Consider the following 228,885-nt stretch of genomic DNA (forward strand, 5'->3'; position numbering starts at 1 on the left):
AAACACCATTCAAAGGGCATGCACATCTTTTTATCCATGTAGGACACAGGGGACTGTGGCGGTTAGAGTCACGGCACCTTATATTGATGTCTGTGTCCTTACATGAATGGAAGCGGTCACGCTGGTGGGAAGGCAGCATGCAGGGGGAGCTCAGCAGCTAATGTTGGCCCTCAGTGGGGAGGAGAGAGGAGAGCCAGGCTCACAGGGGTGGCGTGAGGTTTATTATGCCTCCACAAAGGGACTTGGAAATGGAGTGTACAGAGGGGGAGCGTGCCAGTTTCTAGAACCCTACAGACGGCTTCCGGCTTCTCATCCTTGCAGTCGGGACTCTCCCAGGCACGTCTCCCCAGGAGATGGGAATACTGCATTGCAATTCAGTGCTGCAGAGGAGAGGGGCGCTGGGCCTGGGCCTGTGGCAAAGCCTCTCCCCGGAGAGGGCAGCCCACCCAGGGAGAGGCAGGTCTGGTTGCTCTTGAGCCTGCAGACCAAGCACCTCTCCTGCTCTGTGAGTCATCAGGTTCTGGTGACAATGGTGGGGTTCTGGGGCCAGTACTGTCTAGACTCGGCAGACCGTGCTGGGGGCACTTCTGTCGCTTCCAAGCTGTGTGACCGGGCATTTGCCCTCCCAGAACCTCACTTGCTACATCTGTGATAGGTGAAAAGCAACACCCAGGTGAGATAGACCTGTGTCTGTTCTCACTAAAAGATTAGTGTCCCCTCATGGCAGACGAACTAAAACCAGCACAGAGCCATGCAGTGCAGGGTAAGGAAGTCCAGTTACCTGATTGCTTCCATAGAAGTGGTTGTGATGTTTTTTGGGAATGTCGGATCAATTTTCCAGAAAGCGTTTGTCATCGTCATTTTGGTGCTCCTTATCCATGGGTACTATGAGCCCCTTCGTGTCCCCTTTGTGGTCTGGCCACTGGGAGCCCCAGCACCACTGATTCTTACCACGAGTTCTCATGAAGGTCCAGTAAAAACTGGGGATGTGCTGGATACATGATGTGTCCAATAAGTGTTGATTCAGTCTGAATTCACATCTTTTCCAAAGTCTTTGTTTTCCCTTGAAGGAGAAGTAGAGGCCAGGGAAGGCAGAGGAGGTAGAGAGGGCTGAAGGTGTGTCCGGGGTGGGGTTTGGGGAGAATTCGAACCCTCTGTTACTCCGGGAGGAAGTGAAACTTGTCACAGTCCTAATCAGTATTAAGGGCAAAGGTCTTAGAGGCTGGGGAGGCAGCAGCGAATGCAGCTGTGTTTGCAGGGAGTTCTCTTTGTACCTGCTTTGGGCCCACCTGGCAGCGTCCTCACCTGTGTTGCGTCTCACAGCTGAGGAATGATTCGGAAGATGGCCAGATACTGGCACAGCAGGGCTGAAGGGGGTGATGCTGAGGGGAACATGGGCTGTCCTCGCCTCATAGTGAAAAGTGCTCTAGGGCATTGCCTGTGACTCTAGAAGAGGGGTCTTTTGGATTTTTGACCATAAACAAAGGCGCTTTCATCAGGAAATCAGGGACTCTATCTCTGCTACGGCTGTGTTCTGGCCCCGTGGCTGTGGGTGGTGGGCATTTGGGCCAGGAATAGCACAGGAAACCTGATTAGGCTGACCTCAACCCTCACGGACTCGCTTATTTTGTATACCCATGCCAGGGACTGGGCTAGGCCTGTGGGGACCCAAGTGGGAGAGCCCCCCCCCCCCCCAGTTGCTCTGGTTGGGAGGTGAGTAAAGTGTGAAGGGAGTCACAGGGAAGGCAAGGGGTCCGGGGAGGTGTGTGGAGGTTGAGGGAGGGTTCTGGGTACGGTCCTTTCATAGGGGTGGGGTTTGCTTTGTTTGGAGAAGAGCACATTGCAATCTGGGTGGCTGCAGTAGAGTGCAGTGGAGAGACAGGGAACAGGGGGCCAGGTCTAGACTCTTCCCCCTTAGACCTTGACCAGTAGGTGAGAAAGTGGATCTCAGACCTTTCTGAACCATGACATTGGCAGGGCTTGCCAGAGCAGGGCCAGAAAAGAGTCTGGAACACCTCTCAGACATCCGTCTTGGGGACTGGGGCACTGCTAATGACATAGGGCCTATGGGATGGGGAAGAGCCCCTGCCCAGAGTCCCAGCCAGGCTGCATTACTTATCCACCGAGGCGGCCAGTATTTGACGTGCTTCCCAGCTGTGGAGATATTGGCCCCAGACCCTGTCTGTGCTATCCGGGAGCTGCTGGTTCTGCTGGGGAAGCTGAGCCCTTGACCCTAGTGTTCTGTTTCCCCTCTGCTCGTGGTGACTCTGGTGTCCCAGGCCTGGAATCCCCACCCTCCTTCCTGCAGGGCCCACATGGCCTGAAGCCTCTCCAGTGCCCTGACCCACAGAAGCCCCTTCTCACCGGGAGCACCTGCTGTCCTGGGTTCTCATCTGGGTTTTGCTCAGTATCTTTTGCAAATTCTTCCTGAGTGTGAGCTAGCTTGGTCGCAGGATGTGCAGCTCCCTGAGGGCGGGGACCACAAGATGAGTGACCTCCATGGAGGGGCCCATGAAATGTTGGCTGAATTAAGGAGTCAAGAATCTAAGTCCCTTGAAAGAAAGAAAAGACAGACTTAGATAGTGACAGCTGTGCTGGTAACGCTGGCCCTTGCCGGTCCTGGGAGAGTTCCTCACTGCTCCAGGCTGGAAGGCCCCCTCGGACCCCTTCTCACCTCTTGGACTCTTGGGGCATTCTCTGCTGTCTGAGGCTCAGGCCTCAGTTTCTGTCCTGTGTAGACAAGCTGTGGTTATGTGTATTTCTGTGTGCATTTACCTGCTTTGCCTGTCCCAATTCTCTGTGGCCCCACTCAAACTGGCCAAAAATAAGGCATACCTCCTAGAGGTGGGGGCTGAGTGCTAAGGGTTCCCAACCTCTAGCAGCCCCCTGTTGATGTCAGGACTTTGGGGACCCACATTAGTACACCAGGCATCGTGCAGGAAGTAGAGAGCCGTGGGACAAACGTACAACCTGATTTCCCAAGCCCTCCATCTCACTTGGAATAAAAGTGGATTTCCTCTAGCTGCCTGAGGACCTGGCCTGCCTCCCCCCGAGGGCCGGTCTCTCTGCCCTCAGCTCCTCCCACTCTCCTGGCACCCACGCTCCCCAGCCCCCAGCGTGGTGTGGGCACACTCCAGGTCTCTGCACTTAACCCTCTTTGCTTGGACCTTCTTTGCACAGCTGTGCACGTGGCCTGTCCCATCTTTGGCCTGAGGGCTGCCCACTCTGAGAAACCCTCCCTGTTTAAAAATTGCATCCCTGTAGCACTTCCTTCCCTGCTCCGTGTGCCTCCATGGCATGCATCACTGTCTGACAACTGTAATCTTTACCTGTTTCTGTGTTCTATCTCCCCCCAAACGTAAGGTCTGTTAAGACATGTCTTTCCCCATCTTCAGGGCGTAGGTAGTGCCTGGCTTATAGGTGTGCTGGGTGTTTATGTATTGAAGAAAGTTGTAGAGTGTGTCTGCATTTCAGCTGTCCTGTCTTTGTAAGGGCTGGTAAAGTCCTGAGGTGTAGGGACCATGGTCTGCGTGTGCCCTGGTGCTCTGTGAAGTACAGGTAATACATTGTTGAATACAGAGCTGAATTCCCAACTGAACATTCAGTGGCTGGGTTCTAAAGTCGGCTGGTGGAGCAGACACCTCATGGTCCACCTGCCCTGCAGAGGCCTTGAGTTGTCTGTGAGCTCAGAGGCTTGCAGGAACTGGGCTCCTGACGAGGCCGCGCGGGCTCCCACGTTCTGGTCCTCCCCAGCCCGGCCTTCACTGAGGGAAAAGCGGGGGGACTGGTCAGCTCACTTGAGTTGTTTTCTCTTTCAGTTCTGGGTGAGTGAAATCCCTGTAAACTCATGGCGGCATTCCCGTGTGCGCAGCCCTCTGTGGGAGTGTGGGATCCACTGGAGCATACTTTTGAGTACGTGTGAGAAAAGAGACTGGGCTGAGACCGGTGCGTTGAATGCACGTCGGGCACGAGGCCGGACCCCTCTCCGAGAAGCTGGGCCGGCTCGCAGTGCGAGAGCAGCCGGGGGGGTGGGTGCTGCCTGTCCTTGCCCGTCACTGGCTGCGGCACTGCCCCCTGCCTCTGGTGGGTGTTTAGGTGATGTTTGAAGAGTAACGAATGTCAGCTGAGACTCTGGACTTTGTGATCTCTGGTCTTTCTCGCCTGAAAGGTGGTCTCTAGATGTGTGACTGATAGAGAAGTATGCACATGGCCGTAAATAAGGCAACTCCAGATATAGTGTGAGCTCCCATTTTCCCAAGGAGAAGATCGAAAATAGTTCTTCTGTCCCAAGTGGCATGAGTAAACTCTTTGGGCCAGATGTCCGTTGACAGTGATAGGAATTTCGTTAACCTTCCATATACTATTTCTTGTAAGGTAATTCAAAATACGGGTTAGGTGTATTCCTCACTCACGTGCGGAGCACTTTTGTTCCCACTCTTCCCTTTCACCTTTGTGGACATCATGTCGTCGTGGACGCCAGCCCCGCCTGACTGGCACGCTTCAACTGGAGAGCGTATCCCTGGACTGTTCTGGTTTCTCAGCTTTTTCCATTGATCCTGCAACATAGCTTCTTACTGTGTGCTCCTCAGATGCTTGTCTCTGACAACATCCAACCATTGCAGTGGTCTCCAGGAAGAATTACTCATCTGCAACATGTCGACTGGTTTTGGCTTTTTTTCACTTGGTGCCATCCAGACGACCTCTAGCAGCATGTCACACTGGCACTGGTGAGGTTGTTGCAACTCCTGTTCTGCACCCAGCTGTGCTTTGTTTAAGATAATTGGGAGAATGCCCTGGAACAGGAAGGATGTAAATGATGTACGAGTACTTCCTCACTGCCTGGGCAGGGAGACCTGGATAAGGTCTAGTTAAGCTCCCCTGCTGGGCCAGCAACGACGCTGTAGTCATTTGTGTCTGAAGTAAGATTCTAACAGCCGGGTGGCCGTGACTGTCGTGGCCATGTGGCTTGGTTGCACGTAGGGCCTCGTGCTTTTACATGGATCAGAATGGTATGTCTTGATCTGAGATAACTGATTAAAATGGAGTCAATGCAAAGACTGCTTTGTGTCAGCTCAGTGCAGGCAGAGGTAAGGATTCTTTCTTTTCAGGGCTTCATGGTTGTCTAAGTAATGGTTCTGTAGATTCTTCCTGCTTCTAAAATTAGCTGGCCCTTTAGTTCACAAGCCCTGCCTGTCCGACAGGTGCAGATGACTGGTTTATTCATTGGGGGCTGCGGCTCTGTCTGTTTTCCACCCCCGTTCCATCCTCCTCCTCCTCTGGTCTGCGTTTCCTCCTCATCCTCTGTCAGGCTCCGGAGGCCCATCCTGCTGGGGGGCACCTTTGAAGGCGGAGGAGATGCTGGACCACAGGTCAGAGGCCTGGCCTGCACTACCAGCGCCTGCCCCAGCTGCTGGCCTCAGGCGAGCCCAGTAACCTTGTCCGTCTCGGTTTTACATGCGTCCTTTGGGCTTTTCTTCCTGCCCTCCTCTGCCATGTGACCTGCTGGCTCCCCAGGCAGGGTCTCTGAGGTTAGAACTCCCTTGGATAGCCTTTATGTTCCAGCTTACGGGTCCGGACCCTCAGTTTTACTGGAGGACGCAAGGTGCCCTGGTCCAGAGAACTGGCTCCTGCTAGCAGACTCTTATGGGACCAGCGTGAAGACCGTCACACCGCTTCTGAGAGGAGAGCTGGGAAATCGACAGTCCTCGGGTGTGCTTCTTGGACTATTGCTTTTCCTGTAGGCAAAATTCGATTACAATTGGAGGTATCTTTCAGGATTGAGGAGGAATATGCCTACATTTATGAGCCTTTTTGGGAAGGAACCAGTCAAAGGAGCCGCTTATCCTAGAAAAATTAGAAACTACAGGTAAAACTTTCAGTATGTGTGTTTGTTTATAAACAAGTGATCCAAAATCTTATTACCTAGAGAAAACAATTCTTCACATTTGGTGTGTAATTTGTATGTAAATATATATCTTTAAAGTAGAATCACAGGGCGCCTGGGTGGCTCAGTTGGTTAAGCATCCGACTTCGGCTCAGGTCATGATCTCACAGTTCTTGGTTTGAGCTCTGCTCTGTGCTGACAGCTCAGTCTGGAGCCCGCATTGGATTCTGTGTCTCCCTCTCTCTCTGCTCCTCCCCCGCTCATACTCTGTCTTCCTCTCTCTTTCTCTCAAAAATAAACATTAAAAACTTAAAAAAAAAAAAAAGACAACCTTTCCACCTCTGAAATGGGTCTGTATCATGTTCTGGGGCGAAAAATATGCTGTATGGATAAACCACGTGGGTAACCAGTCCCTTTGGTGGAACACAAGATGTTGATACATACAAACACTTTGCATGTGACTCTTTGCTCACGTGTTCACTTATCTCTAGGACAAGTGCTTTGAAATGGAATTAGTCAAATAGAATGAAGAGGTAGCAAAATTGTCCTCCAGACAAGCCCTACTAACCTGCTCTGCTGTGGCCCGCGTGCTCCTGACACTCGGGGACTCAGAGTGGTTTGCTGAGGCTTTGACAAGAATTCAGCATGATGTAAATTGTACAGTTCTTACCGTTGTCATCGTCACAGCTCCTGGAGATCTTACTGCTTTTTAGTTTAGACCCATTCTTTGAGTCCTATCTGTCTGCCTTTTGATTATGCTTCTAAGAGCAACCAGTGTATTTTCTCTCTTTTAATTGTGGACTTCTCATGCTCTGCTTGCGGCTCCATAAATACAAGTGACATGAGCAAGAATTTGCGTTGAGCACCGTGTGACAGGCTCTGAGCTGTGTGCTCCTCCCAGCCTCATTTATGCCTCTGCACACGTCTGCGGGGGCAGGGGCTGCTGCTGCCATGTTACACATGAGAAAGCTGGGGGACCAGACGGCTGGTGTGGGGTCTGGCGCCCGGGCACCGGGTGAGGATTCTGTCCTTTCAGCTCAACCTGGGACTTGAGGGCGCAGGCCTCCCTGTGAAAGGGCACCGGTGATGGCTCGTGGGGCCATTGGCTTGGGCTGATGTACTAGCTGTTTGACGTGGTGATCGTGATCAGGGAGGAGCGTGCAGGCTGGGTGGGATGAGAGAGGCAGATGGGAAAACCAGATCTGCTTTCTGGTCCTTTCCGTGTCTTTAGCTTGTTTTGAATATTTAGAATTCCCCTGGCATCAGATAAGCCCCTATTCACGTGTAAAAATACGTCGTTAGCAGCCACCAGCGATGCTATCTGAGGGAAGGATTGTCTCTCATCCCGCCTCCATCGGTAAGAACAATGGAAATGGGCCACAGGCAGGATTTCCCAGGCCCTCTGGGGCTAGAACTTGGCAGCTCAAGGGCCTGCTTGGTGAACCTGTGCGGAGGCTAGAGAAAGCCAAGTCCATGGGAAGTCCACGATGGGAGCTTTTCATCTATGGACCACTTGTCGACATACCTTCAGCCTAACTAGCACTGTACCTTCTTTTAAAGCATTTTTAATGTTTACTTTTTGAGAGAGAGCGAGCGCACGCATGAGCCAGGGAGGGGCAGAGAGAGAGGGAGACACAGAGTCTGAAGCGGGCTCCAGGGTCTGAGCTGTCAGCGCAGAGCCCGACGCGGGGCTTGAACCCACGAACCGTGACATCATGACCTGACCCCAAGTCAGATGGTTAACTGACAGAGCCACTCAGGTGCCCCTAGCACTGTACACTTTTTTTTTTTAATTTTTTTAACATTTATTTATTTTTGAGAGACAGAGAGAGAGAGACAGAGCATGAGCAGGGGAGGGGCAGAGAGGGAGAGAGGGAGAGAGACACAGAATCCACAGCAGGCTCCAGGCTCTGAACTGTCAGCACAGAGCCAGACGTGGGGTTTGAACCCATCAACTGTGAGATCATGACCTGAGCCAAAGTCGGATGCTCAACCGACTGAGCCACCCAGGCACCCCAGCACTGTATACTTTTAATGACACTTGTATTCCTTCCTTGAGAATAATCAACTTGAAATTTACCAGTCATGAGTAATTTCCAACTGTAGTATGAGAATTGCTGGAAAACTAGCACTTCTGTTTCTCTTTGATTACTGGAATTAGGTCTGGCTGCATTTACTTGGAAACCCAAAGAAACCAACTTAAAGCAAGTTTGTTTCTTTCTCACACGGAAGAGATGAGAAGTGGTAATCTCAGTGCCTGCGTGGTGTCTCTGGTGTCTCTGGTCTTCCACGGACTGGGCACCGTCACGTGTCTTTGGTGTGGCTTCCATGCCCAGGGTCACCTCGTGGTCAAGCATGGCTCTGGGAGCTGCTGCATCCATATTCCAGGCAGCGGACAGGAGGGCAGGAGGACGAAAGGTGGCTCCCCTCTAGCACCTTCCTGCCAGTCTTTACATCACTACTCTATGACTCACTGGCCAGAGTGTAGTCATGTGGTCACAGGGGACTGGACAAAAGGCTTGGGAGTATCTTAGCTAAGACGTTGTTGCCTTGAATAAAAATGGAGTGTGGTGGTCCACGTAAGGAAACTGAGGCTCAGAGAGATTCAGTAACTTGTCCAAGGTCCTACAGTCTGTCATAGTGGGCAGGATGCCATTGAACCCTGTGCTCTCAAAACTTTATTGCTGGTTGAGAAAGAAACTTGACATCTTTGTTCCTGAAGACTGAGTGGTTGGGGATGCGGGGCACCATTTAGGATCACAGGCCAGGAAAGAAGAGGCCAGGGCGCTGCTGTGGAGGTGCTGTGGGCTTCCCGGCCCTTGACCCTGCCTGTTGGTGCAGCTCCCCCATGGGGGTCCACGGTCTGTGTGCTCCGGCAGAGCAGCCCCCTGTGGCCGTGCAGCTTGAACGGGCTCCAGGCTGGGACCTGGCCACCCACAGCGGTGTGGCCTCTGTCCTTCACCTGTCACTCCCCGTCCAGCCGCTGCTCCCATCCCCTCCTTGGCCTGCTGGTCTCATTAACTCCACCTCCTCCTGGCTTGCTCGGAGAGCCACTCCCTGACCCCCAGAACGTGTCCAGTTTTTCTGTGCTTTCAAAGTCCCCTAGACTACACTGCACACTTTGTAATTAGGTTTGGCGTTTGGTGTGGTTATTTAATGCCTGTCTTCCCCTGGTCGATTGTGAGCTTCTGGAAGGCAGGGACTGTGCTGTCACTTCCTACATGCTACACAACTACTGTTGTGAACCGACAGTTGGTTACTCCCAGAAGAAGCACCGTCCCACCCTGCAAGGACCTCTGTGAAGTGGTGATCACACAGACTGTTAAGCCCAGCCCGGGGGGGGCTTGGGATAACAGAACGGTGCATGTTGTTGCCCCGGAAGTCTGTGACCGTCCCTGGCAAGTAAGTCCCCCAGTCAGTGACACCTCCCGTTGGCCTGGTCCTTCCGTGGCTTCTCCACATCCATGTCTCAGTTCTCACACAGCCTCCAGGGAGGGCAGGTAAGGTTGGGATGATGCACTCACGTGTGGGCTGGGCCTCCTGTGAGGGGGTTCAGCAGGGGGCAGAGCGGGCTCTCCTTCCCCCTTTTCTGGGTGGCTCTTGGACACCGAGAGGGTGTTTGGCTTGTGTACCCCGGGCCTCTAACCTTCCTGGGCAGCGGGTGCCCGTCTGTCCAGCACGTGGGAGGCTGCGGGCAACTTGGAAAGCTGAGTTTCCCCAACAAATCCCAAAGTCCTGCTCCAAGCCAGGTACCTGGAACATGCATCCTGGGGACAGAGGAGCCCCTCTGGGGCCAGCTGGCTTCCTAGTGCCACTGCTGCCGGGAAGGTGGTTCCTCCAGAGGGGGGCAGTGCGCAGGCCAGCCCGCCTTCAGAAAGGTCCCGCAGCTGCTGCCGCCCGGCCGCCCTGCCCCGGGCTTTCAGGCAGATGCCCAGAGTGTCCGGGCTGAGCACCCTTTCCAGGGGTGTCACTGCCTGTGAAGGTGGGCCCTTTGGGAGCAGCCGTCTGGTACCTCGTACGTAGCATCTCTTCAGGAGTCCCACGGAGCAAGTGGCCTCAACTTGGCTCTGTCACCAAGGAACTCTGCGGGACTGAGCTACTCAGAGAGGGTTTGATTCTGAGACACCCCAGGATCCTGTGGGGAGCATACACCGGGACCCCCGCAGTTGTAGGGGCAGGAGCTGTGTGGCAGAGATTCCGAGTCACCCCAGGATCCTGTGGGGAGCACACACCGGGACCCCCACAGTTGTAGGGGCAGGAGCTGCGTGGCAGAGGCCTTGGTGCCTGTTTCCTTTTCTTGCCTGTTGCAGGTTGTTCAGAGTGAACGATGATAATAGGTGCCATTATTCGGTGTTCTGTGCTAGGTCCTGAGCTACTGCACACACCGTTGACCTTAAACCTTGCTCCAACCCCCCGAGGTAGGCATGCTTTCCTCTATTTACAAACTCTGGAATCTGAGACACGGTGAGGTCACACAGCTGGAAAGTGGTCAGCCGGTGTGAGCTGGTCAGATGCTTTCTGGAAAGCCCACGTCCCTGGGCGGGGCGGGCTCACCGGCTCGGCCACTCCGGCTCTCCCAGCTCTCCCTGGCCGTGGAGCCCCTTCCAGTCTGCGGGCTCCCCTAGCCCAGCAGTACTCAAGCGGTGATGCGTGCGGTCTCCTGGAGGCTTCCGGGAATCTGACGGTCACAAATCCAGTGACGCTAAGACGTGGCATCGCCCTTCTCAGCGTGCTGGCTTTGCTTTTGTGGTGCAAAAGCAGCGAGGACACCAAACTGCTGTTGGGATTCTGTTCACCACACCCACAACTCCTACGAGAGAAAGCAGTAAAAATGATTAATTTTATTAAATAATCCTGACCCTCGAGTACACATCTTTTTAACATTCTACACGATGAAACATGTGACAGATCAATGCACACACCAAGTATGATAGATGCCCCAGGAAGAAGCACATGTATAGTCATTTGACTTGTGAGCTGAACTAGCTTTTTCGTGGTGCTCCACGTTTCCTTAAAAGAACGACTGATATACAAACCATGGTTACCTAGGCTTGGAGATTTAGTGGGCATTTTCTTCAAAATGAACAGTGAGCCCGCTACTTCAAGGAAAACAATTGCCCTCTGTTTTTAGAATTGTCGCCAGTGATAAATTTGTTCTTCTGTTTGTGGCCAGTGATAAAATGAACTTTCAAGGGGAAGTTAGAATTATGGGAAACTTGTATCTGCCACTGTGAGCTTGACAGTTTCCCATTAGTTACAGACTCTTCTGATGAGATTGGAGGTGTTAACGGTGTGATTTGAGTGTGGGGAATGCTACGTATCGTAAGGTGTGTCAGCGCTGTTAGCTCTACGTAATTGGGGTTCCGTGTTTTCCAGATGAGCCACGCGTGCCGTTAGAAGCCATGCACGTGTAAAAGAGCCATTCAAAATGCAGAGTAGAAGAACGAATTGTTAACAGGCATGGGAAAAATTCCCTAAGGATTCAGATTCCATATTGTAGCTAACCTTTGAGAAGGTACCACTTGTCAGGTTTGGCTGTGGTATGAAAGAATGTCCACAATTACGGATCTGAAAGGACTATTCAAATGCCCCTCCCATTTCCAGATACTTATCTGTGGGAAGCTGGATGTTCTTTAGTACTTCAACCAAAACAACATAGCACAGCCGACTGGAGGGAGAGGCAGACAAGAGAACCCAGCAGACTTCTCGTAGGCCAGAAATTAAAAAGGATTCCAGGGGCACCTGGGTGGCGCAGTCGGTTAAGCGTCCGACTTCAGCCAGGTCACGATCTCGCGGTCCGTGAGTTCGAGCCCCGCGTCAGGCTCTGGGCTGATGGCTCAGAGCCTGGAGCCTGTTTCCGATTCTGTGTCTCCCTCTCTCTCTGCCCCTCCCCCGTTCATGCTCTGTCTCTCTCTGTCCCAAAAATAAATTAAAAACGTTGAAAAAAAAAATTAAAAAAAAAAAAAAAAAAGGATTCCAGACATGTAAAACAATGCCAGTTGTCTCATTACAGTTGTTTAGGAAGGTAGTTGTTTGCGAAGGTAGTTATTTTAACTATTTATGTTGACATGTAATGCATTTATTGTTTTTTAATGAATTAATAAATACTTGTAAAAAGTCCTCATTTTTCATTTCTAGTATGGCAAGTATTGGTAGACCACAAAAACAAAACCTTTTTGGAGTCCTCAGTAATTGAGTGTGAGGGAGTCCCGAGACTCAGAACATTAGAGAACTGCTCTTGCAGGCCCCTGGGGAGACTGAGGCCACAAATTCCTCCTTCTGGGCACTGTCCTCCGCCTGTGTCTCTGCCTCCTCCCCCTGTGCCCCTCCTCCGTCCTCCAGGAGAGCCCTCTCATGCAGAGATGGGTCTTTGCACCAGGCATTCTGTCCCTGCCCTGGGTCTGGGGTCCTGTGGGGGCAGGGCTGGGTAGCTCTTGGCGGTGTGCGGGGGATGGTTCAGGTCTGCAGGAGTGTGTCCTGTGGGCCTGGGCCCGGGTCCACCCAGCTCCCGTGGGAAGCCCGCCTTGGATCAGCAGCACCTTCTGCAGCAAAGGGTGAACAGTTGGGAGCACAGTGGAGCTCAGAGGCATTTCCCAGGGCCCCGAGGTCTTGTGCTTGTAACTCCTCCCTGTGATGTGAGGGGACAGAGGAAAGCAGCTGAAATCGGTGCACCAGGAGGTGAAACGCCTCCTCTGTGTCACCAGGGACCAAAGCTGCCCATTGCTGCTGTGTCCTAAAAGTGTATCCTTTTCAAGATTTTAGCCAAGCAAATAATACAGATACCTCTTTGTTTAATAGATGTGTGTGTGCTTGCGCATGTGTGTAATGAAAGAAGTCTCACCTCTCTTGACCGTGACTGCCAGACTTCAACCCCAGAGACGATGATCTTGGTCTGGGTGTTTCTTCTCTGTCTCTTTGGTTTATAACGGTGCACACGCAGAGACAGATAGCTACACCTGGGTGGGTTTTGCTTTTGGGGTATGTAATTATAATTCACATGCCATCCAATCCACCCTTTTAAAGTAAACAGTCTGGGGTGCCTGGATGGCTCAGTTGGTTGAATGTCCAGCTCTTGATTTCGGCTCAGGTCATGATCCCAGGATCGTGGGATCGCGCCTCAAGTCAGGCTCCATGCTGAGCGTGGAGTCTGCTTAAGATGCTCTCTCTCCCTCTGCCACTCTCCCCCGATTGCAGGCTCTCTCTAAAATAAAGATAAAGTGCCCAGTTCAGTGGTTTTAGTATGTTGAAAGAGCTCTGCCACCTTCACCGCTGTCTGATTCCAGAGCCTTATTGTTCCCCCCAGCAGACGTGTGTTTTGACCCTAAAGGGCTCTGCTCCCCTGCACAGTGAGTCTGCCAGGCACGTGTCATTACCACTGTTCACGCAGCCTGGTCAGGAGGCAGGGGTTCTAGTCCCAGGAAGACCGAAGCTCACAGAGGGTCTGTGACTCGCTCAGGGCCACCGGCTTCAAGGCCAGGGCTGACTCCAGACCTCCACACTCTCCATGTATGCCCTGTTTTCCCGTTAACCGGTGACTGACATGAGGCAGATCCTTGCCGTGCTGTGAATGGGAGAAGGGGGTGGGGTCTTGGGTTCTTGCCTTCCTGCCCCCACATTGGAACCGTGTCCTGTCCTTGGAGCTATCCCGTTCCTCATCTGCTTAAAGTATTGTGTTGGATGCAGACAGGGCCTGGGATTGGTGGGGTGGGAGCAGGGGTGGTGAGGCAGTAAGACAGTTTTGCTTGGTTTCATGGCCCCACAGCCTAAAGCCCCTAGCAGGCACCTCAGGACATCATTTCTTTCCTCACACCTGGGGAAGCCTCACTTGGCCCCTCCAGCTCATCAGAGGAGAAGCAAGAACCTGTCCATGGGCATTAGGCCTGATTATTCTCTGTGGTACGGCTTAGGGTGGAACCCACCTTGGGGTGCAGGGCAGAAGTTTGTATTCTGCAGTGGGCTTGCGCTGAGTGCCAAGTGGGGCCAGGCTCCAGTGGCTGCTGGTCCAGCAGGTGGCACTCAGGACTCCACGGGGCTGAGGGAAGCTGTGGGCAGCTTTGCAGAAGGGGCCTGGCTCTGTGCCCGGGAGATCCATGCCGTCCCCCCAGAAGCCTTAGCACCTGCTGCCCTTGGGAAAGTGAGATCACGGCAGAGACAGGCCAGCCGTAGGTCCACAGACAGACAGACGTGGAGGTGGCTTTCATCTCAGTTTAGGGTGACTTGAGTAATTCCATTCTACGTGGACACACAGTGGGTCCTAGCCTATGTTGATTGTGGGTGTGGAGGCCAGGCTGGGCCTCAGGTGGCCCCATCCTGTCTCTCAGTGGGCCAAGGAGCACGTGCAGGCCTGCCCATGCGTCTCTTGCCAGCGACCACTCGGGACCTCTCTCCTGGGCATACCGCCCCCGTCCTTTGGGACTCTACTGAATCTGTCCTCAGCTCCCCAGGGCCTTACTGTCCTGTGGCAGGCCATGGCCCTTTCCGTTCTAAGGGTTTTCTTGACAATCTCAAGGAAATGAGTGTGCAAAGAATCACAGTGGACAGCATGGGGGGTGCTGCAGGCACAAGGTGTATCTTACAGTCCACAGCACCTTCTCAGGAGTCTTGAGCCTTCTAATTCATGAGCCACCTGGCCCAAGCTGCCTCCCTCCCCCAGCCAAGGTCAGGACTGTTACTTCCAGGGCAGCCTCAATCCTGAAAATGCAGTCAAGGGGACACTGATGTCCTCTGTCATTTTGACTCGAGGCTCCTGTGACCAGGTGCCAACCAGTAACCTAACCTCCACCCTGCACACATTTCCAGATCCTGCTTAGTTTCAGCCTCTGGAAAGCAGTTCTGTTTCCCAAGGGTCATTGGCTTGTAAAGTAGGAGCTGTTGGGGCTGGGGCATCACTTTCATCCAGGACTAAGTGGGAAATCCCTCAGTGTCCCTAGACCTTCACTGGAAAACAGGGAAACAGGAACTGAAGGCTAAAGAGAAGCCATTGAAAACACCTGACACTGTGATTGTAAGGATGTGTGACCCTAGGTATGACAGGAGCGTGCTTACTTTCTCAAGGTGGGGGTGTTAGGAGGGCTGCCCCGTGGGACTGAGGCGGACAGGTTAGCACCCGTAGCAAGCACCCCGGGAGTGTCCAGAAACTGCCTCACCAGGTCCTCACTCAGGAACATCTCTTGGACTTCTGAGGTTGTGCAAGGTGTGGGGGGGTCTGTGTTCCTGGAGTACACTGCCCTTGAAGCCTGCATGGGGCGTGCCCCTGACTGGGGTGCCTGCACTGTGACTCTGTGACATGACCACTTCGTTTAAGAATTGTCCTTTTTGGGGGGCACCTAGGTGGCTCAGTTGGTTAAGCGTCTGACTCTTGGTTTCAGCTCAGGTCATGATCTCACGGTTTGTGAGATTGAGCTCCGCATCTGGCTCCACGCTGACAGCACAGAGCCTGTTTGGGAGTCTCTCCCTTCCTCTCTGCCTCTCCCCTGCTCACTCGCTCTGTCTCAGATAAACAAACTTAACAACAAAAAGAATCACCCTTCTTGTGTGATGTGCTTTGGCTCACGGAGGGCACCTCTGCTCCCGTATGGAGTCCTGGTGTCCTGGGTGCCCCGTCTCTCTGCCCTCACACCCGTGCGCTGCTGGGGACCGAACTGGGAGACTGAGAGGCCAGTCTTGGGTTTCCAGGACTGCATGTTGACTTCACTGAGCTCCCAGGACCCCTGGCCCCCAGACCTCCCTCTTCTGTTGGGAACTGCAAACCGACGGGGACGGGGTCTGGCGGCCTTCCCTAGCCTCTGGTGATACATGCTCCGACCAGGGTGTGATCTCAGATTACACGTTTGCATTTGTAGCTTAATTTGAGCAGTGTGCATTTTTATTGGAAAACTGTTGTGCTTTTGGACATGTGGGTTGGTTTTTTTTTTTTTTAAGATCATAGCAGTCTTACAGTTTTTATTACACCTCACATGATGCAGTTTTGTGGCATGCACATTGGTTTTATATTGGGAGGTGCTGGGGGGTGGAGATTGAATTCCAGAAAAGTTGATGATCCGTTTTTCAGAAACCTTTTTCCATACCGAAGGGGCCTACCCCAGTCTCTGCCACAGGTCAGTTCCAGAAGGCAGCTGGAGGATGGTTCGGTTTGGATGTAGAGGGGAGGGGAGGGAGTAGGGGTGAGACAGGGGAGCAATAGAGCCCTGCTGTGCAAGGGAGGCATGGAGGCAGGTGGTGGTATGGTCTGTGGCCCGAGTGGCAGTGTCCCTGTGCACACTGCAGGTGTCCATGTGGCTGGCAGCTGTGCCTGCTCTAGGAACAGCAGTTGACTCAGTCGGGTGGGTACCAGGGGAGGGCCTTGCCCTGTGTGGCGGGCTCGTGCCATCATTATGACGGTGGAATTCCAGAAGCAGAATCTCGTGCTCTCAGAAACCATGGAATTAGATCTAGATGGTGAAAAGGCAGGCCACTCTTGTGTCTTCAGAGGTGGCACAGTATGCATGTGGCCCCGGGACACGGGGGTGCCTGGAAGACCCAGACTGGTTCCTCTCTCCCAGCACCCGAGAAGCTCTTCTTCCTGGCTGGGTCCCTGGTGAGCTGGGACCTGGAGATAGACAGTGGTGCCACCTCGGGCATCCCAGATGGTTGTAGGATAGGAGTTTAAGGCAGGTATTGGCCCATATCAGAGAGACTTAGTGTAATACAGAGTGTTCCGCCGACGCAAGTCAAGTCTCTTAAGGAAAGCTGCCTTTTCCTGCCGTCGGGAGGGCGCCTGGTGGGCTGGTAAGGATCCCCAGGCCCAGCACACACATTCCAGTCCTGCCTAAGCGGACCTCGTGTGATGCCCTTTAGAGACTCTGTGGCCTCCCTTTCTTGACCGTGCACTATTGAAATTCTCCTGCAGGCAGGGTTGGTTGGTGGGAGAGTCGTGCCAGGGTCCTAGACTCGACTCTACCTCTTATATGCCATGTGACCTCAGATAAGTCTCCTCCTCCTCTTATATGCCACATGACCTTGGATAAGTCCCCATCATTTCTTGGTTTCCATGTCTTTAAAGGATTATTAGAAGTAGCAACTCAGTGGGGCTCCTGGGTAGCTCAGTCGGTTGAGCGTCCGACTTCGGCTCAGGTCATGATCTCACAGCCTGTGGATTCGAGCCCCGCATCAGGCTCTGTGCTGACAGCTCAGAGCCTGGAGCCTGTTTCAGATTCTGTGTCTCCCTCTTTCTCTGACCCTCCCCTGTTCATGCTCTCTCTCTGTCTCAAAAATAAATAAATGTAAAAAAAAAAATTAAAAAAAAAAAGTAGCAACTCAAAAGAACAGGTCATAATATATAAACTCTTGGGAGATGTTCTGCTTCATAGTGGTCAAAGAAGTAAGTAACCAAGTTGTCATTTTAACATTACAAATTAGCAATTAACAGTAGTATCCAAAGTTTGTACTGTAAGTTGCCATCATCCTTCCCAAAAAGCACAAAGTGGCCATACCCTTGGACCTAATAATTTCACTTCTGGCAGGTTTGACCAAAGGAAGTAACCCAAGAAAATGAAAGAGTGTTAGCCAAAGGTTTTCTGTGTCGCTCTCTCTTTTTTTTTTTTTTTTTCTGAAAGTAACAAGAAGCCTTCTAAATGCCTTAATAAGGGTTGGTAAACCGTGATGGGCCCATTTTAGGGAATATTAAAATTGATGGTCGTGGTGTCTTGTAAGATGGAGAAAATACACGTGACACATATTAAAACCGTCACACCAGCAACTATATAAAAATATGGGTGACTGCATTAGACAGGCAGGGATATACAGAGAGACTGGCTGCGTGAGATCGGGCAATTTTTTTTTAATGTTTTATTGACATAATCAAATATATGATTTCCCCATTTAATGTGTGAGCTTCACTCTTGTATTTTTAAAATTTTCTTTATTTTGAGAGAGCACAAGCTTGAGCTGGGGAGGGGTAGAGAGAGGGAGAGAGAAATAACCCTAAGCAGGCTCTGCATTGTCAGTGTGGAGCCTGATCGGGGCTTGAACTCTAGAACTGTGAGATCATGATCTGAGCTGAAATCCAGAGTCAGGCTTAACCGACTGAGCTACCCAGGCGCCCCAATTCACTGGTTTTTAATATGTTTTGCAACCATCATTGCTACCAGTGTTGGCAAGGAAACCAAAAGGAAACTCCGTATTCATCACTCTCTGCCCACCCCCACCTCCTAAGCCCTGACACCCATGAATATGATTCCTGTGTCTGGATTGGCCGGTTCTGGATGTGAGGAATCACACCGTATGTAGCCTTTTGTGTCCGGTCTCTTTCACTGAGCGGCCTGTTTTCCAGGTTCATCCAGGTTGTAGCATTCCACTGTGGGCACACATCAGCACATGTACAGTTGGGCTATCGACCTATCAGTGGTTGGATGCTGTCAGTTGCGTACGTTTTTTGGCTACTATGAAGAATGCTGCTGTGAACATTTGTGTACAAGTTTCTGTGTGTTTTCCCCGTTCTCCTGTATACACACCTGGGAGGGGAATCACCTGGGTCATGTGGTAATTAACTGTATTAACCTTTTGAAGAACCACCAGGCAGTGTAAAGGTGCTGTGCTTTCGTGTGCCCCACCCCCAGCAGTGTGGGGGTTCCAGTTTCTCTACATAATACTTGTTACTTTCTCGTTGTGGTAACAAGAAATGGTACCTCATTGTGGTTTTGACTTGCATTTCCTTTTGGCTAGGTGTTCAGCTTCTCATGTACTCATTGAACATTTGTTTTTATCTTTGGAGAAATGTGTATTCAGATCCTTTGCCACTTTTTAATTGGGTTTTTTTGTTAATGAGTTAGAGTTCTTTATATAGATATTGTAAATACAAGTTCTCTAGCAGGTAGAGGATGTGTAAAAATCTGTGCCGTGTGCAGTCTCTCCACTTTCTTGGTGGTGCCCTTGAAACCCAAGCTTTTAATTTTACTGATATCCATTTTATTTCTTTTGCTGCTTCGACTTGGTCTCTCAGGCCCTGCCACTGATGTGTGAAATTTAACGAGGCTCCAGGCCCCCTCTGCCCCTGTAGGGTCGTCTGGGGCCCTTCATCCCCATGTGGCTCTGAACTTCACTCGTGGGCCTCTAGGACAGAGATGGTTTCACTGCATGTCTCTCTGTCCTGTTTAGAGTTAGTTCCTATTATTTTATTTCACTTAAAAAAACATGAAGGCCTACTTCAAAATGCTAATTTCTAGCCTTCTATGCTGGGCACAGTGAAAAGGAGGGGCCTTGCTGAAGGAGACAGGATGCCAACCCAGGGCAGGAAGGCCCCAGGTTTCCCGTTTCTCCCCAGGGCCCAGCAGCAGGTGCTCAGGGAGCCTTGGGAGGGAAAGAAGTGAGGGAAATGTTTGACTCTGCATCTTCTTTCCTACCCGTCCTCAACAAGCACAAGGGCCTCTGTGCCGCATGCACAGCGGCGGTGAGAGCTGGGGAGTAGGGAGACGCCTGTTCTCATTTCTTCCTGCAGTGGCTGTGGGTCTGTGGGGGCCAGTCTGAGCCTGCTGGGGAGGGACTTGGGACCAGCAGCGGAGAGGAAGGGGACCTGAGTGGGTGGGCAAGTGGGAGGGTGCTGTGCTGGGAGGGGCGGAACCAGCCCCGAATGGGGGAGGGGGTGTGGCTGAGACCTGCCTGTTCTCCCCCGCCCACCCCCCAACAGCTCCCCAGAGGCCTGCGTGTCTGCGTGGCAGTGGAAGGAGCCTCTCCTGCTTCCCCTTCTGAGTGCCTGGGATTCGAGGTAACAAGTCTCCCAGATCCTCTCCCACAGGCAAGCCACGCAGTGCTCCGGCACGGAGGCAGCCTGCTGCCGTGAGGGAGGGAGGGAGGGAGGGAGGGAGGGAGGGAGGGAGGGTCTGCCTTACCATGTTCTGCCCTCACAGGGCACCTTTGCCCTCTGGCTCAGATGCAGGAGCATAGGTGATGGTGCAGGATGGTGGCTTTGGGCCTGGCATATCCTTGGCAATGGTGGGGCATCTCCAGGGCCTAGAGGGAGCCCACTGACTCCAAACCCCTTTCCTGAAGGAATTAGTCCTAGTCCATAAGCCCTGTCCCCACCCAGAGCACGGAGATTTACGTGGAGGAGTAAAATAGACTCGAGCTGCAAGGGCAGGGCACACCTGTGGGAGCACTCACGGGAGGCTGTGTGCTTGGGCTCCGAGGACGGTCACAGGACGATGCCTGACCAGCATGCAGAGGCTGGGAGCTTGGTTCACGTCTGGGTTTTTGTTCCAGGCCCAGGAGAAGCAGCAGAGATGTCCAACGAGCCACCCCCTCCTTATCCTGGAGGCCCCACGGCCCCCCTTCTGGAGGAGAAGAGTGGAGCCCCACCTACCCCAGGTAGGGCTCAGTGCCCCTGAGGGTCCCAGCTCCTAGAAGCTGGTGCCTGACTCTGCAGCCACTGCCCTCTGAGCTTCCTCTTCCTGCCCTTCTCTGTCCAGGCCGCACCTCCCCAGCTGTGATGCAGCCCCCACCAGGCATGTCGATGCCCCCCGCAGACATCGGTCCCCCACCCTATGAGCCACCAGGTCACGCAATGCCTCAGCCCGGCTTCATCCCCCCGCACATGAATGCAGACGGCACGTACATGCCTCCAGGTAAGTAGGATAGGGGAGCACAGGGTCTGCCCTGCCCGGCACCCAGTGTGTTATCTGGGCTGCCGTCCACCCTTTGGTGTAGGCAGGTGGTCTGCCTGCCGTGTGTTCTCTAGTAAGGCGGGGGGGGGGGGGGTGCCTCTCGGTGTGGACAGTTGGGGGTGGGGCACAAGTGTCCTAGAGCAAGGCGCTGCTGTGCAGGTATTGTGGGCAAACCATGTGAGCCCTGGTTCCTGCTGGGGGTAGGGTTAGCTCCTGGGAAGGCTCCTCGGGCCTGTGAGAGGTACTGACTCATGGGTGCTGCAGGGGCCTCTCCCTGCCAGGGTGTGGAGTCTGGTGGAGGTCTGGGCTCCTGCTCACCCAGCAGTTCTCCAGAAGGACTCCTCAGGCTGGAGAAAGTACCAGGGCTCTTGCACAGGCGGCCCCAGGTATTTCAGTGCAGGATCTGACGCTGGTGGGAAGGAGAGCCCTGTGTGCGAGAGGGGCTTGGGCTGGTGTGCGGCAAGGCTTTCCCTCCTGTGGGACACAGCGCCCCGTCCCCTTTGTGCCAGAGGCAGGGAGCACACACATGAGGTGGAGACCAAGGAGAGATGAGGCCTTCTCCCAGCTCTGCCATGTCTGGCTGGACCAAGTAGCTGCTCTGTCCTGGTGCTCACAGGGTCGGGACCAGGAAGGGCTGGGAGACTGTCATGGTCACCTTGGCCCAGGACCTGGTCCCTGAGGCCTCATTTTGTGTCCTGGGGTCCTTGGGGCCTTGTGCTTACCTCTCACGTGGGGCAGGTGGCAAGCCAGCCATGTCTTTGTTCTGTTTTCTGTGCCATTTCAGGTTTCTACCCTCCTCCAGGCCCCCACCCACCCATGGGCTACTATCCGCCAGGGCCCTATCCGCCAGGGCCCTATCCTGGCCCTGGGGGCCACACTGCCACAGTCCTAGTTCCTTCAGGGGCCGCCACCACGGTGACGGTGCTGCAGGGAGAGATCTTTGAAGGTGCGCCTGTACAGACGGTATGTCCCCACTGCCAGCAGGCCATCACCACCAAGATCTCCTATGAGATTGGCCTGATGAACTTCGTGCTGGGCTTCTTCTGCTGCTTCATGGGGTAGGTGGTGTGGGCGCCTAGAGGGTAGGGGCTGGAGTAAGCTTGGGTGCCCTCGGTGCCCTCAGTGCCTTCTCCTCTGACCTCCGTGCCTTCCCGGTCTCTGATTCAGGTGTGATCTGGGCTGCTGCTTGATCCCTTGCCTCATCAACGATTTCAAGGACGTGACGCACACGTGCCCCAGCTGCAAAGCCTACATCTACACCTACAAGCGCCTGTGCTAACGGAGCCGGGACTGGACTCCCTGCTGTCAGTCTGGCCCCCTGTGCTTCTGCTCCCCTTGCTCAGTGGCTCGCTTCCCCGCTCCCACTTGGGGATGGAAGCCGTTCCACCGGTCCCCTGGAAGTCCTGTCCTTTTTGGCTTGCCCTTCCCTGAGCATCTGACTCTTCGGCAAGAATTCTGTTGGATTTAAGGCCAAGGGTCAGCGAGTGGCAGGGGGATGGCACTGAGCCGCATGTTGCTGGTTTGCTTGGTGTTTGTGATGAGGAAGATAAACTGGGAAGGGTCTCCTCGCACGGTCTCCCTGCTGGGGTCTCTCTCATTCCTCTTCTGTACAAAGTATAGATTTGGTCCTGACTCTCCCTGGGACCAAAAGCAGCCAGAGCAGAACTGGGGCCTGCACTGGGGCTGTATCTGTAGCCACGGTTATTTCTGATCTGCTGGGCCGAGAGTGGGGGAGTGGACCCAAGCAGGACAGGGACATAAGGCCTGGCTCTGTTTTGGGGTGCCAGAAGTGGGCATGAGTATTAGAAGGAATGACTCTGGCCCTCAGAACTTAGAAACTCAACACCTTTTCCAAGTGCCCAGGAGTCACCTGGGGCAAGGTAGAGAGGTTAGCACACCTGCAGGTAATGGGGTAAGCAGTTATGGCTCCCGCTTGCCAAGAAGGGACTTGCCTCTGGCCCCTGCCCAGCTCCCTTTCTGGCCACCCCTCCACAAACCCATCTTTGCTCGTGCCAGAAGGAACACCCAGGAGCCTAGCCCATCTGCCATCCTTGCTGTGTGTGGGCAAGACCTTTGCCCAGGGGCTGGCGGAGCCCGGCCAGGACTGGAGGGGACGGGGACCGCTTTGCAAACACGCTCAGATTTGCAGTGCGTTCATGGATCCTCTTCCCAGTAGACGCTGGGCCCCTTCTCCTGGCTGACTTGCTGTCACTGTGCTTGTTTCAGCAGCAGGTACTGCAGCAGGAGCAGCTGTGGCACTGGACTGGGACAGGCTGGGGATGAGGAAGGAGCAGCCACACGTGGCGGAAGTGCCCTGGTGGACACCTGCCCTGGGCCTGAGCCCACACTGTATTTCCTGGTTTGTCTGTGAACTTGATCACGTGGACCGCTGTACCCGCCGCCCCTCTCCTCGTCTCGCACTGCCACTGCATGGCCTCCTGTCACTGTGAATCATGGCTGCTCTCAGTTTGTAGTTTCTCATTAAATTGGCCCTTTCACTCCCCTGCCCTGGGCCTCTGCTCTCTTGCCTGGCTTCCTTCTTCAAGGGAAAGAGGGTGGGGCTAGAAGTGGTCAAAGGGCAGGGGCTTGAGTCCTCAGGGTCTTAGCACTTATGACGCACTGACTGCCCAGAGAAGACAATAAGCCACTTGGGAATCCAGTGTGGAGGTGGACGAGCCCTGGGATCCTAGCTGTGACCTGGATGGGATATGAGTCCACTTCACTGCACTGTAGGGTCACCTTACTGTCTCTGATCCTGGTCTCACCCGTCTCTACACCATGGCATCTGCCCACACGGTCTGCAGGCTGGAGTCCCCTGGCTTGAGCTCAGGGTCATCCCACCCTGCAGGCAAATACCCTCGCTCCCTTAAGCAAGACAGCAAGCCACTGGGGCTGAGGCTTCTGGTCTGAAGGCTAATGGGAGGTAGGCAATCGGCCCCCAGGTTGAGCCAGCTCCTTCCCTACCCCTCATCTTAACTGTGAAGTGGGTTGGCTTGGTCACGAGTTGAAGACAAGTTTTCCTCACCATTTAATCCTTTTTTGAATAAAAGTTTTGCAGATCCTCAAAATATAAAACAGGAAACAGATTCCTATCAATAAAAGTATTTAAATTCACATTTGTATTTTAGACCATGAATTGTTACATAATGCTCTTGATCCTTATTTATAAACAAACTATCTCAAAATGTAGGAAACCTTCAAAGCACTTCTGAGAGAAAATCACAAGACCAGATGATAGATTTGGCTCTGGGCAGAGGGCTGTGAGGTGACCAGGAGTGTTGAGAGCACAAGGCCAAGACTGGCTGCGAAGGATAATGTTGGCGCCAGGAAAGAGGGAGGCAGCTGTCAGAGTCCACTTTATTGAGTGCTGTAGCATTTACACAGGTCAAAGGAGGGGATGCGCCATGGCTAAACAGACCCCCTCTCGGGTTTCTGCTTGAGCAGGAAGAGGACTGGCTACTCAGGATGGAGCTCCCAGGGCCTCTGAGACAGGATGCAAGCTCCCCCCACTCCAAGGACAGGCCCCCTCCCTCCCACAGAGCTACAGCAACCTGGGCTTGCTGGATGCTCTGTTCCCACTAGGGGAAAAATAGCCACCTAAATGCCAGCACAAGGAATGATGAAGGGAAGGAGCCTCAGGATAAGCGGTGTGGGTGCCCTGGGAGCAGAGCTGGTTCCAGAGACTCAGACTGGCCTGCTGAGCTGCACTGGCTGCTCCCGCTACCATGGCCCAACGGCTGCAGGAATGGAGGGCCTGCACCCAGCTCGGCATCTAGCCCACACAGAGGACGCTACAGGCACAGGCTTTAGCGTCTGGCTTTTATTGGTTGCTTGTTTTCTCAAACCCAGCATTTAAAAAAAAAAAAGTCACCTGAGGTGGTAGTTTAGTCACAGGTGGGGATGGGCCAGTGGTCAATCGGGAGGATGGCGCCAAGGCGGTATGATGGGTCCTTCACACGTAGTACCAGGCCAAGAAGCCGGCAACAAGGGCCGCGCCAGCGGCCAGAATGAACTGGAGGCTAGGCTTAGTCAGCACAGCCAGGGCTGTTCGGAAGGGGCAGCTGCTGCCCTCCAGGGCACCTGTGTGGCGGCACCAACGGGACAGGGCATCAGTGGAGAATGCTGATCCGCCCACCCTGGAGGAGAGTTTTGGACAGGCAAGACCTACCTCCATCTTGTTTAGCAGCGTAGTAGGGGCATTTACGCACATCTCCTTTCCCATCGTGCATGGGGAGCCCATCCTCCAGGGTCTCTTTGGCCAACAAGAAGCCAGCCTGGTCCAGTTCATCGAAAATCTGCAGGAGCAGGGGATGAACAGCTTTCAGTGGACTCCAAAGTGCAAACCAGTCAAGGAGTAGCCCGAATCTGCAGCGGGGGCAGCCACACGGACCCAACGCTGCTCCCTGGCACAAGCTCAGAGGTGGGGCCACACCTGTGCTGCTGACTGTGGGAGCTCCTCCCTGGGCACTGACCAGACACACAGCCCACAGCTGGAGCTACCAGGGCAGAAACAATGAGGAGAGAACAAAAGTGCTGCCCCAAAATACCACGTTAACATTGGTCCTTCCCCATTCGCAGTCGCTAGGTATTTTCAGCAAGAATGACGGAGAGGAACGTGGGAGAACTGAGGCCCCAGCAGGGCTGACCCATCCTAAGTGGCCCACGGAGGCTCACTGATGTGGGACTGATCTGATGGGCCTGTGTCGGGGCTGGTGCTTCCTTTCCCCGCCTCGGCCACCCTCCTGGTGCCGAGGGCCAACCTGGACTCCAGGACAGAATCCGCCTCCCCAGGCTTAGCCCCATTTAAAAAAAACTTGTCAGCTGAGTTCTCACCCTGCTTGGTTCTCTCCTTGAACTGATCAAGTGGGGCAGCCCTTGCTAAAAAGGAGGAAATCCACTCAAGACCAGAATCCTGTGGTGAGAGGGAGTGACCTCCCTCTACGTGCTAGGGCCTTGCCCTCCTCGGAACAAAAACACAAAAGCTGTCCATCAAAGCGAAGCCGTCATGGGCTCATGCCCTCTGTGGCCTATTTGGTCCTACGATTTTCTCCCCGGAAGGCTGCCCTGTATCGGGCCTAAAGCACTGGTGCCTGTTACGGCAGCTCCGTATCAGCCCCACAGTCAGAGGCCCCCTTCTGCCTGACCTCAGCAGTACCTGCATGTTGTACTCAAAGGCCTTGTTGGCCTCCTCCACGATCTTCTCTTTGGTCTTTAGGTTCAGGTCCAAGGCATTCATCCTGGCCCGGTAGAACTGCTTGAACTGTTGAGCATTGTCCACGTTCTCAAACTTATAGAACTGGGTCCCTTCTCCCGTGCTGGGGAGTTTCAGGGCCCGCTGGGCCACCTTCTTCAGCACCTGGCCCCCTGAAAGGTCCCCCATGTAGCGGGTGTATGCATGGGCCACCAGCAGCTCCGGCTCATTCTGCCCCACATAGTGGATCCGCTCCACATACTTTTGGGCAGCCTGGGAGCACTGCACCTGCTCCTCCCAGTTCTTGCCAAAGAAATACTCCATGTCCTTGGTCAGTGCCTCCTTCCGGTGCAGCTCCGTGGGGAAGTACAAGGGGGCAAAGGCTGGGTGGTCCTTGTTGCGTTCCATCTCCTCCTCCAGGGCTGAATATGTGAAGTAAAGTGCAGTAGTGGCCAGCTGTTGAGGGTGACAGGGGAGACCACGGAGAGGGCTGCAGTTCTGGCAGCTCTTGACCAGCAAACACCCCTCCTGAGCCCAATGCCCTTGCGTCTGAGCAGCCAGAGAGGAAGGCTCCAGTCGCATGCCCCCTCTAATTCCCGCAGGCCCATTTTGATACAGTGGATTATTTCACACACCCAGGCAACTTTTTATGTTTCTTAAAGGAATGACACGGAACGTGGATACTTCTGCTTCACACCATCACTATGTTATTCTATTTAAGCTACCTGAAAACCACAGTCTGCTGTCAAAAGAATGGAGAGCAGGTGGCAAAAGGCCCAGCTTCCACTGAAGAACTGTTCCAAGGGGATGTTCCTGACACGACCGAGGCCCCCAACCTGACCCTATCCATGACCAAGGGCACAAACCTTAAAGAGCTCCTTCCTGATGTTGCCTTTCAAGAAGTCCTTGACAAATTGGGTGTTTTCTGCCCGGTCATGTGCTTCCTTGGTCCCTTCCTTCAGGAGCTCGGAGAGGTCAGCCATCCTGTGGAGATGGAGGGTGTGCGCACACGCACGTGTGCATGTGTGAATTAGCCCTTCCTAGTTTCAGGGTGTCCCCTCGCTGAGATGGACGCAGGAGCTTCTGAGAAACTCAACCCCAGCCTGGATACAGGGTCTTGCTAGGGAGCACGGAACAGGCAGATGTGAGTCGGCCCCCAGGACTTGGATGACATGTGGAGGACTGTGGCCTACTTCCTAACAGTGTCCATGTCTGAACCACCTGAATGAACAATGCTTTGCCTCTGTGGCCACCTAGTGCCTGATAAAAAGCCCACCTCTAATCCCAGCACAGCGTGTGCTGGCTTCTGCAGGAACAGCGAGCCTTTGGGAATGTGTCTCATGGAATCCACACTGCTGTGATGGACTGACTGTGGATGTCCCGGGGCAGCCTTGCTGCCTTCCTCCCACCTGGGACCCACAGCCTCTTCAGGACTGCATGTGGCTTGGCCCAGGGGCAGGAGGAGAAGGAGACAAAGGCTGAGGAAGTTGGAGCCAGTACCTGGGCTTGTACCGCTTAACAAAATTATACAGGATGGAGCTGTGCTGATAGGTGCCACAGACAGCAACCAGCGAGGGAAACAAAGAACCCATGACCCTGAAGACGGGAGGCGCCGCGCAGTAGCCCGTGTGGTCCACACGGTCCATCCACCAAAGAGATAAAAACGCGGCCCCATACGGCCCACCCTCTGCTGGCTTCTTTAGGAGATCGGCTCCTATCACCTACATGCGGAGAATCATTTCTTACTAGCAATTATTTCAAGATATAAAAAAGCACTTTGTCAATGACAGGGCTACGATAAGATAAGAACAATGAAGAACAGGCTCTGGGAATACATGAAGTGTCTCTACCCAGTAAGAAAAACCCCTGGAGTCAGAGCTGCTCCCACATCCTAAGGGGTGGAAAACACTGGAAAAGGTGCCAGTTTTGCCTGATTACCCTTTTTCACCACAAAAGAAACAAGGATCAGGGAAACCATCAAATTCTATTCCTCAGCACTCCTAGCAGTGCCTGTCCTGCTTCCTCGGGAACAAATGGGGAGAAAGCTGAGTAGCCCAGGGTGCTGTATGCCACTTCTCTCTGCAATCCCAATCAGGGATCCCGAGGGAAACAGGAGCGACACTCCCCACACCCTGGTGCCTCCCACATACAAGGCCCCGGGCACATGACTCAACACAGCCAGCCACCACCACTCACCTGGTGTGGTTTTCTTTTTCTGAGGCCCCAAAGCTCTTTTTCTCCGACTCATCCACCCCCTCTGAGGTCTCCAGTTCCACTGACATGGTTGCCGAGTGAGATTCTTGCTGCTCTCACTCTTCTGGTCCTGTAGAGACACAAGGAGCTGGTGATGTGGCGCCCACAGCATCACTTCCCCCAGACACCTGCTGGTTCTGCTCTCCTCTGAGCCAACATAACGGAGGAGTCACCCACGCGCCTCAGGAGTGTTTTCTTTAAAAATAAAACTCTGCCATTACTGGGACCATTATCCGGATATGGACAAAATTTGAATATGGACAGGAGATGAGGTTGCGTCAAATTGATACTGAACTTGCTTTTTTTTTTTTTTTTTTTATAATTGTACTGTGAATATATAAGAGAATGTCTTTGTTTTAGGAAATATATCCTGAAGTATTCAAAATTAAAGGCCACACTTCTGCAAGTTAACTGTAAAATGGTTCAGAAAGTGTGCGTGCGTGCACATACCTGTTAGGGAGAGGGAGGGAGGGAATGCTCAAGTCAAAGCAAATGAAACAAAACACTGGCAGTGAATTTGGATAAAAGGTACACAAGAGTTACTTGTATCATTCTTGCAGCTTTTCTGTATGTTTGAAATTAAATCAAAATCAGAAGTTAACCTAAAACACAAAATAACAAGTAACATCATAGATAAAGCTTAAAACCAAAAGCAGTGGTGCAGCGAGCGGAGAGGCTCTGAGTTGGGCAGCAACCCGTCCCAGCTGTCACAGGCAGGGCGGCCTTGTGCACAGAGCTGCGGGGCAGGGCAGTTAACTGGAACAGTGAGCCAGGCCATTTGAAGACGCTAAGAAGAGCAGCTGGAAAGGCACTCGACGAGCTGTATCAGGTATTCAGAGTCACCAAGCAAGTGGACTGTCCCCAGCCTGCTCCAGACTTTGAGGGGCTGAAGGAAGAAAGACAAGCCAGCCGCTCTCCCTTTGCTGCTGAACCTTCCGAACCTTCCTAAACCAGGGAAATACGGTCCCACAAGACAAGCTAACCCTCCACCCCTGGAGGCCTCTGCTCTGGAGCACAAAGGAGCAGCCCATCTGGGAAACTTTCCAGATGAACAGCAGCACAGTTCACCAGTTACTAGTGTAACTCACGAAACCAGAACTACCCAATCAAGCCAAGGAAAGAAGAGGTCTTTATTTTCCTACCTCAACCAGTATCTATTTACTGAGCATTTTCTACATGCTCTACCCAGAAACAGGTGTCAAGGGGGGACAAAAAAAGTGTAAGTAATGGTCCTTTGAAGGTTTAAAGAAGAAAATAAAAATTAAAAAATAAAAAATAAATAAATAAATAAAAATAATAATAAAAATAAAAATCACTCTAACTCACTCCACAGATACACTCACTGTTAACATTAGTACGTATCCTGAGTTTTCTCCAGACATGTAATTACATCTTATCTTTTGGGATATTATAATACATGGTTTGCTCAGCATGCTCTTTCTGAACCTTTATATTTAGCATTTATACAGTGGGATTGACAGGATTAAGTGAGAACAGGGAAGATAAGGCTTTTAGCACAGTGCCTACCACATGGTAAGCACTCACTAAATAGTAGATATGATTGCCTTTGTATTTTGACTGAGGCTTAACTGCTGTTGTCCTAGAATGCTTAGAAAATAAATAGCAGAAAGTGAAATAAGCCAGACAAAGACATGCAAGGTATCATTTGTTTGTGGAATCTAAAAAAAGAGGCTTAAGTCATAAAAACAGAGGGTAGAATGGTAGTTGCCAGGGGATAAGGGTGGGAGCAATAGGGAGATGTTGGTAAAAGGGTACAAATTTTCAGTTGTAAGACGAATAAGACCTGAGGATCTGTGAACAGCATGGTGACTAGAGTTAATAATACTTTACTGCATAACTGAAATTTGCTAAGAAATGTAGCTTTTAAGCGTTGTCACAGAAAAATATTTGAGGTGATAGATGTTCATTCAATTATGAGAATCCATAATTATAAATCACGTTGTATACTTTAAATATATTATAATTTAATTTTTTAAATAAAATTTTTCATGTTTATTTAATTTTGAGAGAGAGAAAGAGAGCGTGATCTGGGGAAGGGCAGAGAGAGGGAGACAGAATCTGAAGCAGGCTCCAGGCTCTGAGCTGTCAGCACAGAGCAGGATGCTGGGCTCAAACTCACAAACTGTGAAATTATGACCTGACCAAAGATGGATGTTTAACTGACAGAGCCACCCAGTCACCCTCAACAAAAAAATTTTTTAATGCTTATTTATTTTTGGGAGAGAGAGGAAGAGAGACAGAATGCCAGCAGGGGAGGGGCAGAGAGAGAGGGGGACACAAATCCAAAGCAGGCTCCAGGCTCTGAAGCTGTCAGCACAGAGCCTGACACAGGGCTTGAACCCACAAACCACAAGATCATGACCTGAGCCGAAGTCGGATGCTTAACCAACTGAGCCACCCAGGCACCACGAAATATATTATAATTTTACTTGTCAACTATACCTCAATAAAGCTGGAAAAAGAAAAACAGAATATATAGAAAATGGGACCTTCTCTTGACTCCCAAATCACATATACTTTCATCTCTAATAATGCTGATGAACGCTATGGTTCATTAACGTTAAGTCCAGGATGTGAAAGTAGTAGGTGGTCATCACATGGAGAGAAGGCTATTCAGAAAGGCTTCCTGGAGAAGGGGGGGAGGGTGCTTACCCAGGTCCCTCAACACCATACAGGATTTAGGGTGGAGGAGAGGAAGGGCCTCTGGATCAAGGAACAATGTAAACAAAGTAAAATGGGACAGACCATAGAGATGGCATAAGGGTGCCCAGCTATGCATCCTGTGTCCTTTTACCAAGGGGCCAAGGCAGACTTTGTCGGCTGCAGAATAAGCCTCACACCAGCTTGTCCATGCTGACCTCCTTTTACAGACTTAAGAAAGAACATCTGGGCTCTATGCCCATGAGGACCCTCAGAGCCAAGATTTATCTCAGGCCAGTCGGCCCTCAGGCTGCTAAGAGAAGGTGCTGGATGGGCCACCCAGTAGAGGGAAGAGGGGAGAGTAAAAGGTCCCAGAGCCTCTAGACAGGTGGCAGGCCCACATGGCCATGCTGAAGGTACCCCAGGTACCTTAGGACTGCACCTCCCATGCTGCCTGCAGGTGAAACTGAAAGTAGGCAAACACAAGAACAAGTGTGCAATCGGGCTGCCCTAGGTTTACCAGCGGCAGTAACTTAGGTAAACTTTCTGCACCTAATTATCATGCTGCACAACAGTCATTATATATGTTATTCAATCTGATCATTAATTGTTTTGTTTGATAATGACTGCACACTCTGGGAGGGTGTAGTCTTGCTCGACCAACAGGACCTTTTGCTTCTCTTACAAATATGAAAGGGGGAGGGAAAGCAGGCTGCCACAGATGCTTCCTCATCAGCACTTTGTGCCAGTCTTCAGGCACACCTTCCTCTCACCTTCTTCAACCTCAGTCCTGCCCTAGAGCCCCTAATCCCCTCCTCTCAACTCAAGGGAGGTCCAACTCTGGCCCCAGGGGCAGGGCCACAGGTGTCTGTTTCATTGCTGGAGCTCCAGAGCCCAGGAAATAACAAGTTCTCAACAAACACTTGTTAAATTAAAAATCCAAAGGTGGGGGAAGGGGGGGGGGTGCCTGGCTGGCTCAGGCGGAAGAGTATGCGACTCTTCATCTCGGGATCGTAAATTCAAGCCCCATGCTGGGTGTACAGATTACTTACATAAATAAAAACTTTAAAAAAATCCGAAGGAAAGAAAGCAGGCAGGCAATGATCTCATGCATCCTGCCAACAACGTGGCACCTGTGGACAAAAAAAAGTACTCTGCTGTTGACTACTTCAATAGTTTTCTAAACTCAAAACATGATTTAACAATTTGGTTTTTGAAGGAAAGATAGGTACTGGCCTACTTCACTCAGAAGGAAGAATACAGATGGGGCGCCTGGGTGGCTCAGTCAGTTAAGCATCCAACTGTGGCTCAGGCCATGATCTCATGGTTTGTGAGTTCGAGCCCCGCGTCAGGCTCTGTGCTGACAGCTTGGAGCCTGCTTCGGATTCTGTGTCTCCCTCTCTGCCCCTCCCCTGCTTGTGCTCTCTCAAAAATAAATAAATATATTTTAAAAAAGGAAGAGGGGCGCCTGAGTGGCTCAGTTGGTTAAGCGTCCGACTTCGGCTCAGGTCACGATCTCGCGGTATGTTGAGTTCAAGCCCCGCGTCGGGCTCTGTGCTGACTGCTCAAAGCCTGGAGCCTGTTTCAGATTCTGTGTGTCTCCCTCTCTCTCTGACCCTCCCCCATTCATGCTCTGTCTCTCTCTGTCTCAAAAATAAATAAATGTTAAAAAAAAAAAATTAAAAAAAAAAAAAAAAAAAGGAATACGGAGTCCTTAATGTGGACTCAAAGCACCATCTGCACAGATGGGAAGAATGCTCTGAGAAAGGCTCAATTAGCACATTCAACCCATACGAGCAGGGTCCAGGTAGGGCGGCCTGTGTCCATCATGTGGCCTGGTCACTGTTCCTCAAGGGGGTGGCTGGGTAGTACAGCATTCAGAAGCCACCTTGCAATGTCACAAAAAGAATTCACTTCTGAAAAGCTACGTGTCCAAATTTGGTCTGACTGGCCCTCTATGCCTGAATCCTTTTTTCTTTGCAGGATCCCCTGGAATCCCTAGAAAATCAGAGGTCAAATCATAAATGTAGAACCTTTCTAGACTTCAACCTCCCATTATCGAGAAGCTGCCTCACTCCACCAGGAAAAACAACAACAGAAAATATCCCAAAAGATTAACAGTAATCTGTACCAAAATGATAAGTAGCCATAATATGACGTTAGAAAAAAGTCACACAGCCTAATAATACAGGGTTGGACTGCTCAAACAACAGCAAACAATAGAATCCTGGCACAGCTGGGACAAGTTAATAGGCTGCAACCACTATGGAAAAGTCTACATAAACTTGTTTTAAATAAAGGACTCAAAACGCTGACTACAACCATGCACAAAAGTATGTAAGTAAAAAGAGAAAAAGTACTGAAGTATACTGACAGTAACAGGAAAGCTATTTAAGAGTATAAAACACACAATAAATTATATTAAAGAAAAAAGAAAAAAATATAGCTCAACGTACCAGTTCCAATCAAGCTATCAATCAATCAATAAAAACAAAAGAGTATAAAACTTGTTATTTGACTTTTTGGCAAACTGGCTACTTCTTTTATATAAAGTGGCCAAATTCTCTTGAAAAGGGGGAAGAAAGGCAGGGGAGAGAGGAAGAGGGGAAGGGAGAGGGAAGGAGAGAGAGAGAGACAGAGACAGACAGAGAGAGAGAAAGAGAGAGGAAATGGACCAAGCAAACCAGCTAAGATCCTGCACTACACGAGTCCACAGGAAGTCACCTGGGCCATTACTTTGCTCTTACAAATTTCAGAAAGGTCCACCTGCCCTCTGTGTTTTAATTCCAGAAAACTGTGACCCTCTGTTTATAAAATCTACCTCCATACCTCCGTAACTCCTGTACTACCTATTCACCTGACTGATAAAGGTTTTCACTCCCATATCAGGTCTGATAGAAGCAGCAACAATGTTCCTATCACCAATGTTCCTTCCAGCAAAGATCGTTCCTGTGGACCTGCCCAGGAGTTCCAGAACACTCAGTTCAAAGCCTTTGCTCCTGGTAATTTGCAGGCTCAAGTCACTAGGGCTTTTGAAAGAACTCATGTGTTCAAAGATGTTAAATCCTCCTCCATGGACACACATCCTGCAAACCTCAGGAAGTCAGTAAGTTCAGTGCAATGATACCAGACAGACTACATTATCACTCATTCCTCATTTGGTGATTCAAAAAGGCACAAAAAAGACCTAACCTATAACAATTCTTTTTCATTTTGATTCTTCTTTGCCATGGAAAGCCAAGGAAGAAGGGAGCAGACTGCTGAGCTCAGCCAGCACTAAAGAGCAAGGTGGGGGAAGGGGTAAGAAAACGCACTGCAACCAGCCCCCTGGAATTAGAACAATTCTCCCACCTGACTCTGGAATTGACAGTGACCAGCTACCAGCTACAGATGCCCACAACATGAGCTAGTGTTGTTATTCCCATGCACAGAGAAGGAAACAGCCACAGGGAAAAGGAAAGCGGCTGCTCAGACACCTGTATGGCTCTGCCACAGTTCCCACCCCTCCCCACTAAACAGCTGTGGTTGGGCACCAGGAGTCCCTGCCTGCTTACCAGAAGGCTGTTCCCAGCTCAGTTTACTCCTGTATAGAACTAGCATCACATTAATAAGAGATTATTCTTTGGCTTTCACAAGTGCTGTCATCTTGTTTCCCCAGGTAAACCAGAAGCTTCCTACAAGACAGATCATCAAGACTCCCGTAGGCTCAGTTTCTCAGAGTCCAATGCCACGTTCCAAATCACTTAGAACCCACCCTGGGGAGTCTCCAACCTGAACTACAACTGTTATAGATGCAGAAACAGAATGCCTACTGAGAAAGCTAACTTAAATGGGTGTGGGACAAGAAAATATTGGTTAAATTCTAAAATACCAGGGGCATGGAGTGCCTGGGTGGCTCAGTCAGTTGGGCGTCCGACTTCGGTTCAAGTCATGATCTCACAGCTCGTGAGTTCCAGCCTCGCGTCAGGCTCTGTGCTGATAGCTCAGAACCTGGAGCCTGCTTCAGATTCTGTGCCTCCCTCTCTCTCTGCCCCAACCCACTCTCATTCTGTCTCTCTCTCTCAAAAATAAAAATAAACATTAAAAAAACTTTTTTTAAATACCAGGGGCACCTGGCTGGCTCAGTTGGAAGAGGATGCAACTCCTGACTTTAGGGCTCTGAGTTTCAGCTCCATGTTGGGTTTAGAGATTACTTTAAAAAACTAAATAGATAAAATACCAAATACAATAAAAATTTTAATTAGGAAAAAAATTTTTAATTGGGTATTATGCCTCTAACTGGTATGAAATTTAGTTTTATCTTTCTTCAGATTGCCCTCCTTCTTTCCCTTCCTCTCTCTCTTAGGGTCTGGATTTTCTAACTAAGGATTTGTTTGTATTTCCCATGCCTCAGTCTGGCCAAGACCATTCTCACCCCTTAGGGCCCAGTGAGATTAGCTTCTGCGTTTATCTGGCTGTGTTATGTTTTCTCTGCTGCTCCCCTCCCTACAGGTCTCCCCTGTAGTCCCTGCCCTCAGCTGCTGTCTCCACATCAGAACTGGGCACTGGCTCCCTGCCCCACTCCAACCCCTCCAAACAGGCCTATTTCCACATTCATCCTCCCCTTGCCCAGGGAGGCTGCTCCTCACCCATGTGCCTCTAAGGGCAGGCACTACATTGGACTCTGGTTACTTTTCTTAGCCAGCATTGGAAGAGGACTCTAGTTTCTTTTGTCCAAAGGTCTACCTCTGGTCATTGGTGCAGCTTCTTTTCTGCAGCCCATGGTTTTCTGTGTGTGTGTGTGTGTGTGTGTGTGTGTGTGTGTCTTCCACTCTTTGGTTTCAATAAATACCTTTCAATTATATACATCTTCGTCTATGATCCCACCTCACCCACTTACATATTTTGACATTTAGGAGGGTCACAGTTCAAAAATAATGTATTACCTCTTACAGAAACCATGTACATTGTGTGCCCCATAAATGATTCTAGATAAACACAGAATACAAGAATCCCAGACTCTCTTTCCTGGATTAGAAGATCTGTTCCTCCTTTATATGCTCTAAAGGCTTTTCACCTTTGAGAGAATACCTGTTTTTTTTTAATTTTTCTTTTTAATGTTTATTTATTTTTGAAGGAGGGAGGGAGAGGGGGAGGGAGGGAGAGAGAGAGAGAGAGAGAGAGAGAGAGAGAGAATAAGTGGGGGAGGGGCAGAGAGAGAGAGAGAGAGAGAGAGAGAGGGAGACATAGAATCTGAAGCAGGCTCCAGGCTCTGAGCTGTTGGCACAGAGCCCAATGCGGGGCTCGAACCCATGAGCTAGGAGATCATGATCTGAGCCGAAGTCAGACACTTAACCAAACGAGCCACCCAGGCACCCTAGTCACCCAGGCACCTGGAGAATACCTGTTTCCATTTAACAATACCATAATCAGGGGCGCCTGGGTGGCTCAGTCAGTTAAGCCTCGGACTTCAATTGAGGCTATGATCTCATGGTTCGTGAGTTTGAGCCCCATGCTGGGCTCTGTGCTAACAGCTCAGAACCTGGAGCCTGCTTCGGATTCTGTGTTTCCCTCTCTCTGCCTGCCCCTGCCATTCCTGCGCACCCCACCCCCCCCGCCCATCCTGCTCATGCTCTGTCTCTCTCAAAAGTAAATAAACATTTAAAAATTTTGAAAAACAACACCATAATCAGGCCAAGTTAATTCTTTTTTTTCTTTTTCTTTTCTTTTTTTTTTGAGAGAGGGAGAGGGGGAGGGGCAAAGAGCGAGGGAGAGAGAATCCCAAGCAGGCTCTGTGTTGTCAGTGTGGAGCCCTATGAGAGGCTCAATCCTACAAACTGTAAGATCAATGACCAGAGCCGAAATCAAGAGTGGGACGCTTAACCGACTGAGCCACCCAGGCTCCCCAGGCCAAGTCAATTCTTTTTTTTTTTTTTTTTTCAACGTTTTTTTTTTTTATTTATTTTTGGGACAGAGAGAGACAGAGCATGAACGGGGGAGGGGCAGAGAGAGAGGGAGACACAGAATCGGAAACAGGCTCCAGGCTCCGAGCCATCAGCCCAGAGCCTGACGCATGGCTCGAACTCACGGACCGCGAGATCGTGACCTGGCTGAAGTCGGACGCTTAACCGACTGCGCCACCCAGGCGCCCCAAGTCAATTCTTAATGGCTCCACATAGTCCCATCAGGCCTCAGGAGACATACATCAACTGGTTGTTTACCCAAAAGTTATTTTCGGGGGGGAAAAAATTCTTTTCTGGATACGTGCTACGTAAATAGAGTAAATTCTAACATCCTACTTACAAACCCTATACGTGATCTGGGAACAAAGAACCGCAGAGCTACTATGCAGGGCAGAAACCGGGCGCAGGAAGGCATAAATCTCTTCAGAGCCTCCAAATCTAGCTCTACATTTTTCACCTGCAGGAATGAATACCTGCCCAGTGTCCCATACCACAAGACTATTTGGAGGATCAAGTAAGATAATGACCATGAAACCACTTCCTAACAAGTGTTACAAAAGGAACTGAGAAGGGACTCAGAACTGTTTACCAGCTGGTCTGCGTGGAGACACTCCCAGTGAGCTTTTCAAACCTCATCAGGACACCAGGAAACTCTCAACAGGGGGAAGAAGCCCTGTTCCTGGATGTGGTGTGGAGAATTTGTTTTCCTTAATACTGTTTGAAATCCAGCCCCTCACCAAGCACCAGTTTTGCAGGCCACTCAGGAAATGGACAGGCAGAGAAGTGCCATCTGCCTCAGGTCAACAGCCACTTAACTGGCTCTGCTTTGCTCCCAGACCTCAGGGAGGCTAGAATGCAAGTGGGGCCTCCCCAAAACTCTGAGGAAACCAGGTTGTCTAGGTCAACAGCTTCTGAGTTTATACAATACATGGCCTGAGGTCTCCTCTGAACCCTGGCGCTGCCACTGCTCAGGACATCTTACACACAACCTTCATCCTTTTCACTTTAATCACTGGGTGAATTCAATCCCACAGTTCACTGACTGGATGACTATTAACCTCTTGATAAAGAGCAGTTTCAGACAAAGAATCCTGGAAAAGTAGAGACTCTAGGGACACAAAATTCTTGCATCAGATTTATTAAACACCCATTTTTTGCACATCTGGACAATAAGCAACCAGAATGCAATACAACTACTAATTAGTCCAAGAGTACCGGCCTCTTAGTAACCCCAACAACTGACATCGCTCAGAAGTCCAAGACTGCTCTGCAGGCTTTCTTTTTACCGAGGACAGGGGTGTGCTCATCTGTAGCATGTCCAAATACAAGAGAGCAAGCATTCAAAGCAGACACCAGGAAGGACACCTGAAGCACTGAAAAGAGCTCAGAGTACGGGCCAGGAGTCTACTGTTGATGCTGCCAAAGTCCTGGTAAAGAGACTCCCTACTACAAATGAAACAAATTAAGACTTGCCCTGTTCTGAGTGTCTCCTCACCTCATATGAGACACCAGATCTCAGGGATGAGAGGAAGAAGACCCTTTCCCATAAGAGGCATCTGGGGTGGGATCAGAAGCCCTGACTGAATTCTGAAATGGGTAGGACCACATTTTGTAAGAATAAAGCCCAGGCATCAGACATCCCACAAGGGCTGGTGTTAACAGAGGAAATGTTGACATGACCATGGGTCACCCCTAGGTACTATCAAGTGAAAATGATTCTAACTTTGGAACAATCTTGAAAGCATGTGTCCTGTGACTTAAGTAGAGTCATCATATTCCCTTTCACTCAGGTGCAACAGTTGTCACATGTGGCTTCAGCTTCTCTCGTGGATGAGGACTGTGAACAGCATTTGGGGGTGGAGGCAGAGAGTGGCTCAACAGGGTGCATTCTGCTGGATCCCCCTTTTGGAGAACCTAGAAGTGCTACTAGCTTCCAGATGTATCCCTCTCTACAAACAGACTCAACAGAACCTCAAAAGCACCCCTTGAGTGCTTCAAAACCTCAAAAAGCACAGAAGGTCCTTGAGTTCACCCTGGGAGGGTGATACAGAAAGTTAATAGTGGAGTTGGAACCAAGCCGGAGTCCTTCTGAATGGAAGGTCATTCGTCCTATGTCCCAGCTAACATGCATGTGAAATCAGTATGATGTCACCACAGACTACTAACAAATGGAAAATGAGGCTGTACTATACTGCATTTATGTGTGCAGTGGAGGGGTTTTCTAAACCACTGATTGTCATTTGGGTTTTTGTTTTTTGTTTTTGTTTTTGTTTTTAGTATGAAACATTAGCTCAATCCTATGATTTCTGAGAAGTAAATGCCCAGGCTCCCACTGGAAGCTTCAGAAGCTGCTGCTGCCCATCCTACAACACTTAGGCTCACTCAGATTACAGGCAACCCGAGAAGATTGTTCCCTGGCGAGCCCTGCTTTTAATGGACCAGCAGGGCAGGCCAAGACTGGAGACAGCTGGTCCCAGAGGGGAAGACGGCACCTCCACCTCTCAGGGCATGGAGGGAACCAGCCAGACTTGCCAGGCCCAGCTGGACAATGAAGCCAGGCATCCCTGCACCAAGAAGAGGTCACAGTAAGGTCTGCACATCTCTATAGCACCCATCGCCATGGTAACTACAAAAAAACAGGAGATCTGGTTTCAAGAATCTATAAGTGTGTCCTCCATGTGTTGTGTTTAAAATCTATTCAGTCCCATCTTTGTCTACTGAAAATATATGTCTACTTGAAAAAAGTAGTGCAATGGATAGAACTGTGTCAACATAAACTTCATATAAGATTAGCAGCTCCATAGGCCAAGGTATTGGTCAATCTAACAAGGTGGCTCCTATAATCTCACTTTGGACCTATAAGGGATAGGTCCAGAGGCAAGTATTATTCCCAGGCTTTTTCACAATGACTGTCTAGATTCTGACAGCAGGGGAAGAGGTGGGTGGGTGGAGTGGCGGGCAAGGAAGCAAGCCCAGACTCAGAATTGCTAACTCCAAGAGGCTGGTTCCATCCTACAAAGGCTTGGTCTATGGCAGCAGGGAACCAGCAACAGTGGCTACTAGGACTTTCTCAGAGTAAGGAGTTCAGCTTTCCCAGCAGGCCCTACCTCCACTGGTAGAAGGGTAAGGGGTACAGACCAGTCAGCCTGCTGCTGCCTACTCTGGCTCCCTGTATTAGTGAACAAGGTGACAAGAGCTCCTTGGAATGGAAGCTCTAGTTATTTTCCTCTCTCAGTATATCTAGCCTCATTTGTACACGAATGACAAAGTCCCATAAGAGTAGCCAGGGGCCAGAGTACGGAGAAAACATGTTGTAAGTAATGTGAAATTACCACAGTTAGTTTTAACAGTGGCCCTCTCGTCTATTCTAAAAAATCTCTCAGAATAAGAGCCAATTTACAGGGATAATCCTTAAAAGGCAAGACAGTCATAAACTTTACTGTAACCTCAAAACCATGCTCTTTTATTTTTCTTTAGTTTTTAAAATGTTTATTATTCATCTTTGAGAGATAAAGCACAGGCAAGGGAGGGACAGAGAGAGAGGTAGACAGAATCCGAAGCAGACTCCAGGCTCTAAGCCGTCACCACAGAACTGAACACGGGGCTCAAACCCATGAACCTTGAGATCACAACCTGAGCCGAAGTCGGACGCTTACCCGACTGAACCACCCAGGCACCCCAAAACCATGCTTTTTTAAAAGGCAGAAAAATCAAAGTGATACAGGGTGTTACTTAGCAAAATGCCCTTAAACTCTAGATATTCCAGCTGTTCAACGAAGCCTTTTAGCATAGAGGGGAAAAAGTAACAGATCATCATGCATTAATTACTCTGCCTGATCTGTGAAATTTCTACAACCATGAGGTTTCTTTTCCTCATTAGTATGAAGTTCCCAGGACACGATCTCTCCATGCAACAGTTGTGGCAATAACTCAATGTCTGCATAAATGCCATATGTGCCTGTTAATTCTTTTCTTTTTATTCAAGTATAGTTGACATACAATATTGTGTTAGTTTCAGGTACAACACAGGGATTCAACATTTATATACATTACAAAATGATCACCTTGTTAAGTGTAGTTACCATCTGTCACCATACAAAGTTATTACAATGTTACTGACTATAATTCATAAACTATACTGTACATTCCTATGACTTACTTATTTTATAACTGGAAATTGGTACTGCTTAATCCCCTTCACCTATTTCACCCATCCCGTCTCCCCCTTCCCTCTTACAATCATTAGTTTGTTCTCTGTATTTACAAGCCTGTTTCTGTTTTATTAGTTTTGTTTTTCAGATTCTACATATAAGTGAAATCATACGTTATTTGTCTTTCTCTGCCTTATTTATTTCACTTAGTATAATACCCTCTGGGCCCATCCATGTTGATACTATTAATTTAGACACAAATGTAAGTATCTGTATCTCAGTATACATCCAATGACATGGAGACTGAATGCCTCCACCTGAAAGTTTCTATAAGATGGGTTCAACACATCTAATAGCAGACATATCCATACAAGTCCTTTCTACACAGCACAATGCTAGTATGCTGACATGACATAGAAGGAGGTGAGGCAATGGCTGAATTGCATGATCTGCAGAGTTGACCTGTAGCAGGCACCTAACAAATGTTAACCTGAACTGAGCTCAGCCAAGAAAGAATACACTGGCACACAAGCCAAAAGGTAGAGTAGGGATATGGTTAAGGCACAGGCTCAGGGAGCCTGGGTGGCTCAATCGGTTAAAGCATCAGACTTCAGCTTACGGCATGATCTCATGGTTCGCGGGTTCGAGCCCCGCATCAGGCTCTATAATGACAGCTCAGAGCCTGGAGCTTGCTTCACATTCTGTGTCTCCCTCTCTCTCTGCCCCTCCCCACATGCACTCTGTCTCTCAAAAATAAATAAACATTTAAAAAATATTAAAAAAAAAATAGGGGCGCCTGGTGGCTCACTCAGTTAAGCGTCCGATTTTGGCTCAGGTCATGATCTCATGGTCCGTGAGTTCAAGCCCCGCGTCAGGCTCTGTGCTGCCAGCTTGGGGCCTGGAGCCTGCTTCGGATTCTGTGTCTCCCTCTCTCTGACTCTACCCCATTCATGCTCTCTCTCTGTCTCAAAAATAAATAAGCGTTAAAAATAATAAATAAATAAATAAATAAATAAATAAATAAATGGCACAGGTTCTAGTCAGGCACAACTGAGAGCAAACCCTGGTTCTGCCACATACCAGCTGGGTGGCCTTGGACCAGGTACTTAACTTCTCGGAGGGTCAGTTTCTTTATCTGATAGTAATAACAACTATGCAAGGTATGTAATGAGAATTAAATAAGTTACTTATAGAACTGCGACATATCGTATAGCATTGATTAACAAACTGAAGAAAGGGCCACTTAAAGTTAACACATGTTCCCATATACTTTTACACAAGAAATGGAAATACCCCTGTCTGTGAAAACCCTTACAGGCAACGTCAAATCTGTACTGGGGTCACAGACTTTGAGTTGAAGGCTCACTGTGAAGAACCTCTGTTTTCATTCTGACAACACTAGATACCAAGAAAGGAACAGAAAAATCTTGGAATTTCTAGCAAAATAAACTTTGCAAAGGCTCTAAAAGAAGATGATCACCTAAGTTCAAACTCTTTCAGGGACACTCTGAACATGAGTTAGATAAAGGCCCCTTCATGCTGTGGAGGGTCAGGATGGAGGCCAAGGGCATGTTATTGTTTTATTTCTTTAGAGTAGCTCATCACTATAAATAAAGGTTTAGATAACTGAAAAATTTGCTTGACTCTGTAATCAATCTGATTTGCACTTATATCTTATGACACTCAATCCCCAACCCAATGGTTCTCAGCTTGGGGACCATTTTGGCAACGCCTCCCCACCGCCTGCTCTGCCCAGGATTGCCCAGGGGTTATCCGGAAATGTCTGGAGACACGTTTGATTATCATAAGTGGGAAGGGGAGGGGGTTTGGCCACTCAACTGGTACCTAGTGGGTAGAGGCCAGGGATGCTGCTCAACATCCTGCAATGCACAGAAAGCACAAACACAAATACATTCATGCACACGTGTGTACACATACGCACACACCCACCACCACTACAAACTGTTATCCAGCCCAAAATGTCAACAGCACCAAGGCTGAGGAACTCTGCTTGAATCTCAGAAGCAGTGCTAAGGTCATTCAAGAAAGGACATGCATCTAATACTCTTCCTGTCCCTTCAGTAGTTTACAGAGACATATGAGATTCTGGCACTATGCTTCACACTGTTTGTCACACCTTTATCAAATATCCTTTACAGAGATTTCTGGGGAAACTGAATTTCGACCAGAAAACAGAAGAGGCTGTTACCAAATGGGGCAACTTGGCACTGTCCACAGATCACAATGAAAGGGGTCACAGTACCTTCCTGGGAATAGGACTGATTTGTATTTGGATCACTAGGAGGCAAAACCTTTAAAGCTCTGTAACAAAGCCAGGCAGAGGTGAAGCCCCTGAAAGAAATGTGTTTACTGACTTCTTTGTGGAATGGAACAAAAAACTGGAAGAAATCTAATGACTGTTTAGCGGTCTGGTGTGTGACTGACAAGTAAGCTAGGAATCAGGAGAACTAAAGTTCTACGACCAAGCCCACACTGGCTAACTACATTTTATGACTTCCCTAGAACTCCAACATCCTCATTTATAAAATGAGAGGCATTCCTCAGGAAGCTGCAGGGAGGATGGCATTTAACATGAGGCATAGCAGGAAAAGCTGTGGGCTTCCCCCATCTGTTTCAGCTGGAGCAACTCCCCTATTCCTTGCTATACTTCCTCCCAAAATGGGGTTGTGCTACTTCTAAAAATAAGGCCTAGAAAACAACGAACTTGTTCATCTTGGAGGCCTGATATTATATTAACAGCGATCTAACCAAGCCTTTTACAATCTACCATAGCACTTGTATCCCATGACAGTATTTACTTATTTCCATTCCAGATTATAGTTTATTTATCTTTCCCTCCTACTACCCAACACAGGGCACCCAATCAGGGTTTGCTGAGTCAATGAATGATTTCCAGAATTTGAGGTATTCTCAAAATCAAGACTATTCTCAAAGAGCGGATGACAAATACGACAGTTAAAAATGAAGCCCAGAAATAAGAAAAATGGCTGGTGAGTAAGCATTTTTGAGCAGTGTTTTTACTGGAGAAATTTCTACTGATGGTGAGAGATGAGAATGGCCATGTGGGGAGACCAAGCATATAATACTTTGTGCTCAAATAATAGTTTCAGGGTGCCTGGGTGGCTCAGTCGGTTGAGCATCTGACTTCGGCTCAGGTCATGATCTCACAGTTCTTGAGTTCGAGCCCTGCGTCGGGCTCTGTGCTGACAGCTCAGAGCCTGAAGCCTGCTTCAGATTCTGTGTCCCCCTCTCTCTCTGCTCCACCCCTGCTTGTGCTCTGTGTCTCTCCGTCTTTCAAAAATGAAAAAACATTAAAAAAAATTTTTTTTAATTAAAAAAATAATAATAGTTTCACGTTTGAAGGAGAAATGCTGGGTTTGCACTGGTTTCGAAGTGGCTTCCTTACATGCCACAGATACAGATACTGAGAACACACCTTTTAGATTTTGTTTTAAGGACTGTGAAAGCCTGACTGGGAGCAGAGCACTTGGCCTTACTGCACCACCCCCTCCCCCACCTTCTTTTTAAAGAAATGATAGGCAAAATTTTAACAGTCAAGGTAACAAACACTTGCCAGCACTCCACCACCCCAGGCAAGCACAAACTACCTGAAACTTCCTGATGTCTACCTCCATATAAAAACGCTTTATTCCTCCAGCTGGCTTTAGAGAGAAGGGATGCACAGGACCATTTTCTTCATGTCTGTTACTCCAGCAAAGGGGCCAACCTAAAGAAGGCAATAGCTGTACAACCTCCTAATAAGCCCATATCCTGTTTCTAAGCACATTTTGGAGGAAATACACCAAAGAATTAGGTTATCATTATTGCCAGGGCATAAAGCAAAATGCTACAGGGATCACAACTTACTGAAAAAACAACAGCAGCAGTTTGCCACTATAAAACTGAGTAAGTTCCTCTTCCATGAGGCAGCCCCCAAAACTACATGAGTTAAAGATACATGAAGTAGGTGCCTATAATTCTGAAGAGTTCCCAAGAACTGGTCAAACATCACTGTCTCTATTAATCATTATCAAAAAGAAATTCAAATAGCCCAGAACATCCACTGTTGCCCAAGGACATGATTAGGCAATAATGAAGGAATAACTTTAAGGTTAAAGAGGTAGGCAAGATAGGGAGGGCAAATGTTCAACAGCTTATAGGCCAGGAAAGGCAGGGACTGTGGGCTCCTCGGCTCTAAGAGGTATCTCAACCCTTTTTCGAAACCAAACCCTACACAAAAGGCCAATATGTAAAGCAAGTACTGTATAGTGAATGGAGCATCCACAGTTAAAGTGGTGGTGCAGGGTGCCTGGCTGGCTCAGTAGGTAGACCATGCAACTCCGGATTTCCAGGTCATGAGTTCAAGGCCCACGTTGGGTGCAGAGCTTACTGAATTTAAATAAATAAAAAATAAAGCCTTGATAGCGGCTTTGGTGGCAGGTACTCAGGAGCTCAGCTCCTCCATCATCCTTAGGAATTCTGAGCTCAGCCTAGTTTGCCGGCTGTGGTCTAGGGCAACTAGGTCACTTGCTTTGAAACAGACGGCTTCCATTTCCTGCTACGTGTGCTAAGTGACAGTGGCTCTTGGACAGTCTCTTAGGCTGTGTGTGTCCAAGCAACAGAAGGAAACTGGCCCTGGATTAGCCACTGTTCTCAGAGCTGCCCATGGCTTTCTGACTGCTGGGCCAGGGCTCCGTATACTCTTTCACACCTTGTTTCCAACAGTCCAGCAGCTTCTTGAAAACATTTTGACCTTCCCAAAAACCTGTGGTTTCTGTGTCTTCAATTCACTCCATCCCCAATACTCTTACTTAATTGTACCTCTGTATCAGCTACACTTGACTGTAAGGTCTCTGAGGCCAGACTTGGAGTCTCAACCACACTAGAAAGTGAGAGTGCTTAGCTGCCCTGTTCCTGGGAACCAGTGAGAACTCACTGTCCTTTGCATGTGCACTCTTGCAAGTCCCATGACAGTTGGTATTTAGTTAATGTCTGTTTGTTTACAAAGGAATCCTATAGTTTGTCTCTAATTTTCCACCCAACTACTTCCTCATCTGAAGACAGAAATTCAGAGACATGTACTTCTAAAGATGGGTAGGAAGGGTATTTGCCAGAATAGAAAAATCAGTAACTTTTTTGGTTGCAAATCCCTTTGAGAATCAGATGACAGCTTCAAATCCTCCAGGACAAATGCATATAAAAAATGTGGCCAATGCCATTCCAGAGCAACCACAAGCCCCTGAAGTTTACCCATGGACCCAGAATTCAGGTTAAGAATCCCTACTCTAGTAGAGTCTCTTTATGAGAGACATTCCCTTTGTGAGTAATGTTTTTAAAGAAACCCTGAATAGTTATTAAAGAGGGGTTTCCCCTCTCTTTAGTTCCCTTCTTTTCTGTTCGAATTCTTTTACCTAACCCCAATGGGTTCAGTTCAAGTTCTCCTGTCTTTTCTCTTTCTCAGCCCTTCACTTCCCTGACCTCTCAAAATACTGTGTGCAAGAGACTATCATAAACCTTACAATTTTACAGTTTTGAGTCTCCCCAAGGTGACAGCCAACTCCATGTGAACAAGGACTATGCTGGGTTTGTTGCTGTTTTGCACACCCCCTCAGTGCCAATTCTCTGTACACCACAGAGGCAATACATACTGCCAAAGAGGCAGATGCCACTGCTTCTTTGCCCTTCTACCTTAGGCATTTGCACCTGAACGTTAACTTCTTTAAAACCGGACATATGCCCTGGAAAAGCCAAATATAAAAGCAAGAAAGAATAACCTGATCACCCCCACTCTTCTCCTTTCAGGTCCTCTAGTATGACTCCACAAACACAAAAAGCAGGACAAATATGACACTGAATACAGACACCTGTAAATTTTGCTGAGGTTGTCAAAAACACAAGTGTGTGGTACAGGAATGGAGTGTTTTAAAAGTTACTTTCCAAGGGCTCCTGGCTGGCTCAGTCGGTGGAGCATGTGACTCTTGATCTTGGGGTTTTGAGTTTGAGACCCACACTGGGTGTAGAGATTACTCAGAAGATTAAAAAAAAAAAAATCTAAAAAAATGTTTAAAAGTTATTTCCTAATTAGTGAGATACCTATTACTAAACAAAGAGAAATCCTGACTCTCCCCTTGCCTTCCTGTGGAAAACCAAGGGAGTGAAGGTCAATGACAACTCACTACAACTGCCTTCAAACACTACCTAGATTCCTCTCCCAACCCAAACACAATTCTGCTCACCAATTCTTTCCCTTCACCTGCCCACCCTCCTCCAGCCTGCCCTGGAAATAATTCCAGGTGACAAGAGCTCCTCTGCAGCAGCGTGTAGTGGTCCTGCTATAGAGAAGAGCAGATCCAATAACTAAGGAAAGGGATGGCTACACTTGGGCAAGTGACACACCACAGCATCATCACCAAACATTTATAATGCTCATGGGCTCTGTGACTTAAGACCTTAAGAGGCCTTAAGGCCCTGTTTTGAACTTTAAGTACCTTTCAATCAAGAAAGAGAAAGAAGATAACACAAGGTGTACCACAGTATAAACATTAATTGTACAGTGCAGACAACAGTGCTAAAGACTGAGCCTTAGGCGGAGCCTAAGGGTGGCTAAGTCTGTCAAGTGTCTGACTTCGGCTCACGCCATGATCTCATGTTTCATGAATTAGAGCCCAGCATTGGGCTCTGCACTGACAGTGCTGAGTCTGCTTGGAATTCGCTCTCTCTCCCTCCCTCCTCTCTGCTCCTCCCCAACTTGAGCTCTCTCTCAAAAAAAAAAAAAACAAAAACAAAAACAAAAAAAACCCTGAACCTTATGTTCCACATTTTCCAGGACAGTTCTGCTTCAAATCAAATATCCTGTCTCATCAGTTCCTTTAGTACTTTAGTGCACCTGTATGGTCAGACTATGGGTCCCAGTGTTTGGCATAAAAAATCTGCCCATCGTAGCAAGTGATGAGGCAGGCCAATCAATCAGGTTAGCAAAAACATAATGGCAGATTGTTTAAATCATGCCAGTGCCTTCCCACAGCCCTCAGGTAATTGTGGCATTGACCCACAGAACAAGACCGTGAAACTTGAGTCTTCTGAGACTGAGAAAGCTCATCAGGAGAAAGGCAGGACACTGGGAGTACTTACAAAAAGTCAGGCACGCAGGGTGCGAGACACCTGTCTCTGTTATGCCATTCTTCTCTAAAGCCCTTTTAAAGTTACTGAGAACTATGACAATAATTAGGCCTATGATACTCCTGGGAAAGAAACAAATCTGTTCGTGTGACGAAAATTAATTTTTCCCCTCAGCAGAGAGAAGAGACTACTTGCTTGGCCTCTGGCATACAAGCTGACAGCAGTTATCGCCAGGCAACAATTAGCCCTTTCTTTCCTCTTCTGCCGTCCCCTTCCTCATGTACCCCATTCACTTACTTCTCTACCCTCTTGCCAGTCCATTCCCACTTCTGTCCAGCCTGTGTTTGTGACAGGGGGCCCTAAACAAGAATCACATGAAAAACCTTAAAAAGCACAGATTCCTGGGCCCCCAAACTTACCCAAATAGAAAAGTGTGAAAACCCCTGCCCTAGATTCCATAAGCAGCATTCAAGGCACAAAAGGTATTTTAACATATTAACCTTAACTTCATTAAGTATTAACCCCATTTTTCAGACACAAAAACTACAGTTCAAATGATTTAAATGTTTTTCTCATGGTCAAAAATATATCATCACAATTTCCTTTTTTGGGAGAAACAAACCATTTATTTTTCACTCTAATACAAATGAATATGTATGTATTTGGATACATACATGTACATGCAAAACAAAATTGTCTAATTTTGAACAGCTGTGAGTGAAAAAGATTGTTACCAATTGATTAGCTTAATTTTGTGCTTAACAATTCAATCACTTTTTTTTTTTTTTCTTTAAGTAAGCTCTAAGCCCAACATGGGCCTGGAGCTCACAACCCCAAGATCAAGAATCATGTGCTCTACTGACTGAGCCAGCCAGGCACCCCAACAATTCAACCACTCTGAAGTACAAACAGTCAGTCAGTCTATCTGTGTATGATCATAGAGGCATTCAAACACACATCTGAAAAAAGAACCTTCCTCAACATCACATCATTAAACAGCAAGAATACATGCACTCTGATGAAAATCCTACTCCACAAATGGACTAGACAACTCTTGGATAACTATTACAATATCTGCTTAAAGAAATCTATCACAAAGACAAAGCCATGTTTGATAAAAAAGCCTTTGAAAATTATATCAAAGCAATAAGAAAAAACCTGTTCACTGATAAGAGCCTTATGAATTTAATTGCTATTTTGAAATGCTGAGTTCAGAGTTTAGAATATTGCTTTGCCAGGTCTGAATACAGATGCGTTGATATGACGACCCAGAAAGCATTGTTGGCTCCATTTCAGTCCTCCATGATTGCGATTTGGATGTAGTTCTCTGATGGGCTGTTTGTAAATGGATTCCCTTTACAATAGGTGTACACCTTTAAATTATCTATAGTGAACTCCAATAACCAGTGTTATTCTTAAATGGAAACACAATGGTCATTCAGAAAAGACTTCTTGCAATATATATAAATAAATGTAACCACATATTCATAAATACACATAACGTTGCTAGGCCAGATCATCAGCTATGGGCTGCTGTAGTTCAACACTGTGTGTCAAATTTATTAGAAATTTAGAAACGAAATTTCTGAGGGACCTAGCTGCCTTGTTAGTTGGCTTTAAAATGTGTAATACAATGGGAGACATCTCATGGTAAATAAACTCAGTCAATATAAAGAAGTAAGCCAGGGACGCCTGGGTGGCTCAGTGGGTTAAGCGTCTGATTTCGGCTCAGGTCATGATCTTGGGGTTTGTGACTTTGGGCCCTGTGTCAGGCTCTGTGCTGATAGCTCAGAGCCTGGAGCCTGCTTTGGATTCTGTGTCTCCCTCTCTCTGCCCCTCCTACACTCGCACTCTGTTTCCCTTTCTCAAAAATAAACATTAAAAAAATTAAAAAAAAAAAAAGTAAACCATACGGTGAACAATATTACAGGGCACCTGAGTGATCACCAGAGTGAAATATCTTCCAGCATTTAAAAAAAAAGGAAAGACATTGGTACAAGCAATTAACTGTTCCAATTAAAAATTCCCCCTCCCTTCCTCCTTTCCCTCCTCCTCCTCCTCTCTCTCTCTCTCTCCCTCTCTTCCTTCCTCCGTCTCTCCCTTCCTACTTTTCCCTCCTTCCCAAAAGCTAATCACTAATGGCACTGCTTCTGAGTACTGCAAAAATATCCTGAGAAATTATTCAGATTACAAAAGACAAAGCTTTCATCTTATGTTTTTGCACAAACCTAACAGATACAATACATTTAGTTAAAAACCACATAACTCACACTGTGTTGAACACAAAAGAAGATGTGATCCAGAGCTCTTAATTCTCTCATTGACTACTGTAAGAAAAAAATATTGGGGGGCGTCCAGCTGGCTCAGTTGCAAGAGCGAGCACTCTTTATCTCGGGGCTGTGTGTTCCAGCCTGACAATGGGTGTAGAGATAACTTAAAAATAAAATCTTTACCAAAAAAAAAAAAATTGCATTAAATGTCTATTTATAACTTTCTAGTTAACTGTGGCCAATAACATACCAGTAGGCAATTTATAATTTTTCATCTCTTTTCTCTCCAAGGAGTTACAAGCTGAATTCTAAACTTATTATAAATACACAATTCCAATTTTCTTTTTTTTTTAATTTTTTTTTTTAACGTTTATTTATTTTTGAGACAGAGAGAGACAGAGCATGAACAGGGGAGGGGCAGAGAGGGAGGGAGACACAGAATTGGAAGCAGGCTCCAGGCTCTGAGCTATCAGCTCAGAGCCCGACATGGGGTTCGAACTCACGGACCGTGAGATCATGACCTGAGCTGAAGTCGGACGCCCAACCGACTGAGCCACCCAGGCGCCCCCACAATTCCAATTTTCAAAAGTATCTTTCTCCTAAGGAGTGATATTCTAGTTTTTGGTACAATACTGATGCAGAGTTCAACTGTCCTATGAAGAGAGTCAGCTATAAAAGGAAACCAGGGGCACCTGAGTGGCTCCGTCGGTTAAGCGTTTGACTCTGGATTTTGGCTCAGGTCATGATCTCCACGTTGTGGAGCCCAGCTTGGGATTCTCTATCTCCCTCACTCTCTGCTCCTACTCTCCTCAAAATAAATAAACATTAAAAAAAAAAAAAAAAAGGGAAACCAAAAAAATCAAGGTAGCCCAAAGGCCCCAGCTGTCCAGTTATACATTTCAACAGACTTAATAAGGGGCCAGCTAAAGGCAATGAATGCCATCTTCTCCTGAGGCAATGTCATTTCTAGGGTAGCTCCTACTCCTGACTCTGGTGACACAGCATCTCACCTTACTGACCCAAGCAATAGAAAAATGCAAAGCAACTAAGACAAAAAGAGAACCACAGATTTTCCTCCTCACATTCCCAGTTAAATGGGGTTATTTAGTGAGTGTTTCCAAGGCCCCTCTAATTTCCACACCCTCACCAGTGTTTCGCCTTAAGGTACTGTATTTGAAAGTTTTTCCAATGTCACCACGTAAACTTTTAAATGCCCAAATGAGCTATGAGCTTCTGGAAAGCTTGTGATGTTTTGTCTTGTGATGATTTTGAAGGAGAGAGAGAGAGAAAGAAAGAGAGAAGGGGGGGGGGAGAGGGAGAGAAAGAAAGAAAGAAAGAAAGAAAGAAAGAAAGAAAGAAAGAAAGAAAGAAAGAAAGAAAGAAAGAAAGAGAGAGAGAGAGGGAGGGAGGGAGGGAGGGAAGGAGGGAGGGAGGGAGGGAGGGAGGGAGGAAGGAAGGATGGACGGAAGGACATGCACGCGCACACACACACACACACACGCACACACACCTGGGTGGCTCAGTCAGTTAAGCGTCTGGTTTCGGCTCAGGTCATGATCTCACAGTTTGTGGATTCGAGCCCCACATCGTGCTCTGTGCTGATGGCTCAGAGCCTGGAGCCTGCTTCGGACTCTGTCTCTCTCTCTCTCGCTCTCTCTCTCTCTTCTCTCTCTCTTCTCTCTCTCTCTGCCCCTCCCCCGCTCACGCTCGCATGTGCGCGCTCTCTCAAGAGTAAACATTAAAAAAAATTAAAAAATAAATAAAAGAAAGCAAGAAAGATCCTAAGGAATAAAGCATATATTGGGGCGCCTGGGTGGCTTAGTCGGTTGAGTGTCCGACTTCAGCTAGGGTTGTGATCTCATGGTTCCTGGGTTCGAGCCCCACGTTGTGCTCTGTGCTGGCAGCTCAGAGCCTGGATCCTGCTTCGGATTCTCTGTCTCCCTCTCTCTCTGCCCCTCCCCCATTAGCGCTCTCTCTGTGTCTCTCAGAAGTGAATAAATGTTAAAAAATTTTTTTTTTTTAGGGGCGCCTGGGTGGCTCAGTTGGTTATGTGTCTGACTCTTGGTTTCGGCTCAGGTCATGGTCTCACGGTTCATGGGTTCAGGCCCCACATCCGGCTGTGTGCTGACAGTGCAGAGCCTGCTTGGGATTCTCCCTCTCCCTCTCTCTCTGCCCCTCTCTGACTCGCTCCGTCTCTCTCTCAAAAATAAATTAAAAAAAAAATTTTTTAAGTTTTTTTAAAGAATAAAGCATAGATTTACTAATGTGTATTCTTTAATCCACTCTTTGCAAAAGAAAAACTAACATTTTTATTACTGGAGTTAAAATTTTAATCGAAACACACTGGTTGGGGCGTCTGAGTGGCTCAGTCACTTGAGTGTCTGACTTCCATTCAGGTCATGATCTCACGGTTGGGGAGTTCAAGCCCCACATGTGGAGCTCACTGCTGTCAGTGCTGAGCCTGCTTGGCATCTTCTGTCCCCCTGTCTCTCTGCCCTTCCTCCTCTCACGCTTTCTCGAGGTGTGCTCTCTCTCTCTCTCAAAACTAAATAAATATTAGAACAAAACAAAACAAACGAAAAAAACACAGTAACACCATACCAGAAACTCAAATACACAAAACCACTAAGCTCCTCTTTCCTTCTACTTGGAATGACAGTTAACAGGGAGAGGGAAGAGAGTTTAAATGACATAACCCAACCTCTACAACACTATTTAGGAAAGAGCGTCAGATCTTGTAGGCAAGACGACCAGGATCAAGCCCATGTGTGGCATCGTGTCAGTTGTGCGAGGCAAGTGAAGTCACTTAACCAGTTTCATCACTAATTCCATTTTATAAGTGAAAAACCTATCAATTCGCAAGGTTTTGGAAGGGGATGACAGTAAACAGCAGAGCCTTATACGGGGCTGTCCCCCAATCCCATCCTGCCTTGTCTGGTTCACAGAGCCATGAACAAGAACAGCCACCGGCTACAACAACAGGTTCATCAGAATCCTTTTTTTTTTTTCCCCCAAGTCTATTCATTTATTCCGAGAGAAAGAGAGAGGGGGTGAGAGAGCAGCCCAAGCAGGCTCTGCACCACCAGCACAGAGCCCCATGCGGGGCTGGAACCCACAAACCGCCAGACCGTGACCTGAGCCAAAATCAAGAGTGAGACAGATGCTCAAACGACTGAGCCACCCAGGAGCCCCTCCTCAGAATCCATTTAAATAGCATGACACACGGGCAGACAGCCTCCTGCAAAGACCGTGCAAGGCGTTCCTGGCAACTGCAGGCAATCAATACACCTACATCACCGCGCCGACGAGGTGACCGGTAAACTCCCTGCCCAGACTAACCGGCTGCCCCGGGCGTGGATCCCTCCCGATCGCTTGGCGGCCGCGGGTCACCCATGAAGTCATGACAGTGACTCAATGCACCCTTCCGAGTGAGGTGAGTCAGGAGGAAGGGCAGAGCCCGCAGCAGCCGCCACGCGGGACACGGATCTCCGGCGCCGGGCCAGGCCCGGGTCCCGGCGGGCCCACTGCGGACGAAGGCTGCAACCTCCGCCGGGGACACCCAGTCCGCACGCGGCGCCCCTGGGGTCACCTCGCCCAACGCACTCGTGACGCCGCGAGGGGCTGGGCCCAACGGGGACCAACGCTGACCGGCCGTTCGGCCTCCCCGGCCCTCCCAAACGGCGCGCAGGAAGCGGGGACCCCCAGCTCAGCCCTCTCTCCTCTCACCCCGCTTGCGGCCGCCCCCCGCCCCGGCCCACTGGGTCTCCCTCAGGACGGCGACGGGGACGCGGAGTGCCGCGTTCGGCCTGGCCCAGCTCCCGAAAGCCCGGGCAGGCTAGACTCGCTGAGGAGCCCGAAAAAAAGCCGGAAAGGGCGCCAGCCACTCACCCGTCACGGGTCCGCTCCGCCGTCGGTAGGTCCCAGCGTCCGCGCGTCAGTCACCCACTCCCTGAGGCGCCGCGGCCGCCGCAGCCAAGCGGGCGGCGCGAGTGCGGCCCGACGTGCGCACGCAGAGGGGGCGGGCCCTGCAGAGGACACGCCCCTGCGGCGGACACGCGTCCCTTCTCGCGGGGCCCGCGGCTACTAGGGTATCGGGGCCCTCCCGAGAGAGTTCGTTGATAAGAGCAGGTGTTAATGACGATGATCCGGGGTACATGCTTTCCATGCCCGGTGTCACCACCTTCCAGGCTCCTCTCCCTCTGGACTCCAACCTTGCCCTTTCTGTTCCAGCCACACTGGCTTCTCGTCATTTCCTTACCTTTCGGGCTGGCTGCAGATTAAATGACCGGTCCAGTCAGCTGTTGACAAAGATGTGCGCAATATGCGGTGTTCGTGGGAGTTACTGGGGAACGGGAGACAATTTATTGAGATCTGTTAGAGTTTAGAATGGGTCTTCTCTGTGCTCAATTCCACTTCTCGGTAGCTATTGGAGAGCAACGCGTGCAAGAACCCAAAGAGACGCAACAACGAAGGTCCTTGCACCATGTAAAGGGATGCATGCGCCATTTGGGTGAAAATCTGGAAACCATCTTAATGTTGTTTGACGGAAGATGGGGTGGGGATTGACAGGGGGACATCTGTTCAACGGAGATGTGCCTCCGTTAAAAAGGGAAGGGCAGAGACCACCTTAGGATGTTCAGCAGAAAGGAAAAGCCAGATGTACGAAAATACAAAAATAACATTTGATAGTGTGTAAATTTAACCTAAAAAAATACATTGAACTCTAGTGTGTATGTGAACTGTTTAAGGGTGAAGAGCACTGATGTCTGCAATCTACTTGAAATATATCAAAAAATAAGAAAGTTGATGGATAATAGGTGTCTTATGGATAAATATTAGCAAAATGCTTAGAATTGTAGAATGTGGGTGGTATTTGTGTGGGTGTTCATTATACAGTTATTTCAACTTTTCTATATGTCTACATATTTTCACAATAAAATTGGGGGAAAATATATCCAATATGATCTCTTTTAGGTTTTTTTTTTTTAACTAAAAAATGTTCTTTCCACACGTTCACGTTTAGGTATCTAAATGCATCCAAAAGCCGGGAAGATTTACACACTAGAATGACAGAGGGAGGTCGAGGGTCACTTGTGGTTTATCTGTACCATTTGCATTTTTTTATGAGATGCATAAACGCATTATACATTCCTTAGCTATCAAAACCCAATTTAAGGGGCAACTGGGTGGCCCATGTCGGGCTCTGTGCTGACAGCTGGGAGTCTGGAGCCTGCTTTGCATTCTGTGTCTCCGGCTCTCTCTGCCCCTGCCCCACTCATGCTCTGTCTCTGTCTCTCTCTCAAAAATAAACATTAAAAAAATTTTTTAAAGCAACCAAAATTTAAAAATAATGAATTTTAAGAAAGTAAAAATTGGAAGTACACACTGTACTGTCCCCTGCCTCAAACACATACACAAAAAATGGAATTAAACCAAGTGGCACTGATTGAAGGAGGGGTTGCTTTGAAGGTTCAAATGAGATAATGGGGGGGGAGCACTTGTTGGGTGCAGAGAGTACTCAAAAATAAAATCTTAAAAAAAATAAGGGGCACCCAGCTGACTCAGTCAGTAGAGCGAGCACGAGACTTTTGATCTGGGGATTGTGGGTTCCAGCTCCACACTGGCTGTAGAGATTACTTAAAATCTTTAAAAAGTAAAAAAATAATAAAATGCATGTATTTATTTTAATATACTTCACTCGTGTTTATATTTATAAATGAAGATTTTTATCTATGTGTTTATTTTGCATAACTCTCTTGCAGTCTCTTCCATGCCCTGTTATGTTATGCCTCTCTGCTCAGACTATAAAGTTTGCCTGGACAGGGCTCACCACATTAGGGCTAACTCCTACTCATTCCTTATGACTCCACATAACCATCACATCCTCCAGGAAGCCCTCCCTGATCCCTAAGCTAGGCTAACTATTCCTATTCTGCTTTCATCTCCATCCCACTGGTATAATTGTCTACCATAATAGGAGAGCTTCCTGAAAGCTGGCCTATGTCTTCTCTGTATCTCTCTTCTCCTGGCACAATGCCCAGCACTTACTAGAAGCTCAATAAGTACTTATTAAATGGAACCCAAGTGCATATTACTGTGATAATAAGTGAGGGTTTTTTAATGTTTATTTTTGAGAGAGAAAGAGAAATCAGGGGACAAAGAGGGAGACAGAGGATCCTATGTGGGCTCGATGCAGGGCTCAAACTCAAACTATGAGATCATTACCTGAGCTGAAGTTGGATGCTTAACTGACTGAGCCACCCAGGCGCCCCTATAGATGATGTTTTTCTTTAAGAAAATAAACCCAGGGCCACCTGGGTGGCTCAGTTGGTTAAGTGTCAGACTCTTGGTCATGATCTCATGGTTCATGGGTTCAAGTCCCGGGTCAAGTCCCAGGTCAAGCTCCAAGCTGACAGTGCAAAGCCTGTTTGGGATTCTCTAACTCCCTCTCTCTCTCTGACCTTTCCCCACTCGTGCTCTCTATCAAAATAAATAAGTAAACATTAAAAAGAAAAGAAATCCAAACAAGCAGTAGGACCAGCTACAGAATTTGCACGACCTGGTGCAAAATGAAAACTCAGGGTTCCTTGTTTAAAAATTATCAAGAATTTCAAGAAAGCAACAGCAGAGGCTTAAACCAAGCATGGGTGTCCTTCTCAGAGTGGGATCCTGTGCAACTGCTCAGGTTACAAGCCCGTGAAGCCAGCCCTAGTGCCCAGGTTTAATTGAGTAGCACAGGGCCACAGTAGGACACAAGGAACTCCACTGTCTTTTGGCCTTGCTGAATCTACAGCTTGGAAATCAGAGCAGGAAAGAGCGGCAGAGAATGGTGTCTCTGCCCCTGGGCTTCTGGTCAGTGGTGCGGGTGCCAGGGGTCTGTCTGGAAGTGAGTGGGCATTATTGGTAGCCTGGGCAAAAGTTTTGTCTCTTGAAGCCCCACCCAGCCCACAACCAAGTGGTCTCTTGAGGCCTGAGGGGAAAGATTTGGCTACCGACTGGTGTTCTTAGCTGAGACTCTGCTTCCTGTGGGACTTTATATCTGACGAAGACTTCCTGCAAAGCTCTTGCCAGTTCACCCAGCCCAGTGACATGTGCTCATAATGATAACAGCGGGAATCCTTCTCTGAGCTTCCCCTGTGTGTCAGGCATAAGCTAAACCCCGCATTATCTCATTTGAATTTTATTTATTTATTTCCTTTTTTTTTTTTTTTTTAATTTTTTTTTTCAACGTTTTTTATTTATTTTTGGGACAGAGAGAGACAGAGCATGAACGGGGGAGGGGCAGAGAGAGAGGGAGACACAGAATCCGAAACAAGCTCCAGGCTCCGAGCCATCAGCCCAGAGCCCGACGCGGGGCTCGAACTCACAGACCGCAAGATCGTGACCTGGCTGAAGTCGGACGCTTAACCGACTGCGCCACCCAGGCGCCCCTATTTCCTTTTTTAAAGTAATCTCTAAGCCCAACGTGAGGCTCGAACTCATGACCTGGGAATAAAGAGTTACATGCTCTACAGACTGAGCCAGCCAGGTACACCTTTATACATGCATTTTATAATAAATAAAGACCGATATTTTACATAAATTACACATTACAAAAACATTTAAAAATGATAAAACAGGGGCACCTGAATGGCTCAGTCGGTTAAGCGTCTGACTTCGGCTCAGGTCATGATCTCGTGGTTCGTGAGTTCGTGCCCCGCGTCCGGCTCTGAGCTGACAGCTCAGAGCATGGAGCCCGCTTCAGATTCTGTGTCTCCCTCTGTCTGCCCCTCGGCCGCTTGCACTCTGTCTCTTGCATTGTCTCAAAAATAAACATTAAAAAAAATTTAAAAATGATAAAACATAAGGAAGCCTAAAATGCACATTACCTTGTGGATTAGTTATCTCCACCAGTAGATTGGGGGAAACAGCAGCAGATTTAGTTGGGTTTCCCGGTAACTCCAGTGCCAGGGTATTTAGACAACAGGTCAATCACCAAATATTTACTGAGCGCCTACCTGCCAGGTGCTCTGTTAAGTGCTTGAAATTTAGCAGTGAATACAGAGATGTGCCTGATGTTATGAAGATGACATTCCCGGACGGGTCAATACATTTTGGAAGGAATGAGTGAATGAAAGAAAAAAAAAAAATGAAAGCTCTTATCCATTAATAAATTTTCAGGTGAGGAGCGACAGGAGAGGAGTGTTTTAGTTGAACACAAAGAAATCTCACTTTTCCTGTAAAAAAATAATTCAAATCCGTACAACTAGAAGCAACCTCAAACATGAGTTCAGGCCTTGGGTGTTGAGAGTCCCAGATGCAGATTTAATTATCCTTAGGTGACACCTATATCTGCAAGTTCAGATGTTCATGCAGGATAAAGACGTGCGTTTCTGCTTCTGGTCTTGGTTTTCGGCTTCCGTAGGCTTCAGCGCCAGCATCCCGCTAACCCGCTCCGCACGCGAACTCAGAAGAGCCCCGAGGTCCGCAAATCCAGTTTCTGCACGCCCGTGGGGCTGCTAGCCGAGAGAGCGCTAGCCTGGGTGGGACGAACCATCCGCGCCCGCCAAGGGGGTGGTGGGTCAGCTCCGCGCGCCAACAGCGCCGGGACGTTGGGAGTTCAGAAGCCGCGCGGCCTGGGGTCCCCTCACGCAGGACGGCCTAGAGGGCGTGGCTTTTCCAGGACGAGGCTGGAGCTGCGGGCGGGACCCGCCTTCTCAGGTTCCACCCCTCCTCCCCCCACCCGCGGCGGTGGACTCGGCTGCAAATTCCGCGGCCCTTGTTCCCTCCTCCTTAGTTTCCCGCCTGGTCTGAGGCGGGGAGGTACCGCAAGGCCTGGGCCACCGCGCCGGGGTGTCGGGCGCGGAGAGGGGGCGGAGCGGGCCGGGGGTAGCGGGGCCCCGACTTCTCCCGGGCTGGCTGCCCGTCGGGCCCACGCAGTGCGCTCCCGGGGTGGTTCCAGGCGGGGACCCCTGTCCTCTTCGCCAACCCGAGCGTCCCACGGTTCCCAGGCTTCAGGGACCGCGCTTCCCGCTCCGGCCCGCATGGCGGACAAGAAACTGGTGGTGGTGTTTGGAGCCACAGGTGAGCGAGCCCAGGGCCGCCCCGCAGAGCCTGGGAGACCGAGGGCGGTGGGGGTGGGGCAGGGCTGGAAGGAGGGTCCTGTGGCTCGGACCCCTGACCCGGCCAGGGGCCCTGGAGCAGGACCTGGGAGCACATTCCGTTTGAATTAAAAAAATAATAATTACTTTAACTTCTTGAAAAAGTGACAGTTGCACATAATACCAAAATTGAATCTCCCTCCTACTTCTGTCTCAGCAACCCCATCCATCTCTGTCATCGTTTCTTGAGTATCCTACCAGATTAGATATGTACAAAGATTTTTTTTTAATGGCAAAGTGTCTTGCCATCATGTTTTGTTCTTTTTTGTACTGTATGTTTTTAAATATGTGTCACAGCTTAAGATCTAAATCACATATACAATTCACCCATTTAAAGTGTGCAGTTCGCTGGTTTTTGGGAGCCTCGTTGGCTCAGTCGGTTAAGGCTCTGACTTTGGCTCAGGTCATGATCCCCAGGTTGGTGAGTTCCAGCCCCACCTGGGGCTCTGCACTGACAGTGCAGAACCTGCTTAGGATTCTCTTGCTCTCCCTCTCTCTGCCCCTCCCCCACTTGCTCTCTCAAAATAAATACTTATAAATATTCTTATTCAAAAAAAATTTTTAATGTTTATTACCTTTGAGAGAGGGAGAGACAGAGCGTGAGCAGGGGAGGGGCAGCGAGAGAGAGAGAGACACACACAGACAGACAGACAGATCCAAAGCAGGCACCAGGCTCTGAGCTCTGTGCTGACACAGCCGGTTGCAGGGCTCGAACCCACCACCCATGAGATCATGGCCTGAGCTGAAGTTGGAGGCTAAACCAACTGAACCACCCAGGCGCCCCTCAAAATAAACTTAAAGTGTGCAATTCACTGGTTTCTGGTATATTCACAGAGCTTTACGCTCATCCTTGGCAGTTTTAGAACAAGGTCATCTCATCACTCCCAAAAGAAACCTCACACCCACCAGCAGTTACTTTACTCTCAGTTTCTTCAACTTTCCTCAGCCTTTGGCAGCCATCAGTCTACTCTCGATCTGTAGATTTGTCCATTCTGGACATTTCATATAACTTAAATCATACACTCTGTGGTCTTTTATGCCTGGCTTCCTTGACTCGGCATCGTGTTTTTGAGGTTCATCCATTTTGTAGCAGGTGTCAGTACTCCATTCCTTTTTTATGTCTGAATAATATTCCATTTTATGGGTAGACTGCATTGTGTTGATCTACTCTTCCATTGCTGGATGTTTGGCTTGTTTCCAGCTCTTGGCTGTTGTGAACAATGTAGTGAATGTTCATGCACAGGTTTTTGTGTGAACATGTTTTTAATTTTCTTGGGCATATATCTAGAGTGGAATTGCTGGATCATAGGGTAACTCTGTGCTTAGCACCTTGAGAAACTTCCAGACTCTTTTTGAAAGAGTCCCATTTTCTGTTCCCACCAGTACTGTGTGAAGGTTATTGTGGTTCTGCAGCTTCCCTTTTCCACTCCAGGATAGGTCACGTTCACCTGTCCAAGTCATACGCACAGATCTGCCAATCTGCCAGTGATTACTTTGGCATGGATTGATCACTTCCTTAGCCAGATTCTTACCAAAGGACATCTCGTTTCTACAAATTTCCACTATTGCACGTAGTACTGCATTCACTTTTCTCGTACATGTATTTATGGATGATTTTTTATTTTCTTCCTTTTGATGATTTTACTTTTTGTAATTTTCTCTTAAGTAATCTGTGTACCCAACATGGGGCTCAAACTCACTACCCCGAGATCAAGAGTTGCATGGTCTTCCAGCTGAACCAGCCAGGTGCCCCTCAGTCTTTTAGAGAAAAGATGTAGGTAATACTTTATTTCTTAAGCTAAGCAGTGGGTACATGGGTGTTGGCATGCCTTTGTGTATGTGCTAAATATTTTGTAATAGATTTATTTTTTTTACAAGTAAACTCTGCTCCCAAAGTGGGACTTGAACTCCCCGACTTTGATTTGCATGCTTTACTTACTAAGCCGGTCAGCTGCCCTTGTAATACATTTTATTTTTTATCTTTTTTTTTTTTATGTTCATTTATTTTAGAGAGAGAGAGTGAGCGTGAGCAGGGGAGGGGCAGAGAGAGGGAGAGAGAGAGTCCCAAGCAGGCTCTGCATTGTCAGCAGCGAGCCCGCTGCGGGGCTTGAACTCACAACCCTAAGATCATGACCTGAGCCGAAGTCAGACACTTAACCAACTGAGCCACCCAAGCGCCCATTTTAAACATTTTATAAAAGGTTTGATGCTAAAACATTGATGAACTTTGGAAACCGTATGCTGAGTGAAAGAAGCCAGACACAATAGCTACATGTTATATGATTCCATTTGTGTGAAATGTCCAGAATAATCAGATCCATAGAGACAGATCAATACAGACAGAAGGTACGTGAGTGGTCTACCAGGGCTGAGAGGGAGGGGAATGGAGAGTGACTGCTGATGGGTGTGGGTTTTCTTTTAGGGGGCACGAAATATTCTAAAATTGACTGGGATGATGGTTGCACGCTCTGAATATACAAAAAAACAAAAACCCACTGCACTGTACACTTTCCTTATTTATTTAACTTGAAGCAGTGAGTCTTACCGGTGAAATTCCAGGCAAGTCTGGTGTGTGGACGGCAGCAGAAGTCTCAGCTGCCTCATAGAGGTATCTGTTTACTCTGGCTAAAATCAGCCCACTAGTACGGATTTGCCAAAATATTTTTTTTGTTGTTTTTTTTTAAATTTTTTTTTTTAACGTTTATTTATTTTTGAGACAGAGAGAGAGCATGAACAGGGGAGGGGGCAGAGAGAGAGGGAGACACAGAATCTGAAATGGGCTCCAGGCTCTGAGCTGTCAGCACAGAGCCCGATGCGGGGCTCGAACTCACGGACCGTGAGATCATGACCTGAGCCGAAGTCGGACGCTTAACCGAACAAGCCACCCAGGCGCCCCGCCAAAATATTTTTTAAATAAATATAAACTGTATACCCTGTAAAAGGTGAGCGGATTCTATCTCAATAAAGCTGTTATTTTTTTTAACGGTGTAAGGCACTTCATGAGGATCACAGGTGGAAAGGGCCTGGGCGTCTGGCTGTAGTGGAGCCTTCCCTGAGGGGCTTTGAGGGGCTTCCCCTCAGCCGGACTCCCAGGCAGGCCCATCCCCGCAGGCCTTTCTGACTCTTCACAGGTGCTCAGGGAGGCTCAGTGGCCCGGACGCTCCTGGAAGATGGGACATTCAGGGTCCGAGTGGTCACTCGAGACCCTAGGCAGAGGGCAGCAAGGGAGCTGAGGCTGCAGGGTGCAGAAGTGGTGCGGGGAGACCAGGATGACGAGGCCAGCATGGAGCTGGCCCTGACCGGGGCCCATGCTACCTTCATCGTGACCAACTACTGGGAAAACTGCAGCCAGGAGCAGGAGGTCAAGCAGGTGAGGGCAGGGGGGAGGGCGTGGGGAGGCTGGGCTAGGAGCAGGGCATCTCACTAGGAGCTCCCTGGGAGGCAGCTCCGACTTGTTAGAAAGGGACTGACCCTGCCTGTGACCCACTGACCACTGCAGACCTTTCCCCTCCTCTTCCATGCAGTCCATCTGGACTTTAATGAGGATAGGAGGCAGCTGCTTTCTTTTCTGGTGGTTTTTATTTTAATTTTTAAAGTGTATTTATTTATTTTGAAAGAGAGAGAGTGAGCAGAGAGAGAGGGAGAGAGAATCCCAAGCAGGCTCCGCGCTGTCAGCACAGAGCCCAGTGCGGGGTTTGAACTCATGATCTGTGAGCTCATGACCTGAGTCAAACCAAGAGTTGAGTGCTCAATCAACTGAGCCACCCCGGCCCCCTGATTTTTTTTAAGATATCATTCAAGTACTATACACTATGCCTTTTCAAAGTGTATAATTCAATGTGTATGTATACATATGTATATATATACACATACTTATATATATGTATATATTGTGCAGCCATCACTATTACCTACCTAATTCTAGAATGTTTTCATCACCACAAAAAGAAACCTTTATCTATTAGCAGTTATTCCCCATCCTTCCTTCCCCACCAGCCCCAAGCAACCAATAATCTACTTTGTCATCCATTGACTTTTTACACTTTCTAGAAAAACAACTCTGTTGACCCATAATTTCCTGGAAATAAGATGCACACATTTTAATTGTATAGTTTGATGGAATTTGAAAATCAATATACTCATATATATTTTTAAGCTTAGTTATTTATTGGGGGGGGTGGGTATAGAGGGGGAGAGAGAGAGTGAGAATCCCAATCAGGCTCTGTGCTGTCACTGCAGAGCTCAACATGGGGCTCCGTCTCACGAACAGCAAGATCATGACCTGAGCTGAAATCAAGAGCCTGACGCTTAACTGACTGAGCCACCCAAGCACTCCTAAATAAACCCACATATTACCAATCTAATCAAAATACATTTCCATCATCCCAGAAAGCCCATGTCCCCTTTGTATGTTGTATGTTTCTGTTTATTGTTTTCCACCCACATTCTCTCTAGTTATGGAGCCCAGGTGGCAGGGGGAGGGATATGGGACGGAGAACATGAGACATAGCCATCTTTCGCTCTGAGGATGGGGACACTCGCACAGAGCCTGTCACATAGACTCAGGTATCTGTGGGACGTATTGTTGGTGGCAGGGGAGAGGCCCCGGCTGTCTGTCACTTCATCTTTCAGCCCTCCCTCGTCCATGACCAGCTGCAGCTCTGCTCTAGACATGGACCTTCCCTGCCCTGGGCTTTATTAGGGAAAAAGAAGGCCTTTGTAAAATAAAGGGAGACTGGACGGGCCCACTGGTCTTTAAAGTTGTTTTCAGCCTTGACATTTTCTTTGAATCCACTTACAGGGGAGCCCTTCCCATAGAGTAGAGAAGGACAGCTTCTCTGGTTGATGGAGGGAATGTTAGGTCATTATCCTGATGGCCTGGGTTCATGTCCCGTGGCTGCCATAACCAGCCAGCTGGCTCAAACGACAGGAATTTACTCTCATTCTGGGGGCCAGAAGTCGAAAATCCAGGAACCTCCAGGAGACTCTAAGGGTGATTCCACTCCTTGCCTCTTCCAGCTTTTGGTGGCTGCTGGCTCTCCTCAAGGCCACCTCACCCCAATCTCTGCCTTCACGCAGGGCCTTCTCCTCTGTGTGTTCTCTTCGGTCTCTTGTAGGGATGCTTGTCATCAGATTGAGAACCCACCTGGAATGATCCTTAGTTCTGTCTGCAGATTTCTTTTCCCAAGTAAGGTCACGTTCACAGGTTCTGGAGGTTGGGACATGGACACATCTTTCTGGAGGCCACCACCCAACACATCCTTATGCAGCAGGTGGTGTGGCTCTCCATGTTTAACTGACAGTTAAGTGCATCACAGCCCCGGGTGGCACCTGAGCAGTCTGTGTGCCTAATTGCTGAGCTGTACCACCTCCCTAGCGGACTGCTGGGGCCTTCCATCGACGGTGGCTTTGCACGGAGTAAGCCGAGCTAGGAGACCTCTGTGTGGCCCTCTCCCGACCTTCCACCCCTCCTGTCATAATGCACACATGTGGGCCACAGTTGAGCATGTTGAGAAGTAGGACAACCCAGATGATCTAGAGAAGGGACGCTAAGGTAGAAGGCTCACAGTCCACGTGTGGAACCACGTGTGAGCATCGTTCCAGTAGAGGGACAAGGGTGAAGTGGTGTTGGCCTCTTTGCATCAGGCACGGTGGCAACCAGGGCAGGAGAGCCAGGGCTGTGGCTGGGGATACACTTCTTCCTTCTCAGCTCTGTGATTTCTCCTTTCCTGCCCACCAGGGAAAGCTGCTGGCCGATGTGGCCAAGCGCCTGGGCCTTCGCTACGTGGTCTACAGTGGCTTGGAGAACATCAGGAAGCTAACGGCCGGGAGGCTGGCAGCGGGCCACTTTGACGGCAAAGGGGAGGTGGAGGAATATTTCCGGGACATCGGAGTTCCCATGACCAGCGTGCGGCTGGCCTGCTATTTTGAGAACCTGCTCTCCTACTTCCTGCCCCAGAAAGCTCCAGATGGAAAGAGCTACTTGCTGAGTGAGTGCCCTTCCTCCCTTCTCGAGCATCCGCTGTCACCGAGGGGAGCAGTGGGTGTTGGAGAAAGCTGGCTAGTCCTCAGATGGTTCCGGGTCCAAGCCCTGGTTCTCTAGTGTCAGGCCTGTGACACTGGGCCTCTGCTTCCTGCTCTGTGAAATGGGCATAACTGACCTTTGCAGGGGCGTTGAGAAAATCTGCCAAGAGGCAGTGATGCGATGCTTTACAGAGCGCACTTGTTACTTTTCCTTCAGAAGTAAGAGAGTTGGGAAGATCAGGTCCAGTGAAGTCGGTGTCCTGACCCAACCACCCCTCACCCTCTGCATGAACACAGTCTCACCCGCGCTTGAGTCCTGCCCAGCAGGGAGGGTGAGCAGTCTGGTCCTAGTGTTGGCACACTGGCACCACCCTTTATAGTTTGCAAAGCTGGTCGGGGATCCCTCTTGTGTTCCGTCTCTGGTTGGAGCTCTGTCCCTACAAGGTCTTTGGGTGACCTGAACGGGCAGCTGCGGTGGCCCCTTCGCCTGGGCGAGGAATGTGGCGGGACCCACGTGCTCCTGGCGCTAATCTAGACATTGCCCTGCTCTCCACCAGACCACCATGGCAGGTGGAATCACTAGTAATTCAGCACATTTATGGAGCACCTGCCATGTGCTGCTCTGGTCCAGGCCCTGGCCTTGACTCTCTAGCACTCCTGTTAGCAGACTTGGTTTTCCACGGCAGGAATTCCAGATGTGACCAGGTGCCCTGGGTCCAGCGCTTTGGGAGCAGCCCCTCCATTTCCTTCCTGTTCTGGTCTTAGCCCTGAGGGGGTCGTAGGTCCCGGGTTCCCTCCACTCTATAAATGGAGTAACAAGGGCTCAGGGTGTCAACAGGGGACCGTCAGGGTGGCAGAGCTCAGATTGGATCCCGTTTCCTTACTGAGCTGCACTGCCTTGCTGCCGCCACAGACACCGGAGGGTGCTGACGTGTGCACGTGTCTGGGCGATGGGCTGGTGGGAACATCATCCACAACCCCAGCACATCCCTCTTCCCCACACTTCCCTCCCAGGCTTGCCCATGGGTGATGTGCCCATGGACGGCATATCTGTGACCGACCTGGGTCCCGTGGTGCTAAGCCTGCTGAAGATGCCAGAAGAATACATCGGCCGGAACATCGGGCTCAGTACCTGCAGGCACACGGCGGAAGAGTATGCCACCCTGCTCTCCAAGCACACCGGCAAGGCCGTGCGCAGTGCCAAGGTGGGCCCCTGCTGCCCCCCGGGCCCAGGCTGGGTGAAGTCCCAGCTCCCACCAGGGTGCTCCGGCAGCCCGGGTCTGGTCGTTCTGATCCCCAGAGGGAGCTATGGTTGGTAGGGAAGTGGTATGGTATCTAGGGCTGCCCCACTCTCTGGGCAAAGTCAATCTGAATTCGTCACTGTGAGCATTTGTCATGCTGTTCTTGGGAGCCACGGGTGGCCACCGAGAGAAGTTTTTGGCTTAGGCAATTGACTAAGTGGCAAGGAAGGTTTCTAGGAAGAGGGGACATTAGGGCCAAAGCAAGGAGTGAACACACAGGGTGTGTTGGGCAGGGAAGGAGGCCAGAGAGATGGGCCCCATCCCTGCCTCCTCCTGGCCTGGCTGTGTCCCCGCTGACCCTCAGTCTTCCCCTTAGGTGCCTTGTTTCTTATTTGTCCTTCCCATTGTGGAAGTAAGACTTATTAAAGTCTGAGAAACTCCCACGTTATTAAAAGACAGAAACCACCTATAGAGTTCCAAGACACGAGCAGAGCGGTGATGGGGAGGCCATGGCAGGGCATGTCTCAGGTGGGTCAGACCCCCAGAATGGGGTCCTGCTCCCAGCCCTTACGGCCCACCAGCATGCGGGCCTTGGGGCACAATCCCTGACCCTCTCTGCTCCAGTAGCCTCATCTGTAAAATGGGTGGATGAATAGAATTCCCTTCCTTGGTTGTCAGAATTTAACAGAATAATCGAGGTAAGCACTTCCTCAGCGCAATGAGGTGCTCTAGAAAACGAGCCCTAAATGGCCATGGATTACATCTAAACAAAAGTCTGAGGCAACCATGGAGGATTTCAGGAGCTGAGGAGTTCAGGTTCAGTTTGGTCAGGAACTGGGAACAGCTTTGGTTTTTGAGCAAGTAAGTGATGTTTGCAGAGTTCTGGTTTGGAAAGGGCTGAGAAGTTTCCATCTTCTGATCTCAAAAGAACAACATTTATGATTTTTTTAAAGTAATCTCTACACTCACTGTGGGGCTTGAACTTACAACCCTGAGATCAAGAGTCACACATTCTTTGGACTGAACCAGCCAGGCACCCCTTGAACGATTTAAGTTGACTTAGAACAGTGGTTTTTTAGCTTTAATCTTTTTTTTTTTTTTTTTTCATTTATTTATTTATTTTGAGAGAGGGGGAGATAGGATCCATAATGGGCTCTGTGCTGACAGCACAGAGCCTGATGTGGGGCTTGAACTCACAAACCGTGAGATCATGACCTGAGCCAAAGTCAGATGCTTAACTGACTGAGCCACCCAGGCGCCCCTAGAACTTTAATCTTTTTAGTAGAGGGGTTTTCAGATGAACTTACTGGTAAGGACCTGGGCTGGTACTGAGTTGCCAATAGCCGGGGTGCTGGAGATGCTGACAGACCCAAAAGACTCCCCTCTGCTTCCAGATGACCCCGGAGGACTACGAGAAGTATGACTTCCCTGGCGCCCGAGACCTTGCCAACATGTTCCGTTTCTATGCCCTGAAACCTGACCGTGACATCGAACTGACCCTGAGACTCAACCCCAAGGCCAAGACACTGGACCAGTGGCTGGAGCAGCACAAAGGGGACTTTGCTGGGCTCTGACCCTGCCATCTCTCAGCCCCGTCTGGGGGCACAGGAGATACAGTCACAGTGATCCGTTCTCGTGTTGCAAAAAGTTATTTTTTTAAATAAAGGCCATTGTTTTCACAGATGGCTTCCAAGAGAAAAGGGCTTTGTTTCAGGGACTGGGGTTGGGGTGGCAGCTGCTGAGGCATGAATATCCCAACAGGAAGCATCAGGTGGTGGAGACGCAGCCCCCTCCCTTTGCAGGGGACTCGAGGGCTGAAGACACACAACTTAAGTGCAACTGTAAGTTTAGTCCGGCAGGTGGGAGACCGTGCTGTGACCACAGCCCAGAGGAGCGGCTCTGACCACTGTTTGTACTACGTTTGAGGACAGAGGGGATTCCGCATACCAACCATAAGCAATGCCTTTTGACATCGAGGCAAATACAGCCTTCATCTCCAGAGAGCTGGTGAGGCCAACCACACATTCTTTCTTGAAGCTTGAAGGCGGCAAGACCGGCCCTTTATCCCTTTGTCTCTCCTCCCCCCAGTGGCAGCAGCCCTAAGTAGGTCATCTTCAAAACAGGCCAGGCAAAACATCTGGAGGGCAGTGACAGACCGGACCAGAGGTCACCATATTGCACACCACTGAGAAAAAGTAACACGCTGCTTACAGCAAAGGCTGGGGAATAAAGGCAAGGAAGGGAAAGCACTGCCTCGCCTGTAGTGTCCACATAGGACCGGGAAGGTAGGGGTGGTTCAACCTCTCCTCTCCTGCTCACTTTACAGAAGAGGGAGGAACACCCAGAGAACACAGGTCAAATGCCCGAGGTTCCACGGCAGGCATGCTTTTCCCTGTACGAATTTGCGTATTGTCCGTCACAGCTCTTTGCTACCCTGCCTTAGCCTTGGTACCTGCAGTCATGAAGACTGACAGCAGTCCCACCAGATTCATTTGATCCATTCATTGATGACTTGAAAAAGCATCTGACAGCTTACCACTGTGCCAGGTGAACAATGTTAATCAAAAAGGTTATGGTCTTTACCTTGAAGAGCTTTGGTTGGTGGGGGAACCAGATACAGATATGCATGAAGAGGTATAGATTGACATAGGGCTGCAGAAAATAGGAAGCACGGGAGCACCTGGGTGGCTCAGTCGGTTGAGCATCCAACTTCAGCTCAGGTCATGATCTCGTGGTGTGTGTGTTCAAGCCCTGCATTGGGCTCTGTGCTGACATCTCAGAGCCTGGAGCCTGCTTTGGATTCTGTGTGTGTCTCTCTGTCCCTCCCCCGCTTATTCTCTCTCTCTCTCTCTCTCTCTCTCTCTCTCTCTCTCAGAAATAAACATTTAAAAAAAAATTTTTTTAAATAAGAAGCACAAATAATAATGGGAGGAGGGGGCCTACTTTAGGGGGACAGGGACAGACTGAGGTATAAGGGGAGGGCAGCAAGCCCCTAGACAGGGCGGGAAGGCAGGCCATGACAGCACAGGCTTCCAAGCCCAGCAGCATCAGCAACAGAATGTGAGAGGCCATCTGCGTCCAGCCCTATGTGATGCCCAAGTCTCCCATACCCGAGGTTGGGAAACTCACCAGCTTGGGGCTGAGTCACTGTGATGAGATCCTGGAGTGGCCTGTGGTCAGTACAGAGCCTGGGAGGAGTCCACTGTGCCCAGATGCAGAGCAAACCAGCAAGCCCGCGTCGGGTTCCAGGTGCACCTCGCCCAAAGGGATAGGAGCTGGGCACATTGCTGAGCCTCGCCAGCTGTTCTGAGGATGCCTGGCCAGGCTGTTCTGAGGATGCCATGAGATCATTTGTGCAGAGCAGTGTCTGACATCCCCGGGTCACTCTCCCCCTCCTGAGACACATGGTCAAGCCCTGCTAGCCTCCAGTGCCCTCAGCCTGTTCCCTGCCCCCACCCTAAGTGTGGCCAAAGCAGTGGATCTCAGTGGGAACAGCCCAAAGCCAGTGAAATGAATAGACAACAGTCAGGATGCTCCATGTGCTATGAGCTGTCCACACTGCACACAAAAACCAGATCCTAGGTGGTAGAACTATTCTGTATGATATTACAATGGACACGCGTCACAATAGATTTGTCCACACCCATAGGATATACACCACCAAGAGCAAACCCTAATGAAAACGTGACTTCGGAGATAAATGATGTTCATCAGTTGGAACAAATGTCCCACTCTTGTGGAGGTGCTGATAGTACGGGAGGAGGGGGGCTGTGCACGTGGGGCCAGAGGGTTAAAAGACAACAGTCCTAGTATTTAAACCATCTGATCTGTAATAGACATTCATGTCAATCCTCTTCCCTTGGCCCCCATCGATCCCCAAATGGGGCTGGAGAGGAAATGGCCCTTCCCATACCCTGGATACTCAAGTCAAGGTGCCTGCCTGGCCCAGGGTGCTCCTGCCCCGCCTGTGCATCACTACAGGAAGGAAGCATGTGTGGATCACAGCTCACAGAGCCCTGGGGAGTCTGGGTCAGCACCGCACAGAGGGGATGACTCCTAGCACCACATCTGCTGGTGGAGGCGTCCCCAGCTGGGTGGATGCCACGTGTGCCTGGTTTTCTGAAATTTGGTACCTGAAATACATTAGTTCGCTGCCAACATTTTTCATTTTCTTAACTTGTAAACTATACAGAAAATTTACCATTTTACTCATTGTTAAGTGTACATATAATTCAGTGGCATTAATTACATTCACAGTATTGTGCTGCCCTCACCAGCATCCCTCTCCAGGACTTTTTCATTTTCCCAAACTGACACTGTCTCCGTTAAACACTAGCTTCCCGTTCCCCCTCCCCCAGCACGAACCATTCTACTTTGTCTCTATGAGCTTGATGACTCCCAAGTACCTCTACTTTGTCTCTATGAGCTTGATGACTCCCAAGTCGCTGCCAACATCTTAAAATGAGACAACTCCATAGCGTTGTTGATGATAGCCAAATGCTGGAAATAACCCGAATGTCTATCAGTGAATGGCTGGAAAACAAAAGTGGTCTATCCACAGAATGGAATTGACTCAGCCGTAAAAAGGAACAAGTACCCATCCGTGCCACGACATGGATGAAGCCTGAGACATCGTGTTAAGTGAAACCAGAAGGAAACAAGCCACCACATATTGTATGATCCCATTCACATGAAATGTGCTAGAGTAGATGAATCCTAGAGATGGGGAGTGGGTTTGTGGCTGCCAGGGTCTGAGGGACCCGGGGAAATGGGGAGGGACTGCTAATGGAATTGGGGTTTCTCTTCAGGGTGATGAAAATGTTCTAAAATGGATTGTGGTGGGGTACCTGGGTGGCTAAGTCAGCTAAGCATCTAACTCTTGGTTTGGGCTCAGGTCACGATCTCATGGTTTGTGAGTTCGAGCCCTGAGTCAGGCTCCACACTCAGTGTGGAGCCTGCTTGGGATTCTCTGCCCCGCCTCTCTGCCCCTACCCTGCTTGCTCTGCCTCTCTCCCAAAACAAACACAACAAGATCCAATTAAATGTCTATAAGAAACCCATTTAAAAAAATATTAACTGGGGCATCTGCGTGGCTCAGTTGGTTAAGTACCCAACTTCAGCTCAGGTCATGATCTCGCAACTCCTGGGTTTGAGCCCTGCTTCAGGCTCTGTGCTGACAGCTCAGAGCCTGGAGCCTGCTTTGGATTCTGTGTGTGTGTATCTTTCTCTCTGCAACGCCCCCCCCCCCCCCCACTCACCCTCTCTCTCTCTCTCTCTCTCTCTCTCTCAAAAATAATAAACACTAAAAAATTCCTAATAAAAAAATAAAATGGACTGTGGTGATGGAGGCACAACGTTGGACTTAAAATCCACCAAACTGTATGCTTTAATGGGTGAATTGTACAATATAGGTAACCCCAAAAATGAGGTAACTAAAATCTCCACAGAAGAATCTGGATGCCTAGCTTCTCTTGCAGAGCACCAGACGATCTGGTAGCACAGGGTCTGAATTCCCACATGGCCCCCTCGGGTGGAGCCGAACAGCCACCCCCTTGAGACAGGGCAGCCAGTGTCCATCACCCCCACCACCTCCTGGGTTCTGCACAACTGGGAAGCATGTCAGGGCCCACTGCTTTATGTAAAGTTGCTGGCTGGCTCATCTGTGACCCTTCATGAGGATCATGCCAAATAAATACAACTTTTGGTTAAAAGATCTGGGGCGCCTAGCTGGCTCAGTCAGTAGAGTGAGCGACTCCTGATCTCAGGGTGTGGGTTCGAGCCCCATGTTGGGTGTAGAGATTACTTAAAAATCTTTCTATAGATAAATAATTACAAGATACAAAGTGCGGGTTTCCCAGTGCTAAAACACTCCTTCTGCAAGAGGTGCGAGTGTTCACTTAATTCGGGGACAGGCCCCAGGGTGGGAGGAGAGCAGAGTGAGGGCAGGGCCATCCTTGGACACACGGTAGCCAAGAAGCTTGTGGGACTGGAGAGGATTCTCGTCTTTGAGGGGGGTCTTCAGGACAAGGAAGGCTGAGTTCAAGTCCACCTAAACCCAGAGGCCTCAGGAGAATGGCCCAGGTCAGAAACAGATCAGAGCAGAGACCTGCTGGTGTGATAGAGCCAAGGTCCAGCGCCCAGGTCTTCATCACCCACACGTGACCGTGCCTTCCCCCATCCTCCCTACCCACCTACCTTTCCACTCCTCTCAATCCCCAAAGGCTCAGGGGCGGAGTTATTTTTTTATATTTTTGAGGGCCTCGTCTCACGTTCCAGCCTCAACTCAGAGGCTGCAAAGTCTGGAGACCAACGCCTCGAGACCCTCCTGTGGGAAGAAGCCCAATCTGAGTCTTGAGTGGGACTTGATTGGGCAGGTGTTGCACTGCCCCCTTCCGGCCAGCAGGGGAAGGACGGCCTGGTGCAGCAGGGATGGTGTCTGGCCAGCAAGAAAACCACCTTTCTCTTTCAAGGTCTCCCTCCAGACTTGTGCTTTCAAAAGACAAGACATGAATGGGATTTGGCTGGACTTCTCCAGGAAGAAAACTTAAGCTGTCATGAGGCACTGCCCAGGTCCCACCGCTGGACCTGGGATCTAGGACCGTGCCGGGCCCATTCTGGTGAAGGGAGAAGCATCTGATGCTGGCACAAAGTCACCGCGCAGCCTCTTTGTGCCCACAAGGTCTTCCCCAACGTCTTCACCCGGCCCAGCAAGTGCTCTCACACCTCATGTGCACAGCCTGGAACCCTGGGATGGGTCTGAGCTATGTGCTCAGGGTCACTGCAGCTGTGCAGCCATCAGGGCTTCTGTGGGACAGCCTCTGCTGGGAGCCCAAACCAGTTAAACTACAATCAGCAAAAACTTCAATGCAAAAAAAAAACAACAACATTCCTCTGAAAATAATGGAGGAGAAAAAAAAAATCTAGTGAGGAAGACAGTGACATGCAGGGCCCCAAGTAGGCCAACACTGCACATCTTCTCGTGGCCCCCAAAGAAAGTTACACGCCGAGAATTCCAGAACATTCAATCAAATAAGCATAGTCTCATGGAAAGCGCCCCCGCACTGGGATCTTGGAGGGTCAGCATTTGTCAGAGTACCATGTGGCCATCATGGTGCGTGTGCTCTTGGGCTGGAGTGACTCAGTGGATGGGGGCAGCCCCAGGAAGGCCAGAGGTGATGCGGGATGGCCCCCATGTGTAGATGAACATCAGCAACCCCACTGCTGAGCCCCCTGTGAAAAGCAATTTGAACTCTTTCAAAGAAGAATATGACCACAATTTAGGCTTTAAATAACTTTTTGCAGTAATCTTATTTACATGGATACAGAATCATTTTACATTCTTAGATCACAGTAATAGATGCTTTATTTTGTAAATTATGAAGGAAAACAAAAAGGAAACTATTTGTAAGCCTTCTCCATTAGCCTGTCTTACCAGTGGGAGGATCTGGAAGCATGTGGAGCCCGCACACCCTACAAGCTGAGACTGGTGACAGTGTGTTTTGCTCTGGCTGGATGGTGAAACCTTCAACCTCTCAGACTGTGCTTTCCTTTTCTGAACAAACATTTATAGAGACGACAGCAGTTCTCAGCACTGAATAGTTTACACACACTTCTAAAAACCAATGTCAGCAATGTGAGTGGTGAGAACCAAGCCACTGGCAGGCAGAGGGGCAGGTCTCTGGGGTGACAGGCTGTTAGTCGGCCCTGGGCTGTAGCTGTGACCAGCTGGGGTTGAGCAGAAGGGCAAGAGTCCCCCTTAACACCTGCCGCAGGACAACAGAACTCAACAGTCAGGGACGAGAAGCCACCCCACACAGGGTGGAAGGAAGGACTATCCGTCCTGATAAAGATCTCGGCCCATATGGTCAGGAATGACATCTTTGGGGACCCCCTTGGTATGTGCGTCCCCAGGCCCCAAGGCGCCTACGTTCCAGCTGTTTGGGATCTTTGGGACATAAACTCCGACAAGAGCACAGGGTGTCCTGGCTGAGGGGTGGAGGACACTGTGGGACGTGCAAGCTCCAGGTTCCTCAAAAAGACAATCTGGCAGAAAAGACTCATTCCAGAAGCTCCCGGAGGTTTGCTGAGAGGGAAATTAATCACTTCATGACTCAGTGCAGCTTAAGGCTTCATTTTTAAGCTGTAAGCATGGCCTTTAATTCTTTAACTAATATCTCCACCACTTTTGATTCCAAATTAGAGTTTTAGCTCTGCAAGAAATGTCCAGTTGTTTTACTCTGCCTGAGCTAGAAGAGGCCAAGTTACCTACCCATGGACGGGAAACTTCCACCATCCCTTATGGGTGCCACGCCCTACTGCCCAGGGGCTGTCCCCTAGGACTAGTCCGTGGAGAGGTGTATTGTCACATGGTTTTGCTGTCGCCAAGGTGGTCCAGGGCCTCTGCAGGCAAGGGCGCAGTGTTGCTGTTCCGGAATCCTTCCAGGGCCCTGGCCACACGGAGGGGCTGCTGCTCCCGGCCTAGTTCCCAGTGGACCGTTTTCCTGAGCCAAGACACAAATGGTCACGGTTCACTAGCACTGCAGGAAGAAGGCGCCCTGCGGGTGAGCTTCTATCATCCCTGGGAAGGAGCTGCACGAGGAGTCCCAGCCACCAGGGACCAGAACAAGAGAAGAGTGAGTCCCGAGACACCACAGTGAGCGAGCACGACTCGTGGCAGCCCCCTGAGGTTTACACGGCCCTGCGGCTCCCAGGCAGGGAACATGACTCCGCAGGAGGTTGGGGGGGGGGGGTCTGAGTTCTAGGCCTGGCTCTGCTGTGACTCGCCCTCTGTGACTGTGGGCAGCCTGGTTCCCACCACTGTGGGACGCGGCCCCCCTGGAAGCTGGTGGAAGGAGGACTGTGAGGCACCCCCCCGTGCAACCTCTCCAGAAGTGGACATGGCAGAAGGCCGGCCGCTGCAGTCTGGTTCCGCCCAGCACCGCCGGCCAACGCCACCACCCTGCCCTGATGCAGGCCTCTCCACGGGCCGGGAGGCCTGGCTCTGAGTGGAGCCAGATACGCCACACTTACACTGGCAACCCTTCCGAGCCTGGGAGCAGGGAGACGGGGGTATGATATTGGTTAAGGTGAAGGAAAACAGGGTTAGTTCATAGAGGGAAACAAAGGGGGAAGAAACCTTGGGGTTTTCCTACCTCGCCTGGGATATCAGGAGGTAAACATTTTCTTAAGTTTGGAAAGGAATCCCTCCTTGTCCTCCCCAGCCTCAGGCCTAGCCTTGCCTCCTGCGGAGCTATCCATGGTCCTGCCACCTGGGCACAAACAGCAGAAAGAACTGGGGTCAAGGGAGCCACCTCCAGGAGTCCCATCCCTCGCCCCGCCTACCCACACTGGCCACCCAGGGGCTTGCCACTCAAGAAGCCACCAAGCACCACCCTGAGAGGGGAGGGGGTGGCTCCCAGGTCAGCCAGCGTGGCCTCGCCTGTTAGATGACTGAAGCAGAAGGGCCTCTCAGTGCTTTATTTAGTGTATCCCAACTGCTCCTCGAGTCACTGACCCACAACAGGGAAACAAGACAGAGAGAAGGACAGTGACCAGCTAACTCCACCTGAACAACTGTAACAACCGCCAAGTGCCACATGCCTTCCAGGTCAGGCCACGCAGATCCCACAGTAGCTCACTCAATCTTTCACACACAAATTTCACACATTAAAAAACAAAACAACAACAACAGAAACCACGAAGCACAGAGAGAGTTATATTAGATAGTTTGCCCAAGGTCTCAGAGCCGGTAGGTGGTGGGGAGAATGGAGTTCAAACACAAGCAGCGAGGGCCAGAGCCCAAGCTCCTAACAACCAAGTCACTGACTCCAAGCAGGTGAAGAACACATACCAAGACCAAATGACCAGCTTCCACGCTCCATACGTGTGCACCTGGGGTCTCTGGGACACCCAGGGAAGGGACTCGCTGCCTTGTGGAATCCCACGACACGTGCACTTCTTCCCTGTAACAACAGCAGTTGGGCACCCTATGCGTCCCTGGGCAAACTCCCCGTCAAGGGCATGTGACCCTACATGCCCTAGAAACAGGGAAGCTACTTGGCCGTTTTTTCAGGGCCCAAGCTGAGATTATGGAGATCAACTCTGCTGCATAAATCTGTCCTTTTCAAGAACTGCCAACCACTAGGCAGGCAGGACAAGCTTCTGCCATGAGCTCCTGTACTCAGCACAGGGCGTGTTTCTAACATGCTAGGTTGTATATGCCAAGTACGATGCATAGCGCAGTAAAAAAGGATCACGGTTCCCAAGATCTCAGTCTAAAATGCCATCATTAGTGAGGGGCGCCTGGGTTGCTCAGTCAGTTAAGTGTCCAACTTCAGCTCAAGTCATGATCTCACGGTTCGTGGATTCAAGCCCCACATCGGGCTCTGTGCTGACAGCTCAGAGCCTAGAACCTGCTTGGGATTGTGTGTCTCCTTCTCTCTCTGCTCCTCTCCCCCTTGCACTCTCTCTCAAAAATAAATAAACATTTTTTTTTCATTAAAAAAAAAAAAAGATGCCTTCATCAGTAAGAGGCCCAAAGATCTGGGCACCAGGCTCCAAGCAGGGGTGGGTGGAGTCGCCCCTGGGTACAGCACCCTGGGCAGTCTCGTGGACCTGGCATGCTCTCAGAGCTCAGAAACGTCTTCAGAGAGAGCAATAGCCCCAAACAAGGATGTGCTAACCAAGGTGTGAGCTATCACCAAAGTCAAGGTGGCTGAGTGATCCCCGACTCCCAGGGTTCCCCAGCAGAGGACCCCGGGCACTGCAGAGTCACCAGAGCAGATCCCCGTGAGAGGTGCCCACCGCCACAGGTTGCAAGGCCATGTGTGCCTTCCCTTAGTCCCTCACATCCCCCGTTCTGACGTGATGCCTTAGGTAACAAAGAGCCTCCTCACACAAAGCAACCCGCAAACCAGAAATTTCCCATCACTCCTGGGCCTCCCTGGACACAGGAGAGGAGAGTACGGACTGATTTTATCGTGCCCTTGCTCTGGGAATGGCAGACCTTTGTGCGTGCGCATGGGTCACTATGAGTTCTAGCTGACGGAGCTTTTAATGTGTGCCACGTACCGTGTCAAATGCTTTACCTACGTGATCTCATTTAATCACGTAAGAACCCTATGAAATACAGGCTGCTATCATTTCCAACTTACAGATGGTAAAGCTGAGGCCTGGAGAGCTGAAGTAATTTGCCCAAGCCTTTACAGATGATAAGGGCAGAGTGGGGCCTTGCCTCGTCCGTTGCCAAGCTGTTAACTACGAGTCACAACAGGGCACAGAAACTCAGACTGCCGTCACCCTCCTCCCCGCAACTCTGCTGTCCTCATCATTCAGAAGGTGGGAAACGGTGATGCCCCCATGGCTACAGGTATGTGAGCCACAGTGGCCAAAGGCCCCAGAATAAGCAACCAGTTAACAGGTTAATGATTCACAACAACAAAAATAAAACAACAAAACGCAAACATGCCACATCACCCTCTACCACCAGGAACTCCGGTCTTATCTCTATTTTAAATTTGGATAAAAGGACTCCTTCAGGAATAAGGTTCACTGGCAGGGACATCAAAGGCTATAAGCACTAAATTTAAAATTCTGAACCAAATGTCAGGAATAAACTACACACATAGATGACAAAGTCTATATACACACTGTTTTTCTAACCTAGGACAGGAGGAGGGATGTGTCCTTACGGATGTCACGGACATTCAGATGCCTTCTGGTCTCAGGACAGGATACAAACAAAGGCACTGTGCTTCTAAAGCTTCTTTAAATACAGCCAGCATGTCACTTGTGCCTTTAGAATAAAGAGGAAATGCCCACTCCAGCTGAATGGGCACTACATGACCATTTCTAGTCTACACCTTCAGAAGGTGACCACACCCAGAGGGGCTGCTCAGCCAACACAGAGGTCCAGCCTGAGGCCACAGGTCTCTTCTCTCCTGGGGAAGAGCTTGTACTCCCATCTCTCAGAGTATCTCCCAGCGACATGAGAAAAATGAATTCAAATAAACTCAATCAACATTTCCTGTGAACCAGCCCTGTGCCAGGCGCCATGGAAAGTGTTGGGGGATTCAAAGAAGAAACACGCCAACTTATTAGGCAGGGATTCCAAGTTAGAGCTGCCTGATAGCTGTTTATACTGTGATCCCAGGGGAAGAGTAACAATCATCCCAGGAATATGGGTCAAAATGTTTTTTCCATCGGCACAAGCTTCTCTTAAGAGAAGGGTTCAGGGGCGCCTGGGTGGCTCAGTCGGTTAAGCGCCGACTTCAGTTCAGGTCACGATCTTGCGGTCTGTGAGTTCGAGCCCCGCATCGGGCTCTGGGCTGATGGCTCAGAGCCTGGAGCCTGCTTCTGGTTCTGTGTCTCCCTCTCTCTCTGCACCTCCCCTGTTCATGCTCTGTCTCTCTCTGTCTCAAAAATAAATAAACGTTAAAAAAAAAATTTTTTTTTAAAAAGAGAAGGGTTCAGTACGTATCTGGGGCTCAGTGCTTGCTGTCTTCTCCCGTTATCTATAAGCTGGATGACGGCACGGACTCTGTCTCTCTCTGTGTCATCTCTTAGCACGTAACAAATGCTAAAGGAACTTATGTTTGAAGAAACAGAGACCGAGAGGACTCCAGGACCTGACTTCTGGGGACCGGGGCCGCCCTGCAGGTGGAGGTGCAGGTCTATACACACAGCCTGACTCCCTGAGCCGACTACACACACAGGCTGAGCCAGCAAAGTACCTCTCGTTCTACTAAAATTTTGTCTTTTCCTTCATCTTCCTCCTGCCAGCACCCTGTGTGAAGGTCAACGCTGCCAACTCTGTCGGAGAGGAGAAACGGCAGGTGGGATTCCCAGACAGTGAGCTCTGGAACTGCTTTCTACAACTCCAGGTAAATGTATGTGTACTGTCACCAAGAGTTAACGAGGACCCAGAAGCACAAACCCTGAGCCACACTGTCTCTAACTCAGTCTCGCAATAATAGACTTTGCCGACTCCCTGTGTCTTCTATGCTCTGCCCTGAGTACTGAGAGTCCCTGAGTGCACGGTGTCTTTCTGGACTTTCTGATTCACAGAATGGGGAAGAAGCAAGGGTCAGCTGTTAAGGTTTTCACCAGCTGTACTAGGGACCAAAAATAGGCAAGGGATATTAAATCCCCCAAACCTTTTGGGTCGGTTTCCTATGTAATTATATCTACTCCAAATGCCCTTCAGGTGCCCTTTTCCCTAATGAAAGTATAGACGCCCAGAAATCAGTTTGTACCTGACAGCTCCTGTCAGGTTCTGAGGGCTCCCTGACTCACGTGTATTTGGAGGCTACTAAAAAAGTGATCTGAGGGGCTCCTGGGTGGCTCAGTCGGTGAGCGTCCGACTTCGGCTCAGGTCGTGATCTCATGGTCCGTGAGTTCGAGCCCCATATCGGGCTCTGTGCTGACAGCTCAGAGCCTGGAGCCTGCTGTCTCCCTCTCTGTCTGCCCCTCCCCTGCTCATGGTCTGTCTCTGTCTTAAAAAAAAAAAAAAAAAAAGTGATCTGAGTAACACTTTATTCCACGAAGCAATGATACCTGAACATAACTGTTTCTTTTTTTTTTTATTTAAAAAAAATTTTTTTTAACGTTTATTTATTTTTGAGAGAGAGAGACAGAGCATGAACGGGGGAGGGTCAGAGAGAGAGGGAGACACAGAATGTGAAACAGGCTCCAGGCTCCGAGCTGTCAGCACAGAGCCTGACGCGGGGCTCGAACTCACGGACTGCGAGATCATGACCTGAGCCGAAGTCGGCCGCTTAACCGACTGAGCCACCCAGGCGCCCCTGAACATAACCGTTTCTAACATAACTTCAGTTTAGGTTTTGTTAAATGTTTGAAATAAGAGATTCAGACTCTACTTAAATAAATATGACCCACTGTTAGTGAGGTTGTCAGGAAATGAGAATTATAAGTACTGTCGTATTTTCACATGCAGATTGCAAAATAACTGTCTTCACAGTATAATGAAATTTAACCATGTCTGGGCAGCATTCTTTGAAGCCAATTCTAAGATTCTTAAATGCTATTTAAAAAATTATGTCCAGGGCCCCTGGGTGGCTCAGTGGGTTAAGCGTCTGACTTCGGCTCAGGTCATGATCTTGCAGTTTGTGAGTTCGAGATCTTGCAGTTTGTGAGTTGGGCTCTGTGCTGACAGCTTAAAGCCTAGAGCCTGCTTCAGATTCTGTGTCTCCTCCTCTCTCTGCTCCTCCCCCACCTACACTCGGCCTCTCTCTCTCTCTCTCATAAATAAACATAAAAAAAAAAATTACATCTGGGAGCCAAATTTCCCACGAGAACACAGCTCTGAAATGACAATGAAAGTGAGTAGGGAAAAAAGAATTTGGCGTACTACGTCACTTTACAACAACTTTTCAGAAATGCGCTCAATTCATGCATCAAAGTTAAACTATGCTCAACAAAATTATGTCAATAAAAATTTAAAAGGAAGAAGTGACAGAGTGTCTGTCACACCAGAGGTTCCCAATAAATCCAGGCTGAGTGAGGGCGGGGAACTAGCTATGAGGACAAGGAACCACAGAAGTCACGAGGGTTCAAAGGATACTCATAAGCTGACTGTATGATCAACTCTCAAGTTAAACTACCAGAAAAGAGTTTAACAAAAACACCAATGTTCTAATCTAGTGAACAAGGCCCGCGTCACGACTCACAGGGCCGACCTCAAGTTCTCCTGTGGTTGGGAGAGGAGGAAAATCTCCCCTGCCAGGTGACTGGGAACATTTGCAATTCAGGAAGCACAACTACAATTACGTGGAACGGCTATTTCCACTTTTCAGTACAAGGGCTGTAACAAGAGTGTAAGAAATCCAGGTACCAAACCTTTCCATGTTTGGTCAGGCTCCCGACAGGCTTTGTGGTGGCTGCTTTGTCACAGACGACCTGGCCCCCTGGACTCCACAGAAGCCCAGCAAGTCCACGCAAAGGCAGTTGCTGCTGGGACCTCCAGCCCTAGGCTCCAAGACCAGCCCTCCCTTCCTGGAAACCCACCCCTGGATGCCATCACCTGCTCTGAGTGACCACACACTCCCTAGTGCCGTTCAGGCTCTGAGGACAAGGGAGGGGCATCCAGGACCCACACAAGCAGAATGATGTAAGGGGGGAACACCTGTGCAGCTGAGGCCAGTTCACCACGCAGCTCGCCCCATCCCGGGCCGAGTCCCCACCAACGGAGGACCAGCATCTCCTCCGCAGGGCCCCCACCTCCCACGGGAAGAGGAGCTGCAGCAGAGGCGGCCGTCACCACAGCCTGTGCCTGCCAGCATTTTGGTATCAAATAGCTAGTATTTAAAAACACTCTATAGATACAGCCTGACATCCGAGCTCAGGGTAAACGCAGCATTTGTTCGCTACCGGACGAACTCAAAGTTAGACCTGCTGTGCACAGGCAGGTTTGCGCTCGGTCAACTGGCTTTTTTACGGCTTTGGTAGCTGTCACTTACAAGACACTCTGAAATCTTGGGGAGGCGTTCTGGGTCAGGATTGCATAAAGTCTTCCCATCTGTCTCCTCCTTAAGCTGTTACAAGGAATCTCATGTGGGGATGTGCCCAAGGTCACAGGGCGAGCGGCAGAACCACGGATAGAACTCAGAACAGCTCTCGCAGACACATGGCTGCCCTCCGGCAGGAGGCGAGCTGACACTCTCTGACCTCTGCACACACAGGGCAAGTTAGAGTGGCCGGCGGGAGGCTGTTCCTGGCTCCCAGCGCCCCTCTGTCATGCTCCCCGCAAGGGCAGACCCCAACGTGTTTCTGAACCATGCACCCTCCAAGGACTGAGAGGCCTTCCACGTGTTGCCACCTTACCCGTGCTTGTATTGGTGACACCATTCACCGTCCCCTCCACGTCGGTCTCATCCTCGGCATAGCTCAGGATCAGGCTCTGCTGCCGGCTTGTGAGTCTCCTGTGGAGCAAACAAATTGAGTGTTTCCTCTGGGCAGCCCTTTAAATGATGGGCTGGGCCGGTTTCCACGTAAGCATGTGGAAAATGTGGGGACACAATAAGGCAGAGGCACACATCCCGAACCTAAGAGCCACCCTCTCAAAGCTTCAATAAAGAAAACCTGAATTACACTGATCATGGTGAGCACTGCATAACATATCAAACTGTTGAATCTTTATGTTGTACACGTGAAACTAATATAACACTGTAAGTCGATTATACTTTGATAATAAAAATGTTTAATTCTTTGTTTATTTAGTTTGAGAGAGAGCACACATGTGCATGCATGTACAAAAGGACATAGAGAGAGGGAAAGAGAGAGCCCCGACGAGGACCTTGATCTCATGAACTGTGAGATCATGACGTGACTCAAAATCAAGAGTTGGATGGTTAACCGACTGAGCTACCCAAGCACCGTGATAAAAAAAAAAAAAAAAAAAAAAAAAAAATCTCCTAAAATACCTTAAGTTGAGGGGGGAGGGGCTCTTATAAGTGTCATATGTAGAAAGTTAACTAATTAAAAGGAGCACCAGGGGGCACCTAGGTGGTTCAGTAGATTAAGCGTCTGACTTCCGTTCAGGTCATAATCTCATGGTTCATGGGTTCGAGCCCCACGTTGGGCTCTCTGCTGTCTACGCAAGCCCACTTCAGATCCTCTGTCCCCTTCTCTCTGCCACTCCCCTGCTCATTCTCTCTCTCTCTCTCTCTCAAAATAAAAAAAACCTTTTAATTAAAAAAAAAGTAGTGCCAGAAATTTCGCTCACCCTCCCCAATAGGGTGAGCCATGCCTATCCTGGATGCCACAGCACTCGACTCAAACCTTTCTCCCAAAGAACGGAGACGTCATGTGCTATGATCCAGTTACAGATTCGTGTCTCCCACGAGACCCCCAGTGCCCTGAGAGCAGTAATGATAAAACCAACAACAGCAGCTATTGCTAAGTGTTCCTTATGTATTATTCAGTTTTCCAGCAACTAATGAGGGTGGCCTTATTATGCCCACTTTGCAGATGGAGAACCTGGGCAGGACACATCTGACTGTAAGGTAGAAATAACTGGCACAAGCCTCAGTGCTTACGGCAGCGGACCCACAACGGGCCGGGCGGTCTGGCTCGGCATAAGGCCTGGCAGGTAAAAAACCCTCAAAACCGGGTCCTGCTAGGTGGGGAAAATGCAGAGATTGGGCGGACCTCACCATGGTTACGTGGGCACGCACTTTGGAACTCTTATCTTGATGTGAATGTAGTGATCTCCATAGCCGTAGCTGTTAATCCGGGGGATACCTTTCCCACTCATCCGAATCTTCTGGTCTGTCTGAATCCCAGGGGGTATCTATAAAGAAAAGAAATCTGTGGTTTTCCTTGGTCTACAGTTGCTCAAATGGAAACATTTCACTACACTAAGACTCACTCCTTGGAAAGAACTCCCATTCAGGTTTCCAGACATCCACATGGAAGCTGGCTAAACCGGGGTCCACCTGGAGCAGAGCCCAAAACAAGCATGTGGGGGCAGGCAGTTCGGGAAGCTGAGCCCACAGCAGGAGTGAGGGAGCACAGAGAGTGTGACCTGGGAGGGGGCAAAGCCAACACAGGGGCACAGTGCTGGGGCTGCTCCCTGGTGCCAGCAGAGGCGTGGATGTGACCCAGGACCTGCCTTCACTGGTGATTCCTTCATCAGGGTCTACAGTCTGTGATTCACACCCAAGGAATGGCCTAACATTCCTCTACTTCCCCCAGACCCCATCACTGAGTCTCCAACAGGCTGCTCGGCCACAGGTTCTAGCCACTTCTCAGCCGGTTCACAGAGGGGAAAAAAAATATAGCAACAAAGGACAAGAGTGGCAAACACGTTCTCGGCCTCTTACCGTCACATTAATCGTCTCGTACAGGCCTTGCGCTCTGGCTGTCCCCCCAAGAAGAGCCTGAGCTATGGAAATAAAGAGGTCGGAGTGGATGTCTGCACCGTCCCTCCGGAACACGGGGCTTTTCTGCACCTACGGTCCAAGCAGGAGAGATGTGGTTATGCGTGCAGAAGTCCTTCTCGAGACTGGACAACAGCCCATCTCAGCAGCCTGGGCACAGGGTCCGGCATGCGATACGCTGCTTCTTTGCTGAAGAGCACAGCATCAAGGGAGAGGATGTACTTTTGCCAAAGCAGAACATGACCCCAGGCTCCGGGAGTTACAGGTCAGATTCATTTCTACATAGCGACACAAGAGTGTCGGTCTCAGATCAAGCCGTCCCAATGGGCAAATAAAAAAAGTAAAATTGGCTTATTAAACATAAAAAAAAAAAAAAAAAAAAAGCTTACTCTATTGGCAGGTATAAGGAAACAGAGATTAGTACATCTACAAAGGCACAGTTTATTTTCCAAACAGTCATCTGGTACAAACCACCTTCAAGACAGACAGACAGCAGTGGAATGATTCTGATGCACAAGCACTACTTTTGGGGCCTCAAAGACACTTCTTGCCTTGCAGTGATTTCCCCTCTCTCTGTTCTTGTCTATTATCAGGTGGGAGCAGGGTCTGAAACTCCCACCAAGCCCACTGGAGAGCCTGGCTGACAGCTGGCTGCCTTTGTCTTTGATTCCTCGTCTAGCACTTCACGCTTTACAGTATTTTTATCTGTGTTTTAAATTACAAAATATCTCACACACGCATGAACAGGAAAAGTAGGGGCGCCTAGATGGCTCAGTAGGTTAAGCGTCAGACTTTAGCTCAGGTCATGATCTTGCAGTTCGTGGGTTCGAGACCCGTGTCGGGCTCTGTGCTGACAGCTCAGAGCCTGGAGCCTGCCTGGGATTCTGTGTCTCACGATGGACACATCCTCTCTCTGCCCCTCCCCCACTGGTATTCTGTCTCTCTCTCAAAAATAAATAAAACACTAAGAAAAAATTTTTTGAACAGGCAAAGTAAATTACATCACACACGCAGAACGCCCACAACCCAGTGGAGGTAATAAAACATCGCGATGCAGTGAAGCCCCTGGCTCCTCCCCCTCCAGAGTGGCCCCACGCTGACTGTAGCAGTTCTCATTCCCACATATGTACGTGTCCCCAAATAATATGTAGCACCCTGTCACGTGCTTTAAAAGTGTTTATAGACAGTCTCCCTCCCTGCATCCACTCGCAATCTGCTTTCTTTCCCTCAAAGTAACTGAGAAGTCTCAGTTGTGCTGAACGTATGGCTCTGGTTTCTTCCCGTGACTACTCTGAGGCACTCTGGCCACAGCACGGTTCTCTCATTCACTCTCTTATCCGAGGGCAGCAGACTGTCGTCAGTGTCTTGCTATTATGAGTGAGGGTGTCTTGCACACAGCCTGTGCCTTCCCCTGCTGCGCTCACATGGCTTTCCTGGGGCACCCGGCAGAAATGTGGGGACAAGAACTGTATCTCCTTTACCATCTCCTGTCTCAGAAACCAGGTCTGTCTCTGCACACAGTAGGTAAAACTGCACCTTTGGCTCTTACTACCCCCACGAACAATTTGATACATAAATTTAAAATCACAAGGAGGGGGGTCTGGGTGGCTCAGTCAGTTGAGCATCCAACTCTTGGTTTCGGCTCAGGTCATGATCTCATGGCTTCGTGGGATCAAGCCCCACATCAGGCGCCCTGTGCTGGCAGTGCAAAGCCTGCTTGGGATTCTCTCTCCCTGTCTCTCTGCCCCTCTCCCACTTGTGTGGTCTCTGTTTCTCTCAAAATAAGTAAATTTTTAAAAAAATTACAGAGATGCATTCTATATTTTTATGTGTCCTATGTTTTCCAACTTATAAAAATCTTGAGGAAACTGTTCTGTCCAAACGTAGCACAAAGGCTTGACGTGATACATGTTTCATAACCCCACCGAGGTGGCCACTGTTTCCCTTAGACACGCCCCCATGAGCGCCCACCTCCCTGCAAGAGGGCAAGGGCCCGAGAAGCTGTGCGAGCAGAGCACCCACCCTGAATGTGATGAAAATTTCTCTTTTTCCGACAGGCATCCGCACCGTCTGGCCATCCTCGACTCCTGTAAGAACAAAAGTTCAAAAGGGAACATTTATTTGGGGACCTCCCATGGAGTTTCCTGCCCTAAATCCATTTACAAACCACTGACTTCCTTACCCGTTCCTATTAATGAGGAACAACACAATTATCCACAGTACATCCAATGGGTGCAACTTGTCAAAGGAGCAAGTACAGCAAGTGATCCCCAAACAAGAGCGCCTTCTATTCGTTTATCCAAGTTCCCTGGACACCTGCTCCTACCAGGTCCATGTAGCATGTCGGTGAGTTTAGAATTTAGTAGGGGAGACAGCTATCACCCAAATAACAACACTAACAAGTGCATCATTACAAACAGAAACGTGTTCGTAGAAGCAAGGACAAAGGACATCTAGGAACAGGGAGAGTTCCAGAAGCTGCTCTAGAGAGGCAACACTCAAGCTAGCAGCTCTGGGAGAAGAGTTAACCCGCTGAGAAAAGAAGGTGGAAAGTGAGCTTCAGACACAGGGAGTGACATATGACAAGGCTCTGTCTAGAGGCATTACGGCCCATTCGAAGAGCTGCATGAAGGCAGCTGCAGGAAAGCCGCAGGGCAGGCAACAAGAGGAGAGGCTGCAGAGGCCAGAAGGGGCTGAGACAGGTGGCATTTCTCACCCCAGGAGTCACAGGCTTCAGGGCAAGTGACACGATCAGACTGCCCTGCAGAAAGTCCATCCTGGGAACAAGACCCAGCTGGCGAGAGCAGTCACAGGCGGCCCCTGGGGGCTAGGAGGAAGGGGCAGTGGTGCAGACAGGGCTGGCCACAGTGACAATGCTGGCCTCGTTGAACGAAGGTGGAGGAGCTCCACAGGGGAGCAGAGCGGGCGTGTCAGGTACCTTCTGCCCACGCGGCATGCAAGGGTAGATTTTAAGGACAACTAGTACAGAGAGGAAAACGCAAGGAGATTCCAGTTCCCCCTCCAATCCGGGGCTCCAGATCCTTCACTACAGCTTTTACAACAGCCCAATCACAGGGAAACAAAGGTCCCAGCTGTCCCAGCCCCGGTACGTGGAGGAGCCCAGGACCCACCGGCAGGCACAGGGATCACCACTTTCTTCTTCTGCTTGGCCTGTCCGGCTCCTCTGCATATCACGCAGGGAGTCGTGATGATGGAGCCTCGGCCACCACACCTCCGACACGTGGAGCGCATCACAAAGGGGCCTGTATTTATGGTTTCCTGATAAAGAGACGAAAAAGATGGAACCCTTAGGTACACAGGTAAACTCTAATGGCCAAGCCTCTGGGAACACAATGCACGGCAGAGAAATGTTTCATCAAAGACTCGTGTTCTGTGTGAACACGCACTAAAACATATGCCTAAGAACACAGGGACCCAGACCTTTCTCCCAAAGGATGCAGACGTCATGCAAGATGATGGAGTCACAGATGTGTGGAAAACACTCTGGCAGCTATGAGAACTGAGTGTGCATCTGTGGGGCTGTGCCCTACAGATCACACTCGTGCAACAGCGTACGTCCCTTACAGCCTGGGTAAGGGACTCCTGGCCACCAGGAGTGAGCTGCCTGAAAAATCATGGTGTAACCACATTAACAGAACACTGCACATGGGTGAGAAATGCTTTCTGAGATCACTGAGTTGTAAAAATCGAAGCAAACGCTGCAGCACCATGTACAGAGTGCTACCTTGGGTTACTGGAACCTCCACACAGATTGCTTGAAATGTGCGTGTCCGTCTAAAGCAGGATACACAAGAAGGTCACTAGAGCTGTGCCTCTAAGGAGGATGCCTGGAACAATTAGGGGGTGGGGCTTGGGGAGGAACACTTAACTTTTCACTGTACTTTCATTTTTCCTTTAGAATTCTGTACCGTGTGCAAATATAAACACGTACATTTTTAAACATGATAAATTTTAAATTAGAGACATTTTAAATGTAAGAATTATTTGTCCCAGCAATTCCACCTTTGGAGGTCTGTGTCACAGAAAGTAGAGGCATCAGATGGAAGGCCATATGTGTAGAGGGTTTTCCTGTAGCACTGAAACCTAAGTATTAAGTTGGAAAATGAGATCTGCATGTATCGGCCTGGAGGAATGGGCATGATCCATCAAAGACCAAAGCAAGTTGCACAACAAAGAGTATGTGTAATATACTCTCATTAGAAAGTTTTTGCTTTAAAAAGAAATTTTTTTGTATGGAGACAGAGACTGAGTTGTGGAAAGAACACCTCAAGTTACGAACTTGGGAGTCCAGGCAAGGGGCGATTACTGACATTTTCTTTATGTATTCCTCCGACTGTTGTGTCAGAACAAGTACTTTTCGATAATTTACAAAACAGGCAGGGGGACGCCTAGGTGGCTCAGTCAAGTGAATATCTGACTTGATTTTGGCTCAGGTCATGATCCCAGGGTCGTCCTATGGAGCCCTTGTTGGGCTCTGTGCTGAGTATGGAGCCTGCTTGGGATTGTCTCTCTCCCTCTGTCCATCTGCCCACTCGTGCACGCACTCTCCCGCCCTCTCTCCCCCTTTCCCGCTTTCTAAAAAAAAACAAAACAAAATGAACAGTGTAAAGAAGTTAGGTTAAACAAAAGAAGTAACCACTTTCTAACCAGTGAGGAGCTGGGGGTAGTAGCCACAGACCACAAGGCCCCACCAGCTGTGGGAGGGGCTGGGGGCCAAGAGGCCCCTGAAGGATGGGGGTGCGCAGGGAGGATGGGGGAGAGGACACTCGGGGGCGGGGGGCAGAACGAGCAGCACCACGCCAGCAACAGGGGCTGCCTGCCTCCTTGCTCCTGGGGCACCAGTGGTGGGGGCCGGGGGAAGATAGGGAGGACCCAGCCCCCCTCTTTCTTCCCACATGGCCCTCAGGTACAGTGAGAACAGGGCAGTAGTGGCCTCAGGGACCAGACTAGCTGCTCTGGGTGGCCAGGTTTCTCTTTTGTTTTCTCAGCAATCGCTGTTGTAATCAGAGGGGCACTACTCTCTTTAAAAGGTAACTGCTCAGCTCCCAGAGGTTTCAGGAATGGTTACAGAGAGGCAGTACACCCCATTTTTCAGTCTCCTACAATCAACGCGGTGATCTGGAGTTCAGAAGTCAGTATGTGCCTCACCACAACTTCCTCATTAATCTCAAAGGGAAAATTAACAACTTTACAGTGAAGAAAACTGGTGGACACTATCTTAACTAACTACTCATGATCCAATGTCACGTCATCACTAATGGGACAAACTGACACCTCACGACTCCTGACGTGATCCAGTGTCAAGGGCACTACCCCTCTGTGACGTTTCACCAAAAATGTGTGATCTGAATCTGGTCATGAGAAAATATCAGATGAACCCCAATATAAAGGGCATTCTACAAAACAGCTGGCCTGTAATCCTAAAAAATGTCAAGGTCATAAAGAAAAAGAAAGGCCGAGAAACCGTTCCCAGATTAAAGGAGACAAAAGATATGACAACCAAACACTATGCAAAATCCCAGCATGGATCCTGGATCAGGAAAAAAAGGACATTGTAAGGACAAGTGAACACATGAGAATGAGTATAGAAAATGGTATTCTAGCAACGTTAAATTTCCTGATAGTGACAACTGTGTTGTGGTTGCATAAAAGAACATTCTTGTTCCTTGAAAATACACAACAGATATGACAGTGCAAATGGGACAGAATGTTAACAACTGGTGAATCTGGGTAAGGAATAAGGGAGTGGCTCTTTATACTGTTCTGTATGTTTGTATTATATAAAAAACTTACCAAAAGAAAAAAATGATTACACTTCAAGCAAAATTTAAACCCCCCGCCCCCCAGCAACGGTTTCAAATTACCAAAATTTTCAGGGAAGTGTATTTTCAGGGAAGACAGCACAGGATCACTGACCAAGACAGAGTACTCTTGGGAAAAGAAAGATCTAGATAAAACAGTCCCACCTAGTCACAGACACTCAAAAGCACCAAGCACTGCCAGATAACTCTCCAAGGTTATCCACAGGAGTGTAGAAAAAGGGCCGGCAAGGGGTGTGGGGGGCCCAGAGGCGGGGGATCCCAGGCGGGGGGGGGGTGGGGGGCTCTGCCACACTCTCACCATGCCGGAGCCGCCGCAGTAATGGCAGTTCTGCATCTTGGTGCCAGGCTCGTTCCCCTTGCCGTCACACCGCTCGCAGGTGTCAGTGATGTTCACGGTGAACTCCTTGTTGACCCCCTTGGCAGCCTGATTAAACGTCAGCTCCATGATGTACTAAAGAAGTCAGAGGGCAGCCTGTCATCTTTGGTTAATTACCAAAGTGATCCTCCACTTTGAAAGTAAAGGAGGGCAATGGTCAGCGGTTTTCATTCACGTTACCTCTTCTTTTAAAGTGGGCTTTATTCTTTAAGACGGTTTTACACGTTTATAAAATTGAGAGGGAGGTATCAGGATCGCCCCCTGCCCCCACACATGCACAGCCCCCACCAGGGTCAGCATCTGTCACCGGGACGTCCATTTTTTATCAAGGATGAACCCACATGGACACATCAGAGTCCCCCAAAGCTCGTCTTTCACTTCAGGGTCCACCCTTGGTGGTGTATTTCCTAAGGGCCTGAACAAATGTATGACACGGGTCTGTTGTTACAAAATCATAGAGGACTTTCACTAAATGTGAAATTTCACCAAAAATCTTCCATGCCCCACCTGTTCATCTCTTCACCCAGCTACTTATTTTTTAACTCACCTGTCCTCTGCCAAGTAGGAATGGATGGGACTCGACTGACTCTGCCCTACATCTCAGGATTTTCAAGAGGGAGGGAATGCTTGTTTTAAGTGAAAATGTACTTTGCAACAAACTATTCACAGATAATATTTGTACATAGTCCTTATAGACAGCTCGAATGATCCCCAAACATAATTTAAGTCACAAAACATGCTCCCTCTCTCAGCTCTGATAATGTCTTATTAGGACATAAATATGCAAGAGGTAGAATTGGTGTTGTGTCTCCGTTCTGGTACCGAGCTCTTCTACAATAATGCAGCAAGCTCCAGACAAAACGCACCCGAATCATGGACCCTCAAAGCCTTCGCCTCAGGCTGCCTGATTAAGCAATTGTACAGCTAAAAAGGATTACCTACATGGTAATCCTACATGGATTACCTACATGGTTTTTCTTAAATATGGGAATTATTTCCTACCAAAATGGCTGCCTCCAGATCATTCCATCGAAGCTGCTTTGGGTTTTTTTTTTTTGTTTTTTCTGTTGTTGTTGTTGTTGTTGTTGTTTTTTTTTGAGAAAAAGAAACATAAAATGTTTGCCTCACAATGAGCGGCTAAAATGTGAATGATTCTTTAAAACAAGGAGCCTACCTCCTGAGGCTGACTGAATACACTCTGGAAATCCCCAAAAGAAGAGGATGAGAATTCCCCGAAGATCTTCCTGAAGAGCTCCTCGGGGTCGACAGTGGGGCCCCCTTTCCAGTAGCTCTGTCCGGAGGCACCGGCGTCCGAGCCCGCAGAGCCGTAGGTGTCATACTGTCTCCTCTTCACTTCGTCACTCAGCACCTACAGGAAAAGGCCCGGCGGTCAGGCGCCACCAGGTCTCCCGAGGCCCAGGACACGGCACAAGTTCACACCGTGTGTACAGGTAAGGGTGCTGGATCAGCATTAAATTTCCTGCTTTTGACAAGCGTACTGTGGTTAACGTAAAAGAATGTTCTTGGTCTTAGAAAATTCACACTCGAGTACTGAAGAATAAAGAGATACGGCGTCTGTGACGTACTTTCAGATGGCTGGGGGATGTGCACACTCATACAGCAGGTACACGATACTCTATGTATCCTGAGTCCCTACAGACCCTCTAAGTCTGGGAAGGTCGCTCTGGAACGGCTCAGCAGCCCGCCACAGTGTGCGCTTCATCCCTCTGACTACATTTCAAGTTCCTCACGGGCGGCCTCCTACTTTTACAATACGCACCATCCCACTAGACAGAGATGCCCTAAGGAGGGGGGTCAACAAATAAGTGTGGAATTAATTAATCCAACCAGGAGCTCCCAGACCTGGCTATAAATCAGATGACCTGGGAGCTCTGTTAATACAGATTATCAGACCATTTCCTACTGAGATTCCAAGTGAGATCTAGCAGGAGACCTGGGAATCTTTTCTTCAAGGAGGTAATCTGGTATGGGACAGTCTTCACAATGGACCTTATGACATGTCAGGTCACCCTGGGCAGCACACGCTGATGTACCCACACAGCTGAATGACAATGACTGCACACACAGGTAGGTCGCATTACCTCATAGGCTTCTGCCAGCTGGGAGAACTTCTCCTTGGCTTTGGGATCATCCTTGTTTGTGTCTGGGTGGTATTTCTTGGCCAGCTAAGGGAGAAAACCATAAATTACAATGGACACATGATGATTACTAACACTGGACCTCAAATAACAGTCACAATCTCACCTCCCTTACAGCATTAGTCTGTTTTGAGATTTTGCGACCAACAGCAATTTTTTTTTAATGTATGTTTGTTTGTTTGTTTATTTTTTGAGAGACAGAAAAAGACAGAGTGCAAGGGTGGGGTGGGGAAGGGCAGAGAGAGAGGGAGACACAGAATCTGAAGCAGGCTCGAGGCTCTGAGCTGTCAGCACAGAGCCTGATGTGGGGCTTGAACTCACGAACTGTGAGATCATGACCTGAGCCAAAGTCAGACGCTTAACCGACTGAGCCACCCAGGAGCCCCATCAACCAACAGCAATTCTTAAAACAAGGCCTAAGACTTTAAAATAAACCATCTCTTGCAGCAACTGGGTTACTCAGTCAGTTAAGTGTCTGACCAACTCTTGGTTTCGGCTCAGGTCATGATCTCACACTCTGTGAGATCGAGTCCTGCATCGGGCTCTGCGTTGGCAGCATGGAACGTGCTTGGGATCCTCTCTCCTCTCTCTCTGTCCCTCCCCCCAACCACATTCGCTCATGCTCGCTCCCTTTCAAAATAAATAAATAAATATTTTTAAAATGTCTTTAAAAAATAAATAAAAGTAAAATAAAATAAACCATCTCTTCAAATCTGACACATATACACATTTTTTAACCACAACAAATCTCTGCCAAAAAGAACAGATGCTTTAGAACTTGGGCACCTTTGTGAAAGCAGTGGAAAACAGTGTATCTGATATACCATCAACTATGTAAAAAGAGAAGAAAATAACTGGATACGTAGATGTATCTGCTGTACAAGTTATTTTGGAAAACATATAGCAAGCTAGTAACATTGGTTGCAAAAGGAGGGATGTAAGAGAACAGGAGGGAGACTTTCTACCGAATATACTCTTTTGTATTTGCTTAATTCTGAACAAAGGAAACGTACTGCCTCTTCAAAACACAAGTTTAAATATTAAAAAAGAGTAAAATCTCACTAGGCTGTCCGCAGCTGAACCGAGCCGCTCTAAAACTACGGTTACCCTCCAGGCACTCTGAGCAGTGCTGTGCTTTGCAGGTGGCTCACTGTTGGCTCACTGTTTGCTGCGGCTGCTGACCCCTTCCAAGTCTGGGTCACTACAGGTCCCTCACGTGAGGGAAGAAGGCACACGGAATCCAACCGCGGACGGGAGAAGTCATGTGGCTCGGATGCCACGCCACCAGCAGCTGGCTGTGGTTAGGGTGCAGGAAGTTAAGTGCACAGCCTCCGGGTCAGAGCGTCCGGATCCACTGTCTGTAGCCCTGAGACCCCAGACAGAATGTCACTAAGCACAACTTCCTCATCTGTCAAATGACGATAACGGTACCTACTCCACAGGGTTGTGGCAGGGATGAGATGAAACACCACATATTCTAAAATGAACACAGGGCACGGCCCACGGCGACATCAGCCATTATTAGGACACAGAAGGGAGCAGAGGATGTAGTCAGGAGGTGGGGGCATCTGGCAGGAATTTCAAATTTTCAACGACAAGCCAAAAAATCACTGATACTGAGTAACAGTATGCCCCAAATCACCAGGATGACCACCGGAAAATACAGCACTGAGGCAGAGAGCCTCAGAGCTTGCACACGAGATACCACGTCCATGGCTTAGGTGAAAAGAAAGAAAGGAGATGTCACATGTAAATAGTGCATTTGAGCCAAGACAAGATGAAACGGTGTCATGGCTCATAATGCCAAACGAGGATGCAAAGGAGTTCAAATTCAGAAAAGTACAAGGAGACATCACAGGGCTGTACGGGCCAGGCCGACTCCCAAAGACCCATGCTGGAGAAACAAGTACAATGACCACAACATGAAACAGTCGGATTTTAGACAAACATGATCACATGAGATTAACATGGCTTGAAAGGGAGTTGAGCATATTTTAACACAATTTTTAAACATCCATCACAATTAAGAAAAAAAAAAAAGGGAGGGGTGTCAGGACATTACCCACATCTGAGAAACATGATGGGATTCTTTTCTGTGATGGGGAACTCACTTCTACCCAAGGTGGGTTGTATCATGATGGACAGCCTTCACTGTTAGAAAGCTCTTCATCAGAATAAGCCTAACCACCCCTGCTTTTGGTTACATGGGTGACTTTAATCCTCTTCAACAAAACAGCCCAGCAAATAACTGAGGCTGGATATCATGATCCCGGAGAGTCCTTTCTTTATGCTAAGGGCCAGACAAACAGCTCTCGATCTTCCACAGGAGCAAAAGAAGAAATACGCGTCACCAAGCCTGCAAAGAAAGAACTGGTCATGTGCCATGCAACTCTGGTTTCCGGGAGGAATGAGGATGGTGGCAGGTGGCCAGAAACATCCACCCACTCCCCAAAGGCAGGCCGACAGAAGGAAGGCAGCGCCAGCCATCCAGAATGAAAAGAGCCATCAGTGGAAAAGGCAGAGTACGGCTCCACTGGCATCTCTGAGCTCAGTCCTGCTTCCGGAGACGCTGGTCCTCACAGCAGCTCGTGGGAGCACACCAGAGGCTGCATGCTAAGCCCCGGATCAGGGTCTCAGGGAACAGCCAGGACATCACGGTGGGCCACAAAGGCTGGTCCCAAAAGCCACGGCAAGAAACAATGGTGTACTCATGAGATTAGCTTAAGGAAAAGAGAGGCCTTTTTGCAGTATTTTAGTCTCATGTGTGACACATAGTGACTTATGGGACCTTGGGCGTAGGTCACAACCTCTCCAAGCCTCTGCCATGAGGATGAAATGACGCAATACACACAAAGCTTTCATCAAGTCCTGACCCCAGAAATTGCGTTGTAAAGACTACTTTAAAAATGTCGTTTTAAATTGCACAGTTTTACCTCACCTTTTTATTTCCACACCTAAAAACTTGAATGGGTCCCCACTCTCTTAAATTAAGTTTCTAGGGGTGCCTGGGTGGCTCAGTCAGCTAAGTGTCCGACTTCAGCTCAGGTCACGATCTCGCAGTTTGTGGGTTCAAGCCCCGCGTCGGGCTCTGTGCTGACAGCTCAGAGCCTGGAGCCTGTTTCGGATTCTGTGTCTCCCTCTCTCTCTGACCCTCCCCTGCTCATGCTCTCTCTCTCTCTGTCTCAAAAATAAATAAACGTTAAAAAAAAATTTTTTTTTTAAATTAAGTTTCTAGTGCTTGCAGAGGGACTCATGTGTTCCCTTGTGGTCCCGGCCTCCATCTTTTCACTGCTCTCCCACCCTTACATCAGGTACCTTACCTTCCAGTTCAAAGAGGAGAGACATGATATTCACTGTTCCCAAGCCAGGGTCTCTGTTTCCTAACCCTGTGCCTTTGCTCATTCCATTACAACATAAGTCTACCCAAAACCTATACCTGGGGTTCACAGCAGCACTACTCATAACAGCCAAAAAAAAAAAAAAAGTGGAAACGATCCAAACGTCCAAATGGATAAATAAAAATGTAGCCTATCCACGCATGGAATATTACTCGACCACTGAAAGGAATGAAGAACCGATACATGCCACAGCGTTGATGAAGCTTCTTTCCAGAGTGAAAGAGCCCATCACAAAAGTTCACACGATGTACGACTTCACTTCTGTGAAATGCCCAGAACAGGCAAATCCATAGCAACAGAAAACAGGTTAGTAATTGCAAAGGCAGAGGAGAGAGGAAACTGGGGAGTGAGTGCTGATGGTACGGGGTTTTTTTAAGCAGTTGAAAATGTACTGATTGTGGGGATGGTTGTAAAGCCTCTATGAATACATTAAAAACCAGTGAATTGTACGCTTTGAAAAAACATAAGGGAAGGGATTGGCTATCCAAGCCATGGCTGCTAGGTCTGGTCTTGATCAGTATCAGTTCACAAATATTAGGTTCAAAGTTTTTGTCGCCCTCCCCCGCCCCACACACAAAGGAAAACAAAATTTAAAAAAAATCAAGAACCTTGTAGTGAATTTTCATACAAGTTACAAGGCACAGAATAATTTTAAATACGAAAACAGCTTTGGAAAAAGATTTTTAAAAATTTGGGTTCTGCCTCTTTTTCTGAAGTGTTAACCAGTGGGACACTATGCACCTGAGGGACAGTCCAGCAAAGCCCATCACCTCATTCTACACTGTGAGCCACATGTCACCTACACGTATGGGCATACACGCTGCACTGGTGAGCAGACTAGACTGACAGCATCCCTTCTACAGTCTTGTCCCTAAAATCTGGCTTCCATACAGACCTGGTAATACGCTTTCTTGATCTCCTTCTGGCTGGCATTTCGGGGCACTCCTAGTATCTGGTAATAATCCTCTTTGGCCAAAGGGGAGCTCGTGTGGAAGGATGCAGTACGAACAAAAGGGTAACTTTTTACTCCTAAAAAAGAAAAAAAAGGAAAGACAATCACTCTGGGAATGTGCTCAACAAAAGGAAGCTGTGAGTAAACACCCAGCCAGGTTACACCTATGAAGGAACGGAGGTCACAGCTTAGGGTCAGCTTTCCCCCCAAGCCCGCTGGAGACCAAACTCACTGCACTTCAAAGATGGCCAAGGCCACTGTGTACAATGAACATAAAACGAAGAGTACTGGGCAGGGCTAATTCTGCTGGATCACAACACAGTGAGGTCGTACCCTCATGTCTGCACCCCGGATGGGGGCTACACCGGGGGGGGATGACTAGAAAGGGACCTAGCTCCACTGTCACACTACCTGAGCACTTGCCATGTGCCACGTACCTTCATACGCTGTCTTCCTTAATGCTTAACAATTCTCCAGGTTCTTTGCCTCCACCATACAACCTTGGGGATGTGGTTCTGGGGTGGTTCTCAGAGTGTGGTCCCTGGACCAGCAGCATCATCAGCTTGTTGGAAATGTCCATTTTCAGGCCCCACCCCTGAGCTGAATCAGAGACTCTGGAGGTGGGGTCCAGCAGGCTGTGTTTAATAAGCCCTCCAGGTGACAATTCTGCCACATGCTCAATGTGAGAACTAAAGAACTAAAGAAACGGTACTCAGGGTGCCGGGTGGCTCAGTCGGATGAGCAGCCAAGTTTTTTTTTAATTAAAAAAAATTTTTTTTTCTTTCAATGTTTATTTTTGAGACAGAGCATGAGACAAAGCTCTGAGCTGAGCTGTCAGCACAGAGCCCGACACGGGGCTCGACCCACGAACCACAAGATCATGACCTGAGCCGATGTTGGATGCTTACCCCCTGAGCCACCCAGGTGCCCCTATTTTTTTTTAACGTTTATTTATTTTTGAGAAAGAGAGACAGAGTGTGAATGGAGGAGGGGCAGACAGAGGGAGACAAAGAATCTGAAGCAGGATCCAGGGTCTGAGCTGTCAGCACAGAACCTGATGTGGGGCTCGAACTCACGAACCACGAGATCATGACCTGAGCCGAAGTCAGACGCTTAACTGACTGAGACACCCAGGCACCCTGAGAGGCTGACTCTTTATTTCGGCTGGGGTCATGATCCCAGGGTCATGGGATCAAGCTCTACATCGGCTCTGTGATGAGTGTAGAGCTGGCTTGGGATTCTCTTTCTCCCTCTGCCCCCCTTCCCCACTCGCACTCTCTCTCTGAAAGAAAGAAAGAGAGAAAGGAAGAAAAAGAAGAAAAAATGGTTCTCAGTGTTTAAGGTCACAGATCTAAGAGAATCTGATAAAAGTGCTGCCCCTCTCCCAAAAAAAAGAAAACAAACAAAAAAAACACCTAAATAGACACACGGGGTTAAAAGGCCCTATGCCTGAAACTAACTAACAGCTAACTGGGGTCAAAGCCCAAGGCAGAGAGCCACATGCCCTGCCCCCCTTCATGCTTCTGGCATCAGCAGTAGGAGGAACGTCCACTGGCGGACACATCCACTCAACTGCCCTCTGTGCACAGAGCAGAGAACTAACTTGGACTGGTCTGTCACCAAGTGGAGCAGGAGGAGCTGCCCCACAACTTGAGCCCTGCCTAACCTCCAACCCATTCCGTGACAACTGAAGACACGGGGCTGGGAGCGGAAGGGAGCCAAGTAAGAAAGAGCATGAAGATCATGACAGCTCCAGGTTTCTAAGTCGAACTTCAGCCTACAGAGAAGGTTCTGGATGCACCATTCATTCATTCAGTAAATACTCACTGAACATGTACTACTTGCCAGGCACTGAGTTCTGTGCTGGGAATAGGCAGCAGACCATTCAGACACTGCCTTCCTAGAGCTTACATTATTCAAGATATTAATACTGTAGTGGCAGGGAGGATACAATGTGAAGACAAGACCAAAGCCAGCGCCCTCAAGGAGCTTACAGTCCACAAGGGAGCGTGGGAGACAGTGTACAAAGAAACAGTACACAAGGACATGAACAGTGAGAACACACATAGGGTCACCTAACCAGGGTTTCTCAACCTCACAACATTGAGGATGGTATTGGATTCCTCTTGGTGAAGGGGCTTTCCTATTGTTATGGGCTATGTCTCTTAATTCATACGTTGAGGCTTTAATCCCCAGTGCCTCAGAATGTGACTGTATTTTGAGGTAGGATCCTAATTTTAAGTTTTCATTTATTTAAGTAATCTCTACACCCAACGTGGGGCTAGAAGTCACAATCCTGAGATCAAGAGTCTCATGCTCTTCTGACTGAGCCAGCCAGGTGCCCCTGGAGGTAGGATGTGTAACAACTCTGCCAAAACATTGATCTTGGACTTCTAGCCTCTAGAAATGTGAGGATAAATGTGGTTCTCTCTTATGGCATCCCTGGCAAACTAAACTACTTATATGTCAAAGGATGTTCAGCAGCACCAGCATCTTATAAGTAGTACACTCTACTGCCCCTCTACCCCTGTCACAAGAGAGCAACTAAATGTCTCCAGACATTGCCAAATGTCCTTTGCAGGGCAAAATCATCCTCAGTTGAGAAGCACTGACAACCCAACTGAAAAAGTTCAGGAAAGGCCTTTTAAGGCAGCTGCTGTTAAACTGTAGAAATTAGCTAGGCTAAGGAAAGGTTTGAATCTGCCCAGAACTACACCTATAGTCCTTATGTCATTTGCAACAGATTCCCCTTATATTTTCAAAAGTGCCTCATTTGGCTGCTAAGTCATAGATCATCTTTGGTTCACATGAAAGTTCACATGCACCTAATAACTGCATGATGTAACTTGTATACATTTTATACAAGTAGAGATGTGGTTAGAGATAATGATGCTGATTAATGAGGCCTAGGAATAGGCAAAGGGCCTTTGAGCTATCCTAAGGAGTCAAGATTTTATCCTGAGGGCAACAGGGAGTCACTGCAAGTGTTAAACAGGGAAGGGAACGCCTTTGCATGAGAAAGAGCTCTCAAAAACAACCCACAACAAACTGGAGGACTGGGAGACTACTTAAAATTAATCTGAGCACAAAACATAACCAGGAGTGTTGAGGGATATCCAGGAAGGGGGCCAAGGTAACCAGACAGGAGGACGAGTAGGAAAGAGTCAGAATGATGAGAAATCAGAAGCAGCAAGTCAATCTCGACCTTCAGTATCCTCATACTGTTTCCTGTCCCGCACCCTAGACCCCCCAGAACACAAGGAGCAGACAGCGGGGAAATAGTGGGAGTTAGGCGACCAGAGAGGTCTTTCTTTGGTCAGATTTGAGAGAAACAGAGCTAGCGGCCTAGTGCTCCTATACTGAGTCCCTCTTCACTCAGGAGTGAGGGGCTGCCCTGGTCCTGTCAGCCCCCACCACCCTCAGGCTCCTTACAATCCAGGAAGAGACTGGTAGTGGCAGCTCCAAGAACGTGAGCAGAGACCTTGGACTCAAGAAACACTGGGATGTAACAACGTAACGTGCAAAACTGCATGTGAATAAAGACAAATCACATTTAACTATTACAAATTTGATGACTTTTGACATTATCCAAAAAGCACCAATGGTTAACAATAATTAAAGTTCATTTGGTGCGCCTGGGTGGCTCAGTCAGTTGAGCAGCCAACTTCGGCTCAGGTCATGATCTCACGGTTTGTGAGTTCGAGCCCCACGTCGGGCTCTGTGCTGACAGCTCGGAGCCTGGAGCCTGCTTTGGATTCTGTGTCTCCCTCCCTCTCTGCCCCTACCCCACTCACACTCTGTCTGTCTCTCCTTCAAAAATAAATAAACATTTAAAAAAATTTTTTTAAAATAATTAAAGTTCATTTAATGGACAAACTTTCCCCCAAGAACAATGTCTTGCCCTTTTTAGAACCCAGAATAGGATCAGCCTCCAAGTCACTCCAAGAATGACTAACCCAGAGTCAAATAACTAAATTTTTTTCTGCCCTGGGAGAAAAGTTGTAATTAAAGTGTTGTTTTATGTCCTCTAATTGTATTACTAGATTTGAGAGAACATCAAAGACCCATGTTTGGGAGCTGAGTTGATGACTTTAGATGTAATAACAAGAGTGTGTCTTGAAGGATGTCATCTCTCAAAAATATTCATCATGTGATACAAAACATGCCCATTCTGGGCTATGTGCTGATTGCAGTTCCTTTTTTTTTTTTTTTTAATTTTTTTTTCAACGTTTTTTATTTATTTTTGGGACAGAGAGAGAGACAGAGCATGAACGGGGGAGGGGCAGAGAGAGAGGGAGACACAGAATCAGAAGCAGGCTCCAGGCTCCGAGCCATCAGCCCAGAGCCCGACGCGGGGCTCGAACTCACGGACCGCGAGATCGTGACCTGGCTGAAGTCGGACGCTCAACCGACTGCGCCACCCAGGCGCCCCGATTGCAGTTCCTTAGTAAGGGTCCCCCAAAGGCTCAGTACTCAGTGCCTATCTCTCTCATATATACACAATCAACAAAAATGCTCCCCAAACTGGTACAAATGTACTATGAACAGAAATAGCTTAATAATTACCTAAGGAATAAATGAACAAAAAGATGCAGCCAAATTCTATTTAAAACAACATTGACATTAGAAAAAGTTAGCAAAACTTGAAACTTACCACTTTTGCTCATACTGAGAAATACACCATGACATCACTCCGAATAACCCTGAAGAAACCTGAACAGACTACTGCTCTACCCGTGAGGAAATATTGGTGGCAAGAGCAGAATTAAAAAATGGGATCACTTGACCAAAACCTCATCCAATCTCTCTGTTCTCTGCTGTATCCCCAGTAACTAGAATAGTGGCCAGCATATGGCAGACTCTCAATAAATACCTGAGTCAATGAACAAATTTTTACAGTTAAGGAAACAGGGGTTCAAAGAGATTAAATAACTCACCCAGGTCCCCCCCCCCACACACACACACACACACTGGTAGAGGTGAGTTTGTTCACTTTACAAAAGAATAACGATTAGTGATGCTTTAATGACTCCCTTATTACACAAGCATTACAAAATTGCACCCCAACAGGCAATTATCTTGTGTGGGTTATCTTGTCAGGGCCTGTTAATTCATTACCTTTGTAAATATATAGATAAATATCACTTGCACAAATTGTAGGGAACACAACCAGTAAGACAATTCAGACACATGGTTGGTTATTCAGTGTTTCCTCCTTCCTCCTAACAGAAGTCATCCAACACAGAGCAGAACCATCACAGACAAGCACCTAAAGGCTTAATACATATCACTTCGGTATCGCCTCCATCAATTAAGAAAGCTGGTTTTGAATGAGGGCTCTACCATCTTTTCACTTTGTCACTTTCTACAAGTCGTTTAATATCTAGGCTTAAGCTTCTTTGTCTATAAAATGTAATAGCATCTATCACATGGAAATGACCCATGCCGGGTACACAGAAAAGCGCTCGATAAATGTTAGCTTGTATTTTTATTACAGTTGCCAATTTAAGAACTTATAAAAGACTACTAAGTGTATCCTTCGATTAAAACCACGTGACGGAAAGAGCGTGAGCTATTAAAGGACAACTCTACTCTTTTAGGTTTATGACCTTGGGCGGGTCAATTCTTCTTGCTAGAACCTCAGTTTCTCGTTCTTTAAAATGGGGATGACGACTCCATTCTTGCAGGGTTGTTACCACCAAGTGAGATGGGGCACAAAGTACCTAGCACCGTAACAGGTGCTCACCGAATGGCAGTTACCTCCCCCCTTCCGGCTATAAGGTGAAGGGAGGAGACAGGACCGGAATAGGGTAAGGGAGCAGTGGCAGGCTGGAAAGAGGCTTCTAGAAATGTTGATAGAGAAGAGAAGACTGTAGGCCTACGGAACATTTCACTACTGCCGCCGAGGGCTCCATGCAACTCTCCCTGGTTTACCATTTCTCAGTAGCCATTTGGGCCTCTCTGCCTCCTGCTCGCCGGTCTCTCCAAGCAATTCTGCATACAGGTCAGAAGATACCGTCCACCCCGCTACCCCCGTAGCCGAATCGAGTCAGTCCCTTCTGGGCCTTAGAGCCCCCACTCGGGCGCTGGAGCCTGCCCTCACCTTTGAAGCTGACACCAGTTCTCAATGTCAGCAGCGCCCCGGAGCCTCGAGCTCTCAGGGAAGGCGAGAATGCAGTGACGTTCAGCTTGTGGCCCAGTGAAGCCCCCACCACGTCCTCCCTGGGAGGCCGGGCTCCTCTCCCCGCTGTAGCCGGCAGCCGCGGGGACCCCACAGCCACCAGCAACCAGCGTGTGGGGCACCGCGCCGCCATCTTGGCCCAGGGACACTGCGCCTGCGCCACCCGGCTCAAGGAGGCGTCGCGAAGACAGCGCGCCGGCGCTGCGATGGCGCTTCCGGAGGCGGGGCCCGTGCGCGCGCACACGCACAAGCGCAAGCGTTGCGCATGCGCAGCAGCACCCAATGCGACTTTCTGGTTGCCAACAACGAAATGAGGCTTCCTCTGAGGGGTGCAACTAGGTATGCGTGCCGTGAAGGACCTCGTCATTCTGTGATGTATAGCCAATATTGTACCTTATCTATGTAGATACGTGGTTGAGTGTGTTCGGTTATAACTAGTCTCAGGATCCCCGCGAAGGGCCGGACTACATATCCCGGCGTGCAATGCTGCCGTCAGTCGCGCAGTCCCAGCATGCAGTGCGCGGTCTTTTCCCCCTGACCTGATGCTGTAAGTGTTGCGTGAGTGTTGCTCACTTTGTGTCAGCGTGAGCTCGTGGGGGCCTCTGCGCTACTTCCAAAGCCTGGCCTCAAGCTCACTTTCTCTCCAGCTGATTCTCCGTGGGGCTGACTTTGATCACTCGGTTCTGTCCTGAGCGTGTTAAGGCTCCTGCAAACCTGTGATGAACTTGCCAGTCGCCAAGGGAGAGCCGAGCCCCGCACAAACGAATTTAATAAACGTGGTGAGCACCTACTGTGTTTCACGCACGTTGTCGAGTCCTGGGGATACAACGGTGAATGACATGCCATCCCTGCTTCGGGGGAGCAAACTCTGAATCGAGAGAGACCGGCTCCTTAGCAACTGACATAACGTGATCAGTGCTCTTGTAGATATAAACCGTGTTAGAGACACGGAAGTGAGGGGTTTCTGGAACAAGTTGCGGAGACTAGAGTGTCAGGGAAGACATCTGAGAGGTAACATTCCAGTTGGACTTTGATGAAAAGTGCGTCAGATAGAGATGGAGGGGAGAAGTATTCCAAGCAGCAGACACTTCAAAAGCAGATGTCTCAGAGGTGCGAAAGTGATTGCCCTGTTTGCCTAAGCCCTAAACTTAGGGTGTGTGACTGGAGATGAGGCTGGAATCTGGCCCAGTAAGCGTTACTAAGGAGTTTCAGCTTACACACCCCCGACCACCACCCCAAACAATAAGAAGGAAACCTGAGGATTCACTGATGGGTTTAGGATGAAGTGTGCTCTTTGCCACTTCTACCCATTGTACCCAAATTTTTGTGGATGTGGATGTTAATCTGCATAGATAGCCATAGCTTTCATTGATCAAATTCTCCACAGGCTCTGAGTTTCAAAAAGGTTTAAAAACCACCGGTGTAGTGAAAAAGTTACAAGGCTATTTATTGTAAAATATAAGGAGAAGTTGAGAGTTTGGGCTAGGGAAGCTAGCAGTGAGGCCTTTTAGAGAAGGCAAAGCTTGTCGTGAAGTGAGAAGTGGAGAAACGAGTTCATTGAATATATTCAATCGATACTTAAATGTTTTCAGCATAGTGATTAAGAATATGGGCCTTGGGGGTGCCCTGCATGTGGCACTTGATCTCTGGGTCGTGAGTTCGAGCCACACATTGGATGTGGAGTTTGCTTAAATAAACTTCTAAAAAAAAAAAAAAAAAAAAAAGAGGGGTGCCTGGGTGGTGCAGTTGGTTAAATGTCTGACTCTCAGTCTCGTCTCAGGTTATGATCTCACAGTTCATGAGTTCAAGCTCTGCATTGGGCTCTGCGCTGATGGTACAGAGCCTTCTTGGGATTCTGTCTCTCCTTTCTGCCCCTACCTCCCTTGTACGCACGCACTCGCTCATGTGCTTTCTTCTCTCTCTCTCTCTCAAAATAAGTAAATGAACTTAAATTTTAAAATTAAAAAAAAAAAAAAAAAGATTATGGGCCCTGGAGTCAGATTGCCAGGGACTGAATCCCAGCCCTGCCACTTACCGGCTGTGTATCCTTGGACAACTTAGTTTACCGCTCTGTGTCTCAGTTGCCTTTCGGTAAAACGGGGACATATTGGTAACTACCTCAAAGGACCATCTGAGGAATGAGTTGAGATAGTCCTTGTGAAGGCTTCATACTGTATTCGGCATATAGTAAGTACTCAGTACATGTTAGCTGTATGTACTAGGCTCTGTGGTAAGCACTGAGAATACTAAGCAGGATTCAGGCACTTTTACTTACCAAGAGGGAGCCCAAAACCTAGGGGGAAAGAGTGGGGGAGGGTTTTGGTTGAGAAGTACAACTTTCAGGAGTAAATGCTGACAGCAAGAGGCAAAAAGACTTGCATTTACCACGTCAGAGGGAGTTAGGAACCAGAGAAAAGCTCACTAATATGAAAACTTTTGTCAGCTTTGTAACTTCCTCATATTTTTGGTATTTTAGTTTCCCCCCATCTATTTCCGCATCGTGATTAACAGTAAAATTCCACACTAAAAGGGGGTGTGCGTTCTTATTTTAGGGGATCACAGGAAGGCTGATTGCTGGGGAGCCCACCTGCCCTTGAGGAAGCGGAGAACCCCAAGGAAATGGAGTGGGTGCTGGTGGCTACCCAAGGAGAGGAAGACAGGTTTTTGGGAGGCCTCCAGAAAGACTCCCTGATGAGAGCAGCCTAGGTCTGTACGAGGTCCCCTTCACTGCTAGTCACTACAGAGAAGCCGGAGATGATACAGTTAGTAAAAAACATGGGTAAGTTACAAGCCTCTGGAAATCCTCACAACAGAGGTCCTTGGTCCATGGTACCTGGATCACCTTGATTTGATAGTTGTTGGGGGCTAGTGAATAAGCGTCTTTATGTTCCCCCACCGCTAAGCTGAAAAACGCAGGAAAGGAGCTGGTTTGGGGAGAAAGATGGTGAGTCACTGTTGTTTGGACGTGTCATGTTTGAAATGTCTGTGGGACCAATTTCAGGTACTTGGTGGCTATGGAGAGATCTGAAAACTTCAGCTGTGTTAAGAACATTCTCTTTCCAGGGGTGCCTGGGTGGCTCAGTCGGTTAAGTGTCTGACTTCGGCTCAGGTCGTGATCCCACAGTTTGTGAATTTGAGCCCCGCGTTGGGCTCTGTGCTGTTAGTTCAGAGCCTGGAGCTTGCTTTGGATTCTGTGTCTCCCTCTCTCTCTGCCCCTACCCACTCATGCTCTGTCTCTCAAAAAATGAATAAACCTTAAAAACAATTTTTTTAAGAACATTCTCTTTTCAGTTCACAAAGAACTTTGTCATATTTTCTATTTTGATCACAATCCTTTGAAGTAAGGCAAAGACTAATATTCCCATGTTTAGATAGGGACTCCTCCCCCACCCCCGCATCTCTGTGCAACCCTCCCCGCCCCCCCCCAGCCCTGCCCAAACAAAAACATCCACACACAACAAAACAAACTCTGAAAGATGAGGAACTCATCCAAGGTCACAGAGCCAGTGTATAGGTGAGCCAAGATCTACACTCAGGCCCCTAACAAAACCCAGAGCTCTTCCCTTTAAACCATGCACCTTCTTGTTATTGTGATCAATAACTCTGGTTGAAAAGCCCTTACTAGTTTACATTGTACTTTCTCATGCTGAATCTCCTCTGCTTCTCACAACAAAAGCGGGGCAGGGCGTGTATTTATTACCACCCCACCTACAGAATGTTTCACTGCCTTCCAAGGACTTCAGCTGTTAAAGGACACAAAATGACCCATCCTAGGCTTGTTGCCAACAACTAGAATGAGCACATGGGCGGGCCACGCCTCCCCATGGCCCCCAGGCAGAGTGTGTCATGTGTCCATCACCCACCCACCCCCCTTCTCCAGTCTAAAGCCAAAAGCCGTAGCTTTGAGGAGAAACAAATGCTACTTGCAAAAGACGCACAAGACTCACTCCACCTCTGCACTTGTAGCTACCCTGTCCCACTGGGCTCTTTGCCACTCTCCTGAGGCAGTGAGATCAGTGAGAGCTAGTAGGGAATTTGAAGTATGGTCTAGTCGGTGATTTCCTGCAGACTCTGACTACCCAAACCACAATAGGACTAGAGTCCATGGCCACCCCATGAGCTGGCTGCTCTCCTCCCCTGGTGAGTGAGGGTCCCTTCCAGGGAAGACAGAAGGGCCTGAGCCAGTCTCTTCAGAGGCAACAAGAGGCAGCTGTTTCTCTAGTTGTAGCATTTCTTTTCCTCTCCAAGAGGATACGGGACAATTCCAAGGAGGTGTGGAATGTGTAACTCAGATGTGTGACCCTGCACGAATGACATCCGTGTGGGTGCAGTTTCCTTACAGAACAACAAAATAATCAAGGTGCAGTGTCACACTGGGATGGGGGATGGGGCGTCCTCGCCTTGATCACCTGGGTGTTCCCCAGGGGGACCTCCATGCTGATAATTTCCTAAATGACCTTTTAAATAAACCACAGGTGTCTCTGGCTCGCAGCTAAATATTATTCTGCCCAAATGAGGCTTAAACTTAATGTTTCATAAACCTGAGAAGTGAAAGGGGCCCTTTTAATGTTTGTTTATTTTTGAGAGAGAGAGAGAGAGAGTGGGAGCAGGGGAGGGGCAGAAAGAGACAGAGACACAGAATCCAAAGCAGACTCCAGGCACTTAAGCTGTCAGCACAGAGCCCGTTGTGGGTCTTGAAGTCAGGAGCCATGAGATCATGATGTGAGCCAAAGTCGGCTGCTTAATGGACTGAGCCACCCCAGTGCTCCCGAAAGGGACTCTTTTAAAGGAAACAAACAAACAAAGATCACAGACACGGAGAATAAAGCTCCAGATCCTCTGGCAATCAGTGGACTCCAATGTGAAAAACATCACCTTAGCAAATGACAGTCTTTTCTATGAAAATGCCCTTTGGTTGTAAATTATCACCACAAAAGTCAAATTTTGTGTCTGTCAAAATATTTCACGTGTCACTGTAAAAAATCAGATCACTAGGTATAGTAAAACTTCAGAGCTCCAAGAATACATGGGTGCACCTCCATTTGAGACACGACGAAATAATAATGCAGGTTGCACTGTCTCTCTGGGATGGGATATGGAGTGTTTTTCCCAATTTTTGTGATGTATTTTGCGCATTGAAAACATTTCAATGTGCTCACACTGTCTCCCTCTCTCTCCAAAGTAAATAAACATTTTTTTAAATTAAAAAATAAATAAGAAAATAAAAACATTTTTTGGGAGGGTAGGGGGGCACCTGGGTGGCTCAGTCAGTTAAGTGTCCGATTCAGCTCAGGTCATGATCTCACAGTTCGTGAGTTTGAGCCCCACATCGGGCTCTGCACTAACATCTTAGAGCCTGGAACCTGCTTCAGATTCTGTGTCTCCTTCTTTCTCTGCTCCTCCCCCACTCACTAGTTTTCTCTCTCTCTCTCTCTCTCTCTCCCCCTCTCTCTCTCCCTCTCCCTCTCAAAAATAAATAGACATTTAAAAATTTTTTCTTGTTTTTCTGAAGTTTTATTTATTTAAGTAATCTCTAAATCCCGGGTGGGGCTCGAACTCATGACTCCAAGATCAAGTGTCACATGCTCTTTCAACTGAGCTGGTCAGGTACCCCCAACATGCATCTTAATAAACAGTCATTTCAGGGGCAGATAACTAGATCTAAGAATTTGTTGTTTGCACTGAATCTGGCCTCATCTATCCTCTTGCAAAAATTTTGATTTTTGATTCAAAATTTTGATTTTGATTCACCACCATCCATTGAAACTCTACACTCATAAACAACAAACTCCCCATTCCCTCCTCTCCCTAGGCCCCTGGCAACCACCATTCGACTTTCTGTCTCTATGATTTTATTTATTTATTTATTTAAATTTACATCCAAATTAGTTAACATATAGTGCAACAATGATTTCAGGAGTAGATTCCTTAGTGCCCCTTACCCATTTAGCCCATCCCCCCTCCAGTAACCCTCAGTTTGTTCTCCGTATTTATGAGTCTCTTCTGTTTTGTCCCCCTCCCTGTTTTTATATTATTTTTATTTCCCTTCCCTTACGTTCATCTGTTTTGTCTCTTAAAGTCCTCATATGAGTGAAGTCCTATGATTTTTGTCTTTCTCTGACTAATTTCACTTAGCATAATACCCTTCAGTTCCATCCACGTAGTTGCAAATGGCAAGATTTCATTCTTTTTGATTGCCGAGTAATACTCCATCGTGTGTGTGTGTGTGTGTGTGTGTGTGTGTGTGTGTGTGTGTGTGTATACACACCACATTTTCTTAAAAATTTTTTTTTAATGTTTATTTATTTTTGAGAGAGACAGAGACAGAATGCGAGTGGGTTAGGGGCAGAGAGAGAGAGGGAGACACAGAATCTGAAGCAGGCTCCAGTCTCTGAGCTGTCAGCACAGAGCCCAACGCGGGGTTGAACTCATGAACTGTGAGATCATGACCTGAGCTGAAGTCGGACGCTCAACCGACTGAGCCACCCAGATGCCCCTATACCACATTTTCTTTATCCATTCATCCATCGATGGACATTTGGGCTCTTTCCATACTTTGGCTATTGTTGATAGTGCTGCTGTAAACATTGGGATGCATGTGTCCCTTTTTTTTTTTTTTTTTTTAATTTTTTTTTCAACGTTTTTTATTTATTTTTGGATCAGAGAGAGACAGAGCATGAACGGGGGAGGGGCAGAGAGAGAGGGAGACACAGAATCGGAAACAGGCTCCAGGCTCCGAGCCATCAGCCCAGAGCCTGACGCGGGGCTCGAACTCACGGACCGCGAGAACGTGACCCGGCTGAAGTCGGACGCTTAACCGACTGCGCCACCCAGGCGCCCCTGCATGTGTCCCTTTGAAACAGCACACCTATATCTCTTAGATAAATACCTAGTAGTGCCATTGCTGGGTCGTAGGGTAGTTCTATTTTTAGTTTTTTGAGGATCCCCCATACTGTTTCCCAGAGTGGCTGCACCAGCTTGCATTCCCATCTGTCTCTGTGATTTTGTCTAGTCTAACTACCTCATATAAGTGGAATCATACACTATTTGTCCTTTTGTAACTGGCTTATTTCACTTAGCATAATGTTCTTAAGGTTCATCCATGTTATAGCATGTGTCAGAATTTCCTTCATTTTTAAAGCTGAATAAAATTCTATTATATGTATATACCACATTTTGCTTATCCATTCATGTATCAACATACACTTGGATTGCTTCCATGTTTTAGCTTTTGTGAATAATGCTGCTATGAATGTGGTTGTACAAATGTGTTTTTTCTGACCCTGCTTTCAAGTATTTGGGGTATATACCCAGAGGTGGAATTGTTGGATCATACGATGATTCTATTTTTATTTTTTTGAGGAACCACCATACTCTTTTCCACAGTGGCTGTACCATTTTACATTCCCATCAACACACTGTGGATTCCCAACAGCACAAATGTTCTGATTACTCTACATCCTTGAAAACCCTTGTTATTTTCTAGGGTTTTTTGTTTGTTGGTAGTAGCATCATCCTATTGGGTGTGAAGTGGTATCTCATAGTGGTTTTGAGTCGTTTATTTATTTATTTATTTGAGAGAGAGAGAGTGGGGGAGAGGGGGAGAGGGACAGAGAGACAGAATGCCAAGCAGGCTCCACGCTGATCCCAGGATCATGACCTGAGCTGAAAGCAAGAATCACTCAATTGACTGAGCCACCCAGGCGCCCCCATGATAGTTTTTTTTTTAACTGTTTATTTTCAGAGAGAGGGAAAGAGAGTGCACGAGCAAGGAAGGGGCAGAGAGAGGGGGACAGAGGATCTGCAGTGGGCTCTGCCATGACAGCAGACCAGGACCTGAGCCGAAATTGGATGCTCAACTGACTGAGCCACCCAGGCACCCTGATAAACAGATTTTTTAATTTTTCATGGTTTTTTCTTTTTTGCCTAGATCTTTTGGTGTCATATCCAAAAAAAACCAAAAATCATTGTCAAATCCAGTGTTGTGAAGCTTTTGCCTTGTGTTTTCCTCTAAGATTTTTATAGTTTTAGATCTACAGTTGATTTACATTTGAACTACAATGCATAATGTCTGAATGTCCCCTCCCGGGAGACTATTAAGCAAATTCTGCTGATGCAAAAAGAGATTACTGCATACCATAGATTTAAACAATCTACATTAGCAGATGATATTAAGCTGTTAATAATTGTAATTCTAAAAGCAATATCCGGTATGGAGGAACCTCAAAAAAATGTAAGTACTATATGATCCCACAACCTCACTTCTGGGTATATATCCCAATGAATTGAAAGCAGGGCTTTAAAGAGATATTTGCACATCTGTGTTCAGCGCAGCATTATTCACTACAGCCAAGAGGAGGGAGAACGCAAATGGCTGTTGCTGGATAAACAAAATGTGGTATATTAATGATATATATTCTGTGGTAAATACAGTGGTATAATAATCAGACTTGAAAAATCCTAAAAAATAATAATGATTTGAAAAGGGGGGGGGGGGAATTGCCTGGCTGGCTCAGTCGGTAGAGCACATGACTCTTGTGTGGGTTTTTTTTTTCTTTAAGTTTATATTCTTTTTTTGTTTGTTTATTTTGAGAGAGAGGGAGAGAGTGTGTGTGCACATGCATGCACAGACAGGGTAAGGGCAGAGGGAGAGGAGAGACAGAGAATTCCAAGCAGGCTCTTCAATGTAAGCACAGAGCCCAATGTGGGGCCCAATCTCATGAACCTTGAGATCATGACCAGAGCCGAAATCAGGAGTCACTTAAGAGACACTTAAGCAACTGAACTGCCCAGGTGCCAGGAGCATGTGACTCTTGATCTCATGGTTGTGAGTTCATGCCCCACACTGGGTGTAGAGATTACTTAAAAATAAAAAATAATAATAATAAAAAAAGGTAAAGTCAAACTAATAGAAAGTAGAACGGTGGTTACCAGGGACTGGTGGGAAAGAAATGAAGGGCTGTTGTTTGACAGATATAGAGTCTCAGGATTGCACAATAAGGTTGTGCACAACAGTGTGAATGTCCCTAACAACTATACACTCAAAAATAGTAAATTTTATATGTTGTTTTTCACCACAATTTTAAGAAAAAGAAGCAATATTGGCAGTAATTGAACACCATAGCCATCCCAAGACTGCACTGCTGGTGCCTTTTCCAAAGCTGCTGCAATTCCAGAGTCTGAAGAGTAGCAGCCTTGGGAAAGCTGTACTTTCAGCAGCAGCCGGACTGCTTAGAATTCCAAATTCCAGGCCTCCCTCAACTGCACTGGCATCCTATTTTTAGTATATGGAGATCAAAGTCGTGGCTCTTAACTCCCTTGGTAGGATGCAGGGAAGTAGCCTTTTAGTCCTCATAGTTTACCTGTAAACACTGTAAAAAGGAACTTGCATTTGTGGGGTCCATTGGTGCCCTCCACCAGGCCAAGCCTTCAGAATCACCCTGTAGGCCGGTAACTCCAGCTAGGCGGCTAGGCCGTTCTCTAACATGGGCTTAGGAAAGGTTATTTTCGCGGCAATCATTCACATTCCTCAGATCAAAGTCCCTTTTCCAGACACGCCTGAGCAGGTGTTCTGTCTGTTAGCAAGCAGAAAGCGTGTTCTGGAATCATGGACTCAATTTTCAAAGCGCAAACAAATGCTTGTGGAATGAATGGCCCCAGGTGGAATGAAGCTTGTTCTCTTTTCTTCCTGAATGACCCGGGGACTAAGCAAGCCGCCGGTGGGGTGCATGTGTTATTAAAGGTATTCCCCATTTTCCTCATCTTTCTCCCTTTGGGTTTATTTGTAAATCATACATTGATTTCCTTGCAGGGGTCAGTCCTGCCCCATCGCGCCCTGCAGCCAAGACGTGCCCTAACTGCCGGGACGCTGGAGGCCCCAGCCCGGCCTTCAAGTCCACCTGGCCTAGAGAGGGCCCCGCGGCTGGGATACGCCTCAGACCCGGGTTCCCGTTCCTCCCCCAACTGCCACTCGTTAGCTGTGTGACCGCGGCCAGCGCCTGCTCTGTCCTGAGCACGGTCCCAGTATCCGAAATGGGGCGGGTCCACGTCTGCCCCGTCTCCGCCCCGGCCGCGCCCCGCATACCCCGGAGCCTCCCGTGACAACCCCCTGACTGCAAAACCTGGACGCTGCCCCCCGCCTGGGAGCACGCCCCGCAGAGCCGGGGACGGCCAGACCCGCACGCGGCACGTGACCTCCTCGCCCGCGCGGCTAGCCCGCCGGCATCGGGGCGTGGCCTCACAGGACAGCTCTGCGGCGATTGGCCGGGGGCGGGGCCAGGCGAGCCGGAGCGGGCTGTGATTGGCCGGGGGCGTTCCAGGGCGTGGCCGCGAGAGGGGTGGCCGCGGGCGGGGCCGGAGGCGGCGGGAGTCACGGCTGGCTGTCCGTGCACCTGAGAGCCGACGCCCGGGTCTTCGAAGCTGCGCCCGCCGCCTTCCCCGTCGCCATGAGCCGCTTCAAGGTGTCCAAGTTCCGGCACATGGAGGCCCGGCCGTCCCGACGCGAGGTGAGCCCTGCCCGCTGGATCCGCGCCCCTGCCCCTCCCCCTCCCCAGACCCGCGCGGGGACCCCCGAGCCCTCCTGCCCCGGAGCGCCCCCTTCAGGCCTGGGCCCGGCGTCCGGGTTGTTCCGTCGCACCCGGAGGGCAGAGTCCGGCGGCTGCCTGACCCGGTCTCTCTCTCTCTCCTCTCGAGAGATCCGCGGTTCGCCAGCTCCCCCGCCTCGCCCTGGGACCCCCAACTGGTGTAGCCAGCCCGACCCGGCGGAGGCCTGAGGCCTGCGAGGCTGCCTGCCTTCTCCGCTTCCGGTCGGCCTCACTGGGGAGCCGCGGCCGGGCGCTGCTGGCACCACCTCCTCCCTGCCGCCCCGATCGGCCCTGCCCGGGGCTGGGGTGTGGAAGGGATGCCTCTCTCTCCCCTGGCCTCCGCAAGTCCGGGTGTGTCAGCTGAAGAACAGGAGCCCCTCAGACAGAGGCGCGCCCCTCCCTCGGGCTTCCGCTGGCGCTTCCTTCTCTCGTGGCTGGCGCAAGAGCAGCTCTTCTCTTACTGGGGTGATGCTGCCAGGGGCTGGGTGGGGTCTGGGGAGGCCCAAGGAGGTGGAGCCCAGAGGAAGAGCTGAGCCAGGTGTTAGGGGGCGTCTCAGACCCCCGGAAGGGCAGCCGGCCTGATGAGAGGTATGCTTTAGAGATGATGCCAGTCCTGGTCTGCTGCTCCCAATGTTATTTGGAAGGCTTAGGAACTGACCTCTAGTAACCCCATCAGCAGCAAAAGCACAGCAGGGTAGCCTGGGGCAGAAGCCCAGTTTTCATCCTCTGGACGATATTTCCTCTGTACTTCCCCTCTGCTCCTGAAACCACCACTGTGAACACGACCTCACTTTCCTTCCTCTGTACTGCCTACACCCCTGTGAGGGAGACAGACAGCAAGCAGACAGGCCTTCAAGGGCACTGCAAGTTGTAGTAAGTGCCCTGAAGAACACAGGAGCTAAATGGCCAAGTGGAGGTCATTCTCAGTACAGTGGTCAGGGTCAGCTGCAGGGAGGAGGTGACATTTAAGCTGAGACCAGAAGGGTGAGAAGCAGCCAGATACAAGAAAAGTAGGGTGGAAAAGAGCCTAGCAGAGGAATGGAAGGTGAGCCCCGGGTGGATGGGGGGCAGTGTTGGGGAAGCAGGGTGTGTCACCTGAGTCCAGAGCCATCCTGCAGAGCTCAAGGACCACAGGAAGAAGTTGGATGGTTTTCTTTAAAAAAAAAAAAAAAAAGCTTTTAAAAACGTTTATTCGTTTTTGAGAGAGAGAGGCAGAACACAGGTGGGGGAGGGGCAGAGAGAGGGAGACAGAATCTGAAGCATGCTTCAGGCTCTGAGCTGTCAGTCCCCAGCCTGACGTGGGGCTCGAACCCACGAACCGTGAGATCATGGCCTGAGCCACAGTCAGATGCTTAACCGACTGAGCCACCCAGGCCCCCCCAGTTGGGTGTTTTCTGAGTGCGGTCAGGAGCCATTAAAAGGTTGAAAGTGGAGAGCATTGGGTAGAGATTGGCTCAGATTTGCATTAATACCGTCTTTCTGAGTGCCATCAGCGCTCCTTGAAAGGGTCTCGAGTATACTTGATGGGCCTTGGGGCTTGTTCCAGGTGGGCCTTAGTCCAGCAATGTAAACAGTCAACCATGGGACCAGGGATTACAGAGAAAGCTTTAAACACTTTAGGTTAGGGAGAGGGGAGGACAGGTGATCTGTTCTCCTTTTCAGAGATATTCCCTGTCACTCTGAACAGTAAACATGAATCAGGAGGAAAAAATAACGCAAGAAGGTAATGTTCTACCCACGGCAGGTGAACACTGAAATAGAAACTTGCACGATGGGGGTGGTTTCCGGCGTGCTGTGGGTGGGTGGGCTGGAAAACAAGGCCGCTCGGGTGTCAGGAAGCAGGCAGGAGTGTCGTACAGTGCTCTGATACCAACAGAGAAAACACGTGGGCCTTGTTGGTCTTAGTTTCAGAAAAAGTGCTCCTCTGCCCCCCGTCTGTGGGGGTGTTAACATTATCGTCTTTTCGTGGAGGTGCATTGCTCACCTTTCTATGAGACTTTGTGGAGAGGCCTTGGTTCTTCCCCTTTCTGAGCTTGAGTGTTATCTCCTGGGGCCCGTAGGAGACGCCCCCTGTACTTGGTGGAGGCCTTCAGCAGTGCCCTGGAGGAAGTTGAGTCTGTCTTCTGTCTTAGGTGCTCACTTCTGCTTTCTCTGCTTCTCTCTCTCCCTTTTAACAGAAACAGTCCCCTGACCACACACACTGTTCAGTTGGCTTCTTCATTTAGCCTGAGGTCACTTCTGACAGCCTTCTCACCCTTATTAGAGATTTGATTTAATAGACAAAATTGTTCCCTCCGTGACTTAGGTTATTATTTCAGGAGCATTTTGAATATTCTAAGGGAGTGCGTGAATGGGGACAGGGTTGGATCTAAAGGAATGCATTTCTAGTGGTGCAGCTTTAAGGTCGAGTTCCCTGCATTATAACCCACCCCCTGCTTTAGTTATGATCAGAGGGCCTGTCCATCACAATTCTTATTCTTTATTTTCAGGCCTGGATCGGTGACATTCGAGCAGGAACCACACCCTCGTGTGGGAACCATATCAAATCCAGCTGCCACTTGATTGCGTTTAACTCTGACCGTCCAGGTAGGAAGGTGGACATAGATTCATACATTGTCATCCTAATTAGGATGGGGCAGAAGGGCAGACTCATTTCAGGTTGGAAGCTTAGGGGATCCTCATGGGGCTCAGAGGTCAGCACCATGAAGGGCCTTAGACCCCTACAAACTGGTCAAGTGCAGTAATCAGATTGATTTTGATTAGGACATGTGTGTATACTTTGTATAAACTACACTGGCTGTGGGTTTGTTTGTTTTTGTTTGTTTGTTTGTTTGTTTTCCCCCTGGCTGTGGTTTTTAAGAGATTGGCCAGGAAGACACCAAGGGGACTGTCCCCTTTGTTTTCAGCTGATCCCCATATGCAGCCCCCTCCTCATCTGGGGGCCTGAGAATGGCTCAGGTCAGTAAGAACACCAAGATTTGAAAAGCTCCCTATGTCACTCGGGACTTTTTTTGTTGCTAGCGTTAACTCAGACCTCAAACTGACAAAAGTCGGGTACCTCTTTAGCTCATATAAGTAAAAGGTCCAGAGGCTTTAGACAGAGCCATCTCTAGAGGCTCACATATGCCATTGGCCCTGACCTGTGTCCTGTCTTTCGGCCCCGGTGCCCTTGAGTGATAGCTTCTTTCTCAGGTAAAGCTGGGAAAAGGGGCAACCGGTGGCCCTAAGCTGGCCTCGTATGACCCACAATGCTAAAAAGACCACCTTTTCCCCAGTGTCTTCTGTACATCTGATGTCACAGAAGGTTCTTGTAGGGGGTAAGAACCTAACTTTGGACTGACTGTGTCCAGAGGGTTATGATCTTATGATTGGTGGAGGCTCTGGGAAGGTCCAAGGCTGAGCTTTGGGTCTCATGTCCTCTGGGAGCCCTGGGCAGCAGACAGTTCCCATCAGGCCTGATGTCGGAGCCTCCATGTGTGTTTGACAGGTGTGCTGGGTATTGTGCCTCTGGATGGCCAAGGAGAGGACAAGAGACAGGTGACCCACCTGGGCTGCCATTCAGGTGAGTGGAAACTGGACCCAGGAGGTCTGGAACTTGCTGCTCCTTCCCTGGGTGCAGGGACTCCTACGGTCCCATGGGTTCCCAGTCCCTCTTGCTGTCTTCACTGTGCATTTGTGCAGACGATGTCCATATTGGAAGGCTGGGTCCTGGCTGGGAATTCCACTTGGGCAGAAAGAAGGGAAGCTGAGTGCTGCAGGTGGTTAAGCTGAGAAAGGGGGTTATGCACTGGCCAGCCCAGGCTCCAGACTGATGCTGGCTCCCAGTCACTGTGGAGGACTCAACCCTATGGAGTTCTTAGCCCCTTGTGCTCTCCTGGAACCCAGCAGGCCACCCCTCACCACCAGCCATCCTCCCCAGCAGGGCTGCTCGGGGCCCTTCAGGGAGGGGTCTGGCTGGGCTGCAGGGCTGCAGACAGGCCCTCACAAAGAGAGCTTTTGTCTGCTGCAGCTGCTTCTGGGGGCGCCCGGCAGCCCTCCTGGCAGTCCGCCCACTCCAAGGGAACGGCTTGCTCTCCCCGGACTGCGGCAGCCCTGGCCCAGCTGCCTCCTCTGTCCCTCTGCAGCTGCGGCGGAGGCTGTGGGCCAGTCCCTCTGGCTTGCTGGCGTTCCTGGCCGCCTGGCCGGCGACCTTGGCTGACAGAATGGGGCTGACCCTGGCTCCCCAGTCTGAGTGTGCAGCTCAGCTTAGGGGTCCAGACGACGATGACGGCAGCTAACGGAGTGACGGTGGCCAAGATGGGTCAGGAGCCGTCTATGCCCTAAGAACCTTGTCCATGTTTTATCATCTAATTCTTTCTTAAAGCTCTTTACGACTTTACTGAGGTATCATTTATATTCCATTGATATTACTTGGTTTCAGTGAATAGTGTGATTACTTTTATTAAAGTTACAGAGGTAGGTATCTGTAACCCAATGTTAGGACCTTTCTGCAAAGGGTCCTCGTGCCCCTTTGCAGTTACTTCATTTCCACCTCTGGTGCCAGTGGATCCTCTTCCTGCCCCTGCTGCCAGGGTCTTGGAGCTCCCTCCGCTGCCCAGCCAGCTGCTGTCTTTGTAAATAGTCTTGTGAGGACATGGCCACGCCTCTTCATTGACATTCAGCCTGTGACTGCTTTCTCCCAGCAACTACACAATTGAGTAGTTGTGACAGAGACCGTCTGGCCCTCAAACCCTGAGATAGTTACTGCCTCCCCCTTTGCAGAAGACGTTCGCCAGCTTTTGCTCTACAGCCCAGCCTTTTCTGGACACTTGACATAAATGGAATTACACCACACGTAGTCTTTAAAATCTGGCCTCTTTCACTGAATTTCGTGATTTGAGGTTCATCTGTGTTGTAACACGTGGAAGAAGTCTGCTTTCTCATCCACTCTTACACCTTTTTGAAGTAGATTTTTAACCGTTTTTTAGCTAAGAGAACTGAGGCTTGAAGAGATCGGGAACCTGCCAACACCGGCACCGCGGTTGGCGGAGCCAGACTCGGAACCGGGTCTTGTCAGACCCCTGTGTGCTTGGTGCACTTGACCCATGGGGGAACTGCCCGGGGCTGCTGGTGTCTGTAGGTTGTAAGGCCCCGTTACTGGGAAGGCTTCGAGGAGAAACTGGACCAAGCCTCTTCTGAGGGCTGGTAGCCTCACCACGGCCTCAACTGTTGACCTTGCTGGCACACTGCTCCCGGGATAACTTTGGCTCCTGAGAACCTGCTTTGGAGACGGTGGCACACTCTGTCCTCTTAGGTGAGGTGGTGGGGGGCAGTGTGGTGGGCTGGCCTCTGGCTGCCTCCCTGCCTTTGGGGGTGCCTTCTGCCTCCTGGCTCAAGGCCAAGCGGCCCTCCAGCCCAGCTGCCCAGGAGAGCAGACTGCTGGGAAGCGCTGAGAGAATAGTCCTGTGTTCTGGGCTGTGGGGTGGCTGGGTGCTTGCTCCGATTTGGGAGAGGCAGTGCGGTGATATGCTGAGGATGTAGGTTCTGAAACCAAACTGCCCGCACAGCCACCAGCCTGGCCCTTTCTTAGCTGTGTAACTCTGGGCTAGTTACTTAACCTTTCTGTCCCCATGCTCCGCTTGGGGATGATGCCACAGTGCCATCCCGAGGGGTGGTTGTGAGGATTCGGTGAGGTAAATGCACATACGGAACACTGGCCTGTCAGCTCAGCTGCGCACTCAGGGCGACCCGGTCGCTGCTTCTCATCCCCTTGGGAATGCCAGGTGGCTTTCGCTGGCCACTGCCCTGTCCAGTGTGGAGCCCACAAGCAGGGTGGCAGCGTTCCAGGAGTCTGGGCCAGGGCTGTCCCACGGGGTCCCTGTCTTCACTGCTCCTTGTCTTTGTCTCTCTTGGCCGGGGTGCCCAGAGTCTGGCTCTGGCCTGAGAGGAAAGCATACCTGCTTGACCCCACTGGGGCGGCAGGCAGCAGGGAAAGTCACCGTGGGCCTTGCTCTGGTGATGCAAGCCTGGCCATCACGCTCACACCCCCTGCTGGTTTCAGGAACTGTGGGTTTCCTCTCTGCGCTGTGGCTCACTCTGCATGCCCCTGTCTCCCTCTCCTGGCCTTCCGGAGCTGAGCAGTTCAGGTTCTTAGATTGCAAAGAACTGAGGCCAGCTCCAACTTGCTTTAGCCAAAAAGGGATTTGGAGGAAAGCTTCCAGAACTGAAAGCCTGGGGAGCTTCCAGAGCTGAAGGAGCAGCTGGATGTACAGGCCTTAGGAGGGTCCTGGCTAGGACCTGACGGCTCCTTCCCAGCTGGCTGCCCTCCCCTCAAGGCTAGTCCCTGAGGCACCCTGTCACCAGACCTCACTTCCTGGTTTAATTGCCTTATGAGAGCAGCTGGCTGCTCAGGCTCGGGTCAGGTGCCCTCAAGCCAAGTGTCAGCCCCGGTGGGACCTGAGGAGCAGAGAGCTCCTAGCCTAGGCCCGTCATCCAGGCCCCGCCTCCCAGATGTTCTAACCTGTTCTGGTCCTTCATATTCCCCAGGGCTCCCCGTGCCTCCTCCACGAAGCTGCCCTGACCCCTGACCTTGGGGTCCCCCTGCGTGCTCAGTCCATGTTTTGCCACGTCTGCAGAGACGTGTGAGGTGGTGAGGTTCTCCTAGGGCTGGGTGGCAACTGTCTGGTTTGTGAATACCTCGTGGGCCCAGAGCAGGGCTGGTACTCGCATTCATTCACATGTTGATGTGCTAGACCCCGCGTTGCATTCTGGGTTTTGAGCAAAGGCAGGTGCTCAGTAGTTTGAGGAGCTTTGTGTCTGTCATCCTGCTAGCTTCCTGACGCAGGGCTTTGCCCGTTCTGGGGCATGTATATCACAGGCAGGGGTTTCCAGAAGTGCCTTTCTTTGTGGGCTTTCAGCCCGCCACCGTGTGGGCAGAGGCGTCCCCTGTGAAACCCTGGGCTGTGGTTCTCTGCCTTGGGGAGACATCACATCGGGCTGGAAACAAAGTTCTGGTGAGTTCTCATGAGGCCCATGTCAGTCGTTGCTCTCCCACAGACCTGGTCACGGACTTGGATTTCTCTCCCTTTGATGATTTTCTTCTGGCCACGGGTTCAGCTGACAGGACGGTGAGTGGAGCTGCTGGACAAGTTGCTCAATGCGCCTCCCCCTCCCCTCAAGGGCCCTCAGCCCCTCCACAGGCCTCCAGGGCTGGGCTAGCCCAAATTCTCAGTTCCTTGATCTACACCAGCTCCCGTGAGCTTCTGTGTGCTTGCTGGGAGCTGCGGCCCTGACTTGCCATTCTGCTGCTTGGCTACCTAAGGAGAGCAGGGCTGGGGTGGCGTGGGACATTGAGGAGACAGAGCAGAGCCCCACTCTGTGGCTCCCGTCTCCCCCACCCCCGCCTCTAATTACACCCTATGATCCTGGGCTGGATTACCCTGGCTTTTCCTAACACAGGATACACAGCCTCTATGTCCAGGTACAACCCCTGGGGTTGGGGGCAGCCCTGGGCAAGACCAGCTGGAGGCTCTCCCCAGCCCTGGGCTCACCGACCTGCTGTTTCCCGTAGGTGAAGCTGTGGCGACTACCGGCCCCTGGCCAGGCGCTGCCCTCGGTGCCGGGGCTGGTGCTGGGCCCTGAGGGCGTCCAGGTGGAGGTACTGCAGTTCCACCCCACCGTGGATGGTGTCCTGGTGAGTGCGGCGGGCACCGCCGTGAAGGTCTGGGATGTAACCAAGCAGCAGGCCCTCACAGGTACGGGCCGCGCTGGCCTTGCCCACCCTGGGCGGCCCCCCGGCTGGACGGCACTCTGTTGCTTTATGTTTTTGCTAACGTGAATTTTAAAATCTGTGTTAGAGTTTCATGTGTACGTGGTTTGAAAGGTGGTAAGATTCCAGCAGACGTATTACACATGCTCCATCCGTCCCCACTTCCTGTAGGCATCTGTTTTCATTTCATGTAGCTGTTTTTCTTCCATATGTCTAAATAACTTCCTCATACTGTTATTTCTCGAACTGTATGTCACTTCGATTTTGAAAACAAACGTCTGGCTGCTTCTCTGCCAGGCGGGGATTTTGCTCTCTTACAGCCCCTTCCCCCACGTTTCTCTCGATTTCACGACCTAGCCTGTCTTAGTCCATCCCGAGTCCAGCTGCTCTAACACACCACCACAGCCGGGGCGCTCATTTCTCGTGGTTCCGGAGGCTGGACGTCCAAGATCTGGGTGCCGGCAGGTTCCGTGTTTGGTGAGAACCCGCTTCCTGGGTCACAGATGGTCGTCCTGGTGCTATGTCCTCATGTGGTGGAAGGGACGAGGACATTCTCAGGGCCCCTTTCTTAGGGGTACTAATCTGGTTTGGGAGGCTTCACCCTTGTGACCTAATCACCTCTTTCAAGCCCTGCCTCCAAACACAGTGGGAGTTAGGCTTCAACTCGTAGGGCGATACAAACATTCAGACTACGCGTAGATGATGACAGTCTAGAGCCCGATTGCTCAGTGAATGGTTACAACCCTGCACTGTGACCCCCATGTTCTCTGGGGGGACTGTTCTCTGGTTCACCGTTCTCCGTTCTCTGGTGATGCCACTGAGTCGTTTCTGCCGAGGCCCTGACACGCTCGTCCCCCTTTTAGGGAAAAGACGCGAGGCTCAATGAGTTAAAGGACGGCCTTGCCTTCTAGCACTGTGCAGGGTGACTAGGGCGGGTCAAACTCACCAAGGTGGTGTCCCCATCTCTGGGGCTGGGACCCAGGGGCCAACCAAGGGCTGCCAGTAGCATAAACTACGCACAGAGAGCTCCTGGTACAGTCAAGAATACCAGCTTAACCTTTGGAGCAGAGGTGAAGGTTACCAGGCAGGATGTCACTAGGGGGTCACCCGCTGTAACTGCTGCGTCTCAGGTTCTCTCGTGCTGCCACTGTGCTGAGGGCCTTGCATGTTGCAGATGAGGTTAAACAACTTGACCAAGAACAAGGAGCAAATGGGTGGCAGGGCTGGGATTGATCTCGGGGCAGTAAGCCCTGGCATAGTGGTCCTCTGCTGCTGCAGAACAAGTGATCACAAAACCTAGGGGTTTAAAACAATTAGGAGCATCTGTTTATGTCACGGTTTCTGAGGGTCCAAGATTTGAGAGCTGCTTAGCCGGGTGGTTCTGGCTAAGGGTCTCTTACGAGGCTATAGTTGAGACACTGGCTTCGTCATCTGAAGACATGACTGGGGCAGGAGGCTCAGCTTCTCAGAGGGTTCATGGACACGGTGCTGGCTGTGAGCAGGATGCCTCAGTCCTTGCCATGGGGCCTGTCCCCGGGCCGCCTGAGTGCCCCCACAGCATGGTGGCTGGCTGCCCCTGGTGGACGGTCTGGGTCTCTCTCCTTGCGTCCATAGCCTCAGGTGTCCCTTGGCTTGTACGTGGCGTCTTCTCCGTGTCTTTGCATCGTCTTCCCTCTGTGCATGTCCAATTCTGTGTCTACATTTCCCTTTTCATGAGGACCAGTCATACAGGACTAGGGTCCACCGTAATGATACCAGGTTAACTTGATCTGCAAAGACCCCGTTTCCAGATAAAGTTATAGCGCAGGTGTTGAGGGTTAGGATGTCAGCATCCTTGTTTGTTTTTTTTTAAGTTTATTTATTTTTAAGTAACGTTTACACCCCACAGGGGCTCGAACTCATGACTCCCAAGATCCAGAGTCACATGCTCTTTCAATATTGCCAGCCAGACAACCCAGCATCTTTTCGTGAGGGAGACAATTCAACCTATAATAGGAGGAGCATCAAAAAATTTGTGGATGTATTTCAAAAAAATTTTTTTAACGTTTATTTTATTTTTGAGAGAGAGGGAGAGGGTGGAGGAGGGGCAGAGAGGTAGACACAGAATCCGAAGCAGGCTTCGGGTTCTGAGCTGTCAGCACAGAGCCTAATGTGGGGCTTGAACTCATGAACCGCAAGATCATGGCCTGAGCCGAAGTTGGCTGCTTAACTGACTGAGACCCTATGCCCATGTGGACGTATTTCAAAACTGTCACGCTGGGGAAGGAGCAGGGGTGGCCCGAGCAGAGTCCAAGGTGGGAATGTGTGTGGCTCAGCCACGGGGTGGTATCACTTAGGTGGGGTGTATTGGTGAGTGACTGGAAGTAACCCTGGGTGGGACGTGAGAGCCCATCTGAGGAGCAGGGAGCCTCAGAAGGTTTTTGAGTGCAAGCGTGGCCTGCTGAGGGCAGGGCTAAAGGGAGAAGTCCCGGGTGCAGTGCAGTGTGTCTGGGAGGACATGCACCTCGTGCTCTTCCCGCTGGAGAGGGGCCCTTGCAGCTCTGGCCTGCGCCCTGGGAAGTTATCCCCAGCCAGGTCCTCCTGCACCCGCTTCCCTGGTGCCCCCATTGCCCAGGGCAGGGTGGGGAGACACTGGACGCCCTCCTGATCTTGGCTGCTTCTCTACAGAGCTGGCGGCCCATGGGGACCTGGTGCAGGGTGCTGTCTGGAGCCGGGATGGAGCCCTGGTGGGCACGACGTGCAAGGTAAGCAGCTGGACAGTGAGACTTGGCTCCGTGGGGGGGCCAGGGGGACCGAGGGCTTCTCTGAAAGAGAAAATGTGGGGTCTGCATACCTGGGAGATCCTCTTTCCAAAATTCTTTTCTCTGCCTTCTTGGAAGACCCATTTTCCAGGTGGCTTTTTGTTTTTGTTTTTTTGGTGTCAAGTTTTATTTCCCATTTGGTTCATTAGACAGTAAGTTCCAGGTGTTGGCCTGTGCTCTGGGGTCAGCGGGGCTGCTAGCCCCCAAGCAGCCCCTGCTGGAGGGCAAGGTGGTCGTGCAGCAGGGCGTGGTTCGCTTGCTCAGTCTCCCCTGGTGCACGCCCCTTCCCAGGGACTGCGAGGTGGGGCCTCCCTCGCTGAGGAGGAGGGGACAGGCGTTCCAGGCAGAAGCACCAGCGGGACAGGGTTCTGGGTTGGGGCTGTGACCTCCCCCTCCAATGAGAAGCCCTCTCTGCCCTGATTTGCATGCCTTTAGCTGGTGTGTGTGGGAGACAGACTCACAGAGTGAGGTCGAGAGGGAGGGAAGGAGGAGAGTGGCAGGAGATAGTCACCACCGGGAGTTTTTACTTTATGGTTACCAGAGGAGAGTAGTTTGTGCTTGTTTTACAAATTTGGGACAGGAGTGGAAAAGTAAAAAAAAAAATCACCTGTAATCCTCCCCCCCCAGGGACGATGTCTGTCACCATCTTGACATCTTTCTCTCTGAACTTTCCCTAGGCATGTTTTCCTGTATGTGTTGAGATCGCACTCTCCACGTTACTCTACCCTGTGTTTTACGTTCTGTGTAATATGTATGTTTTCCCAGTTCATCAGTAATTGAATGAACATCACAGAAAATATTCTATCATTCAGATTTACGAGTTCACTTGAGTTATGCTATTACAAGTTATAACATCTGAATATATTTGTATACAGATTTTTTGGGGGGTTTTGTTTTTTGTTTGCAATGTGACTTTCTTAAATTAAAAAAAAATTTTAAGATTATTTATTCATTTTGAGAGACTGTGTGCACACACATGGGGGAAGGGCAGAGAGATGGAATAAGAGAGAATCCATAGCAGGCTCTGCACTGTTAACACAGAGCCCAACGTGGGGCTCGAACCCACGATCTGTGAGATCATGACCTGAGCTGAAGCCAAGAGTTGGACGCCTAGCCGACTGAGCCATACAGGTGCCCCTCAACATAACTTAAAAAAAAATTTTTTTAAACGTCTATTTATTTTTGAGAAAGAGGAGGAAAGAGAGAGAGAGCGTGCATGAGCCAGGAAGAGGCAGAGAGAGAGAGAGAGAGAGGGAGACACAGAATCCAAGGCAGGCTCCAGGCTCTGAGCTATCAGCACAGAGCCCGATGTGGGGCTTGAACTCATGAACCGTGAGAGCCAAAGTCAGACGCTTAACCAACTGAGCCACCCAGGCACCCCTCAATGTGACTTTCTTAGCTTAGAAAGCTTAGGGGCCGGCAAACTTCTGTAAAGGACCAGATAGTACATACTTTGGGTTTTGCAGGCCACACTGTCTCTGTCGGTGCTGCTTTGTAACAAGGAAGCGGCTACAGACAAATGTAAATGGTGGGCATGTCCACGTTCTAGTAAAACTGTATCTGCAGAATCAGATCTCGGGTTGTGGGTTGGATTTGGCTGACTTGGCCTGAGGGCTTTAGCTCCCTCTCCCCCCACCCGCCACCCTGGGTCTAGATTTTTACCAGGGACATTGCTGGCTTGGAGGTTGTGAAGGTTTGTCAGCTGGTTGGTAGATTTTCCCGAGTTGTCTTCCAGAGGAGTAATGCCAGCCTCCCGGGGCTGTGTGTGGAGGTTGTGGTTCCAGCCTGGGCTTTGGGAGGGGACTTGGGTGTCTCTTCCGCCCTCTGAACCTGCTGCTCTGCCGCTTCTCACCCGAAACGTGGGGCAGCAGGAGCACCGGTCCCGCAGGTGGAAGCCCTGCCGCTGGGCCCCTGCCCTTCTCTGGCCTTAGAGCTCCTCCAGTGGGTGCCTGAAGGGCTCAGATCTGCAGCTGTGACAGAGGATAGTGGGAAGGTGCCTTGGCTTCCCCAGTAGCAGAGCAGCCCTGAGCGGATGAGGGCAGCATCCTCGCGGGAGATGCAGGTGTGGTCTCCACCAGTATGAATGTTCTGATGTTAACGGCCCTCGCCCGGACCGGCCTGCCTGGGGTATGGCTGTGGGGCTCAGGGCAAGCCGGGGCCACCTCTCTTAGAGCTCTCTCTGGCCACAAGGCTGGATGGCTTCCTGGTGAGGGGGATCCCGCCAGTGTCCACCCATGGCCTGCAGGTGTGACTTGGATGGTCCTTGACTTAAGAGCTGTGGCCCACAAGGCCAGTCCAGGCTGTAGCCTGGAGGGAGGTGGCTTCTCTCGGTCTTGCATCCACTGCCCCATGTCAGCTCCAGGCCCCCAGCCCAGTTGCAGGTAGGATGTCTGAGCGTCAGGTGTCTAGAGGCTTGACATGGGTCACTTCCTGTGGAGCAGTCAGAGAGACCCCTCCCCTCCACAGAGCTCACAGCCCAGCATGGTGGTTTCTGGTTTCTGTGAGGCTACAAAGAGTTGGATTAGGATGCAGCCTTGTCTCCCAGGGCTCCTGCCGTGTGAGGAGGCAGCCAGGTGAGGAATGCCAGCAAAAGGAGCTGTGGGCGACCGCCGGCGAAGGGAGGCGGGTGGGGTGAGGGTGAGTATGAGGCCAGCTGAGAGCAGTGGGCATGGGGGAGGGGGGGAATCCAGCAAGAGGGGGTGGAGCTGGGGGGGGGGCATGGGGAGGCCATGAGGAGTGTTGCAGCCCCTAGGGGAGGGGGCAGTGCAGGCGCCAGGCCTCCGAGACTGGGGACGGGACTGGGTGACCGAGGGCAGGGAGGAGGGCCTAGAGCATGGGAAGGAGGGTGTCAGCTCTGGGGAGTTAGCAGAGGGTTTACTGAGGAAGTGTGCAGCTGTCCAGGCACTCCTCCCCAGGGGTCTGAGTGCCATTTGCCTTCCAGTTTGAACGGTGGGGTGGGGGGGGTGAAAAGTGACCCGGTCGCAGAATGCCCCTCTGTGTCCTGCCACCTCCTGTCGGCGTGATGAGTTAGCTTCCTATAGGCTGGTGTCTCCTGAGGATGAGTGAGTGTGATGAGGCCACAGCTCGGTCTGGTGGAACTCTCCTGCCCCTCTCGACCCAGGAGCCTGAGATTGTGGAGTAGGAACCACTGGTTCCCCACAGGGGTGGCTGGAGTAGAGCCCTCCCCCACGCCCACCTCTGCTTTCCTGGACCTGGGTGCTCTACCTGTGGGGACACAGCACCTGACATTGCCGCGTCTGGGTGCAGCATCCTGAAGGGGACACTGTCCTACAGGGTGTGATCTCCACTCCGAGCTGTCAGTGGTGGCTGGGGGCCACCGCGGTCCTGAGTTTGCTGCTGCCCTCTCCTGTCAAGGGGCACCCTCAGGATCCTGGTCAGGGGTGTGAAATGCCAAAACCTTTGGGGAATGGTCCTGGGGGGGGCCGCCCCCGTGACTGAAGGTTAGGAGGAGGTGTCCGTGGGTTTGTCCTGAGCATGTGGGGGAGCCAGTGAGGGGCCCGCCCTCCGTAGGAGGGAGCTCTGCTCAGACAGGGGTTGCAGGCTGGGCTCTAGGTTTATACACAGGACTGCCTGATTTGGGTACAGCGTGGGGGACACTCTGCTTCCTCTCGGGGCTTCCCCCTCTCCACACCATCTCCTGCTGGCTGTCTGGTTCTGCCTCCCAGGAGCCCTGATTTTCCCGCAGAAGCCCCTTCCCGTTCTCTTCCCAGCTCCTCCAGCTGAGGGAAATGCAGCCAACCACTAGGGGGCGTGTCGGCCTCACGGATGGGCAGGCAAGCTGCGATCCCGCTCCACGTGGTCCGGTTGTGTCTGTGAGCCCAGTGAGGACATACACCTTGGCCACCCAGGGCCACCCCCTCTGCCGTGGCCCAGCAGGCCAGGCCAGCCTCCAGTGCCCAGTCTGACCCCTGGTGTGGATCCAGTGTTGAACCCCCTGCATTTGGTGGCCCAGCTGCCTTTGGGGAGCACCCATGCGGCAAGAATTGGGACTTTGACCTGTGAGACGTGTTGCTTTCACTTGTCCTCGTCCTACCCGGGGCTTAGGGGTTTGCCCAGGTCACAGAGCCTGTAAATTCTGGAGTTGGCATCCAAACCCAGGCTATCTGTCTCTCACATGGCTCCTGGTGGGAGTGGCCCCTGTTGCCAGGAGACTTTCTCTCTCTCTCTTTTTGAAGTTTATTTATTGGGGCGCCTGGGTGGCTCGGTCTGTTGGGCATCTGACTTCAGCTCAAGTCGTGATCTCATGGTCACAAGGCTCATGCGTTCGAGCCCTGTGTCGGGCGCACTGCTGTCAGCAGAGAGCCTGCCTCTGTTCCTCTGTTCCCTTCTCTCTCTCTGCCCCTCCCTGGCTCACGATCTCTGTCTCTGTCTCAAAAATAAATAAACATTTAAAAATAAATAAATAAAATTTATTTACTTATTCTGAGAGAGACAGAGAATACAAGAGGGGGAAGGGGAGAGAGAGAGAATCCCAAGCAGGCTCCTCATTGTCAGCACAGAGCCCAACGCGGGGCTCAAACCCACCATCCATGAGATCGTGACCTGAGTCATGAGTCAAGAGTTGGACACTTAAATGCCTGAGCCAGCCAGGCGCCCCAAAGAGGCATTCTCTCTTGCCCATAGTCTCTCAAGATCCTCTGTCTCTCACTCTCACTGCCCTGTTTCTCGTCGATCTCTGGTTGTCCTCTGTCCTTCCGTCTCTCTGTCTCTCTCTGTTCTCTCCCTGTTCTCTGTCTCTCAGTCTCTGCCTCTCTCCATCTGTCTCCATCGTTCGCTCTTCTCTTGGCCTGTTTCTGTCCTGTGCACCTCTAGACAGCGTCCTCCTGAACTCAAGGCTGTGGGTGGAGTGGGGTGGTGCCACACAGCACGGCTGATCCTGGGGCCGGGCCTGGTTCCCGCATGGCACGTAGCAAATGCTCTGTGAACTGCGGCTGGGAAGACTTTGCCAGGAGTGACCCAAGGACCCTGGGACCCTGCCAGCATGTCAGGAAGGCCTGGGCCTGGCCCTCTCTGTTGTCCACTTGTCCAGCACTCACCTTCTGCCCCCTCCATTCCCACCGTCTGGTCTCCTGGCACGGCCTTGTCTTCTCCTTCATGTCACATGTCAGCAAGTTCCTGTTTCCACATTTTTGTTCATGCATTTCCACCTCCTTTGAATACCTTTCCCTTCCCAGTGCAAGCTCTGCCTGTCCTTCAAGGTTCATCTCAGCACCCAAGCGGGAACCAGGCAGAAACTGAGCAGCTAGTACCTGGTACCTGGGGTTCTCATGTCCCTCCTCCCTGTCTGGTCTCGCATTGGTTGGGGTGGTGCATTTGCTGTAGGTAAACCGCTGTTGCTGCATGAACTGAAGGTCACAGTTTACACGAGGGCTCACTCTGGATGATGCATTGTAGGGGTTTTGACGAACGCACGACATCACGTGCCCACCGTGACAGCATTGTGCAGAATAGCTTCGCCGCCCTAAAGCACCCTGTGCTTCACCCATTCACCATCCCCCTCCAAACTGCTGGCAACCACTGATTCTTTTGCTTTCTCTCAAATGTTATTTGCCTTTTCGCGGATGTCATGTAGTTGAAATCACACAACACACAGCCTTTCCAGATTGGCTTCTTTCCCTTAGTCAGGTGCACTCGTGGGCCCTCCATGGCTTTTTGTGGACCAAGAGCTACCTCTTTATGGTGGTAAAAAACGCATCATAAAATTTGCCATCTTAACCATTAAAAAATTTGTTAACACTTACTTTTGAGAGAGAGAGCACACGTGCACATGAACACATGTAAGTTGGGGAAAGGCAGAGAGAGGGAGACAGAGGATCCGAGGCAGGCTCCATGCTGTCAATGCAGAACCCACCGTGGGGCTCAGACCCACGAACCGTGAGATCATAACCTAAGCTGAAATCAAGAGTTGGCCGCTTAGCCAACTGAGCCACCTAGGCGCCCCTTGAGCATTTTCTAAATATACGATAATGTTAAGTTTATTTACATTGTCGTGAAACAGGTCTCCTGAACCAAAACTCTATACACATTAAACAACAACGTCCCTTTGCCCCCTCTCCCCGCTAGCCCTCAGTAACCGCCATTCTGTTCCCCATGTGTGATTTGAGCTACCTTAAATACCTCGTGTAAGTGAATCATAGACGATTTGTCCTTTTGTGGCTGGCCTACTTCATTTACCCTAATGTCCTGGAGGTTCATCTGTGTTGTGCTATGTGACAGGATGTCCTTCTTCAGGCTGAATACCATCCCATCGTATGTGGAGACCACATTGTGTTTATCCGCTCATCTGTCAGTGGGCTCTTGGGCTGCCTCCACCTCTTGGCTGTCGTGAATAATGCTGCAGTGAGTGCTGTGAATAATAATGTGAATAACGAACATGGGCACCCTCTTGGTGACCCTCTTCCCGGTTCTCTCAGTATACACTAAGAAGTGGAATCATTGGATCATAAGGTAATTCCGTTTTTACTTTTTTGAGGAGCTGCAGCTCTCTTTTCCACAGCAGCCACACTGTCTTACGTTCCCACCGACAGTGCACAAGGCTCCCAGCTTTTGCACTTCCTCCCCGGCCCTGGGTCTTTGATAGTAGCCATCCTAATGGATGTGAGGTGGTATCTCAGTGTGGTTTTAGTCCTCATTTCCCTGATGATTAGTGATGGTGAACGTCTTTTCATGTATTTGTTTGCCATTTGTATATCTTCGAAGAAATATCTGTTCAAATCCTTTGCCCCTTTTTTACACCATGTTTACTTTTGAGAGAGGGAGAGAGAGAGAGCAAGCGCACATGGGGGAGGGGCAGAGAGAGAGGGGGACAGAAGTATCCGAAGCAGGCTCCGCAGCAAGCCCGAGGCGAGGCTCCAACTCACGAACTGTGAGATCATGACCTGAGTCAAAGTCAGATGCTCACCTGACTGAGCCACCCAGGTGCCTTTGCCCATTTTTTACATACATGTATTTGATTTTGTTGTTGTTATAGGAGTTCTTCATGTATATTTAAGTTTATTTAGTTATTTATTTTGAGAGAGAGGGAGTGCAAGTGGGGGAGGATTAGAGAAAGCGGGAGAACCTCAAGCAGGCTTCGCGCTGTCGGCACAAAGCCCATGTGGGGCTCGAACTCATGAAACCGTGAGGTCATGACCTGAGCGGAAACCAAGAGTCAGACAGGCGCCCCTTCAATATATTCTTTTTTTTTTTTATTTTTTTTTAACGTTTATTTATTTTTGAGACAGAGAGAGACAGAGCATGAACAGGGGAGGGGCAGAGAGAGAGGGAGACACAGAATCTGAAACGGGCTCCAGGCTCTGAACTGTCAGCACAGAGCCCGACACGGGGCTCAAACTCACGGACCGTGAGATCATGACCTGAGCCGAAGTCAGACGCTTAACCGACTGAGCCACCCAGGCACCCCAATATATTCTTGATATTAACCCCTTACCAGATCTGTGATTTGCAAACATTTTCTCCCATTCCTTAGGGCAACCTGTCTTTTGACTCTGTTGATTGTGTCCTTTGAAGAACAGAAGTTTGATGCAGTCCTGTTTGTCTGCTGTTGGCTTTGGTTCCCTGTGCTTTTAGTGTCCTATGCAAGGAGTCATTACCAAATCCGATGTCATGAAGCTTTTCCCCTACGTTTGCTTCTGGGAGTTTTATGGTTTGGCTTCTTCCTTCTTTTCTTTATCACGGAATAGTATTCCATTGTACGAATGTGCCGCAGTTCATCTGTTCACCTGTTGAGGGACCTGTTGATTGCTTCCATTTTTTTTTTTGCAACTTTTAAAAGTGCCGTGAACGTTTATACCAGCATACGTTCTTAACTCATTCGGGTAAGTTCTTAGGAGTGTAATCGCTGGATCATACAGTTAAGAGTTATCTGTAGCTTTGTAAGAAACTGCCAGACTGCCTTCTAAAGTGGCTATTACGTTTGCATTCCCATCAGCAATGAGTAAGAGTTTCTGTTGCTCCCTAATCTCTCCAGCATTTGGTGTTGTCATTTTGTAAAAAAAAATTTAGCCATTCTAATAGGTGTGTGGTGGTAACTTGTTTTAGTTTGTAATTCCCTAATGAGACATGATGTGAAACAGCTTTTCCTGTATTCATTGTTCATCGTGTGTATCTTTTCTGATGAGGTGTTTGTTCAGGTCTTTTGCCCATTTGTTCATTTGGGTTGTTTTCTTATTTTTAAATAGAATCTTACATTTTTAATTTTTCTAATGTTTTAAGTGTTGTGTATTTGGGATACAAGTCCTCTCTCAGATAGGTGCTTTGCAGGTAGTTTCAGCCTGTGGCTTGTCTTTCCTTTTTCTTAACAGTGTCTCTATAGACCAGAAGTTTATGATTTTAATGAAATCCAGTTTTTTGTTTTTTTGGTCATGTTGTATAGATGCAACACCAACACTTTTGATATTGTATCTAAAAATTCATTGCCAAATCCAAAGTCACCTAGATTTTTCTCCTGTGTTATCTTCTAGAGCTTTTGTAAGTTTGCATTTCACATGTAGGTCTGTGATCCATTTTGAGTTGGTTTTTGTAAAAGATGTAAAGTCTGTGTCTAGATTCACCTTTTCACATGTGAACGTGCACTTGTCCCAGTGCTGTTTGTTGAAAAGACTGTCTTTTCTCAATTGTGTTGCCTTCAGTCCTTTGTCAGAAATCAGTTGACTGTATTTGTGTGTGTTTGGCTTTTGGCTTTGTCCAGCAAAGCCGAGGATGACAGCAGAAAGGATTACTCAAGACTCCGAGCAAGAGGTGAGAGGGAGGCTAGGGGAAGTCTTCCTGCACCGCTCCCAACTCCCCGGCTCCCACATTTATCAGGCATAACTATAGGGAAAACATTGTGCAGTATGCCAGTGGCTGCGGGCAAAAAAAACAAAAACAAAAAACAAAAACAAGAAGAAACAAGACAACAAAAAACCAAGAAAGCAGGCAAAACAACAACAACATGGCATTCCAAAGACTACAGAAGAGCAGATGCTGAAAGCAAGGTAGAGAATAAGATAAGATACCCTGTTGATAACAGGGTCTAGGGAATTCCCGAGCCCAGGCAGGACCCACCCCCTGTATACAGATTAACTAGATACACGTCTGCTGTTTTCAGCAAGGCCAGAAAGTACTGTTCTGCTTTGCAGTGCATTCCCTTTAATCTCCTTAGCCAGGACATAGCTATTTGATTCCCCACATTTGTGGGGGTCTGTTTCTGGGCCTTCCGTTCTGTTCCTTTGATCTATTTGTCTATCCTTATGCCAGTACCACATTGTCTGATTAATGTGGCTTTAAAGTTGGGTACTATTGGTCCTACTCACTTGGTCTCCTTCAGTATTGCCTGGGCCATTCTGAATCTTATGCCTGTTCATATAAACTGTAGAATCACTTTGTCGATTAGCACAACATAAGTTGCTGGAATTTTCACTGGGATTTCATTGAATCTGTAGATCAAGTTGGGAAGAGCTGACGTCTTGACGGTATTGAGTCTTCCTGTCCATGAACGTGGAATATTTTTCCGTTTATTTAATTCTTTGATTCCTTTCATTAGAGTTTTGTAGGATCCTTCCCATAAATCTGGTATGTATTTTGTTAGACGTACAGCTATGTGTCTCATATTTTTTGATGCTGATGTGAATGGTATTATGTTTTTAATTACAAATTCCAGTTTATTGCTGCTTCATTGTTTTTAAAAATACGAAAATATGAATCCATGCTGATTGAAACAAAGTGAAACTGTGCTAAGACGGAAAAAAAAGTAAAAGCTACTCACCCTCCGCCTTCCCCCTCCCCAGCACCCAGCCTTAATGCACAGCCCACACTGTTTAAGACCTTTCTCCTTGCTTAGCCAGCTCGCAAAAGTTACAGGAATGTGGTCAGATATGGATTTTTGTTTATTTTTACCACAGCAGAATCACACCACGTATGTTATTCTGCACCTTCTTTGTAGTGCTTAATAGTTTGTTGTGGCCAAGGCGTTATGTAGGCAGGGAATGCAGGTTCTACTCCTTCTCTTCTCCGGTTCTTTATGCATGGATGTTTGTGGGCTTTTAAAGGGTTTTTTAATGTTTAGTTATTTATTTTGAGAGAGAGAGCACACACATGCACACGTGGTACACAGAGGGAGGAGCAGAGAGAGAGGGAGACAGAATTCCAAGCAGGCTCTGAAGTCAGTGCAGGGCCTGATGCGGGGCTTGGTCTCATGACTGTGAGATCATGACCCGAGCCGAAATCAAGAGTTGGACACTTAACTGACTGAGCCACCCAGGTGCCCCGCTATGCACGTACCTTTGTACACACAGATCAATTATTCTATAGGAATAAAGTCCTTATTATAAGTGTAGGGTACTTTATTACAATACACATACATATCTTTTGATCTACTCCCATCTCCACCCTTAGGTAACCTGAGTCAGTAACTGTATGCTGAGTGATGGTTAGGATGTGTCAGCTCACTGTCCTGGTTAGACACCAAGTTCTTTAAGTGTAGAAATGACATCATCTTTTACACCTCTCTGGGCTGGGCTGGGTACAGGGCAAAACATTTGCCAACTGGTAGCCTAGAATTTGGTTTAGTTTCTTTATCTATGAGGGGGTCGTGGTGATAGGACTGTTTCATGAGATGTTTGGAAGCACGGAGAGAGATCATGTGTGTTAGCGGGCCTGGTACATAGTAGGTGCTCAGGAAATGTGAATTCTCACTGAGTTCTCTATTGTGGGTGACTGGGGCAGGAAAGGGGACCTGCCCCCTGCAGTGAGAAGAAGGAACCAGGCTGGGGAGATCTCCCCTGGTGCGTGATGCCAGCTCTGTGGGGAGATCTCCCCTGGTGCGTGATGCCAGCTCTGTGTACTAGGGTGTGGGACCATGACAGCCTGTGGGTGGAGGGGACATCTGGCCCCTGAGGACGCTGCCTGTCCTAAGTGTGCTCTATTTACTCCTTTCTGCTTTCCCAGGACAAGCAGCTGAGGATCTTCGACCCCAGAGCGAAGCCCGGGGCCTCCCAGGTGAGTTGTGTGGGCAGGGGGCTGGGTTGAGGCCCTAGTGGCTCCAACAGGTGCCGGCCGGGACAGGCTCTGCCTCTTGGCAGAGATTCTGCCACACCCCGTGCCCCTGGCCAAGGCCTTGTGAGTGTGAAGGGGTCACCTGGGAGGTGGGCTCCTGCTGCTGGCAGCTCTTTCCGGGAGGCATGTTCTGAGTCCTGGGAGTACCTGGCTTTGATCACAGGGTGCGGTGCAGCCAGGCTGTCCACAGGCATTCAGTGGAGGCATCCTGTGGCTTTAGGAAGCTAATTTCAGAATCCAGCTTCCTCTCCTCCTTTGAGACCCCCATCCCCCCTACCTTTCCTGGCACAGTTGGCAGAAGCCAGCCTCAGAGGAGCCAGAAAGACACAGCTGCCCACCTCGTACCCGTCCAGTCTCACAGCCAGTGGACTCTCACTCTGCTCCTTTGGGTCTGTGGGATCTAGGCACTGAGCATGTTTGGTTTGTGTCTGTGATGGTGCTTGGGGTGCATGTGGCCCTTTGAGTGCTGAGCGGGGGTCTGGGTTCTGGGTTCATGCTATAGCCAGTGAGCCACTGGGGAATCATTCATTCATTCATACATTCATTCATTTGACATTGGCTCAGTGTCGGGCACGTGATGAAGGGGGGCTGTCACCTGGGCTATGGGAAGCCATTCGAGTTTTAAGCAGAAAGTGAGGTGAGCAGATTTACATTTTAAAAAAATATTTACTTATTTTTGAGACAGAGCACGCGCACACACAGGGGAGGGACAGAGGGGGGGAGACGGAGGATCTGAAGCAGGCTCCACGCTGACAGCAGAGAGCCCCATGTGGGGTTCGAGCCTACGAACTGTGAGATCATGACCTGAGCCAAAGTCAGACGCTCAACTGACTGAGTGCACCCAGGTGCCCTGCTCAGATTTACATTAAAAAAATTTTTTTCTAGGGGTTCCTGGGTGGCTCAGTCAGTTGAGCGTCTGGCCTTGGCTCAGGTCATGATTTCACGGTTCGTGGGTTAGAGCCCCACATCAGGCTCACTGCTGTCAGCCTGCCAGCTCAGAGCCCGCTTCGGATCCTCTGTCCTCCTCTCTCTGGCCCTCCCCTGCCTTGCACTCTCCCCCAAATAAATAAATATTAAAAAAGAAAAAGTATTTTTTAGAAGTTGAAGAGGCTTCTTTCCTGAGGAAGGTAAAGATCAGGGCCCTGCTGACAGCTCAGGGGAAGAGCTCCGCAGCAAAGCCCCAGGCCCATCACAGATACCCTTTCCCCATCCCTAGGACTTGTTCCCTACGTGGAGTAGAGGGCACTTTGTCAGCCTACACCTGACCAGCAGTAGCCAGGGATGGCAGGGCTTTCCTCCCCCACCCCCACCCTGCACCTGTAGTACGTGTGTGTGCACGCGCACACACGGAATCCCCTTCAGGTAGGCCGTAGCAGCTTTTGGCCCCAGACGGCCCAGTCTGTTCCATTTCTGACTGGCTGAAGACCGGACAGAGGTCCCGTCCTGACAGGTGAGCCAAGCCAGGCAGGAGTGGTTTTAGCCCACTCCCCACTCCACTCCCCAGCGGCCCTGCTTCCCAGGGAAGTTGGCTTATGGTTTGTGGCCCCGTGGCTGGCAGGGCAGCAGAGTCTCAGAGCAGTGCAGGTATGATCAGGGGGCTTCGCTGGAGCTTTCTGTGCTCAGAAAGGGGGGTCCCAGGGCACTGTGCGTAGTACCCCCGTTCCTGCCCTGACTGGGCATTGAAGGGCCAGCTCCCCCAGCCTGAACATTTTCTTCCTTCCCTGCCTCCTCCGCCAGCAAAGGGGGGTGGGGGACCACGATGGTGCCGAGGTGGAGACAGAGTGGCTGCCGTCCAAAGGGCTCCAAGTTCCTAGAAGAGGGGGGAGAGGATCTCGTTCTGGAGGAAGCCCCCCTGAATGGGGCTTCTGGGCCAGGGAGACCTGGGAAGAGCGTGGGTGGCTCCTGCCCCCTCGCAGCTGCTGGGCTGGTGCCTGCGCTCTGCCGCTGGTGCGCTGGTGCGGGGGCAGTAGGGCCTGGAACGCTGCCCTCCTCATGGCCCTGCCCCCCACTTCCGCCCAGGGCATCTGGCCCACACCTGGCTTCTATTAGGAAAACCGCTGCTGGCGGCCAGGGTTGGTGTGAGCTGAGGGGCCGGCTCAGGGGAGAGGCCTTTGGGGAGCTCCTTCTTTGGAGATCCTCCTTCCCCACTAGAAGGGGGGCTTTGTTGGGGGAGTCACGGGAGGATGCGCTGCCCTCCCTGCCCCGCTGGCTGTCACCGTAGCATGGAGGCTGGTGGGGAGCCCTGAGGGGTCCACCTCCTGCTGCCTCTTTGGGCCCTGTGTGACCTGAGTTTGAGTCAGGGGATGCTTGGGCAGCCGTCTCCTGTTCACATCCCCTACTTCATTTCTAGATTCCATTTATGACCATTTATCATACTCCGGGCCCTTGGCACACACAGTCTTTTTTCACCCTCATGATTGCCCTGTAAAGTTGGCCCATTGGTCATTTCTGTCCCAGGGTCACAGCTGGGTGGCCCAGGCAGGCTCCGTCTGACACCAAAGCCTGTTCACAGTGCCAGAGCCCGGTGGGGGGTGGGGGGGGTGTGTGGAGGGGTGGGAGGGCAGGCCCTGAAGCCATGGGCATGCCAGGGAAGTAGCTTGCAGCAAAGCGAGTGTCCAGGGAGTTGTGAGGCTTCAGCACCCTCACCAGGGTTAGGACTGGCCTGGAGTGAGCCCTCTGACCTCTGGCGTGGCCTGGTGGCCCTGTGCCTTTTGTCTGCATCAGGCAGGTCCCGGGGCCAGCATCTGGAACCCAGGACTGAGCCTGGCCGGGAAGGAGAATAGGTGGGTGGTGGGGGTCTTACACCAGAGAAGGTCCCCTGGCCCTGAGGAAGGACCCCAGGAGCCCAGGGCTGCTCCTCCAACTGCCCTGCCCCACACAGGAAGTGTTGCCATGGTGACAGAGAGGTGGGATTTGGCCGTATGGCGGCTGGAATGCTGCTATGTGCCTGCTCCTGGTGCCCCTGTGCTGGCCAGTCAGCCCCTCCTGTTCTCTCCTTGGGGCCAGGTGTGGGGGAAACACAAGGGGACTGTGGGGCTTCTCCCTAAGCAGGATGCCCTGCTGCCTCATCCCCTGTGGCTTGCAGGCTGGGAATTACCTCCTGCGGTTCCCCTCAGAGCCTCCTGGGACAGTGCTGGGGCTGCAGGGCTCGCAGGCTGCCTAGGGTCCAGCTACAGCCTCCCCCCTGCCCCGGAGAATGACAGTCTGGGGATCTGAGAGAGGGCTCCTCCTCCCTAGTCCCGCTGAGGTCAGGGAAGAAGAACTTGCCATTTCTGAAAATGAAAATTACTGTAGTAATCTGGAGATAGGGGTGGAGGGGTGGATGGCCACCCTTCTCCCGCCCATGGGGCTTCCTGTGGCCCCTGGGCACACAGAGCCAGGTGTGCCCACAGTGGGCACACTGGGCTCCGTCTAAGCTCTTACCTGGTCTCAGCTTCCTTGGTGCCTTCAGTGTCCTCAGAGACCAGTGCCCTGCTCAGAGACCGTCACCACCCTGTGGACATCCTGAGTCCCTTCTGGTCCCCCACTCTGCCTTCCAGCTGCTCAACTCTTCTCACCGCAGGTCCGTCTCATGCAGACCTAGAACAGTAACCTGGCCCACGGGGGGCAGGAGGCTCAGGTAGCTGACAGCTGTCTTGCTGGGTGACTGGATGCAGGTGGCTGCTTCTCCCTGAGCCTCTGGTTTCTCCATGTTGTGAAATAGGAAGGTGGGAGACAGGCCAAGGTATGTTCCATCCCCAGCCTGTGCCTCTGACGCGCACGCCCTGCAGGCTCAAGGGCGCCCCTCTCTCCCTCGCCCCGTACCCCCTGCATCTTCACTGGCCTCTGTCTCCCTGGCCCAGACTCTTCACAGGTGCCGGTTCCCCTGCCTGGTTCACACCTTCTGATCCTTCCCATCTTATCTCCTATGTTACTTTAAAATCTTTTTTTTTTTTTAAGTTTATTTATTTTGAGAGAGTGCGAGAGTATGTGTGCGAGCAGGGGAGGGGCAGAGAGAGAGGGAGAGAAAGAATCCCAAGCAGGCTCCGCACCACCAGTGCGGAGCCTGACGCAGGGCTCAAACCCATGAACTATGAGATCACGACCTGAGCCAAGATCAAGAGTCGGACGCTCAACCAACTGAGCCACCCAGGTGCCCCATCTGTTACCATGTTTTTAAAAAACATGCCTATTGGATATGTATCAGACACAGCCCTGAGTGTTCGCCAGTGTTGACACTTCCCACAACAGCCCTCCAAAGGAGGACCCAATACAGTGCTCAGTACTCTTTCTACAGTTGAGGAAACAGGCACGGAGACGTTGGGTAATTCATGCTGGGAAGACATGCTTAGTGTGGCCGGGCAGGTTTTCACCCAGGTAGTGACTCCAAAGCTTGTGCCCACAGCCTTCCCTTTGCTCCTTCCTGGCACTTACAACAACGTGTAGTGACATAGGTATTTCTGTTTGGTTCGCCTCTATCTCCCGACTTGTATATTCTGTGAGTTTGGGGACCCTTTCTGTTTTGACCATGTCCCCAGCGCCCAGTGGAGTATGCAGTTTGAACACTCCACTCGTATTATGAAAGAACAAATGAATGAGCAGCCTGGTCTCCCCCATGTGACCATCCACCTGAGAACCAGCCAGCTCCTTGCATGGTACTTGGCCTGGGGAAGCCTCGAATGTCTGTCGAATGAATGAATGATGCATGATGCTTTGCTGGCCATCTGTTTTGCTGCTTACACGGGATATTTGCACACTAATGAGAGGGAGGGCCCATGTGACACTTCTCACCGACTCTGGGGTGTGAGGGCAAGGCTGATCTTGCCCTGGCCCCACAGCCCCCTCGTGTGGAGAGGGGTGTGGGGCCCTGGTTCTCAGGCTCCAGCCCCGACTTCCTGTGCTGGCTTCTGGGTGGGAAGGGAGCAGTGAGAAAAGCCCCTTAAACAACACGGGCGTTCCAGGGTCTCCCACGCTGGGGTCCGCCTCCGCAGGCTGGGGAGGGGGCGCTGGGCCAGCTCCTCCCAGGCCACCTCCCTTCTCTCATTCATTCCCAAGGAGATCGTGGGAAGCTTGGAGGAAGCTGGCCACAGTTTGGGGTGAGCTATTTTTGGTAACAGGGTCTTTGGTCTCAGGCTCCAGGGGCCGAGGTGACTGGGAGGGAGCTGTTTGCGTTTCCTCTGGCCCCTTCTGCTCCTCCCTGCCTGGGCCCAGGGGACAGGGCCGCCTGGGGTGTGAACTTGCCTCTCCTCCCTGGGCCCAGGAAGCCTTCCTGCTGGCAGCTCCAGCACCGCGGGAGGGCGAGGAGGAGCACTTCTGTGCGTTCTCTGCTCTCCGGGGACTATTCCCTAGAGCCTGGCATCAGGCCCTCTCCCCAGCCCCTGGCACTCTCAGGAGGCAGCTGGGATGCTTGCTATCCCTTGATCTGTAGTAGGCCGGCTCTTGTATGTAGTGTCATTTGGTGCTCAGACAGCCCTGGGAAGTAGGCAGCCCAGGCAACACGCCCCATTCACAAGTGAGAAAAATGAGGTTCTGAGAGAGCGCAGGGGTCCCCAGAGGCTGGGGTTGGTGACCGGCAACTGAGTGCCTCCCAGTCTAGGAACCTGCAAGGACAAGGATGGGCTGCTGGCCTGGCACCGTCACTGTGGCAGGACAGCCCAACAGTCCCCTTTGGAGGAGGGAGACTGAGCACAAGCTTGGTGACCGGGTGGCCCTCTGGGTGCAGAGCTTTCCTCAGCCAAGGTGAGGCTGGGGTCCATCCTGTAGTGATACAGTCTTCTCTGTCCCCAGCTAGCCTCTGGGGGGCACCATCCTGGCCCTTCCTGCCCTCTGTAGGGCTCTCCGGCAGGTGTCCCCCCTGCAGGAGGACCTGGTGGCTCAGCACCATCTTTTGTGTCCTCCAGAGCACAGAGGCCCACAAGAACAGCAAGGATGGCTGGCTGGTGTGGACGGGCACCCAGGAGCACCTTGTGTCCAGTGGATTCAACCAGGTAGGGCTCCTCCCAGATGGGCGGGGTACCCACACCAAGAGGGTAGGAGTGAAGCCCAGGGGGAGGTGGGGGACGGCTAGCCAGCTCTAGGCTTGTCCATATACGGCCCTGTGTGCAGCTGGGTCTCAGAGCCCCAGGGGACCTCCAGCTGCTGAAAACTGGCAGATTCCATTTGCAATAGCTAAGCCTGACCCTGGGAACTGTGGCAGCCCCCCCCAAGGGACCAGAGTCCATGGAGGGAACCGCCCCTTGTCCCTTGTCACCTAAGGGTTCTTAAAGGGGCCGGACATGCAAACCCAAACCCTCCCTCCCTGCCATGACTCACCCCCCACCGCCACCCTCCGAGCTCTGCTCTGGGGCAGGTGCCCCTGTGTCAAGGCTGTTTCCTCAGGCATTGGGTTCCCGGGGATGGGCCCCTCTGAGCCCCTCTTGGCTCCCTCCCTGCAGATGCGTGAGCGTGAAGTGAAGCTCTGGGACACTCGGCACTTCTCCAGCGCCCTCACCTCCATCACCCTGGACACCTCACCCGGGTAGGAGCAGCTGGCATGTTGGGATGGATCGGTGGGGAGGGTCAAGGGCTAGATGGTGTCCTAAGTCCAGGTCTGTAATGGACACCATTGGGGAGGGCTCCAAATGTGCCCTGGCAAGGCCTCCTGCGGAGTGGAGGGGCCCAGTCCAGCTGGAACAGGCCTCACCTGGTTCAGGTCTTGTCAGTGAGGGGCTGAGCACCAAAGCGGTCACGGTGCCTGAGCTGGGCTGTGGGGTCGCCTGTTGACCTCATCTCATGTGGACCCTAGCCGCAGAGTGGGCCCTTGGCCGTGCAGGCCTCAGCCTGAGGGCTCACGTCGGCGTGTTTTGGCATTTGGGGGAAGGACTGTGACCTGGCAGACACATGGGTGGGAGACATGGACATGCCCTTGATTTTGCTGTGGCTGTTTCGGTGATGCCGAGGGTCGAAGAGACCAAAGCTTTGATAGGGTGGACGTGGTGGGGAGGTGGGGGGGACAGTCGGGCTGGTAGGCTTGCAGGCTTTATGGAAGCTCCTTAGCCCGGGCCACATGCCTGTCTCTGGTGGTTTTGGGGGGTGAGTGAGGGGGTGGGTGCACCTGGGTGGCTTGGGACTGCAAGTGCGCCTCATCTTTCCATCCTTATGGCAGTGTGTGCAGGAGGTTTGTGGGGTGCCGTGGGTCCAGGCCAAGCCAGTTCCATGCACGGGGGCCTAGGCTCACTGTGGCTTAGGCACAGGAGGCTCTCAGAGATGATTGCCTGTCACAGTGAGGAAACAAGGCGTAGGAGAGTGGGGGACCAGTCTGGCTGGGGTAGGAGGAGGCAGGGGCCCGGTTCCCTTTCAGAAGTCTCAGCCCTGCTCTCCCATGACTCTTGGAGGGGCTTGCTGCTCCCCAGGCAGAGATCTGTGAAGGTCAGAGCCAGGAGAAGGTCTTGGTCCCTTGGCTATCTATCCAGCCCCTTCCTCTTCCACTCATGACTGGGGAGACTGAGTCACAGAAGGGGGTGGTGACCTGTCCAAGCTCCAGGTGTGGCATGGACGTGTTTGGGAGCGGGGAAGTCTGATGCCATAAGAACTCTTGCCAAGTCACCCCCCACCTGAGAGCTCCCAGGGAAGGGGTAACAAGCGGCAGTGACCCTCCACTCCCACCCCCCTCTTAAAACCCAGGAAGAGGCTGGGGAGCTGGTGAGGCCCATTTTGCAGATGGGGAAGGCAAGGCTGAGTGAGATCCAGTGCCTTAGAACCTCACAGTGCAAGGCCTCTTCCTACTCTGGGCCCTGGGGTCCTGGTGACTGCCCCCCTGCACTGGAAGAATAAGAGCACCCAGGCCCTGAGGCTGCATTGGTATCTTAGCCTCCATGCCTCCCCGGGCCAGATATCTCCTTCCCTACAGGGCTCCCCAGCAGGAGGGAGCTGGACCAGCCAGGAAAAGGGACCCAGCACTAGCCATCAAGTCCTCCTCCACCCACCACTTCCTGCCTTCTAGGCTCCACCCCTGGCTCCTGATGGGTCCCCCTCCCCCGCAGAGCAGCCCCCACCCCTCCCCAGCATTGCCCCTGGAGGAGTTAACGATGCCCAGACCCCACGGTGCCACTGGCCAAGGCTGACCCTGTAATTACAGCGGTTAAGAATAGCTTCGCAGGGCCAGCAAGGCCTGGAATTTCTCAAATCACTCCCAGATGGGTGGCCAGGCCAGTGTCCCGCCCCCTCCTTCCCCCCACTCCTGGCCCCTGCCCTGCCAGGCCACACCCTTGGCAGAAGAGTGGGGACTCTCCGGCCCTCCGTGAAGCTGGTGGACCAGGGTAGTGGTGGCACATGCCCTGCCCCCTCAGGCTCCCTGGAGGGTTAGGCCTGCTGAGTGACTGGGACTGAAGATGTCCAGGCTGTCAAATGTGGGGATAGCCGTGGATTTCCAGTATACCCGCCCTCCTCTCTCCCACTCTCAGTTTCTTTTACAGCTTTTCCATCTCAATCTGAGCAAAGCAGTGTGTGTTCTTACAGGAGCTAGAGGGGGCCAGGGCTCAGGCACTCACCTCTCCCGGTCATCTCCTAGGAAGAGCCCAGGGCCCCCCCGCCTCCCAGGGGCCCCTGTCACAGCCCCCACCATCACATGTGGAGCATACCTCATCAAGAGGAGGGGAAGAGCAGGACATCAGGGGCCTATGTGTGAAGCCAAGCTCAAGCAGCAGGTCCCTCAGATGTGCCAGGGGTTGTGTTCAGTGCAGGGTGAAGGTGGGAAGGTAGGCAGCAGGGCCTGGCACTGAAGGAGCAGCTCACATTGTAGACTGGGAAATGTAAAAATGCCGCCTGCCTCAGTCCAGTGCTTCTGGATGGTGGAGTGGTCAGCTGTACCCATCGTCAGCCACAGGCAGGTGGGGATGTCTCTCCTCCGGTTACTTCAGAGGCAGCGGAGGCCAGAGAAGTCGATCCTCTGTTGAGAACACCCCAGCAGCCAGGCTGTGCAGGGTGGAGGCTGGGGTTCAGTTTCTGCTGCTTCCCACTGCGGAGCTTCTGCTGTTCACAGTGGCCCTGCCCCTCTCCTGGACGCCCACGTGGCTGGCCACCCCATCCTGGGCCAGGGAGCCCGTGTTGGGATCCTATCCCCGCCTGCGGTGAGCAAGCTGCCAGCTCACCTCTCCCAGGCTGTGGTTCTCTTCTGGAGAGGATTTGCTGGGCATTAGTGGGAGCGTGTGTAGCCCGTATGGCACAGGGCCTGTGGCAGCAAAAACCCAGCAGTCAGAATTGGCGTTTCCCTACATCTATCCCTGGACCCTGCCCCAGAGCCGTGGGCATTGTCCTGGGTAAGGGTTGTATCTTGGCTTGGTCTCCCACTCTGCCCCTGCCCCCGCCCCACCCCGTCATCCCCTAGCTCCTGATCTGCTGGGATACCCCAAATCCCTTTTCTGGGAGGGCTGGAGTAAGCGTTTAGCCCCTTTCTTTAGGTCCCACCTCCCCCCCTCACTCCCTGCCATCCCACTAGGCCAGGTTTGGCTTTGCAATGAAAACATTTATTCAGCAGCCACGCTGTGTTCAGCAGCGGCCCGTGGGCCCACAATGGCCCCTTTGACAGGGCTGCCGAGGGGGAGGGCAGGCCTCGCCATACTGCTCCCCTAATGGGACCCAGGCTCACAGGAAATCCACCTGGGCTGCCGCCGCTGCCTCAGGAAGAAGGGGCCCCACCCAGGCTCACTGCCACCATCCTCTGCTGCCCGACACGACCCACCGCCCACCTCCTCCCTTCCCATGCCAGAACCCTCAGCAGCCACTAATTGAATCCAGAGCCTCGCGTGGCTGGGCCTGACTCGGCGCTGACATCAACGCCCTGAGCCACAGGGCCTGCTCCCCAGACCTGACTGGGCTGCCTCCTTCCAGCCAGGGTGAGGCTGGTGAGGCTCAGGAGCCATGACCCACAGAGGAGACACAGGCTCGGGGCTTCGGGGAGGCTTGCTCAGCAGTCACAGCACCTCTCTGAGGCCTCAGGGCCCACTTTGCCTCCTGTCCGACGGTCATGGGAGAAGGTGCTGTGTATCCGTCCCTGTTCCCAAGCTTCCAGCACCCAGTCTGGGCCAGAACTGCACTCTACATCCTTGGCCCTGCCCCCCACACAGCCTGCGGCTTTCCTGGAAAACACTCCCACTTCCGGGGTTTCTGGAAAGCCTGGGCACATCCCAAATGCAGAGAGTAAAGGGGCATCACAGGGCTACCAGGCCTTCACAAGCCAGGCTCAGACCTTTTGTCCTGTCCCTGGGCCACCTGCCCCAAACAGCCCTGGCTGGGTCCCTTCACACTCACCAGAGGATTCCTGCCTTTCAGGATCCATGCTGCCCCTCCAAGGTGCCTTTCTGCAGCTGGAACAGGAGGCCGGGAGCAAGCTTTCCCAGCCCGAGCCCATGCGGAAGGGCATCAGGACTGCAGGCAGGGCTGGGCTGTGTGTCGTGCCGGGCCCCGGACACAGGCTCCTGTTGCAGTAGGCGCACTCCCTCCACAGAGGAAGGTAGGCGGTGAACTGCCTGTCAGGCCCTTCCCTGAGGAGGAGCCCTTGCAGACCCTCTCGGTCTTTCGGTCTTTATCTGCTACGAGCCCTCCCCAGCTTCACAGGGGCAGTACAGTTCCTGCTGGCTGACCACTGGGCCTGGGCAAGGTAAGGCTGCCCTCATGTTCCTCTCCTTCAAGGTTAGGAGCTGCCCAGCTCCCGTCTGGCTCCGGCCTGCATCCCAGTCTCAACAAGAGACTGAATCAGGCACCCCAGCTGAGGCTGGGCAGACACAGCCCAGGGCAGGATCCCGGGAGGGCAGGCCACCCTGGCACAGTCCTCAGCGGCAGCCCTCCCACCCTGGGGGTTCTGGCCTCCCGCTTACCTCCACACCCACCCAGGTACCCTGGGCCATGCCAGAGAAACACACTCATTTCATCTTTTATTTTTCTTACAAAAGGCCTTCATATCATTGTTTGTCTTACAAAAACCAAAGTCCTTGTCTCTGAGTTTGAAAAACATTTTCCCAGAATAAGTGGGAAAGAATCTCTTATAAATATATTTTTAAAAACCAAAGCAAAACATGTTCCTAAGCGTCTGTCTTTCCAGTTTCTTTTGTTCCTTTGCTCCTTGGGGCCGAGGCTGGGCCACATGCCCCATCCCCAGCCTTTCTCTCCCTCTGCTGTCTTTCTGGGGGCTTCCTTCACTGGCCCCCAGGATCTCCTGGGAGGGGGGCCTGGCAGCCCTGGGCCTGTGTTACCAGCACACGGCAGGGCCCACCCCACCCTTCCCCAGGGAAGGTGCACGTTGCAGAGAACCGGGCAGATGCCGTCCTCGTAGGCACTCAGGCATAGCGCCACCTTAGAGGTGGTCACCTGCGTCCCAGGATCTCACAGATGAGGAGACTGAGGGGCAGGATCTTGCTGTGGTCACACAGCCCTCACCTTGATGTGTCCTCTTTGTAGGGATCCGAGAACTTCCTTGGTCTGGCAGCAGGAGGGTGCTGGCGGGTCCAGCAGGGCTGAGAGCCTGGCCTGGCAGCCTGTCGCTTCCGGGCTTAGATGTAGGGCTTAGTGGGGAGGGGCCCCTGGGGGCTGGCCCCCGGGTAGCCCATGAGAGGCACCTCACACTCCGGCCCACTGGGTGGAGCTTCCCCACCGCCCTCAGTCGCCTTGGGGCCTGGCTCCAAGGGGGCCTTCACCCCCTCCAGCTCCAGGGGCCCAGTCCCTGGCCCCACTTGTCCTTTGCCGTGAGTGGCATCCGCTGCCGTCCGTCCCCGCCGCACACAGTAGGCTGCCCCCACGGCAGCCAGTGCGGCCAGGAGCACTGCAGCCAGGGCGGGAGCGATGAGGAGCGGCAGGTTGCCCTCCCGGGCCTGGGTGACAGGGGCATGGTTGGAGCGGACGGCTGGGGGTGTGCGGGCCTCCCCACAGGCCTCTTCGCCCTCGGGCACCCGCCCGGCCCCCAGAAGCCTGACGCAGATGGAGTAGGTGGCGTTGGGCCGCAGCTGGGTGACTGTGTACTCAGCAAGCGAAGCGGGCAGCCGCAGCGTCACCGGCCGCTTGTCGGGGCCTGACAGGTTACGGTAAGTGAGGCGGAGGCTCCTGAGCTGCGCGGTGCTGCCCTGCAGGTAGCGCTGCAGCCCCACGCGCAGGGAGGTGGGGCTCGCTGGCTCGATGCCAAGGGGCAGGGGCTGCGGCGGCTCCGGCGTGGCCGGGGCGGGGCTGGGCTGGGGCCCCTGCCTCACCCGGCTCTCGCAGTAGAGGCCCGTGAAGAGCTCAGGGCACAGGCACTCCAGGTGGCCGTGCACCCCCAGGTGACAGGTGCCCCCGTTGAGGCAGATGGACGCTGGGCAGTCCTGGGGCCTCGGGGGAGCTCCCAGAGTGGGTGGGGCGGCAGGCGGCAGGCTGGGGGCCTCCGTGGCAGGCTGCGTGGGGCTGAGCCAGGTGGGAGCTGGACTGGAAGGTGAGAGAGTTGGCCCCCAAGCCATGGGCTTTGTGGTGGGTGCCGTGGCTGTGGTGGTGGTGGCTGGGCAGCCAAAGTCAGCATATTCAAGGTCTAGGAGCAGCCGGCCAGCGTTCTTGGGTGGGAAGTGGCAGCGTGTCTCCTCCGGGCTGGCCAGTGCTACGCGGCTCTCCCGCACCCAAGGGCCAAACCAGCTGAGGGGACACACGCAGTTGAAGGGGTTGCGGGCGGCCGCCAGGAGCCGCAGGCGGGGGAAGAGGGTAGAGAGCTCGTGTGGGAGCGCCTGCAGGCTCAGGTTGCTCAGGTCCAGCTCTTGCAGGGCCACCAGGCCAGCCAGGCTCTCGGGCCGCAGCTGGGCAATGCGGGTGTTACCGGCTAGCCGCAGGCGTGTCAGTCCCCGGAGGCCCCGGATGGCCGGCGGGACTCGCTCCAGCTGGTTGTCGGACACATCCAGGTCGTGGAGGTTGCGTAAGCGGCCAAAGAGCCCCTCGTCCAGCCGCCGCAGTCCCAGGCCGGCCAGCCTCAGTGCCTCCACGTTGGCAGTGTCCAAGGTGCCAGGCTCCAGGGCCGGGAGGCTGTTGTGACTGAGGTCGAGCAGCAGCAGGCGCGGCAGGTGCAGCGGGGGCAGGGCCCGCAGCTCGTTGTCCTGCAGCTTGAGCTCCAGGAGGCTGTCTAGTGTGTCAAAGGCTCCGGGCTGGATGTGGCGGATGCGGTTCTTGCCCAGGTAGAGGCGCTCTAGGCGCCGCAGGCCGCGGAAGGTCTCGTTGGTGATCTCGCGCAGCCTGTTGGCAGTCAGGTCCAGGTTGCTGAGGTTGGCGAGTGGTTGGAAGACCCCGCCGGGCAGGCTGGCGAGCTGGTTCTGTGACAGGTCTAGGAGCTGCAGCCCTGGCAGGCTGGCAAAGCTGCCTGCATCGAGTGTGGTGATGCCGTTCTCGAAGACATAAAGGCTTGCTGTGTCAGGGGGCACGTCCCGGGGCACTGTGGTTCCCTGGCGGGCAGCACAGAAGACCGTCTGCGGCTGGTTGCACTGGCAGCCTGTCGGGCAGCACTGCACTCCGGGGCCTGGGGCCAGCAGCAGCAGCAGTAGTGGCGGCAGCATTGGGGGCAGAGGGATTCTGGGGTACATCTTCTGGGTCCTGGGAGCAGAGAAGTGGTAGAGACAGGAGACCATGAGTCAGGGACCCAGGGGACAGCCACGCCAGGAAGGACCAAGAAGGGAATTCCCAGCCCCCTTCGTCACTCCCTGCCCCCAAATCTGACAGCGCACAGTAGTTATGAGTCAGGTCCCCAGTGCCCTGGCCTCGTTCCTGCCCCGGCCCCATCAGTCTCTCACTGAGTGACTTTGAGCAGTCACATGACTTCGTTAGGCTATCAGTTGCTACTTCCTGCGCTGTCACCAGGGTTTAGTGGGCTGATGTGTGCACAGGGAGGCTGGCCCCCAAACACTCAGTGATCATGAAAATCCCCTTCTCCTTAACCCCAGCCCTCTTGCCTCTGCGGCTCAGGGAGAACACGTGGTCAGAAAGCATCAGGCTCTGTGCCCTCCCTGCAGTTCCAGCCCCACCCCTCCTCCCCCCCTTGCCTCTGCTGAGGTGGACAGGCCAGGAGGGAGCGTGGTGGGTCCTAGAGCGGCAGCCCCTCCCCACAGCGTCTGGGAGAGAAGGGGCGGGCAGCCAGCGCGTAAGCAGAGAAGCTGACTGCCCCGTGCCGCTGGCCCCTGCCGCCACGCTCTGTGTCCTCCAAGTGAGAGAGACTGCGGCGGGAAGACTTCACACGGAAACTATGGGATCGGTGTTTTTCCACTTATGAAGTCAGACCTGCCCCATATGGGAGCTGAGGGCCCGCCAGGACTTGGCCAGGGTGGGGGACGCTCCTACGGGAGGGGGCAGAGGAGGGCCTAAGCCCTTGGCAGGTGTCCCCTGGTCTTCAGATCTCTCATCTCTGAGGTGTGATGACAGATCTAAAGGTGGGGGTCCTGGCCTCCCCAGACTGACCCGGGGCAGGTGGAGGGACACTGGTTGCGGGGTGGCCCCAGAAGCAGGGCTGGGCCTAGAAACATTCTGCAGATTGGTTTGTCTGCTGTTTCTTGGGGTGTGCTCTGGCCTGAGCACTGAGAATGAGGAGCGGCAGGCACACTCCTTCCCCTTGTTGGCACACTGAGCATTTATGGTCCCCTCGCATGGCACCCCCAGCAGCCACAGCAGGTGGAAACTATTCTCATTGCTCCCAGATGATAGGAGAGAGGGGGGCTCCAGGAGGTGCAGTGATTTGCCGCCCCACTGCCGGGAAATCTGAGCCGGAGCCCAGGTCCTTAACCACGTCCAGGTGCAGCTAGGCCTGCAGTCCATGATGGTCCTCTCCTCCTGATGTGGGGCCCAGTCCTGCCCGGGGCGGGGTGGGGGGTGCTCCCTCTGCTGTTCTGGGCCCCAGCTCGTAGTTGGAACTGCTCAAGACAGAATGGGGCCACAGCACGGGCCCCCCTTCACTCAGGTTCCTGTGAGGAGCCCAGGGGCCACCCTAGCAGCAGTCCCCACTCTCTGGGCCCCTAGAGTCCCTGAGAGGCCAGCACTCCTCCCCTCCAGGCGCCTTCTGCTCACACAAGGGCCTTTTGTGCTGGGCCTCAGCCTCCCCTTCCCCCATGCCTGCCAGCCATCAGGCCATGGCAGGTAACGTGCCCCCCACCCCAATCCAGCCTGTGTTCTGCCCTGCTGCCCTCCGTCGGGCTCCTCCCCCAGGAACATGTGCTCCAGCAATGTGAGGCAGAAGAGGGGGGGCAGGTGGTCCCAGGACAGACTAGACAAGTCACTGGGGAGACCAGCTCTAGGTAAAGGCCTGCTACCCAGGTTGGGCCCGCCCAGGCCCGGCCTGCCTGCAGGGTCCCCTGTGCCAGAGAAGAGGGGCTATCAGCCTCTGCGCCCCTAGTTAACACCGATGACCACCTTTCACAGGCCAGCCAGGGAGGCCTTCCTCGACCTCCAGCTGGTGCCCCTTCCCTGGCTGTCTAAGGTCCTGGCTCTACCATCCCCACCCCGAGGGGAGACCCTGCCTGCTCCCGTGTGTCCCAGAGCATGCCTAGCTCACCTTTGCCAAGTGAGTGCTGGGGCAGGGCCTCGTGCTGAACCTCAGATGACGCTTGGACCAGAACCTGGAAGGCTTTGTGCCCCTGCTGGCCCTGCCGGCACCGTCCCGAGGGGGCTGCGTGCACCGCACCCAGCCTCCTCCCCGGAGTGGACCCGTTCCACCCTCACTGACTCAGAAGGCCGTGGGTGTGGCCTGGCCTCCAGATGTGGGCTGTGTGCGACCCCCACCCCCCACATCCACGTGTGGGGTGAGCCGCTTCCCCCTGAATCAGCCCTCCCCGTGGGGCCGGCAGGGTCAGGAAGGGAGCAGCCAGGCTCCAGGATGGGAGGGGACCCTACACGTGGCCACCCCTGTGGCTTCAGCTCCCTCTGGGTTTTGTATAAGGTCGTAGTTAAGAGCTCATGCTCCAGTCAGGCAACCTGGGCCAGGGGCATCCCAGCCATGAGGCCATAGACTGCGTTTTTTCTCTCAGAGCCTCTGTTTCTCCACTGTCTGCCCAGGCGTTACAGGCAGCACCTCCTACGACTGGAAGCGCTTAAACACAGAGCAGCCGGGCGTGGCCCCTGGGGGCCTGGGGTGCATGCTGGAGGGTGTTCCCCAGTCTACACGGAGGAGGCATCAGCCTGGGCTCTGGGCTTCACTCCAGAGTCTGTTGGCCCTTTAATCAATAAAGTCATCACGGGGGAGGGAGGCAGAGACGCTCGCTGTAGGTCCGTCTAGCCATAGAGTGGCAGTTTGGCCGAGTTGGTGGGGAGCAGGGGCTGGGCCACAAGAGCAATCGGCATCTTGGGCTGGGAAGACCCCAGCAGGCAGCAGCTAGGATGTAGAGCCCTGCTCCACCTGCCCAGTGAGGAGTCAGCATGGGGGCTTTGGGAAATGGGAAGGTGGGTGCTGGCGGCTCTGGGGGCTCCGCTGTGGGCTGTCCTGGCACCAAGAGGAGACCACAGAGTCCCCAGAAGGGACCCAGAAGGTGAAGACTGACCATGGAGGGGGTGGGCAGTAGAGCTACAGGAGATAGAGACCTGAGTGTAGGCCCAAGTTCAGCCCCTAAGTAGCTTCCCAAGTCCCTGTTCACTTCTGGGCCTCGTTTTCACCCCAGCCCTGCCTCACTCTCTGGAGTTGTTCTGAGCACCCAGAGTTGTAGTTGTGTGTTGTTCTGTTTGTTTTTAAATGGGGAAGTTCTTTTAACAAGTTCTGGGAGTGATTCTGCCTGTCTGGGCTCGTTCTGGTGTGTGTGTGCTTTGGGGGTGGGGTCTCTCATGGGAGGTCACGGCTTTCCTGGCCATTACAATTCCAGCAGCTCTGAAGGACCAGGGGCCTGGGCTTTGATATCTGATCTGCTGACCCAAGGCAGGGAGGTAGGACCTTTCCCTCTGCAGAGGGTGGGGGGAGACTTTTGGAGGCAGCCCTGAGGCTTTGGGGGGTGGGGTGGGAGGAGGGCAAAGGGTCCAGGTCTCTTCTCTTAAACCTGGACTCTGCAGACTTGCCTTGACCTGGCCCCACCGTGGTGTGATGGGAAGAAGCAGGAAACAGAGGCCCAAGCTCTTGCTGCTGGCCTTGCTGCCCTCCAGGGGACAGTTGCTGGGATGGGGCTTTAAGGTCCCACTGTCCGCAGTCCCAGCCTAGCTGTATGAGAGCCTGGCCATGGCCCTTTACTTCCCTTCTCATCTGTGAAGGCGGGGAGTTGGGAGGGGTCCTGGTTATAGCGCCTCATTGTCAGGGCTGTTTAGTTTGTTCTTGGAGCGCATGCTAAGTGCTCAGTAAACATTTGTTACTGAAGGTGTTACCCATAAAACCTGAGCCCTGCCTTCTGCACATACAGGGTGAGGATGCCATGGTGTGAGGGGGGTTTTGTGCCACTTTCAGCACAGACAGGAGGTCCCTTGGGTCCAGGGGAGGCTTCCATGCAAAGGCTGCCCTCTTTCCTCCACCCTTGGGTGTGGGAGAGTAGGAATTGGAGAAAGCCGACTGATGAGGGGTGTATTTAGTTCTGGCAGTGGGTGGGGGAATGAGCTGACCTTTGGCCAGCCCCCCTTCAGCCTATGACCTGGAGGTGGGGAAAGGGAGCAGAGGGAGGAGCTCTCAGGGGGATCCTGGTGCCCCCACCCACTTATGAGTGTAGGGGACACCTGGAGGCACCCACTCACACACAGGCACTGGGTCAGGCAGGGACTGGTGAGTGGGTGGAACCCAGGCATTTGTGTGACCACATCAGACCTTAGGCTGCTCATCTCACTGCTCCTGGGGAAGGCCACAAGGCTGGTGAGGGAATAGGGTTGGACAGATGAACAGATGAGGCCAGCACAGCCCCTTCCTGTGCCAGACACTGCAGAGTGGGCACAGGGGTCAGGTGCTGCAGGTCTGACCCTGAGACCCTGAGACTCTGGGCCTCTGGCTCCCAGTGCTTCCCGCCCGCACCCGCCCCCCCCCCCCCCCAGGCTAAGTACTGCTGGCCAGGCCTGGCAGCAGCCCAGCCCAGGAGTCTGCCAACCCCCCAGGCAGGCGGGGACCATGCCGGCGGCCAGGACGGCTGGCTCCGGTTTCGCTGACGTGTCTGAGGAGGCTCAGAGCCTGGGCTGGGTCCGCCTATCTCCCCATCCCTGGGGCACAGCAAAGCTGAGAGGTCAGAATCTCTGTCCTAGGCCCTCAGGGGAAGGGGCTGAGGTGGGGCTGGGGGCCTTAGTCAGACCCTGTGATGAAGCTGGGAGTCCTTACTAGTCTCCGCCTCTCTGCCTTACTCTGTGTACCTCCCCAGCCAGCTCTGCTCATTCTACAGATGAGGCCCAGACACCACTTCATGACCCCATCCAGTTTCCTTCCCTTTCTGGGTTTCTGTTTCCCACCTATAACCCAGAGGTTTCTCAACCCCAGCTGCACATCAGAATCATCTGGGAAGCTTTGGAAAGTTCCTGATGCCCTCCGCCACCACCACTACCACCCCTACCCCTAACTTGGGGCAATTAAATGAGAACTTCTGGGATAAGGCCCCGGCAGAGTTGTGTAGGAGAGGCTCCTTGGGTGAGTCGCCCCTACAGACATTGGGGCAGAAGGTTGCAAAGGGGGACAGTCTGGATGTCAGTCTTCTCTCCCTGTCTGGGAAGGGGTGTGGATCCCCAACAAATGTGGCAGGTGTGGCTGGCTGGCAGCGCTAGAAGAGCAGGAGCTGGGCCCTCCTCCCCACTGCCCCCACTCCTCCAAGGCAGGAGCTGCCTGGCCCCAAGTGGCTGCCTTCTTTGGCACCATGGATGACTTGGCAGCTACCAGACCTGTCAGCCCAGGGCTGGGAGACCAGTGACTAAAGCCATTCTGCTCAAGTGGGCCCTCAGGGCGGCGAGATATGTCATTTCAGTCAGGAGAGGTGCCACTCTGTTGGGAGAGGACACCTGCTGCCCCAGAAGCTATTTGGTGGCTGCAGCCCAACTAGAAATAGGCCAGTCCAGATGCTACCATCCGCACACGCAGGTGTGATGCCACGGGGGCTGGGCCCAGTCAGACGCAGGGCTGCCTTGCTGCCCTGTCCCCACCCAGGGCCAAGCATTCATCAAGGAAGGCCCTAACCCTGCAATTAACCCTGAATTTGCCAGAGGAAGACCTTAGTCACCAAGGGAGGTCACCAGCCCAAGCCAGCTGGGCCCAGGTTGTCTGGGGCCTAGGCAGGGACTGAGAAGTAAGTGGCCCTAGAGGGGTCTTGCCCTTCTCATTTGCCATGCCCAGGGTACTCAGTTTCCCTGTGGCAGAAATGGCCTTTTCTGGGGTCCACGAGTGGCTCAGGGGAGCCACAACCTGGTCCCCTGTGCCTGGGTCTCTCAATTCTTACTGCTGCCCGTCCAGGCCCAGGGCCAGTAGGGGCCCCAGTGACTGCCCCAGCCCCAGCCCCTTCTCAGTGCAAGCCAGTTCTCTCCTCCCTCTTTAATTAAATCTCTCAGGCAGCCGCGGAGGAATGTCAGAGCCTTATTGCATTCCCCTGGAGGAGACTGGTTGGGGGACCATCCCCAACCTGGAGAACTGGCCCCTTGCCTGCCTCTACCCTCCAAAACCAAGGTGGCTCAAGGAAGCCTGCTTCAGCCTCCTCATACCCAGAGAGGCTGGAATGAGGAAAAGTGGGGGAGGCTTGAGGGCCTGGCCGGCCAGGCGGACCAGCCAGCTGAGGGAAAGCAATCCGGCTGACTCTGGAATGTGGAAACCGATAAAAGGAAGAAGGCTGAGCCCCTGTCCGCCTGTGGTGCACTCAGACTCCCGCAGCACCCTTGCCCGCCCCCAAACACAGCCCTGTTCCAGTCACGCGCGCGCAGACACATGCCCACGCCAGACACACGCCCATTGGGCTGTGCTCTGACACACACACGCGCGCGCGCGCGCACACACACACACACACACACACACACACACACACACACACACCCTCCCCCTTCTCCAAGAAATCTTGCAAATTCCACAGCAGTGAGGGGAGCTGGTTTTCTTGGCAGTGCAGAGCCTTGGGCTCCCTGGCTCAGGGAGGGACTCTTAAGGGGAGCTGAGGGGGGCTTATAGGAGGGGTCACTAACCGGGTTAGGTGGCACTGTTGCCCTTTCCAAGAGCTCAGGGCCTCCCAATGGTCAGGGATGCTTCTGTGGGACAGACTCACCCTAGCCTTCTCTCTGGTCCCCAAGGGGGCTGGCTGGCTGGCCTGCTGAGGTGGGAGCTACCTCCTGGGCCCACCTGAGACCCCATTTTCCTTTTCCCAGGAGCTGCCCAGCTCAGGGATGGGGTTCACTTATAAGACCCCATGGGGACTCAACTATCTTTACGTGGGACTTGTTCCAGCCCCCCCAAGGCATTAGTAGGGGTGTCAGGAATGGGAGTCAAGAGACTGTGGACCCGTCTCCTGCCCAGGGCATCTCCATGCCTGCCGGAGGAGGCTTCCTAAGGAGAGCACGGGTCTGGCTTTTTGTGTTCAATCCCTCCTCCCCCACTTCCAGAGTGTGGAGAAAGCAAATGCCCTGGACAGCAACCCCCCACTGACCCCATCTGACCCTCTGGACCCACAGGTCTCAGGGTAGCTGTTTCAGTCTGCAACTGGGGGAGGTGGGGACAGGCAGTGCCCAGGCCCCCAGCCTGGCACGTGTGTGCTCATCCCCCCTCCCTGGGCCAGATAATGGTCTGGAGGGAATCCAGCTGGGCTGCTCATTACCAGAGCCCTCTTCCTGCCTCTGACACTCTGTTTACAGAAGCTCTGGGGGCTGAGTCCCCTGGGAGAAGACAGCCAGCCCAGGGGACTGCTCTCCCATCCCCCCACCCGCCTGCTTTATCCCTTTTGGGCCTTGCCAACAGCTGGGCCCATGCTGGACTTCGCTACCCTCTGAGTCAGTTCAAATGGACCGCACTTGGAGGGCACCCACCTAGCTACCCTTCTATGCTCCCAACACTCAAAGTCCAGCTGACTGGGAAGGAACCTTTAAATTTTAGTACAGTTACCCAGCCCCAGAAGCTTTAGGCCTGGAGAAGAGGGCTCTGCGTCCTGGTGCCTCTTCCAGAACCTCACCTGCCTTTGCCAAAAGGCAAGCGGGGGGGGGGACACTGGGACCCTCAGGGCCATTTCCTCCTTCCCACCTTTCAGACTCCACCCCTGGGCCCCAGCAGGAGAGGCAGTCAGTGACCCTGGTGTGGTAATCTTTAACGAATGGGGGCAAGGCAGAATGGTTGGCACCAATTGCCTGGCCTGCCAGTGACCACAGGGGACCTCAGCAGCCCTCAGGCCCCAGAGCTGCCAGCCCAGGGACACAAAGGACTAAGCTGGCTCCAGGCCATTGGGTTCATAGCCCAAGCAGAGCCCTGTCCATGGCAGAGGCAGAGACAGAACACCCTAATATCTGGAAAATGAAGGGTCCGAGCCAGCCAAGGTCTGTCCCTCGTGACCCATGGGGCGTCAAATACCTCGTAGCCACCCCCGACTCCTCCTCAGGGTTGCATGCCTATTGGCCCCCTGCTCTGCCCTGGGTGACAAGGGTCCTCAATACCCAGGCGGCCGATCTGCCCAGATCTGCACAGGGGCACGGAGGGCTCCAGGCCCAGAACCAGAGTGTCCCACTCCAGGAGGTAAAAGTAACTCAAGACTATGGCTTGGCTATCCCCTCAAAGGGGTTTGATTCATAAAACTGGTCATGCCGGAGGGCCCAGCCGTGGGAGGAGGAAGCGAGGGAGGGGGTGTTTATTTTGTCTGCTCGCAGCCCTGCCGGCTACTGGCCCGTGAGCCTTGTGCGCGCGCGCGGGTGCGCGCGCGGCCGTGGGGTTGTCCGGGACTACAGGAGGAGGGGTCGACTCGGGCGCGGGCAGGGGGTGCACGGGGCCCGCCCGCCCTGCGCCCGGGTGATCGTGCGGGGCTGGGGTCCAGGTGTCGGTCCTGAGTGCGTGTGCGCGCGATAGGGGGGGTTCGCGCGCGTGATCAGCGCGTTGCACAGCCCGCCCCCTAGCGCCCCCCCGTCTCCGCCCGCAGCGCCCCAGCCCGGCAGACACTCACCGGGCGGCGGCGGCGGCGGGAGCCGGGCGGGGTGGGCCGGCCGGCCTGGAAGCGTCCTTGGTTCCAGGGTCCCGAGGCAGCAGCGTCGGTGTCTCCCCGCCCGGGGTTTGGGCTGCGGAGTCGGCTGGCTAGGAGGCGGGTCGCTCTTTAAGGGCCGGGGGCGGGGCCGCTCCCCATGGGGCGGGGCGGGGCGGGGCCGACAGAGACCCGCCTCCTCTCTCCGCTGAAGGGGTCGTTCCGCCGGGCAACCTAATACTCCACCTCCTGACCGAGGGAATCAGGAGTCCCGCGCTCCAGTCTGGTCTGCCACTAGTTCGCCATACAACCCTGGGCGGGCCCCTGTTTTTCGTGTGAAAAAGAAGAGAATATCGAGGCCAAGAGTCCCAAACCCGGATGCCTGTGACACAACAGGCAGGTGATATAAGGGTAATACAAACTTGAGGACTGACCCCAGAGTTTGTGGGGACCTGGAGAGGCCGGAGTGGGTGGGTGAGGGTTGGTGTAAGGGCTCAACCCCTATGACCTGCTCCAGTCTGTGAGAGTTGCAGGTTTTTCAACAGAAACTGCGAATCTGTTTTTTGGTTTTTTTCTTGTTTTTTGTTTGTTTTTTTGTTTGTTTGTTTTTTTTTTTTTTGAGGTGAAATCTGTCAATGTGTTACTGTTGGTAGCTAATCCCAATTTCAAAAACTTTTGGGCAGGCCACAGAGAGCCCTCTGAGAGCCTCTTAAGTACAATCTCTAATGCCAAATCTGAGTTTGGGGGTGCTTTTAGCCATGAGGGCTTTCAGGGAGGTGAGCATCCCTGGACCACATTCTCCACATTTTAGATGAAGGGACTGAGACACAGGAAGGGAAGTGACCGTCTGCCCAAGGCCCCACTTTTACCATTGTGCTGGACGGGGTGGGATGAACTGGGAGGTTGGGCCTCACGCTCAGTGAGTGGGGCCTGGGTGCAGCTGATGGTGGCCCTTGACAGGCAGGAGGGGTGGGTGCCAGGGACTGGACTAGTCCAGAAAAACTCCCTGCCTTGGAGTATTCCAGGAAAATGCTCTGCCCTCTTGCTCCATGTTTGTGGTCAGAATCATGCCTCAGAGCCTTTGGGGACCAGCTCAGCTGCCAGCTTCCAGAGGCTTTGGGGTACCCGCCATCCCCTCCAGCCTGGCCTGTATTGCATGCTTGTCTTGGTATGGAGATGTGGGGCATGACTTGTGAACCTCTGCTCCTGGGCCGGTGCTGGATCTCTGGTGTGTTTCGTTTGGCTGGTTTGGGACTTTTTAAAACTTTGAAGCCATTGCCAACATTGAAAAATCCGGTGGTTTCACATCAAAACGGGACTTCCCAGCTTGCCCTTCAGTAGGAACTCTGGGCCAGGGCCGAGGAGTAGCTGCCCCCTCTGATGGAAGCCGAGGCTCACTGGCCACCCCTGTCCCCACAACTCCCAGGTGTCTTCCACCAGGAGCACTCCACCCGCTCACATTCCTGAAGCATTTGAGTTTGCAGTGGGTACTGTGTGGCTTCGGTGAGATGGCCCTGTGTTCCCTAGAGCCCTCAGGAGGGTCCACAGATGCCCCTGGGGGGTGGTGCTGCAACCTAACCCTCCCTAAGGAACAGGACTTTGTGACAGGCCCCCAAGCTTCTCACCTCCCTGTCCAGTTGTTGCTGATGGAGAGAGCCCACACACCTACCTAAAGGGTGCATCCCTTACCCCAGTGCTGGGCCTGGGCTTACACATGCCATGCTACTACTCACGCAGAGGTTCACAGGCAGCTTCCAGGGGACCCCTTCCCCAGTTTTTCCATTCTCCCCTCATATGGCATCAAGGTACCCCTCCCCTTGCCCCGCTTAGAACCTGGTTCTAATGGAGTGTGGGGCTAGGCTTGGTCCAAGGGGGTCTTGGCTGCCCAGCCTGGGTGACACGGGCAGATCCAGGAGATCTGGACTACTTTGGACCAGTGGTGATGCCAGGATGTCTAGGTTGGTGGGTCTGAAGGGGAGAGATGCACTGCCAGGGAGAGCCGGAGAACTCTTAAAGCAGCTTTTCCTGGCAGGCAGTACTTCCTGTGCTAATTGCAGGAATATTAGGAAAGCTGATGAGATTATCAGGCACCAACCTCTCCCTCATGTGACCTGGTATCTGGATCTTCTGGGACTTGGGCCTGGAAGTAGGGGCCCACTCTAGGCTGTAGACCTTCTATGACTTTGGGTCTGGGGCAGACCCCTGGACCTGGGCCAGAGCCCTTTCCAGTGGCCAGCCCAGATGCCAGCCCTGCCCCATACCGTGACAGCGGGAGAGGTGCCAACTCTTACCACCTTTGGTGGCCCTCTGCCAGGCCGGAACTATGTTCTGCATTCCAGACCCAGACCTGGCTTGGATCTCTTCACAAGGCCAGGGGTCAGGCCCGTGCCAGCTGTTGGCCAACCCTTGGGGCTGGGTGCCATGACCCCATTTCCTGCCCTGTGCCCGTGGACGGCTCTGCCTGAGGCAAGGAAGACTGGCCTGACCTGTTGGGGGAGCCAGCCCTGCCCTCCTTGACTTCCTGCCCCCGCGCCCCCCCAGCACCTGAGTCAGTGGGCTGGCCCGTTGGGGCTGACGGGGTGAGGGTGCAGGGAGGCCAGGTGGAGCATCTCGAGGAGGTCGGTGTGGAGCACGGATGAGCCGTCTGTGCCACTCACAGGCCCGTTCCCCAGTTCCTGCTAAGGTGACAGGGGCGGGGTGCCTCAGGAGTCCCTCCGTCCCAATTGCTCTCTGACGGTGCGTGGAGCCCATCATTCTCATTTCTGCCCTCTCCTGTCCATCTCCACGTGGTGGTCTCTGTCCTGTCCCCCTTCGCTTGAGACATGCCATCAGCTTCTTGTTGCTTGTCCATTGGAGGGAGGCAAGATTCCCCTCCTCAGGTACCAGGCCGCATTCTGTCTGGCCCCAACCCACCCCATCCTGAGGCTCAGCCCCTCACCATCACTGCCCAAGCCATCAGCCACATCGTCCTTTGCCCTGTTCCTTACGCCGTGAAGACCGTGCATCTGCCTACCACACCTGCAGGGCCTTTGCACATGCTGTTCTTTCTACTTGGAACCCTCCCCGCTTGGTTGATTCCTCCTTACCCTTTGGGGCATATGGAACACCCCCCTCCCCTGTGGCCAGGGTCTGGTATCCCGGCTCCCTGCTGGCTGTCCTCAGGGAACTTTGCCTTCACGTGTTTTGTGTGTTGGGGGGAGAGGGAGCTGCATCTGCCTCTCAGGCCAAGCTGTGAGCAACTTGAGGACAGAGATGGGGTCTTTTGCACTCGCTTCTGGTCACACCTGCAGGCTGAGCCAAGGGCTGGGCATGGATAATTTGACAAGGGAATGAATGGGAATGGATGAGTGAGTGAATGAATGAAAGTCTTGTTGGGGCTGCTGAAGGGACTTGCTTCCATCCCCACTGGAGCCAGCATCAGCATGGAGGGCCATCCTAGGTCACACACCCACCTTGTCCCCCTGCCCACCTGCTCCCCCACAGAGAAGGCAATAGACCAGGTCAAGAAAGACAGTTCTGAGCCCAGCTCACCCTACCGGCTCAAGGTAATTAGAGCCCTTGTTACTCACAGGTGACCAGCCCAGAGCACTCCAGGAAGCCTTGGAGACACCCACGGCCCCACCCAGTTTCCCAGCCCACTCTGTGGCTCCCAGCAGGGTGGGGAGGGGGGTGGGCAGCTGGCCAGAAGGGGACAGACGGGTGGGGTGGGGGAGCTTTGTTGCCTGGGTGAGGGTTGGATGCAGCTGCCACAGCTGGTGACCTCTGACCACTGGAACCATGATGAGGAAGGGGCTCTGTCTGAGGGTGAGTGGCAGCATTGGAGTGAGAGTCCAGGACTTCGGGTCCAGGGACATGAAACTAAAACCAAGAGAAGAAACAAATGGATGAAGGCACCTGTCAGAGTTCTCTTGGACAGTGACAGCCCATTGGCCACAAAGTGGCAGGGACGCTGGGGTGTATATTCCCAGCCACTGCCCCCTCCACGCAGAGCCCCACCTCAGGAACAGAGTGGGGACAGCAGGGATGCACTGTGGTGAAGGAGGCCCTGCTCCCAGCCCTTGGCTTAGGCTTGGGCACAGGGGCTCGAAGTCATGCCAAGGGAGGTTCTGAGTCTCTAAGATGTCATCAGGAGCCTGGGATAACTGAGGAGGTGGCCCCCAAACCTTTGTGCAGGCCTGGTGCGCCCAGGCCAACTGCACTGGGAAGGGTGTAGGTAGTCCCCGGTTCTAGCACGCCTACTCCTCTTCCCTGGGAACTCTGGCCTGATGCCCAGGTTGGCCAAGGTGGGAGCAGAGACAGAACGTATGTGGTGAGCCAGGGATGGAGCTTGGGACTGAGGTGTGGAAAGAGGGGCCTGCTCCCTTATGCCCAGGGTCCATACAAGTCCTGGGATGAAAAGGGTGGGCAGATGGAGGGTGGGCAGGGCAGGAAGGTCTCGGACATGGGGATGTGCTTGGCCTGTAGTCAGCACAAGGAGAGAAGAGTAGCCGGGACAGGCTAGATGCAGCTAGAGGGGCCGTCTCAATCCTAGCCAGTGTGGTGTGTGGCCTGAGCCCCTGTCTGGGGTCACGAGGCCCGCCCCCCCCCCCCAGCTGCCCCTCAGGCACAGTGGCTGGCCGCATCCTGCCTACCAGCCCTCTCTCTTAGGTCTCTGATGCCTCTCCTGGACCCAGACACCGGGCTCCTGGTCCTGGCAGGAAAGGTAAGTGAGAAGCTGGAGTGCCCATCCACATCAGCCCCCCAGGGCGGCCAGGCCAGGCCCCAACCTTCGACCTAGCTGGCCTGCTGGGAGATAGCAGGATGCCCTCCACCTCTGCCAGGCTAAGTGGCCTTCAGGTTGGCGTGACCGTAATTCCCAAGAATGTCAGCTTTGTGGACAAGGCCAACAATCAAGCAGTGTTAGCTCACAGCGGGCGCTCTGTAAGCCCCGAAGCCGCCCTGTTCTTACTCCGTGTGCAGTGAAGTCTACCGAGGAACTCAGCCCAGAGCGCGGGGGTGGGAGCCGGTGTCTGATCTGGAGCACATGCCAGGCCACCAGGGCGCAGGTGGCGAGTGGCGCTCAATCTGGGCTCCTTTCAGGGTGATAGTCAGTTGTATTGCTACGAGGTGACCCCGCAGCAGCCAGCGCTGAGCCCAGGTAAGCCCTGTTCCCTCCTCCCCGTCCCCCTGCCTTCCCTCCCCCACCTCCCTGACTCTCTTCCCATGCTCCCCACCCCCGCATCTCCCCACCTGTCTTCCCATGCTGTCCCCCACAGTGACGCAGTGCCTCCTTGAGAGTGTGCTGAGGGGCGCGGCTCTTGTGCCCCGGCGGGCACTGGCTGTCATGGGCTGTGAGGTGCTCCGTGTCCTGCAGCTGAGCGACACGGCCATCGTGCCTGTCAGCTACCACGTGCCTCGCAAGGTGAGGGGGACCTGGGTGAGGGGCTGGGAAGGTCTAGGGGGCCTAGACCTGACTGGCCACGTACGTCCTCATCTGCCAACAGGCTGTGGAGTTCCATGAGGACCTGTTCCCGGACACCGCAGGCTGCATCCCTGCCTCCGACCCCCATGCCTGGTGGGTGGGGAGCAACCAGCAGGTAGGGGCCCTCACCCTTGCCCCCCAGCTTGGCTGGCCACTCCCAGCCTTCACCTGCCCCACGCACGACCCCACAGTCCAGCTGTATGAACTCAGCTGCCCTGTGTCTCCCTCCTTGTCCCTATCCCCTGCCTGGGACACCACGTTCTTCCCTCAGGTGCAGAAGGTTAGCCTCCACCCAGCTCGGCGGCCCCACCTCAGCTTCACTTCCTGCCTGGTGCCCCCTGCGGAGCCCTCCCCGGACCAGGCCCAGCCTGCAGACACTCCTGCAGGTGATGCGGATCCCAGCGTGAGTGCCAGGGCGGTCTTCCTTTCCTCTCCATCCTGCCACCATCCTGGTGCCTAAGTCAAAGCTGCCAAGTGTGTTCGCCTGCCTGAGGGTCTCTGAGCCTTTTGTAGTCATCATCAAGCATAACAGAGACAGAAACATGTGAAGCACAAACAAAGAACTTCATGCTGTTCTCCAAATTGAGCAAACACTTAAAACGCCAGACTTTCACAGAAAAATCTAGGTTTCTGGTTTCTCTTGAAGTACTGGCAGATGTTAACCATACGGGGCCTGCCTGTTCTCCTACCAAGCCAGGAGTTGGCAGCTGCCACCCACTGTCCCCACCGTCTGAAGTTTAGCTTGCCCTGCATGTCCCATAGCCTGGGAGGTGGGGCCCAGAGTGATGACCCCAGTGCCCCTTTCTCTCTGGCCAAGAAACTGGGGGCCTGCTGGCTGACCCAGGGTGTTTCTCCCCCAGGAGGGCTTCTCTTCCCCTCTCAGCTCGCTGACCTCCCCCTCCACACCCTCCAGCCTGGGGCCCTCGCTCTCTAGCACCAGTGGTATCGGCACCAGCCCCAGCCAGAGATCCCTACAGAGCCTGCTGGGTAAGTGCATCAGGGCAGGAGCTAACCCAGTCTACATCTGCTCCCCTCCTGGTGGGGTCACCTGTCCTTGTGGGATGGAGTAAGTCTGCAGTAAGAGGGCAGCCTGGATGTTCTCTGGAGGCCTGGGCACAGGTCGTGCACCATCCTGCTATGATGTGAACAGGCAGGCCGGTGGGCAGGGCATTCTCATGTGGCTCCGTCCCTGCCGCCTGCCAGGCCCCAGTTCCAAGTTCCGCCATGCTCAGGGCACCGTCCTGCACCGAGACAGCCACATCACCAACCTCAAGGGGCTCAACCTCACCACGCCTGGCGAGAGCGATGGATTCTGTGCCAACCGGCTTCGTGTGGCTGTGCCCTTGCTCAGCAGTGGCGGGCAGGTGGCTGTGCTCGAGGTGAGAGACCCCACTCACATGGTGCCCTCCCAGGGCCTGGCAGGAAATTAAGGGCATTGGGTACCCACACCAGCTCACACTCTCTGAGCACAAACTATGTGCCAGGCACCTGCCAGCATCCCCTTTGATCCTCCCAGCTGTCCTGCGGGGATACCACTCTTATCCCCATTTTACAGATGGATGAAAGCAGTGAGGCACAGAGAGGCTTAGTGACCTGTCAGGTCACACAGCTGTGTAAGTGGTGGAGCTGGGATTCGAACCCAGGCTGCCTGAGCCCCAAGCCTGAGCTCTTTCCACCACTCCACGCTGTCCCCCTCGCTTTCTGGGACGTCACAGTTGGCGCTTGGGGCTCAGAGCACAAGGCGGCTGAGGCAGAGAGCTTGGGCCACCCGGCAGTGGGGCATCAGCTGCAGAAGGTGGGGGGCCCAGGCGTGCTGCTTGCCCTGCAGACCCTGGGGACCGAGCTCTCCTGCCTGTTACTGATGGGCCTGCGGGTGGGGTTACCTCCCACAGCTGCGGAAGCCTGGCCGCCTGCCCGACACAGCACTGCCCACAATGCAGAATGGCGCAGCTGTGACTGATCTGGCCTGGGACCCCTTTGACCCCTACCGCCTCGCTGTGGGTAAGGAGGCTCGGCGCTAGGCTCAAGGGAGGGCCCAGGGGTGTGAATGAGGGTAGGGGGAGCCCAGAGGTCTTGGGCACAGCAGTGATGAGCCAGCACTCTCTTCAGGTGGGGAGGATGCCAGGATCCGACTGTGGCGGGTGCCCCCAGAGGGCCTGGAGGAGGTGCTCACGACACCTGAGGCCGTGCTCACAGGTCAGGTGGGCCAGGGTGGGGGCTGGGAGACAGGCAGTGGCTCCTGAGGAACTCAGCGTTACCCCCTGCCTCACCCCCAGGCCACACAGAGAAGATCTACTCTCTGCGCTTCCACCCGCTGGCAGCCGACGTGCTGGCCTCCTCTTCCTATGATCTGACCATTCGGATCTGGGACCTTAAGGCCAGAGCTGAGCGGCTGAGGCTGCAGGGCCATCGGGACCAGGTAGGACATCTGTGGGAGCAGGCGCCCAGCCACAGGCTGAGAGGCCGCCTCTCACATCCATCCACATCTGCCTCCAGATCTTCAGCCTGGCCTGGAGTCCCAACGGACAGTATCTGGCCACTGTCTGCAAGGATGGGCACCTGCGGGTCTATGAGCCCCGGGGTGGCCCTGAGCCCCTGCAGGTGAGCAAGAGGCAATGAGGGCAGCCTTCAGACCTGACTGAGGGTCCGCTGCTGGCCCTCATGTGCTGTATCCCAACAGGAAGGCCCAGGGCCTGAGGGGGCCCGTGGAGCCCGCGTCGTCTGGGTGTGTCATGGTCACTGTCTGCTCGTGTCCGGCTTTGACAGGTGAGGACTCAGGACTGCCATCCCCACACCCAGACTTAAGCAACTAATTGTGTCCTTTTTCCCCAGACACGCATACACATGTTAGGCATCAGAAGCTGTTCCTGCTACTCACTTATTGGGTGCATGGATGGATGGATGGGTTGGTGGGTAGGTTAGTGGATGGATGGGAGGGAGGGAGACCCAGAGGGATGAGAGCCATACCTACTGCCTGGAGCCCATGCCTGGCATGGACCGGGTGAAAAGCATGAAACAACCAAGCCTAGTGGAGAGGCCCGAGGGATGAGTATTTGGCACATTGGAGGAGGGATCAGGGAGGGCCTCCTAAGGTAGATGTCATCTGAACTGAGTCACAAAGGAGCTAGTAGCCAGAAATCCAGAGGAGAGGGCATTCAAGTGTGGGTGGAAAGGCTAGGAGGCTGACCAGCCTGGCTGGAGCAGAGAATGACAAGCAGAATATGGGGAGAGAAGTACAGACAGCAGGCCACAGTGGCCACGAGACCCATGCTGGTGGAGGATCGGAGAACAGCAGAGGGAGCATTAGTAGGGGATGAGGCCAGCAGGTTAGGCCACTGTTGCAGGAGACAATAGTTCTGAGAACTGGATCAGGAAAGAGAAGGGACAGAGGCACTCCTCAGGTGTCGAAGCCTGACAGGATCAGGGTCCTTGCTAGAGTCCTTTCCCTGACTCAGGTCCCTGCAGCTCTAAGGACCTGCTTCTGCTCCTGGGGTCTCCCTTGCAGCCGAAGTGAGCGCCAGCTACTCCTGTACCCCGCCAAGGCTGTGGCCGGTGGCCCTTTGGCAGTGCTGGGGCTGGATGTGGCTCCCTCAACCCTGCTTCCCAGCTATGACCCGGACACCAGCCTGGTGCTACTCACGGGCAAGGTGGGCTGGAGCGTGCAGGCGGGGGTGGTGGGCAGGTGAAAGGTGGGGAGAAAGGCAGCTTTAGCTGGCCGCCTCACTCTTGCCACCCACACAGGGCGACACCCGTGTGTTCCTATACGAGCTGCTCCCAGAGGCTCCTTTCTTCCTGGAGTGCAATAGCTTCACGTCGCCTGACCCCCACAAGGTGAGCCTGTGCGCCCTCCCTGGTCCTCCTAGTGGGTGCGACACAGGGCTCCCCTGCCCTCTCCTGGCCAGATGGGGAAGTGCAGGGGCCTGTCGGGTCAGCAGGTCACTGGGCCAGGGTGTGCCCAGCAGCTGTCAGGAGCTGGTTGTTAAACTCCACCATTATTAGAAATTAAACTATAAAACCTTAAGTTATATGAACCTACAAGTAAATTACATTGAAAACCTAGGCAGTAAACATTCAATGTATCACTTCTTAATTATTTTCCCTGATTTTATGGTTTTTTTGTGCCGTCGAGGCTACTTACACCTGTGGGCTCTGCCAGTGGATAGACTAGATGCTGCTACCACACGTGTGTTCCCCATTCTGCATTCAGCAAGTCATGTTGGTGGTGAGAAATCACCGTGGTGGGTTTTTACAACATAGAAATAGGCTAGTCAGAGCTACAAAACGGCATTTTTCCTCCAGAGAGCTACATGTTAAAGATTTTTTTAAAATGTTTTTTTATTTATTTTGAAACAGAGAGAGAGTGTGTGCGTGTATGTGTGAGTGGGAGGGGGCAGAGAGAATCCTAAGCAGGCTCCGCACTGTGTGCTCAGAGCCCGATGCCAGGGCTCGAACCAATGAACTGTGAGATTGTGACCTGAGCCGAGATCAAGAGTTGGAAGCTTACTGACTGAGCCCCCCAGGTGCCCCTCCAGAGAGCTAGTTGTTAAGCATCTGCTAGCACGCTCCCATTCAGGGATGGGCCTTGGTTCTGGTGGTCCTAAGTAGGGGTGTTGGCAGTCTGTGGGGGTGCAGGTGTCCACTCAGATCCCCCTGCTCTCCAGGGTTTCGTCCTCTTGCCCAAGACAGAGTGTGACGTCCAGGAAGTAGAGTTTGCCCGATGCCTGCGGCTTCGCCAGACCTCCCTGGAGCCTGTTGCCTTCCGTCTACCCCGAGTCAGGGTGAGGTTGGGGGCCTGACACCCCAACACCTAGTCCTCTTTCCCAGTACCTGTAATTTTTCTTTTAATCTTTATATACGTATTTTTTTTTTTTTGGAGAGAGAGAGAGAGAGAGAGAGAATACGTGAGCAGGGGAGGGACAGAGAGAGAGAGAGTCACAGAATTCAAAGCAGGCTCCAGGCTCTAAGCTGTCAGCACAGAGTCCAACGCAGGGCTTGAACTCACGAACCGTGAGATCATGACCTGAGCTGAAGTCGGACGCTTAACTGACTGAGCCACCCAGGTGCCTCCCCACCCCCACCAGTCCCCATAAAAGGGGCTTTGGGGCCCGACTGGCCCTGTCACCAAACTATCCCACTCACTGCTCTTTAGGGTGCCTGTTCCCTTATTCTGCTGAGATTCTGAAACTGGCAGAAACCCCAGAGTGGGCCCCGGATCTTACCTTACCCCCTTCCGAAGGGATGCTGATGCACCTTGGGCCTCTGGTAGGTGCCCCAGGGTAGCCCCTTTGTTCTTCCCTACAGAAAGAGTTCTTCCAGGATGATGTGTTCCCAGACACGGCCATGAGCTGGGAGCCCGTGCTCAGTGCGAAGGCCTGGCTGGGAGGTGCTAATGGGCAGCCCCGGCTGATCAGCCTACAGCCCCCGGGCATGACCCCAGGTAGGCTGAGGAGCTGGGGGGGTGGCAAGTAGGAAGCAGGGAAGTGAGTGGTGGCGGGGGGAGGGCTGGAGAAGGGGTCGAAAGGTCAAGTCCAAGATCCCCCCTCCCCCCCCCCCCCCCCCCCCCCCGCCATCTCCCTGGCACACAGAAACCTCTGATGTTTCGAAGGATGGGGTATTTGCATTTCCAGGCTCATACTCTGAGCCTTTTGAGGGCAGGGCCCAGGGTCTGTGTTTCCATCACAGTTCCCACCCCTGATGTGCACACATATGCTACATGGTGCCCACAGCAGCCTTGTGAGCAGAGGGTGGGGCAGCTGTTATTACCCTCTCTGGGGTCTCCGCCACAGGATTCCCTAGGGAATGGTACCAAAGGGTTGGGCAAGGAGTCCTCACCGAGGGGATTCTCTGATGTCTGATGCCTGTCCCTGCCCTACCCCAGTGAGCCAGGCACCCCGTGAAGCCCCTGCCCGTCGGGCCCCGTCCTCAGCACTGTACCTGGAAGAGAAGTCAGATGAGCAAAAGAAGGAAGAGGTAGGTAGGCATGGGAGGGGGTTGACCAGTATGGCGCACACAGAGTCCTGGCCGTACCTGATGACTGCCCTTCCGTTGTCTGTACGACCCAGGCTGGGACAGGAGCCAGGGTCACACACCTCTCTCGATTGGGCAGCTTACTGGGGGAGACCTTCCAGAGCCCTGAAGTGGACCCATGGGGCACGGGACTCAGGAATCCAGGGAAGGGCAGAAGGAGGCCCCCCTCTGGCCTGGCCCATCCCAAACAGAGCCAAGGGTTTGGGACCCAAGTGCATTTGGGGCCCTGGTGCACATCTGAGCATCTGAGGCAGGGTGCAGACTCCAGTGCTGCGTGGCACAGAGTCTGTCTCTGGCTCCCTAATATTGGTCGAAGTGTATTTTTTTGTGAAAACCATCCCCTTTGTCAGGGCTCTGATGAAAATGGCTCTTTCACACCCTTGACTGGGTTCAAACTGTGAAGGCCTGTGTTCCTGGGATTAGCGGTCCTATTCTATTCCCTTGCCACCTCTTCTGTCCACTCTTCTAGCTGCTCAGTGCCATGGTGGCAAAGCTGGGGAACCGCGAGGACCCGCTCCCTCAGGACTCCTTTGAAGGTGTGGACGAGGACGAGTGGGTGAGTAGATGAGAGGGCCCTGGCATCCCCTCCGTCCCTCCCTCACCTTGCAGCCTGCGACACCCCCCTTCTCAGACCTCTCAACTCCCTCCAACTTGGTTTATCTCCCCAGGACTAGACTGCCCACCAGCCACCTCTGGCCTCACCTGCTGCCGCCACCTCCCAGAACCACCTGACGTGCCCGCTGCGCACCTCCGGTCTCCCCCTCAAACTGGAAGATGCCTCGTGGCCCTGGCACACCTCCTCCCCAAAGCCCTGACTTCTTTTGGGCCTTGGGCACTTCCAAGGCCTCTAGGTCCCGCTGCAACTCCCATGGATTGTCTGCACCTCTGCTTTCCCTGGGACTGGCTGCTTCTCCTCAGCTGCCTGCTAGCATGTGGAGCCAGGGGCACGGGAGCGCGGTGGGCTGGGAGTGCTGAGGGGTTAGTAGACGTCCCTGGGCTGGTCCCAGCCTGGGCTGGCTTTGCCCAGCACCTTCACTTAGCACGGGCCACATCCCGTCTTGCCTGCTGCCCCACTTCCAGGTAAGAGCCTTGGGGGCTGGCCCCCTGCCAGGCCGTTTGGCACAGCACCAGCCTCACGGGCCGGGGACCAGTTGCCCTCCTCCCCAGGTTTGAAACCAGGAGAAGGGGGACATCACGGAGCTGATGGCCCAGTTAAGGGCGGGGTGTGAGCCCCTCAGGGACTGGCCTGAATATACCCTGGATGTTTTCAGCAATTAAACTTTTCTGAGCTGGCCACCTCTTGTGCTGCTGTGGTCTCTTGCTGACTGCGAGAGTTCGGGGACAGGAGTATGGGTGAAGGCGGTTTGGCCCTGGGTTCCCCCTTGTTCCAGGCCTCACTTTGCTCCTCAGGCCTTTTCAGCTGCTATGAGTTGGTTCATTCATCCAACACATAGATACCCAACAGTGGTCTGGATGGTAGATACGGTAAGGGACAGGAGAGACCAGGCCTCTCAAGGCACTTGTCATTGTCCTCCTGTGCAGGGGAGCCAGACTGTGTGCAAGTAAGCAAACTGTGAAGAGAGACATAAAGAAGGCAAATTAGGGGCACCTGGCTGGTGTAGTTGGTAGAGTGTACGACTCTTAACCTCGGGGTTGCGTGTTTGAGCCCCATGTTGCGCATAGAGATTACTTAACCACAAATATATACATAAGGAAGACAAATTATGTGAAACAGAGCAGCGGAGGTACAGATGAAGCAGGGTGTTCAGTCTGAGAGGTGACCTTTATGCTGAGAGCTGAGACCTGAAGGTCAGTGAGCCACAGAGCCATGAGAATGTTTCAGACGAAAGTCAGGTGGCCACAGCACTGAGGGAAGAAAGAATTTGAAGAGTTGGAGGAAAGGAAAGGGCAGTGGTCCGGGACATAGCACAAGGCAGTCTGACTTAACGTTCATTGAACACCCATGTGTTGGATACCTTCCATGTGCCAGCCACCCTTTCTGGGTGCTGAAGTTCAAGAGTGGGGAAAAGAGAAAAGTCCTGCCCACCAGGGATCCACATTCTAGCTGCGGGAACAAGTTATAAACAATAAACATAAAGTACATGAATTATGCCTGGGTGGCTCAATCGGTTAACCGGCTGACTTCAGCTCAGGTTGTGATCTCACAGTTGCTGAGTTCAAGCCTCAAGGCCAGCTCTGTGCTGCCAGCTCAGAGCCTGAAGCCTGCTTGGGATTCTGTGTCTCCCTCTCTGCCCCTCTCCCACTCCTGTTCTGTCTCTCTCTCTCTCTCTCAAAAATTTAAAAAAAAAAAAAAAATGTTTTTTCTAAAGATGATTAAGAACTTCCGGGAAAAAAAAATAGAGGGGACCAAGAATGGTAGTTTAAGTCAGACACAAAAAGCCACATATAGTTGGATTCTCTTTCCAGGAGATGTTCAGAACAGACAAATCCATAGGGACGGAACAAAGATTAGTGGTGGCCAGGCGCAGGGGGATGGCGCAGGGGCATTGGTTGCTAATGCGCAGAGACTTTTTTTGAGGGGTTGATGAAAATGTTGTGGTGTCCTTGTGGTGATGGTTGCATAACTCTGTGACTATGCTAAAAAGCACTGAATTGTGCACTTTAAAATGGTGAATTGGATGGTGTGTGGATTTTATTTCAATAAAGCTGTTACTATAAAACAATGCAGGACAAGGTTCAGCGTTGGTAGGGGATTGGGGTGGGCCTTGTTGAGAAGATGACACTTGAGCAAGAACTTGAAGGAGGGGGCAGTGAGAGGTCCTTCCCAGAGTAGAGGGACCCTAGCATGAAACTTATTTTGAAGTTTCCTGTTTTCTTATATATTTGTGAGACTTTGGCATCCTACTCCTTATGTTCGTGGGGTGTCGTATGTTTACTGCATATCTTTTAGTACCAAATATTTTGGCAAAATCAAGGGAAGAAATCGCTCCGCATTTGACAGATGTATTTATTCTGTGGCATCTGGCACGGCGGGTAAGGGCGAAGGGCCGGGGCGAAGGCCAGGGTGAGTCCTGGGGCCGCCCATCGCCCGCCCATCGCCCGTCCCCGGTAGTCTTGCGAACCGGAGCCCGGGGCCGACTCCGCCTCTGGTTCCGCCTACGGATTACGTCAAGGCACACCCCGCCCTCCGGAGGGAACAGTACGCATGCTTTGTGCGGCGTCACGCACGCGCTCTCTCCCTTGACCTCTGACCCGCCGGCCGCCCTTGAGCTGGGGGCCGCGGGGCCAGGAAGCAGCAGCTCACGACCCCGAGGCAGAGCGGCCACCATGGTGAGGCCCGAGATGGGCGCTGCCCGGGGGCGGGGGGGCCGTTTCGGAGCCGGGTCAGGGGCGGCGAGCTGCGGCCGGGCTGCGGGAGCCGCGCGCCCCCTCGTGCCGGACGGGAAGCGGGGTCCGGGGGCGTCGTACCGGGAGGACCGCTACGGGCGCTGGCGGCCTCGGGGCGACGGAGAGTCGTTTGGCCGGAAAGCAGGGAGGGCCTGGCCGGCCGCAAAATGTCCAGCAAGTGCGGTCGTGGGCTCCAGCCCATGTGCGCACAGCCCCAGCGGGAGGCTAGGGCCGACCCGGGAGCCCCGCTTTGCCCCGCAGGTAGTTGGTGGTGTCGCCCTATTATTGTTCCCCTTTCGCAGCTGACCAAACGCTCTCCGAGACTTTGCCAAGGAAGTGGCAGAGCTAGGGCTTGAACCAGGCCCCTCGACACCGAAAACTGAGCGTTTCTGCGGTACCATTGGCATTTGGAGCCAATCCACAGACCTGGGCCACACTGGCTGCGACGGGTGCACCTGGGGACCCTATAAAAATGCATGTCCTGAGCTCTGCCCTCGGAGGTTCTGTCAGTTCCCCAAGGGATTGAGGCAGTCAGTTTGGGGAACCATTTCTTACTATTAAGGATAAGGAAGCGGCTTGCAAGTGCCAGGCCCTGAGCTGAGGCCTTACGTGGGTTCTCTCGTGTAATGCTTATGAAGTTCGTACTGTCATTGTCCGAATTTCACAGCTAAGGAACCTGAATTTCAGAGTTTGATTCGTCTAGGGTCATTCATGCAGCAGTGTCTGGTTTGGAGCCCGGTTACTGCCATTTTTTGAGGACCCACAACGAACGGTTGAACAGGGTCCTTCTCATTTGTGCGTGTAACTCTGAGCCACCCTCAAGAGCAAAGTAAAAGGTTGCTCTGGGAGAGTTTGTATCCTAAAGGAGGAATCAGGCAGGTCTGTGAACTAGAACAGCATATTAGTAGGAAAAGATCGTGCTGTGGGAGGATAGACGTGGTAGGAGCCTGGGAAGGTTTCACTTGGGGGGATGGGGGTAATGTGTTTAGTGTTTTATTTATTTTGAGAGAGAGGAGACAGAGCATATGAGTGGGGGGGAGGGGGTGCAGAGAATCTCAAGCAGGCTCCACACTGCCAACACAAAGCCCCACATGGGGCTCGAAACCACGAACCATGAGATCATGACCTGAGCCAGAGTCAAGAGCCAGACGCTTAACCAGCTGAGCCACCCAGCGCCCCAGGCTGTGTTAAGTTTTGCAGGATGTTGGGTTTTGACAGTATCACGGTAATAGGATATTCAAAGTTAATGGCTCTCTTTTTTGGGGAGGGGTGGTGAAAATGTTCTGGAACTAGTAGTAGTCGTCCATGCATTTTAGTGTATTTACAGAGCTACACGAATACTCTAAAAAGCACTGAACACTTGACAGGAGTGATTTGTATGGTGTGTGAATTGCGAGCTGCAGACATTGGGGTAAAGAAGTCAGAGAGCTTGATCTAGAAGTAGGTGCGGAGAGAGGTGAGGGGAGAGAAGACCAGAGAAGTTGTCTGTAGCCAAAGCTGAGAATACCTGACTGAAAAGTGGACTGAATTTGCCGGCAGTGGCACTGGCAGAATTGTGTGCGTCTTGGGGGATAGCCGAAGCCCTCCAGCAGAGGGAGTGGTAGGCGTTTGGAAACCCCGTCTGGGGGCATGGCATTGTTGCCGACGGCGACCTGGTTAAGTGTCACGTTGATTCAAATACCAGTGGGCTGCTGTGCCGGCCATAGGCGGGGACCCCAGGCGTAGATGTTCCTGACTGCCCTCCTGCTTAGTTGTGATGCCAGCAGCTGTTAGCAGGGGTTCTGGGTGAACAGAGCCCCCCTCTTATCTCAGTGGATCCTTGAGAAGGGAGTGAGTCTCAGCGATAGTCTCTGCCCGCCAGCCCAAGAACCTGGAAGTGGGCTTTGAAGGGAACATTGCACATCGGTCTGTCTGAAAGCCAGGTCCCTTCTTGATGCACTTAACATGAGATAAGCCACATTCCCGAGTGTCCCCAGATGCTTTCCTGTGGCCTTCTGCCCACCCTGCAGAGCTTTGGTCCTTCACGGGGCTGTGTTCCTCAGATGAGAAAACGTATGTGTCCTCCACAGTGGGTTCCAGGCTTGGCGACCTGTGACTCTGATCTCTGCTGCTTACCCTGAAGTTTGGCCTCAGTCGGATGCCATGGCAGCTGGTTGTTCTGGCCCAGGGTCTTCAGGCCCAAGTGTCAGTGAGTGGACTCTGGGATGTTTTAGGACTTTCTAGAGGAAACCTCACCCAATGGCAGTCTTCTCCACCTCTTGTAGCTGGCAGAACTGTGAGCACATCCGACCCACAGCTGGCACTGGGTACTGAATAGGTGGATGAGAAACTTGGCTGTACTGCCTGGTCTCTAGACCACTGAGCACCAAGCAGGGTCTGGTCCAGAAGCAAGGTAGCTGCTGGGCTGCTGTGAACCTGCCACTGACTGTCCGCTTGGTTTTATGTGGATTGCCTCCGGAGGACCTTGCAGCCCCCCTATAAGGAAGGTATTGTTCTCCCCATTGTGCAGATAAGAGAATTGAGGTTCAGAGACGTTGAGTAATTGGCCCAGGACCACACAGCTAGCAAGAAGACAAGCTGGGAGCCAGATGAGAGCTGCAAAGCAGCCCTCTCTCTCTTCTTCCATGCTGCTTTCCAGCTCCTTAGGAGTGTAGGCTGGCTTTTTGCAGCCTTTTCCTGTGAGGAATTAGTAGATCTATCAAATGAGTTGCCTTTTTGGGAAAAGCTTTGTTACTCCATAATGTCTGACCATTGTCCGGTTTTGTGAAACAGTGTATAATAAATGAAAACCAACATTTATTGAGTACCTATTGTATCAACAGGCTCCGTGCCAGGCAATTTACAAGTATTATCTCATTAAAGCCCTGTGACAGCCCTATTGTGTCCCCATTTTACAGGTGAGAAAACTGAGGCTAAGGGGACCTGAGAACACGTTAGGAGCACACAGCTGGGATTTGTACACGAGTGATCCCAAAGCTTGCCTGTATGAGCGCACATCATCCCCTGGAGATGCCCCCCACACGAACCTCGGTAGCCTCAGTGGACCAACCAGGCAGCTCCCTTGGTCAGTCAGGGTACCCTCTGAAACTAGAGGCTACCCCCACCTTTTCTGCAGCTATGGAGCTCTGGCAGCAGGAATGACGGGGACACCATGCCACTGTGGTTTGAAGCCTGCAGGGGTGGTTAGGGGGGCTGCCCAGTTACACTCTGAGTTTCTAAGGTTCGTTATTGAGCAACAGCCACCATCCCGGGCAGAGAAGTAAGTTGATGGGCAGTGAAGGGTGGAGCAGTGGCCTTGCCCCTAGGCGTGTGGCAGCAGGTGAAGGTGTGGTCTGAGGCCCGAAGGGTGTGTAAGCCGTCACCTACTAGCCTGTCAGCCTCACTGTACCTCAGACAGGGCCAGCCGTCCATCTGGGAACCTCCAGTCCCACTTGGGAAGGGCTTTGGGCCTGGACGGAGAAGTTGGGAGGCTTCCCTCCCTCCAGTGCATACAGTATTGGTCTTGACTCCTCCTTGCACGCAGCCCCGCCCCTCCCTTTGATCCCTGGAGAGAGCCTTCACTGAGCTTTGCTTTCTGGTGTGAAATAACAGGGCTTATGAAATTTCCATTTACGTGTGAAATCCAAACCCACTTCCATTTTTTAATTCCTGCTAATGTCCCAGAACCAACATCCCGCCCTGCCCATAAGGGCAAGTCCACTGGAAGCCACACAAAACCATTTCTGGAGTCCAGATTCCCCTGGCATCTCACGAGCCCCTCTTTGGCCTCTGGGTTGAGTCCTTGATCCTTGTCAGGTTGCTGAGTTGCCCTCCCTGCAGGATCCTCTGTGAGGTGGGCAGCCTGAGGATGCCATGGCTGAGAGTACCAATGTCAGGGTTTCCTGCCCACGTTCCCCTTGAGTACTAGCCGTGTCCTTGGGCTCGTCATTAAACCCTGCTGTGCCTTGGTGGCTTGAGGTCTTGGGTTAAATGGCACAGTGCCTGGCACCCAGGCTCAGTTGATACTTGCTGACTGATAGAACATCTAATTACCGACAAGTACAAGAAAGAGTAAGGGAAACCACGGGCATGTGCCCCCTGAGCAGTGTCGGCCTGCAGTGAGCCCTGTCTGGGCCCTCTGCCCACCCTCATTTGTACCATCGCACACACCCGTCATTTCCGGTGTGCTGTCTGTATCGTCTTTTCTCCATAAGGGCTGTACGTTTTCCCATCCCGGCCACCTTCTTAGTCTTCTCTCCAACGACCTTACAAGTCCCCTATGCTCTTGGCTGCTCCCGGGACGGCCTTTACACTTTTCTCCTGGTGGGCTCGCCCTGGTTCCTCTGCCTAGAAAGCCCCAGTATTCCCATCGTGATCCTCCCTGCCCTCGAAATCCAGCCCAGTAGAAATCTCATCTTTTTCCAATGTGTCCGTCTCATTCCTGAGGTTTCCTTCCATTGCTTTTCTATACTTCTGGTCATGCTTAATGAGGCTCTGTGTGCCCCTGTGGTGTGTTGAATCACGCGGTCTGGGAGTAGAAAACCGCCATGCTGTGCCCTGTAGAGGCTCCCCCTGCCAGGCCAGGCCAGGCCGTGTACAGGAGCTCTGAGGGCGCCGCAGGGTTCCGTGTGTCCTTGTGCTAAGCAGAGCTTAGCCAACTGTGCTGGTGTTTGAACCAGTGGAGGAACCGGTGACCAGTCCTGTTTTCCCTCACCAGTTAGTTGTCTTAAATGCCTCCCTAGTGGGCTTTTTTACTGCTTAAAGGTGGAGCCTCTTTTTCTCTTTTGTTGTGTTGATTGCAACCTTCGTGAATAGTCTTGGGAGAATTGGGGTGGTTCCAGGCTCCCTGAGTTTCCTGCTGATAGAACAAAGGTTGGGACCTCCAGTCTCAGAAGCACTGGGTGAGTTAGTGGCAGTGGCTGGTCTGGGACCAGCCCCTGGTTCTGGCCCCAGGCCATAGTGTTGCTTTGGAAGCTTCTGTGCCCTGCAGCCCCTTTGTTTTAGCTGTTCTGTCCTCGGGTCTGAAGGCCAAGGGAGGGTCCCACTTGCCTCTGGGAACACCGTCAGGTCCACCCCAGCCAGCTCTCCAAAGAGCATCTGAAGCCACCCAAAGCAGAAGCCTTTTATCAAGGTAATTTGGATTAAGTTGCCTGAGCTGCTGCCCTGGACTTCATTACCTCAGATCTCCAGAAGCCTTGCCACTCAGCAGCCATTTCCAGGGTCCCATCTCTGGAAAATGCAACCTGCTAACCAGGTACCTGCTTTGCCCACAGGCCAAATACCTGGCCCAGATCATTGTGATGGGGGTGCAGGTGGTGGGCAGGGCCTTTGCCCGAGCCCTGCGGCAGGAGTTTGCAGGTAAGTTTGAGCCCGTCTTCCCCCTGGGCTGGGAGCTCCTGCCCAGGTGAGATTTTCCTCTTGTGTATGGCCCCTCACCATGGGTCCATTGTGATGCAAGGACCCTCTTCAGGCTGAGGTTCTGGCAGTCTGGGGCATTTCGTGGGGGTGGGGGTGGGGGTGGGGGTATTCTTGGACTTCCCAACATTCTCGTGAAAGGGAAAGCTGGTTGACTTGAACATTAAGGCAGGAATGGGCAAACTGGTTCACCTGACCACCTGTTTTTATAAGTAAAGTTTTATTGGAACACAGCCATACCCTCTGGCTGCTTTCAAGATTCGAGCAGTTGCAAACCCAGATTTTAATTGGTGCACAGAGCCTAAAATATTTATTCTTTGATCCTTTAAGAAAAAGTTTAGTGGATCCTGATTCTAAGGTCATTGAAAGGGAAGAGGTCACCTGAGCCACCTGCTTTGCTGGCCTAGGTAACTGATGGGCAGCCAAGTCTCAACTGAGCTATTCCTGCCTCTTCATACCTGTGCGGCTTCACTCTGCTTCCCATTGTAGCCTAAAGCTCCCTAACTTGCTGTGCACTGGGGATGACAGGGCAGGGGAGAGGAGAGGAATAGAACCATCTTGTGGTCTAGGTTGGGGACCAGACCCTGCCCCTGTCCTTCAGTGGAGTAAATCTGTCCTCACTTCACCGTCCCCCACCGCCCACCCCCCAAAAAAAGCCACTCCTGGAGAAGAGATGTACCCTGTCCCTTGTGTGTGTCTTCTTCCGTGCCACCTGGCAGGCTGAGCTGCCCACTCGGAAGGCCCAAGGGGAACCTCTGGGCTGCTGAGGGCTGAGCACTCACCCATGTGTCTACATAGCCAGCCGGGCAGCAGCTGACGCTCGGGGACGTGCTGGACACCAGTCTGCAGCTGCCTCCAACCTGTCCGGCCTCAGCCTCCAGGAGGCACAGCAGATTCTCAATGTCTCCAAGCTGAGCCCCGAGGAGATCCAGAAGGTGAGGCCACTAGGCTGGCTCTGAGACAGGTCTTGCCTCAGAAGACCAGAAAGGGGGGGATCGGGCGGGAGGAGTCAGGCTATGAGGGTCTTGCAGAGTGAATGTGGCCTGGTGGAAAGGAGCAGGTGCTTGGACTCCTGAGTTACGGCAGCCGCTGTCACTCATTTGTTTTTAGGCCCAAAGCAGGCAGTGGCAGGGACAGAGCAGTTGTTGGTGGTAGACAAGCCCCTTCCCTCTGTGGGCACCTGTCCACCTCTCTATCCCCCAGCAGTCACATGGGCATGCGGGGCGGCAGGGTTGAACCCTTTGGCTTTCCTTCTTTGTCATTTCCTAGCTCCCCCTGCCTCTGTAACCCAGAGCCTGCACACCCTCTCACCGTCTCCCCTCCCCTGCAGAACTACGAACACCTATTCAAGGTGAACGACAAATCCGTGGGTGGCTCCTTCTACCTGCAGTCCAAGGTGAGTGCTCTTTGATGCCGGGAGGGGACAAGCCCAGGGCCCTTCTCACTGGGGGCGTCCCTCATTCCCAGGCCCTTCAGAGCGTGGCAGGCAGGCAGGTGTGCCGGGCAGTCCCTGTGTCCCAGCCTCAGGGAGGCCCCCCCTAGGCTGCCACTCCCTCTGGCTGCCTCAGCTCCCTGGGGCCCAGCCAGTTGGGCTGAAATGTCTGGGCCCTGTGTCACTCTGACGGTGGCCCTCCCAGCAGCCATGGCTGTGAGGGAACAGGACCACTGGCTGGTGAAGAGCAGGGTGTGCCCGGGCCCTGTCCCCCTGGGAATGCTGGGCACCCGTAAAGGAGGCACTTGTGTTTCCCAGGCTATTGGCTCAGACATGCCCAGGGCTCTGCAGGGACTCGAAGCTGGAAGGACTGCGAAGGGCAGAGGCCCATCCCACTCACTGCCCTGCCTGATTCTCACTCCCTTCCAGGTGGTCCGAGCCAGGGAGCGCCTGCAGGAGGAGCTCAGAATCCAGGCCCAGGAGGACAGAGAGAAGGAGCAGATGCCCAAAACGTGACCACTCAGCCCCTCCTGCACCCTGCCCACCACCTCTAATTTATAGCTCGGTAATAAATGTCTTTTCCGCATTTCTCAGTGCACACATCCACATTCCAGAAGGCAGACTGCTCTTCCTGCCAGCGGGGAGGGGGGAAGCCAGTAGTACCGCATCCCTGTTAACATGCCTTTGACACCCCACAGGGCTGGGGTGGGTGAGGTTGGCAAGAAGCCAGCCCAGCCCTGCCCTGCCTGCTGAGCTGTCACGTACTGGACACGGCCACTCCTGCCCTCACAGCTCCAGTGCCAGGCCCCTCCTGCGATGAGCATCCCTGCCCTCAGGCCTGCCCTTGCCCTTCCCACCGGGTCCAGAGCCCCAGGCCCACGGCTCAGTCACAGGCAACCTCTCCCTGAGCTGGGTTTGACTCTAGCATCTCTGGAATCTGGGTGGAATGCTCCAGTACAGGGAGAGAGAGAAGCCTTTGCCAGACTCTCAATGGACGAGTTGTGTCTTCCCAGAACTAAGGCTCTTATCAGGGTCACAGCAGGTGGTGGTAGGACGAGGTCCTGCGTCATCTAGAATCTTCCATCTCTGCTCCCTCAGCACCTGCCCCCTCTGGCCGCTCCCTCCCCGAGGCACCCACAGGGTGGGAAGGAAGCCCCAGAACAGGGCTTCTGGGTGCTGCGTTCTGGGGGTGGGTGACCCAAACCAGGCACAGGATGGTTCCCAAGCAGGGTGGCTCAGCTCGTGGCAAAACAGAAACTGTCTTTGCAACTCAATTTTATTGTTTCTTTATAAACTTCCTCTCACATGGAGGAATATATTGTTATAGTCATTAGCTTATCTCTTTTTTTTTTTTTTTAAACTCTATGCTAACAGCAATGGAGCCAAGAGGAGGAAAAACATAAGCTACGATAGAAAGGCACTTAGAACCTGTTAAAATACTGATATCCTGGAATGTGCAACAACAAACCCACAACAACAACACGTACACCAGCCCTTTCGAGCCTGGTCTATCACCGAGTCACATGCTGAGCTAATGTCACCTTCCAGTGCCCTGTTCCTCTGCTCCCTGGGCTTGAGTCTCAAACCCCTCACCCCCAACTGGGGATTTAAGGCCTGGGTCCTGGGTGGGGCCCGAAGAAAGGAGACCAGCTCCCTCCTGCTTTGCTCACAGCCCCTTCAAGGGGCAGAGCCAGCACTGCGAGGCCCTGTCAGGGCAGGCCGGGTCAGGGTGACCCCTCTAGGACAGAAGGGCAGTCCAGGAAAGGGTGGGGTCTGCAGGCTTGCTAACCACCCCGCTGCTGGCCTGCAGCTCCCAGTCCTACAGCAGGGGAATGGAGTGCTTGGTCATGTGGCCAAGGACCGGGCAGGCCTTGGAGCCAGAAGTCCTGACTGCCAGGCCAGCACCTCCCAGGTGGCACCAGGCCACCTCCAGGGAGGAACAGCAGGGGCTCAGGGTGGGGAAAGCATTATGTGCTGTGGCCCTAAGGCCTGCTAGGATTGGGCTGTGGGCTGTAGGGCATATGGAGCACCAGCATCCTTAGCTTATTCTGGCCCATGCCAGTGAAAGTGGGGGTCGGGGGGGGGGGTACCTCTAGGACAGAGGCTCAGTTGGGAGGAGCCAAAGCCAAAGGAAACAGCCATGTTTTAAATCCAGGCACCTTCCTCCAGCTTCCCCTCCCCAGGCACAGAGTTGGGGCCCTCCCATGGCCATCCCGGTTCGCTTTACCACCCCAAGCCCGGGGCTTTCTGTCCATGGCCTCTGGAAAGGTCCCATGCCCAGCACTGGCCTGGAGCCCTACCCCTCCTGTGTGCTGGCTGTGACTTGGCACCCCCAGAATTGGGGCTGTGTCCTAGCCTGGGGTTGTCCCCAGCCAGCCTCCCATCTCCTGACACCCTGCAAGCTTCCGTGGTCCCTTGTGCGGAGTGGCACTGCCCTGGGCCAATCCTGTTCCCACTTGCCCCCTGAGCCAAGCAAGGGCCCAAGGTCCTGGCATCTCTCTTCCTAGCTTAGGGCTTTGCTCCCCACATCCCCAGGGCTCCCTGAAAGGAGAGGGAGAAGGCCCAGTAGTGAAGGGGCAGGTGAGTGGTCAATGGGCCCCTCACTTTGGAGAGTGTCCAGCCTGGACAAGGGGCTGACCCTCCATGCTGGCTCTTTCCGGACAGGCTAGTGGTGAGGGGCAGCTGGCAGAGCGGGCCTCCCTCTCGGAGTTTGGAGGCGCCTTGTCATAGGGATAAGGTGGCTCTTTCCTGTGGCTTTGCCTGCGTCTGTCTTGCTCTCCCTCTGGAGGGTGGGCCAGAGGGAAAGGGGTCCAAGAAGCCCCCAGAGCAGGGGCCCAGAGAGGCTAGGCAGGACGGGAACATGGCTGGCAGGTGGTCATGGCAGGGAGGGGGCAGGTGACCTACCCAGGCTGGTGACTGGATGAGGGAGGTCCTGGATGAGGGAGGATGGTGGAGGGCCAGGGCATCTGAGGACTAGGTGAAGGAGAGGGCAGGGGGTGGGCTGGAGGTGAGCGAGGCCTCAGCACCCAGGAGCACAGCTCTCCCTGGCTAGCAGGACCAGCTCCCCCTCCAGAGCCTGGGACACCACCAGTGACCTTCTAGCACCATCCTTGCTGCCCAGCTTGTCTGGGGCTGGGTCTGCCTGGGGGACACAGCCAACCAGGCCCCAGGGGCAGGAGGACATTATTGCTATTTCGCAGAAGAGTTTCCGTTCGTCGGGGGCAGGGGGCCGGGAGCTCCTAGCTGGGCCGCAGGTAGCTGTCCACCAGGCGGGTTCAGTTCACCACAGCCGGCTTGAGCAGCACAGAGCCTGGAGGGATGACCACCCAGCCCGGAGCGAGTGCCTCTGGGCTGCTGGCCGCCGAGCTGACGCCCGTGGACAGGTCCAGCACAGTGCCCGGCAGCAGGGGGAGTCCGTCAGGGCTCGGCCGGGAGCGGCTGTTCTCAGTCCTCTCGAGGGGTGTCTTGCGGCCCTCCACGCCCAGAGACCTGGCTGGCACTGCCATGCGCCCCTTCTCCCCCTCAGCCTTGCCGCCAGCGGAGCCAGCGAGGAGGGAGACCACAGGCAGGCCCAGTCCACCAGCCCCAAAGGGTGAGGGCAGCAGCGGGTTCTTGGCCAGATTGAGGGGCAAGACGGGGCCCGGCAGCCCGGGGCCCATGCCCCCTGCACCCCCACCGCCCCCGCTGTTGCCACACGCCAGGGCGCTGAGGTCAAGGGGGCCGGGGGCCAGGGGCAGGGGCAGGCCAGGCAGGCCGGGGCCTCCAAAAAGGGCGGCAGGGTTGGGGATGATGATCTGGGCTCCGCTGACATAGGGGCCGCCATCGGGGGTGGGCAGCGGTGGCTTGGGGGGCGGGCGCAATTGCAGGAGCTCTTGCTGCTCATGAGACACGAAGTGGCCGTGGGCCTTGATGTGCTTGCGCAGCGAGCTGGGGTCCGTGTAGCGCTTGTGGCAGCCGGGCATCTTGCAGTAGTAGGGCTTGTCCACGTAGTGGGTGCGCGTATGCTTGAAGCGGTCGCTCGAGTTGGAGTAGCGCTTGTTGCAGCCCTCGTAGGGACACACGTAGGGCTTCTCACCTGCAGGGCAGTGCCGGCGTGAGGGGCCCCTCCCCAGCCCAGCCTCCGCACTCCCCCCCCTCCCCCCGGCCCCAGAGAGCTCCCGGAGAGTGGGGACTCTCTGACGTGGGCAGTGGCGTCCCTGGCACCTGGCACGAGATCTCTTCCCGGCTGGGGGCAGCAGGGCACAGGCGCTGAGCAGCCGGCCTGGTCCCTGGTCACACCCCAGCCCTGCCTGTGGCCTGGTGGTATGCCCTCAGCCTCGGTCCTGTGCTTCAAATTGTGGGTGACAGCGACCACCTCCACCGGCAGGACCACACATTTGCTTCCACACTTCCAGGAAGACCCTGCTGGGACGTGGCCCACCGTGAGTGCTGCAGGACAGCTCTCCGGGCTGTGTTCCGGCTCTGGCTCCGGAAAACGCCTCCACATTTACTAAACGTCGGTCGGGGAGCCACTTCGAGGCTCTGAGCCTTTGCAGTGTGGCCGGCCCCAACCGAGCTGTGCTGTGAGCGTAAAACACACGGGGTGGGGGGGGAGGGAATACACACCAGATTGTGATTCCACAGACTTCGTACAAAATCTAATGTCTCATTGACAGTCTTTTAATATATCGGGTTTGAGAAAATACGTCATTGCAATTCATTTTTCCTTTGGACTTTCTGTAATGCGGCAATGAGGATGGGTTTTTTTGGTGGTTGGGAAATTTAAAGTCAGGTATGTGGGCGTGTCACCAGCCTGGCCCCACCGTGTGCTTGGGCAGAGCCAGGAGGAGGCACACGCCGCCTCACAAAGCCTCACAAACAATGGTGCTGAGTGCGGCGCCTGGAGATGTGTCTGTGCCCCAAGGGCGGATGCAGAGGGGACCCGCAGGAGAGGCTTCGCCCAGAAGTGGCACTCGCAAAGCGACAACTGCACAGTGAGATGCGTCCCTCACCCCTTGACTGCCCCGGGGGCCAGCCCTCCAGCCCAGCCACTCACCCGTGTGCGACCGGTTGTGGATCTTCAGGTTCTCCAGGCGCGAGAAGCTCTTGCTGCAGGTGGGGCAGCGGTGTGGCTTCTCGTTGGTGTGCGTGCGGATGTGGATGAGCATCTTGTACCTGCTCCAGGGAGGGCACGGTGCGGGCGGGGGGGGGGGGGGGGGACCTCGACTCAGTTCACGGGACTCCGGAGCCCCTCTCCCCCGGCCCCCCTCTCGCCCTCCCTCACCTGGCGTTGAAGCCGCGGCCATGGCGGGCACAGCCCTCCCAGTGACAGCAGTACCCTGCGTCCTTCTCAGGCTTGACGTGGTAGTCGTTGACGTGATCCACCAGGTCCTGCAGGAGCTCGAAGAGCTGGTTACACTGCGGGGCCGGGGAAGGTTCTGAGTCTCCGCGGGGCTGTGCACACTGACCCCGGTCTTCCTGGCCACCCCCCCACTCACCTTGGCCCAGCGACACACCAGCTGCTTGGGCAGGGGTAGCTCTGGTGAGAGGCACTTGTCCTTGGGGGGGGTGAGGAAGGAGGAAGCAGGCAGGTGCAGGGCCCCCCCGGAGCCCAGAGGCAGGAAGAACTGGAACGAACTGGGGACGCCATCCAGATAGCGCAGCGGCTGGAAGTCCTAGGGGGAGAGGGGAGAGACAGAGCTGGTCAGTGCGCCCTGCTGGGCCAGCAGGTCCCCACCACCCCTGTCTCCTGTGGCGGGTTGTGTCCCCCATGAGGACACGTCCCAGTCCCAACCCCCTGTACCTTGGGTGTGAGACCTTAGTTGGAAATAGTGTCTTTGCAGATGCAGTCAAGGTCATACTGGATTGGGGGGCACTAAATCCAGTGACTGATGTCTTCATAAGAGAAAGGGGGATTTGAACACAGAGACACAACAGAGGGAAGAAGGCAAGGTGACACCAGAGGCAGAGATTGGAGTGACACAGCTACAAGGCAGGGAACGCCGGGAGCCAAGAGAAGCTGGAAAGAAGCGAGGAAGGATTCTTGCCAGAGCCTTGGGAGAGAGCACAGCCCTGTCGAGATCTCGATTTCAGACTTTAGTTTCCACAACTGTGACAGAATAATACATTTACGTTGTTCTAAACCACCCAGTTTGTGGTCCCTTCCAGGAAACCAATACACCTCTTTCCAGAGCCCTTATGCCCTCCTCACCGGGGCGGTGGGCACTGCAGGCAGGTCCCCATTGCCCTGGCGCTCAGGGGACAGCGAGCTGCTGCCATTGGGGGAATCCAGCCCAGATGGCGGTGACAAGCTGAGGTCCACCAGAGGGGCAGCCGAAAAGCGTCCCTCTACCTTCTCGGGGAACTTGGGGTTCAGCAGGAAGCCTAAGAGAGAAACACTGTTCAGAGAGGTGCTGGGGCTGAGGGTCCTGTGAGTCTCCCACCACGATCCTGGAAGCAGATGCCACCCTCACACCCCTGGACCACCCTGGGACCCCACGCATCTAGCAGCAGGCTGCGCACCTGACCAATGTGGCCCGCATCACCATGAGAGTTCAGACATCGGTCAAGATAAAGAGTGGAAAGTACCCATTGAACAGGAACTTGAGGCCAGACCCCTGGCTTCCTGTCATACTGGTAGGTAGGGACCTTTCGGACTTTTCCTGGGCCCCTTCCTGATTCACTGCTCCCTTCTGGAACACCAGGCGTTGGGGCCAGGATGCCTCCAGAGCCTTACAGCTCACATGTGTAGGTCGGGTTTTCAGGGTTCAGTGGAGGCAGAGTGGGAGTCCTGAGCCCCAAGCACCCCCTGAGACGATCTTGCTGGGCTCGGTCCCCAATCTCTACTGACCTGACCTCAGAGCCCAGGAGTTGGGTCACGGGGCCTTGTCACTACTTGTGAATCCCCTGCCCCGCCCCCCCGCCCCCCCCCCCCCCCCCCCTTACCGGCCCCTCTGTGTCCTCCCGGAGGCCTAGTTTGAATCCTGGCTCTGCTGTGCCAGCTTCATGAACTGGGCAGGTCATTTGCCTCCCCCGGGGACAATGTCACTTCCAGAGACAAACTGCTAAGGATAAATGGACAGAGCTCTAGGCTGAAAGCTGCTAGGGGCTGTGGACATCCTGGTGGACACACCCTAGATATTCTTCCCACTGCCACGGCTTCACTGGGACCCGAGACCTCCCTGCCTACCGGGGGTGCTGTACCTGAGGGTGGGGAGCCTGGAGAGCCTGGGGTGGGGCTGTCGTCCACCAGGCCGAGCTCCCTGTGCAGAGCTCGGTGCCGGACTGCACTCAGCGCCCTCTCACGCTTTTCTCTCGCCGCCCGGAGCTTGGTGATGCTCAGCTTCAGGTCGAGCGGCTCGTCCAAGGAGTGCATGGTGATCGGGGGCTGGGTAGGAGGTGGCTGCAGGCAGCGGGGGGATCCCAAGCTGGTTTTCAGGCAGGAACCTGGGAGAGGACAGGAGCTGTGCTGTGAGACTGTGACCTCAGGCTTCTCCTCAGGCTGCACCCGTTGAAGCCCACAGGGGACGGAGCATGGATGTCCCGCAGTGTGGAGGCCATCTCCCCGGGAAGGGAGGCCCTCTGAGTGGCTCTGGTCCAGGGGGCAGGAGGAGAGCTTCCATGTCTGCTGCCCTCAGGTCTTTTCTGGAGGCAAAGCTCAGAGAGTCCATTCAGCCATGAAACTGAGTTTTAGAGACACTGCCTCAGGTCACAGAGCTAGAAAGTGGCAGAACTACCAGGTTCCAGGCCAGATCTCCCTGGAAATGGCCAGCCATGTCCCAAAGGTTATTTCTGACCGAGGGAAAAGTGCTCGGGATCACATGCCCGGTTTGAGCCTGAAGACCCAGAAACAGACCAGAAGAGCAACAAGTATCTTCCAAGGCAGCCAGGAGTGGTCCCTTAGCTACCAGTTGCCAAGGGCCCACTGTGCTGGGCCCAGGCAGCTGTGACCACCTGCAAGGGAAGGAGGCTGAGAGTGTCTCGGGCAAGCTGCAAAACCTGGCCCAAAGGACGGGGGTGCAGACAGGTGGCCTTGCCTCCCAGGTGAGGTCCAGAGAGGTGCCCATGGGCCTGGGACCCAGAGGGCTCTGGGCTGCCACCAGGGGGCAGCTGGGGACTGTGATCCAGGCAGGCTAGTCAGGGACAGGGTTTGGAGGGAAGTGGACCAGCGCTGGTGATTAATAATAATTACATATATATATATGTATACATATATGTATACATATATATATGTATACATATATATATATATATATTTATACACACACACACACACTTTTTCAGTGGCGATGATCTTTTATTGTAAGTTCTCATGCTGTTATTTTCAGTACTTCCTTAGAAATTCTCAATGGTGTCATTTTCTTCACGTACAAATGACAGGAGAGCAAGATCAACTCTCTATTCCAAATTCAACCTTTTTCCAGGGGCAACCTTTCGCATGCGGCCAAAAGTGTTTCCTTGCATTTGTTCATTGAGAGGATCACACCCTGAAAATCTATCTGCTGAACAAGCGAACACTGTGAGACACTCTACATCATTCACCAAATCCACGTTTGCATAATTCAACACAGGACATCCCTGTAACCACCACATGGTAAATGACCGTATATTTCAGTGTCTGTCAGTCTCTGCCTGGGAATCGGAGTGGCCCACACATGTGCAGACCTGCTTGATGCAGCAGGAAGGAGGAGGGCAGCCCCCACGTCCCCACTCATCCTTTTTCCAGGCCAGGCACCTCAGCAACTTAAAACAGTTTTCTCTGTTTTCATGTGTCTGCACTGACATGCTCCACGTCTGCCAAGACCCTCCAAACACACAGGGAACAAGGCAGCCCCCTCCCTCGATTAGGACCCTCTGCTTCTAGGACATCCCAAGACCCCACCAGCACATGGCTGATAGCAGAGCTCACGGAAGGGCAGCTGCATTTGGTGGTGAGGCCCCATCTGTGACTTGACTTGTCCCAGTTAAACTGCATCAGGTGGGCGCAGTCAGATCTGTCTGGATTTGCCCCCCAGGCCACGTAGGGCCAGGGACTCCCAGTGATGCAAGCAGGGCTGGCATCAGGCTGCCACCCTGTCCTTTAGGAGTCCCAGACCCAAAGTGGGCAGGTGGGTGAGTGACAGTGATGGATGGATCTGGGCCCCTTCCACTGTCCCTCTGGCTGGACAGGGAGCTGCCCTCTGCCTGACCCCCCTCCCCCAGTTATGTCTGTCTGTGTGTCTGCCTGTCCCTCCACCTGTTTATTTTTAGACACAGGCCCAGTCCAACCTCCCTGAAGCTCCTCTGTGCTGGGAGCCTGGAAGGGGAGGAAGGAAGTAAATATTTATGCTGATTAAGAATTCAGGAGCCAGGAAGGGCTGGTGGCCTGGTCCTTCAGCTGGCCTAGGGCCACAGGCCTCCCCACAGCCTCTGTCTCCATCCCCCACCACCAACTGGACCTTCTGGAGAAGGGGACCATGAGGGCAGGATGGTTTGGAAACTGGGAACTCAAACTGACACTTCCATTGGTAACCCTGCCCAGGTAACATCCTTTGGCATCTGCCCTACTGGCTTCTGCCCCAGGCCAGAAGGGGTCCAGGGAGGGGCCCTAACCTGTGGGTCACCTTGTTCTGAATACCTGCGGGAGTCACTGCCTCAACCTAGAACTGGGGAGGGCCCTTAGAGGAGCCTGTTTCCCACAGCCGGGCAGGCACAGCACCCAAGGTGGGAGTGGGGACTCCAGCAGCCCCCTTAATCTGGCTCAGTCCCCAGAGAACCACCTCCTGCGTGCGCGCGCGCGCGCGCACACACACACACACACACACACACACACACACACACACACTTCCTGCCACTGGGTTCTGCCCAGGGAGGCAGGGGTTCATCTGGATGGAAGCCAGAACCCAGCCCAGAAGCCCAGCCCCCCACTCCTGGGGAAGGAGCGAAAAGCCACCCCAAAAGCCCACACTTCCCAGCACACCCAGCAGCCCCAGGCTGGCCCCACCCAGAATTTTCCTCCGAAAGGTGGTCCCACACCAAGGGGAAGACCCCCATGACCGGTCTTCCGTCCTGACCTTGATCAGCCTCAAGGTGTCCCCTGCCACGTCCCACCCCCAGCTTGCAGGGGCCATTTCTAAACTGGGGCTCTGCTCTTTGTTCCGGGGCTGCGTGGAGTGGGGAAGGTGAGAGCCAGGGTGGCACGCTCCCGGGATTCTGAGGCGGTCGGCATGGCCTGGAACCCTGGGGGCTGGGGCCGTGATCACCTCCGGAGGCCAGCCACGCCAGCACCCGATTCGACGCTCTGGACAACCAGGTGGGCTGGGGAAGCGGGCCCCCGACCCGTTTCCCAGAGGCGGCCAGGGACGCTCCGAGGGGTGACGTGCCCGGCTCGGGGGGAGCAGGCGAGTTTCGGAACCAGTGGCGGAGCCCGGAGCCCGCAACAGCGGGGCAGCGACGCGGCGTCCGGGCTGCCGGGAGCGACCCCCTCCCCGCGGGCGGGCGGGCAGAGAGGCGGCGCCGAGGTGGTCGCGCTGCCGGGCGCCGCGCCGCTGCTCCAGCTGCGCAAGGAACTAATTAGAGCCCAGGGAGCTGGAGGAAGCGGGGCGGCGCGGGGACCACCGGGGCGGCGGGGCGGGCGCGGGACCCCGGCCGGCCTCCCCGCGGGGCGGGGGTCACCCCGAGGGTGGGCCGCGCGGGACCCCCCGGGGCCCGGCCCCCGCCCGCCCGCCGCGCCCGCCCCGCCGGCCCGGCCCAGACAATGGCCGCTATTGTGCGCCCGCCGGCCGCCGCGCGCAGACTGCCCCCAGCTGCAGCGCCAGGCGAGCGCCCCCGCCCGGCCCGGCCTACCTGGCGGCCGAGCCCACCCGCGGCGGGCGGGGCGAGCGCGGGGGGCGGGGGTGGGGGAGTGGGAAACGGACTCCACCAGGGAGCTGTGGCCTGGGGTGGGACGCACGCTGGTTGGGGGTGGGGGGCGGTCAACATCCGTCCAACACCTACCATGTGTCAGGCACCGGCTGTCCGTGGATTCTTGGAACCCTCTAAAACCCCTACTGGGAGTAGATGCCCACGACGACCATGGGGAAACTGAGGCTCGAGCTCACCAGGCTCACGGGAGTGGGCTGGACTCTGCTGTGGTTAAAGCCCCTCCTTCCCTCCTTGGAGGAGGGCGGCTGGTTGGCCGGGAGCTTGGAGGGGTGCCTGTGTGGGTGGAGGGGATAGCTAGGCATACCCACCCTGAGAAGCTCTCAGGGGCTCCTTGCCGAAGCGAGAGAGAGGTCAGAACTCTCTGTACGATGGGGGCTCTCCCTAAGCACGCCACAGCAGCCTGGGGCCATGTAAGAGTTACCCCTTATTCCCAAGGCAGTCCTGAAACTGCCCTTTGGTCAACCATGCCCATCTAGCTAGAGTTTAGGGACAAGGGCCCAAGATGCACCTCTCAAAAGTCCAGTGGCTTTCTTGATATCTCATGAAAAGGGGAAGTAAGTCCCCCCCCCCCCCCGCGCCACTTGCTCCATGGGTTCCCTGGTGTTCGGTGACTGGGTCATCACTATCAACATGCTGTTCTCATAAATGGGGAAACTGAGGGCTGGAGGGGGAAGCGAGCCCACTGCAAGCCATGAGCGAATATTACATTACAACAGGACCAACAGCCAGCTGTTGGTGGTTAGGCAAAAAGCCAGCACCTGTTAAAGCAGGTGCTGGTCATCTCTATTTTACGGATGCAAAAACTGAAACTCAGATTAAGTGACCTGTCCAAGGTCACACAGCTTGTCGGTGGAAGGACTGGCTTTCTGGCCCAGGTAAGTCCAGAAGCCCATGTTCTCTACTGGCCCCTCCTGTGCTCACTGGGGGAGGGGAGGCGGGGGAAGGCAAAGTTGCTCCAGCTGGGCACACCCTCCCTGCCCAGGGGTTTGTGGGAGCTAGGTACAGAGCCTAGGAGGGGCAGCAGCAGTGGGTGGGCGTTGGAGGGGCCAACTCTGGTGGGGGGGTGGTGCACAGGGAGGCTTGGAGAGCTGAGGGCAGATATGCTGCCAAAGCAAACGGCCCCACATTCCTGGGAACTGCTCCGGCTCCCTCCCTGCTCCGGCCAAGAGCTCCACCCTCCTGGCAGCCCAGCAGCAGGGGCTGGGGGCAGGGGCAGAGCCCATGTCTCAGCACCCCCCCTTCCTGACCAGGCAGCAGAGCACGCTCCAAGTATGGGTCAGACCACCTGGGTCTCCAACTTGGCTCTGCTACTTCCTGCCCATGTGTCTTAGGGCAAGACACTTCCCCATCTGAGCTTCATTGTCCCCACCTCTGAAATGGGATGACAGTAATAGTAATAAGACACCCCTCACTGGGTTTTGGGTAATGATGCACACATCCTATAATTTCTTAATGTCTCCCATTATTATGTAATAATCATCAGTTAAAACAGTGCTGGGCACATAGTAGGTACTTGATCAGACTTGGTGAATGAACTGTCACCATCGCTGAAACCTCCAGGCTTTGGCTGGTCTGGAGCTGTGAGGACAGCTGAGTGGGGATCATGATCATCCCCGCTGTACCCAGAGACACCAGAGTCTCACTCTCACCTGGGCCCACATGGCCTTCATTTTACGGTGCAACTAAACAAGCTTGTGCCTCTCAGAAAGCTTCAGGCCTCTGCTGTGCTGTGGAGTGGCCACAGCTGACCCTAGCCACCTTCCAAAGCCTGACTGCATCAGAGACAGAGGGAGGCCCTGGAGAGGCGGTGTGCGGTCCAGGAAGGAGCAGGCCTCCTCCCGGGACCCAGGGGAGGGGCTTATCCTGAGGCCTCTAGCAGCAGGCCCCCCGGAGAGGGGCCAGGGCAGGCAGTACTTCCTGGAAGAGCAAGGGGGTGGCCCTCCCTGGGAACCTCACGCAGCAGGCAGGCCCCTCCCCCACCCAAGATGGGCCCTCAGCCAGCCCCCTCCATCACCCCCCCCCCAGATTCCCCCGGGTAGGCAGACCCCACCCAGGTGGGAGTGCAAATGCCCCAAGTGACCCCGCCAGGGATGAGGTCTCTGCCCTCAGCTCTGGGGGCCTCAAGAAAGCCCTCAGCTGGGCAGCACCTGAACAGGAGTGTGTGCCAGGATCCTCCACTCCGGCATGTTTAGATAGTGCTACCCAGAGCCAGGCTAGCTGGTCCCGGTCCCCTGAGCTCCCACCCCTGCTGTGGGGCCTCAGATGGGTCCCTGCTGCCCTCCCCCCCCCCCCCGTCTGAGCCTTGGGCGGAAACATAGGTACAGTATAAGGTGCCCAGCTCACTAGGGAAGGTGGGGACTCAGGACGCCCCGCAGGGAGAGCCTGGCCCAGCACTTGGTACACGGCAGGTGCCAGCAACCAGTAGCCCTGAAGATTCTTGTTCCTGGCTCTGAGCTGGGGGTGCCCCATGCAATCACTTGGCCTGCCAAGCTCACCCAGATAGTTCAGGCAGTGCTGAAGCTGGAAGGCTCACAGCTGGCTCCCCCACCCGCAACGCCCCTCACCAGTCCTGGCTTCCCAGGAGATGCACTTCCTTCCCCAGTGCCACCAGGCTGGGGGTTAGGGAGGAGCAACTCCCACACGGGCCGGCCCACATGTGCACACTCACACAGATGTGCTGGCCTGCCCAGCTGCGAGAGCCAGCCTGGCACACAGGCCCCCCAGGCCTAGTGGCTTCTAGGCCCCCATCTCACAGCCTCCACCCCCTACTGCCCGCCCGCCTGCAGCCACCTTTGCACAACTATGTCTGGTATTTTCCTGTCTGCCCAGCTTGCGGGGTAAGGGGGGGGGGGGTGCCTGGGGCTATGAGCACTGCCTGCACCTGGGCCTCAGCCAGGGGCGAGCCCGCCAAGCAGCCCCCACACCCGCCCCCGGGGTTGGGAAGGGAAGGGCTGGGCCCAGGCTGCCCAAATCCCTGGGAGGGGCTGGCATGGGGCTGGGGGAGCCAGACAGGGACACACACCCTTTGAGGCCTAGGCAGGAGCAGGCCAGGCCCTGCTAGGCAGCACTGCCACTCATGGTGGACAGGCAGGGCTGGGCACCCCGCCAGAACCCTCTGGGGCCAGGAAAGGCAACGGGCAGTGTCCCATAGGACATGGACGGGCACCCAGTGCACCCGGACATACAGGCATATGCATGCGTGTCACACCTGTGCTCTAACACCGTACACACAGGACATAGCACGGGACCGGCATCAGGGGCTGGGACCCAGGAGTGAGGAGGAGCAGCGGGGATGAGGCCCAGTCCCCAAAGGGAAGGAAACCCTGCACTTCCCCAACTGAGTCTGGCTGCAAGACAACCCAGTGAGTACCTCCCGAGTCCGGGGGGCGGGGGGGCTCCTGCCCACGGCCCATCCCTCCCGCTACCCTGGGATGAGCACCAGGTCCACCGAACAGCACCTGCCAGCTGCGGGCAGAGGCGGGCAAGGCGGGTAAGGCGAGCTGGACTTTGGCCCTTCCCTCCCTCCGCCTCATTTACCCCATCGCTCAGTTACGCATTCCAACACCAGGCCCTCCACCCAACTCAGTTCTGGGGGCCCACAGGTGAGCGAGGATGAAGGGCGCCCCGACCTCAGTGGGGGCAGGCTTGGGGTGGGCTGCTCCCGAGAAGAGGGGCTGTGGGGCGAAGTGCTGGGGCAGACGGAGCGTCACATCCTAACTTGTTTTGTTTTTAAGTTTATTCATTTATTTCTGAGAGAGAGAGCGCGAGTGAACACAAGCAGGGGAGCGACAGAGAGAGAGAAAGAGAGAAAGAGCGCCACAGAATCCAAAGCAGGCTCCAGGCTCTGAGCTGTCAGCAGAGCCCGACACAGGGCTCAATCTCATGAACCGTGAGATCACGCCCAGGGCCAAAGTCGGGCGCCCAACAAACGGAGCCACCCAGGGGTCCTCTAACTTGTTCTGAGAGCCAGACAGGCCAGTCTGCCGCCCGCTCACCATCTCCATACACCCTCCCGGCCCTGCAATTTGGCTGTTACCCTTCCCATTTCCCAGAGAGGGAGGTGGAGGCTTTGAGAGCTTCAGTCATCTGCTGAGGTCACAGAGCTTATAAGGAGCACATCTTGGGGTTCACTTCCAGGCCCCAAAGCCCACACGCTTTCTGGGCCCAATGCTGCAGAGGCCTGGGGGGTGGCACCGGCTGACCTTCAGCAAACCTGCCTCACCCAGAAGTGGGGGCCCAAGAGGGAGGCTGGGCCAGGACCTGGAGGACACCGGGGAGCCACGGAGTGTTCCACACAGAAAGTGCCCTCTTTCCAGCCCAGAGGCTCCTGTCCCCAGGCTCTTCCCTGCAGCACCTCCTTTTTCAGGATTCCCTTTCTCCCACGAGCTTGATGCTTGCTCACCTCTTGGGTGCCAGGTTCTGGTGACAACCTTCCACATTCGCATATTCTCCTCCAGCTACCCGCCCCCTCCTGCCCCTTCCTGCAGCAAGTCTTTCCTGATTCACCCTGGCCAACCTCAGACTCTTGCAGCTGTACATGGGCTGTTCTTCCAGGTGCCTGACAGCTGAGCAGAGGACCTACTTCTGTCCCCAGGCTGCTGAGGGAAACGTTCCAGCCCTGCAGCGGCCCTGTGCTGCCTGCCACATTCATCTGGGGTCCAAGTCCTCACTAATGCCACAATGTCACCAGCTTTTTTTTTTTTAAGTTTATTTATTTTGAGAGAGAGAGAGAGAGAGAGAGAGAGCGAGCGTGAGTTGGGGAAGGGGCAGAGAAAGAGAGAGAGAATCCCAAGCAGGCTCCTCACTGATAGAGGGGGCTTGAACTTACGAACCATGAGAACATGACCTATGCTGAAGTCGGATGCTCAACTGACTGAGCCACTCAGATGCCCCAATGTGAACGGTGCTTGAGCACACCTTGGGTGCCTGGCCCACACACAGAGTGTCATATGCGCTGCCCCCGACCTTTGGCCCCAGGCACTTACCCCTGCACCTGTCATTCAGAGCCTCATTCCACGAAGGGAGTCCTAGAGCAGGTGACGGCCTCATGGAACAGACAGACCACTGTACTTCTTCCCACGGCCCCCACACCGAGCTCACTCCTTCCACCATCGGGAACGGGGCGGGGATACAAAGTGCTGGGGGTGCAGAGCCAGAAAACAGGCCTGCCCCACTCTGATGTGGGCAAGGCTCTGAGCCTCAGTTTCCCCACCCAGGAAGGGAGAGGGCTGGCCTAAAGTGAACTGGAGCCCCAGCACCCTAAGCACTCCCTGAACAGCACCAACACACCTGCCCTCTGCTTTTCCTGAACACCCGGCACTCAGTGACCGTCTGCTGAATGAATGACTCCATTTGTGGTGCCCACCAGCCAGGTGAGGTGGGTACATATGGAGGGGCTGAGGTTCAAAGAAGGAAGTGGCTGGCCCAAGGTCAAGGAGAGGGGCAGGGCCTGGGCCTTGACACAGAGGGTCCCTCCTCCCTGTCCAGGACAAAGGACCCGGGAGCAGACCTGGACAAGGACGGGGTACCAGCAGGGCCCTGGTTCAGCTGGGATGACCGGAAGGGCCTAGCTCCCCCAGCTTCTCTGCTGCCACTTCCACCCGGTGCCCGCATAGAACCCACCCCAGAGCTGCCTTTGAGCAGGCCCAGCAGGGGCCCTGCACTGAACTCTGGACTCCTCCCCCCTCCTTCCTCCCTGCCACCGCCGCCCCCGCCCCCCCCCCCCACTTGTTCACTCTGGGCAGCCGAGCAAGTCCAGAAGCTGGGGGAGGTCTTCAAACCCAAAGGGAAACATCCACTGAGTAGGGGCCTGCCGGGCCCGGCCTCCTTTGAGCCCATGTCCGCTCCGAGGACCATGCAGGGTGACCACTAGGTATCCTGAGGTGGTGCCAGGGGCCTGGCCTGAAAGAGGGTGGGGCTGGCAGGCAGACAGAACTGGGGGTGGGGGGGACTGTAGAACAGACAGGACAATGGAGGGCCCCACAGCCTAGGGGGAGGAGGACATCACAGCTCAGGGGCAGTCAGCCCGCAAGTGTGGGGATGGGGGTTGGGGGGCTCTGGATGCAGGAGGCAGTAGCCCAGGGGAGAAATGGCTCAGGCAGGCTGGGACTTGCCAGCCAGACCCAGATGGACGATGGGGAGAAGGGAGGGAGAGAGGCTTCCTCCAGACGCAGCTGCCCCCACGTCAAGCCCTCATGCCCCTGCAGGGGATGGGGGTGGGGGTGGACAGGAGTGGAGCTGAGGGGATTCCCTGGTTGAACCGGCATGTCAGGGGCCAGGGCCTGACGGTCTTAGGCTCTAGTCCCCCTCTGTCCCTCCCTGACCCCAAGTGACCCCAGGCCAAGCCCTCAAATCTCTGAGTTTCAGTCCCCCCCCACACACACCCAGCCCCCACCGGCAGCCTCCTCACTCCCAGGGTCCCAGCGGGGCACTAGCCTGTGAGTGCATTTGTGCAAAGGAGACAAGACCCTCCTGTCAGCTGGGCAGGATTGTTTTCCCAGGGCTGACTCAGGCAGCTCAGCAGTCTCCTGGGGCCTCTGTAGCCTCCCACCCGCCCTTGGCCATGACTGGAGGAGGGGGCCAGGGGCCGGGTCAGTCCCCTCCCCAGACAGCCATCTGCCAAGGCGGGAGTACGTGTGCACACACATGTCACATGCTCCATAGCGGGGCCCTCCCCGTGGCGAGTACTACCTGGCTTCCCAGGCATTGAAGACAAAGGGCCTGAGGAAGCCCCTGCCTCTCCCCTCACCCCCACTGGAAGATTCTCAGGCCATCAGCCCATCCCCCACCAGGGGCATCTGGAGCAGATGGGAAGTCCTCCCCCCACCCCAACACTGGAATCACTTCACATCCCTGTGCCCCCCAGGCTCCTCCCAGCCTGACCACCAGTTAACCAGAACCTTCCATCCCATCTGGGAGGGGGAGAAGGAGCAGAAGGCCAGAGCTCCCCCCCCTCAAGATGCCCAGAGCCAAAGCTTCCGCCCTGCCTAGCCTGAGGGAGCTTAGAGAGAAGCATCCTAGCCAGGATGGGAGGTCAGGCCTCTGAGGCTCCCCCGGGACCAGCTGTTTGGAGGACCCCACCCTGGGAGGGTCCCATAGCACCAGAGCTGGAATGGGAAGAAGGGCCGGGGACCCCTATGGACCTGGGCCAGACCTCACCTCCCCCGTAGAGCGGTCTGCAGCTAAGGCCAGAAGGGTGCCCGGGAAAGGGTGGAGTCTTGGGGCCCATTGTCCGCAGCTGCTGGGGCCGGCTTCGGCTCCCCTCAAGAGCAGGGTCCCCTCTCATCTCAGGCTGGGAAACCGGCCACAAGATAGCCCTCCCCCAGCCATGGCAGACCTGGGAACTCGGGCCCAGAGGCCCGCTGGCCCTTGTCCATCCTAAGCTCAGTCCCTTCGTTTGTGAAATAGCACAGGATCCTCCTCACAAGATTAATGCAATTTCAGGTGACAGACGTCAACACCTGCAAAGTTCGCTGGGCCACTGGAGGCACTGTGCTGATTTTTTCAGGGAGTTGTTCCCCCTGTGAAGTTCTATCCCCCATCCACTTCACCAATCCCACCCTCACCTCCCCAGGGACCGAAGCAGGCATATTTTTATTAGTTGCAGCGACAGCAGGGGTTTCGAGGGCGGAGTTGGAACCCAAAGAGAAACCTGGGACTTTTCTAGGCTGAGGCCTTACATAGGAACCCCTAGCAGCACATCCTTTCCTGTTCTGGCATCAAAGCTTCAACCCCAGCCAGTCAGCAGAGCACTAGAGATCCTAGGAGACGTTGAAAATGCTGAGTCCCTGCCCCTAGCTCCACCTGAATCAGAATTCACCAGGGTGATGCTGAGGCGGCCACCTTAGGAGCCACTGGGACAGATGTGTCCCAAGGGCCTTGCAAAAGCTGTGGTCCCCCACACCCAGGCTAGGTGTCAGGCTGGGGAAAGGCTATGTGTCCCATCTCAGAGAAGTGAAATCCCAGACATATGTCCGGGCCGCCCATTTCTATGACCCTTTCACAAGGGAAGCAACCAGGCACGTAGGATCTGCATCTTTCTGGCTGGCCCTTAGGTGCCCCCTCAGCCGCCAGGAACACTCCCCACCTCTGGGTTAAGGTGGGGGGACCACCTGGCACCTTCCACGGGTCACCCTCTGGCCTCAGTCATCTGTGTGAAATATAAAATGACAATAATAACCCCGAATGGAGGAAGGGGTTGAACAATAATCCTGAATAGAGGGAGGCTTCTCGGCAGCCTCGGAAAAAGCAGGGCCCCTATTCCACCCGGCCCAGGGCCTCTCCACTGCAAGCCCAGTTCCCCACTCGGGTGAGGGGCCTCCACAGTCTCCCCCTGGGACGCAACCTGGAGAGGCATCCGGTGTGGCAGAGGAGAGGCGAGGGCAGCCATCTTGTCCCCTCAAACCCCAATGTGCCTCCCAGCACCAGGGCCCCACCCCAAATGCCTCCCAAAGAGCTTAACTGCAGGCCCCGGCCCCAACATCTGGTCCCCCAGCCACAGCTGTCGCCACCCTCCCTCATCCTGGGATTGCCCCAAACTCTGCCCGGCACCCCGGCCCCCGGCACCCCGTCCCCACCCCCTCGCCCAAGTGGGAAATTCGGATTCCAGGCAAGTCAGGGTAGCTGAAAATGCACATGGGAAAATGTAGTCAGGAAAACACATTCTTCCTTCTATACCGCGGTTCAGACCCTGGGAGGATTAGGTGGCAGAAGACACTCCCACCGCCTGGGGCCAAGGCCAGGCCAGGGAAGGAGGGGAGAGGAGAGTGGGGGCCGCAAGGTGTGGCTGAGAGGGGTCTAGGCTCCCCAACAGGCCCCGAGGAGGGGCCCTGGCAGAGCTCTGTCTTCCTGCGGGCCAGTGTGCCCTCCAAGGGCACTCCCAGCAAGGGGAGCCCAGGCTGAAAGCATTGCTGTGGCTACCCGTTTGCAGCTGGCTTTTGAGAAACAACAAAAGCTTTGGGGGGACGCGGTTCACACGATTGTTTGAAATGAGGTTTTTGGATGTCTGTGGCATCCAGTTATTCATACTGGCTCCACCCACGGATAATTGAGAGTTGGCTTTTGTTGGCCTGATCCCCCCCTTCTCAGTCCCCGCCCCCCCCCACCAAGTCTTCTCAGGGACTCCAGCTCGGGAAGCTCACCTTGTCTGACCTCTTTCTTGGTTTTGCAGATGAGGAAACTGAGACCCAGAAAGGGGAGGAGCCGGCCCAAGGACCCCAGGGAGTTGGTGGCCTGGCCAAAACTCAAATCCAGGACATCAGATTCCCAGGCCAGGGGCTTTTCCCACTCATCCTCCAGGCTGTGGCCTGGCTCCAGCGAATCCCCCAAAGCCACTGACTCCAAAAGCAGTGGTGCCTGGGAGTGGGGTGACTCACTGTCTGGCTTTCTGGGGCACCCCCTCCCCATCAGTGAGGGAGGGACTGGCAGGTGTCCCTGTTTAGAGAGCCACAAGCAGGGAGAGGCCCCCCAGGGGACCTGGGCCAGGGTCACCCAGGGGCCGACGAGCCCCAGCTGGAGGGATTTAACACCAAAGGTCAAAGGTCACAGACAGGGAAGGGCGGGCAGGCACTAGGGGTCAGAGGGTCAGCGCTAATGGCAGCTCCGGAAAGGAGGGGGAGGGTAAGGAGCTAAGGAAAACAGGGTTGCTTCCAAGGGGTCCCCAACCCCCATAAACTGTGCCCCGACCCCCTGGCATCTGCCTCTGCTTGGCTGGTTGCAGAGAGGGCCAAATAGAGCTCTGGTGGGGGGTTGTAAAATGGGCTGGGCTGGAGCTTGGAGAGGGGTGTCCTGGGAAGGGCTCCCCAGGTGCGGCCCCTCCCCCAGAGTGGGCCAGGGCCAGCTGGGAGGCCCAACCCAGACCCAGAGGGGAGAAGGAGGAGCAGAGGGGGAAGGCTCCGAGGTCACGGGGAGGGATGGAGGGATGTGTGGGTTGGGCTGCAACAGCTGTGGCACTGTGGCACAAGGAGTAGGGCTTGGAGAGGGCTGGGTGGGTGAGCAGACTTGAGGGGCCAGTCTCCCCTTCCCTGCGTTTGGGAGCTGAGGAAGGCCGGCGGGGGGGGGGGGGTTGGGGGTGGGCGCAGAATGTCTCCTAGCTGCTTTCTAGCTTCAGCGAAGCCCCACCTTTCCTCCAGGATGCCAGGACCAGGCGTGTGAGACCCTCAGGATGGCTGCCTCTAAAGACCACAGCTCGGCCCCTGTCCCTGGCCTAAACCAAGAGCCACGACGAGAGCCCAGGCCTTGGCCAGGTCCTGGGCTTCCCTGGCTGCCCCCTCGGTGTCAAGCGTTCCCTTCAGAGCCAAGATCCCAGGCTGTGATGGCCGGGGGCCCAGGGCTCCTCCCAGGATCTCTTCCCGCTTCCCAAGCCCCAGGGCAGGGCCAGGATCCCTGCAACCATCACCGCCTGGGGGTGGCCTGGCCAGGCGGGCCATCCTGGACCCGGGGACAGGCGGCATGCTGCCCTGCTGTGGCCTGAGTACCCGACTGGCCAGGGCAGAGTGCCAGGGGCTCCAGGTGCCAGCTTGGATTCCAGCCCCACTCCAGGGGGCCTGCGGGGAAGCAGGGTGCCGGCATCTCCCTCCCTCGGGATGCACCTGCCTCACCCCTCCCCCACTCCCTTCAGACCCTCCTTCAGGCCGGCTGGATACCCCTGCCCTCATCACTTTGCCAGGCTCTTCTGCTCCCCCCCCCGGGCGGCGGTGGATGAAAAAGTGCCATACAGGACTGCAGTGTCCCAGTCCTGACGCGGCAGTACCCCCTGTCCTGACCCCCAGGGACGCCTTCCTTCCCCTGCCCCCCCAGGAAGGGCCGGGGCTGGCCAGGGGCAGCAGGGGGGAGACTTTCCGGGACAAGGGAGGAGACACCTTTCAAACCCCGTCCTAGAAACAGCCCCAGCGCAGCCGTGGGAAGGGGCGGCTGCCCGGCTGCCCCAGACAACTTCGTGCCCAGGCTCCGGGGGCCCCCTCTCACCCCGCAGCGCGCCCCCACCGCGGCCGCCCAACTTCCCCGCCGAAGTTTGCTCCCGCCCCGGGCCCGGCCGAGGCTCGGCCCGGCCTCCGGACGGAGGGAGGGAGGGAGGGAGGAGAAAGACGGAGAGACGGAGGGACGGGGCCGGGGAGCCGGCGAGGGAGGGAGCGCGCGAGCGAGGGAGCGAGGGAGCGAGCGCAGGGGCCCCGGCGAGGGCTCACAATGGCCCGGGGCGAGGCGCCGACGCGGGAGGAGGAGGCGACCCTCGGGTCCCGCAGCCCCCCGCAGCCCCCGCGCGACAGCCCAGCCCCCCCGCCCAGTCCCATCCCCACCGCGCGACGCCGCGGGGCTTCCTACCTCGGCGGCGGGGGCGGTCGGGCTCCCGGCTGCGGGCTCCGGCGGTCTGGGGGCGGCGGGGGAGCGAGCGGGGGAGGGGCCGGGGCGGGCGGGGGCCCGGGCGCGAGGCTCACGCGGCGCGGGCTCCCCTGGCACGGCCGCCCGGCGCCCGGCCGCTCCGCCACATCTGCAGCTCGGGCAGGGAAGGTGGCCGCGGCGGCCGGGCCGTGCGGGGATGTCTTAGAGAGGGAGGGAGGAGGGAGGAGGGAGGCGGCGGGGAGGAGGGCCCGGCGAGCCGCGGAGGAGGGGGGAGGAGGAGGGGCGCGGGGGGCGGCCTCGCTCCCTCCTCCCTCCCCCGCTGGTTCCCTCGCGCCCGCCCTCCCAGCAAACCCCTTTCGCCGCCGCGGCCCCAGGCCCGGGGCGCCAGCTGCCAGGCGGGGCGTGCGCGTCGGGGGGAGGGGGCGGACGGGAGCCGGCGCTGGGCCGGGGGAGGGGAGGTAGGGCGGTGGGGACGCGGGGAGCGGGCACCGGGAGGGAGGGGGCGGCGGGCCGCGGCCGAGCGACGCGCGTCCTCCTCGGCCCCATCCCCGAGTCATTCCCCCCCCCCCCGCAGCCCCGCCCCCGGCCCGAGGGCAGCGCTGGGACACAGCCCGGAGGTGGCCTGGGGGTGGCGCGGGGCGGGGGGGGGGGTGGGGGTGGGAGGGATGTCCCGCCCTCGGGGAAGCCCGGGGAGGGGGCGGGCGCGCTGATGACCGGAGGGAGGGCGTGCGGGCCCAGAGGAAAAGCCCCGAAGACCGGGAAGATGGAGGAGGTCGCTGCGGCCGAGGGGGCGGGGGCCCCTAGCCTCCCTCCCGCGGGGTCACCTTGGCCAGGCCCCCCGCGGCCACGGGCGGCGGGGAGGGCGGCAGGAATGCCTCTCCGCAGGCCCTGATTTCTCCGCCCAGCCCAGTTCCAGGAACGCGCGGGCAGCGCCGGGCAGGCAGAGGCCCCGGCTTCGGATTCGGGGAGGCGCAAGCCAGGGTTCGAGGCCGGGATGAGCCCCTCCCTCCCGTCCCTTGCCGGGCTGGTCCCCGCCTTGCCCTCGGCCTCAGTTTCCCAGGCGGTAGAATTAGGACGAGGTCGGGCCGGGAACAGTCCTGGCTTCCGCTCGGCCCCAGTCTTGGTCCCAGCATTTGGGACAACCTGCATCCCCAGCCTGAGCGCCGCGGGGGTCCTTGCTCGCTCTGGGACCTTCCGCGTCCAGCGCGGCGCCCGCGGTTAGGACGCGCGGTGGGAGTGGATGCCGGCGAGTGCGAAAGCCCGGCACCCGCACCCGCCTAAGCTGTTTCTCCCTCCTGATGTTGAACCCAGGCTCTGAGTTCCTGAATGTGTCTTGTTTGGGCCACTCTGGAGCCCCCGCCCAGTTATCTTCCTGCTGCTCTGCTGTCAGGTGGCAAATCTTGGTTCAAAAACAGTCCTCCTGCTATTGGCCAGCCTTGCCGCTTCACAGTTGGCCTTGAGGAGCCCAAGAGACGAAAAGCATCCTCTATAGGTGAGGCATCTAACTCCGGGTGTCATTAAGCCTTCGTTCGTGTATTTGATACTGCTGTCCCCCGCCACAGCCCGAGGCCGGTGGGTCTTGATCACGCAACATCCTCAGCTCTTGGTACAGAGCTTGGCACCTAGTAGGTGCTCAAGATGTGTTGCACGGATGGTCATAGGGTAGGTGCTCATTATATATTAAGCGAATGTACATATAGTAGGTGCTCATGACTGTTGCGTAAAGGGACACAGCTGGTGCTCTTAAACTTTTGCATGGACACATGGTAGATGCTTATTATATTTTAGGCAAATGGATACACAGTTGATGCTTATGACGGTTGCATAAATGGACACATAATAGGTACTCACGATTTATGTGAATTGACACAGAGTAGGTGCTCATGAACTGTTGGGTAATACATGAAAGGCCTGTAGGCCGAAGAGTGGCGATTTGGAGGTGACCTCCTCTGCCCCCACCCCACCCCACCCCACCCCGATTTCCCTCGTGTGGATAATGTGGAGTGAGACCGGGTTAAACATTAGCTGGCAGATGGGCCTGGGGGCAGGCCAGCTTTGGGACCTAGCACCTTTCGGAAGGGGGCTGTTAAGGGCCGACTCTCGCGGTCCGCGGATCAGCGGGTGCGTGGGGAGGGGTGGAGGCTGAGGGCCGCAGAGCGCCCCCTCCCGGCGCGCCGGGGATCGCGACTATGCTGCCCTCAGGGCGGCCTTGCATCCCGGGGCAAAGTGTTGTTCGACCTCGAAGGGAGGGGGAGGATGCGGGGCGGGGCGAGAGTGAAGACAAGAGTGACCACCTCAGCTGTCCTTGCCCTCAGGGGTCTTACAATCCAGTAGGACCTGAATCCAGTGACCAGGTAAGTCCAATGACCTCTGCACCTTGAGGGGCACTTGACCATAAGAAACCTTCACCCTGGGAGGGCCTTTCTCAATGTTTTTCTACACACACTAGTTTTCATGGACAAGCAGGTTGCTCGCAGTTGGAACTCTGAGCTGGGATTTCCCACCTTGCTCCTTTCTAAGGTTGTTTTGGAAATTAAATGAGGTACATTCTTAACATATATTAGCCATCACTACCTAGTGTCCACAATTGCAGGACCCAGATGGAGTCCCTTTAGCTGCCAATAACCCCCTAAATTTGGCTTTTGCAAATCCCACAAGAGTGAAGAACTATATAATATGGGTGGGGCTGACCCGACCCAGAAACCCCCAGTTCTCAGCCAGACAAGTTTTTTTCTCTGTACTGGATGGCTCACTTTTATTATATTCACTGTAACCCTGAGGGTGTGTCCTATTATTATTCCCATTTTATAGAGAAGGAAACTGAGGCACAGAGAAGTAACTGGGCCAAGGTCTTAGAAGCTAGTGAGAGACATGGTCCAGATTGCAGTCTCAGCTAAGCTGATTCCAAAGCTTGTGTTATAACGCACTATCTCCCTGGAGCATCAGAAAAGTTATGGGGTGGGGGTGCAGGACATCTGAGAGCGCCAGGCTCTGAAAGGATTTTTTGTGGGGGGTGGTGCTTTTCCAGGAGGCAGCGCCTGCTATAGCAGTCACACCAAGCGTGGCTTCCTCCTTCTTAGTGAAAGGTGGGTAAGAGGGGATGTCCTCCCCCCCCTCCTATCACCCTGGGCTTCCTCCCTCTAAGAGTCCTTGTTCTGAGCAACCATCCTTTGCTACCTGTTCCCCTCTCCTGTGTTATGGACTGTCACCCCTGCTAGTACTAAACCAGAAGTTCCCCAACTTACAGCGAGAAGGCAGCCATCTGCAAGCCAGGAAGAGTGTCCTCACCAGGAACTGAATCTGCCAGCACTTTGATCTTGGACTTCAGCCTCCAGAACTGTTGGAAATAATGTGTGTTGTTTAAGCTACTCCATCTATGTTATTTTGTTATAGTAGTCTGAGCTAGGATAATTGCTGAAAGATATATTTGGGGGGCTGAATCTGGTCCCTTAAACTTTCAACAGTAAACATTTATTGAACATCTCCGAGGTTCCCATTCATTCAACAGATGCTTATTAAGCTCCTAGGATGTGTTTATTCATCAACATTTATCGAGGGCCTACATTGTGCATTGGGCTAGGTATGCCTATCCATGTCTTCAAGGAAATCTCTCAGTCTGGTGGGGACCCCTTACCTATCAGTATCCAGAGGGGACACAGCTCACTCATTCACACACAAGCACACTGCAAGAAGGGTGTCCTGCACAACATAGGTGCTTAAATGACTTCAATGAATACATGCTAGATTCAGCGTTTTACACCACTGTGCTTAGGCACAGTTCCTGTCTTTCCAGAGCCTGTAATTTATTCAAGGAGCTGAAAGTAAATAATACAAGACAACAACATAAAGAAGTGAGCCCTATGACCTACGCTGTAGCTGGAGGAGAGACCATAGGAACCAGGATGGATGAATGGCAGCAAACCCCAAACTCCGGCCCTTGACCTTAGGTTAGCCAAGCCGCATCTCTCTGAGCCTTAGTTTCCCTATCTGTGAAATTGGTGATCCTCATGCCTATTATGGGACAGCGTGAGCCTCAGTGCAGAGGGCACTGCTTGGTGGGATGAAAGAGTGCAACAAATAGTAGCTACCATTGTCATCGATGAAGCCTGCAACCACTGTGAGTGGGGGCCCAGGCAGAAGGATAGAGTGATGGAGGGGGTGAGATCAGGGTGACTTATTAACCTTGAGCTGGGGCCTGGTGAGCTCTCTCCCGTTGGCGCTGGCTTGCTGTGCCTGCAGGGCTGGGGCTGACTGTGGGTGGGGTGTTTATTCTGGGAAGCAGCCCGGGCTGCTCCTCACACCCTGCTCCAGCAAGAAAAGAGGGCTTCGAGTCAGAACTGAGTCCTGTGCTGGGCCTGGCATGTATGAGCCAGCCCACCTGTCCAGATGGCCCAGGGCTGAGAATGTCCAGGAGGCCCAGCCTCAAGGGCCAGCTGGGTGTTTCAGGTTTAGGACACACTGTCCCCACAGGACTCACCAGACCCCCAGGAATCCAGTTCTAGATGGCCTGAAATGCTCAGCTTTTGGCGTTCTGGAGGCTGAGCCCTGGATGCCACTGTGGAACTGAGACTCCTGGGCTGGGGTGTAGGGGTGAGTGAGGTGGCATTGGAGGTGGGGGGTGGGGGTATCCCTGCTGGCTTCTCAGCCCCTAGAAGAGCTGCTGAGCTACTTCATCACGCAGGTTCATGGACATTCACCTGTGCAGTCCTGGTACTCAGCAGGGTCCATGTTTGGCTGAATATTCTGCCATCACCCTTTTGAAGTTCTTAATCATTTTGGAGTACAGGGCCTGGAATTTTCATTTTGCACTGGGTCTGGTAAATTGTGTAGCCTGTCCTGGCTTCATGTTTTGGTTTCCTCCAGTAGTAGCTTCTCCCTCAAATGGGGCATTCAGGTGCACCCCTCAGCCACCCCCAGCCAGCCATGAGTGCTTTAGGTAAGCCCAGTTCCTAAAAAGTGGTGGGGGACAAGCTTCTGCCCCTCCAACCCAACAGTAGGAACCTTTCCGAAAAAGCTCAAGGCCAGCAGTGTGATAGTGGGCAAGTCACTCTTTTCCGAGCTTTTGGGCATGCTAATATAAAAAGCACAGTGCCTGCAACAAAACGAGCACTCAATAAAGTAGAACTATTATTTTGTTTTAAAAATGAGGATTATTACAAGCGCTAAATTGGAGGAAGGGAGAAAGGGAAGGGTCAGCCCATCCCTATGGACCTGCCCCAGGAAGGAGGAGCCGCCCCTCCCCTGGCCCCGCCCTCCTTGCTTTCCGAGGGTGGAGACCCCCCGCCCAGGGCAAAGACGAGGGGGCGGAGGAGCGGGAGCGACACATTTTTGAGTTGTGACCAAGTGGAAACTCCCTCCCGGAGGCGGAAGCCGGGGGCGCCCCACTGGGGCCGGAGCCTCCGCCGGGGAGGGATCGGCGGCCCGGGGGCGGGGCGCCGCGGGGACACGGGACACGCCCCTCGCCTGTCTTTATGAATATGAATGAGCCGGCTCGGGCGAGCGGAAGTGCGAGGCGGCTCCGGTCCAGTGGCCCCGCCCCCGCCGTGGCCCCGCGCCCCCGGGGGCGTGGTCTGCCCAATGACGCCCCGCCCTCCGCCCCGCGCGGGGCCTCCTTCCGGCCGGCGCGCCCGGGATGTGACCTCGCGGGCGCGCGCCGGAGCCACCTTGGGGGAGGTGCCCGCGCGCCCCCCGCAAAGGTAGGGCCGCCCTTTGTCCTCCGCGCCGCCCCCGGGAGCCCGCGTTCCGCAGCCAGCTGAGGCCCGCGGCCCCCCGCGCGCTGCTCCTCTGGCCTGGGCTGGGCTTGACTGCCCCCCAGGGCGGGGTCCGCCCCGGGGCTAGGCTCCCTGGATAGGACTCCTTCATTGACTCCTGGCGCTCGCCCCCTGGGTGGGCCGTACTGCGAAAGCCCTGCCCTCAGAGGGCTTACGAACGTAAGCCTGGGCGAGAGAGGCCAGCGGGGTGACTCAGTAGGATGTCCAGTATGTCCGAGAGCGTGTTAAGGCGAGGATGAACAACGAACAACGGGGGGGACCGCGTCAACCAGCCGACTAGGCAGGGTCCCTGAGGAGAAGCCAGGGAGCAAACCTATGCCAGGGGTTTTCAGGAGCCCCAGGGCACTGAGGCCTGTGTGGCTGGAGTGGAGAGAAGGGAGAACGAAAAGGGTGGAAGAATGATAAAATAGCTCAAGTGTGGAACGGGTAGCGGGCAAAGCGCTAGGTGCTTTATGCATATAATTTCCTTCATTCCTCGGGACAACCGGGACCTGGACAGTACCATTATGTGAGAGGAAATGAGGTTCAGGAAGGTTAAATAACTTGCCCAAGGTCACACAGCATTGGAGCCCAAGGAAATTTAGGTCATTGCCTGAAACACACCCAGGAGACCCAGGGTGGGGTGACCTTGCCCAAGACAGGTCCTCTATGCCGGACCTCAGTTTCCTCCCAGAGTCCTAAACGGAAATGGGGATGACTGACCTGGAATGAAGGATGGGCAGGCAGGGCCGGTTTTGCCAACAGTCGGCCCTAAAAGCCAGCCTGCTGTAATGTATACCCAGCAATTGGGGCTCTGAAACCCAGCCTCAAATCAGTGCACAGGACAAGGGTGTAGTGGGCGCCTCCGAGCACGTCTGGGAAGCACTTGTCACCCCTCCAGGCTCTGGAGCAGGTACAGGTGGCTTCAGAGAGGGAGGGTGGAAGGCCGAGAGCCTGGGGCGGGGCGTGGGGGGGGGGCAGGAAGGGGGGCAGTATGGCCGAGTGCTCCGAGCAGTAACAAAGGCAGTGCCTGCGGTGCCAGGCAGGCAGGCCGAGTGTATTCACCAGCGACTGCAGACCACCAGAATCACGCAAACCTCCTTGTGAGCCTGCAGCAATGAAAACGTGCGCATGAAACCCACCCAAGTCTGCCCTGGCAAGCGGATTCCCTGACCGCTGCCCGTGGCGGGGAGGGTGGGGGGAGGGCCTCAGGGTTGCCAATCCGAGTTCTCTACGAACTGCTTTCTCTGCTGTGGGAAGGGGGGAAATGTGGAAAAAGGAGGTAGGTCTGCCTGTGCCTCTGATTCCAGGAAGGCCTGTGGGTTTCTACTGGGGGCAGGGATGGCAAATCATGCAATTTACTCCTTCGGCTGGACACACCTTCCAGTCTTGGCCTTGGGGCTGTGGCGTGAAATGTAGGCCTGAGGTTAGGAGTGGGTCCCAACCCTCTGTGTCCAAGCCTCAGGTCACCAGTCAGTCAGAAGTCCTGATGGTACAGGTCCACAGGGGGACTTACTGTTAGGTGCATTTTGTAGAGGAGAAAGGCTCCGAGAGGTTAAGTGATTTGCCTGAGAGTGCACAGCTATAAAGTAGCCAAAGATGGGACTGTTGGACTCCCGAATCCTGTGCCTCAGGGAGCTGATTCATCCCCACAGAGGGGATATACTTTACTTTTGGCTTGGAGAACACCGCCCGCCCCCCACCCCCCCCCCCACACACACACATATTCTGTGGGGATCATGACCAAAGGGGACAGAGACGCTTTGAGCTCTTCTTTCCTCTCTGCTCTGCAGTCCTTCGGCCTTGTCCCCAGGCCTTTGTGTCTAGGCCAGATGAGTCGGTCCTTTCTCAGGAGGGACTGGTGTAGGTGCGGCCAGAGACGCCTTAGCAGATGCCCGGCAGGGCCATCCAGCTGGGGCTTCCTCCTCGTCAAGTCTGGGGCTTTGGTTTTGGAGCTGGGCCCATCAGGCGAATGAGTCCACCTGGGCACCTGGGACCCATCTGCGTGCCCTGGCCTTGAACTAAGGGGGCAGCTGGAGTTAGGGCCACTGACCAGGTGGGCTGCAAGTGTGAGGGTGCCCAGGTGGAGGGAGATAGGTCTGAGACTCATGGTGATAGCATGCCACAACATGTGAGCAGGTCCCCTCAAGTAACCCCCGGGGACGGGGGCCTGTGGTGAACAGTCGCTCCCTGTGCGTTGTTTCCTATTGAGCTGGTCCTCCCCTCCCTGCGGACTTGTGCTTCTCTGCAATATTCTGAGTCTTAGAGCCCCAGCAGGTTCTCAAACTTAACCAGCTGTCCCACTAAGTCTGAGGCAGAGCCCAGGGGTCTGCATGTTTAACAGGCTCCCAAATGGTTGGATGTATGTGGTCCTCTAACTCGGCCTGGACCTCCCAGCCTGGCAGCCATGAGAAACCCCTTCCCTTCCAGCGCTTTCTAGCAGAGCGGAGCCTGGTGTGGGCTGGATTCCATGACTGGATTTAAACGCATCCCAGTCTCTGTTGGAGCGCTGTCATCAGCACAGCTTCTCCCCTGTTTACAATAAATGATGGCGTCTCAAGCGATAGCCCTGTCTCCAGCCCTCCCCTGCCAAGTTTCCCCGAAGAGCCGAGCCGTCCGCCCTACGTCACCCACTTTCTTCTGAGCTCCCTGTCCTGAGCTTCCCTCAGGCAGTTCTTTGCACAGAGACCTCTGAGCTGCTTCTCCACCAGCCCCAGGTTGTGCCTACCTCCTCAGCCCTCTGGGCTCTATACCGGCTTCCTGTCTGCCTGTGGTATTCCCTGAGCTTCTGTCCTTGGACCTCCTTTGCTAGACGTGTGTCAAAGAGGCATAGCCAGGGGAACACCCATCTCTATTCAGGGCAATCCCTAGTGTTTCTACTCAGTCTCTGGGGTGTGCCAGGCTGATTTTTCTATGGGCTGACCTGAGGTTTCCCCTAGGCTAGCCCACTGAGCTGTTCCAAATAGACTCTGATTTGAGGGGAACCTGGCCACACCTTCATCCTAAGGTGGTCTGGCTGGTGTGGGTTCTACATGGCTCCTTCCCAAAGCAGCACACCCTGATAGGGGAAAAACTACCTGCCGTTTTTAAAAAAAAAATACTTGTTTATTAATTTTTGAGAGAGAGAGGGAGGGAGGGGGGGCAGGCAGAGAAAGAGGGAGACAGACAATCCCAAGCAGGCTCCACGCTGTCAGTGCAGAGCCTGATGCGGGGCTTGAGGCCACACACCGTGAGATCATGAGCTGAGCTGAAATCAAGAATCAGAATCGGACACTTAACCACCTGAGCCACCCAGGTGCCCCAGCACCTGCCTTTTTATTTTTTATTTTTTGCCATCAAAAAAAAAATGTTTATTTTTGAGAGAGAAAGAGAGCATCAGCGAAGGAAGGCAGAGAGAGAGGGGGCAGAGGATGCTGAAGCAATCTCGGAGCTGACTGCAGAGAGCCCGATGTGCGGCTCCAACTCACGAACTCAAGATCATGACCTGAGACACCCAAGCGCCCTAGCACCTGCCGTTTTTAAGGGAGCCATCCAGTAGCCAGGCTTTCCTGCTGGGAACTTCTGACTTCTGTGTGCTTTTCCTGATGAAAGGATTAGTACCCTCTCATCTTCCTGACCATGCCGTCTACCTGGCACCCCAGGCACTGGTCTCTTTGCACCTCTGTCTCCCATGTCTAACTACTTTTAAAAAAAATTTTTTTTCTTAACATTTATTTATTTTTGAGAGGCAGAGAGAGACAGAGCATGAGCAGGGGAGGGGCAGAGAGAGAGGGAGATGCAGAATCAGAAGCAGGCTCCAGTCTCGGAGCCGTCAGCACAGAGCCCGACACAGGGCTCGAACTCAGGATCCACGAGATCATGACCTGAGCCGAAGTTGGACACTTAACCGACTGAGCCACCCAAGTGCCCCTCTAACTACTTTTTAAAACTATTTTATTTACTTATTCTTCCTTCCATTCTTCCTTCCTTCCTTCCTTTTCTTTCTAAATGTTTTTTTTTTTTTTTGAGAGAAACAGAGGATGAGCAGGAGGCAGAGAGAGAGGAAGATACAGAATCCAAAGCAGGCTCCAGGCTCTGAGCTGTCAGCACAGAGCCCAATGCAGGAGAGCTTAGATTTTAGTGGGGTACAGATAGAAGAAATGTGTAGGGCCTCCTGTCAGAACTTGCCTGAGGACCGCTTTCCTCCCTGTCTGCCCGGGGGGCACACACCGGGACCCCCCTCTCTCCTCTCCCCTGTTTCTTGTACTTGAAACCTCAAGTGGTAGACATTGGCTGAACTGGGCTGGCTATAGGTTTGACCCTTACGAGAAGGGAGGTGGATCAAACAGGACCTGATGTAGGGTTTGAAGGGACTGGGTTACTCACGGGTTGGGGCAGCATGAGTATGGAAGGAAACGGAGAGCTCAGGGCACCGCAGGGCAGGTTTTAGGGAACTGTAAGTCAAACCCACAGTGAGATACCACTTTCCAACCCCCAGGATGGCTATAACAAAAGAGGAACGATAGTTAAGTATTGGGGAGGATAGGGAGGAATCGGAGCCCTCACACACTGCTGGTGGCAATGTCAAATGGTGCAGCCACTTTAAAACAGTCTGGCAGCGGGGAGCCTGGGTGATTCAGTCAGCTAAGCATCCAACTTCAGCTCAGGTCGTGATCTCACGGTTCAGTTCGTTAGTTCCAGCCCCACATCAGGCTCTGTGATGTCAGTGCGGAGCCTGCTGGGGATTCTCTCTTCCTTTCTCTCTGCCTCACCCCACTTGTGCTCTCTCTCTCTCTCTCAAAATAAATAAATAAACTTAAAAAAAAAAAAAAAAACAGTCTGGCAGCAACTCAACATAGAGATACCACTTGACCCAGAAATTGCACTGCTAAGTATCTACCCAAGAGCAATGAAAACGTATGTCCATGCAAAAACGTGTAGAGGTATTCAGAGGAGCATTACAACAGCCAAAAGTGGAAACAACCCAAATGTCCATCAACTGATGAATGGGTAAATAAAACATGGTCCGGCGCATCTGGGTGGCTCAGTTCAGCGTCTGACTTCAGCTCAGGTCGTGATCTCGTGGTTCGTGGGTTTGTGCCTCACATCCGGCTCTCTGCTATCAGTGCGGAGCCTGCTTCACAATCTCTGTTCCCCTCTCTCTCTCTCTGCCCCTCCCCCATTACCACACGCGTGCTCTCTCAAAAAAAAATAAGTAAATAAATAAACATTAAAAAAAAAAAACCACGTGGTCCATCCATACAGTAGAGTATTATCGGCCATAAAAAGAACAGAAGCACTGGCACCTGTTCCATCACCGATGAACCTTGAAAGCATAAGTGCAAGAAGCCAGACACAAAGGGCCACATACTGTGATTCTGTTGACAGGAAACACCCAGCATAGGCAAATCCACAGAGGCAGAAAGCACACTAGCAGGTGCTGGGGACTGGGGGTGTGGTGATGGACAGTAAATGCTAGTGGGTGCCAGGTGTCTTTTTGGGGTGTTGCAAATGTTCTAAATTGTGCACAACTGGAAGCCGTTGACTTGTATACTTAAATTTTTTTTTAACATTTATTTTTGAGAGACAGAGAGAGCATGAATGGGGGAGGGACAGAGAGAGAGAGGGAGACATAGAATCAGAAGCAGGCTCCAGGCTCTGAGCTGTTAGCACAGAGCCGGACAAGGAGCCCGAACCCACGAATACTTGTATACTTTATACTTTGTATACTTTAAACCGGTAAATTGCATGACATGTGAATGCTATCTCAACAAAGCTCTAATTAAAGCAATATAGGCGGACCTCCCCGTATTAATTCTGATAGAAACCTGAGGAAGCGACCTCAAGAGCTTGGTGAGTGGGGGCACCTGGGTGGCTCAGTCAAGCGCGTGACTCTTGGTTTTGGCTCAGGTCATGATCTCATGGTTCTTGAGTTCGAGCCCCGCGTCAGGTTCCACAGTTGGCAATGTGGAGTCTTCTTGGGACTCACTCTCTCCCTCTCTTTCTCTGTCCCTTCCTTGCTCTTGTATGGTCTCTCTCTCAAAATAAATAAAATAAACAAAAAGAACTTGCCGAGTGCCAGGGGTTCTCTGGACCACAATGCTGTAGTTCTCGTGAAATGATCACTGAGAAGTGCTTTGGAGAGGACGTTTCAGACCTCTGCTTATGAGTCACCTCTGAGAGAGGCCCCTACCCCAATACCCTCCCTCTGTCACTTGTCATCTTTTGCAGCCCTTCTGTCTTTCCTTTATAGTTCTTCCCACCCTTGGAATCGTTTTCTGTATGTGGACCCGATTTTGTCTGACTCGTGCTGGGCTGAGTTCCACGACACCAGGGGCTTGTCCACATCTTGTTCGTCCCCATAGTGGGTGCTCAGATACCTGCTGAATGGATGAACCCATGACTGCCGCTAACAGCTGGGGGAGGTCTGGGCTGGTCAGTGCTCGCTGCAGGAGAGAGAGTCAGCAGAGCAGATCAGGGTGTCTCCCGGCCCCAGTGGCTTTCTTTTTCTCTCTGTTGCAGTTCCAGGAGAATGTCTCTGGAAAGGAAGCCCAAGGCCTGGTCTGGCTGGGAAGAGGCGAAAGGGGAGGGGAGCAGGAGTGGGGGCCGGGCGGGCGGGCGGGCGGGCCTGGGGAGGAAGTCTGCAGCCCCAGGCTGCTGAGGGTGTGGCGTCTGTGTTTGCACCTTTGGAATGCTGCTGATTCACTCTGGGGGGAGCCTTGTGCAGCCACTGCTGCCGCCTTGGAGCTGACATCTGGCGGCTGAATTCCAGGAGGAGAGAGACAGATTCCTACAAGCAGATGCCAACTCTGAAGGTCAAACTAAGCTATGGAGCTGCTTTAGGAGGAGGCCCAGAGAGTCCAACACGGCCCCACCCCAGGATTCTGGGAGAGAGGTGAGGCCCCATCCCCAGCTGAGACCCAGGCCCTGAACTACCAGATCCTCTGTGGGAACAGCCTGGGGCAGGGAAGCCTGAGGTCTGCAGTCAGAGCTGGGTTCAAAGACCAGTTACTTAACAGCTCGTATAACTGCAGAAGCCAAGGGCCTTAGCTGGTCCAGTGCTCAGCAACAGCACCGGGACACTGGCTCGCCTCCCCTGGCCCAGTGTCCTCTGTGTTGCTCTGCTTTCCGGCCAGTGCTTCCTGAAGCCTGAGAACTCCCAGCCTGCCTCTCCCTGGGGCTCCTGCAAAGTCTGGAGACTCCGGGTCCCAGCTCACCCCAGATGCTGATTGGACAAGCCTGGCTCAGGAGCTTGCCCCGGGATAGGGCCAACACCCCTAGAACCACATGGAGAAAGTGGGAGTGAGGGGTCCCCCAAAGGAGCCAATGCCAGGCGCTGGGCAGAAACTGCACACACGCCCACCCTGCTAAGCTCCCTCTATAGGACCGGCTTCTGGGGCACTGTGCTTAGCTTTCTTTTACCTACTGGGTGTCCCACTGGCTAGGTTCCTTAGGCTCTCAGAAGCTCATTTTCTTCGTCTTTGAAATCTCATAGGATTCTTTTAAGGATTGAAGGAGACAGTGCGTGCAAATCCCTTGGCACCTTCCTGGCCCAGAGGAGGGGCTGAGGCTAACTGGTTCCCTTTATCTTCCCTGTATGTAGGTTCTCTATGATTCCATCTAGATCTCTGTGGTCTGAAAGGGTGGTGTGTGTGTGTGTATGTGTGTGTATGCACGTGTGTGTGCATGTGCGCACAGTAGGCCTGGCCCTTTCTCTTCTCCAAGGCATTTGTATTGTTTGGCTTCTCCCCAGAGAGGGTTGGGGACTACACAAGGACAGAGGATGGAGGCAAGAGGGACCGGAGAGGGAAGGGAGAAACCTGTGGGCTCAGACCTGCATCTGGAGTCCCCTCTGCATGCCCTCAGCTCTGGCTGTGGCTGGAGGAAGGGCCCAGTCTCTAAGGAGTAGCTGCCTCCGTCCCTCCCGTGCCACATTATCAGTGTGTCTGGTCATTTGACACTGGGCGTGAGGGGTCCTGCCCTGAACTAGAGTTGCTGATCTCGTATGGTCTCTCTCCTGCAACCCTGGAACCTGGGGCCAAGTGTCCGACTTGGGCTCAGCTCATGATCTCACGGCTTGTGTGTTCGAGCCCCATGTTGGGCTTTGTGCTGATGGCTCAGAGCCTGGAGCCTGCTTCGGATTCCGTGTCTCTCTCTCTCTCTCTCTCTCTCTCTCTCTCTCTCTGCGCCCCTCCCCCACTCGTACTCTGTCCCTCTGTCTCTCTCCAGAGTGAATAAACATTAAAAAAAATTAAAAAAAAAAAGAGGATGCCTCGTGCCCAGAGTAGTTCAAGCCTCTTGGACACTTGAGGAGAAATCTGGAGCTTCTGGGAGGGCACAGAGCAGGCCTCCTGTAAACTCTGCACCTGCTTGTGACCTGAAGTAAAGCACTTCCCATCACCTGCATGGGGCGTGCAGAGTACTAGAAGGGCTGTGTCACCCTAAGCTTGGCACCCTCCACCCCTGCGAGCCCTCCTCAGTGTCACACCTCTGAGCCTGCACAAGTCCACGTGTGCCCTTGTCCCCACTGAACAACTCAAGTCCTCCAAGTTGTGGCCTGTTCACTTCCTCTTAGGGAAGAAGCGTTTCCTGCCAGCCTCGTGCCCCTGGGTTATTCTCACTTTCACAGCCACGTGTTCAGGGCCTCTGCGTAGAGCTGACATGGCAGTCGGTGGCTGCTACCACTGGTGGCTCGTCCATGACCCGTGCGCCCTAAATCTGCTGAGAGCATTCTGCCCAGTTCCCTGCTGGGTGTTGAGCATTTAAAAATACGTTCATCCTGTCTCTTTCATTATGGGACAGACTCTCAGAATTTGAAGGACAAAGTCATGAGAACTGCATTTGCTGAGCTCTTACCAAGTGCTTTAAAAAAAATTGGGATGTAATTCACATACCATAAAAGTCACCTTTTTGTTTTTTCATTTTTCCCTTTTCTTTTTTTTTTTTTTTTAACATTTATTTATTATTTTTGAGAGGCAAACAGGGCGTGAGCGGAGGAAGGGCAGAGAGAGAGGGAGACACAGAATCTGAAGCAGGCTCCAGGCTCCGAGCTGTCAGCACAGAGCCCCAAAGCAGGGCTCGAACCCACCAACCGTGAGATTGTGACCTGAGCCGAAGTCAGACGCTTAACCGACTGAGCCATCCAGGTGCCCCAAAACTCACCCTTTCAAAGTGTATAATTCAGTGGATTTTAGTATGTTCACAGAGTTGTGAACATCATCACAATCTAATTCCAGAAAATTTTCATCATCCCCAGAAGAAACACCTGTAGGTTCACCAGTTGCAACAAACGGACCGCTCATGTGGCGGGTGTTGAGGATAGGGGAGGCTGTGCATGTGTGGGGGCAGCGGGTGTGTGGGAAATCTCTGTACCTTCTGCTCAGTATGGTTTATGAGCTTAAAACTGCCATAAAAAAAAATAGAATAGAACAAAACAAAGCCAAAAGGAAACCCTGAGTCCACTATCAGGGCCTCTGCCTCCTCCCTCCCCCCGCCCCTGGCGACCACCAGCCTGCTTTCGGTCTCCGTTCTGGGCATCTCCTGTAAATGGAAGCATACCACCATGACCTTTGGTGTCTGGCTTCTCCCACTGAGCGCCACGTCTTTGAGGTTCATCCGCATTGTAGCAGGTGTCTCTATCCCATTCCTTTTTATGGCCAAATAATATTCCACTGTGTGGCTGGATCAGAAGTTGTTTATCCCTTCATCCATCCGTGGACATTTGGGTTGTTTCTACCTTTTGCAAACAATCCCGCAATGCTTTTGTGAAGGAGAAGGCTTTCAAACTAAGTGCTTTTTGAGGAACACCTCATTTAATCCTCATAGAAATCCTGAATGTCAGTGCTGGTATGTTCCGCCTCCGGATGAGGCTGCCAAGGTTCCGAGAGGTGAGTCAAGGTCACACAGCTGGAAGCCCTGGGATTCTCCCGCTCCTGGTCAGCAGGATCCCGTGATGCCTGCGAGGTGTTTCTGTTCAGTTTTAGCGGAGCCTTGCTGAGGACTGCCCCTCAGTAAATGCTGCTGACTCTTCAGGGGTCCTGTAAACCTCAAGCCTCACAGCGCTCTGTGATCTGTTCACCTGCTCTGGGGACGCACCCGGGGGTTATGGGAGGTCCCGACTCCCCCAGATTCATCCATAGATCTGGGACCAGGCATTTCCCCTGCCTCCTCTGGATGCTGCTCTCAGCATCAGTCCTTGCTTTCCTGGGGGTCCCGGGGCTGCCTTTCTTGGATTTAGCACATAGACCCGTGTTCACCTGCTGGTGAACTTTGCTTTTCCCACCTTCTTCTGTGGCACGGAGGTAAGTGTGCCAGTCAGGCAAGCCCAGGTTCAAGTCTGCTCTGGCATTCTGACTGTGTGGCTTTGGGCAACTTTCTTTTCTTTTTTTTTTTTTTTTAATGTTTATTTGTTTTTGAGAGAGAGAGACAGAGTGTGAGTGGGGAAGTGGGGGAGGGACAGAGAGAGAGAGGGAGACACAGAATCCGAAGCAGGCTCCAGGCTCTGAGCTGCCAGCACAGAGCCCGACGTGGGGCTCGAACCCACAAACTGCAAAATTACGGCCTGAGCCAAAGCTGGACGCTTAACTGACTGAGCCATCCCGGGCACCCCTTTGGGCAACTTTCTTCACTTGTCTGAGCCTGTGCTCGTTGGTAGTGGTGGATACTACCTGTGGACTTAGTGCTATGGTGGATGAGGACTGACCAAGGGAAGGGAGATGAGGCACTCCCTCTGTAGCCAGCCCCTCACACACTCGTGGGAAGGGACAGTCTCCTCTTGGACCTCACTGCACAGGCAGGCTGGCAGCCAGCCCAGGGAGTGGACAGGGAGCTTTGTGTGTCTCCTTGCCCCTGGAGCTGTGGGAGGCTCCTGTGACTGAGTTCTGCTCAAGGAGGGGGATGTCAAGGCCGGGCCTCCGAGGTCAGGACCCCGCCGAACCTTCCCGTTCGCCCCAGTCTGCCCTCTGCCCGGCTCCCCGCCCGCTGCTCTGGCAAAAGCTGCACCGCAGGGCCCAGTACGTTCTCTGCTGGTTGCCTGGGTACGGTCCTCAGCCCCTTCCCCAGAGCTGCAGCACAGACCTGCTGCCCCCTGGCCCGAGGGCTTGGATACCGGCCATGACTGTGGACCACCGTAAGTGGTGGCCCACGGCGTGAGGCAGGAAGGGCAACGTACTGAGGGGATGTGCGCCAAGGACGAGAGGACATCCTCTGGCCTGGCCGCGAGAGTGGAGCCTCAGGGTCCTGCCAGGGAAACCCTCTCTTCTCACTGCTGTTGTGGCTCAGCCTTTCAGCCTTTCCTGGCCCTGCCCCTCTCCTCCTGCTTCTCACATAGCAGCTTCTGAGTTACTGGCACCACCCTGTGCTGCTGCTTTTGCTGCTGCTGAGGCCACTGCACCAGACGGAAGTTAACCCCAGGTGTGCTGGTGCTGGCAGCCACGGCCAGCGATGAACAGCAGGGGCTCGCTGGCCGGAGGTGCTGGAGGAGGAGACCAGCTGCTTTGCTCCAGCCTGGTTCCCCTTCTGGAGTGTTCATCTCTTCTCCTTCCTCTCTGTCTGCCCAAATTTGAATCCAAAGCCTGTCCTGACCCCTGGGAGTTGTTTCTTCCTTTGGCTGTCTGGGCAGTGACAGTTGATCACAGAATGTGGCTTCTTTCTCACCGTGTACTTGACCTTGTCATTTGACGCCGATCACGTTTTCTCCCTCGCAGCCCCATATCCTTCACCACACCCAGGTAGGCTCCTCTCTTGCACCTGGCCTTATCTGGCCAGGTGAGCTCTCGAGTCCTGAGGCCACCGGGAAAAACCATCCTTGAGGCTGGAGCATGGGCGGTCGTGAGGGGTCTGAGGGAGCCAGGCGCTGGCTCTGACCATCTGGGATGATTCTGGGCAAGTTCCTAGGCTGTCACTGGACTTCAGGTGCCATAGTGAGGACCAGACAGAACGGGAGTAAAGCCGCCAGAGCAGCAGCTGCCACCGGGGCACCGGCCACTGATGCACACATACACACACGTGTGCCTCTCCATACGCTGGGCTCTGAGCCCACCCTTCCCCGGGGAGAGCTGCTCCTGCAGCCCACCCAGGTCTGCGTTGTCACCAGAGCAGGCCTCTGTCCAGAGCATGACTTGGCCCAGCCCAGCCCATCCTTTTCTGTCCTCACATGGGACTTGAAATCCTGCTTTCTGTCCCCCACCTCTGTCCACTCCTTCGGAGGAGAGCTGGCTGCCCAGAGGGATGCTGGATACACTCCCCGAGCTCAACAGCATCCTCATTTGTCCACTTCCTGTGCCCTATGCTGTGTACCTTTTCCCTGAACCCCAAATACTCCTTCCTGGATTTTTGTGTGCCTCTGCTCAGCCTTTCCCCTCTTGGTTGACTTGCTCTCCTTTTAATGTTGTCCAGAGGCCCCGAGGGCCCCGTCCCCATTTCCCCCTGAACTCCCCAGTGGGAAGGGCCCAGGCTAGGTGTAAGGTCCCACATTTCCCTGGGGGAGGGGAGGAGTCCCTAACAGAGTGGGGGTGGGTGTGAAATTTCCCCATGTAGTGTGAGGGAATGAGCTGGGTGCTGACCGGGTCCAGGACAGGGCGCACTGATGGAGGGAGAGCGGGGGTGAGGGCAGGAGCCGGCTCCAGTGTGCTGAAGTGTCAGGCCTCGAGACACCAGGAACCAGACCGGAGGTGGGGATAGGGGTGCATGCCAGAGATGGACTTCGGCCCCAGCCCCCTTCAAGGGCTTGCTTATGAATCAGATTTAGCTGGAGAAAGAAAGCAGGCATTGGGAGGCCAGGGCCTTAAGGCACCTAGAGAAGCCTGGAGCCCCCTGGGTCTGCAGAACCTTGGGGGTGTGGGGAGGCAGGTAGTCTGCCCCTCCACCCCAGTACCTACCTTGTATTCCGCCAGGCTTGCACACAAAGCGTCGTGTGGGCCGGGCGCCCCCTAGTGGTTGGGGGACTCTAGCCTCGTTGACCTGGAGATCTCCCTGTCTAGGCTAGTAAAGGAGACCAGGGCATTGGGGAGATACTGGGCTTTGCTCCAAACCCCAGGAGGGCCGTCTGACTCTTACTCGGCCTTCCTGGGAGCATTCAGGATCTTCTCCGTGGCAGGGGTATTTTGCTTCTAAGGAGCCCCATCCCTGCTTTCAACAGCTGGTATCTACCCCCCACCTCCTCGCCCAGCAGGCCAGGGCTCAAAAGGCCATCTGGTGCATTCCCCAGCTCCTGGGCGTATTTGTGTAGAGGAAGAAGCCTCGAATTAGGGTTAGGACCTTAGGTTTCTGTTTGAGTTCATCTGCAGTTCTCTAGATATCCTTAGACAAGTCCCCCAACATTCTCGGGGCACCTCGCTGGTGTTCCCCACTCTGTGGTAGCAGACCCCCAGGGACATTTGCCCTTGGACCCTCCCCTCCCATTGAGCGTGGGCGGAGCCTGTGCGGACAGTGTAACTCCCATGATTAGCTCATGTTGTATGGCACTGTTGACCCTGAGATAGATTAGTCACGAACCCTTTATTATTTTTATTACAAAAGTCTTTTTTATGTTTATTTTTTTTGAGAGAGAGTGATGGAGGGTGAGCAGGGGAGGGGCAGAGAGCAAGGGCAATACAGAATCCAAAGCAGGCTCCAGGCTTGGATCAGGAGCCCTTTAAAAGCAGAGATTTTGGGGCGCCTGGGTGGCTCAGTCGGTTGAGTTTCCGACTTTAGCTCAGGTCATGATCTCCACGTTGGTGAGCTCATCCCCCGCGTCGCGCTCCCTGCTGTAAGCACAGAGCTCGCTTCTGATCCTCTGTCCCCATGTCCCCTGCTTGTGCTCTCTCTCTCAAAAATAAATACATAAAACATTTAATTTTTTTTTAGTATTTATTTATTTTTGAGAGAGAGAGAGAGAGAGAGAGAGAGAGAGAGAGAGAGAGACAGGGTATGAGTGGGGGAGGGGCAGAGAAAGAGAGAGGGAGACGCAGAATCTGAAGCAGGCTCCAGGCTCTGAGCTGCCAGCACCGAGCCTGAAGTGGGGCTTGATCTCACGGTTCGTGAAATCATTACCTGAGCTGAAGTCGGTCGCTTAACCGACTGAGCCACCCAGGCACCCCAAATAAATAAAACATTTAAAAGCAGAGACTTTTCTCTCCGCTGCCTGTAGAAGAGGAAATCAGAGATTCAAACTGAGAGACGGGTCGTCCTAAGAGACAGCTTCTGTGGCTCAGCCATCCGAGCTGAGGGGCCACAGGGCAAGACCTGAGGGGATGGCTTCTAGGAGCTGAGCTCGGTCACCAGCCAACAGCCAGCAAGACATCGGGGACTTCAGTCCTATAGCTGCGAGAAACGGAATTGCACCAACAGCCGGTGAGCCTGGAAGAGGACCAGAGCCCCAGATGAGATCGTAGCCTCATATCACCTGGATTTCAGCTGGTGAGACCCTAAGCTGAGAGCCCAGCCATGCCTTACCCGGCCATCTGACCTCCTGAACTGAGCGATGACAAGTGGGTGCTCTTTAAGCCAATACGTTTGTGGAAGCTTGTCACCCAGCAGAAGGAAACGAACACATCCTCGGTCCAAAGAGAAGAGGAGAATTCCAGACACAGGCAGGATAAAAATTTAAAAATGAGAAAAATCTGGGGCGCCTGGGTGGCTCATTCAGTTAACAGTCTGATTCTCGGTTGCAGCTCAGGTCATGATCTCACGGTTCGGGATTTCAAGCCCGGGTCAGGCTCCAGCTGGCAGCGTGGAGCCTGCTTGGGATTCTCTCTCCCCTCCTCTCTCTCTGCCCCTCCCCCGCTCACTTTCTCTGTCTCTCAAAATAAATAAATAAACTCAAAAAAAAAAGGCAAAAATCTATCGTGCCCCCCCGCCCCCACCCACAGGTGCTATGTGGGGTTCAAACCTGCGACAGCCGTCCTGCTGGCTGCGGTGCACATCCTACATCCCTCATGCAAGCTTCCAGCCAGCCTGGGATGAGAGGAGACAGAGCAGTGTTTGCTGTGACCAGGGCCATGCTGGTGGCACTGTCAGCAGCCAGATCCCGCTGTGGCTGAAGAAAGGCACTCTGAAAACCCACTGCGGGGGCGGGGGCGGGGGCGGGGTGTGATTTCTGGAACTCCCTGGACTTGTGGGCATCTTTAGGGTCTGTCTGAATAACAGCTGTATTAGAGAATCACATACCATATAGTTCACCCATCTCAAGGGTACGATGGGGTGGTTTTTAGTGTATTCACGGAATTGTGCAACCATGACCGTGATCGGTTTTAGAGCATTTTCATTACCCCGAAAAGAAATCCCCCTGTACCCTTTAGCAGTCACTCCCCCTTTCCCCCTGACTCCCCCTTATCCCCGGGAAGCCTCTTGTCTCTTTTCTGTCTCTATGGATTTGCCTGTCCTAGGCATTACATACAAACGGAATCCTATGCTCTGGAGCCTTTCGTTTCTGCTTCTTTCACTCAGCGTGATGTCAAGATTCATCCATGCTGTAGTACGTATCTGTACTTCACTCCTTTTGTTTGTTACCTTTATTGAGATATAATTCACATACCCTACAACTCACCCATTTAAAGTGTACAATTCAGGGGCATCTGGGTGGCTCAGTTGGTCGAGTGTCCACCTTTGGCTCAGGGCGTGATCTCACAGTTCATGAGTTTGAGCCCTGCATCGGGTTTTCTGCTGTCAGCGTGGAGCCTGCTTCGGATCCTCTGTCTCCCTCTCTCACTGCCCCTCCCCCCCCCCTCAAAAATGAATAAACAGTAAAAAAATACAGTGTACAATTCAGTGGTGAGCACACTATAACATATAGAGTTGTCCAGTCACTATGTTGTGTACCTGAAACTAATGTAACATTGTGTGTCAACTATACTTCAGTAAAAAATAAGTGTACAATACACTGGTTTCTAGTGTATTCAAAGAATTTGTGCAACCATCTAGAATGTTCCATTCTAGAACATTTCATCTTCCCCAAAAGAAGCCCTGTTAACTATTTGCAGGCACTCCCCATTTCCTCCTCCTCCCAGCCCCTGGCAACCATTCATCTACCTGCTGTTTCTGTGGATTTGCCTATCCTGGATGTTTCACTTAATGGAATCATACACTCTGTGTCCTTTTGTGACAGCTTTCTCTCAGTGAGCATCATGTTTTCAAGGTTCCATCCATGTGGTACCACGTATTGGTACTTCATTCCTTTTCATGGCTGACTAATACTCTTCTGGATGGATAGACCACACTTTTTGTATTCTGTTGCTGACTCGTTCACCCCTTCCACCTGGAATTTGGGGGTGGGGCTGGGGGAAGGGGAGCAGTGGGAGAGGGAGGGAGCTCGGTGGGCTCATGTTTGATAACATAGAAGGAGGGCCAGTGTTCTGAGTTGTCCTAGGTCATACTGCACTCACAGCTCTTTGCTCCAGGTCAAGCCGGCCCCCTCCCCATGCCTGCTTTCCAGAGCACTATGTGCCCAGGGTCTGCAGCCAGAGTTCGGCTGCAGGTGGGACAGATGATCTGTGTTAGAAATGCAGACCACTGTCTGTGAGCTCTGCAGATGATGGTCTGCATTTCTAACACAGATCATCCACTAAGCAGTTATTTGATTCCAGTCTTTACAGAGACCCCCCCCTTAAATTTTTTTTTAATGTTTATTTTTGAGAGAGAGAGAGAGACAGAGCATGAGCAGGGAAGGGGCAGAGAGAGAGGGAGACACAAAATCTGAAGCAGTCTCCAGGCTCTGAGCTGTCAGCACAGAGCCTGATGCAGGGCTGGAGCTGGTGAACCATGAGATCCTGATGGGAGCGGAGCCGGAAGTTGGATGCTTAACCAACTGAGCCACACAGGCGCCCTGACGCCCCGCCCCTTTTAAAGGGCAAGTGGTCTGCAGGCTGATGGTCATACCACCTGATCCTATGTGAAGGCATCTACTGTAAAGCACAGCAAAGAACCTTCCAATACACTTGTTCCTTTTCACCTGTGGCGGATTTTAGCAGGAAGGGAGAAAGAGCTCGCGGTCCTCTGTCCCTCCCCTGCACGTCACCACCAAACCTGGTCTTTCTCACAGGTCCAGCTCAGATGCCTCTGGCTACTGCTGCCCGTGGCAACCTGGCATCAGTGATAACGGCAACTACCACTTATTAATGCTACGACGTGCCGGGTATATCCCAGACTTCTTGCAATAGCCTGTAAGCTAGGTGCTGTTACAGCCTCTTTTACAGATGAGTTGAACGCAGATTCTGAACCACACCATACGGCGTCTGGCCCTTTCTGGAATCCTATCATCCAAAAAGCAGGGAGTGTGGGTAGACAGAGAAGGGGTCCAAGGACTTTGGCTGTGGGGGTGTCCCAGCTGCCAAGCAAAAAAGAACTTCACGAAGGTCACATACAATGAAGACAGAAAACAGCTCCTGGGAGGGGGCACCGGTGACTTCAGCAAGAGTGGTTTTCCCAGACAGAGTAAGGAGAGAAGGGGAGAGGGAACGGAACGGAACACCCACTTCAGGGAGTTTTGCTGTAAAGAACAGCAGGGAGAGAGCGGTAGCCTGGAAGGGGTGGAGGGTTGTGGGTGTTTTGTTTTGCTTTGTTTTTTAAATGGGAATCACACAGCTTGTTCTCAGTAATGGAAACGGTCCAATAGAGGGCACACGGTGAGGACTCTAGGAGAGCTGCGGGGGAGACGTCTGCAAAGCATCCTCCTGGAGGGGTTCTCCATGCACGGACCGGCACGGACCTTCTTCCAGACAGGGGCCGGGGACCGGATGGCAGGTTACAGGTGCAGATAGGAAAGCAGAGGCAGCAATAGGAGCGTGTGGGGCTTCTCTTCAAGTCGGATCCCTGTTCTCAGAGCAACAGGACCTGAAGTCCTGAAGCTGAGCGAGGAGAGGAGGTGGGGAGGTGATGACGGTCTTGAAAGAGGACAAGGTGGGGGGAAGAAGAGACCTGGGTGATAGAAGGCTCCACTGGGGGTTTGAAAATAAGATCAGTCAGCTAGGTTGTGGGATTTCCTTTTCTCAAGGGTGTTTGGCTGAAGCGAGGGGGGTGGGGTGGGGAGCAGGGCAGGCCGGTTAGGCACGCAAGGGAAGGAATGCATTGAGGGGCTGTGAATTCTAAACTGGGTAAGGAGGGTAAGGAGGGAAGTGAGACCATAAAGGGGCAATGCATCGGCAGGGTCTATGGGTCAAGCAAACTATAGCCCATGGGTCAAATCTAGCCCACTGACCATTTTTCTCTTTTATTTTTAAAATTATTTTTTAAATGTTTACTTATTTTGAGAGAGAGAGAGAGAGAGAGAGAGAGAGAGAGAGCACAAGCAGGGGAGAGGCAGAGAGAGAATCCCAAGCAGGCTCTGCACTGTCAGCATGAAGTCTGATGTGAGGCTCGATCTCACAAACTGTGAGATCATGACCTGAGCAGAAACCAAGAGTCAGAAATTTAACCAACTGAGCCACCCAGGTGTCCCCATTTTCTCTTTTATTATGGTAAAAGGTATATAGTATAAAGTTGGCCATTTCCACCGTTTTCTTTTTTATTATTTTTTGTAAAATCTTAATTCCCATTAAGAGCCTCTATTCTCTTTTTTTTTTTTTTTTTAATATTTATTTATTTATTGGGGTGGGGGAGCCCATGGGGGAGGGACAGAGAAAGAGGAGACAGAGAATCCAAAACGGGCTCAGAGCTCACGGCAGAGAACCTGATATGGGGCTCGAATTCAGGAACCATGAGATCATGACTTGAACCAAAGTCAGATGCTCAACCAACTGAGCCACCCAGATGCCTCCCCCTGCCACCATTTTAAAGTGTACAATTCACTGGCAACAATTATGTTCCCAGTGTTGTGCAACTATCAATACTATTTCCAAAATTTTCCATCACCCCAAACAGAAACATACTCCTTGAGCAAGAACTCTCCCATTTCCTCCCCACCCCCAGCCACCTCACAACCCCCCTCAGGAACCTCTGATCCACTTTTTGTCTCTGTGAATTTACCTATCCTAGGTACTTCATGGTAGTGTAATCATACAATATGTGATCTTTTGTATCCTGGCTTAAAAAAAAAACACATTTATTTTTATTTATTTATTTTGAGAGTGAGAGAGAGCAAAAGCAGGAGGGGCAGAGAGAGGGAGGGAGAGAATCCCAAGCAGGCTCTGCACTGTCAGTGCAGAGCCCGATGTGGGGCTCGAACCCTTCAACTGTGAGATCATGACCTGAGCCGAAATCAAGAGTCAGACGCTTAAGTGAATGAGCCATCCAGACACCCGTGGCTTATATTTTTTTAAGTTTATTTATTTATTTTGAGAGAGAGACAGAGACAGAGACAGAGAGCACGAGTAGAGGAGGGGCAGAGAGAGAATCCCAGGTAGGCTTCGCACTGTCAATGCAGAGTCCAACTCGGGGCCCGAATCCAGGAACCATGAGATCATGACCTGAGCCGAGGTTGGACACTTAACCGGCTGAACCACCCAGGCACCCCAATCCTGGCTTATTTTACTTTTCAAGGTTCCTCGATGCTGTAGTACCTATCAGCATTTCATTCCTTTTTAGCAGTAAATAACATGCCATTGTACAGATAGACCCCATTTGCTTATGGTCTCTCATCAGTTGCGGGACCACAGGGGGCATGCACCTTTAGTTACTGTGAATAACGCTGCTGTGAACACTTGTATGTGATTACATGTTTGAGTCCCTGTTTTCATTCTTTTGGGTACATATACATACCTGGGAGTGGAAATGCTGGGGCATATCACAACCTCTGCCAGGGTTTGTATGGCCCCTGAACTAAGAATGGTATGGTCCCCCCCAAGATGTTCACATCCTAAGCGGTGGAAGCTGTGAACGTTACCTTATGTGGCCAAAGGGGCCTTGAAGAAGATACAACTGAGGTAAGGATCTTGAGATGGGGAAATTGTTCTAGACTATCTGGGTGGGTTCAAGGTCATCATAAAGGTCAGAGTCTGAGAAGGAAATGTAATGGAAACGAAGGTTGCAGTGACCTCCTGGGGGGGGGGGGGCTCCACCAGCCAAGAAACGTGGGCAGCTTCTAGAAGCTGGAAAAGATAAGGAAAGGAGTCTCCCCTAGAACTTTCAGAAGGAACGAGCCTTGTACGCCATGATTTTAGCCAAATATAACCCGTTTGGACTACTGACCTCCAGAGAATAAATTTGTTTCGGTTTAAGCCCCAAACTCTGTGTTAATTTGTTACAGTAGCCATGGGAAACCATTACAAATAACTTTTAAATGCCCTTTACAGAAAAAGTTTGCCCACCTGGAGACTTGGGTAGAGGCTCTAAGGAATTTTGCAGAGGGCACAGTGGACCCCGTTTGGGAGTCCTGGGAATGGGGGACAGCCTGGAGTTTGAGGGCTTGTGTCACTTCGGAAAAGAGGGCTAAGTGTTGGGAGGGAGTTAGAGTGGGGTGGTGGGGGCAGGGATGGTATTTCAGGCCTCGGGGAGGAGCAGATGAGCCCCCAGCAGGCAGTTTTGGCACCTTTGGCAGAAATGGCCAGGCCAGTCTGAGTGACAGCTACCAGGCTCCACCAAGGCAGTTCTGTAAGAGAGGGGCAAGGGGTAAACAAACACACTTCTCCCAGCTCTCATTCATTCATTCATTCATCCACTGAGGCAGCACAGACTTTGCTCCGTGTGTAGTTATGTGGCCCTGTATCCTATGTTGCCTCCCAGGAAGTCATCATTTCCTGAGCACATTTCCTGTCCCCACAGGCTTTCCGGGGACTATGATGTTAAGTGGTTTGGGATCTGTACTTAGAGAAACTGCCCAACAGGTTGCTGCAAGGATCAGAAAACATGCAAGCAAAAATCTACAAGGTGCTCGCGAAATCTAATAATAATAATAGTTCCCAAAATAACTAACTTATTATTAGTAGCAATATTTTAATTAGGAGGCGCGATTTGGGCGGAACCTTGAAGGCGGATGGGATTGGGAAAGCCGGTGGGCAGGGGGGAGGACATTCCAAGGCAGGCGTGGTCTTCCTGAGCCCGGGGCCAACCCTCCAGGAGCCAGGGCAGGGGACTTGGGGGGGGGGGGGGGGCGGAAGCTGGCCACCATGGCGTCCCTCCCTCCCCGCCCTGGGCCATCACCCGTAGTAAGAGCGCACCCTGGCGGAGGAGCAGGTCCCGTACTGGTTTAGCCATGAATGAGAGGCGGCAGCCCCTCCATCTGCGTCTGTCCAGCCTCCCCGCGGAGGGGGAAAGGGGGTGGGGTGGGGTGGGTAATAGGGGGATACCCGGCAGCAGCCACCAGACCTCCGGGCCGCGCTGGCAGCCTGCTCCCGTGGCCGCTGCCGTCCTGGCCCGCCTCCACCCTTCTTTCCCCACCGGGGCCCCCGTTTCGTAAGGCAGCCTCAGGATCTGAGGCGCCCGACGCGCCCCCCTTTGCTCTCTCCACCCCGGCTCCGGGATTCCCAGGCTCCAGAGCCCGGGCTAGGCGGCCAACTGGGCAGGCAGGGAGGGAGGGGGCTGGCCGGCCTCCGAAGTCGGCCCCAAGTTACATGTGGGAAGAGGTGGCTGTGACGCAAGTTTCCAGGGGGCCCTGGGCTCTGAGGGAGCGCGCCAGAGCGGCTCCTCTCCGTGCAGCTGCAACCGTGAAAAAGAAAAAGCCCCGAGCAGCACCCCAAGCCGCCTTGCCACGGCGCGCGGGGTCCAGCCGCGCGCCCTCTGCCCCCAGGGCCACCGAGCGCCGAGACCCTGCATCGGCCAGTCCCCGCCGGACCCCTTGCGCACGGGCTAGGCTCCCTCGCGGTGGCTGGCCCCTTTTTCTTCTTTCTTTTTTTTTTT

The 228,885-nt window shown here is 53.1% G+C and overlaps 8 protein-coding genes, 1 long non-coding RNA gene and 1 other non-coding gene across 29 annotated transcripts in view; 5 read left to right on the forward strand and 5 right to left on the reverse strand.

Moving 5' to 3' along the window:
- CDIP1 (cell death inducing p53 target 1) overlaps window positions 1-23,027 on the forward strand; it is a 25,403-nt gene extending 2,376 nt beyond the window's left edge. For 3 of the 8 annotated variants that reach the window (XM_042972306.1, XM_042972308.1, XM_015535828.2), the window contains exons 2-6: window positions 19,548-19,625; window positions 20,120-20,224; window positions 20,326-20,481; window positions 21,305-21,578; window positions 21,688-23,027. In XM_042972306.1, the coding sequence (XP_042828240.1) occupies window positions 20,140-20,224; window positions 20,326-20,481; window positions 21,305-21,578; window positions 21,688-21,799 (627 nt within the window). In that variant the 5' untranslated portion in view covers window positions 19,548-19,625; window positions 20,120-20,139 and the 3' untranslated portion in view covers window positions 21,800-23,027. Of the gene's footprint in view, window positions 1-5,775; window positions 5,867-15,770; window positions 16,461-19,547; window positions 19,626-20,119; window positions 20,225-20,325; window positions 20,482-21,304; window positions 21,579-21,687 lie in introns of those variants that run through there. The other 5 variants (XM_042972309.1, XM_042972310.1, XM_042972312.1 and 2 more) reach the window with 4 other exon arrangements.
- Window positions 23,028-23,865: 838 nt separating this feature from the next.
- On the reverse strand, window positions 23,866-54,130 carry HMOX2 (heme oxygenase 2). The gene is made up of 6 exons (XM_042972298.1): window positions 54,017-54,130; window positions 27,908-28,034; window positions 26,578-26,695; window positions 25,676-26,167; window positions 24,689-24,815; window positions 23,866-24,600 (listed from the first exon to the last, which is right to left on the reverse strand). The coding sequence occupies exons 2-6, from the start codon at window positions 27,991-27,993 to the stop codon at window positions 24,473-24,475; spliced, it is 951 nt and encodes a 316-aa protein (XP_042828232.1). The 5' UTR covers window positions 27,994-28,034; window positions 54,017-54,130; the 3' UTR covers window positions 23,866-24,472.
- Window positions 53,739-68,214, forward strand: NMRAL1 (NmrA like redox sensor 1). Of its 4 annotated transcripts, none has more exons than XM_042972301.1 (6): window positions 53,739-54,041; window positions 59,119-59,191; window positions 62,400-62,638; window positions 65,009-65,258; window positions 66,307-66,497; window positions 67,928-68,214. In XM_042972301.1, exons 2-6 carry the CDS (start codon window positions 59,152-59,154, stop codon window positions 68,105-68,107), a joined length of 900 nt encoding a protein of 299 aa, XP_042828235.1. In that variant the 5' UTR covers window positions 53,739-54,041; window positions 59,119-59,151; the 3' UTR covers window positions 68,108-68,214. The 4 variants fall into 4 exon arrangements, with proteins under 4 accessions (XP_042828235.1, XP_042828236.1, XP_042828237.1 ...); XM_042972303.1 differs by lacking the exon at window positions 53,739-54,041 and adding an exon at window positions 58,755-58,828; XM_042972299.1 differs by lacking the exon at window positions 53,739-54,041 and adding an exon at window positions 58,912-58,930.
- A 5,595-nt stretch (window positions 68,215-73,809) lies between these two features.
- Window positions 73,810-103,503, reverse strand: DNAJA3 (DnaJ heat shock protein family (Hsp40) member A3). Of its 3 annotated transcripts, XM_042971748.1 has the most exons (12): window positions 103,262-103,503; window positions 97,102-97,235; window positions 92,752-92,835; window positions 91,824-92,018; window positions 90,572-90,724; window positions 87,562-87,709; window positions 86,453-86,517; window positions 84,374-84,502; window positions 83,726-83,841; window positions 82,374-82,471; window positions 75,686-75,802; window positions 73,810-75,034 (listed from the first exon to the last, which is right to left on the reverse strand). In XM_042971748.1, exons 1-11 carry the CDS (start codon window positions 103,470-103,472, stop codon window positions 75,699-75,701), a joined length of 1,437 nt encoding a protein of 478 aa, XP_042827682.1. In that variant the 5' UTR covers window positions 103,473-103,503; the 3' UTR covers window positions 73,810-75,034; window positions 75,686-75,698. The 3 variants fall into 3 exon arrangements, with proteins under 3 accessions (XP_042827682.1, XP_015391295.2, XP_042827683.1); XM_015535809.2 differs by lacking the exon at window positions 75,686-75,802; XM_042971749.1 differs by lacking the exons at window positions 97,102-97,235; window positions 103,262-103,503 and adding an exon at window positions 94,244-94,328.
- A 10,143-nt stretch (window positions 103,504-113,646) lies between these two features.
- LOC102969608 (coronin-7) lies at window positions 113,647-170,313 on the forward strand. The gene is made up of 28 exons (XM_042971952.1): window positions 113,647-113,844; window positions 116,412-116,508; window positions 117,410-117,484; window positions 120,958-121,028; window positions 121,472-121,655; window positions 124,337-124,413; window positions 135,418-135,468; window positions 141,405-141,491; window positions 141,939-142,021; window positions 162,177-162,231; window positions 162,609-162,666; window positions 162,785-162,930; window positions 163,013-163,105; window positions 163,262-163,393; window positions 163,851-163,977; window positions 164,194-164,369; window positions 164,883-164,991; window positions 165,100-165,186; window positions 165,267-165,409; window positions 165,487-165,591; window positions 165,671-165,756; window positions 166,496-166,637; window positions 166,732-166,821; window positions 167,652-167,768; window positions 168,292-168,427; window positions 168,869-168,960; window positions 169,487-169,573; window positions 169,686-170,313. Exons 1-28 carry the CDS (start codon window positions 113,785-113,787, stop codon window positions 169,689-169,691), a joined length of 2,772 nt encoding a protein of 923 aa, XP_042827886.1. The 5' UTR covers window positions 113,647-113,784; the 3' UTR covers window positions 169,692-170,313.
- Window positions 115,213-115,297, reverse strand: TRNAH-GUG. The gene has a single exon. It is a non-coding gene; the product is annotated as a tRNA-His (tRNA).
- On the reverse strand, window positions 146,402-157,923 carry VASN (vasorin). Of its 2 annotated transcripts, XM_042971955.1 has the most exons (2): window positions 157,515-157,923; window positions 146,402-149,073 (listed from the first exon to the last, which is right to left on the reverse strand). In XM_042971955.1, exon 2 carries the CDS (start codon window positions 149,061-149,063, stop codon window positions 147,030-147,032), a length of 2,034 nt encoding a protein of 677 aa, XP_042827889.1. In that variant the 5' UTR covers window positions 149,064-149,073; window positions 157,515-157,923; the 3' UTR covers window positions 146,402-147,029. The 2 variants fall into 2 exon arrangements, with proteins under 2 accessions (XP_042827889.1, XP_042827888.1); XM_042971954.1 differs by lacking the exon at window positions 157,515-157,923 and having other exon boundaries at window positions 146,402-149,144.
- Window positions 170,314-171,837: 1,524 nt separating the features above from the next.
- Window positions 171,838-180,652, forward strand: PAM16 (presequence translocase associated motor 16). Of its 3 annotated transcripts, XM_042971962.1 has the most exons (6): window positions 172,029-172,308; window positions 177,618-177,702; window positions 178,558-178,694; window positions 179,090-179,155; window positions 179,621-179,756; window positions 180,566-180,652. In XM_042971962.1, exons 1-5 carry the CDS (start codon window positions 172,306-172,308, stop codon window positions 179,705-179,707), a joined length of 378 nt encoding a protein of 125 aa, XP_042827896.1. In that variant the 5' UTR covers window positions 172,029-172,305; the 3' UTR covers window positions 179,708-179,756; window positions 180,566-180,652. The 3 variants fall into 3 exon arrangements, 2 of the variants coding, with proteins under 2 accessions (XP_042827896.1, XP_042827895.1); XR_006212564.1 differs by lacking the exon at window positions 180,566-180,652 and having other exon boundaries at window positions 171,838-172,308; window positions 179,029-179,155; window positions 179,621-179,654; XM_042971961.1 differs by lacking the exon at window positions 180,566-180,652 and having other exon boundaries at window positions 172,033-172,308; window positions 179,621-179,777.
- A 538-nt stretch (window positions 180,653-181,190) lies between these two features.
- Window positions 181,191-201,430, reverse strand: GLIS2 (GLIS family zinc finger 2). Of its 5 annotated transcripts, none has more exons than XM_042971957.1 (8): window positions 201,392-201,430; window positions 186,374-186,616; window positions 185,382-185,554; window positions 184,669-184,845; window positions 184,455-184,588; window positions 184,227-184,345; window positions 183,395-183,592; window positions 181,191-183,266 (listed from the first exon to the last, which is right to left on the reverse strand). In XM_042971957.1, the coding sequence occupies exons 2-8, from the start codon at window positions 186,543-186,545 to the stop codon at window positions 182,467-182,469; spliced, it is 1,773 nt and encodes a 590-aa protein (XP_042827891.1). In that variant the 5' UTR covers window positions 186,546-186,616; window positions 201,392-201,430; the 3' UTR covers window positions 181,191-182,466. The 5 variants fall into 5 exon arrangements, with proteins under 5 accessions (XP_042827891.1, XP_042827890.1, XP_042827894.1 ...); XM_042971956.1 differs by having other exon boundaries at window positions 184,227-184,348; XM_042971960.1 differs by lacking the exon at window positions 201,392-201,430 and adding an exon at window positions 189,412-189,529 and having other exon boundaries at window positions 184,227-184,348.
- A 2,259-nt stretch (window positions 201,431-203,689) lies between these two features.
- LOC102959425 lies at window positions 203,690-204,700 on the forward strand. Its single transcript, XR_001509854.2, has 3 exons — window positions 203,690-203,763; window positions 204,438-204,495; window positions 204,628-204,700. It is a non-coding gene; the product is annotated as an uncharacterized LOC102959425 (long non-coding RNA).
- The last annotated feature ends 24,185 nt before the right edge of the window (window positions 204,701-228,885 follow it).

Source organism: Panthera tigris, chromosome E3 (assembly GCF_018350195.1).
Source record: "Panthera tigris isolate Pti1 chromosome E3, P.tigris_Pti1_mat1.1, whole genome shotgun sequence".
NCBI lineage: Eukaryota > Metazoa > Chordata > Mammalia > Carnivora > Felidae > Panthera > Panthera tigris.

What these genes read in the sequence shown, in the direction of transcription:
- HMOX2 (XM_042972298.1), bottom strand. Translation starts at nt 27,993, where the DNA reads ATGTCAGTGGAACTGGAGACCTCAGAGGGGGTGGATGAGTCGGAGAAA. An exon ending in GAAAAAGAAAACCACACCAG is followed by an intron (nt 26,696 to 27,907) that starts GTGAGTGGTGGT and finishes CCATCTCCACAG; the next exon opens with GATGGCTGACCTCTCCGAGC. An exon ending in CGCTGCTAAACAAGATGGAG is followed by an intron (nt 24,601 to 24,688) that starts GTAGGTCTTGCC and finishes GCCGCCACACAG; the next exon opens with GTGCCCTGGAGGGCAGCAGC.
- NMRAL1 (XM_042972301.1), top strand. Translation starts at nt 59,152, where the DNA reads ATGGCGGACAAGAAACTGGTGGTGGTGTTTGGAGCCACAG. An exon ending in AGGAGCAGGAGGTCAAGCAG is followed by an intron (nt 62,639 to 65,008) that starts GTGAGGGCAGGG and finishes CCTGCCCACCAG; the next exon opens with GGAAAGCTGCTGGCCGATGT. An exon ending in AGGCCGTGCGCAGTGCCAAG is followed by an intron (nt 66,498 to 67,927) that starts GTGGGCCCCTGC and finishes CTCTGCTTCCAG; the next exon opens with ATGACCCCGGAGGACTACGA.
- DNAJA3 (XM_042971748.1), bottom strand. Translation starts at nt 103,472, where the DNA reads ATGGCGGCGCGGTGCCCCACACGCTGGTTGCTGGTGGCTGTGGGGTCC. An exon ending in ACTGCGGCGGCTCCGGCATG is followed by an intron (nt 87,710 to 90,571) that starts GTGAGAGTGTGG and finishes TCTCTTTATCAG; the next exon opens with GAAACCATAAATACAGGCCC. An exon ending in TGTCACCAATACAAGCACGG is followed by an intron (nt 75,803 to 82,373) that starts GTAAGGTGGCAA and finishes GTTTGTGCCCAG; the next exon opens with GTGGCAGGACCATGGATAGC.
- LOC102969608 (XM_042971952.1), top strand. Translation starts at nt 113,785, where the DNA reads ATGAGCCGCTTCAAGGTGTCCAAGTTCCGGCACATGGAGGCCCGGCCG. An exon ending in GTTTAACTCTGACCGTCCAG is followed by an intron (nt 116,509 to 117,409) that starts GTAGGAAGGTGG and finishes TGTGTTTGACAG; the next exon opens with GTGTGCTGGGTATTGTGCCT. An exon ending in CAGGTGATGCGGATCCCAGC is followed by an intron (nt 163,394 to 163,850) that starts GTGAGTGCCAGG and finishes TTTCTCCCCCAG; the next exon opens with GAGGGCTTCTCTTCCCCTCT.
- VASN (XM_042971954.1), bottom strand. Translation starts at nt 149,108, where the DNA reads ATGGTCTCCTGTCTCTACCACTTCTCTGCTCCCAGGACCCAGAAGATG.
- PAM16 (XM_042971962.1), top strand. An exon ending in GCCCCGAGGAGATCCAGAAG is followed by an intron (nt 178,695 to 179,089) that starts GTGAGGCCACTA and finishes CCTCCCCTGCAG; the next exon opens with AACTACGAACACCTATTCAA. An exon ending in CCTTCTACCTGCAGTCCAAG is followed by an intron (nt 179,156 to 179,620) that starts GTGAGTGCTCTT and finishes ACTCCCTTCCAG; the next exon opens with GTGGTCCGAGCCAGGGAGCG.
- GLIS2 (XM_042971956.1), bottom strand. Translation starts at nt 186,545, where the DNA reads ATGCACTCCTTGGACGAGCCGCTCGACCTGAAGCTGAGCATCACCAAG. An exon ending in TGGTGTGTCGCTGGGCCAAG is followed by an intron (nt 184,589 to 184,668) that starts GTGAGTGGGGGG and finishes CCGGCCCCGCAG; the next exon opens with TGTAACCAGCTCTTCGAGCT. An exon ending in GGCCGCGGCTTCAACGCCAG is followed by an intron (nt 184,349 to 184,454) that starts GTGAGGGAGGGC and finishes CCCTCCCTGGAG; the next exon opens with CAGGTACAAGATGCTCATCC.